We start from the raw sequence: 288,358 nt of genomic DNA, 5'->3' as shown, positions 1-288,358 counted from the left end.
CCATAGGAGAGACCGGGGGCTGCTGCATGAAGTAACCCTCGGCCTCTCGGGTCCCCCTCCCTCGCTCTCCTAGCCAGTAGTGGCTGACTGGCTGACAGTGCGCATGTTTGGGTTGGTCACAACCCAAACTCGAGTATGCGCATACGCGCCGCTGGCCTTCAGTGTGTGCACTGTCACTCAAACGGAGCGCTCGCCCCCGGCCCCACCCCCTTCATCGGCCGGTCCCACGCTATTGTCAGAACGTAAGGAAAACTGCGTCACTGCTAGCATACGTGAGCACTGAGCAGCCGCGGGTCCAAGTGGCTGGTGGGGCTACGCCCCTACGCCCCAATGGACGCACCGCGGCTGCTCTACTGTACAAGCTGCATCATCCTATGTAGGACCATAGGCTTCCACTCGGTTGGTCAGAATACCTGTATGTAAGGCATGCAAGAAATGCAGCCACATGTCATCCCTGAGGCCGTAAATACCACTGTGCATGACTTTCGTACTGCACCTCAACCAGCACTCACCACTCATTTGAACTCACTCAAATTGTGAGTGACTGGGCAGCCACAAAGCACGTAAATGGCCTTGGTTCTAAACAGTAGTGATGAATAATTCAATTCTGAATTACTCGCACAGCACAGTGCTTAACGGCATTTCTTAAACGCATGAACACCCCACAGTTTTCTGTGCAAATAGCATTATTGAAGTACTACAACCATTGAAAAGTCAGATTGTTACTTAGGGCCTTAATTTAACTTTGGCGGTCCTCCAGCGGGGCCGCCACCATGCCGTCCGCTGGAGCCCACCTGGCAGATTATAAGTGTGATTAGGGTCGGGCGGACGGTGCTGCAGCATTTTCATGGCGACGGGCTGTTAAGCTCATAGAAGAGCCTAACATGCAGCCCACCTCTGTGACAGCACCTGCAGCTCGTTCCTGCATCGTGTGGCATGGATGCCACAAAATGCAGGAACTGGGGTGCAGTTACAGGGACGCATAACATATGTCCACCCCCAGGCCCAATTCTGGCAGGGGGACCCTTAGTTGCCTTTCTGCCACCCTTTTATTGGCAGGCTCACCACCATGAAAACAACGGTGAAAAGGCAACTCAGACTATACTTGGCAGCACCGCCAGCATATTTGTGGCAGTCTGACTAATACTAATACTGCTGGTGGGCCGCAGTGTGGTGGTGGTCGGACCACCATACTAATCAGGCCCTTAATATTGAAGAATAGCAACCTACTAAACAATAAACTAACGTGTACTACACCATTTAGGCTGACAGAGAATACAAGTCTTATTCTTTTTTTTATTAAAGTCACAACAATGACTGGAGATTCAAATTACTGGGCAGAATTTGTGTGTTACCTGCTCCTGCATTTCTAAACCTACTCCATCCTCCATGATTAAACACTGGCACTTGGTGGCCCCTGGGAGTCAAACCCCAAATATCAGATGATTGGTGCTTTAAGGTGCTTGCAGTCATATCTAGTTCCTGCATTTCAAGTGACATCTACCAATATGTATCTCAAGATTTGCCTAGATTCCCCTAAATCCTTGAGGTTCCAGGAAAATAGCTTGACAAGCACTAAAAAAATGACAGGGACATATGCATTTTGGATGGAGTATTTTGTAGGCATACATAGATGACACTCGTAGTCATTTGATTATGAAAGACTGTTTAATCTTGTCAGGATTCATAACACTAAGGGCCCAATTTTGAGTGTCTTGGAAATATTGTCCAGTAAAACTGTCAATGAGAAATATTATTACAGTCAGTGCTATCCTCGCAATTTTACCACCAGATTTCAAATATTCACTTTACGAAGCAGGTGTAACGTGATTTCAGTCTTACTGATTGTAAAAGTGCATTTTGTTCCTCCTTCCTCATTGCTTTCCCTACACAAGGTAAAATCTGGAGGAATTACCAAATTGGAAAACACCAGGGGGCTCACTATGATGGCGGGCAGAGGCACCTCCGTGGTGCTGGAGGTGGCGGAAAATGTCATTTTCCGCACGACAGCAGTGGACCTCACGCCCCCCGGGAAACAGCCTTTTTAACGCAACCGTTACAATGCATGCAATTACATTGCATGCCGTTGCAACGCAAAAGGTGTGCAGCAGTGGGCAAAAGGTGTTGGATTTAACTCAAACACCTTCCCTACTGTTGCACACACTGGAGTTGGAATAGAAAATTAATCTACTCCAACTTCCAGCGCTCCCCGGACAGAAAGTCGGGATAAAGTTTTGAACTGCAAGGGCATGCGATGTAATGGCATGCGTTGTACCGTCACATATTCCATGCCCGCCAAATTACAATGGGCAAACATAGCCCATTTCCCCTCCGTGGCGGTGGGAGCCAATAGAGACCCACAGGCATGCGGAATGATGTCCCGACTGCCGTACAAATCAGGATGCCCCAAACAGCCTGTCACACCGCAGCGGAGAAACCACCCAACCAGAGACGGCGGAACCAGGACAGCGGAGCGCCAAACCAGACTCCTGGTCCCCTCCACCAGGTCCCGACCGCAATGGATCCAGCTTTACACACCTTTCCAGTGCTGTACCTGCTCCACTACCAGCAAGTAATGCACCATCGCAGACAACGCCGCAGGTACGCAATCACACAACTCCACACACAACCACAACACACAACTCATGGGCAGATATACGGTTCCTGTCCACACCAGACACTCTGGTGGGGACAGGAACACATCCAAAAGTGTACCCACACATGTCCTACCTGTCACAAAATCACCCCTCTGTATCCAGGTCACCCATCAACTGTGAAATCAATGAAATCTCCCGGTCACCTCACCGCAACGGTCATGACGCGGGAAAACCTGTGCACAATGTAGTAGGCAGGGCCAGCGCCAGGCGGCGGCAGTCCACAAAGATCATAGGGCCACACCTCCACCCTTCACACACTAGGCCCCCCACACCCATATGGGGACATGCTGTGTGCCCCTCCTGTGCACCCCCTGCACAATTAACCAGCCAGGTGTACCCAGACCCTGCACCACACACACCAAACAACCAAGGAGCCTGTCTCAGAAGGTGGGGGAAGAGGAACACCCTACACAGAAGCTCAGGGGGAGGCAACCCTCCTCCCCACACCTACCCTCCGCTCATGTCAAGCAAACTGAGTCCAATCACAAAATTAACACTCACACTGAATATGAACAACCACTTAACTGTACACACTGCCTGTCAAGTCACCCAGGCACACCCCATTCTGACAAACAGCCACATACAGATACCAGATGTTAGCAGCAATGGAGGACAATAAATTGGATAGCCAAAAGTGAGGTGGACAATGCTGGAAAGCCATGGAGCAAGCCACAAAGCATGTGTACATCACATGCAAGAGAAGGAACATATCACAACACCCTTAGGCCATCAAATCAGACATGGCTGGCACAGTGAGTGAAATTAAACGACAATGACCTCTGTGCAACAACTCAGGGAGACATCAAGGCAAGCCATGCATAGGCACTAGGATGATAGGAAGTGTCTGAAGTCAAACAGTGATCAGCCACACATCTGTCTCAACTTACTTGACATGTGTATGTCATCAGCACAACACACATGGCTCATTGTCACACTCCCTGACTGTCAAACACAAGTTGGATCCTTCACACATACCCCTCCTCCACCCACCTCACACCTGCACCACTCAACACCAGTGTATAACTCACAGAATGGTGCAAATAATGTCCTGTGAGTACACTAGCAAACAATCATACTCCCTGGGGTGTATCCACAAACATCACACCCACACTCAGGGATGCCTGAACCAATGCTGGCACAAAAACAATAGCCAAACACAAACCTCACAAACAACATAAACAGAAGTACAACAAGCCTACATATGGCCTGCCGAACAGTGAAAAGGCAATGGGACCCCAGATAGAACAGGAGTACACAACATTGTCACCCAGGACCAATGCACAGACACCTTAGCCCAACAAACAAGAAGTGCATCATTTCAAAACAATCATGGACACAAACTGGGATCAATGGCACAATAAGCTAACACAGACAGATATACCACACCACCCATCAAGTCAACATAGTGTCATAGTGTACCACATGCATGCACATGCACAATCCTAACAAGTGACAGCTCAAAAATAGGACAAACCACGAGGTGCACCCAAACCAAGCTCAGGAACAAGAATCCACCTTACTTCATGTGACAGACACACAGGTAATGCACACTACACTTGGAACACACCTCTGAATGTATCACAATGCACAAACAACTCACACACAATGTCACGCAAATAGAGCATCACACACAGAGCATCTGTCAGCTGAAAGAGCCAACACAGGCCAAACACTGCATACATCCACATCAAAAACACAACAGATGCACATGCCAATCCATCACATTGCAAACTCAGCTGAACATCAGGGGATGCACACCAGGCAAGTATAAGGCAACATACACTCACAGCACTGCATGCAGAACAAGAAGTGTGTGCACACCAACCAAATCAGTAGCACACACATCTCAGTGCCACAACATGTACTCTCACAACTCAAAGCAGCACAGCACACAGACATCCCACTCAGAAAGGGTAACTGAAGTACTGGGTTTTTCAGAACCCAGCGGTGCCAGGGGACACACCCAAAGACTTCGAGTTCTTCCTGTTTCAGACTACAGAAACACAGAGTCTTCTAGGTGAAGTCAAAGATCGAATTTATTGGTGTATATTCTCAGGAGACTGCTCAACCTTATAAAACCAGCCTTCTCTTTTATACAAAATATTATGCTTTAGGCAAACATTCCTTATTTTACAGTTAACCATTCACATATTTTCACTACAAAGAAAAAGCATAGTCATGATGACAAGCCCATTGTCCAGCCCTTAATCAATTACCCGGCAAGGTTTATTGCTTCCATCAGATATCGACAGACCTCCAATATAAACGGGCACCTCCTCCTCGTAAAGCAAGTCATAAAGAAGGAAACAGGGACAGGTGTGTAGAAGATTAACCATGGTTTGTGTGTGATCAAAGGGTTTTACGATATGTTGGGCCTTGATACTAATCTTGTTCGACCCCTGGGAAAGGAACTGGCCGAACAGGTTTGGCTTCAGGCAGTGGAGTCAGCTTGCCCAGGTCACCGAAGAGTCAACGAAGGTGTGCGTGTCCTTCAGACCCATGCTTGGCTTTAGTTCTGGGCCTATGTGAGGGCAATCACAAAATGGCTGTCGTTCTAAAATGGAACCCGAGGGATCAGAACGGAAACTATGATTTCAGGGTGATTTCTTCACCCGAACATGGCGAAAAATGCTTGTGCATAGTATCCTAATCATTTGTGGTCTGCTGATACCAAAATCGTCATGATACGACGATGTTTATAACACGGGTCCAGACTTTAAAGTACCACATAGCAGTACCTCAGCAAACACACATACAGCTAACCCAACACTCACAGATGCACAACTCAGAAACACCCAGGTGAAAACAACATGATCAGAGGACTGTGCAGCACAAACAGTTACAATGCACATGAGCAACCAGGACTGCAAACAAGTACAAGAAAATCACACATAACTAATCGGGAAACTGTCCTGAGTGGCACATTGGTCCTGTGCACAGATCAGCACCACAAAGCATAGAGTAACAAATGAAGTGGTGGGGAGGCACACACACTGGCAACCCAAGGGGATAGGTGGCATGAGAGTGAAGTGGTGTGTACGTCAGTAGTGGACAGGTCAGGAGTGTACAATACACAAATACATGGAGGAGACACTCCCAATGGGTAGGCATCAGAAGCACAGATAGGGGATGGTATAACTCCACATCCCACATGCCATACTGGAGCCAAAAATGGCTCAAGTGACAGCAACGCAAGAGAAATCTCACCCACAATGTCAGTGTGGCCGAGCAGGTCTGCACAGTGAGCACAAACAGTAACAAGACACATGGCTGATCAACAAAACACAACACAGACTTGGAAGTCACACACTCTGCATACTCAAAACTGGCAGCAACAAAAAGTAGGTGTCCCCCAGGATTGCAAGGACACACCAATACGCTGCACAGTGCACAACCTACAACTCCTACATGTGCACACAATCACAAGCACAGGGCTGACAATTCAAACAAACAGGCACTCAGCTCTTGTGTCATACATTGCATGGGCACACACACATCAACACTACTAACCAAGTCACCGCCTTCACACTTCATGACCACTCAAGTTCACACATTCAAATGTACCAATGTAACTAGGAAGACAGGCCATCACAAGATGACCATACATCAACACTGCTGTTCACACATCAAGAAAGATCACACAGACATGATGGACCCTGGCCAGCCTGCCTGCAATCCTGTGGATAGAATCCCCCTCTGTGCTGGCAGTGCATCCAAACATGACGTGTACAATTTAGCAAACATGACCATAGATTGATTAGGATAACAGTAGGTCATCACAAACAACCATCATTGCACCACAAGCCTCAGAGTCAAGAAGAACTGAAGTGTCTGTCACCTCTGCCAAACTCTGAAAAAGTGAAACAAGCCATTGGCAATGTTAAAGTGGCATACAGAGCATGTGTCACGTCAAACCATACCCATACAGAAAACATGCTATTTAGCAAGGACACTGACAAAGCAGACAACAGGAGTAACTGCCTTTATTACATATTACACATATAGGCATCAAAAGTAGACACGAGCAAGACCAGTGGCCAGTCCACAGTTCAAAGTAGACACATGTGTGCATGAGGACCTGCACAGGGAATGGGCAAACACAGTATTACACAGCAAGGCCTTAGTCCAGTACAAAGTGCAAAGTAGGTACATGAGAACCTGCACAGGGAATGGGCAAACACAGTAATAAACATCAAGGTCTTTGGCCAGTACAAAGTGCAAAGTAGGTACATGAGAACCTACACAGGGAATGGGCAAACACAGTAATAAACAGCAAGGCCAGTGGCCAGTCCACAGTTCAAAGTAGGCACGTGTGCAAGAGATCCTGCACAGGGAATGGGCAAACACAGGAATGAACAGCAAGGCCAGTGGTCAGCCCACAGTTCAAAGTAGGCACATGTGTGCATAAGACACTGCACAGGGAATGGGCAAACACAGGAATGAACAGCAAGGCCAGTGGCCAGTCCACAGTTCAAAGTAGGTACATGAGACCCTGCACAGGGAATGGGCAAACACGGTAATAAACAGAAAGGCCAGTGGCCAGTACAAAGTGCAAAGTAGGTACATGAGACCCTGCACAGGGAATGGGCAAACACAGGAATGAACAGCAAGGCCAGTGGCCAGTCCACAGTTCAAAGTAGGCACATGTGTGCATGAGACCCTGCACAGGGAATGGGTGAGACTGTACATTGCCATGGTCAGCAACACAGCTAGGGGATAACAATGGGAAGACCAGGCACCGCTGTGGGAGAGATAGGAGTGAGTGGGACTTTGCCTCAGACTTGGCTGTCAGTTGGACTGGGAGGTGGCTGAGTGTCAGGGACTGTTGGAGGACTGGACCTGGGAGATAGAGGACCAGCTGAGTTAGAGGCATCAGTGGCTTTGGGTGCCGGAGGGCTGCTTGGACCGGGTGGTGTTGTGGCACATGGAGCCGGAGACATGCTGCTGTGAGACACAGTGTGGGTGGAAGAATGTGGAGCAGTGCCTTTCCACTTCTTGGGGACTCGAAATGGAATTTCGGTCTTGGTACGAGTGGGAGGTGGGGCGGGCACACTCTCCACCAAAGCTGCATCAGGTGCAGCCGGTGGCCCTCCATCTGGGGACCTGCTGGATCCGGCGGTATGCTTGGCCTGGCCTTGCCTTTATCCCTCCATCCCCTGTTGACCAGGTGAACCCCATACAGTGCCCTCCTTTCCCTGCTTCACAGGGGTGTGGATGGGAGTTGAGGTTGTGGGTGAATCTGCCTTAGAGAGATTTTTCTGTGGACTCTTAGCAAGCACCAGCATCAAAGCAGGCATGGCAACTGTCTGCTTTTCTTTCGGAGACGCTTTTGGGATGGGAGTGTCCTTGGATGGGGATGCTTTTGAAGCATGTGAGCCTGAGGCCTGCTTCTTGGCTTGATGCCCCTGAGTGTCACCTGAAGGGATTTTGCCTTTGAGCTCTGGGGTGACTGCTGTTGTGTGCTGCGTGTGGTGTATCTTGAGCCTGAGGTCTGTGGTGTGTGGTCATTCTCGTCAGATGTAGCCACTGGCAGGGAGGTGGCCAAAGGGACTGGAGCTGGACTCTGAGCCCGTGACAGCTGAATGGCTGTCGTCACTGTGGAGGACAAAGACTGGACAGTCCTCTGTAGCCCACCCACGTCTGAATGAATGCCCTCCATGAAGGCAACTACCTGTGCCAACTTCTTGTCATGGTCTAGGAAGGCATTCAGGAGAGTTGTCTGACCCACATACAGCTGGCGGAAAAGGTCAAAAGCCTCAACACTGAGGGAAGCAAGGGGACAGGGGCAGGGGCAGCGGTGCCTGGGGGAAGGACACTCTTTCCTTCTTACTGTTGCGAGCACGTGCAGCACTAGTGGAAGTAGCTGGGAGGGTGGGCACTGGACGCTGTGTGGTGGAAGAGGAAGCAGAGTTCCCGCTCCTTGTGCCCACCAACATAGAGGAGTCACCGCTGGCGTCAGATGACGTTGAGGTCGGTGTCTCTGGCTGTGATTCCTCAAGCAGACTCCTGTCCCCCTCCGAGGCACTGATCACATCAGTGTCAGTGTGCTCGTGTGTAGCAGTCGTGCCTGGTGCCTCACCACTGGCGTCTGTCCCCTGTCCTTCTGTGCCCACGGTAGATGCTGCAAGAGACAGAGATGTAGGTTCAGTTTAGTGCCATTCACACAAACATCATATGCAAGCAAAGCACAAAACAATATAATGATACCCGAATGTTGCACACCACCCTGTGTAGTCACATCATGCTACCTTAATAACAAAGTCAAAAATTGCATGGTATCATGCAAACTTGGCATAATTGACCCATGTGATGCCCACACAGCCAAATAGCTTGCCCGTGCCTCCATGTAACCAGACATACAGATCCCTCTGAGCATACCTAGGTCCCTGTGGGTGGAAAAGATGTACCTCCCAACATGTTGTCACAGTCACATCTGGGGTCACCATAAGGGGACAACACCGATACATACTCCACAATATCAGTTCGCAATGGCCATGAGCTCATGCCATCCACAATGTCGTACTTTGGGGCACAACTACACTTGCACATTGGTGTCAGATGTGTAGTCCTCACAATTTTGAGGTCAGGCACGGCACACATTGATGAAAGCACACTCAGATGAGGCACACTGCCGTTCACTGCCATGGGATGACCCTGACTCCCCCAATGCAGCCGATGCCATAAGGCCACAACAAAGACTGCAACGTCAAGGCCCAATACATCAATGACATGAGAAAGTACATGTAGCGATAATGCATGAAAGCTGCACCCAACACAGAGGCCACTTACAAGCCATTGCATCACAATAGCAACATCATAGAGCTCAGCAGTGGCTCAGACTTGGACTACATGCAGTCATTCACAACCAAAGTCACCCTTCCCAGAACACTCACCCCCAGCTTGCTGCTGATGGTCCTTCAAACGTGCAACTAGCTCTGGCCGTGTCACTGCCAATATGGGTGGCATTAGTGGCTTGCCTGGGGACGATGGCGGACTTGTGAACGGGGAGCTCCGCATCAGCCGATTAGTTATCCTGCGAAATACAACGGCCGGGGCCGATCAGAGGCGTTCTGCTGCCGCCTGACTGACAGTGGCACAGTGGGGAGAGGACGGGCTGAATTTCGAGGTTGCCGGTGCCGGGATCTGGGACCAGCATTATCCGGCGCGAACCGGAGAGAGGAAGCTGCACCCCCGGATGCCTGGGGCGGCCTTGGCAGCAATTTACATCCCGGCTGGAGAGTTTTCGAGAGGCTCCCGACCTGGCTGACGCTGATTCCCAGGAGCTGCAGGGCGAGAGGTGAGGACGCTCATCGCCCGGCCTGGGCCGACCCCACTGGGGTGCACATGATCACGCTGTGAGTCCTGGCTGGGGAGAGCAGACTGAGGGGGCACCATTCCTGTGCGAGGACTACCCAGAGGGCGGCGGAGCAGCCCTGGAGGGTGCCGTGAGATGCAAATGCCTAGGGCCCGGCACTGAGGGTTGAGGGGACAGCCAAAATGAAGGAACGGCCTGAGGGCACTGGAGCAAGGTGTGAGCGTTGGGTCCGTTGGAAGAGCTCGGGAGAAGATGCGTGGTGCATCCTGGTGCTGAGCAGCGCTGCCGCCAAACTGGACTTGGGTCTGTGGGGCCCATGCTGAGCTTGGCGGGGGCATTGGAGGAGGCGGTATTCTATGGGGTCCTGACTGGAATCCTATGCCCGGAGACGGTGATGGTATGATGAGAGCTGATTAATTGCTTGTGGTTTGGGACCTCTGGACTTGGAATATGGTCGGCTGCCTGGGGTAGATCCACGTGTTGGGGAGTTGCCCAAGTTGTCCAAATGGAGGGCGATATCTAACCTGAGGGGTGCCCATATCTATTGCACAGAACAGTACTTGCTGGACTTTTCTACGTTGGTGAGTACAGTTGAATAATTGGCAGACGGCACATCCATAGGACCTAGGAGGCGGGCCCGCTGAGTATAGGGGCGTGGGACCGGAGAGATGCTGGACTTGGGGTGTGGCCTGCTATTCATAAACAGAGAGACACTGCCCATAGAACGCCGCACTGAGCTTGTGCCTATCCGCGCTGCTGCGAGAGTGGGCCCTGCTGTGAACTGGTGTGCCACCATAGGTAAACCCAGAGTCAGGACCGCCGGAGCCTTGCTGGATCCTGAGGATAGTGCGACTGAGCAATCGTGGAAGGCCCCAGAGGATCCAGTTCAGCACAAGTTAAAACAAATACTTGATGCCATCACCGATACCAAGGCAACTCTGCATCAGGACATCAGCACGGTGGCGGAGAACAAGAAATTATCGGAGAGGGTTAAGGACACTGAGGCAGATATCACAGGAATGATGCCTGCATAAAAGGCAGCAGATCAGCATCTGAGTGCCCTCGCGGACAGAGTGAGTGTGTTAGAATGCAGAGCCGAGGATGTGGAAGGGCTCAATTGGAGGAACAACGTTAGAGTGGTTGGACTGCCAGAGGGAACGGAAGGGAGCGACATGGTATCCTATATGGAGAATTGGTTCAAGACTGTAGTGGCTCCGGAGAGGTTGTCCACCTTCTACACATTAGAGCAAGCCCATAGAGTTCCTGCTAGACCGACGAACTCGGGAAGACCTCCAAGACTGGTGGTGGCCCGCCTACTCCATTTTCGGGACTGAGACTTGCTGGTGCAGAGAGCGAGAACTGTTGGCCCCTTCACTGTGGGCAATAGTAGAGTCACCCTGTACCCGGACTACACTTTGGAGGTTCAGAGGAGGAGGGCCTCCCTGGGACACGTATGCCTCGAGAACACGGAGGAGGGCCCTGAAGAAACCATCCTCAACACAAGCTGAGGAGGAACGAGCTGCAGCGCTGCAGGCGGTAGCATCGCTGTCGCAGAGCCGGAGCCCACCACCAACCGACGACGAAGCTGGATCTGCCAAAGAGTCGTCCACTAGGGTACAGTGCATAACTTTTCCATGGGTTCGCTGAATGAGTTGAAATGCATATCGTGGATTGTTCGAGGCATGCATACTATGGTGTGCCGCAACAAGGTCCACGCTTACTTAGTGCGTAGGGGGATCCAAATTGCTTTCCTCCAGGAGACACACATTACAGGATGCGAGGGCCTTGCCCTGCAGCGTAGATGGAGGGGCCAGGTCTTCTACACAGCTTATTCTGCCTTTGCACGTGGCATGTTGGTATGGATTAGGGCGGGGGTCCCTTTCCACCTTTGCAACAGATCACAGATCCAGAGGGGAGGTATGTGATGGTTGTGGGACGGCTCAATGGCAGGGATGTTGCATTGAGTAGTGTATATGCGCCCAATATAGACCAACCAGCTTTCTTCCATCAATTGTCTGGGAAATTGGCGCCCTTTCTGACTGATACTGTGATTATGGGCGGGGACTTTAATTCTGTCACTGATGTCTTTCTGGATTGGTCACACCCACCTCTCCTTGCTGCACCTGTTCATAAGATAACTAAGGCCAGAAGGGATTGGCAGTCTCGATGGGGACTGGTTGATACGTGGCGGACTCATCACCCGACAGAGCAAGATTATTTATTCTTTTCAGCGCAGCACAAGCTTCATGTTCGCTAGATGCTATACTGTGCTCCCCAGATTTACACGCTACAGTTCACCACAGCGAATACCTCACCAGGACACTCTCAGATCATAACCCACTGCTTTTAAGCATACAATGGTCCCAGACGCACCCTGCAATCCCAACTTGGCGATTAAACCCAGAGCTCTTGGAGGATCAGGTCTTTCGGGAGGCGGTGGAAACTGGGATTACTCAATATTTCCTTGAAAACACGGGTACGGCGTCCTCGACCGCAGTGGAGTGGCACGCTTTTAAGGTGGTGGTGAGGGGTCTCTTTATTACCAACACTTTGGGGGTGCGGAAGACACTATTACAGGATATAGAAGCTGCGGATAGGCGCCTACAAGAACGTGACCAACCTGAACAACCTCATAGGCAGAGGGACCTATTAGCAGCGAGGGAAGAGGTAGCGTTGGGGGTTGAGAGACTGCGCTGTTTTGCCTATAAAGTGCTGAGCGTGACTAATCTGGCTCGCTGTTGGCTTGGTTAGCCAACCCTGCAAGGCGAGGGACGGTCATCCTGGAATTGCATAGCCCAACAGGGGAACTTTGCCATCCGCAGCAGGAGATTAATGATAAGTTCTACGCCTATTACATGGAACTTTATCAGAGCAGGGTGACCTTGAATGGGGACGCTCTTGGGGAGTTTCTGGAAGTGGCTGATCTCCCAGAGCTAGATAGGAAGCAGGCCGACTTGCTAGGCCAGGATATCACATTGGGGAAAGTTAGAGGGGTGATTAAACATATGGCGCGGCAAAAGACCCCCGGAGTGGATGATCTGCAGATCGAGTTTTACCTGACCTATATTGATCTTCTAGCTCCAAAATTAGTGACTCTTTAAAACGAGACAAAGAGCCTGGGGCAACTCCCATTCACTACCCGCGAAGCCGTAATCATTCCATTGTTGAAACCAGGGAAGTCGCCGACTGACAGGGCAGCTTATCGCCCATTGTCCATGCTTACTACCGATTATACGATTTTAAATCAGGTCTTGGCGACTCGACTAATCCCACATATGGTCCACTTGGTACACGAAGATCAGGCGGGTTTTATCCTGACACGAAACACTGCTGTCAATGTGCGGCGCCGGCACCGCGTATTGGAAGCCGATACATATATGAAGGCATCCACTGACATCTTTTTGGTTGATATCGAAAAAGCTTTCAATAGCTTACAATGGTCTTACTTGTTTCAGGTCATGCGCACTTTTGGCTTGGGGAATGCTTTTGTGGCCTGGACAGCGTTGCTATACCGAGATTCCACGGCTCGGGTTAAAATGGGTGGCCTGATCTCAGCAGCATTTGAAGTGAGCCGAGGGACACGGCAGGGATGCCCACTCTCCCCTCTATTATTTGTGCTGGCCATGGAGCCTTTAGCGGCCCAGGCCCAGACGGGATGGCCGTATTCGGGCCTATCTGTGAGTGGCCTAACTCATTACATCGCGCTCTATGCTGATGACCTTGTAATGTTTTTAGCGGACACGCATGCTGCCCTCCTTGGGGCGAAGCGATTACTCCACGATCTGGAGGTTGTTGCGGGACTCAAGGTCAATTGGGCGAAGTCATGCCTGTTCCCCACCACCCCATTTGATGGGGGCCCCTTAATTACTGATGTTGTACAATGGGAATATCATTGGTTGACGTACCTGGGGACCTGTATTTATCATGCGCAAGCGGACTTGTTTGAGGGTAATGTGGGTAGAGCCATCTGGGCCTTCAGGGCAGTATGGAGTTTTGGGGGACCCTGACGCTTTCAGTAGCGGGCCGGGTGGCCCTTCTTAAGATGGTAGCCATCCCTAGGCTCTTGAATTATTTCCGAACCCTCCCAATTTGGATCCCAGCGTCGACTTTTAAACGACTTCATACGATGCTCACGGGTTTTATCTGGGCTGCTGGCAGGCGCCGGGTGGCCCTGCAGACTCACACGTGCCCGAGAGCTGAAGGGGATCTGGAGGTTCCTGACTTTGAGACCAACTATTTGGCGGCCCAGTTACAGTGGCTTACCCAGGCAGTGGCGCTGGAATTCGGGGGAGTGGGTGAGTGGGAGGGTGGGCGGGTACCTGGGGAGACATTATCTCGCATTATCTTATAGATGCCATTGCGGCTTAACACACTCACTACTGAATCAAGGACGTTCCGGCTTTGCTGGAATAGGAGTCAGCGGAGAGCACAGATAGCGTGCGCCTATGCGCCCGAGAATGCTTTGACTATGTGCAGGGCTCTGCCACATGGGGGCAACTGGGCAGCGTTAGCTGAATGGGGGAGAGGGGTCTGACTGTAATAGGGGACCTATATGAGGATAATGCCTCTTGCCTTTTGATGCATTGCGGGATAGATATGACCTGCCTCGTGGGGACTACCTGCTTCATTCGGCTCTTGTATCGGCCATCCAGAAGCACTGAATAGAAGGGCTTTCTGAGCCACAGACCTCCATGGCTTGTCAATATGTAGTATTAGCAGCAGGAACTATTAAGGCAGTTACTTGTTTATATCGGCGAATGACGCACGAGATGTTGACTTCATTGCTAGGTTTGAAACAGAAGTGGGAGGAGGATTTAGGCATTGGGATCCCTGATAAGGCATGGGCTGAGCTGGTGGAAAAGGCATGGAAAAGCACTAGAAATGCTCGCTTTCAGCTGGTCCATTTTTTTATTTTGCATAGGGTGTATCTTACTCCAGCGAAGATTAACAAATATTTCAACACGACCACAGCGCTCTGCCCGCAATGCAACTTGGAGGGTGCAGATTTTCGTCACATGATGTGGGATTGTCCCCAACTTGGGGCGTATTGGAGGGATGTGGTGGCGCTGTTATGCGATATTACTGAGAGGGAGATTAAGCCCAATATAGGCTCTTGCTTGCTGTACTGGTTCCCCCACACCTCCAAGAACAAGATAACTTGCAAGTTTTTAGATCTGGGTCTTCTGCTGGCCAAAAGAGACATTACAGTGCACTGGAAGTCTAAGAAGGGCCTGAGTGTTTGGAGGTGGAGAACTGATTTCCTTAAATGAGCGGAATGTGGAGGCACCACTAGACTACAAACTGTTAGCCGCGGGCACGGCGAAAAAGCTCTGGAGGCTGCTAGGACCTGGGAAGCATTGGTGCTGTTATTGAAGGCTCCGGAGGCTGACTCCGAGGTATAGTCTTTGAATAGCAAGCTGGCGGTATTGTCCTGATGGCTACCTGGCCTGTATCTGCCTAACTAACACTAATGACTCCCTGACTGCACTTAACTTTGTCGCTGCAGAAGTTCCTGGTATCCAATGTATGGCAGCTATATGGCAGACTGTTGCAATACACCCTTTTGTTATTATAGTATCGTGCTTTGTGGGACATGCCGGGGAGGGGGGGTAAGAGGTTGGGGGGATATTTCAGTTTTGTTTCTTATAGCACGAGGCTTAGGCGCCATTTGTTTGTGCCTTATTGCACACTGTCTGGTATTAATGTGTTTGATCCACAGCATTCCAGGGGCCGGTATGGTGCTCTGATTCGGTGGAATGAAGTACATAAATGTAGCCCACGGCTATTCACCTTGTATATGGAAGTGATCAGAGTATTTTGCTGACAGATGTGCACCTGCAAAAGCTGTATCCTGAATATGATAGATTGTCTTGTTTTTTTTAAATTAATAAAAATATATTTAAAAAAAAAAAATATTAGTGGTGTCATGCTCCGGGGCGCCAATCTGCCAGCCCCAGCGCCATCTCTGCCACGTTTTTTACTCAGCCGGCAGATGTCATCCCACCTCTTGTGACAGTGTGTGTGTCATTGGTTGGAGACACCTAGAGCCTGCACCTTGTGTGCAATGGCCCTCCATACGGCCATACGCTGGTGGAATTTGAGGTGCAGGCAGGGGAGACAAGAGGAGGAAATTTCAGTCACACTGGGCTATGTACCACTATCACTCAGCACAGAAGCATGCACAAACTCAGCACAACTTTACCGACATGTTTACCAGAGACAATACAGCATGACACATAGTACATAAGCATGGGATAATCATACCAAAATGCATGCAGGTATGAGGATGGACACAGTACCTGCCCATCTCATACACATGCAGAATGAGGCCCACATCTGCTATCTAGTTTGTGAGTGAGCAAGACATACATTTCATTGTAAATGATGTGACGGGGCAGACTGTGTCCAACACTGCACACCCCTCAATGTCCATGCTCTGTGAATGGCTCACTGTGTAATGGAGGTCACATTTAGGGACATGATCTCACAATCTCACACCCTTCGAACAAGGTCTGTCTTGTGCAATGCACAGGCCTGAGATAGCCATTTGATGGATAGGGTAGAAGACAACCTATATGTCTCACTCTGTCCATTCAGTGATGGGTCCTTGTCAAATTGAGCAGTGACTGTGCATGCCAGCGTGGCTCACACTGAGGTTTAACGTGGGGCATCAGAAATGTCACATGCAAGGACAGTATGAGAGGGCAAACAGTGCCTACACATGCGAGTCAGTACACATCATGATGAAAATGGAAGGGGGACGTTTCAAAAGTACAACAATCTGCTGTGTCTTAGGTGAATTTCCACCAAGAGTGTCACCCTCTGGCATTTCACTGTTGTGCATAATGCTGACATATCAATGGTGGCAATATTAAGTCAGACACACTTCCATCAGTACTCTCTGGACGTAAACCCTATGTAATGTCACAGATGAGCCTGCGAAGAACCTCGTGGACCCAAACATCCATTAGCACAGGCAATTTCTGTCCTGACTCCCACTTACCAACTTGCTGTGTCACTGCAAAAAGTCTACATGCCCCTCCCATCCTGATATGCAGCCAGGGATATGTGTACAATAGGCTACAAACCCCTTTCCCCTTAAGTCAGCATGCTATGCAGTGTTTCACACAAAGCCCCATTCTTAGGCACATACTGCAGCAGATTAATTTTATGTGTGCACTCCCTGCACTCTCACTTCCACTCTGAAACACTTACCATGACATCTGGAGCACCATATAGCCTCCCATACTGTGTGAGCACCTCGCCCACCAGGACCTCCAGCTCCTCTGTGGTGAAGGGACGGGTCCTGATGTTCTCAGTCCTCACCATCACTGGGTCCAGGAGACAGGAGCAGCAGCAGTTGGTGGTGAGGAGTGTCAGGCAGCAGTGTCTGGGTCCAGGAGACAGGAGCAGCAGCAGTTGGTGGTGAGAAGTGTAAGGCAGCAGTGTCTGGGTCCAGGAGACAGAAGCAGCAGCAGTTGGTGGTGAGGAGTGTCAGGCAGCAGTGTCTTTAAGCAGTGAAATGTGAGGCTCTCTCCCACACATATATATCCCCCTGGGGTAGTTTCAGTGGTTCTAAGCTGCTGCAATTGGTGTTCCAGGTCCCCTTTTTTCAAATGCATCCAATGACCAGCCCCGCGGTGGCAGAGCACGCCTACTGTGATTTTCAAAATTGCATCAGGCTACTGCGATTGCGGTTCCCATTGGCTGTAAGGGCTTTGGCATTGGCGGTGACACACCGCAGGAGCCAGGCGGTCGTTACCGTGATCGTGCATCTTTCAATTGCATCCAATGACCGGCCCCGTGGTGGCGGAGCACGCCTACCGCGATTTTCAAAAGTGCATGAGGCTACCGCAATTGCAGTTCCCATTGGCTGTAAGGGCTTGGGCATTGGCGGTGACACACCGCAGGGGCCAGGCGGTTGCTACCGCGATATGGCTGCTAACCATTGGTGCCAATGACGGTGATTTGGGTGGCGGAGCATGCCAACCGCCAAATCCCAATGTGTAAATCACTACCGCGATTGCGGTTGCCATGGACTGTAAGGGCATGGGCATTGGCGGTGACACACTGCAGGGGTCAGGAGGTTGCTACCACGATATGGCTGATAACCATTGGTGCCAATGACCGTGATTTGGGTGGTGGAGCATGACAACCACCATTTCCCAATGTGTAAATCACTACCGTGATTGTGGCTCCCATGGGCTGTAAGGGCATGGTCATTGGCATGACACACTGCAGGGGCCAGGAGGTCGCTACCGCGATATGGCTGCTAACCGATATGGCTGCTAACCATTTGTGCCAGTGACCGTGATTTGGGTGGCGGAGCACGTTGACAGCACCTATGGACACATCATACTGTGTCGCTGGCAATGGCCAGTTCTCAACAGAGCACAGTAGACATCTGATTCATGGCACAATATTGTGCACACAATTCCAATGTAACATTTAGCCCACTGCTGAGTACACATGCCATGTTGGTGTACATGATTGAAAACATTGGCATGTACTCCCTCACATGTCGTAAGATGTTGGAAACAGCTCATGGTGGATTGCAATGACATGTGTCCCCTTTCAACTCACCTAGGAGGCGGCCAAATGTGCATCGTCCCTTCACAGTGCTGGCGGACATGGAGGATGAGGACGTCATACGGAAATTCCGTCTGGATCGACCCACTCTACAAGACCTATGTGCTCTGTTGGAGCACCACCTGCGGCCTCGCAGAATGTATCCGACTGATTTGACACCAACATGTAAGGCAATGGCGGCCCTGCATTTCTTTGCTACTGGTTCATTCCAGCACATGGTGTCCACCGCAGGTGGGATGTCGCAACCTATGTTCAGCATGGTGCTACGTGATGTCCTGTCCGCTATGATGACCTACAAGGGCAGATACATCCATTTACCCAGGAGGCATGAATTGGCGGCTGTGAAGGGTGATTTCTATGCCCTTGGGCACATCCCTAATGTTGTTGGTGCCATCGACTGCACACATGTTGGCCTGGTTTCACCACAGGCATGTGAGCACATCTACAGGAATAGGAAACATTTCCATTCCATCAATGTGCAAGTGGTGTGCCAGGTGGATATGATAATCTCACACGTCTGTGCCAAATTTCACGGTTCTGCACCTGACTCGTACATCCTGCATAATAGCACTGTGCCACAGCTGATGGCAAACCTGCTTCCAGAGCATGCATGGATTGTTGGTGAGTATGCAGAGTCAAGTACCGTGCTGTACGTGACATGCTGTCCGCTGCCACAGTTATATCACAAAATCGGTCAGTGTATCTCACACCTAGGTGACTCTGCACATCCCAACCAGCCTTGGTTGCTGAGCCCACTGCGGAATCCCAGGACCCCGGCTGAAGTCCGCTACAATGATGCCCATGGGAGGACACGTCGTGTGGTGGAGCGTACTTTTGGTCTCTTGAAGTCACGATTTCGCTGTCTGGACAAGACCGGAGGTGCACTTATGTACTCGCCCAAGAAGGTGTGTCAGATTGTAGTTGCATGCTGCATGCTCTACAACCTGGCCTTGCGTGAGGAGATCCCCTGCTCCTGGACGCTGATGAGCAGCCGAGGGCCCTGCTGCAAACCCACACATCTCCAGTGATGAGGATATTGGAGAGGAGGAAGGTGTCGACCTGCGTCAACAGCTCATCAACCGCTACTTCCCTTGAAGGTGAGTGAAAATGTACAACGGGGCCATTGTCTGCTGATGATGTTGTTGGTGAAAAGGCCTAGGATAGCTTTGTGACTGCTGCCTGTTGTTGGCTCTGTGCTGGCTGCTGATGTTTCTGGGACAGGGTAGTTGTGCACAGCTACAGGATGTCTATGTCGGTACTGTTGCTCATTGTAATGTGTGCAGATTGGAGTACCTTGATGACAAGTGTTGTGTAATGGCTGTGATGCCTCTGCCTGACAAGTGAATATTGGTATCTTGTGTTTTCCTAGGTCCCCTCAGCCTCTCATTGCCTACAAACAATCCGTGCTCCTGGTACATTGTAATCATGGTCAATATTGTACATCCTATGACAAACATGGAGCAGACACGAAAAAATAGGTGTGCAAAGAGTGTTTATTTACAATGGGTATATGTGACAGTGAAGTGAATATTTACAAAAAGATGAATTGGGAATCAATGAGTTGTCAGTGATGGAAGATGAGACAATCGAGTAGTCACCACATTGATGTGGTGACCCAGTCCAACAGATGGATGCCATTACCTGGCAGTGTGGGGATGGACAGTCAACAAAGTCAATGCAATAGTGAAGAGGGGTGCCATTATGGCTGTCTCCTTGACTGGCGTTTGGCTGGTGCTTTGTCAGGGATCCTCCCTGGGATTTCTCTGGACGGCCCCTTGATCGTTTGGCAGGGAGGGCCTCTGCTGCGGGCCCAGTGGGGTTTGAGAACTCCCCCCTCTCTGTGGCCGCAGGGGAGGTTGGGGAACTGTCATTCTGCAGGCCACTAGAAGGAGGGGGAGCTGTTGTTTGGGCCACAGGCCTATCTCTCAGTACCGCCACGAGCTGGACCAAGAGGTCCATGATTTGGCCCATGCGGGTGTCTATGGACCTCAGCGGCAGGTGGAGCTCACAGGAATCTTCCCGAGCCTGGCCTGTTTGCCCCTGGGCTCGTTCATAGACCCCAAGGACTCTGGAGATGTTGGCCAGGGCTTCGGTCCCAGTGTCCGGTTGTGTTTGACTCTCACTTGCCCTCCCACCTGCCCTACTGTCACGGACCTGTGGCGTCACCACTCTACGTGCCCGCCTACTCTCCCTGCCCTCTTCAGTCGGTGGGGTGGGGTGGTCATCCTCTGAGGCAGGGAGAGTGTTGCAGGCAGCACTGGTGGTGGTGGAGGCCGCACATGTCGTTACAGCAGGGGTCAGCGTAGTTGTTGTAGCTGATGTGGTGGTGGGGGGGACAGTGGGGCCCTGGGACCTGTTGCGCCGTGGCATGCCTGATGGGCCGGCTTCTTGCTCCGCACACTCGAAATCCAGGGAGTCTGCATCAGAGAGTCCATGTTCCGGGGGTGAAGACTGGCTCTGCAAGTTGGTGTCGTCATCCTCTGCTGTCAGTTCTAGGTCACCTGTGGAACAGAGGGGAAATGCTCATTGACGTGCACCCCCTCAAGCTTGGTGTTAGATGTATCTTATTTACAGGTTATGCACCACACAGATTACTAGGTCTCACATTGTATGTCTGCACAGTACTGTGCATCATGACATGATGTGGAGGTACATACATTACTTGTCCATGGTGTGACATGTCAATAGATACCATGCGCCACGTGCAGATTTTGTGATTACGAGTACATGTTGTCATCTAACGACTAGCGGCACAACGACTTTATGTGAAGCATCTTTGTTGATTACTCTGCCTGGCAGACGTTACAACTGAGCATGAACTAGCCATTGTTATTTCATGTATACCTTTCTCATGTCATGTGCATTGTTTTATTTGTACTACAGACCATGCTTTCTTTGTTTTCATATGGTCCTTCAAGCTCTGCCCCCATGGAACTAACAGATAGCATTCAGTGCTGTGCATGATTGTGCCCTGAATTTCTTCAACATGTGATTTGATGAGTCACACTTTGGTTGCTGTGACAGTTACATACGCTTAGCTGTCTGCACACTGTAAGTGGCTATTGGATCTGTGTCAATTTTGGTGGGATGTGAGGGCTGGTGTTGTCATATGGCTCCATTCTTTTTGAGAGGAATTGTGGGGTGCATGCACTGTCTACTTACCTGTTCTGGAGTCACATTTGGGTGGAGTTTCTGACACATCTCTCTGGGTGTGTGGTGGAGTGTTCCATCTTGCTGAGCTGTGGGACATGGGGGCCTGTTGGGAACTGTAGTGCTGGCCTCCCACCCACAGACACCCCTCTCTGTTAAGATGGCTACCTACCTGTAAGTTTTGTTGGTGAGATACAATGGCTGCCACATGCTTCTGACTGGGGGGAGTGTTCTATCTGGCTGAGCTGTGGGACATGGGGACCTGTTGGGAGTTGTAGTGCTGGCCTCCCACCCACAGACACCCCTACCAGTTAAGATGGCTACCTACCTGTTAGATGAAGGTGAACAATACAATGGCTGCCCATGCTTCTGGGTGTGGTGGAGTGCTACATCCTGCTCAGGAGTGGGACAGGCGGGCCTGTTGGGAGTTGTAGTGCAAGCCTCCCACCCCAAGCCCCTTCTCTGTTAAGATGGCTACCTACCTGTAAGTTGGGTTGGTGAGATACAATGGTTGCCACATGCTTCTGTCTGGGAGGGAGTGTTCCATCTTGCTGAGCTGTGGGACATGGGGGCCTGTTGGGAGTTGTGGTGCTGGCCTCCCACCCACAGACACCCCTCTCTGTTAAGATGGCTACCTACCTGTAAGTTTGGTTGGTGAGATACAATGGTTGCCATATGCTTCTGGCTCGGGGGGAATGTTCCAGCTTACTGAGCTGTAGGACATGGGGGCCTGTTGGGAGTTGTAGTGCTGGCCTCCCACCCACAGACAGCTCTCCCTGTTAAGATGGCTACCTACCTGTAAGTTTTGTTGGTGAGATACAATGGCTGCCACATGCTAATGGCTGGCGGGGCAGTGTTCTATCTTGCTGAGTTGTGGGACAGGGGGGCCTGTTGGGAGTTGAAGTGCTGGCCTCCCACCCACAGACACCCCTCCCAGTTAAGATGGCTACCTATATGTTAGGTGAAGGTGAACAATACAATGGCTGCCACATGCTTCTGGGTGTGGTGGAGTGCTACATCCTGCTCAGGGGTGGGACAGGGGGCCTGTTGGGAGTTGTAGTGCAGGCCTCCCACCCCCAAACCCCCTTCCCTGTTAATATGGCTACCTACCTGTAAGTTGGGTTGGTGAGATACAATGGCTGTCACATGCTTCTGGCGGGGGGGAGTGTTCCATCTTGCTGAGCTGTGGGACATGAGTGCCTGTTGGGAGCTGTAGTGCTGGCCTCCCACCCCCAAACCCCCTTCCCTGTTAAGATGGCTACCTACGTGTAAGTTTTATTGGTGAGATACAATGGCTGCCACATGCTTCTGACTGGGGGGAGTGTTCTATCTTGCTGAGCTGTGGGACATGGGGGCCTGTTGGGAGTTGTAGTGCTGGCCTCCCACCCACAGACACCCCTACCAGTTAAGATGGTTACCTACCTGTTAGATGAAGGTAAACAATACAATGACTGCCACATGCTTTTGGGTGTTTTGGAGTGCTACATCCTGTTCAGGAGTGGGACAGGGGGGTCTGTTGGGAGTTGTAGTGCAAGCCTCCCACCCCAAACCCCCTTCTCTGTTAAGATGGCTACCTACCTGTAAGTTGGGTTGGTGAGATACAATGGCTGTCACATGCTTCTGGCGGGGGGGGGAGTGTTCCATCTTGCTGAGCTGTGGGACACAGGGGCCTGTTGGGAGTTATGGTGCTGGCCTCCTACCCCCAAACGCCCCTCCCTGGGAAGATGGCTACCTACTTGTAAGTTTGGTTGGTGAGATACAATGGCTGCCACGTGCTTCTGGCTGGGGGGGAGTGTTCCATCTTGCTGGCTGAGCTGTGGGACATGTGGGCCTGTTGGTAGTTGTGGTGCTGGCCTCCCAACCCCAAACACCCCTCCCTGGGAAGATGGCTACCTTCCTGTAAGTTTGATTGTTGTCATACAATGGCTGCCACATGCTTTTGGGTGGGGGTGAGTGCTACATCCTGCTCAGGGGTGGGATGGGGGGCTGGTGGGAGTTGTAGTGCAGGCCTCCCACCCCTAAACACCCCTCCCTGTGAAGATGCTACCTACCTGTTAGGTGAAGGTGAACAATACAATGGCTGCCACATGCTTGTGGGAGGGGGGAGTGCTCCATCCTGCTCAGGGGTGGGACAGGGGGGCCTGGTGGGAGTTGTAGTGCTGGCTGCCTGTACACATGCAACCCTGGGAATGTTGCTGACTACCTTTGGGGTGATTCAGATGGAGTGAATGTTACATCTGTGAGACATGTGTTGGGGAGTGTGTGGTGCACATGGGTGCATTTGGGCCTAGGAGGTGTAGCTTTGTAGTTGTGCAAGACAGTACATAGCAGTGTGATGGTAGACATTTGTTTGTACTTACCAGCCTCCACTCCCCCGGGTACTCCTGTGAGACTCTCTGGATGCAGAATGGCAAGCACCTTCTCCTCCCATGCAGTGAATGTTCTTGGTGGAATGGGAGGGCCACCACCAGTCATCTGAGTCAGCTGACGGTTCTTGTAGTTCTTCTGTTTCACCATCATCTTCAGGTCATGGCACCGCTTCATGATTTCCTGCTTGGTGCGCGGGGTGGTCCCTACTGCATTGACCTTGTCGACTGTCCTTGCCCATATTTGTGCTCTGGTGGCTAATGGTGTCTGTTGGACCAGATGACCAAACAATTGTGGTTCTACGATTATCTCATCTGCCATGACTGACAACTCACTGTCAGTGAATTTGGGCATTTTCTTTAGTGCCATGGTGTGTGATGTGCAAATGGTTTGAGGTGAAGTTGTGAGGGTGGTGGGGGTGGTGTGGGTGGTGTGTGTGTGTGTGTGTGTTGTTGTGCAGATGAGATGTGTGGTGTTTTGCCTATCCAATGTGCTGCAGGGCTTAGTTCCTTCAGGGCTGGAGTAGTGCAAAGGATTCTGGTCAGGGAAGCGGCTGGTTTTATACTCAGCTATGTGGGTGTGGGAAAATGGATTATTGCTGTCAGGTGTGTTGTGTGGGTTGTCCTGGGCTTTGTATTTTTTAAGTTGCCATGGGGGTGTGTGTAGTATGTCATATTCATGGCATACATATCTCATACATTTGAGATATCTCAGTTAGCTATTGGATGAAAGCTGTAGAATGTTAGAAGTGTCAGCCGTGAGGTCATAGGATTCTATGAGGGGATTCAGATGTAAACTGGGAGTTGCTGGATGACCAGTGTCTGGATGGATGGGATTTCAATGGAATAAATACATCTTGAATCTACTCTTCAGTCTCCTGATCTCTCTTTGAGGAATACTTCACTGGCGTAGTCGGCGAGAATCTCCATTTGGGATCCCAACACAAGACATGAACATTTATGAGAATTCAATCAACTTTTAAAAGGAACTCTTGGTCAGTATTCAACTACTCTGTATGCTCTGTGTGGCTGATTTAAACGTTTAAAAAGACTTAAGTATTTTTCTTCTGACCAAGCGGTTTATCTTCACTACGGTCTTTATACAAAAGAAGCAAGAAGAAAGAATGAAATAATGAGACTTATGGAGCTCAAATAGATGATTCCGCTTGTCTAGAGTTTACATGTGTGTGACTTCTGAATCACATGAAGAATATTTTATGCCTAAAATATTGCCTGAAGAATTGCTTTAACTGGTAATATTTCTTTGTCGGCAAAGTCATTCAATTAACAACAAGGAAAATAACGAACTCTACCTGTCCCGAGGAGTGGAATCATTATCGGGTGCATCTCGTGGAATCGACGCTGTTCGGAATCCTCGGCTGCTCCATTGTTGTTCTCTCCGGGGGAGGCTCTTCCGCACAAGAACTTTACGAGGTGATGTCACTGTGTGTGTGACCGTGTTCGCCTACATTGTCTCCCGGAAGCTTTCTTTGTGTCCTGGCAACGGGATACGCATTGAATGACGGACTACGCCTTCACGTAAGGGTTTGAAGTGTATCCGGTCAATGGAACGCGCCCTGTGGATTCGCCGATACGCACGGCTTTAACTTTTGTGTTCATCAAGTAAGACTCTAAAAATCCTTTAATTTGCATATCTTGGCAAAAACATTCGCCGATACGCACGGCGCTAAATCAAGCAACGGTATATTCTATCTCCATTTTAGTTGCGTGTGTCTTGGCAACAACATTCCTCGTTACGATATTGTAACAGTATTTCACACTTACATGTTCTAGGAATTATTTGTCTATATACACGGAGATACCTTTCACCTGTATACAAACACAAAAGATACACAGCCGACTGATAAAGCGCACATCAATATCAAAGTCCCATGTTAGTACGTTTCCTGTGCCAGACAACTCCGAGATCTGCTGTGTTTGGATCCCACTGGAAAACCAGAGAAGACAAATAAAAAGAAGTGGAGGTGGCACCAGGTATGAAGTCACAGTCACGTGAAAATGGATTGATTCACTGTGGTACTTTATTCTCCTTCTTATAACATGTGAAAACAGCCAACGCGTTTCGTTCCGTTTAAAGGAACTTCATCAGGGCAAAGATAAAAGTCCATAGGTGAACACTCTGTGTAAGTTTTTTTCGTAACTATCCGAAGAAAATAAAAATCCAGAATGGCAAAGGTCAATCAGAAATGTAATTCCGAAAGCGACCTTGTGTTCGAAAAGCCATTGAACTGTGGGTGCCGAAATTAGTGATCGTGAGGCGTCAATCGTAACGCCGACAACACATTAGACTTCGTCAACCTTTGACACTTATTGCTTTCTGGACAACGTATAGAGGAGCTTTCGAACACAAGGTCGCTTTCGGAATTACATTTCTGATTGACCTTTGCCATTCTGGATTTTTATTTTCTTCGGATAGTTACGAAAAAAACTTACACAGAGTGTTCACCTATGGACTTTTATCTTTGCCCTGATGAAGTTCCTTTAAACGGAACGAAACGCGTTGGCTGTTTTCACATGTTATAAGAAGGAGAATAAAGTACCACAGTGAATCAATCCATTTTCACGTGACTGTGACTTCATACCTGGTGCCACCTCCACTTCTTTTTACCTTTCACCTGTATATCTTAGTAACGATTCTCAGTCAAGCTTAGCTGAAGGCATTGTGTCATTGTTGAACCTCGTTATGAAAATATGCACAACAACTTCTTTGGTATATGTGATATTTTGAAGACCTGTGCAGTTAGCATGTCTACCTATTGATATTTGCTTAGTTATCACATAAAGGCATTTATTTAGTTTCGTAGTTTACAAGTTACAAACAAGTGATACGTGCACGTAACTTCTGTGAGTATGCGAAACGTCACTGCGGCGCCATTTTTTTTATCTGAACCTGGTGAGCCTAATATAAAGTGGAAAAAGTGGAAAGTGGTTTTTGAGCGTTATGCTAGGGTGTGTGGTCCTTCACTCAGTGCAGAGAGGAGATCTGCCTTGCTATTGCATTGTTTGGGGTCAGAAGGGCAGGATGTATTTGACCACCTTCCTGAATTATCACATGAGGAGGCAAATGGACTCAATGACTATGAAATTTGCATCAAGAAGTTAGATAAACATTACTTGCCAAAAGTAAGCACTATCCTTGAGAGGTATACTTTTGCAAAGAGGATGCAAGCAGAAGAAGAAACAGTGGAGGGTTATATAACCATTTTGAGGAAGCTTGCTTCTTCGTGCAAATTTGAGGGGCAAACAGATGAACGCATTCGAGACCAGTTTATGTTTGGATGTAATATAGAGAAAGTTAGAGAGGAATTGTGGTCACGTGATGAACCAACTCTTGATGAAGTTCTAGTTGTAGCCAAGAGGAGAGAACATTCTATCAAATGTGTGGCGGTCTTAAAGAAAGATTCTCCTAATGAATGCAAGGTCCAAGAGATAAAGAGTAAGGATAAAGGGAACTTCAAAAACAAAGACACATTAAAAAAAGATCTTATCTCGACAAAAGGGAAGTTAGGTGAGAGATGGGTTAATGGCAAGTGTTTCAGGTGTGGAAAGTTGGGACACTTGGCCAATAATCCAAAGTGTCCAGCTTTAGGCTCATTGTGTCCAAAATGTAAAACGAAAGGTCATTTTGCTTCTATGTGCAACACTAAAAATGTATCTAAAGTAAAAGAGGTGCGAGTGGATGATGATGATGATATACCCAACTCGGATGAGTATGAATGTGGTCAAATAGTTGTGCAGGTGGTGACTGGAGAAAAGAAGAAAAATTCCCCATTAGATTATATTCTAGTTGAAGGAAAGAAAACCAGAGTTCTATTTGATTCAGGGGCAAAAATCACAATTGTCTCAAGTGAATTTTACACAAATAATTTGAAAAGCATGGTTGAGCTTTTAAAACCTGACATAAAACCTCTGGCCTATGGTGGAGAGCCCATCAAACTACATGGATTTTTTGTAGGCTCAATTGAATATAAAGGGAGAATTATATCAGGTAAAATTTATGTTTCAAGAAAAGGTGATAGTATCATCAGTTGGATTCACCAAGGAGATCTTGGTGTGTTTCTTGACCCAAATAGTGATCCTCCCATTCAATTAAGGAGCGAAGTGAATTCTATTGAGAAGGTTGGGAATGTTGAATTTGTTGACAGTCTCAAAAGAGATTATCCAAATGTGTTTGGTGAAAAACTAGGTTGTCTCAAGGGATACAAACATAGGATTATACTAAAAAAGGATTCTATTCCAGTGTGTTGTAAGGTGAGGAGTGTTCCAATTTCTGTGAGAGATGACATGCAGAACGAGATTAAAAAATTTAAAAAGTGTGGTATCATAGAAGAGGTTGAAGGGACTGAATGGTTGGCCCCAGTTGTAGCTGCACGCAAACCTAATGGGGACCTGAGACTTTGCATTGACTTGAGGCAGTTAAATAAGTGTGTAGTGATCGACAAATATCCCCTACCTAACATAAATGAGTTGCTAACTTTATTGGATGGAGCGAATGTCTTTAGTACAATTGATTTAACTTCAGCCTATCACCAGATAGAGTTGGAAGAGTCGTGTAGGGACTACACATCTTTCATAACACCATTCGGCACTTTTAGATTTATTCGTATGCCGTTTGGGTTGGTGTCGGCCTCTTCTGTCTTTCAAAGGGTTATGGAGAACATACTAAGAGGTTTACCTGGGATCCATGTGTACCAAGACGACATTTTGATTTTCGGGCAAGACACTAATCAACACAACATTCGATTGAAATCAGTCTTAGAAAAACTTTCTGAGCATAATTTAACCATCAAGGCAGAAAAGTGTAGATTTGGCACCAGTTCCATTGATTATTTGGGGCATAATATAACTCGTGATGGTGTAAAACCAAAAAAGGATTTAATTAACACAATTCAAGAAATGAGCTCGCCTTCCAACAAAAGCGAACTCATGAAATTCTTGGGGGTGGTTGAGTATTACTCAAAATTTGTAAAAAATGTCGCTGATTGTGCGGCGAATATGAGGCATTTGCTAAAGAAAGGTGTAGAATTCCACTGGTCAGAAAGCTGTGAGCAAGAGTTTGAGATTATAAAAGAAAAGCTTAAAGCTGCACCTTCTCTTGCTAGTTTTGATCCGATGATCAAACCTATTCTTGTCACTGATGCAAGTGAAAAGGGCTTGGGGGCTGTCTTGCAACAACATAATAAAGATGGCATTCGCACTATCATGTGCTTGTCGCGTAGCCTCAAGGACCCTGAGACGAGATATTCTGTGGTAGAACGGGAATCTCTTGCAGTATATTGGGCTATAAAGAAATTGAAGAAGTTTCTCTGGGGTACGAGTTTTGAAGTAAGAACTGATCATAAGCCGTTAGTGGAAATATTCAGTAAGAAAGGATTAGATTCTATATCTAGTAGGATTACCTGATGGATAATAGGTCTGCAAGAATATAATTTTGAGATGAAATACTTACCTGGGGTTGAGAATTATGTGGCAGATGTATTATCACGCCTCCCGCCTATAAAATCTAATGAGGAGGTGATTGGGAAGATTCAGAAGAATTGGTTTGTGTCATTGATCAGAATATGATTAGTGAAGAGAGATGGTGTAGTGAAATGGTGATGGATACTGTTCTAAATGAGGTAATGGATTTACTTAAGAAGGGTTGGAACAGCAACAAACAAGGTTCAGCAGATACAAAGAAATTCTGGACAGTACGTAACGAGTTGTCTGTAGAAAATAATTTATTATTTCGAGGGACAAGACTGATCCCTCCCTGTAGTCTCAGGAAGGAACTCATAGATCTGATTCATTCCTCGCATGCAGGCATTACCAAGTCTAAAGAGCGGTTGAGAATGTCGTATTGGTGGCCGGGCATGAATATTGAAGTGGAACGAGTTGTTCGAGAGTGTGTGCCTTGTACATTGAGTGATAAGTCCAAAAATACGCGTGTCCAACCTATGGTTATAAGAAGGCGTCCTTCAAGTCCTTGGCAGGACATTGCTTTAGATATTCTCGGTCCCATTTATTCGAATGGATCTCAGATGTTCATATTGGTGGTAATTGACATGTTTTCTCATTGGCCTGTGGTTTTCTTTTTGCCAAGCATTACCTCAAATCACATCATTAAGTGTTTAAAAGACCTGTTCTCTGAAGAAGGGATCCCTGACTCTATACTGACAGATAATGGGGTTCAGTTGGTGTCTAGTGAGATGAAAAACTTTCTCGCATCCAAAGGTATTACACATAAAACATGCTCTCTCTACCATCCCGAGGCAAATGGGATGGTGGAGAGATTTAATAGAGCGATTAAAGAGACAATTGGACTATCTAAGTCCATGTCTTTGAATTGGAAAGAGGAAGTGTTGAAGAAAGTTGAAGAGTATAGATTATCTCCTCATTCCACTACTGGGAAAACACCTTTTCTGTTGTTCCGTGGAAGAGTTCCAAATACCAATGTGGAGCCCACATGGGTCAACAAATATGAAGTGGAAAAAGGGAAGGAAAAGAAGCGTGATAATGAAATGATTCAAAAAAGAGAAGAGGAGAAAAGCAATGTGAGGAAACGTTATTTTGATGAGAAGAAAGCTGTAAAAGTGACCAAAGTTATGGTTGGGGATTTGGTGGTGATTAAACGTCCTGGTTTATTGGGTAATGCTGTTTCCAAATTCATGGAACCTGTGAAGGTCATCAAGATTTTTAAGAATGCTGTAAAGACACAAGACCATAGGATTTGGAATTTAAACAGGGTTGTGGTAATAAAAAGTAGGATGGATGGCTTCCATCCTGATGTAGTCAATCCAAGTACATGTGAAAGTGGTAAGATTCGTGCTTCTAATAGGATTTGTAAGAAGCCATCTTACTTGTTAGATTATGTTTAGAGTATAAGGTAGCCTATATGTTGGTCTAAAGTAAGAGTGCATTTATCTAATATGTATATATTATGATTTGGTGTGATTGTATTTTAAATTTGGTGTGACGAAGGGAGGTGTGTAGTATGTCATATTCATGGCATACATATCTCATACATTTGAGATATCTCAGTTAGCTATTGGATGAAAGCTGTAGAATGTTAGAAGTGTCAGCCGTGAGGTCATAGGATTCTATGAGGAGATTCAGATGTAAACTGGGAGTTGCTGGATGACCAGTGTCTGGATGGATGGGATTTCAATGGAATAAATACATCTTGAATCTACTCTTCAGTCTCCTGATCTCTCTTTGAGGAATACTTCAGTGTGTCATTGGGGTGTGTTAGGTGTTTTGGGGGGCTGAGCTAGTTTGATATGTGCACTTGGTGGTCTTGTTGTGTGTTTTTTTGTCGACTGCCATATTTGTCACGGAGCGTCCGCGGCGGTGGTTATGCAACAGCCCTTCCGCCGGCTCTCCCATTCATCACTGTTTGCGATCGCGGCGGTTGGAAACAGCGGATCGTCTCGCTGTCACCTCAATGGAATCCTAATTTTTCGTGCGGTCACTCCGCTGGCCTACTGGCGGTTTTGTGTGTTTCCGCCGTGAATCCGTCTGCCGCGGATGGATTTTCACCAGCTCCGCCCACTACCGGAGGTCCTTCATGGCATCGTTCCGCCGCAGTTGGAAATTGCGGCAGTTGATCCTAATCGGACCGCCTGTTTTGCCGCGGTACCCGCGGACGGTTAATTTCCGCTACTATGGCGGTCGGGATGGTTTTCCGACCGCCATCCTAATGGACCCCCAGGATGGGATACAATCTTTACTCAACTCAGAATCAAAAATAGGATGCAAACACTGGGGGTAATTAGCAAAGGTAATTTACACTTGTGAGCACTTTACACATGCAACTTTACACTTACACTTTTGAATAGCTTTGCTGCTTTTGGTTAGTCACAAATTCTGAGTGTCAAGTAACTAAAAAGTGTAAACTACAGGTATCCATCCCCTGAAAAAGGGGGTGGAGCCAAACCTATGAGTGCAACTTACTACGGAAGAAAAACAGTAGTAAGTCCAGCGCCTTACTTTTCCAAAATGTTGTACTGCAACACCCTCCCATTGCAAATATTGGAGACAGGGACTTGAATGCAAACCCCTATTAATAGTTTTTATTTAATGTTAAAATATATAAAAATAGTTTATATGTATTATTTATTTCAAAAATATTTTCATAACCCTTTTCAATTAAAAACTTTGTGTATCAATACATTTATCTAAAATATAATTAAATGGTGTTTAACTAATATATACATCACTTATAAAAATTATTAATGCATGATAAAAATATGTTTTACTTTAGGTGGGGTGTACTTCAGCAAAATTAGTTTCATTTAATATGTTTAAATTAATCTAATTTTTAACTGAAAATTGAATTAATAGAGCTGCAGCATTTTTCTTTTGTTCTGCATTTGAAATAAATATATCATTTTATTTACATTACTATTTGATGTAAACATATTTTCACTAAAATGTTTCAAGTTTAATAAACTTTTAAAATTGTCCCTATACTTGACCATATGAAGTTCTCCGCCACTGGAGTGAAAATCTCCCTGTGGTAAAATATAGGAAACTTTTCCCTATACTTTACCATATGTATATATCTGAACCCCCGGGCAGGTTTCTTGATAGTAAAGTATAGGAGAGTTTTCACTCAACTTTACCATATAGCAGTTTCCACCTGACTAAAAAGATCTGCCTATGGTAAAGTATAGGTTATATTTTCCTGTATGTTACCGTAGGGAGATCTCTGCCATTTCTGCAGGGTCTCTCAACGGTAAAGTATAAGCAAAATGTAAAAGGTTTATTATACTTGGAAACAGTTAGTAAAAATATTTTTTGTTAAATATTAATGTAAATTAATTTACATCAATATTTGACGTAAACATATTTTGATTAACTTTTTCCTAGTTTAAATAACTTTGAATTCTTTTACTATTCTTGACCATATGGAGTTCTCTGACACCAGGGCGGAAATCTCCCTATGGTAAAATATACAGAACTTTTCCATGTATTTTGCCATGTATATATCACTAACCCCACTGTGCAGATTTACCTACAAGTCTAAGGTACTTTTCTCTATATGTTACCACACAGCGATCTATTCCAGACTACAAAGATCTCCTTATGGTAAAATATAGGCTACTTTTTTCCTAAACATTACCATATGGAGATCTCTGCCATGACTGCAGAGTCTACCTCTGGTAAAATAAAAGCAAAATGTAAAAAATGTATTAAACTTGGAAAAAGTTAGTAAAATATGTTTTTTAATATTAATGTAAATTAATATTATAGATGTATTTTGAATATAGACCGAAAGAAAAAAGGTGCAGCACTATTTACTTAATTTTGATTACAATTTTAATTACTTTAAATATATATATTGCTTAACCTGAAATTGAAAACACATTCCTACCTAAAGTAAACAAATATTATGCATTAATAACTATTAACCGTTATGTACAAAATTATTTAAATGTAATTCATTTATATTTTATTACGATGCAATATAAAATAATTTTTTACATTCATAAAAGTTTGTTAAAATAGTCTATACTTAACTAATAAACATCTATTATGTTAATATGTTTTACCATTTGATTATACTTATTTATATTTTTAACCATTTTAAATAATTAAATTTAATTTAACATGTTTCAGAGGCAGTTTTATTTAAAGTCCCTACCTCCATTGGTTTTTATTGGCTGGTGTTTCAGTACCAGTGGTTGGCTATGTGTAGTGCTGGAGATACTTCGACTCTGAACTGGGGTAGTTTAAAACCATTTTTGGTCCTTTTTGGTTGTAGTAACTTTAGAACAGCAGTTTGTAAATAGTAATTGGCTTACTCCTCTGTGGGTGGGTATACATCCCTCTCTAAACCCCTTACAAACCCATCCTCAACCCATCCTTACTCCTCCCTTAATCCCTCTCCATTTTCCAACCACTCCCCCATCCCTCCCACATTTACTTCTAGAATGTACACTTATATGTGTGGAGACTCTGCAGTCAGGGCACAGATTTCCGCAATACTCAGAAACAGGTAGAGGTAGATTCTCCAAATGTAGGTTTGTGAATATCATTTTGCAGAATGTTCGTAGTACAACTGTAGTACAGAAAACGTACTACAAAATGCAGTTTGTGAACAAGCACCATTGCTTACACCCAATTTCTGAGAATCTGTGGCATGTGAGATGAGCTAGTAATTTGTACTTTGAATAATATTGTTAGGTTTATTTACATAAAATATGCCACCGGCCTCAACTGCCCAGGTATATTTACTTGTGGAACGCCAAAATGATGCATGCTCCCTGTTAGAATCCGGGTTCTCTGGTTGGCACAGGTAGGTACTTGTGACAAGCAGGGAACCTTTCCTCTAGTCAGGGTAAGGGGTTACACTCCTAAAATAAACCCTGCTCACCCCCTAGGTAGCTTGCCGCGAGCAGACAAGGCTTATCTCAGAGCGTTATAGGTTAAGCATTTGTGAACACATACAGTGACCAACTGACAACACTACAAATGGACACCACACAGGTATTTATATTATAAATAAGGATTCCTTATATAGGATTATCACAAGACCATTAAACGATTAAAAATACACAATACGGTTGCTTAGTTGGTAGAAGATTGCTTAGTTTCTTTTAAGTTCTTAAATGCGACACTTTAAGTCAATGTACCTTAGATGCGACACGCAGGGCAACAAAAGTGTTGCAGCGATGCAGATGCGTTGAAGTTCTTGGTGCAAAAGAAATAAAGACGGGATCTTCCAGATGCGTTGCGCTTCTCCGATGTTGCGAGAAGGCTCGACTCAATGCGTCAGCTACAGCGGCGTCACCCTTGACGAGATGCGACGATAGCGGCCTTGGCAGCGGCACTCTTCTCCGACGTTGTGAGCCGCTTCCGCTCTATGCGATGCTGCAGCGGCGACACCCCTTCTGCAAGATGCGACAACAGCGGCTCCGACGGCGGCACGCTTCTCCGTGGATGCGAGGTGCTTTTCTGGATGCGGTGCAATGTGACAACTACGATGGCTGCGATGGCGACACGCTTCCTCCTCGATGCGAGACTCTCCTCTCGATGCGGTGCAATGCGACAGCTAAGATGGCTGCGATGGCGACACGCTTCTTCGGCGTTGCGAGACACTTCCGGAGGATGCGAGACGCTTCCGCTCGATGCGATGCTGCAGCAGCGACACTCTCTGCGAGATGCGACAGCAACAGCTCCGACGGCGGCACACTTCTCTTCCTTGAGTCGCGCCTCCAGCTCCTTGCGGTCCTGGGACGTTCAGGGGCAAGCTCAGGTCAAGCCCTTGGAGATCTTTAAGCACAAGTTGAAATAAAAGTCTTTGTAGTCTTTTCTCCTCTCCTTCAGCAGCAAGGCAACCACTGCAGGCCAATCCCCCAGGTCAGGGACAGTTACTCCTCCTACAGCTTTCCCAGTTCCTTCTCTTCTGGCAGAGGTTCCTCTTGTTTCAGCAGGATCTGATCTAATTTCTTGGGAGCAGGGTCCCAATACTTATACCCCTAATTCCTTTGTTCCTCTGGGGTAGAGGGGGCCTTTGCCCAGTCCAAACCAGTTCTTGAGCACTCTGTTGACATGACTCTGCCTTTCTATTCAGGGTGCAGGGCAGAGACATCAGCCGCTCTGCAGGAGGTGGAGCCAGCATTGTGGTAGCAGAGCACAACCCTATTCAGAGCCCAGGTGTACTCCTCCCACCCATCTGACTGCCAATCTTCCTATTCACCACCAGGCTGCCTAGCCCTGCCCCTCTAGGTTTCCCCAGTCCTGTCACTCACACAACCAGACAGGCAGATACACATCATAGCAGAGGCGGGCTGAAATGGTCAGGCAAGCAAATACCAACTTTCTAAAAGTGGTATTTGCAAACAGAATATTAAAATAAACTTTACTAAAAGATGTATTTTATTATTCTGAGTTCAGGCATACTAAACTCGAATTTCTACCATGTTCCCTGGGTCTGTTAGGATCATAGGATGTAACAATTCTAACAGCCCATTCTGGCCTATGGAGAACAGGTAGCCTTACAATAGTGAAAAACGAAAATGGCTGTAATTCACTATTAGGACATGCCACACACATCAGGGCTTTTCCTACCTTATGCTTACAATGTAAAATCTAAATGTAAATTTGATACTTGTATAGCGCACTACTCACCCGCAAGGGTCTCAAGGCGCTTGTACGAATACCGCTGTGGAACCCATCCTGGATTTCCCTGTGAGGCGTCCACTCCTGGGCACCCCCAAGGTGGAGGCCAGGCATCCTTAGCGTTGTGGGGGCCGTTGTGGAGATTAAGCAAGCTATTGCCCAGAGTTGCAGAGTGGGACTCCATGATTGGAAAAGGCACTGAGGCGAGAATTATCAGGTCCGTGGAACATTTGAGCCCAAGACCCGCCGAGGCGGGGAATTGAACCCTGGTCCCGGGCTAGACCTCTGCATCAGGGTCTGCCGCTCTAATCATTGAGCCACACTTCTCCACAATGCACCCTGCCCTTGGGCCTACCATAGGGGTGACTAATATGAATTTAAGGGATGGTTCAGGGACTGGGAAGTGGGGCCACTTCCCCAGTCAGCATGACAGTACCAGACTGCACGCAGGTTCTGCAGTGGCAGACCTTAGATACATTTTACCAGGCTGCTTCTGTGGGTGGCACAACCAGTGCTGCAAGCCCACCAGCAGCATTTGTATTTACAAGCCCTGGCACTCCTGGTGCACTTTACTGGGGTCTGACAGTAAACCAAATAAGCCAATCATGGAATCCAACCAACATATACATTTTAAATAGGGAGCACTTGCACTGTGGCACTGTTTGGCAGTGGCACAGTGCTCTGAGCAGCTAACACCAGCAAAACCACATGAGGCACAGCGACAAAAAGTGGAAGGGAGACTCATGCCAAGGTTCCAGGTCTAACACGTGTCCCCTCCAGCTGAAAAGTGGGGAGAACTACCCTACCCCAGGGAGTTCCTCATCACTAAGGCGGAAAAATCTGGACAGACCGTCAGCATTGGCGTGATCTGTACCAGGGCGATGTTCCACCGTGAAATCCATACCCTGTAGGGAAATGGACCACCTCAACAGCTTTGGATTCTCACCCCTCATATGCATCAACCATCTGAGGGGCCTGTGGTCTGTCTGAACCCGGAAGTGAGACCCAAACAGGTATGGTCTTAGCTTCTTCAGCGCCCAGACCACAGCAAATGCCTCACGCTCAATAGCACTCCATCTCTGTTCCCGTGGTAGTAACCTCCTGCTAATCAAGGCTACAGGTTGATCTAGGCCCTCTTCATTAATCTGTGAAAGAACAGCCCCCACACCATGCTCTGAAGCGTCTGTCTGGACGATATACTCTTTGGAGAAGTTGGGAGCCAAAAGCACGGGCGCCGTGCACATAGCAGCTTTCAGGGCCTCAAAAGATTTCTGACAGGTGTCAGTCCAGATCACCTTCCTGGGCTGCTTCCTTGAAGTCAGCGCTGTCAAGGGGTCAACAATGTTTCCATACCCCTTGACAAACCTCCTGTAGTACCCGGTGAGACCTAGGAAGGCTCTCACCTCTGTCTGGGTTTTGGGCGACTCCCAATTCAGGATGGTTTCTATCTTGGGTTGAAGGGGTGCCACCTGGCCACTCCCAACTTGGTGCCCCAAGTACACCACTGAACCCTGCCCGATCTGGCACTTACTCGCCTTGATCGTGAGGCCTGCCCTCCGCAGCGCCATCAACACTTCCCAGAGGTGGCGCAGGTGTTCCTCCCACGTGGAGCTAAACACTGCGATGTCATCCAGGTAGGCTGCACTGAACGAATCCAGCCCAACCAACACCTGGTTGACCAACCTCTGGAAGGTGGCAGGGGCATTTTTCATCCCAAAGGGCATAACCCAGAACTGGTAATGCCCATCAGGGGTGGAAAATGCTGACCTCTCTTTGGCCCCATCGGTCAAGGCGATCTGCCAATACCCAGACGTTAGATCAAATGTGCTGAGGTAGTTGGCAGCCCCTAGCCGATCTATGAGCTCATCAGCTCTGGGGATGGGGTGTGCGTCAGTCCTAGTGACCGAATTGAGTCCTCTGTAGTCCACACAGAACCGGAGTTCGGGTTTGGCTCCCGGCGCTGCAGCCTTTGGGACCAAGACCACTGGGCTGGCCCAAGGACTGCTTGAGGACTCAATTACCCCAAGGGCAAACATCTTGGAGACCTCCTCCTTGATGCAGGCCCTTACCCTGTCAGTCACCCTGTAGGCCTTGTGCCTTACAGGTGGACTATCCCCAGTGTCCACATCATGGACGCACCACTCAGTGACACCGGGAACCAGGGAAAAGAGGTCAGAAAATTGTCCCAGCAGCTGGCGACAATCATTCTGTTGCTCAGGGGTCAGGGCGGAAGAGAGGATGACACCATCCACTGACCCATCTTGCTCTTTGACTGACAGGAGGTCAGGAAGAGGCTCGGTCTCCTCCTCCATCCCAGCATCTGTCGCTAAGAGCATGCCCACTTGGGACCTCTCCAAGTGGGGCTTGAGGCGGTTGACATGTAGGACCCTTAAGGGGTTCCTAGGAGACTTCAGGTCCACCAAGTAGGTAACAGGACTCTTGCGCTCCACAACCTCAAAGGGACCGGTCCACTTATCCTGGAGCGCACACGGCTCCACAGGGGCCAAGACCCATACCTTCTGTCCAGGCTGAAGCTCTACCAGAGTGGCATTCTGGTCGTACCACCGCTTCATCTCCTCCTGGCTGGCTTCCAGGTTTGCCTCAGCAAGTTCCCTGAAACGCCTAGTCTGGTTTCTGAAGGCCAGCATGTAACTATATACATTCTGGGGAGGTTTCCTGGGAAATTGCTCCCAGCCTTCCTTTACCAGACTTAGAGGTCCTCTCACTGGGTGTCCGTACAGCAGCTCAAAGGGACTGAACCCTAGAGACTTCTGTGGCACCTCTCTGTAAGCAAAGAGCAGGCATGGTAAGAGGACGTCCCACTTACGCCTCATGGGTTCCTCGAGACCCATTATCATGCCCTTCAGGGTTCGGTTGAATCTCTCAACCAACCCGTTTCCTTGGGGGTGGTAAGGTGTGGTGAACTTGTAGGTTACACCACACTCTTGCCAAAGGGACTTCATATATTTAGATATGATGTTGGTATCTCGGTCAGACACCACCTCTAGAGGGAATCCCACTTGGGAGAAAATTCCCATCAGCGCACGTCCCTCCACGGAGGCCGTCACTGTCCTCAGAGGGATGGCTTCTGGGTACCGGGTGGCATGGTCCACCAGGACCAGGATGAACCTATCGCCCATCGCTGTCCTGGGGTCCATCGGCCTTACAATGTCAATTCCCACTCGCTGTAATGGGGTACCGACCACAGGGAATGGTTGGAGTGGAGCCTTCTGCTTCCTTCCACTCTTCCCACTTGCCTGGCAAGTTTGGCATGTTCTGCAGTGAGTATCTGAACTCCTGCGCATTTGGGGCCAAAAGAAGGGGGTGACAAGCCTCTCAAAGGTCTTGTCCTGCCCCAAATGTCCTGCTAATGGCACATCGTGAGCCAGCCCCAGTAGGAAGGCTCTGAAGCGCTGGGGTACCACCAGCACACGGGCTGACCCAGGCTCCGCAACCTTAGGCTCAGAATACAGGAGGTCGTTCTCCCAGTAAATGAAGTGTGTTCCAGACTGATCACCATTGGCCTGGTCTGCAGCCTGCTGCCGCGTACCCACAAGAGAAGGGCATTCCTTCTGCTCCCTGCAGAATTCCTCCCTGGAGGGTCCTCCTTCTTGCTGCCAATGGGCCAGCTCAGGCAGGTCCCCCAGTTCAGCTATCTGTTCCCCTGTAGGTTCCAGGGCATCCCCCTCAAGGTCCACTCCCTCCTGGACCGTGGGACCTTCAGGGGCCGGTTTCCCGTGCCCCCTGCTCCTTCTCTTTAAGGCCGGTCCCTGGGCCTCCCTCTCAGGCTCCAGGACCTCTTGAGTACCTCTACTGGCTGCCATGGACCGTGTGGTGACACACGCCCAATCAGGCATACCCAACATCTCCAGGTGAGCACTCCTCTCCACCTTAGCCCAAGGTGAGCTCTCCAAGTCATTCCCTAACAGACAGTCTACAGGCATGGCGGGCCTCACAGCTACCTGAAGAGTACCAGAGACCCCCCCCACTGAAAGGGAACCTGAGCCACTGGGCAGTGACTCTCGGTGTTGTCGGCGGCAACAACCGGATAGAATGCTCCTGGGACAACCTGCTCCTGACACACCAGGTGGCGCTTGACAGCCGTCACACTGGCTCCTGTGTCTCTGAGAGCTTCAACCCTATGGCCATTTATGGTCACCCACTGCCTGTATTTTTTAGTGTTCTCAGGCAGCTGGGTTTGGGGGACCACTTCACAGTCTCCTAATGAGACAAGGGACATCTCTGAGGGACCCCACCCACCTTGGACTCCCATCTCCTCCCCCAGGGCTACACTAGTCACCTGCCGGGATGGAGCACCAGTGGGTGCTGGTTTACCAAACAATGGACACTTCACATCAGAGGCAAAATGCCCCATGTAACCACACTTGTAACATCTGATGGGCCCCTTCTGAACAGGTGTACCTGTCGGGGCCCCGGTCGGCTTCTGTGGTGGGGGAGGCTGAGAACCTTTCACTTGGTTCCCTTGGGGATTACTTTGGTGCCTCTTCTGGAACTCCCTCTGTTTACCCTTGTCCCCCCTACTCTTCTGCTGGGGACCCTGCCCACCTTTGACGGAATCTCCCACTTGACTCTTGTGGACCCTGGTACTGACCCAGCGGTCCGCCTCCTCAGCAAGCTTCCTAGGGTTAGTCAGCCTACTATCAATCAGGTGCTGGCGTAGCTCAGGAAAACAATTACTAGACAAGTGCTCCCATGCCATTAAATCAAGAAGCCCTTGAAAATCATTAACTTTGCTACCCTTCACCCAACCATCCAGTGCTCTGCAAAAAAAAGTCACATATTCAACATAAGTACTGTTTGGAATCTTGGTGCAACCCCTGAACCTTTGCCTATACAACTCAGGGGCCAACCCATACCTAGACATCAAAGCAGCCTTCATATGGGGATAGGAATTATAATCATCTGAAGGCAAATCCAGCAGTGTATCCCACCACTCACTAAGGAACCGTCCCCACAACCCCGCTCCCCAATCTTTCTCAGGGACCCGGTGGGAAGACATGGCTACCTCATGGGCCTTAAACCACTGCCCTATGTCATCATTCTTGAAGAATTCCTTAACCACATCCTTGGGTATGTACACCCTTGATTCTGTCTGCACTGACGGTGTGCTGCCACTAGAGGGAGTAGACTCTAAACTCTTAGCTTTCAGATCTAATTCCCTCAACTTTGTTTCATGCTCCATTTGTATTTTTCTCTCTTCCAGAGCCAGATTTTTGCTCTCTAGCTCCAGCTGCCCATTCAATTTGAGTTTTGCCATTTCCATCTCGTGCATCCTACTCTCTCTTCTATCTGCCAGCTCCTCTGGAGATATACTCTTACTAGACACACTGCTACCAGCAGAGGAAGGGCTTCTCCTTCCTCTCGAGCCCACTGGCTCATCCAGTTGCTCATCTGCATTATCATCATCAGTGGCCTTCCTTGCTTCTACCCAGGCCCTCAGTGACTTGTAGAACTGTGCCTTGTTTTTACATCCAGTTGTAGACACCTTAAACTTTTTGTAAAAGAATTTCAGCTGTGATAACGTGTCGCTGTCTAGTTTCTCTTCTTCCCATTTAAATTCAGTAACAACAGAGACTATGGATGCTGCTTTCTCCACCATGGTAAAGCTTGGCAGTGCTCAAAAATAGACAGTCCAAAAAGAAATCTACCAACAAGTATTGGTTGCGTTTAAGGTCTGCACTCACTAAGTAGTGTTCACCAATCACTGTACATGAGTCACAAATGCAAATACAGAATCCTCACCGCTGACCACCAATGTTAGAATCCGGGTTCTCTGGTTGGCACAGGTAGGTGCTTGTGACAAGCAGGGAACCTTTCCTCTAGTCAGGGTAAGGGGTTACACTCCTAAAATAACCCCTGCTCACCCTCTAGGTAGCTTGGCGCGAGCAGACAAGGCTTATCTCAGAGCGTTATAGGTTAAGCATTTGTGAACACATACAGTAACCAAGTGACAACACTACAAATGGACACCACACAGGTATTTATATTAAAAATAAGGATTCCTTATATAGGATTATCACAAGACCAATAAACGATTAAAAATACACAATACGGTTGCTTAGTTGGTAGAAGATTGCTTAGTTTCTTTTAAGTTCTTAAATGCGACACTTTAAGTCAATGTACCTTAGATGCGACACGCAGGGCAACAAAAGTGTTGCAGCGATGCAGATGCGTTGAAGTTCTTGGTGCAAAAGAAATAAAGACGGGATCTTCCAGATGCGTTGCGCTTCTCCGATGTTGCGAGAAGGCTCGACTCGATGCGTCAGCTACAGCGGCGTCACCCTTGACGAGATGCGACGACAGTGGCCTTGGCAGCGGCACTCTTCTCCGACGTTGCGAGATGCTTCCGCTCGATGCAATGCTGCAGCGGCGACACCCCTTCTGCGAGATGCGACGACAGCGGCTCCGACGGCGGCACGCTTCTCCGTGGATGCGAGGTGCTTTTCTGGATGCGGTGCAATGCGACAACTACGATGGCGACACACTTCCTCCTCGATGCGAGACTCTCCTCTCGATGCGGTGCAATGCGACAGCTATGATGGCTGCGATGGCGACACGCTTCTTCGGCGTTGCGAGACACTGCCGGATGATGCGAGACGCTTCTGCTCGATGCGATGCTGCAGCGGCGACACTCTCTGCGAGATGCGACGGCAACAGCTCCGACGGCGGCACGCTTCTCTTCCTTGAGTCGCGCTTCCAGCTCCTTGCGACACGCAGTCCCTCAGAAGGCCCAACAACAGCAGCAGGCACTTCCAAAAGACTTTGGGGAACTGGGGATGAAGTCCACTGGTCCTGGGACTTCGTTCAGGGGGCAAGCTCAGTTCAAGCCCTTGGAGATCTTTAAGCACAAGTTGAAATACAAGTCTTTGTAGTCTTTTCTCCTCTCCTTCAGCAGCAAGGCAACCACTGCAGGCCAATCCCCCAGGTCAGGGACAGTTACTCCTCCTACAGCTTTCCCAGTTCCTTCTCTTCTGGCAGAGGTTCCTCTTGTTTCAGCAGGATCTGATCTAATTTCTTGGGAGCAGGGTCCCAATACTTATACCCCTAATTCCTTTGTTCCTCTAGGGTAGAGGGGGCCTTTGCCCAGTCCAAACCAGTTCTTGAGCACTCTGTTGACATGACTCTGCCTTTCTATTCAGGGTGCAGGGCAGAGACATCAGCCGCTCCGCAGGAGGTGGAACCAGCATTGTGGTAGCAGAGCACAATCCTATTCAGAGCCCAGGTGTACTCCTCCCACCCATCTGACTGCCAATCTTCCTATTCACCACCAGGCTGCCTAGCCCTGCCCCTCCGGGTTTCCCCAGCCCTGTTACTCACACAACCAGACAGGCAGATACACATCATAGCAGAGGCGGGCTGAAATGGTCAGGCAAGCAAATACCAACTTTCTAAAAGTGGTATTTGCAAACACAGAATATTAAAATAAACTTTACTAAAAGATGTATTTTATTATTCTGAGTTCAGGCATACTAAACTCGAATTTCTACCATGTTCCCTGGGTCTGTTAGGATCATAGGATGTAACAATTCTAACAGCCCATTCTGGCCTATGGAGAACAGGTAGCCTTACAATAGTGCAAAACGAAAATGGCTGTAATTCACTATTAGGACATACCACACACATCAGGGCTTGTCCTACCTTATGCTTACAATGCACCCTGCCCTTGGGCCTACCATAGGGGTGACTAATATGAAGTTAAGGGAAGGTTCAGGGACTGGGAAGTGGGGCCACTTCCCCAGTCAGCATGACAGTACCAGACTGCACGCAGGTTCTGCAATGGCAGACCTTAGATACATTTTACCAGGCCGCTTCTGTGGGTGGCACAACCAGTGCTGCAAGCCCACCAGCAGCATTTGTATTTACAAGCCCTGGCACTCCTGGTGCACTTTACTGGGGTCTGACAGTAAACCAAATAAGCCAATCATGGAATCCAACCAACATATACATTTTAAATAGGGAGCACTTGCACTGTGGCACTGGTTGGCAGTGGCACAGTGCTCTGAGCAGCTAACACCAGCAAAAATACATGAGGCACAGCGACAAAAAGTGGAAGGGAGACTCACGCCAAGGTGCCAGGTCTAACACTCCCCGTATCTGATTAAAAGTGATCTTTAAATTGATTAACATACTTCCAGGTTATTTTTACATTTTACTGTAGTGTTATTACTATTATTGTATTTGGTGGATTTAGTAACATAATTTGATAGTCATGAACAGTAGCTCGTTGCAGCACAGGTCATGTGTTATGTAATTTATGATCAGTCTAATAAACGATGATGCCGATCAATTAAGAACATGCCATTTATTTTTCTCTTCTTTAGATGTTTAAATGGTGCGATCAATGGCAATGTACTGATATTATCACGACTTAACCTTAAGTTAATTTCGATACTTACGTTTTACTGTCAAGGTTTCAGGGTCCATTTCGGGCATTCCCGGTAACAGTCTGCACTGCAGAGAGGGACTGTGATAGCGAAGGCAACAAGGGCTAGGAAGTACTTCTGTAAAAAAGAAGGGAATTAAATGACATTATCAGAGCATAGCAGAGAAGTTACACTGGCCATGACTGTTCAGTCAGAGCACCAGGGTGCGCCATGCATTTAATTAACTGAAGTACTGAATATATGGCCAGCCTCCTTTCTATCGACCAGAATACTCCATGGTGTTCTAACTAGCAAGGAGAGTAAGAAATGAGGGAAAATATTCATCAATTAATGCAGTAGAGGCACGTGATGGCCTGCTACCCATTCAGGAAAGCTCAACCAAGTAAGAAGATAGATTTTTAGATAACGTTATGGACTATATGATAGCCGAATGAAGTCCAAGCTACTATTACAATTGTTCAGATTTCATTCGAGGGCCTGGGACCGTTAATGACTGCACCGATTTTATTATAGCCCGCCGTAGCGGGCTATATTGGCTATTAAAGGCACGCTGCAGCGTTAAAGGCCGAGCGGAAGGCGAGGTACTTTAACAAAGCAGAGGGACTTTAAAAGCCGGTATAGGCCTGCTAGAAGGGCTAGAAGTCTATTAGAGCATTCTGCCACTAGAGGGCAGAATGTTCTAACAAATAAAACAAAGCCTTCAGGGAGTGCGAGGGGATTCAAATCCCCTCAGGCTCCCTGAAGCCTTTGTTCACAGCCAGAGCTGTGAACAAAGAAGCATTGGAATGTTGGAGCTCCTAGCTTATACCAGTCATTATAAGCCCGGAGCACTCCATTGTTTTCAATGGAGCTTCCAACATTCCAATGTTCTAATATAGCCTTATAGCCCGCCATAGCGGGCTATACCGGCTGTTAATGGCCCGCTGCAGCGTTAAAGGCCCGAGCCGAAGGCGAGGGACTTTAACAAAGCAGAGGGTCTTTAAAAGCCGGTATAGCCCTGCTACGAAGGGCTATAAGGCTATTAAAACATTCTACCACTAGAGGGCAGAATGTTCTAACAAATAAAAGGGAACCTTCAGGGAGCGCGAGGGGATTCAAATCCCCTCAGGCTCCCTGAAGCCTTTGTTCACAGCCAGAGCTGTGAACAAAGAAACCTTGGAATGTTGGAGCTCCAGGCTTATACCAGCCATTATAAGCACGGAGCACTCCATTGTTTTCAACGGAGCTTCAAACATTTCAATGTTCTAATTAAAATTAACTCTGGTGGGACTGACCAAATATTTGATGACTGATGTGGTTATGGAATGTGTGATTGTACATTTTCATAAATTTAGGAACACAATTGCAAACCTGGGCGACATGTTAAGCTGGCAGGCTATATACATGTGACAAAAGGGGAAGATCTGAGAAAGCTGTGCTCATTAGAACCTTACAGCCTGAGCTCCCAGGTTAATTTATCAAGTTGGTCAAAATTGTGTGATCCTCAGCAAATTACTGTATTTCCTTCTGGCTTTCCTCCTCTGTGTACCACAGTCGGGAGCATATACAAAGAATCTTTAAATACCAGTACGAACAACAATGTAAAATATGATATGGAGAAAAAACTAACCAAACCAAGGATAAAATGCATTTTCAACCTCATTTCAAGCAAAGCTAATTTACTTTTGCTACTATAACGCTACCTGAAAAACACAGTTTGTACCTTCAGAGCTAAACCTTCAAATTGGCACTTAAATTACCCCACAGACTGTTCACATTTAAAAGAAGAAAATGGTTTGTCATTTGTATTTTTAGGAGCACAGTTGTATGCTAAACAACCTGTTTATGTACCAGCACAGGTAAAGAAAGCAACAGCCAGCCACATGTTGTAATACTGCAGCATTCGAAATGAGCTAGCGAGCTATTCTCAACGTTCGAAGTAGAGCCCGTGGCATTTTTATGAATGGTTATTGGTTAAAAAATAAAGGTTGATTAGTGTTGTGGCTGATCAGAATCAGTGTTTAATTTGTGAAAAATATATGCCAGGCCCTCGTCAGGAGGAAACTGCAGAGTGCGACACCTATTGCCCCTGCCAGCGCTGCAAATCACAGTGCCAACACACTCCCACAAGTGTGACAGTTCAGACTTTCCCATGCCCCCAATTCTAACAGAATGGCTTGGACGGCAGGTATAAGTCCTTTTTACTGTATCTTGAACAAATAAACAACTTGATGTCCTCATATCTAAATTAAATATACAGCGCCATCATGGGGCAGACTGTCATAAGTCTCACTGTTGACAATTAAGTGCCAGTGCCAGCACCGGAAACCACTGTCTCAAATTTAACACTGATCAAAATGTTTGTTGGTGACTGATTAAAGTGGAAAGAGAAGAGAAAGTGTGTGTGTTCCGAGATAATGTTCTTTCAGGACTCTTCAAATAAAAAACATAAAGCCAGCACACATGAAGGCAATTTTTTGTTTGCTACCCTAGCCGGTTGATCAAACCCTCCTCTGCAATGATTTTGTCTGTGTCTGACGCCGAGATCCCTCTGCTGCTTGGCAGACTAAAAAAACGCTGTATTCCAAAAACTTTGAAAAGACAAATTACTTGTAACAAAGACATTTTAAAAAGGGATGTGCCCACACTCTACTTTTCAAGTTAGCTTTAAAGATTTCTTTCTTTCACCCACACCATCATTCAATAACTTGCACATTTAGGTACTAATTTGTCTTTGTGCAGCACTGTCCTATGCCAATGTGAAAGGAAAGGAATGTACTATATTCATGAAATACGGTGCCGTGAACCGCACTACCTCCCAAGTGTGGGTGCCAACACTGTGGAGTTAAATAAAAGTCCCTCTGGTGCTCTGCACAGAGGGATTCCTTTATTTGATTTTAAGTGCTGGCGCTTGGGGACACCTTCCCAAGCAGCTTGAGTCTTTTTTTAGGTCATGCCTAGCCAGCGCGCATGCGCAGTCTGCGAGACCTGGTGTATTCACTAAAAGGACTTTAATACCACCTTCTGCTTACCAGAGTCCTGTGTCCCTCTACTTTGCTGCCTCCAAACTGGTTCCTGCAGCCGATATCTCACTTCCATTCTGACCAAAGAAGCACCGGCCAAGTACAGTTCCCTTACACTTTTATTGTTTATGTGTAGTTTGGAGGCATTCTTTTTTTAGTTTTTTTCCTGCCCTGGCATCACCAAACGGGAGTTCCTGTTCCTTTGCAGGCATTCTGCATTTTTCACACCGTTCATAAACACCCTTGCCTCCTATGCTGAGGTTACATTGCTTCCCTGTGTGAACCAGGTCTGTCATGGCAGTACGTGTGCTATGGCCTTGTGGCTGCTCTATCTGTGGGCTAAAGTATCTATAGGCAGTGTCTGTGTGGTAGGCCTATAGAAATGATACAATACATACAGCAGTGTGCCAGCAAATACATTAGGAAGCATCATCAGGCCATAAGTGAAGGTGTCACATACAGCGTTTCTAGACACCAGTTACCACCACTGCTTTGAAATCATCTGTGACTATAATAACTTGTTTTTTAAATAGTGCTTAGCGGCTACTTATAAGCGATTTAAATAACAGGCGCTAGTCGTAGCCATGTACTTGCATTGAATTAACTTTGGCAGAATTTGAACCGTGAGCCGCAGATCTGATGAAGTGGTGTTTGAAGTACATCATCTTGCTGACTGATCCGTTTGAATTAAGCATGCCTCTAACTTTTTGCATGTTTTAGTCGCTAGTTGTCAGAACACGTTTGAAATCATACTAACACTGTATGAACCCTGGAACTGAATAAACATTTTTAAAGTCCCGCAATCATGCGTCATTTCCTGACATTATCAGGAAGTCACATGTTACATAAGGACGTGGTTGCTACAATGATGATTCTCCAAAATGACGTCACTGGCCCTGAGAAAGAATGCAGCGATATGGGAATCGGGTTTAATTGAAAAGAAAAAAAATTGGAAACTAGGCACAAGAGCGGTCAATGTATAGGTGGAGAGTAAAACAGGAAGTGTGTCAGCTGTTCAACGTATAGGTGGAGAGTAAAACTGGAAGTGTGTCAGCTGTTGATGGTGGCTGGGCTGAACTCACGGATCTCCACGCTGGATGTTATATGCCGGTGTGGGATGGATGCACAATGTATATCTCAATAACTTGAAAAGTGGGTGAGGTCATGAGGGGCACCCAGGATGAGAACACACTGCACAACTCACGTGACCACATTTCATACATACCCTCTTACATTCCCCACAGTTCAACACCAGTACAAGGCCTAAACATACGACACACTACAAATGTACAATCTGTAGAAGAATCCCCTCTCTCTCCAGAAGAGGACACAATGCTCAATTTGTTTCTAATTAGGTATATGGCTGTCTGCCGCACACCACCCACCACTAATAACAGTGCCTTCTAGGTTGAGCCTAGCCAGCGCGCATGCGCTGTATGCAAGACATGGTGCTTTCACTAAAAGGACTTTAATACCACCTGCTGCTTACCATATATAGGCAGTCTCTGTGTGCTGAAGATGCTTATGGTGGTCTCTGTCGAGATCTGCTCAAGCCATTTGACACTCATTGGTTATTCAGATAACACTCATTCTCTTTGTTCACCCTTAAATCCGCCATTACATTAACAAAATACTCAGGGGCAGATTTACAAGCCCCTTGCGCCTGTTTTACGCCGCCGTTGCGTCACTTTTGTGATGCAGCAGCGGCGCAAAACCAGCACCATGCTGCGGGGTATTTACAACGTGACGCATCTGGGAGATGCGTCACGTTGTAAAGCCCTACGCCAGAAGCAGGCGTTCTGGCGCAGGGGGGGAGCGTTCCGGCGCAGGGACGCCTCCTAAAAGTGACTGAGTGAAATGTGGCTGTTTCACTACATCAGCCATTGACACACGAAGATCATTTGGTACATTAATAATCTCCGTCGGGCCATGAATTTGGACCTCCACAGCATCCCAGACAATGCCATCAGTGACTGGAAAGGCAGACATGTTGATAAAAGTCTGGTCTCGCTTCATGATGTGGGAAGATGAGTGCAGAGCCAAAGTTCCAGTTACCAAGTGAACAGCAGAGCGTTCTGGCAAGCAGTGACCATTGATGAGTAGGAAAAATACTGTCACAAAACCAGTGGACATAAACAGAAAAATTAGGATCAGCACTAAACAGATGTATGTCCAAGGAGGGGCAAAATAAGTATTTTTAAACCAGGAGACAAAAATACTGAATTTGGGAGGGTAAAATGATGAGGTGGATGTCGAGTCGAAAGAAAATCGGGACTGGTTAAGTGTAGTTGGTTGCAAACCAGGCAATGGCTCGCTTGGGATAAGCATATTCAGTTTCCTCAGTACCGTTGTAAGTTGGTGGGGTCAGTAAGGGATTGTTAACAGAGATCATCTTGACAGCAGTGTCACGCTGTGTGTCGTCAGATGCGCCAACACAGGATTTCTGGATATTGCTGGACATGATGCAGCTTGTGTGATACTATTCAGGATCGGCCAGATGTTGTAGCTTGACATTGTCCACTGAGATGTATCTGTTGTCTTTGCGACCAGGAAGTGGTGGTAAAATGACTGTACGAGTACCCTCCACGCCAAGCACTGGAACCGAGGCACGAAAAGAGGCTCCAAATTCTTTCTTGTTCTCCACCTTCTCTCAGACCAGATCTCCAATTGTCGGTAGCCAGCCTACTACCAGAATCTGTAGTGCAGCATCAGCGGACGAGGGTAAATGTTCCTTTGCAAGACTGTCACAGGTCTCTGGTAAGTCCTGTAACATAGTAGAATGATTATCTACGTACAGGGTGTCAGCTGCCGCCGCCATGTCTAGACCATCAAGGTCCGGAACAAACATTTTGATGCCAAAGAGCATTTCGTATGGGGTCCGCCCACCCAGAGATCTTCTAGGGAGATTATTTAGTGCATGTTGCACGTTATACAAGTGGGCTAGCCAGTTCCTGCCAGTACCTTAGACTTTAGCTATCAAAGATTGCTTTAAGTCACGGTTCATTCGCTCCACAGCTGAATTGCCCTCCGGCCTGTATGGAGATGAAAATTTCACCAGTCCCCCCAAGACTTCATCGCATCCTTGTACGCCTTAGAGGCAAACGCTGCACCTTGGTCAGAATGGAAGGTGCCACATGCAAAAATTCCCACAAAGACACGCAAATCCCTAATGACATTCCGAGCGTCAGCACTGAGTTGTGGCCAAACCCAAATAAAGCGTGTGCACGAATCAACTGCAACTAAGATATACTTATAAGCACTATCTGAAGAAAATGGACAGCAGTGATCAAGATATACGCAGCCAAAAGGTCTATTAGAAATGCAGAGCTGTGTTTGTGGTGGACTTGTAACTGTTTAATCTGCTAACAAATGTCACAAGATAGTACATAATTACAAGTCTGTTTATAGAAACCATGCCACCAGTAACGTTGTTGCAAAATAGAAACCGTTGCAGACACGCCAGCATGAGCTGAAGCCATGCCTTCGTGTGCGGCAGTTATCAAAGAAAGTCTGCGGTCCGCGTTGGGAATTAACCTGTCACCAACGTTATTTATTCTTACATAAGGAAGTTGGTCGGGACTTAAATGATAAGAGTACTTGGAAGGGAACCTTGAGGGTAATTTCCACCCTGCTAAAATGTCATTATCAATATGAGTCATGGATCGTGTAACGGCTGCTACTAGACATGTGGCTACTGCAGATTTGGCTGCTTCATCAGCAAACTCAAGAGCAAGCACCAAGGCGCGCAGCTCGGCCAATTGGGCGGTGCAGTCACCGAGCGCCTGGTTATGTACAACACTGGACTTGAACTCACCATTCACTATGGTACATGTCACTATAGCACAGGCTGCCGAATAAGCATGCTTAGACCCGGTGGCCGGTTACACTGAACCATCGATGTAAATGATACAGTCGTTCTCCTCAAGCGGGCGCAGAGACAGTGGAGGAGGATGAACAAATTCATACTGCAAGAACTCCTGAGTCTGAAGAGAAGAGTCAAAGATAAACGTGACATCAGGAGACGTCAAAGAAGTTGCCCACTGTATCCAACAGGGATGCAAAGCCTTAGAATTTAGTACACTTGCCTTTTGTCACTGCTTCAAGAGCAGGGCATGGTGTTTTCCCTGTGCCAGTGCATGTTCCTTCAGAAACGTCATCTGTACAGCTGTCAAGACCTTTTCAACAGTGGAAAACCGCAACTCAGCAGAAGTGTATAAAGGCAATTTGTAAGCAGAAGGTACTGTGTCACCTTCATTAAACGTCAAGTAAGTGAAACCCACTGCGCCTGGCACTATTCATATCACTAGGTTTGTGCGGTTATCACGAGTTAACAAGAATATTGATTCAAGAAGCTCAGACTACAAAGATTGCAGAATAGCTGAATGTTCCGGGAGCCAGCAGGCTTTTGAAAATGTTGGTTGTTTCAAAGCATAAAGAGGCTTGATACACTGGGCTTATTCAGGAATATAGGTACGATCGAAGTTCAAAAATCCCAGCAATGATTGAAGTTTTTTCAGGGTTGTTGTAGGTCGCAGACGTGCGCATTTCTTCAGGAAGTGAGGCGCCAAGCCTCTACCTTCATTATTGAGCTCATAGCCCAAAAATAACACTAAATACTCTGCAATGTGTGATTTAGCAAAGTTAAACTTGTAACCGTAGTCCGCAAACAGAATAATGATGCGGTCAACTCGGCACCAATGCGGCCATAAATCGTCATCAGTGAGATTAATATCATCAACGTACGAATACGCATCAGGGTCCATGCTGTCTAGCAAAAAGACAACACAGGCGACGAAAACTCCAGGGCTGTTTTGTTTCCCATAGCTAGTCGCCTAAATTGTTTTTGTTTTCCGCCAGCCGTAAATGCGGTCCATTGACTGCATGCCGGAGAAAGGTTGTGACTGAAAAATCCATTCGAAATGTCAAGGGTAGTTTTATATTTTTTACGAACAAGACTGTCTATAAGAGCAGTACTGTGGGTATTTTGTACCGCAAAAGTGCGACAATGAGAGTTCAAATGCCGGTAATCCAAAACTATGCGGTACGACCCATCGGGTTTTGTAACTGTAAAAAGAGGGTTATTCATTGGTGACACACATGTCTCAATCACTCCTTGATACTCTAATTGAGTGAGAATCTCAGAAACTGGACCTTTTGCTTCCCGTCGGAGGGGTTATTGGGTTGAGGCAGTGGCATTGACCGCAATGCCTGGGGTGGAGAATCTTTATCCCAGCCCACATGAGTACGGTACAGAGCTGGTGCAAGCATCAAAGCCCACTCCTCTGCAAAAGCCTCTGCATGCTCCTTGGAGACGTTCTTTGAAAAACTCGGAAGTATCACCTCTTCCCCTTTCGGAGCTGCACGAACAAAAGGTGGGGGCCAATCTGCCTATGCTAATAAAATATCGTAGGAAGAGGTCCGATTTTCCCCAAAAATCCCTTAAATGAAACGCTGCACGTCACCTTCAATTAAAAGAACTATGTCATATAGTCTGTTGGGGGGAGCTACACGAGTGTCAGCAGTTTCAACTGTAATGAAAGTGTTAGTTGCTGTCGCTTCCAGAAACGAACGTAGTGCCTGTCGCACTATGGTAACTTCTGCGACGCTGTCGAGCAGAGTCACTGCCCATGTTAAATTCAGGAGCCGCGTTCTCACCGTCTGTGGCATATCTCGCTGTTAAAGCTGCAACTTTCTTTTTCTGAAACTGGGGGCGTTGACGAGGAAAATCGTCTTGTTTGCCCTTGCCTTCCTTGGGACGAGGCTGCTCACGTCCTTGCGGTGCACCTCGACCTCTGCCGCGATCCTGGCGGTCCCTTCCACCGGCTTGTGAGCCTGATGTTTCCTGTAAAGAACGAGAAGATCGTTGATCAGGAACCTGAAACCTATCAGGAGATCTAATTCACACGCGGTCGCGCAAATCATAAGTGCGTTCTGAAGACTCGGGGGCTGGTGACCCATCACTCGACCCCTGTTTCTGTTACTGCTTGCCCTGTTTTTTAGTTCTCCAATTTTTCTTAGAAAAGATTGGACACATGTCTTTATCAGACTGAGACTTCTGTTGTGTTTGCGTTTGAGGTGGCATTTTAGCAAAAGGCTTAACACCCAAACTATTGTGGCCAGTGTTCTTATAAGCCTGAGCAATAATTTTTGGTAATTTGCGTGGCTTCTCATCCTCTGGGACAAGAGCCAAGGCATTAGCTACTTGAAAGTTCACTGCATCTCCCTTCACGTTAGCAAGGATGAGATCAGCAACCACGTCGAACACCCCTACCAACCTCATCCCCAATTCAACTGCCGCTTCAGGGCTCTGCTCATCTTGAACACGCTTAATCACGGAGGGGAGTACGGTCATTGAGGGCGTGCCGAAACACTTCGCATATACTGCCGCAAACAACTTACTCCAATTGTTACAATCGGTTAACTCGGGGATTAAGTCTTTCTGCAAACTAATTGTCAAACTCCTGTGTTTTTCCACAGGAGAGCTATTCAGAAATACCGCCTCCAGCTGGTCAAAGTTTTCAGCAAGCCATAAGGTAAATCATCCTTATGCTGTGGTTGCTTACCCATCACCGGATTAACCATAACAAGACTGATAGTCACCCCGCCAGGTCCAGCTGGTTGCGCAGCAACTCCAGGTGTTCCCACGTGGACTTTGCGAGAGACATATTGCACAACAGCCCTGTGCACCCTAATCAAGGAGGTGTGCAAAACGCGGAGCTCCGCTGTAGGAACTGTTAGATGCCGTGGATGTGGTGTGCACCCAGCCAAAACGGGCCAAGTGGCCCATTAATTGAGAAAGGGCCTAAACGGATTGTAGTCACTGGGTGAGGGAGGGCGCCATTAAACCAAATCTGATGTTGCCATGCCGACAACAGAAACTCAAGAGTCCTATAAGGCCGATACACATTAGGAAGGGCCGTATGTGTATACATGGAACAAATTGTCGGTTCCATCTACTGCCGGAAAGGTGACCCAAGAATAAAACACCTCAAAGTGGTAAGCCGGGTCAGCTCCAAACACAAAGATAAGGGCGACACCCGCGTCTGGCTCTCCATAACTGGTCAGATGACAACGGAGCACAGCGCGGCTGTGCGCCGGAAGATCAACTTCAGCCATGAAGTCAAAAAGTGTAGAACAATCTAATGCGTGGCAGCACAATAAAGGGTTAACAATGAATAGAAAACACCTTTTAATAATCTCAAGCTTGAAAAAACCTATAAAAATATCAATATAGGAGGTTACACCGTCAAAGCTGTTTCCGGAAACAGAAGTGAGGGGATTGTGGACAAGCACAAGCACTACTCAAGCGTCTCGCAGATAAGAACCAAACCAAACGTTAGGTGCGCCATGTTGCAGGGATTCTGCACATAGACAGAACTATGTGCAGGAAACCAGGACGTCAGTGTGTAGTGATGTACCAAAAACCCACCTTAGTGCCCGGAACCCCAATCCGACTAGCTATAGTGTCTCATTTGTTCTCTGTACTACAACAAAGATACCAATGATTAAACATCCTAGAACATCCTTCCAGGAATCGCGGGAGCAAGAACACTCTTTTGCTCACTCACCCATACCCAGACACAGTATAGTTTAAAATGTTTATTTTAACTAACGTGCTCTATAACGCAGTATACGAGCCAATACTAGCAGCAAAATGCATAAACACAAAATAGTAAGCATTGTTACAATTCCCTAGAAAATAAACGGGGATATCATTCTATAAAGATAGTGGGAAAAAGGATTACCGTGCCTTGCCACCCTCCCCATGCTAGGAATTAGTTTATTATAGAAATAGAAGACCTCTGGGTTTTGTCAGGGGGACCCCATACCTCTAGGTTTAGATGCAAAAGTTTACATCTCAGTTCAAGCACAGCTCTTCTCTCTGGAAAGGTATTCTTGAAGTGCCTAACATGCATGCAATGCCTTATTAAAACCACTCAATTTTCAGAAGTGCAGCTGTGTGTGTATTATGTCTAACATGTGTGGGACTGACCAAAGTAGATTAATGAGAGACATTGTTTTTCAACCTTGTGCAGACGAGACCCACGGAGTACAGAAAGAAACGTGAAAGGTAGACGGTTCTCATGTAGACGAGCACAAGCACTGGTTTTGCGAAAACAAAGTCATGTAGAAACGTGTGCAAAAGCGGCAACATTGCAGCCAAGCGTGTTCTAACATATGCTAACTTAGCAATGTCCACAGTGAATCCCGTATCCTCACTACAGTACTAGCCAACTAATACTCCAGCAAAACAAGCTGAACATTCACATGTTCTAATTAATGTTAAGGTTGTTACATGGGAATTCCTTCACTGTCTGGGTGGCCATGTGCAGTAGATTCAAATAGGGTAGTGAGAGACATAGTTAACTATTCGAAATGTTTGATTTTTTGGGCCACAATGATGAGGGATGTTTTTACTGTCTGTGGGGACCCTATCTCAGAAAACCTTTGCAACGTAGGCAGGCTACTTAAATAACTACAAAGAGAAGGTGGAATTACTTGAATTATTATATCAAATCTTTTTTTATTGACAGTTAAGAAAGGCACATACACAGCAAGCTGCCTACAACCCCTCAAGGGCCGTCCGCGAAAATTCGATGCACATCCAAGGGCAAATACTGATCTATCACGAGAGGAGTGAGCTCATACACAGCGTTCGCCTGCATCACAGTGTGGGCCGGCGTCGCAAATGTAACAGGGAAGCTATATCTTGTAAATTCAGCGAAACTGTGGGCTTACCAGAGACAGCTGGGCATATCCCTGAACTCAACCTTTTATTCCTGGATGCCTCAGAAAGTTTTGTGTGCCAAAAATATTATTGAATTAAACAAAGAACAATGAACATGAAATAAAACCCATCCCCACCCCTAACCCTACCGACTGGACCACAGCAATCTTGCACAACACTGAGACCTAATTATGTGAGAGGCCGAAACCTCAGAACTATGAGACCACAGGTTCACCCCATTCAAGAGGATTTAATTTGAGAATGCGCAGGTACGCCTGGCAAGTCAGGTCCCTGAACTCCCTGGAGAGGATGGTAATAAATGTGGACCACATTTTCGCATACATTGTGGGGTCGGTGTTGGAGGCCATAGAAAGTCTCTCCAACCCCAGTAATGTTCAAAGCTGGTGAATCCATTGTTTATGATCCAGGCTTTTATCAGAACCCCAGTTCTTCAGGAGCACCCTGTGAGCCGTATTAAGGGCTAGAGCAATCTGACGGTCTCTGGTTGACCGGAGAGGATATGTAAGAGCGTTAGGGAGTCCTAGGAGTATGTATGCTGGGAATTGGGGAAGTTCAGTATGAAAAGCTCTATCTAGGTCACCTAGTATTGATTCCCAATATCTCATGAGTTTGGGGAACTTTCATAGAAGGTGTGTCAAAGTCCCGGGGCTGCCACATCCCCGCCAACATTGGCCGTTTCTCTGCCTATTCCATTTTTGTATGTGTGCAGGGGTGTAATACCAGTATGAGGTGATTTTACCAAGAGTTTCAGTGTGCCCTGTGTTATATGCTGTGTGGTGAGACCTGTAAAATATGTCAGCTCAATCCTTGTCCGTGAGCATATGCCCAAGTTCCTCCTCCCAAGGGAGCTGGCCGGGAGACCTATGACTAAGAGAAGCCTCCGAGAGGAAGCAATAGATTTCTGTGATCAGTTTCTTATCTTTTTTAAGTAACAGCCACTTCTCAAACGCAGTCATAGGCCTGCCAGCATTAGGACGCACCTGGGCGTGGGTCAATTGGGAATGTGTAAACCGGTCTTGTTCTATCAGTGGGTATTGAGTTTTGAGCTGGTCAAAGGGAATAAGCCCTTCATGATCTAAAAGGCAGCCCACCCTCTGACAACCCCCCTCTGTCCAGCACTTGGCTGCCCCCTGTGACAACCCGGGTAGAAACTCTGGGTTAGCAAACAATGGGGTCATTGGGTAGGGGAACAACCAAAGTCCAGCAGTTACTACCACCATGTCCAATACTTTCAGCGTGGGGCTGGTGACCGGAGATGAGTATAGGCCCCAGGCTCTATGGGCGCGGGGAAGCCATACCTCTCGCCAAATGTGTGACCCCGCTACTGTCTGATCCATGAAAACCCAGTGCTTTTCTGTCATTGGTCGGTTCCATTCAATCAGGTTTCAAAGCTTGGCTGCTTGATAATATCTCAACACCTTAAGAACCACCAATCCCTCCTCCTAGTGTGCTGCAATAGTTGTTTGCGGAGTCTGGGCTTCGTCTTGCCCCAGATAAATCACTCAACCTCTCTTTTCAATTGCCGAAGCTCCCCTGGCGGGGGAGAGAGGGGAAGGGTCTGGAAGATATAAAGAGCGTGAGGCAGGACAATCATTTTTACTGCAGCTATCCTTCCCAGCCATGAGAGGGAAAGGCGCCACCAACACTCCAAGTCCACGTGGATTGAGGCCCTGAGCTAGGCGTAATTGACTTGAGCAGTCTTGGTGAGACTCCTTGCCATCACCACATCCAGGTAGGGGGGATTGGAATTCACCCTTTGAAAATCAAATTGAGTGCGAATGATACTTTTGGTGTCTTGGTGCATAGTGAGGTTTAGTAATTGTGATTTGGACAGGTTTACCTTGAAGCCCGAGACCCAGCCAAATGCTTCCATTTCTGATGTAATAGCTGGTAGCTAGGAGAGGGGTTGGGCAATGGAGAATATGATATCGTCGGCATAGAGGCTGATCAAATGTTGTTCCGCACCAAAAGTGAAGCCTACTAAGGCAGGATCATCCCACAGCCTCTGTGCAAAAGTTTCCACGTATAAGGCAAAAAGGAGAAGGGAGAGAGGGGAGCCCGGCCTAGTGCCCCTTTCCGCCAGAAATCTGCAAGAGCTCACACCGTTGACCGGGACCACCACGTTGGGCTTGCTGTAGATGCTGTTTACCCAATAGAGGAAGAGCTCCCCCAACCCAAAGTGCCTGAGAGTTGCAAACAGGTAGGACCAGTGCACCCTATTGAATGCTTTCTCAGCATCGATAGCCAGCAAGAGCACCTGTTCCTTATATCATTGCACCTTATCAATAAGGTGACATATCTGCTTGGCGTAGTCCCCACACTGACGTGAATGGATGAAGCCAGCCTGATCTGGGTCGACAAGGCCAGGCATCAGGAGATTAAGGTGGTGAGCCAGAATGCTGGCAAAGAGCTTCGCATCCACGTTAAGCAAGGAAGTCGGGCGGTATGAGCTACAGTATTGTGGTTCTTTCCCAGGTTTCGGGATCACAGATATTGATGCTTGTAGCATGGGGTCTGTCAATGTCCCTGTGTCTGAGAAAGAATTTAAAAGAAGGGGGCGCAGGGGGGCCAATTTGTTACAGAACGTCTTATAGAAGATGGCGCTGAAGCCATCTGGACCCGGAGACTTCATTAATTTCAGCCTTGCAATTGTGGATATCACGTCCTCTATCCTAATGGATTGGTCAAGGGATTCCGACTCGGATGATGGAAGGGGAGTGATCGCAGCTGACAGCACATAGGAGTGAGGGTCCGTGGCCCCAACGCGGTCCTCTGTGTATAGGTTTGCATAAAACGCCAGAAATTCGGCCGCAATGGATGATGCATCAGATACTAGCGCACCAGTGGGCGTTTGAATGGCCTTCACTGCATTCGCGTGTTGCTTGCTGCGCAAGCAGTGTGCTAGCATACGCCCAATTTCGTTGAACCTATATAGAATTTATGTTTGAGGCGAAGCATAGCGTATTCCTCCCTGTCTAGGTCCAGACGTCTGAGTTGAAGCTGTTCCTGTTCCAGTTTTTGCCAGACCCTAGGAGCCCCGGTGCGTTTATGTATGGACTCTACTTCTACTACAGATTGTTCTAATTCCTCTCTTTTATTTCTCCGAGTCTTGTTTTCGAACGCAGCTTTCCCTATCAGGCCGCCCTGGACAACCAGTTAAAGTAGTCTCCCAGACCGAGGAGAGGGGAACCGCCCCGTGTCAATGGTGATCAAGTAGTCAGTAATCACCTAACGGATTGAGGACACTACATCCAGGGAGCGTAGTAGGGTTTCTCGAAGCCGCCATGGTGGCCGCTGAGAGGGGGAACGTGTGTCGCAAAGGTAAGTGTGATTGGTCGGACAAGGAGTCGGGCTCGATGGAGGAAGATGTAACTCTGTCCCACGCTGCAGGAGATGCTAAGAAGTGGTCCAGGCGAGCATAGGTTTAGTGCGCAGCCAAATAAAACATATAATGCCCCTCGTCAGGGTATTGTAAATGCCAAACATCGCAGTGCCCGAATTCCGCTATCTAAGCTGAACCCTCGGATGAGAGGGCACCTGAATGTCTGATCCTCTATCCCGAGAGGTCACGCCCTCCCTCCATCACTAAATTGAAGTCTCTCCCCACCAGAACTGCCTGGTCTGGCGATTGTAGGACCATGGTACGTGCTTCTGTGATAAAGGATTCCTGGTGCTCATTGGGGGCGTAGAGTGAGGCTATCGTCCCCTGAAAATGGTTGGAGAACAGGATCACCACTCCACCCTTCTTCCCCCTCCCAGACGACCAAAACTGGTATTGGAATATCCTAGAGTGCATTCTGTGGGTGTCATGTGCGAGCAAATGTGTCTCCTGAAGCAAACAGATATCTCCTTGAGCATGTTCTAAATAGGAAAGAATCACTGATCTCTTTGTGGGACTATTAAGGCCTTTCTCATTAAGACTAAGTAATTTTATCTTCATAATTCAGGGTGAAAAGTAGGTCAAGTCATGTTAATCTGGGGGGCGCAAGGGGTTGACTGTGTAGTGCAGGTGTGAGCGGTCACTATGAGGGGACCGTGGTAGGTCATAGAGATGTCATCTCAACTACATTAAAACAGTCAGAAGGGTATTGCAAGAACAAAAACCCTAAACCTGAACAAAAAACAAGAAACAAGAATAAACATATTGTCCATGATGTCCCTCATGACTTGGAAGTCGTGTAACCAGAGGAAAGCGAGACAACAGTGGATCGTATGTATTAGCACCTCCGCCCCATCCCAATCGTAGCTTCCCCTCTGCTGATTCATAGTACCTTAGGATGGAGGGGTCAGCATCTGACGTACTCTCACCGCAGATGGATCGTAGCACTTCAGACCTTTCTTTAGCCAAGGTGGCAGGATCCGGATGGTGGGGCCCAGATAGGAAGCCGCGCCTAGGTCTGCGGCCGCCCTGCCCCGAGCCCCGGCTCAGGGTGTTGGGAGTCCAAGTAAGACGTGTCGAGGTCCAGGATCTTCCAAGCCTCTGCGAGGGAGCGCAGTTGGTGCAGCTTGCCTTTTAACTGGAAAATAAGGCAAAATGGATGGCCCCAAGAGCATGAGATACCCAGGGTGCGAAGGTGGGCGGTGACGGGCCGAAATTGCTTCATTTTTATCAGGGTAGAGGCTGCCAGGTCCTGGAACAGCTGGACTGAATGGCCCTGGAATTGCTTCGACTGCTCAGATCTGGGGGCTTGAAGGATCGCCTCCTTCTAGGTGAAGTTGTGGACACAGACCAAAATATCCACAGGTGGGTGAGGTGAAGCCCGGGGGGGGCCGACTCTGTGGCAACGGTCCACCTTAGTACCAGCCGAAGCACCGTCTCCTAGGATGCTTTTGAATATTTCTTGAAAATAGCCCTCGTGGCACGTGCCCTTCGCCCCCGTGGGGACCCCCGTTATGCGGATGTTATTCCTTCTTGACCTATTCTCCAGATCCTCTGTGTGCGCCTGCAGATCCAGTTGCTGGACCTGTAGCCAGATGATTTCCTGCTGAAGAGCCAATACCTCCGCATCTCTAGAAAGGGAGCTCTCCTCCAGAGCCGCTACCCTCTCCCCCACCTCATCGATGTTGGGGCGCGCTTCCCTGAGCTCTGCTGCAAGGTCTTTTTTAACCATCTGTAGGTCTTCGCGAAGGGAAGTGAACAGTGCATCCAGAAACTCCTGGGTCACTGATCTCTCTGCGCCATCACCACTTTCCTTGTGCTTCGGGACCTCTGTGGAGTACTGACATTGATGAGCTTCCATAGTGGTCTTGAGCAGCATGTCCTTAACTGATCCATCTTTTTTTCCCTTCGTGAAGCCATGGCCGCTGCCCCTTATGCCCAGGGACCAGACGATGCAGGAAGGACCGTCACACTCCCGGCAAAGCCATGTAGGAAGATAACTCCAATAGGGCTAGGGCGACCTTCAGTGACCCACCTTAGGTTCTGCCTCAGAGCGGAAGCATAGAAGCAGGGGCCATGCGGTGGGGCCAAGAGTCACCACTCTCAGGTCCCAATGGGGACAGCATTAACACAGAGGACCCTGCCACCAATGTGGTCCCTCAGTTCCATCTTGTCATTTATTCAGTCGCACAAGCATCTGCGACGCACCCCCTTATGATCAGAAGGACCCGGGACAAGGGCAGATGGAGTCGGTCTAGGCTGATTGAGGTGGCTAGTGATGTTTCTCCTAGTCCGGCGATACTGGGACCTGGGAGAGCAAGCTAAGTGCAGGGAGCGGGGAGAGTGGGCATGCCCGGATGGGCTCCCAATCCACTGCGTGGCCCTCAGGGACAGGCCCAGCAAAGGGCAGCCCCCTGTTCCCCCACATGCCGAGGCAGGCCCGTAACAGGCCAGGCAGGCAACCAGGAGGTCCACTGATCTCCCCCGCAGTAGGCCACTCTCACTCTGTTTCCCTATGGGCTGCTACTCCTCCACCAATGTTCTGTAGGCGCCAGCTTTATAGGAAAGTCAGGGGGGACACTCCCCGGGATCCCACTGCAAAGTGGGAGGTAGGATCACAGGACCCAGCGCAGGCCGGGTGCACCCACCCCGACACACTTAAACTCAAAGGCTGGACCCCATTGCAGGGTATATCAGGTGCTCCACCGCCACCAGGAGCACGCAGACGAACACTCACCACCGCAGCGGGTCCCGCCCTGGGCTGTAAACGAGCCTCCAGGCTCCGAGTTGATCACTGCCGATGTAGACCTCGCATATCGGGCTGCGCAGGGAGGTGCAGACACCCATATGCATCTTGGCCTCATCCGCCGTCATTCCTCAGGTCTGTCACCGTGCCTCAGTATCGGCACCGCTCCATCTCCGGGGGCTTGTCCTCCAGTTCTCGTGTGCAAGTGCTACCCAGGAGCGTCTTCGCCAATGGGCTGCAGGCTCTTCCATCCACAGCCGCTCGTCCCCAGGAACAGCGCGGCCCGCCTCCACAGCACGGCAGTCTCCTCGGCCAGTCAATCGAGTGCTGACCCATCCCGAGCCTCTCCCGGGTGCTCCAATCTCATTCCCAGGCCTTACTTGGGCTGGGTTGTCCTTTTCGGATTGGAAACAATATTGATTTACATACCTGTGTTAATTTTCTTTAATGGAGCAACTAATTAAAATTTGGTAAAATGTTTTGTACTGAGAACAGTTCCTCGTGGTTTTCATCCAGTTCCCGCATTTACATCCATTTACTTTTTTTGTTTGTTGCTGTTTTGATGGCTGCTTCACATTCGTCTGTGTAGAGGTAGCAAGCAGTACAGTTTCAGAGGGTGTCATGAGCAGGGCCGAGTCTCTCAAATGATGCTGCCAGGCATTTAGTACAGGGCAGGAACACAGAGTTGTGGGTGGAAGAAGGCTATGTAGAAAGCCAGTGAATGTATGCAGTGTTTTGGAATTATATAGATTGGTGTCTGGTTTGCTCTTGTATGTTTTGCGTGTTTGCAACTGCCAGTAGTGTCTTGATGTAGGGAACTAAAATGTTTTTCGTCTTCTTTTATTTTGTTTATGAAATGCCTGATTTTTTTAGGAAATGATTAGGCTGTCTTCTGCATTCACAAGTCTTCCCTCACTGTGGGGCCGATTAGGATGGCGGGCAGACTTTAGTCCGCCCACCACCCTAGCGGTGCTGGGACCGGCCGCCAGTGGTGCGGCGGTCCTGCACCAGCAATTAGAATGCCACCGCCACCATGGCATCCTCCATTCCCAGCCTTGTGGCGGGCGATGCTCACAGCACCGCCTGCCACAATGCTGGAAGTGTACTGTGTGCATTGTCATGCACCAGGTGGCAGGCACCGTGCGGTGCCTGCCACCTTGTCCATGACAATGTAGGGGGGTTCCATAGGTACCCCCCATTTGCACCCCCAATACCCTGGGGGCCTGCAACAGGCCCCCGTAAGCACAATCCACATGCCTTTCCGTGGATGCAACGCTGCCACGGAAAGGCTGCTTCCCGCTGCCTTCCTAATATGGATAGCGGTGTCTAGCAGACACCGCCACCATATCAGGCCCCTTTTCCACCCGGTCACCTGTGTTACCAGCATAAAACCGGCGGACAGGCTTTCCGTCCGCCGGGGTCCCCCACCATACTAATATGGCGGGGGGAAATGGGTGGTGGGCGGGGTGTGTTGTAGGGCGGATCGCCACTGCCAACCGGGGGGTGGCGATCTGCCCTACATCCTAATCGACCCCCAAGCGTCTGTGGCCTGCTCTCCCCTTCTTTCTCTCTTTCTCAAACACTCTTTCTGCACCTCTGTCTCAAGTTCATTCACCGCTTCCTGGACAAACTACCTATTCCTCTCTGTCTTCCTTTCTGTCTATTCCGGTCAGCTTTCCCCCCTATTTATTCACCATGCCACATAATTCCACTACACAAATATACTTAACACTACACAATTCCACCCCACACAATTCCACAAACCACTACACTCCAAACCAAAACACATAAGTAAAACACATTGTCATTTCCAACACCCATAGCGCTAACTCTCGCAAATGCGAGACCTATTGCATTGCAAATGCTCGTTATTAATTTCTTTAATAACGATCCATGTGCAGGGGGCAGATGGAGTGATTACCCCCAATCTGCCCACAGGGCCAGAAAGCCCACAAGACACTAGGGACTGCAGTCATGTAATATTTTTTGTGGGGAGAGGCCCCCACTGGACTTGGGCTTTTGCTCCCCCATCCCGGGGCTCAAAGGACCTGCTGGGCCTCCTGAGGGGTGAACAGAGTATTCAACTTACCAGACCCACCTACCAGTTCTGAAAACTAGACATTGGGGGGCGCCCAGGGTGGTGTGCTTTGCCTGGATGCACACAATTTCTGACCCACAATGGTATGTAAACCTCAAACTTTGACTAAAAACACACATTTTTCTCACATATCTGTGATGGAAACTTCTGGAATACTACTGTGCTTGGGCCAAAAGACCTTGACACAAAAGGCCCTAAAGCGCTACATGGAAAGATCAGCAATAGGGGCAGGTGCAGGATTTTGGGTCATGCTCGCTTGCCGCCCATGGAAACCTACCAACCACAGACATTTTTGATAACTAGACAACCAGAGTGGTGTGCTTTGCATGGATCCCACATGGTTTTCTTTCCCACAATGCCTTGCAAACTTCAAACGTTGTCTGAAATCACCTATTTTCCTTACATTTCTGTAATGGAAACCTCTGGAATCCGCAGTAATCCACAAACTTCCTACCACTTGCCCCACTTGTGCCAATAAAAATGCTGCGCCTCTTGTGTGGTTGGGCTTAGTGCCCACCACAGGAACAGGTCAAACCTAAGTCAATCGGAGTACCCTCGCAAGGGCTCCCATTGATCTTGGTTTGATCCGTTCCTTTCAAAGGAGTCTGTGGTTTGTAGGTTTGCATTGGTGACGCCAAAGCACTGTCCAAAATACTGCAACTACCCCTGTAGCTTATATATCAACATATCACTTTAGAGCCTTTTGTGTCATGGTCATTTGGGGTACCATCATTATCGGGGGATATGTGGGAACTCAGGATGGTAGGAGATTTGTGGCCTCCCCGAAATTTTAAAACTTTTTTGCCAAAGTTAGATGCTTACAAGGGCTTCTGGGTAAAATTACCTAATGAGAGCCACGTAAGTCTTGCACTTCTGGAATCCACTGGTTGTCCGGTATTAAAAAATGTGCAGGTTTTCTATGTTTCCCTAGGTGCGAATGAGCTAGGACCCAAAATCCACAGCTACCCACTTTGCAAAAAAAAAGGGCCAGCGTTGGAAAAATGTAATGTATCCATGTTGCGTTTTGGGTCATTTCCTTGTGCAGGCACTAGGCCTGCCCACACAATTGAGTTACAATTTGTTCGTCAAAGTTTGAGGTTTGCAAGGGATTCAGGACAAAAAAACCCTAATAAGAGCAATGTAAGTCCCCCCACCTTGGATTCCCCAGGTGTCCAATTTTAAAAAATGTGCAAGTTTGCTAGGTTTCCCCAGGTGTTGGATGAATTAGGGACCAAAATTCCCAGCTACCCACTTTGCAAAAAAAAAAACAGAATCAGTTTTGAGTGGAAAAATGTGATGTATCCATGTTGCGTTTTGGACCATTTTCTGCGGCAGGCATTATGTCTACCCAAGCTAGTGAGATACCTTTTTTTACTGGGTGGCATTGGGGAATGCTGGGTAGAAGGAATTGTGTGGCTCCCTGCAGATACCAGAACTTTTGATCACAGAAATGTGAGAAAAAATTGTTTTTTTAGTCAAAGTTTGAGGTTTGCAATGTATTCTGGGTATAAAAAAACAGTGAGAGCAATGTGAGTCACCACACCTTGGACTCCCCCAGGTGTCTAGTTTTAAAAAATATGCATGTTTGCTAGATTTCCTGAGGTGCAGGCTGAACTAGGGCCTAAGATCCACAGCTACCCACATTGACAAAAAAGGGTCAGTTTTCAGTAGAAAAATGTGATGTGTCCATCTTGTATTTTGACCCGTTTACTGTCACAGTCCAGCCAGACAAGTGAGGGACCATTTTTATTTGAAAATATGTGGGAGTATAAAAGAGTACAACATTTGTTATTACCAATTGTATTTTGCTGCATTTGTGCCTTCCAAATGTAAGCTAGTGTGTGACAAAGAAAACATTTTGAAAAATACCCTCTAAATCATATGCTAGTATGAGTACCTACAAATTCAGAGATGTCCAAATAACTACTGCTCCTAAATCTTGTACCCATATCAGAAATAAATTGGTTTACTTGATACCCATTTTCCCTCTACATATTTCACCATATGAATTGATCTATACTTGTTATGTAATAAAAATCCATTGTATGGTGCAACTCAGTAGTTGGATGTGGGTACCGTAAATTCTTGGAGTACTTACAAACCTCCTATATCTCACAGCCAGAAGGATCTAGCAGACATAATATATATTGCTTTTGTAAATTGGCCATCGTGACAAAAAAATTACAGATGTAAACATTGTCACAAAGTGCAGTATTTCCCACTCGTTTTCAATATTTCTTTATTTCAACAGTTATTTACTTTGGGAAAACCTCAAGGGATCTACACATATGAGCCCTTACTGAATTTGGAATTTTGTTTACTTTCCAGAAATCTATAGCGTTCCTGGATCACCCATGGATTTTATACGTGTTTCCACAATAAACTCAAAGTAGGTTGAGAGCACAAAAAATAGGAAAAATGGTCTACCTATTTGAAAAATGCCAAACTGGTAAAAATGTTTTTTTTTATTCAGCTCTGCATGTTCCTGAATGCTAGGAAGATGGTAGCACAGCAAACTGTTTGTTGATGCCATTATCAGGAAAAAAACAGACACCTTTATCCAGAGCACTTTTTCCTATTTTCCCCCCCGAAACTCATAATTCAGCTATATTTTGCCTTTTTTCTCGGTCCCCTCCAGCAGAATCCACAAACCTTGGGCAGTTTTAGAATCCCCAGGATGTTGGAAAAGGACGCAAATTTGGTGTTGATAACTTATGTGAAAACAAAGTTATGGAGCCCTATGCGTCAACTCCCCCAAAAAGACAAAAAAGTGTTCAAACTGGGAGGGAGAAGCCCCAGCAGTTATGGGGTCAATATTATCCATTGTTTGTACTTTTGTGAGAGGGATCTAGGATTGAGGAAATAACCTTACAAAATCTGCAACACCTCAGAAAGGTCTGCATTCCTCCAAATGTCTATCCTACAAATGTTTATTACCCACACACGGGTGGGTGTGAGATATCTTTCTGGTTTGTCTTTTGCTGCAGATGCAGTGAGTGGCTACAGGCGAAACTCTGGGGCTAAGGAAATCTAACCTGGTGCATCCTGCAGAAGGGAGTTATCCAACAATGTGAGGCTGCCAGTATCTCTGTTGTAACACAGGGGCACCTTTGCACAGTGCATGCATGGCTGGAGCTTAAAGGAACTTTCTCCCCCTCTCAACATCTTCTTGCCTTATCTAATTCTGTCCCAGTGTATCACCCCCTTCCATAACATGGTCCGTCTCGTACCTCTTACATCCCTAACAGAACGTGCTCACCCTAGCTCTTCCATCCCTATCCAGTGTGCAATCTAGTCTTTTCTTTGCATTAGCAGGGAGAATCAGCAGGTGAGCACTCATGGTATGAGTCTATGTGTATCGTGTAGCACCTATAAAGATGGCACATCTAGTGCTTATATATGAATGACAGTTTGTTTCAGCAGTAGTAATGCTGATACACTACTTAGTGATTCACGTTTATTAAGCCAGGACATTGATTACAGCGGACCTGATTTATTTACTGACTAAGGGCCTGATGAACGAAATTGAGTGTTTGTGATTTCCTAATAGCGAATTTTAGTGATTCGCTCTTAGGAAATCACAAAGTGTGATGTACAACAAGGTGTTTGACACTGTTAGCGATTCGCAGTGGGTCGCAAATGGACCTGCCTAAGCAATATTTATGAGGATGGTTGCAATTTGTGACCAATTGTGAATGGCTACTATCACAGGGATGGTGGCATGTGGGGGTCAGCAGACCACCATGTCTGTGATTGCTTTTTAAATAAAGCACTTTTTTTTGATGCAGCCATTTTCCATAAAGGGAAATGGCATGCATTTAAAAAATAAAAATGAATAGCTACCTTTTCATTTTTTAAGAGTAAGCAGTGGTCCGTGGGCCAACTGCAAGCTCTTAAAAATGTTGGCGCTCACATTCAAAAAGGGGTAGGGGTCCATTGGGGACTTCTTCCTGTTTGCAAATGGATTACCACCAACTGGAAGTTGGTGGTAACTGCAAAGGTTTTGCGACTGCATTTCCGGTCGCAAAACAGTCCTACACACCAGTGCGACTCACTAATAGGAAGGGACGCCCTTAACACACCCCTTCCTAATAGCGACTCGCAAACCCTATTTTGCGAATCATAAATGGGTTACTGAAATAGGGTTGATATATGCCAAAAAGCATTTTCCGGTCATTTGCGAGCGCTAAAATGCTTCGTACATTAAGCCCTAGGAATTTTATTTTCTCATAGTTGTTCACTATTTATTTCTAGTCGTGATATGTGTTTGTATGTGTGTTATTGTGAGAATGGTCCAGTACCAGCCAGAGGAAGCACAGGAGTAGTCAGTCTAGGAACTGCAGAGGTCGTTCTGAAAGGGTGGTATTTGAGAGCTGGAGGGAGGAGAAATAGGAGTCCGTAATTGAACAGAGACAGGGTAGAAGCCCGGTTAACCCCTTCGGTGCACCGACTCACCAGTGCTCATGTGCATAGGACGGCCCCCGGCTGTCCTCGCACATGGCACAGGGAATCCCTCTGGTGCCCGCACCAGAGGGATTCCCTTTACCCCCAACACCCTCGGGACCTGGGGAAGAACTTCCCCAGCTCCCGAGGCTGCCTGCATGGTTTCCCTGAAATGACGATCAGCGCGCAGGTCGCGCTGATGTCATTTCAGTGAAACCGAAACAGAAATGAACCAAGAGGTTCAGGGGCCTATCGCAGCCCCATTAGCACATAGAAAGATGGGAGAGGTATCTCAGGAGGGCGATCCCCAAGCAGGGATTCACCCACTAGGCACCAGTGAGGGGGGAGCGGCCCCTTGGGCTAGGGCCTTTGCTCCCCCCATTTATTTTGGGCTAAATTCAGTTTTTCTGCCCCCCCTGGGGGGCAAATGGGGCAGTAGCCCCCAATCTGACCCCCGGGGGGGGGGGGGGGAAGAAAGCCCACTAGATACCAGAGATTTTTTTTGTACTTTGAAATAGGGGTGGGGGCTGCTCAATATGGGCATGTCAATGCCCCCACCACCCTACAGCAAAATGACAGTCTTTCTTCCCGCCCTGGGGGGCAGATGGGGTAGTAGCCCCTAATCTGCCCCCCGGGGGGGCAGAAAGCCCACTAGATACCAGGGATTTTGTTTTGTTGATTATAATTAGGGGTGGGGGTTGCCCAATATGGGCATGCCAATACCCCGACCTCCCGCTGCAAATGTACAGTCTTTCTGCCCCCAGGGGGCGTATGGGGGCAGTAGCCCCCTATCTGCTCTCCTGGGGGGCAGAAAGCCCACTAGAAACCAGGGATTTTGTTTTAAATGCAAATTAGCAGTGGGGGCTGCCCAATATGGGCATGCCAATGCCCCCACCCTACCCCCCAAAGAAAACAAAAGACTTTCTGCCCCCCCAGGAGGCAGATGGAGGCAATAGCCCCTGATCGTCCCCCCGGGGGGGGGGGGGGCAGAAAGCCCACTAAGCACCAGGGATTTTTTTTTATATAGGTAGGGGTGGGGGCTGCCTAGAATGGGCATGTCAATGCCTCCACCCCCATCCCCCCAAAAAAATGCTACAGTCTTTCTGCCCCCTGGGAGGCAGATGGGGCAGTAGCCCCTGATCTGCCCCCCCGGTGGGGGCAGAAAGCCCACTATGCGCCAGAGATTTTGCTGGCTTTTTTTATGCAGGGGTGGGGGCTGACCAGAATGGGCATCCCAATGCCCCCAACCCCCCAAAAAGAATAGCCACAGTCTTTCTGCCCCCCTCGGGGGCATATCGGGGCAATAGCCCCTGATTTCCCCCTCCCCAGGGCAGCAGAAAGCCCACTAGGCACTGACTTTTTTTCAGAATGTGCCTACCTGTGGATTTTGGGTCCTAGCACAGCCGGCACCTAGGAAAACATAGCAAACATATATTTTGAAAGCTAGACACTGAGGGGAATCCAGGATGGGGGGACTTGAGTGGCTCTCACTAGGTTCTGTTACCCAGAATCCCTTGCAAACCTCAAACCTATTTTTTTAAACACATTTTCCTCACATTTATGTGATGGAAAGTTCTGGAATCTGGGTGGCTCCACAAAATTTCACCCACCCCGCATTCCCCAAAGTCTTCTGAGAAAAATGGTACGTCACTTGTGGGGGTGACAGAAAACGTCCCAAAACGCTACGTGGACACACCACATATTCACAGTGAAAACTGACCCTTTTTTTGCAAAGTGCCTAGCTGTAGATTTTGAACCCTAGCTCTGCCGGCACCAAGGGAAACCTAGCAAACCTATACATTTTTAAAAACTAGACACCCAGGGGAATCCAGGATGGGGTGACTTGTCTGGCTCTCACCAGGATCTGTTAACCAGAATCCCTTGCAAACCTCAAATTTTGTCCAAAAAACCACATTTTCCTCACATTTCTGTGGTGGAATCTGCATGGATCTGAAAAATTCCACCCACCCCGCATTTCCTAAAGTCTTCCGAGAAAAATTGTACCTCACTTGTGTGGGTAGGCCTATTGCCCGCGACAGGAAACTGCCCAAATGCAACGTGGACACACCACATTTCCACAGTGAAAACGGACCCCTTTTTTGCAAAGTGCCTAGCTGTAGATTTTGAACCCTAGCTCTGCCGGCACCTAGGGATACCTAGCAAACCTACACATTTTTGAAAACTAGACACCCAGGGGAATCCAGGATGGGGTGACTTGTCTGGCTCTCACCAGGTTCTGATACCCAGAATCTCTTGCAAACCTCAGAATTTGTAAAAACAAATAAACATTTTCCTCACATTTCTGTAGTGGGAAGTTCTGGAATCTGCGTGGATCCACAAACTTCCTATCACCCAGCATTTCCCCAGGTCTCCCGATAAAAATGGTACCTCACTTGCATGGGTGGGTCAAGTACCCGCGAAAGGCAAGGGCCCAAAACCTATTGAGGCGACATCAAAATTACCTATCACAAATTAATCTGATTTTGCAAGGGGGGTCCCCTGGATTTTTGGCCCCGAGCTCGGGGGCCATCTTGGGAAACTACCAAACCCCCACATTTCTGAAAACTAGACACGTGGGGGAGTCCAGCGAGGTATGGCTTGCGTGGATCCCCCAACGTTTCCCTACCCAGAATCCCCTGCAAACCTCATATTTTGCTGAAAAACTAATTTTTCACACATTTCTGTGTGGGAAAGTTGTAGTATCACTGGGTAGACACAAATGTCCTACCACCCAGCATTCCCTCTGGTCTCCCAATAAAAATGGTACTTCACTTGTGTGGGTTGGCATAGTGGCTGCAACAGGAAATTGCCCAAATTGTACTGTGGAGACTTCAAAATTACCTATAACAAAACTACCTGGTTTTGGGGGGAGGGCACCTGTTTTTTTGGCCCTGGCTCGCCGTCATCAAGGGAAACCTACCTAACCCACACATATCTGAAAACTAGACAACCTGGGGAGTCCAATGAGGTATGGCTTGCATGGATCCCCAACGTTTCCCTACCCAGAAACCCCTGCAAACCTCAAATTTAGCTGACAAAAATCACTTTTTCCTTACATCCTTGCGTGGGATCACTTTGCCGGCACAGAAGTGCCTAAAAACGTGTTTTTAATCAAATGTAGCGCTTAGAATTCTTGGTGCTATATCCTTATTCCCTATGTTTTGGGCTCTTCCCAGTCACAGGACTTTGGCCCACCCACACAAGTGAGGTATCATGTTACTCGGGAGAACAAGGGGAACGCTGGGTGGACATTTGTGCCGGCACGGTGATTCCACTCAAACATATGTGGAAAATGTGTTTTTTTTCAGCTAATTTTGAGCTTTGCAGGGGATTCTGGGTAGGAAAACGTTAGGGGATCCATGCAAGCCATACCTCGCTGGACTCCCCTGGGTGTCTAGCTTTCAGAAATGTGTGGGTTTGGTAGTTTCCCAAGATGGACGCCGAGCCCGGGGCCAAAAACCCAGGGGACTCCCCTTGCAAAACAAGGTTGTTTTGTGATAGGTGATTTTGATGTCGCCTCAATAAGTATAGGGCCCTTGTCTGCCGCAGGTACTTAACCCACCCATGCGAGTGTGGTACCATTTTTATCAGGAGACCTGGGGAACACTGAGTGATAGGACATTTGTGGATCCATGCAGATTCAGAACTTTCCCACAGAAATTTGAGAAAAATTTGATTTTTTCAGCTAAATTTTAGGTTTGCAGGGGATTCTGGGTAGGATAACATTGGGGGATACACGCAAGCCATACCTCGCTGGACTCCCCGGATGTCTAGTTTTCAGAAATGTGTGGGTTTCGTAGTGTCCCAAGATGGCCGCCGAGCCCGGGGCCAAAAACCCTGGGGACCCCCTTGCAAAACCAGGTTGTTTTGTGATAGGTAATTTTGATGTTGCCTCAATACGTTTTGGACCCTTGCCAGTCGTGGGTACTTGACCCGCCCACACAAGTGAGGTACCATTTTTATTGGGAGACCTGGGGGAACGCTGGATTGTAGGAAATTTGTGGATCCATGCAGATTCCAGACCTTTCCCACACAGAATTTGGAGAAAAATTTGATTTTTTTCAGCTAAATTTGAGGTTTGCTGGGGATTCTGGGTAGGAAAACATTGGGGGGTTCACGCAAGTCATACCTCACTACACTCCCTCGGATGTCTAGTTTTCAGAAATGTGTTGGTTTGGTAGGTTTGCCAAGATGGCCGCCGAGCCCAGGGCCAAAAACCCAGGTGACCCCCTTTGCAAAACCAGGTTGTTTTGTGATAGGTAATTTTGATGGTGCCTCAATATGTTTTGGGCCCTTGGCTGTCACGGATACTTGACCCACCCACGCAAATGAGGTACCATTTTTATCGGGAGACCTGGGGGACTGCTGGGTGGTAGGAAATTTGTTGATCCATGCTGATTCCAGAACTTTCTACCACAGAAATGTGCGAAAAATGTGTCTTTGCAAAAAAAGGGTCAGTTTTCACTGTGAAAATGTGGTGTGTCCACGTTGCACTTTGGGCTATTTCCTGTCGCGGGCACTAGGCCTACCCCCACAAGTGAGTTACCATTTTTCTGGGAAGACTTTTGGGAATGCGAGGTGGGTGGAATTTTGTGGATCCATGCAGATTCCAGAATTTTCCACCACAGAAATGTGAGGAAAATTTGTTTTTGTTTTCAAAGTTTGTGGTTTGCAAGAGATTCTGGGTAACAGAACCTGGTGAGAGCCAGACAAGTCACCCCATCCTGGATTTCCCTGGGTGTCTAGTTTTTAAAAATGTATAGGTTTGCTAGGTTTCCCTAGGTGCCGGCAGAGCTAGGGTTCAAAATCTACAGCTAGGCACTTTGCAAAAAAGGGTCCGTTTTCACTGTGAAAATGTGGTGTGTCCATGTTGCGTTTTGGGCCGTTTCCTGTCGCGGTCACTAGGCCTACCTACACAAGTGAGGTACCAATTTTATCGGGAGACATAGGGTAACACAGAATTGTTGAGCAACTATTATTACCTATTGAATTTCGATGCAATTCTGCCTTCCAAATCAAAGACAATATGTAAAAAAGAAGTCACTTTGAAAAATTACCTATAATTCTCATGCTAGTATGGGTCCTCACAATTTCGGAAATGTGCAAATACCCACTGTTTCTAAACTCTATATTTTGTTCTAATTTCAGAAATACATAGGTGTTTTTTAACCCGATTTTTCACTGTATATATTTTCCCAAATGAATTGCTAAATACCCAGTACATAATAAAAAACCATTGCAAGATGCTGCTCAGTTATTGGCACTGGGTTAATCGGGTTCTTGATGAACCTGCAAGTCCTATATATTCCCACAGCAAACAGATCCAGCGGATGTGCCAGTATATTCCTTTCAAACATCTGTCATAGTTAGAAGAAGTTACAGGTGAAAACGTTGGCACAAATGGCTGGTTTTTTCAACTCATTTTCAATTTTTCCTATCTTCAACTGTTAGTTTCTATAAAGAAACCTTGAAGGATCCACACAAATGACCCCTTGCTGAACGCAGAATTATGTCTAATTTTCTAAAATGTGTAGCTTTCCAGCATCCATTATTGCTTTCATACCCATTTCTACCATTAACTGGAAGAAGGTTGAAAGCACAAAAATAGCAAAAATAGGCTATGTCCCAGTAACATGCGAAAACTGCTTAAAAAATGTTGGTTTTCTGACAAAAGTCTCTCAGTCCCTAAAAGCTGGGAAAATTGTGATTTCAGCCACATAAACTCTTTGTTGATACCATTTGCAGGGGAAAAAACAGACGCTTTCGTATGCAGACCATTTTTCCCATTTTTCAAAAATTGCTGTATTTTGGCTAATTTCGGGGTTCCCCCAAGGGGAATCCACAACCCCTTGATACCTTTAGAATCCCCGTGATGTTCGAAGAAAAGGACGCAAATTTGGCATGGATGCCATTTGTGGTCAAAAAGTTACAGGGGTCTAAGTGCAAACTACCCCAAATATCCCAAAAAAGTCTTAGCACGGGCGGAAAGACCTAGCAGCGAAGGGGTTAATATCTTTTCTACCAGCTTGAGAAAGATTATTGGCTTCAGCAATTACTGTCAAACATAAGATTAGGTCATTTCCATTCAGCCTTAGAGAGGATCTCAAACAAGAGCTGGAAAATTTGCAAGGCATGATTAAGCCGATTGAGTCCAGTTTATGGCAGTACCCTCTCGTTGTGACCTGCAAACGCAATGCTGACAAGCGTTTGTGCATTGATTTGAAAAGCCTCAATAAGGAGATCTGGTTGGACTCCCAACCTCTACCCAGGATTAGTGATCTTTTGGAGGAGCTTGGAGGAGCTGAATGGTTCTCCAAAATCGATTTGGCATCTGCGTACCATAAGGTGGTATTGGAGAATATGCCTCGCCATTACACTACTTTCAACTCACCAATTTGCACATTCCAATTCTGTAGGATGCCTATTGGCCTGGCATCTTCCTCCTCGGTTTTTAAGCGCATATTGCGCCAACTTTTAGAGAATGTTCAGGGAGTTCTTGTCCCTGAATGTCTTGATTTTCGCCAAGCATGTAGAAGATCATGACAAGGCACTTAGATCTGTACTTCACATTTTTTTTTAAATGGGGTGCGGCGAAAAAAGAGAAATGTGAGTTTTGGAAAAGAGATATTACATTTCTGGGACAAAGTATCTTGAGTTGGGGCATTTTTCCAAGGTCTTGTTTGGTTAGGGCTGTGGTACAGTGTGCTAGACCCAAGAATAAGGGGGGACGGTGCTCATTTATCGGGGTTTGCGGGTTTTATGCCCGGTTTATCCCTGGGAATTTCACTACAATGAAGGCCCTAACTAGCATGTTGAAAAAACAAGGTTCCATTCATTTGGTATGATGTCTGCCTAGATATTTTGACATGGTTAAAATGGAAATAACGAATGCTAAAGCATTGAGTGAGTATGATCCAAATATACCTTGCACCATCACAGTGGACACCAGTAAGTATGGTTTGGGAACAGTACTGACCCAAAATACCATTGAAGGTGAGGTCACCATTAGCTATGCCTCAAGAGTACTTCATGAGCAAGAATTAAAGTACTCAGTAATTAAAAAAGGAGTTATTTGCATGCTAAGTTATGTGTGGGGTAGAAGATTTGTGGTGCAGACTGATCACAAGCCGCTTATGTATATTTTGAGTAAACGGGTTCGCCCAGCAAATATCGGACAAATACAAGTAACATTGTAACATTTCTAGGCACCGTACTCTATCCCTGGTGAAGGTCTGCCGAACATCAGACCTAAAACTCCCCTACTCTCCCCAGACCCACACCATACACATAAAAAGAATCGTGACACAAATAAATTGCTGTATTGCTCGCCTATCCTTGTGCTGCACCATTGCATTAGACCGGTGAGTAGCTCACTACCAGTCTTTCAATAGGGTCTTGGGTTGCCCGAGGCCCAACGAGGGACAGGTCAATGCCCCGGTATTTGGCCCACCTTGCCCAAATCTTCCCATGTTTTTGCGGACAGCCATGCGCCTGAAACACCGCTACTTCGGCCGACATGCATCCATCCAAGGCCTTCTTCCAATTTCCCGCACTGGGTGGAGATGTAGCCTTCAATGTTGTGCGATGTCGCGCTTGGCCAATGTAAGGCCCAAGAACAATAAGTGTTGCTTATATCTGTTTCCCCCGATGTCTTCAGTGCTGTGCAGGAGGGTCATGCAAGAGCTAGAGTGAAAGAGCCACGTATAACAATCATTCCCCCTTCCTAACATTTTTTAATAAATATCTAACTTTTCATTTCAGAAATACCTTTTGGGACTTTCTCTTCTTTTAATTATCTCAGATTTGGGATGTGATGCAGCTTGCTACCTTGAGTCTGTGAAGCCTGGCGTCAAAGGTAGGAACTAAAAACCTTATCTTACTAATTAACAGAGTGTATTTAATAATGAAAGAAGGTATGTCAGGCATTTGCAAATGTTTTGTAACTGAAGTGGAATTTGAAAATTATCTTTAAAGCTCAAAAGTTTCCACAATTACGTTTTTCAGATTCAAGTATTGTTGAGATTTCAGCTGTTTCCTCCGAGTAATATGGATCCATAAGCACGCTCCACCTTTTAACATATATATTTATTTTAAAATGGTGGACATCCAACATGAACGTTATCAAGCGTTGTGGTAAGCTGTCCCTTTAGCACAATCTTGCGACACCCTACCTGGACACCGTTAAGTAGATGCTGCCAGCTTTCAGAACCTCATTTTAACTTTTGAGTGTTCACTTTCTTTGAAATTACATCTTGCAGTTGTAAGATAAAATATTTTCTTGACTGCCAAATGCTGTTGTTTTTAAGTCTGGTTAGAGACTGCTAGGCCTCCAGATACTCCCAGGGTCTTCTTGGGACAGCCCCATCGTCGTTTTGCGGGGGGGCCCTTCTGCAGGGCCAGTGGGGTCTGAGGACTCACCCCTCTCTGTGGGCGCAGGGGAGGATGGTGAACTGTCATTGTGCAGCCCACCAGAGGGAGGTGGAGGTGTTGTCTGTGGTGCATGCCTGTCCCTCAGTACCGCCACTTACTGGCCCAAGAGGTCCACGATTTGTCCCATGCGGGTGTCGATGGACCTTATCAGCAGGATGAGCTCGTGCAACACATCGTCTGACCGGCCCGTTCGTCCCTGGGCCTGTTTGTATGCACCCAGAACTCTGGTGATGTGTTCCAGGGAGTGGGTCCCAGCCTCCTGGTGTCCCTGGGTGACCCTGCCCCTCCCACCTGCCCTGCTGCCACGGACCTGTTGCCTTACCACTGTGAGCACCCGCATCCTCTCCCTGCCCTCCTCCATGGGTGGTGTGTGCTCGACATCCTCTGGGACAGGGAGGGTGTTGCAGGCATCACTGGTGGTGGTGGTGGTGGTGGCGGTGGCAGCACAGGCCATGACAGCAGGGGTCTTCTGTGGAGTTGTTGTTGCCGCAGATGTGGTGGGGGGGACAATGGGGTCCTGGGACCTGTTGCTCCCTGGCACACCAGATGGGCCGGCCTTAAGCTCATCGTCCACGGAATCCTGGGAGTCAACATCCGACAGTCCTTGTACCGGGGGTGGAGACTGTCTCTGCAGGTTGCTGCTGTTGTCCTCGGCAGTGAGTTCTTGGTCACCTGTGGGTCAGATGTGAAATGGTCATTGCAGTGCACCTGGCAAGCTTTGTGTTAGCTGTGTGTCATTCACTTTTTGTACACTGCACAATTGACAGATCATCACATTGTTGACTATGTGCAGTACTGTGCTTCCTGACATGATGCAGTGGTACAAGCATTACTTGTCCATGGTGCGAGGTGTCAAGGCATACCATGCGAACCGTGCACAATTGAGGTTTACAGGGACTTGTTGCCATCTAGGGCCTGGCACAACATGTGTTTAATTGTGGACTCATAGTTTATTTGTCTGACCTAGCAGACGTCACATCTGGCCGTGGACTGGCGATTTTCATCCCCTGCATCCCTTTGTCCTGTCATGTGCATATCTTGATTTGTTCCACCACACATGCTTTCATATTTTTAGAATGGTCCTTGTTGCACTTGCCCCATGGTGATGCACATGTAACTAGTTGCTGTGCATGAATGTGCCCAGGCTTTCTTCTACTTGTGCATTGGTGTGTCACACTTTGGTGGTTGTGACAGTTTCCTTAGCTTACCTGTGTGCACACTGTACTTGGCAATGGGTAGGTATGCCTCTTTGTGCAATGAGAGGGCTGATGTTGTCATATGGCACCATTTAATTTGTGAAAAATGGGTGGGTGCACGTACTGGCTACCTACCTGTGAGTTTTTATGGTGTACTGCAATGGCTTCCAACTGCTCCTGGGTGGGGTGGGGGAGGGCTCCATCCTGCTGAGGTGTGGGACAGAGGGAATGTTGGGGTAGTAGTGCAGCCCTCCCAGCCACAAACACCCTCCCAGGGAAGATGGCTACCTACCTGTGAGTTTGATGAGGGTTGTGTAATGGCTGACACATGCTTCTGGGTGGGGTGGTGGGAGGGCTCCATCCTGCTCAGGTGTGGGACAGGGGGCAGGGTGGGAGTAGTGGTGCAGGCCCCCCACCCCAGACACCCTCATTGTGAAGATGGCGACCTACCTGTAAGTTTGTATGGTGTACTGCAATGGCTTCCAACTGCTCCTGGGTGGAGTGGGGGAGGGCTCCATCCTGCTGAGGTGTGGGACAGAGGGAATGTTGGGAGTAGTAGTGCAGCCCTCCCAGACACAAACGCCCTCCCAGGGAAGATGGCTACCTACCTGTAAGTTTGATGAGTGTTGGGTAATGGCTGACACATGCTTCTGGGTGGGGTGGTGGGAGGGCTCCATCCTGCTCAGGTGTGGGCCAGGGGGGGCTGGTGGTTGTTGTAGTGCTGTCTGCCTGTACACATGCCCCCATGGTTATGTTGTTAGCTATGTTTGGGGTGATTGGGAGTGGGTGAATGTTGGATCTGTGAGCCATGTTTTTGGGAGTGTGTGGTGCAGATGGATGGTATGTGTCCTAGGTAGTGTAGCTTGGTAGTTGTGCAAGGCAGTACATTGCAGAGTGGCGGTAGTCATTTGTTTGTACTTACCAGCCTCCACTTCCCCGGCTACTCCTGTGAGACTCTCTGGATGCAGTATGGCAAGCACCTTCTACTCCCATTGTGTGAATGGTTTTGGTGGAATGGGAGGGCCACCGCCAGTCCTCTGAGCCAACTCACGGTTCTTGCTCCTCCTCTACTTGACCACCCTCTTCAGAACATGCCAACACTTCATGATCTCCTTTTTTGATCTTGGGGTAGTCCCTACTGCATTGACCCTTTGAACTATCCTAGCCCACAAGTGTGTTATTGTGGCTATTGGTGTCTGTTGGACCAGGGTACCAAAAATCTGTGGTTCCACTCTGACTATCTCATCAACCACGACCTTCAACTCACTCTCAGTGAATTTGGGCATTTTCTGTGTGGCCATGGTGTGTGGTGTGTAAAGTGATTGTGGGTGCAGGAGTGTGAGTGGTGGTTGTGGTTGTGCTGTGTATGGTATGTGTTGTGCAGGGGGTTAGTTGTGCTGGAATGGAGGTGGTGGTGATGGTGGTGCTGTGTGTGGTGTGGCTGGTGATGTTGTGTCCTTTGGCTCTCCTGTCAGCTGGAGTATGTGTCCCTTCTCGCCTGGAGTTTTGCAAGGGATTGTGATCAGGGAAGGGGCTGGATTTATACTCAGCTATGTGGGTGTGTCCAATCGGGGTGTTGCTGACAGGTGTGTTGTCCTAGTGTGAGAAGGTGGCTCTGTATATACTGTTCCTTAATAGGTACAGGGTGTACAGAGTCCACAGTCCCCAAGGGTTTGACAGAGGCTAAAGTTAGATATAACCTTACTCTCTAAAGTGGTAGCTTGGTCGAGCAGTAAGGATGTATCAGAGGACAGTGTAAAGCATTTGTTGTACAAACTCAGTCAGCAAATGGTCTCACACACTCAATAACGGAACTCTAGGCCAATGGTTTATATAGAAAACATATATGCTTGTTTTATTTTAGAACCAACAATTGGATTTAAAATATACTTTCTCAGAATGAGATGCTTTATATAAATACTTTTGCAATATGCAATTGACTTTTGTAAGCAGTTACAAGTGGTTGCAATAGGCAACTCTATTTTAAACACAACAATGCATTGAGCTCAATGGAAAATTCAAGTTATTTGCAACAGATTGCTTTTAGGATTACTTTTGGAATTCCAGGACTGGATCCTAGATTCAGTCCTGGGTCAGACCTTAGAATCAAGTGATGAAAGTCGACTTAATTACTGTGATGATTTTTAAACAATATTTAGCTATTTTAAAAGTTGACACTTAGAAAATATTTCAAAGAAAACAGTCAATGATTCCCCATGGAAGAAAATTCAAGTTGCAGGTACAGTATGTTCTTGTTACTTTTGTAATCTAGTACTGGGTGCCTAGACTCAGTACTGGGACCTTTATCCAAAACAGGTAAGTAATTACGTTTTCAGATATTATACGATTTTTAAAGAATATTTAAAGATTGCAGAAATTGACACTTAGAAGAAATTTCACAGAAAAAGAGTCAATGATTTCCTATGGGAGAAAATTGGGTTACTGGTAAGTACAGTTGTAAGTATTTTTCAGAGTCGGTGCTGGGCACCAAGATCCAGCACTGGGAGCTCACCTAAGAGCAGGTGAGTATTTTCGTTTTCGTTACTCGGCTGATTTTTGGTGAATATTTTAAGATTTGAAAAGTCCACACTTAGAAGAAATTTCAGGAAAAAGCAAGTCAATGTTACCCTATGAAGAAAATAGAGTTATCGGTTTAAAGGTAAGTACTCGACTGGCAGAGTTGAGGTTCTGGGCATAGACTCAGGGGTCCCCCAGGGTCAGGTAGGTACAGTTGGTTCACCCTCAGCGACTCTAGGGCGGCCGGGTGCAGAGAGAGTTAGGCCCAATGTTATCCTATGAGGGATAGGGGGGCCTTGGTTGGTGGCTGCTGACTAGCAAGCCACGTGGCTGTGGGAGCTGGGCTCCTGGTCACTTACTCAGGGCAAGTGGGGAAGTAGGTAGGTGTAGAGGTTGCACTGCCAGGGCCACTCGGGCGGCTGGGTGCAGGGTGCTTTTGAGCCTTCGGGCGCTCAATTGATTTCAATGGGAAATCTCCGGTTTAGAAAAAGACTGCAAGCTCGGGACGAGGATTCTTCAGGTGCCACCACCACTTCGAGAGGTAAGTTGGGTAGTTGGAGGATAGGTAGGTACCCCGGGATTGGGCACAGGGGGCCGCGGGGCGCCGCGTGCAGGGGTGCCTTTTGGTGTCGGGAAACCTTACCCTCTGTTGATCGCGGTAGGGGGGGCACCTTGTTCTGAGGCTGCAGGCTTCTTCAGGAGTGTCGAGGGAGGTCTTTGGGTGCCGGACTCGGGGTCACAGTCGCCGTGGGGTCGTCCTCGTGGTCTTTGTTCACTCCGGCACTGGCCAGGCCTGGCTGGTGCAGAGTGTGCTGGGTTCGCGGTTCCGGGCTGCTGCCAGGGATTAGAGGTAGGTTTTGAGTAGAGCCTCTACTCATGGGAGTCCCAGGGGCTTAGAGCCAAAAGGTAGCCAGGTCCTTCGGGGTTTGTGAGGTTGCTGGCCACAAGAGATGCCGGGTTGGTGCAGGAGCAGGTTCGAGGGTCGACAGGCCGGTAGGGCTGGGGCCAAAGCAGTTGATGTCTTCCTCTTCTTAGCAGCTGAAGGGCAGGTCTTCTTTCTTCTTGCTCTTCTTTGTATTTTGGAATCTGGAATCTGGGGAAGGAAGGTTCAGGGTGCCCCTAAATACTAGATTTAGGGGTGTTACAGGTAGGTGAAGGGCAGGGACCAATGGGTCCCTGTCCTGGGGTGGGTACACCCCCTATCCTGCCTCTCTCCTGTGGGAGCGGGGCAGTAGCCTAGTCCTGCTAGGGTAGGGCTTCCCATCTTCAAGATGGCGAGAGCCCGGAGATGTGCTTCACCTCGCCTCCCCCACCTGAGGGGTGGGGTTGGCAGGCTGGCACATCCCCTGTCCTTATTTGGGGTTTCCAGCCAAAGCTTCCCGCCAGAGTGGGGGGTTGCCGTGGCCTGGGGAAGCTCACAGAGGCGTCATGCCTTTGAAGCTTCCCCCTGCCCATCCTGGGGGAGGAGATTTAGCACCTCGCCGAGGATGTGCATTGTTGCAGGCCCAGGAGAGCAGGGGCTCTCCCACCCAGGGGTCCAGCAACATGTCTGCTGTGTGGCAGCCTAGGCAGCCTCAGAGCAGACGTGGATTTTAGGTTAGGTTTAAGGGGGCATCTCTAAGATGCCCTCTGGGGTGCTTGGTACATTAAATCCCACACTGGCATCAGTGTCGGTTTAATGTGCTGAGAAGTTTGATACCAAACTTCTCAGTCTTTAGTGTTGCCATTATGGTGCTGTGGAGTTCGTGTTTGACAAGCTCTCAGCACCATGTACTCTTAAATGGCAGCACTGCACTTACAGTGCTCAGGAATGGACCTGGGTACTGTAGGGGCACAGGGCTCCTGCTCCTGTGCCCACACCATTAGCATAAGGCACCCAGCTAGAGGGGTGGCTGATGTATGCCATGGCAGGGTAGGTGATGGGCATGGCACACAGGGATGTGTGTCATGTCGACTTTGTTTTGTCTTGCACCCAGACACCCAGCCTGCAGAGGCAGTGTGTGTGTGTAAGGGTACAGGGCCTCTAAGGGTGGCACAATGAGTGCTGCAGCCCTTAGAGGCCTTCCCTGGTCATAAGGCCCTGGGTACCTAGGGTACCATTTACCAGGGACTGGGATGTGGCCAGGGTTTGCCAATTTGGGTTTTGTGTGTTTTAGGGAAGGAACATAGGCCCTGGGCACCTGATTGGCAGAAGTCCAGGGCACACTCAGTCAAAGTACATTCAGCAATTCAGCAAAAAGTGGGGGCATACCATGCAAGAAAGATGGCACTTTCTCACACCTAGGATTTGTTTTTTTCGTTTTGCCATGTGGTTGTGTCATTGGGGTGTGTTTTGTGTATTTGGGAGGCATGTCTAGTTTTCTGTGTGCACTTTTTGGCCTTCTTGTGGGGTTTTGGCTTCGTCCGCCATATTTTTGACGGTTAGTCCGCCGCGGTGGCTGCGCTTCAGCTCTTCTACTAGCTCTCCCATTCATCCCATTGTGCGACTGCGGCGGTCGGAAATGGCGGTACGTACTGTGGGACCGTTGGGGATATACTAATTTCCGGGGCGGTGTCTCCGGTATACTTGCGGCGGGTTGTTGTTTTTCCGCCGCGATTCTGACCGCCGCAGATGGATATTGACCATCCCCACCCACTACGGGTGGTTATTCTTGGAGTCATACCACCACGGTCGGATTTTTTTGGCAGTTAATGCTAATTTAGCCGCCGGTTTTCCCACGGGGCCGGCGGGTGGTTGTTTTCCGCTTCCATGGCGGTCGGGGTGTTTTTCCACTCGCCATCCTAATGGACCTCTATGTGTGTGAGGAAGAACGGTCCTGTTCCCTCTTGCAGTAAAGAAAGGGGTGACATAGGCACCCTACAGGCCCCTCTTGGGTCACGGATGATTAGTTCTATCTCTTTTTTTATATAACATTTTATTGTTTTTTTATCAAATATTACAATAAAGGATAAGGCAACAGAACGGAGTAGCTTGAATGAATGAACCACAGAATTGTCATTACCAGTTGAGACTCCCAGGGTGCCAAATCAGCACACAAAACAGCTGTTATTGCAGTTCCTCCCTTCCCTTTCCCCATTTCATAGTTTAGTGGTATAAGTCTGGATTTTCTCGTCCAAAGAGCAATGTGGTTTGCTATCCTTTCTTGATGTATAAAACAGCTGGAGTAGCTCTTAAACCCAGATTATGTTCTTGCTTACTCCTGGACATCTGGAATTAGGCTCTTGACTTCAGGTCAAGCTCCATCCATCAAGCTGACATCCCGGGAATCTGTAACTCCTTCTGGCCTCCTGACAGGTGCAGTCAAGCGCCTAAACAGGCAGGTATGTATCTTTCTTTTCCAAGTCACAACAGCATGGTGACATACAGGACCAGACCTGGGGCCTAATTTAAAGTAGGGCAGATGACCCATCCGCTGGTGAGGTCAGCAAAGCTATTGTCTCCACTCTCCTAGAAGAGGACCATACAAGGATCTTGTTCTCTTCTGTAGATCTGTTGCTATGGTAACTCCATTGAAAGCGGTAAAGCTTTGTTGATATTTTTTGTCAAGCAAACCTATGGATGGGTTGAGCCCACAAATTCTAGAATCCATCCACTCAGAGGATAGCTCAAAGTCTGAAGAAACTCGCCAATGGCGAGAGGTCCGGGACCCAATAGATAGATTCCACTTCACACCCTTAGGAATCTCCCTTGAGATGCCGCCTTCACTTTTTATGAGGCACAGTGCTGTTTTAAAAGGGGAAAGTAATAAGTGCCAAATAAAGGAAGTATTATGCTTCTAGTCGACTTAATTTTGATATTTCAGTATCCATGCGATGTGGTAGTAAAATTCGCTCCACACTACAGTCCCATCTAGAGGACAATAATTGATGTACTTCTCTTTAGGAGTTTTTTTCTGTGCCATGTTGGTGTGGCCCCTCAGCAATTTTTGTGTTTTCACAAGAACACACTTTCAAAAGCAGGAATTTAATATTGAGAAAATATAGAATATTTGAGCCAGATGTGCAGGGAGTTTTCTGGCTGTTCATGGGAGTCCCTGAGTGATGTTCCTGCCCTAGCCTGTCGTCTCACATCTACGTCTAGAGGAAGGAAATTTAGTGCTGGTCACTAGCTCTAAAAAGTGCAAGGCCACAATACTATGACTTAACGGTTTGTGGTAGACAACCTCACAGGTCAGAACTTTCCAACAACGAGCGAAATGTAGTTCTGGCATCAGAAAGCCTTTGTTTCCCCTAACTCTAACTAGGGCAGGTGAGCCACGCGTTTGTAGGGCAGGTACACTGTCATTTTCCAACAGCGCTCCGGCTCCATCATACTCTACATCACGTCCATAGGGCCGAGACTGGAGAGACAATGGTATCTATGTTGATGTTCAACTCCTGGGCCTGTCTTTTCTGCGAATGCACTATTTATTAGAATAGGTTCCCTTGGTGTTCAAATGACAGCGAACTGGCAAACCAAGTACTGGCCCGGGCAAGCAGTGTTTATAGCCCGCTGGTGGCCAGATGGGATGCCAGAACCATTCGGATTTGTCTACAGCATCCAAGAGTGTATCTCCTCCTTCTATTCAATTCACTTCTGAAAGATGGCCGTGAACCTTGTCCTTGTTCTGAATAGGTTTGCCCGGAAATGAAAACATATGCGTTGGAGGACCAGCACTCACTAATGAAACGGTGTAAGTAGGTTGACATAATAGTCCACTGTGGAAAAGCCCCCAAAGCTGAATGCAACCCAACAAGTCCAGTGAGTAACATTCATACATTAGCACGGTGAACTTTCTGAAAGCGGTCTTCGTGCACATTTCGCTGTTGTGTAAATATGCAAAATTTCAGAAAAATAACTTGCAATGACACATACTTACGCAAAAGTCTAAACCGGCATGTGGTGATATACCTTATATGTGCCTTTGTATCAATTCAAGAGGCAAGGACGTGATTTGGCCCAAAACAAATCGCACAAGCAACGAAAGTGCGGCAAACCGCAACTGACTGCATTCTTGTTGTTCACCTTCTACCTGTGCAGTTGCTCTTTTTATAGGAACAGCTCGTAACTACATAAAGTGGCGTAATAACATAATTTCAGGAATATTGTATAGCAAGAGTAATGCAAAATAACTGAAATGACACGAGTGCCCACTTTCTCCTGTTGCTGAGAGCCATCTGCTTTCAACCAAATGTTCCATACCTTCTCATCGTCTCCTTGAGGTGCACATTAGTAACAGCTGCTTGAAATGGACAGTGGAAGCAGATCTGGTTTATAAATATTGCTTCATTAAAAAGATTATTTTATAAATGTCACGAAAACACATGAATGCCAGAAAAGAAAAGAATGCCATTAAAAGCATACAACAATCCAAATTGGTATGAATGCTGATGCGATATTGCAGAGAAAATCAGAGAACCGGCTAGATACGAACTGGACGGCAGAATCGACTGAATATTGATTCCTGCTTGGTTTTCTAGGCTGCTTCATAGACGGCAAGCTGCGTCCATTCGGTTCAACAACTAGAACAAAGGAATGCATGACTTGCTCCTGTTCGTCATCAGGCACAGGATGCTGTTCCCTGTAAGTGTTATGATTTATGTATTTATTTCATGATGTCCAGAAGGAATGCTGCCGCTGCTTCTAGTGCCAGCCTTAATTTTTCTAGCGCGCTGTACTAGATGAGTCGATGAATCTCCATGTGTTCCTCTAAAGCAGAAGTGTTTATACCGGAGGAGGGTGGGGCAGCCCCCCCCCCCACCCCGCATGAACTGACCTCAGAGGGGCACCAAGCACTGTTCAAGAGGAGCACCATTGCAAAAGCAGTGATGTGTTAGGTAAAAAGCAAAATGACAGTTGTAGTGTAAAGATCTTCTTCATGAGGAAGCCCTCGGACACCGTGTACATTTGTAACTCTTCTTTATTCTGGAGAGGGAGAGCGGAGCAACCACTGCTGCCTGTGCCTCGTAGCTTCCCCCAAGGCTCTGCCTGTCGCATAGGGCATGGCGGTGGTCACGTGGTGCAGAACAACTAGAATGCGACACCACACATCTTCCCCCTTAACAACATTACACTGATTAACCAACAATACCTCTGCATGCTGTTTGCTCAATAATTATGCTGAGCTGTAGGTCTATACCTTAGGTGAGCGAGAGGGGGAGAGAGAGAGAGAGAATTAGAGAGAGAGATCCGCAGTAGAGACTGCAAGGAGGTGAGACGGGACAGAGGGAGAAAAGGAAGGGTTACATATTGTACGCGCTATTTTTCTTGGGTGACACCACTATCCTGCCACTGCGGGTCCCCGTGAGAGGGACCTGTGGTGCCTGTGCTTCCCCTAAGTGGGAGCTGCTCTCCCTAGTGCTCCTCTCCAGGCACTCGTTGTGTGAGGAGGAACCCCTTTGCATTGTGTCTGGGTTGTCTGTGTCATTGGTTGTCTGAGGTGGAGTGTGCTGTCTGGAATCTGGGTTATTCCTTTCTGCTCTGGTACCTGCATCACCCCCTGTCCTTCAGTGCTAGTGAGAGCACTGACCTTGTTTCAACTGACGACTTTGTTGCATTTGGCCATCCTAGTTTGTGACCACACTTTGCCATCGCTCAGCAAGGCGGAGCGTGCATAAAGTTCTCTGACTCGGAGAGGCTTGCTGAACTTGCTGTCGTCTTTCTACACCAGTGTTGGAAAGGCGTCCGCCGGAAGGGGGTTCGATACACGTCTTGCCCACCCCTTTGACCCACCTCTCCCAAGTAAGCCGAACCAGGCGCGCACACCCTGATCTGCACTGTGAACAGAGGGACACCACACGTATTCTTTGTAGGACGATAAGTTCTTTTATCGATGATTTCAGGGATCTTTATGACCCAAAGGCAAATAGTACAGCAGTGGCACAACGTACCACAAATCAGTCGTGGGGAATGGGGGTAGCGGGACAGTCTTTCAAGATAGTGTCTCTGTGAAATACCCTGCGGAAGCTCACAATCCTCGAGCTGGAGGGTGTCGTGTCTCTGGGCGATCTCTTATCGAGTCGTCCTCAAGGGGAGCGCCGCGAGTCTCTCAGCAGGCACAGGTGGTCGGAGTTCAGGAGCCGCGATTCCGTCCGCAGGGCTCAGATGGTTCAATAGCTGGGGGGCCGCGAGTCACTCAGCAGGCCTAGGTGGATCAGTGTTCGGGAGCCGCGACTCCGTCCGCAGGGCTCAGATGGTTCAATAGCTGGGGGGCCGCGAGTCACTCAGCAGGCCTAGGTGGATCAGTGTTCGGGAGCCGCGACCTCGTCCGCAGGGCTCAGATGGTTCAATAGCAAGAGGCCGCGAGTCACTCAGCAGGCCCAGGTGACTTCCGCGTTCAGGAGCCGCGACAGCATCAGCAGGCTCAGATGGTTCCAGGTCTTCTCTGTCCTTGTTCCTCCGGCACCCCTTGTTATACTCCGCTGGTTCTTTGAAGTCCGGAGTGCTCGCAGAGGGGGGACTGGGGTGACGGAGGGGGTTCGGCGGGATTTCCTGCCGCTCACTTCTTTGGTCTTTTCAGGTGGGTCTGGGAGGGACCCCAGACGCTCGGTAGGGGAGGCGCCTGCTCCCCAGGGGCCTGGTGGCCGATTGAGTCCTCCCGGGGAAGGCGACCCGAGGTGTGACTGGGCTGGCGCCTCTGGGTCTGGCTCGAGGGTTCCCGCTCCCTCGGTCGGGCATGCGTGGTAGGGTGTTGAGTCTGTCAGGTCTCTGGCCGGCCCGTGGATCGGGGGTGGCTGGGGCGGCCAGAGTCGGGGATGTCGTGTCTTGAGGGTGGTTGCAGGTTGGCGGGACGATGGAGAGGGCAACGCCGTGAGGCCGGTCTCACACGCGTCCCCCCCAGCTGAAAGGCGTGGAGAACTACCCATCCACTGGGGGGTTCTCCTCGCCGAAGCGGAAGAACCAGGACAGGCCGTCGGCGTTGGCATGATCCGTCCCGGGGCGATGTTCGACAGTGAAATCCATCCCTTGGAGAGAGATGGACCATCGTAGTAGCTTGGGGTTCTCCCCCCTCATCCGCATTAGCCACTGCAAGGGCCGGTGGTCCGTCTGTACTCGAAAATGGGTTCCGAACAAGTAGGGCCGCAGTTTCTTGAGGGCCCAGACTACGGCAAAGGCCTCTCGCTCTATAGTGCTCCAACGCTGCTCTCTCGGCAGCAGCCTTCGGCTGATGAAGGCTAAGGGCTGATCAATGCCCTTGTCGTCGAACTGCGAGAGCACGGCCCCGATGCCATGTTCGGATGCGTCGGTCTGGACCACGAACTCTCGGGAGTAGTCGGGGGCCTTGAGTACGGGAGCGGTGCACATGGCGGTTTTCGAGGCGTCGGACGCCTGCTGGCACTGGGGGGTCCACTGCACCTTCTGCGGAAGCTTTTTGGAGGTCAACTCTGTGAGGGGCCCTGCGATACTACCATAATTTTTAATGAACCTCCGGTAGTACCCCGTAAGGCCCAGGAAGGCCCGAACCTCTGTCTGCGTGGTGGGGGGCTCCCAGGACTTGATGGCATCGATCTTCGGCTGGAGAGGGGCGACCTGGCCGCTGCCCACCTGATGCCCCAGGTAGACCACGGAGCCTTGTCCGAGCTGGCATTTGCTGGCTTTCACTGTCAGGCCCGCTTGGCGCAGGGCCATTAGTACTTGTCGGAGGTGCTGGAGATGCTCGTGCCATTGAGAGCTGAATACGGCGATGTCGTCAAGGTACGCTGCGCTGAACTCCTCGAGTCCGGCCAGGACCTTGTTCACCAACCGCTGGAACGTGGCTGGGGCGTTTTTCATCCCGAACGGCATGACCCTGAAGCGGTAGTGGCCATCTGGCGTGGAGAAGGCAGAGCGCTCTTTCGCCCCTTCCGTGAGAGCGATCTGCCAGTACCCGCAGGTCAGGTCGAAAGTGCTGAGGAACTGGGCGGCCCCCAGGCGGTCGATGAGCTCGTCGGCTCGGGGAATAGGGTGAGCGTCTGCGCGGGTGACCGCATTGAGCCCCCGATAGTCTACACAGAATCTTAGTTCGAGGGCGACCCCTGGGGAGGCAGCCTTCGGGACCAGAACCACCGGGCTGGCCCAGGGGCTGTCGGAGGGCTCGATGACCCCTAGGTTGAGCATTTTCTGTACCTCGGTCTTGATGCAGGTGCGGACCCGGTCAGGCACCCGGTAGGCTCGGTGTCTCACAGGTGGGCAGTCGCCGGTGTCCACGTCGTGGACACACCAGTCAGTCACCCTTGGAATGAGGGAGAAAAGGTCTGCGAATTGTCCGAGCAGCTGGCGGCAGTCGTCGGCCTGCTGGGGATGGTAGGGGGTCATGAATTTATACGTGACTCCGCACTGCTGCCACAGGGACTTCATGTAGCGGGATATAAAGTTCGTGCCGCGATCACTCACAACCTCGCGGGGAAATCCGACCCGGGAGAAGATCCCCATGAGAGCCCGGCCCACCACGGGAGCCGTCACGGTGCGAAGGGGGATGGCCTCGGGGTAGCGGGTGGCATGGTCCACCAGGACAAGGATGAATCTGTGGCCCTGGGCGGTCTTCGGATCCAGGGGTCCCACGATGTCGATGCCGACCCGCTCGAACGGGGTACTTACAACGGGGAACGGTTGTAAGGGAGCTTTGCGTTTTCCGCCACTCTTCCCACTGCCCTGGCACGTGAGGCAGGACTTGCCGTGTGTTTCTACATTCGCTCGCATCTTGGGCCAATAGAAGTGGGTCACCAATCGCTGGTATGTCTTGTCTTGGCCTAAGTGTCCTGCCAAGGGTACATCGTGGGCCAGGCCCAGGAGGAGGCTCCGGAACCGCAGGGGTACCACCAGTACTCGTGCTGCGCCTAGCTCGGCGGACTTTTGCTTGCTGTAGAGGAGGCCATTGTCCCAATAAACCCAATGGGTTCCGGTTTGATCACCGGCGACCTGGGCTTCGGCTTGTTGTCTAAGTCCCTCGAGGGAGGGGCAAGTGGTCTGTTCCTGGCAGAACTCTTCGCGGGAGGGCCCCCCTTCGCAGTGCCACAGGGCCAACTCGGGCAATTCTTCGGGTTCCATCGGGGCCTCTGGGGCGGAAGGTTCCGGTCCTTCCCCTGGGTTAGTGTCTCCTTCTTCCTCGGAAGGAGGGTTGTCTGCTTCTGGTAGGGGGTCCCTGTTCTCGGGGAAAGTGTTCGGTAAGAGGGCTTCACCGCCCTTGGAGGGGGCCACTCGTGCGGTCATGGAGCGCGTGGTGGCGCAGACCCATTCCGGTAGGCCCATCATCTCTAGGTGGGCTCTTCGTTCTACCTGCCCCCACGGGGAATTTTCCAGGTCGTTGCCCAGGAGGCAGTCTACGGGCTGCGAGTTCCGGACCGCTACCTTCAGTTCTCCGGAGACCCCTCCCCACTCGAAGGGCACCAGGGCCATCCGGCAGAGGCTCTCAGAATTGTCGGAGGATACGACCGGACAGAGGGCCCCGGCTAGGATCTGGTCTTCGGAAATTAGGCTGTGGTGGACCGCGGTGACACTCGCCCCGGTGTCGCGAAGGCCCTCGACTCGGTGGCCGTTGATAGTCACCTGCTGTCGGTATTTCTCTGTGTTGGCGGGCAAGGGTGTCCCGGGGACCATCTCTCGATCCCCAAGGGAGACCAGGGCCATGGCCGCCGGTTCCCATTCCTCGGAGTCTTCCATTTCTTCCCCCAGAGCCACGGAGGCCATCTGCCGGGTCGTGGGGTTGGTCGTTGTGGTTCGCTGATACTGGGGACACTGGGGGTCATTGGCGTAGTGTCCGGGCTGCTGGCAGCGGAAGCAGGTGATCCTAGCTCGTGGACCTGGTCGTCCTGGGGCTCCGGTGCTGGCTGGAGACTGGGCCGAACCCGCCGCTGGTGGGCTGCTGGGGGGGCTGGTGGAGGACCCCCCGGCAAAGTCTCTTGGTCGGCCGTGGTTCCCTCCGCCCCTCTGGCGGGGGGGACCCTGACTGTTGCGGCCGTAGTCCCCCACGGGGCCCCGGGTGGCCCGGGTGTTCACCCAATGATCAGCCTCAGCAGCCAGCTTCCTAGGGTCGGTGAGTTTACTGTCTAGGAGATGCTGGCGCAGTTCTATAAAGCAATTGGCCGCTAAATGTTCCCAGGCGATCAGATCGAACAGTTCTTCGAAGGTGGAGACCTTGCTGCCCTTGATCCAACCGTCCAGAGCTCGGCTGTAAAAGTTCACGTATTCGACCCACGTGGTGCCCGGTATCTTTTTGCAATCTCGGAACCGTTGTCGGTACATTTCGGGGGTGAGTCCGTACCGGCCCACGAGGGCTTCCTTCATGTGGCTGTAGGAGTTCATGACCGCGGGGGGCAGATCGAGCAGAGTGTCCCTTCCTTCGCTTAAGAACCGGCCCCATAGGCCAGCCCCCCAATCCTTCTGCGGGACTCGGTGAGAGGTCATGGCGACTTCGTAGGCTTTAAACCACTGCTGGATATCATCGTTCTTATAATACTCCTTGACCACATCCTTGGGGATGTGAACTTTGGTTTCCCCGGCGGGAGCGGGCTGGGGATTCCCGGGCGGCTGTGACTTTTCGTGTCTAGCCCGCCACTCAATTTCCTTCAGGCCGCGTTCATGTTCTAGCTGGAGTTTCTTTTCGTCGTGCTCCCTTTGGAGTCTCTTCTCTTCGAGTTCCCCTTGTAGCCGTAACTGCTCGACGGCTAACTTCTTCTCTGCCAGTTTTATCTCTCCCTCGATTTTTAGTTTTGCCAGTTCCAGTTCGTGGTTGCGGCTTCTCTCTCGGTCCGCTAGTTCCTCGGAGGACAGGTTCCCCTCTGGCCCGTTGTTTCTCGCCGGGGTGCTTGTTTGTTCATGGGTAGAGTCTCTTTCCGTTTGGGTCGGGGGCGCCCCCGTCTCGACCCAGGCTTTCAGTACTTTCTGGTAGTCTTCCTTTGTGCTCAGTCCGGTGGTAGCGATGCCAAGGTCTTTGCAAAACTGTTTTAGTTCTCTATGCGTGTAATAGTCCAATTGATCTTCTCGGAACGGTGTGCTTATTTCGGTACCTGTGGCACCCAGGGAGGTTTCTCCTTCCATTTCTGTTTGGTAGTGCGTCAGTCGTTTACTGCACGCTCTCCTTCGGTGTCGGCTCGGATCCCGTCGTCTGCCACCAAATGTTGGAAAGGCGTCCGCCGGAAGGGGGTTCGATACACGTCTTGCCCACCCCTTTGACCCACCTCTCCCAAGTAAGCCGAACCAGGCGCGCACACCCTGATCTGCACTGTGAACAGAGGGACACCACACGTATTCTTTGTAGGACGATAAGTTCTTTTATCGATGATTTCAGGGATCTTTATGACCCAAAGGCAAATAGTACAGCAGTGGCACAACGTACCACAAATCAGTCGTGGGGAATGGGGGTAGCGGGACAGTCTTTCAAGATAGTGTCTCTGCGAAATACCCTGCGGAAGATCACAATCCTCGAGCTGGAGGGTGTCGTGTCTCTGGGCGATCTCTTATCGAGTCGTCCTCAAGGGGAGCGCCGCGAGTCTCTCAGCAGGCACAGGTGGTCGGAGTTCAGGAGCCGCGATTCCGTCCGCAGGGCTCAGATGGTTCAATAGCTGGGGGACCGCGAGTCACTCAGCAGGCCTAGGTGGATCAGTGTTCGGGAGCCGCGACTCCGTCCGCAGGGCTCAGATGGTTCAATAGCTGGGGGGCCGCGAGTCACTCAGCAGGCCTAGGTGGATCAGTGTTCGGGAGCCGCGACCTCGTCCGCAGGGCTCAGATGGTTCAATAGCAAGAGGCCGCGAGTCACTCAGCAGGCCCAGGTGACTTCCGCGTTCAGGAGCCGCGACAGCGTCAGCAGGCTCAGATGGTTCCAGGTCTTCTCTGTCCTTGTTCCTCCGGCACCCCTTGTTATACTCCGCTGGTTCTTTGAAGTCCGGAGTGCTCGCAGAGGGGGGACTGGGGTGACGGAGGGGGTTCGGCGGGATTTCCTGCCGCTCACTTCTTTGGTCTTTTCAGGTGGGTCTGGGAGGGACCCCAGACGCTCGGTAGGGGAGGCGCCTGCTCCCCAGGGGCCTGGTGGCCGATTGAGTCCTCCCGGGGAAGGCGACCCGAGGTGTGACTGGGCTGGCGCCTCTGGGTCTGGCTCGAGGGTTCCCGCTCCCTCGGTTGGGCATGCGTGGTAGGGTGTTGAGTCTGTCAGGTCTCTGGCCAGCCCGTGGATCGGGGGTGGCTGGGGCGGCCGGAGTCGGGGATGTCGTGTCTTGAGGGTGGTTGCAGGTTGGCGGGACGATGGAGAGGGCAACGCCGTGAGGCCGGTCTCACAACCAGATTGCCCAGTTTCACCCGGATCCAATCTTCCACTGCTAAGGAGACCTCTTGCACTCTGTGCCTCCTATCATAGTTGGCTTTGTAAATTTTCTGTGCCTTCTCTATGTTGCTTCTGACCACCGCTGGTGACCATTTGCTTTGTAATTGCAGATTCATCCACACGTGGTTGTCTCTGGTGAACGGTTCCCTGCCTCTAAGGATCTTGAAAGGGCTGAATCCGGTTAGGGTGGGTGTTATGCGATATGCCCACACTCTATTCTGGATTTCCTTCTCCCACCTCTTGCCTGCGCTGATGGCCACCTGAACAGAACCCATTAACACTCGGTTGAACCTTTCCGCTAGGCCGTTACCTGCAGGGTGATACACTGGCATGTGTTTAGGCCGGAGCATGGTCATGGATTTGTCTGAGTTGGCGCAGTGCTCGCACGCTCTGACATACTTCTCCACTGTGGTGTCGATGGCCGGCCACCAATATGACTGTTTCACTCTCCTCTTTAATTTAACGATTCCCAGGTGTCCTTCGTGTGTAATGTGGAGGATGCGGTCCACTAACTCCCTCGGGGAAACTACTTTGTCCCCTCTGAGCAAAAATAGGGCATCGTCGCTGATGGACAGTTCATCCCGTACCTCCCAATATTTCCTGAGGTTGTCTCGCACTTGTCTCTTCTCTGGACATCCTTGTGTGACATACATTTTCACTTGCAAGAGTACAGAATCCCCGTCGTAGGCTGTCTCACAATCTTGTGCACTGATAACGTCTTCATGGTCAGTGGTGAATGTGACCTGGTACTCGTCCCATACACCATTGGTGGGCGCTTCCTCCATGGCAGCAGAACGACTAAGGTAATCCGCCAGTTTGTTCTTGGTCCCTGGCAGGTACTCGACGTCATAGACAAAGTCTAAAAGCCTGAGTGTCATCTTGGCGATGCGTGGGGTTGCTGTGGCATGACCACTGGACGTGAAGACTTTGATCAACGGTGTATGGTCCGTTCAGAGTGTGAACCGGAAGCCCCAGAGATACTGACGAAACTTCTCCATGGCCCAAATGGACGCCAACATTTCTTTTTCAATGACGCTGAACTTCTCCTCATTCGGGGCCAGTGCACGTGAAGCGAAGCCGATGGTGGTTTCCGTGCCGTCTGTGGAACGTTGGGACAGGACTGCTCTTAAACCCTTCTCACTGGCATCGGTGTCAAAGGAGGAGGAGTATTGCGAGATATACGCAAAACCCTTGCCCAACTAGAGACAGTCCTCAGAAACCTGGAATGGGAGCTTTCGGACTCCTCCACAGGAGTAACCACAATCCCTCTTAAAGATGAACTGACTTAATACCAGGACACTGCAGAGAGGCAATGCTTGTTCCCTGGTGAGTAATTTCGAGCCTGTAGATAAGGTGAAGGGGAGCGACCGGGGAAGGCGTTAGCAGATCAAATCCGTCATCCTAGATTCTCTAATTACGTGCTTGAGATACGAGACATGGACACCAACACACACAAGGACATAGCCAACATTTTACATACATTCACTACATTTTCTTCGGCCCTGTACACCTCAAAGGGGAAACAGTCTATCTCGCTGGTGACATGTTTGGAGGATGTGGTGTTGGGTTGGGTTGGCTCGGTGAGTCACAAAGGGAGTTCCTGGCAGCTGAGATCACAGAGGATGAGATCAGAGCGGCTGTGATGTAGCTGCGCTCTGGTAGAGCTCCTAGACTGGACGGTCTCCCTGCCCATTTCTATTAAACATATATTGAATGCCTGACCCCAAAACTTAAGCAGGTGTATGACGAGGCTAGGAGAGAGGGCATCCTTCCTATATCCATGCGGGAGGTAACAATAGTTTACTTATTGAAACCAGGAAAATCAAGCGATAAGTGCAAGTCCTATAGATCACTCTCCCTCATGAACTCTGATGTCACAATCTTGGCCAAGGTGTTGGCTAACAGGTTGAGTCTCCTCATGAGCTCCCTCATTCTACCCGACCAGGCGGGTTCTATCCCTGGGCGGTCGACTTCGCACAATTACGTACACCTTTTTCACTTATACAGGACGTGGACCCAGAGTTAGAGGCAGTGGAGAATTCTTAAGGCGCTACCGTCTGTGCATCAATTTTTGAAAGGCAGCGGCGGCGGACGCCAGGCCAAATGGCATGTGCCGAAACCGGTAGCAGCCCAATGGAGTGATGAAGGACGTTGGCTTACTGCATGAAGGGTGAAGCAATATTTGATGAAATGCTGCTGTGAGGTCAATCGCAGAGAACCACTTGACTCCCTTGGTCAGGGCCAATAGTTTGTTAATTCTTGGAAGCGGGAATTTATCCACTAGTATGTTCTTGTTTAATTCTCTGAGGTCTATGCAGAGGCGCACTTTGCCATTTGGCTTCCATTCTACAACCAAGGGCACCAGCCATTCAGCACTCTCAATGGGTTCTATGATGCCATTGTCCTCCAAATGCTTCAATTCCAGCTGCACTGCTTCTCTACAGTTGAAGGGAATATTACGAACTTTGTGGCAAACTGGTATGGTGCCTTCTTTCAGCTGTATCTTGTGCCTGAATTTGGAAAGTTTCCCTATCACGCCGCCAAAGACCTTGGGAAATTCTGCTTGTAATGTGGATCCAGTCAACTGGGGTGGGTTATCCGTCATGAGTACTTGTGTTTCTCCGCCAGGGTTGAGTTGGATGCCTAACGCCCCTTGGTCTGCCCATCCCAGTACAGAGGGTCCTTTTTCAGCGACGTATAATTTACCTGTGGTTTCCCTCCCCTTGAATTCAAACCTCAACTGTTGGAACCCAACCATGGGGATTTTTTCTCCTGTGAAGGTAACGGGATGCACATCAGTGGGGTGTAGGTGACTTCCTATTGAGTTGGCAAAGTCCCTGTCCCAGATCTCCCTTTGGATTATAGTGTATGGGGACCCTGAGTCCGCCACCATAGAAATCTGTACACCCCCAATGTTCAACATGCAAGAGGGCTTTCTCCGGCTATTACAATCAATGCCCATGACATGTTCCTCAGTGCATAGAATACAATCCTCATCAACTTCGCTTTCCCCCTCCTCTACTTCGGATTCATACAGGACACATTTAACTGTAGCATTACTGGGTTTCCGGCTGCAGACTTTACCAAAGTGTCCCACCACCCCACAATAGGAGCATTTTACATGGAAGGCGGGGCATCTCCTGTCATTTGCCATGTGTGACTGACTACCACATCTGTAGCAACACCCTTTCTTTCCACCGGTGTGTCTGGGGGGCCCAGTAGACTTATTCGTGGGCCTCCTGTCCTGTTTGTGTCCTGCACTGGGGTGTTGCTTATCACCGGGACCTTATTTGTCGCACACTTTGCACAGGGTGGGCCTGCTGTCCGTCTCCTTCTTGGCTGCCGCAGCACACCTTTTGGAAAGTTCTGCTTTCTTGACTATGGCTATGATCTCGCCCAGGGGTGCCTCCTCACAAACCCACAACATCTCCTGAACAATAGTGTTCACCGTGTGCATTATAATTTGATTGCGCACAAATTCGTCATGAAGGGTGCCAAATTTGCAATTCACTGCTAGTTTTTTGAGCGCCGCAACATAGTCTTCCACAGTTTCCGTTTCATTTTGTTTTGTTTGAAAAAAATTGTATCTGTCTGTAGCAGTGCAAATGACAGGTTGATAATGGCTGTCTAAATCGTCTAAGGCATGTTGGAATACGTCTGCATCATCATTGGCCCTTGTTTTCTTTACCATACTCTCATAGACTCTTAACCCTCCCGGACCCAGGTTGTGTAAGAGGATTTTCTTCCTGCGTTTGCTGGAGAACTCCTCCTCTCCCTCATCCTCCAGGGCAGACAAGTAGTTGAGGAAGTAACACTTCCAGTTGGCCCACTTCATTGCCAGTTCACCTGGCTTCGGGAGGAAAGGAACTGGGTTTGTTAGCGAGAAGGTTTGGGCGCACATTGTGAGTAACAGGAATCTGTAGGTGAGTGAGAACTGTGCACTTAAAAAGAGAATGCTGTACAGTCAGTCCTCGTGCACACCAAACTGCTTGTAGCTGCAATGGTGGTGGTGCACGTATCACCTCAGGAGCGTGGACACAGGACACACCATCAGATTGCAAGGTGATCAATCGCCGGGCCCACAGTGGCTGTGGTTGCGGCCTGCCATGAAGTGCAGCGGTAGGTTGTGGCCTGGAGTGCTTAGGAGTTGTAGTGGCAACTAGCGTGTAGTTCAGGTGTGCGTGTCACCGTAGGATGTGAACGCAGGACACGCTGCAGGGTGGTCCTGGAAGTCGACCAAGAGAGATTGTGGCTGTAGCTGTGTGCTTCATTAAGGTGCAGGAGCTGGGTTTAGCATTGATTCCCAAGGGGCTTGACTGGCAGAGAGCACGCCTCCTCACACGTGCATCTGGACAGGCCGATCTTCCCCATGGCCAAGATGGCCGTCGACACGCCACGCCCCATAGCAACGTGAGGCTTTGGCACGTACTTCAACTTGATAGGGGTAAAGTTGGAGGCTAAAGAATCAGGTTGGTGGCGCTGGGCATGGAAGGGGAACCCAGCGTTATTCCCACCGCCTACCTCGATACCGTCGCTCTCCCTCTCCGACTGATCACGGCGTGTCAATCTGGCTGCAGGAGCGTCGTGTAACGCACGCTTGGGGTGCTCGTAAAGGCCGCAGTGCGTGGCACGCTAAGGTCTGACTGACTCTTCACCGGTTTGTAGTGTAAAGATCTTCTTCGTGTGACGAAGCACTCGGACACCGGGCACATTTGTAACTCTTCTTTATTCTGGAGAGGGAGAACGGAGCAACCACTGCTGCCTGTGCCTCGTAGCATCCCCCAAGGCCCGCCTATTGCATAGGGCATGGCGGTGGTCACGTGGTGCAGAACAACTAGAATGCGACACCACAGCAGTGAAGGCCCTCTATGATGGGCTATCGGTAGCATCTTTTGTCACTCATGACCAGGCTAGGAGTAAGTGTCAAGTGGCGGGGGGTGGTATTGGCAAGGGGCAAGGTCTCTCCCCGGTTTCGGATCACACTGTAGATACTGTTACACTTTAGGGAGACCAGGCTGCAAATAGCATGTTTGCAAACGTTATTGAGTGCATTTTTAAAAGGGATACGTAAACATAATAGTAACGTTTGAATTGCTAAGTATGTTGAGTGCTGGCAGTTTTTAAAGAATTTTGTGAAAAACAATTGGTCATTCTGGAGGCTCCCAATAAACGTTCTGTAGAAAATTTGAAAAGCACTGTTTTTAAGTGTGTGGCATCAATGGGAGCGAAGCAATCAGAAAATAGATTTATCAGAATAGATTTATTTTTAAAATATATATTTTTATGAAGTTGTAGGAGAGAGTTCATTTAATTAAATAAGGAACAAGTTCATCAGTCATCTTGCATGGATGATTAAAGGATATGACCAGAAGAGTAAGAAGTCTGATTCTTAGTACCTAGAGGATCTCTAGCCCTGAGCTGGCAGATGATGCAGGGCTAATGCATGTTATGTTGTGTTGTGTTGTGTTGTATTATGTTGTGTTATCCTATTTGCAAACCACACGATCACCCGAAGGTGTCCTGGCACTAATAATGTAAGAGGGAAAGGTATCAGAAGAAAGACTAGTGAAACAGATGTGCTCTTAAAAATCTGCACAATTTAAGACATTGCGGCTCAGTAAGGATGGAGGGAGGAAGGGCATTCCAGGCCTGGCTGTTATCACAGGAAAGGAATGCCCACTAGCCGGGGTTCTGCTTAACCTAGGGACTGACACAAGGTAAGCAGTAGAGCAGCACAGGGCTTAGGAAGAAATATATCTCGGAAAGAGAGAGGAGATATAATTCTGGACACATTGCAAGGCCAGTAGGGTTAGTTTGAACTACAGCCCCTCCTTGGGCATAGATACGTGATAGGCATATTATGGTCAAACAGAACTCCCAGATTTATTACCCTAGGAATATCTTCGAGAGAGACCGGAAAGAGCAGAGGAGATTGAAGAGGCTGGAAAGTCAAGCTCTCTGTTAGTCCAAAGAAGCTATGTTGAGTCTTGTAAAGTTTTTCTGCAGTTAGATATTTTTTATTTAAACTTTGCCTTGCTTAAGACAAGTGAGTACATCCAAAGGACCCAAGGATCGGGAATAATCTGATGAAAAGGTGCATATCATCAGCATAAAACTCAATCAAAATGGAAAATTTATCTGGGAAGCCCAATAGGATCACTACATAAATGCTGAGAATGATTGGGAGAAAGGGGAGCTCTGGAAGATAGACACCCAAGGAGCCTATTGTGAGGGACCATTAAAATGAAGCAAAACTAGGAAATTATGGAGCAGGTAGTGTTTGCCAACGGAGCCAGGTTCTCTAACAGTACTTCTGGTCCTCAATCAAATGGGCAGCAAAGAGGTCAAGTATAATAAATGGGACACATTGCTTTATCCAACTTCTTCAAAGCATCTTTGCGAATTATAGTTTCATAGCCTGTTTGAAATAGAGTCAACAAATTTACTCTGGGTATTCAATGTTCTGTTTATTGATACGAGCTAAAACTATTTATGGGGTATCAGAATCCTTACGGCTCAAAGCTAGAAGAGCAACAAGGGTCTGAAATGAACTATAGGTAAGAATCACAGTAAAGTCTAAATATTGAGTATTTTATTTTGACCTACAAGAATATCGAGTTGGAAAAATCGTAGGGACATAATATCGAAGTCAAGAATATCGACAACTAGAATATCGACCTGAAGGAAAGAAATATCGTTTTTGTTAATATCGAAGTTAGTAATATTAATAGCAAAAATATTGATGTTACTAATATCAATATTAATATTAGTGTTATGTCTTTTAATATGTATTTTATATGTTTGTTTTTATATTTTTTGTTAATTATTGTACTAGTTTTAGAATATATGTATTACATTTTTAGAAGTTAGTAATAATTTTTTTAAGTAAATTGTGCGTTTTAGTACCGTAGCGGGTTGTGGGTTTATAGGGGAATAGGGTGGGAAATAATTTAATTATAGTAAATGAATTAAATTTATTTAGGAATTAGTAATTATTTTTAAACAAATTTTGCGTTTTAGTTCTGTAGCGGGTTGTAGGTTTATAGGGGAATAGGGTGGGAAGTAATTTAATTGTAATTAAGTAATTATTTCATTTTTATTTATTGGTATTGATAATTAATTTTATGTTAAATAATTAATTGGTAATTCATTTGTATTAATTGGTAATTAATTTTTATTAATTCCTTAATTGGTAATTATATTAAGTGCATTAATTTATTATTGAAGTGTGTGGTGAGGTTATAGGGCAATAGGGTGGGAAGTAATTTAATTGTAATTAAGTAATTATTTATTTTAGTGTTGAGTATTGATAATTAATTTATTGTTAATCAATTATTAATTGGCAATAACTTGTTAATAATCAATATGTATTTTTGGGAAAATTAATGTATTGTTCATTAATTAATAACTTGTAATTAAATTTGATTAATTATGATTTATTGGTATTTATCAATATTTAGGTGCCGATTCCGATCCGGTAAAACCCGTGTACGAATCGTCGTATGGAGCGTTTTCTCTGTCCGACTCGTACCCGGGAAAAACACCTTACAAACTCGCAAGTACGATTCGCACAGAAATACCATTTCTGTACGAGTCGTACAAAAGACCGACCGGCAAAAAAATACATACAAATCTGAATCTGGACGGCGAATACGCGACGTCCGGACGGAGTCAGGCAGCGTTTTACGGACCAGCAAGTACGATTCGTGCCTACGTCACGACGTACGTAGCATTTTTTACGGGAGCCAAAAACTGCCGGGAAATTGAGGACGACGCGAACAAGGAGCACTGGTACGCGACGGACAGCGATGGACCCCAACCTACGCGTCATCCCGGCCCTCATAGCCTACGACCTCGTCTTCAGAAACCGACGCAGACGCCGCAGAAGGTCAGAACAACCACCAGGGGCAAAGGTGGGGGGTGCAAGGGGCAGGAAACATAACCCACACCCCACAAAAAACAAATATATCCTGCACAATTATTACCTCCATGGTCTGGTCACTTCGGGGGGCGTGTCCACCAATCCCACGTCCTGCCACAACGGAAGTGGACGTGGACGAGTACCCGTCACCACCACAATGGTGGTACAGGATGTTCCCACGCCCCTCAGATCGTGGGTACGGTCCATACCACCATAGCAGTGGTGATGTAGAGGTACGTGTGTACGGACCGTACCCACGCCCCCAGAGCGTGGGTACGGTCCGTACCACGCGTACCCCTACATCACTGCCACAATGGTGGTACGCCCCGTACCCACGCTCCCCAGAGCGTGGGAACGGGCCGTACCACGCGTACCCCTACATCACCACTGCAATGGTGGTACGGCCCGTACCCGCGCCCCCAGAGCGTGGGTACGGGCCGTACCACGCGTACCCCTACGTCACCGCCACAATGGTGGTACGGCCCGTACCCATGCCCCCAGAGCATGTGTACGGGCTGCACCACGTGTACCCCTACAGCCCCATCACATGATGGATACAAGGCGTACACACGCCACGGATGTAGGTGTACGGCTTGGTGCAGCACATCAGCTGTAAATTGGGGGTGGTGTATGCCCAGGACAGCAGTGTACAACAGCAAGTGTGCAAGTGGGTGGGTGGGTGGGTGCAGAGGACTCCCAGCAGTGGATAGGGACATGTGAGGGGTGGGTGCCCATCACTCCCAGCAGTGGACAGAGACATGGGGGTGGGTGCCCATCACTCCCAGCAGTGGACAGAGACATGGGGGTGGGTGCAGAGGACTCCCAGAAGTGGACACAGACATGTGAGGGGTGGGTGCAGAGGAATCCCAGCAGTGGACACAGACATGGGGGTGGGTGCAGAGGACTCCCAGCAGTGGACAGAGACATGGGGGTGGGTGCAGAGGACTCCCAGCAGTGGAAAGGGACATGTGAGGGTTGGGTGCCCATCACTCCCAGCAGTGGACAGAGACATGTGAGGGGTGGGTGCAGAGGACTCCCAGCAGTGGACAGAGACATGGGGGTGGGTGCCCATCACTCCCAGCAGTGGACAGAGACATGGGGTGGGTGCAGAGGACTCCCAGCAGTGGACACAGACATGTGAGGGGTGGGTGCAGAGGACTCCCAGCAGTGGACAGAGACATGGGGGTGGGTGCAGAGGACTTCCAGCAGTGGACAGAGACATGGGAGTGGGTGCAGAGGACTCCCAGCAGTGGACAGAGACATGGGGGTGGGTGCCCATCTCTCCCAGCAGTGGACAGAGACATGGGGGTGGGTGCAGAGGACTCTCAGCAGTGGACACAGACATGTGAGGGGTGGGTGCAGAGGACTCCCAGCAGTGGACAGAGACATGGGGGTGGGTGCAGAGGACTCCCAGCAGTGGACACAGACATGTGAGGGGTGGGTGCAGAGGACTCCCAGCAGTGGACACAGACATGGGGGTGGGTGCAGAGGACTCCCAGCAGTGGACAGAGACATGGGGGTGGGTGCAGAGGACTCCCAGCAGTGGACAGAGACATGTCAGGGGTGGGTGCCTATCACTCCCAGCAGTGGACAGGCATATGAGGGGTGGGTGCAGAGGACTCCCAGCAGTGGACAGAGACACGGGGGTGGGTGCAGAGGACTCCCAGCAGTGGACACAGACATGGGGGTGGGTGCAGAGGACTCCCAGCAGTGGACAGAGACATGGGGGTGGGTGCAGAGGACTCCCAGCAGTGGACACTGAAATGTGAGGGGTGGGTGCCTATCACTCCCAGCAGTGGACAGAGACATGTGAGGGGTGGGTGCAGAGGACTCCCAGCAGTGGACACAGACATGGGGGTGGGTGCAGAGGACTCCCAGCAGTGGACATAGACATGGGGGTGGGTGCAGAGGACTCCCAGCAGTGGACACGGACATGGGGGGGTGTACATCATTATCAGATGACCCCAACTCCATGGGCGTATGTACGCATCCCTAACTTTGGACAATGATGATAGTGCCATAACAACACATCACTGACAGCAGTGTCCCACTCCCAGGAGGATGGATGTCCTTCCCCCACTGCATGACACACCACATGTGGGTGTGAGGACAAATAACAGATGCATACCCACCCCTGGCAGATGCACCACAATACACACACTGAGATCATGTCACAAGACTGTATAGTCATGTCACTGCCTACTAAACTAAGAGAGCCAAAGGGAACACACATTGTTACGCACATCCCAGGAATGATAGGAATGTACAGGTGCTGGGCCAGCCACCAAGATGTTGTCTGTCATGGAAGGAATAGGGTGGACTTCCCACAGATACAATGCCCACAATTGTGAGTCAGGTGTACAAATACCCAGCAGAACAAGTCCCATATGTGTGCTAGGCTGGGATTACACACATGCATTGTGCGGAAAAGGGACCATTTCTCCATTAGGGCATGGCAAAATACTATATACACAAGTACAGTGAGAACCAAGGATGGCACAGACGATGCAGCCGGAGACATTGCTGAGCAGGCATGGCCAGAGTTGAAGGGATCCATCACCAACAAAGGAAATGTAGACACAGGGCAACACAACAATTGTGCAACTCTCTACAGGGGAGATGTCAGGTGCCACAGAGGAAGGAACACTCCTAGGGACAATGTCTCCAAACGCAAAGAGCAGACACGACCAAAGATTCTTTGCAGAGACCTTGTGATGGCACGCAGAGACCAGGTTCCACCCCATGAGATGCAGACTACAACATTTCCCTGAAACATAACACATGCCCACAACCCCAACTCCTGTAGCATCAGCATCAACATCAATACCTGAAATGCAAGACTTTTCTAACGAAAATAGAAAATGCTTTATTCAGCATGAAAATAATAATGTGTAAACAAAACTATTCACAAAGGCCAATGGCCAGTCCATATCATCAGTCCTTGGGGGAGACACATGGCCATGCGTCTCCCCTAGCTTGTCTGCACAACAGAAGACTCAGTGTCGTCGACTGGGGGGGGGGGGCATCATGTGGGGAAGGCCCTGGCACCGCAGGGACAGGAGGGGGAAGGGTAGGTGTGGTGGGTGCAGGGACGGACGACTCCACCACAGGGGGTGGGGCAGCACCAAAGGTGGAGGCGAGCTCGGCGCTGTACACTGCTGCCAGTTCTTCAAGCGTCTCCCCTGCACCCGGAGAAACAAAAGGCCCCAAGGAGGGGGGGGATCGGAGTGATGGGTTGCAGCGCTACTGGGGGAGGTGGTGGACAGGTTGGGGGACTTAACTCCCCTACCCGTGGAGTGCCTTGACCGTTTCCGGCCAGGTGAACTAGTGGGGCTGAGGCCCAGCCCAGCAAAGTGGGCCTCCTTCTCCGAATCTGGGGCAGGGGAGCCAAGGGGAGTGACATAGGAGGGACTGGGGAGTGAGTCATGTGTATGAGGACTGTGGCTGCGTGCCTGCCTGTGTGCCCCAGACCCAGTGGGTGTGCCTGCTTCCCCCTGAGTGTGCGTGTCAGGAGGTGTGCGATTGCCCTTACGTGGTGGTGTGCTGCTTGTGTCTGTTGGGGTGCGTGTGTGTGGATGTCTCGGTGTGCTTTGAACAGGCATGGGTGTGGGACTTGTGGATGGTGCAGGGGTGGGGGGGAAGCAGCGCTGCAGGTGACTCACTACTTCCGTCAGTGACGAGTCCAGGGACCTCAGCAACATCCGTTGGTCAGACACCGCTGATGACATGCCCTCCATGTACGACAACATCTGGGTCATCAGTCTGGTGTGGCCATGGAAGACAGTCAGGATCGATGTCTGCCCAACTTGCAACTGCCACTGAATGTCCACAGACTCGGCAGCGAGGGCAGCAGGGGGGACAGGGGCAGGGGGTGCGGTGCCTGGCACGAAGGAGACATGTGGTCGGCTAGCACGGACAGAAGGGACCCGAGCAAGTGGGAGGGCGGTGATGGGAAGGGAGGGGGCGGTGACGGATGGAGTGCTGCTGCCAGCTGTTTGAGCAGCCTCCGCCCCCTCAGGGAGTTCAACCTCGTACCCGTCAGCCTCGTAGTCAGTGTTGGTACTGGGCAGGTCCTCCGCCTCACTCCCCTCGCCCTCCGTGCCACTAGATTTCGCTGACTCCTCAGCAGTGGTGGCACCAGTGCTCGATCCCTCCTCCACATCCATGCCGGTGTCTCCCTCGCTGTCCTCCAATGATGCTGTGGGCAAGGTGAAGAGACAGGAAAAAATCAGTCACCTGTATACATCTGACACATGAGTCCAAACAAAATAGGCAACAGTGCATAACAGTAAAGGCATCATGAGTAACATCTAGAATACTCCCCACATATGTAGGCCCTGCACTCCCCAGTTGGTTGACCCACCATGCCACTTAGAAAAAATGAACATTAGGACACAACAGCAAATAACTTGAAATCCCAAGATCCTGAGAAGATAGTGTCTGGGATCAGTTGAGCACAGCAAGACTATGAAGGCATGCCACCTCTTCTTCACTGTCAACCCAACAGTAATGTCGCACCCAAGGCCAAATACCACATGCCAATGCAGAAGGTGTCTCCACACTCTGAGACCTGTGAGTACTTAGGAAACCCCAAAGGAATACATTGTGATTCCTGGAGAATCACAACCCTTTACACAATGGACATGTCTAGAATGTGTGAATGTGCCACTTTGTGAACAGAACACACATGTGTCTGTATAACAGAAGTCACACAAGGAGGTGCACACCAAACTACATGTACACAGTCATTGTCTGAGCTGCCAGACTCATTCAAATAAGCCACTGTTAGCCAGAAATGGGGTATCAGTAAGTACATATACATGGCACCACGGTGGTCTGGATGACTTGACACTCGTAAGTTGGTATCGGCAACAACCAAGGACTAACCCAAATGCAACCACACTGTGGGAACATGGATATGTATGAACTCTAAACAAGTTTTGTTCAAACTGTGCCTTACTTTAAAATGTGCCAGCGGCTCCCAGGAAAGTGTAAAGGTGGTGTCTTGTGCACTTCCTTGGGAGACATCTGTCATGCAGGCACATTATTGTCCTTCACAACCAAACAACAAGGTCAAGCATGTGAAACATTGAGAGATGTTGACAGGTGTAGTGATTGGCAAGGGACAATTTCTCTGAGTAACAACTTGAATAATGTCATTTGTCACATGGCTATCCGTCACCTGATTACACAGTTGGCTACACATATGACCTACTGACTGTCATCTGGAGTGGCACACATGTCCACACCCAGGACAATGCATAAGCTAATGGGCCTGCAATTGTTTAGCAAAAAAGCCTAGCTGTACTGTGGGTTCCCCCTCATGGGAAGCCAGAATGTACCCACAGATGCCAGCACACAAAGTCACAACTGTGTAGCATCTGAACCACACACAGGTGGCAAAAATGTACAACCAGGATACATGATTGTCACAAACTGACACAGGCAATGAGGCACGAACATTAAGCACTGGCCAACATCACAGGGGCACTGCACGATGACTTTCTGTACTGCGAATCATCACACACAAGTCAAAACTGGCAATGAAACATCAGGGTTGAACATGTACGCCCCTCCCGCACACACCCATCCATACCTAAGTCAATGTGACTGATACCGATCAAGAAGTGACAACTCTTATTCAGGGTTACAATAACTGTGCTTGAAAACTAGCTTCATTAACACGACATCACCTTGTAGGGCTGCCAAAACATATTGGTCACACTCAAACATCAACAGATTGTTGTGAATAGCCACACAGGCACTGCCCAGTGTGAGTATGCACAAGCAAACTGGTGTATCCCTGTCCAGTGGGCAAATGTATCACACATGTGAAAACTACTACCTAGGCCAGGGAACAATGCCACAGAGGCAGAGCCATGATGAACCCACAGTGAATGTGCACGGTGTTGGATGACACACATGAGTAGGAGGGCAGGCTGTGTCAGGGGACTGTAGTGGGTACACTGCTCCATGGTCCTGGAATGAGCTGACAGTAACAGGAGCAACCGTCCTGGCACTATGCATATGTCCCACTCATGCCCATCATGTCTGAGGCCACAACATTGGTAATGTATGCTGCAAGTCTGTTCATTTGAACCCTCACACTCCTATGTTGAGACTCAGCATCAGTGCCAACAATTATGCACCCCCAAATGACTGAACAGGACAGGGCACAGGCAGACCACCCCCACACATGATGCTGAAAGCAGTGTGCACCTTGATAAACTGGCAGCCTAGATGACCATGTGCAATAGTGATAACACACAGACCAGATAACACATGTCAAGGAGGGGAAGGGAGGAAGAACAGCACAGGTTGACTTTGCGGAACAGGATATGCACTGCACATATATAGCCTGGCAGTGTATCCAGGTGACTGAGCAGATACAAAAGCTGGCGACACACAACAAACACACATGTACCTACCCCCTTCCTGCTGCTGTAACTCCTGTATCCGCCTATCCAGGTCAGGGAAGACCACTACCAGGACACGCCGCATCTGGTGGGTCCGGCGCCGACGCCCGCCATGCTTGCGAGGAGGTGAGTCCTTCAGCATGACCCGGGCGATCCTCCGGGTCCAGCACCGGATGTCCTGCCATCTCTTCCTCACTTGTGGCAGGCGCTGCCTGCGACTCTCCACCGATTGCACGGCCTTGACGGCATCCTTCCAGATCTTCCCCTTGTGGTAGGGGGATACCTGTGTGTATGACAAAGTGGGACAACATCACTACACCTGCACCATGTCACAGAGACACACATTGGAACATCTTTGATTTGTTGAACAGGGCATAGTATGCTGGCAAGTAATAGTACCTTAGTCATAGGGAGTTTTTCCACTGTGGACGCACCAATGCACTACATGGCATAGTAAGTGCACAGGTGGCATGAGGGGTGCAAAACAATCCCTGATCATGGCACCAACTGTGCATCCCAAGCAACACAAGGCTGATGGACAGCACCGCAAATCAGTCACTTGCCCCAGGCCACTGACAAAACCTCAGCAGAGTACACAGACACACACTGGCACACATCAATCACCTGCCATTGGCAACAGCGGATGCAAACCTCACTCTGCACATGTGCCACTTGCCGGGGGGGTAACAGGTGTGGGGCTAGCTCAGCAAGTCAGACACACAGCACGGCTTACTTCACACATCAGATGGATTGAGCAGTTGCCTCCTCCATGCAGCTGTGGTGCAACACTCCACATAGACACTCACTCACATGACAAGAAACATTCACACACATCAATGTCCAGGGGGCATACACATCATTTGGACACTCTCATCACAGCTCCACTCAACTCTCACACACATCTGTGGGTGCAGTCACCTGTCACACCGGGGTGACCACTGAATCACCACAGGACAATAGAACAAGAATGCCCAAGAGGATTAGGCTGGCGGAATGTGCCATGCACTATGCAGTGAATGTCACAGTAAGCACAATGCAAGTGAGGAAGGCACACATGAACTACATCAAGCCCTGCATGAGAGACATAAGCCATCCCCCCCCCCTCCCCGGGACCCACTCCAACCAACATTGCATGTCTGTCACACCTGGCCACAATGCCAGAAGTGACAGACACAATAAAGGTGCACAGGCAAAGGTAGTGGAGTCAGCTCTCACCTGCACCCCTGGTCGACCATACAGCATGGGGTACTGTGGGAGGATCACATCCATCAGGGCCTGGTTCTCCTCCTGGGTGAAAGGTTGGGCCCTCTCCACAGTCCTTGACATGGTGCCAGAGGGAGACAATACAGCAGCAGTGGTATCGACTGACATGTTGTGCAGGCAAGTGCCCTCTCATGGGTTCTGGCTGCCTTATATCTGCCTTGCTGGCCTATTTCATTTACAGGAGTACAGAGTGATTGGTCAGACTCATTTGCATCCTACGTTTCCTCCAATCCCTTTAAACATTCACCAGTGACAGCCTTTGCATCTTTCGATTTTGCAGCATCATGTCAAGTCAACAACCACTTTGCAACAATGTTAAATGTGGCCAACTGCTTTTTCCAGACCACATGATGTTAAATTTTGAACGTGAAACTCGGTATCCATGACAACCAGCATGCATTTAGGCCCTAATACTTGTCCCTCATGTGTCCCCATTGTAATTCTTAAATCCCCACACTGGTACGGCGCGTTTCACACGTACCCCTAGGGCACCATCACTACAGTGATACGGCCCGTACTCACGCGTGTACGGCCCGTACACGCGTGAGTACGGCCCGTATCACTAGGACCTACGGTACCCCCAACTATAGTGATACGGCCCGCACTCACGCGTGTACGGCCTGTACATGCGTGAGTACAGGCCTATCACTATAGTTGGGGGTACCGTAGATCCTAGTGATACGGCCCGTACTCACGCGTGTACGGCCCATACACGCGTGAGTACTGGCCCTACACACGGCCTCAGCGTGTGTACTGCCTTTCACAGCTTACACTGGTGATAGGAGGTGCACACAAAAGGAATGGAGGTGTCAGACTCGCACAAGGCTTTACATCAACTCATTGTCAGTGCAGTCCTTCATGTGCAGGGCCTAGGTGTGTCAGGCAGTGATGTGGCACATGTCTCCTCATGTTGTGGCACAATAGATGTGTGATGAGCTGTTTACACATGTCATGTGTGATGGGGCACTACGTGGCACACTTCCCATTCACACTTTGCACATGTGTGCATGTATGACACATGTGTCAAGCACTGCATCACTGGTATGGCACAGTCAGCAACACCCGCAACTGTCCCCTGATGCCAGGTACACAGATAATTACACCTGACATGTGACTCCCAGCGTGCCACGATGTGACTATGTCATGTGTGTGTCATGTGTTCCCATGAGCATTCCGTTGGTGTTCCGTCAAATCCATCTGTTGTTACAGCATCCAACATGTGTCTGTATGCATATGTGCATGACACACATATACGCACACCATGCCACATGTGGACTCACACGTTACATGTGTCATGATGGTTTGAAGATGACTTCCTGACATGAGGCAATATCTGCGTCCTCTCAATGTCTGTGTCATCAGTTTTTTGACATGTACTCCTTCATGGAAATGTGTGTTATCTGTCCTTTTCCAGATGACATGTGACCTGTGCGTCTAGACTCCCGCCAGCTGTCTGTATGAGATGACATCCTTCAAATGCTGATATGTGGATGTCTGTCACTCATGTAATGTGTCTGGCTTTTCACTTACACTGGCCCACAGCTATTTTAATGGCATGTCACGTCAACATTGCCATGCAACTATTGTGGCTGGTTCTTCGTAGGAGTATCACCTTGTTGGCTTCGTGTCCTGGATGTATTGCATAGCACAGACTCTATATTAAGCCGATGTGTATTAGCTGTTGAACATGTGCTCACCTCAGTGAAATTGGTGTGGTAATGTACTCACTCTTCATTATTCCTTCCAAATCTCTGCAGGGCACCGCCTCTCCCCAGACGAATGCCAGACCTGGAGGCCATGCATACGCAGATACCGCTTCTCCCAAGAGTTGATAGAGGACTTGACCCGCCGGCTTGCACCACACCTCCAACCACAACACAGGTATCCTACAGCTCTGACCCCCAAGATGAAGGGGATGGCAGCCCTACATTTTTTTGCCACCGGCACGTTTCAATTGACCATAGCTGATGTCGGTGGCATGTCCCAGACAATGTTCAGCCGTGTCCTGCATGATGTTATAGAAGCCATGTTGGTGCACCTGGATGACTTCATCCATTTCCCCACTCGTGAGCAGTTGACAGGTGTCAAGGGTGAGTTCTATGCCCTGGGAGGGATGCCTCATGTAATTGGGGCCATTGATGGGACACATGTGGCTTTGGTACCACCACAGGCACAGGAGGTAGCCTATAGAAACAGAAAACATTACCACTTCATTAATGCCCTTGTGGTGTGTCTTGCTAACATGCTGATTTCCCATGTCTGTTCCCGTTTTCCAGGGTCCGCACACGATGCATACATCATGAGGCGTAGCAGGGTGCCAGAAATGATGCTGCAGCTGCACGGGGAACGAGCATGTCTTGTTGGTGGGTATACTCTGTTAGTCCTGTGTTCAGCGCTATCTTTGTATCTTACGGCATCTCCTGACCCACTTCTTCACATGATGTTTCCATGTAGGGGACTCTGGCTATCCCAACATGCCATGGCTGATGACGCCTCTCCGCAACCCCAGAACAGCCGCAGAACACCGGTACAACGACACCCATGGGCAGGCGAGGCGCGTAATTGAGAGGACGTTTGGACTCCTGAAGAGCAGATTCCGGTGCCTCCACAAGACCGGCGGCACCCTCCCATAAGCCCCGGTGAAGGTCTGCAAAATCTTCATTGTGTGCTGCATGCTGCACAACATGGCAGTGGAGAAGGCCGTGCCACTCATCCTTGATCTGGATGAGCAGGATCATCCACCCGTGGATGATGAAGGGATCGGGCACGGGGCAAGTGAGGATGAGGATGAGGACATCCGGAGTCAGCTTATCCGCAACTTCTTCTCATGATGGTGAGTCCCTGTGTCTGAGTGTGCACGCTTTGAGCCTTGTGTGGCATGTGTTGCAATGTATGTGTCGAGCTGACTGTGTGCTAAGTGACTTGGAGGTGTGTTCTGATGTGTCATTCAAGTGATGATGTCATTCCACACATTTTAGCTGGGACACTAAATTTATTAAGGGCATGGTGACAACATCATTCCTGTAGAGTACATGTACATGTCTGAGGATTACTAGCTCTTCGCTGACTTGTTGTGTGTCTGGCCTCCCCAGGTTCTTGCGGCTGTCGTCTGCTCATGTCATCATTGCCCTCCTGCTATTCCTCATGAGTATTGCAACGTGTGCTGGATCGGAGTTACATGCACAGACATGGTGAAAAGTCATTTGGGGTAAGGAGTGCAGCAAGGCATTTTGTGGGTGGTACGTGTTTGTGATATGTGGGAACTGCTCCTGTGCATGTTGTGTTACCATGCATACATGTCGACTCACCATGGGCCACATGACGTGTTGCATGGCTCCCATGAATTGATAATCACCCTTCCTGACAGTCATCTGTAATGGTTTGTGGATTCTGATGAAGGCATCAATGTGTGTATAACGTCACTCAGGCACATACGGGATGCTAATGGTGGACATAGTGTGGGACATCCCCATATGAGGCTCAATGGGGAATTGCAGACTCTCCGTGTGCAGCAAGGGGTGTTAGGCTCAACCCCTTCACTTGTGTGCCAGCTCAGTAGTATTTACCACATCTGTGTGTTGAAGGGGGTGTCCAGTGTAGGTCACACATGGTCAGCCAAATGACCTGTGAGTCTGTTCCAATGGATGCATTTCCATTAGTGTGAGGCTGAGTAATAAAGGTGTTCGTCACACTCCAAGGTGCCTCATCTCTGTCAATGCAGGTCTCTTGCCACCTTGCATGTGGCATATCTGGCATAGTTGTGGAAGATTATGCATAGGAGTCCATATGTAGTTTAGCAACATGCATGCAGTAGCTCATGGATTAGGCTCCCTATTGGGCATGAAGTACATGGTCGTGTATGTATTTTGGCATGTTGGTCCACACAATGGGCCATCAACAGCTGCTGAGGGTGTGTCTCCTGTGCGCAGGTCGGCCTTCAGTTTCCTGATCCGGTGTCGTGCTTCTTTGGTGATTGTGCATGCATTGTCTCTGGGTGTGCCATGTGACACTGGACACGCCTTACTTTACACACGCGCCTGTTGCAGTTGTCCTTCTGACATCCTAGTCTTTGTGTGCAAATTCTGTCATTTTGCAAGGAGATGCCGCCTGCTGCTGCGGACCCTGCAGCAAGGGCCCATGGAGTATTCAGATTTGGCAACACACACGCCTCCAAGATGCTCCTCACTTCCTCCCTCCACCCATTCATTTGGCTGTCCTCAGCTTGTCTATGCCACTGTTGCCGCCACGCGGTGCCAAAGGCTGGACCATCAGCACATGCAAGGTGCACATTGCACCACCATCCTGTCCTTGCATAACCCACATCACACTACAGTCTGATGTATCAGCCACACTCCGAGCTATGTCCATCCGCACATCTAACGCCTGCTGTCAGACATACCCTGGGCACACACACGACACCTTTGCATGCTGAGTGTGCAACTCCAACTGCCTACACTGCGCTGCCCCGCCTTTCAGGCCCTGTCACACCAACCAGGTCACGTCCTTAATACTCCCCACAGGCTCTGTAGCCCAGCAAGGGCATGGGAGTGGGACTCAAGGCTTCAGCATGTAGTATGGTGTCATCGTCTGGGACATGGCACAGGTATCATCTCTCAGCATGTCAATCTACAGAGTGTCCAGGACCCCCCTCTCCACCATCACATGCGCACAGCACCTCATCATCAGCTCGTATGCCATTGACAGCCAGGTGCTCCTCACCCTCAACAAAGACACAGACATTGGCAGTTCCATCATTCAAGTATGCATGAGATCCATTGATGAATGGCTGAACACGAGCCACTTGAGGCTGGACTTGTACAGGACTGAGGTGATCATCTGAGGATTGTCCCCTTCCAGCTGGGTCAAGTGCCTGTGTCCCACCCGCAAGAGCCCTGCACAAGCACCCAGTGGCCACACACACAAGATGGTGTGCATCATGTTTGGCTCGCTCACATATGCCATGCTAGTCCACAGCATCTGTACCTCATGCTGCAACGCCCTCTGCATTATGCACATGATCCACAGATAGACCCACTCCAAGTAAAGACAGATCATCCCCCAGGTCCATGACAACATCTGTATCAAATACTGCCCTGCCCTGTATGGAGCAAGTACATCCAAACTCCCAGGAAACTGGTCCACTTCCAGGGGGCATCTGCACACCTCAGCTTCAACACCCTGCTCCACCGCCACCTCACCGTCCACCATAGATAGCTGCAATGGATCACTGTCTGCTGCAGGATGACCTCCACACTCCCCACCCACACTCAGGAGGCAGTCCACAACCCCGACCCCAAACCAACCTTGTACGTCTGTCATCCTAGATCGCGTTGGGCCATCTCCGTGCATCCAACCTTGCCCTGGCCACCGTTCTTCACATCCACCGTACTCCAGCATACAGGACATTGTTCTCCCACCTGGCCACACATACCTGGGACTCCCTCCCCGGGAACCTCCACATGAGCCATGACCTCTACGCCTTGATGATAATCTCCCAAATAGGTCTCTCCGCACAGTTTAGCAAGCACCCCCTCAGCAGCCAGAGGCCATCACAGGTGAATGTTGTGCTCCATGCCTACATTGAATGATACCTTGTGACCCATGTGTGTCCTGTACCAGACTCTGATCCCAGGGTATGGATGGCTGGAGTTAGTTCAACACTCAGGCATAGTTAGACATTTCCACACACATATGTCGTTGAATAATGCAAAATGACAGGAACGTCTCATGACCAAAGTGATATATTTATTTGCGGTGGGGTATGTGTTTTGGTAGATGAAATTAGGTGCTCTACCGGGGGAATAGAATCCAAAGTTCACAGGGGGAGATGGTATCCTTGGCATTGGAAGTCATCAGAGTCCAGGGCACAGTGTTGGTCATCATTGGTCAGACTGTGACCAGCAAGTCCATGTGGCAGAGAATGTCATTGGATGAGGTGCTGCTGTTGCGCCAGAGGGCCAGGTGCCAGGCCAGGTGACCTGGGAGATGTGGATGGTCCGCTGACTCTCACGGTCTTTTCCGTGGACGACCCACCTTCCTCCGGGGACCCTCAGATGCAGGCCTTGACGATGCTTGGGACGCTCCGTCAGACGAATCCTCCTCCTCCTCCTCCTCCCTCCCTGTGTCTGGTGCTGGTCTACGCCTGGTGGCACAGGGAGGGTTGCCCATGCTTTGGGCGATCTGACAGAGCGATTGGCTCATGTCCAAGTGCACCGCCAGGAGCTAAGCCAGTCTTGCCTCCATCCGTCCTTGGTGTTGTTGATGACTGGCATGATGCTCGACCTGCAGGTTCTTAATCTCATTGAGGGTCCCCTGCATCTCGGAGAGTCTTGACACGACCTGGTTGATGCCTCTGGTGTCACGCCGGTATGAGTCCAGGATGTTGTGTATGTGTGACATACTGGTGTCCTGAGCTGGCTGGTCAGGTTCGCGCCTCCGCCTGCCTCCACTCCCACCACCCCTGCCCACTTGAGCCTGGCCTGCCCTTGTGGGCACAGCGGGTCTACGGGACCCCTGAGGGATGGCATGTGCAGGGTTGCCTGCCTCCTCCTGGGTGCCCGGAGAAGCTTGTCCCTCCTGGTCAGACTGGCTCTGTTGTTTAGTGTGAGCAGGGCTCCTGGGTGTGTCCTGGGATGTGGCAGGAATGGGGGTGGTGGTTGGCACAGATGTATCTGATGCAGGTGCTGCAGGGGCTTGGGCACCAGAGGGTCCAGGTTGGTCGGGGTCATCCACGGAGTGGTGAGAGTCGTCGCTGCCGGTGGGATCGTCTTCACGCGGAGCCTGGGACTGTGATTCTTCCCCCCCAGTGTTGGGGCGAGATCGACGACGTTGCCCTGTGTGTGAGAGCGAGACAATGTTAATGGTGTTTCATGCCACATCTATGTTTCATACATATTCAAGTTGACACAGTTCCTCCAGGTAGTTGTATGTCTCTAGCATTCCTCTCAATGTCCACTTGGGGATGGGTATGCTGCGGGGGACAGATTGGGATGTTCTCCTGAGTGTTTGACCTGTAGATTGTTGGCTCTGATGCTTATTTGGCTCTGGATTGGTCTTGTTGTGTCACATGTCCATTGTGGGAGTGTGTAAATCCGTTGCCTGCCCCGGGGGTGTGTGCTTGTGTTATGGGGGGGGGGGTGTGACCGGGCCTGCTGTTGTGTGTAGTGTGAGTTGTCATTGGGTCTCCCAGGTGATGTGTCTGTCCCCTCATGGTGCATGCTGGCATGACAGTGAGTGTGAGTTCCTGTGCTAGATACCTGTGCTTGTGGAGTTGGTGTTTGAGTGTACAGTGGTCCCAGGAGGGCATTGTGCTGCATACAGCAGGGCCCAGTGTCAGCTACCTTGTCAGTAGTTTGCCAGTCCCTGTGCATTGTGCATGGGTATGTACCTATGCCATATGGGCTGAGGGCATTTTTGTCTGCGTCTCATTTCCACAATGTGTTGTGTGGGGCCCAGCCTTCCGGACATCCAGTCTTGTGTTTGTGGTTGTTGTAGCCTTGGACATGGCCTTGCCTTGATTTGTGAAGGGTGCATGGAGACGTTAGTGGCATGAGCGTGGTTTTTGAGTGTGGTTGTGTGCGGTGAGTGCTTGGGGGAAGTTGCGTGCATTTGGTGTATATGTGGTGTGGACCCCATTGCCCCCATGTTACGTAAGTTGTTTGTGTACTCACCAGGCTCTGCGACTCCTTCGACTCCGTGTACTCCCACCGGCGGTAGCAGGGCCATCACCTTCTCCTCCCAGGGATGGTAGTGTACGGGTCTGCGGGGCGGCCCACCTCCAGTGATGTTACTCTGGGCATATTCTTCATTCATTTTCCTCTTGACCGCCCTGCGCAGATCGTACCACCTGGCTTGGCATTCATGCCTGGTCCTTCGGATGGGCGCAACAGCATTCACCTTATCGATAATCCTCTGCCACATGGTAGATTTTTCAGATATGCTGGTCTGTCTGACCAATGTTCCAAACAGCTGTGGCTCGACTCTGATGACTTCATTGACAAGGAGGTCCAGCTCCGCCGTTGTGAACTTTGGATTCTTGTCTGTGGGCATGGTGTGGGGTGTGGGTGTGGATGGTTGTGGGTGTGTGGGTGTGAATGTGACAGTGTGTGTGTGAATGTGAAGAGGGGGATGTTTGTGGAGGAGGTTGTGTGAAGGTGTGTGAGTGAAGGTGTAGTGAAGGTATGAGTAATGTGGAGTTGTTTCTCTGTGGGGTCTGGCAGCAGTGGGTCTGTTGCAAAGGCTCATGGGTTGTGTGTGTGGGCCCTTTTTATTGGTCAATTTTTGGGTGTGGCTGTGTTTGAATTTTGGTGGGTGTGTTATAAGAGGTGGTTGTGATTTGGGGCCTCTGTTTGCCTGTTTGGATGTGCCAGGTCAGTCATTGAGATGTATTTTGTCTTGTAGACGTGTTTTGTGGTGTTGTGCGAGTCGAATTGACCCTCCTTGTGCTGTTTTACAGTGTCCTGGTTCTGTATGAGTCTTTTTCGCGTAGGTACGATCCGTACATACGCGATGCTGGGTGAGGGTGCTGGGGTACGGTGTTGGAGTGCGGCGCGTACATGCGGTGGGGGTACGGTGCGTACACGTGTGGCCCTGGGTACGGCGCATACATGCGGAGGTACGGCGCGTACATGGGGGGTACGGCGCGTACATGCGGTGGGGGTACGGTGCGTACACGTGTGACCCTGGGGTACGGCGCGTACATGCGGAGGTACGGCGCGTACACATGGGGGGGTATGGCACGTACATGCGGTGGGGGTACGGTGCGTACACGTGCGGCCCTGGGGTACGGTGCGTATATGCGGAGGTACAGCGCGTACTTGCGGGGGTGATGCGCGTACATGGGGGTACGGCACGTACAGGTGCGGGGCTGGGGTACAGTGCGGACAGGGGCGTAAGGCACGTACATGGGGGGGTACGGCGCGTACATGGGGGGTACGGCGCGTACAGTTGCAGGGCTGGGGTACAGTGCAGACAGGGTGGTGTACGGTGCTGACATATTTGGGGGTGGGGGGCTGTACGGCTCGTACACGGGCATAAGTTTACCCATGTACATGTGTGCTACTGCGTTGGCTCCGTACGGGCCATTTTACGTGCGATTGTGTATTCGGACGGAGGGACGGGATCGTACTTGCGCGCTCGGACTTGTGTTTTACGATTTGCACGTAAAAATGTCCGGCTGACTCTCGTAGACTTTTCCCGACGATATTCGGACGTAAAAACTTTCCGACGCACTCTCGTAGACTTTTCCCGACGCTATTCGTAGATACTTTTCACGTACGAATCATACTTGGCCGTTTGTACGGTACTTGTACGACTCGTACGTAAAAAAATACGGATACGAGTCGTACGGTAATTTTTTTTAACGGATCGGAATCGGCACCTTAATAGTTAATTAATTATTAATTGCTAATTATTTTTCAATAATTATTGTTTTTTGTTATTGAAAATGTATTATTCTTTATTTCATTATTATTTGGTGATATATTTTTAATAATTATTAATTAATTGTATTTATCATCAATTTAATTGTTAATTATAAATTGGTAATTTTTTTAAGTAATTATTTATTGGTAGTGTTAATTAATTTATTGTAATTTAATAATTAATTTTTTTTAAATATTTGAATTATTAGAAAGTTATATGAACCCCTACGCTATCCAACACCTTCCCTACTGTTTCACTCTCTGGAGTTGTAATAGTAATTTTAACCCCTACGCTATCCAACACTTTCCCTACTGTTGCACCCTTTGGAGTTGAAATAGTAATTTTTACCCCTACGCTATCCAACACTTTCCCTACTGTTGCATCCTCTGGAGTTGGAATAGTAATTTTAACCCCTATGCTATCCAACACTTTTCCTACTGTTGCACCCTCTGGAGTTGGAATAGTAATTTTTACCCCTACGCTATCCAACACTTTCCCTACTGTTGCACCCTCTGGAGTTGGAATAGTAATTTTAACCCAATCGCAATCCAAAACTCTCCCTACTGTTGCACCCTCTGGAGTTGGAATAGTAATTTTAACCCCTACACTATCCAACACTTTCCCTACTGTTGCACCCTTTGGAGTTGGAATAGTATTTTTTACCCCTACGCTATCCAACACTTTCCCTACTGTTGCATCTTCTGGAGTTGGAATAGTATTTTTAACCCCTATGCTATCCAACACTTTTCCTACTATTGCACCCTCTGGAGTTGGAATAGTAATTTTTCCCCCTACGCTGTCCAGCACTTTCCCTACTGTTGCACCCTCTGGAGTTGGAATAGTAACTTTAACCCCTACGCTATCCAACACTTTCCCTACTTTTGCACCCTCCAGAGTTGGAATACCAATTTTAACCCCTACGCTATCCAACACTTTCCCTACTGTTGCACTCTCTGGAGTTGGAATAGTTTTTTGTACCCCTATGCTATCCAACACGTTCCCTACTGTTGCATAGTTAATGTATTGTATAATTTATTAAATTTCTTTTTTACAATTTGTCATATATAGTTTTTATATTTTTATTTATATTATTGTTGTATATGTATGTATGTATTTACAATTTATAAAATGTTTTAAACAATTTATAAGTTATTATACTAATTAATTGTAAATATTATTAAGTAAGTATATTTATTATATTTTATATGTATATGTTTATTTTTTTTTACATGATATGTATTACTTATAATTTAAACATATTTTTAACTATGTTTATTTTAATTATGGGGCCGATTCCGATCCCGTACGCATATGTACGCACTGTACCCCCAGCGTGTACGTGCTGGGGGTACGGTGCGTACATACGTGCTGGGGGTACGGTGCGTACATACGCGCTGGGGGTACGGTGCATACACGCGCTGGGGGTACGCATCGTACATACGCGCTGGGGGTACGCATCGTACATACGCGCTGGGGGTACGCACCGTACATACATACACGCACGGGGTGTTTGCCTGTACGACTCGTACCCCTGTGGACTCAGCTTTCACAGCTGTTATTGGCTCCCATAAAAAAAGAGCCGTACGGAGTTTACGTAGGGACGATTCGTACTTGCTGGGCCGGAAAACGCTGCTTACATACGTACGGACATCACGTACAGGCTGTTCCGGATCAGATTCGTAGGTATTTTTTACCCGTACGGTCTTTTGTATGATTGGTACGGAAATAGGCTTTCTGTACGAATTGTACTTCCTAGGTTGTATGGACAGTTTACCGGGTTCGAGTCGTACGGAGAAAACGCTCCATACGACGATTCTTACGGCCTTTTTCCAGGATTGGAATCGGCCCCTATATGTATGATTTATTTAATTCTACATTATTTTTAAACATTTTTAAAAAAACGATATTTTTAACAATGATATTTTTGACAACGATATTTTTTTTCACAATATTTTTGTACTTACCATAATGTAGATAGGACTTCGATATTTTTGACATCGATATTCCGCCTCCGCCTCCGATATTTTTGACGTCGATATTTTCGAAGTCGATTTTCTGTCAGACATTCAAGAATCACTTAGAAAGTAATCCAAATCACATGTATCCCTTCCCTCAATTTTGCCTCCCTTACCAAGGGGATTCAGAAGGAATACAAAAGGGTAAGGGACACATTCTCTGTATTTTGAATACTTTAACAGACTAACTATACCAAGTTGATGGATCAATGTGAAAACCTCTTTTTATCATTCTGACAGACCCGGTATGTTTTCTTGGGTGGGAGACCTGAGTTACAAGTCTCCTTACAAGTGCCTTACATGATTACAGTGTGGAGCTCACCAACATAGTGCTACATTTTAATGCACAATTGAGAGCTATCTGAAGAGGTAGTCCTTTTATCATGGGTGGCTACCCCTCATGACGGGGCAGTGACACTTCTAATGGTTGGAGGCAGCTGATTACAGTAGTGGAGTGCAATCATTTTTTATCTAAAACAGTGTGGACAGACTGTCTACTGTGCCTCCTTATTTCTCCTGGTTGTATGTGAAGCTAACATGAGAATAATATGATACATGTGGGTCCCACCTGCATGTTTATTGCCCCTGAGGCTGTAAAGTGGTTTATAGCAATTAGTGGAAGTCAGCGTTTACTGTCTCCTCTCACTGCAATCCCTCTTACACTGCAAGCTGCTTATTCGATGAGGACTTCCTCTAGAATTCTTTGTAAAGCGCATTTGTCTTGTTTGAAGGAAGGCGAACAAGAAGAGTTTTGTTGTCTGGGTTTGGGTCAAACCTTACTATCCCTCTTCTAGCCAACACTAAGACCAGATCCACAAATCTAGTAACAACTTTGTGTTCTTTGAGTCTGGAGAACATTCCTAAGAAGCATACCTCAGCTGTGCAGAAGAGTGTACAATCCAACACCCCATTGAGTGAGGCAACCACTGTGCCCCAAAATACTCGGAGACCCGAGTCATATGCTTAAAATCTGCCTCTGGCTCCATGCACCTGGGGCAAGCCTTTGGCTCTCCTCCGTACAGGATGTTTAAATTGGGCATACTTCAACCTAGTATTCCTGGAAATAGGCCTAGGTCTCACCACAATCATAGCCCACTCTGAGTTCAGAAGGTCTCTACCCAATAACACTTCCCACTTCTCTCGAATCCTCATTAATGGCATCATGATCATCTCCAGTTGTACCCTATAGAGCCACTTCACCCTGTGGAAAGCAGAGTTATCAAGTCGTCCATTGGAATAAATGCCCCCAGCTGGTAACAATCACCCCCGGTGATCAGGCCTGCCACCATCCAGACAGGTAACTGTTGTCCCATAAATGAAGAGGGCGGGTCACCATGAGGCAGCCGTACCAACGGCGCAGCCAGGGCATATAAAGAAGTCCCAGCTGTCTTCCACAGGCATCTCTGCCAGCACTGTAATGCCACTCTCAGCACCACTCCTAGTTGTGGAATAACCACTTTCGGATCAAGGAGCGCTAACAGAGTTCCCTGATTGCCAGCCAACTCAACGGGTCCTAGTGTCTCAAAGTTCTTACGACCCAACCATTGAGTTATCCACTGAAGTTGGGCTGTCAAATAATATAATTCAAAATCAGGGGCACCCAGGCCTACGTCCCCAGGGAATCTCTGGAGTATCACTAGGGAGATTCTATTATGCCCTCCTTTTCATATAAATTCTCGGAGTAGGGTACCCAAATGGTTAAACCAGGAGCGTGGTGTCCTGACGGGGAGGTTAACAAAAAAGTATAACATTCTAGGCAGCATAATCATCTTGGATAGCGAGATTCGAGCAGTTAACTACAGTTTCAAGGAGCACCAGAATTGAACACTGGACTTGAGGGAAGGAGTCACCAGCCCCATATTACACTCTTTAATGTCATCTAATTCATGAAAGCCCAGAATTCCCAGATATCGAAAGGAACGTGGTGCTCAATTGAGCCTCGGCAGCATATCAGGCTGCTATGCTGCCCCTGCCGGCATGGGAAATAACTGCATTTTAGCCTTATTAACCTGGAGGCCGCCAAGTACCAAAAAGTCACTCAGTAGCATCAGCGAGTTCTCAACACCCTGTTGACCATCCTCCAAGTACTGCAACAGGTCATCAGCGTATAAAGATATAATATGCTTCCTATCCTCTATGACCACCCCATTACCTGCATTCTTCTGCCAGAAGAGCTCCGCCAGTGGCTCAATGGTCAAGGCAAACAAAAGGGGAGACAGAGGGCACCCCTGCCTGGTACCCCGATGTACTCCGTACTGGACAGAGACAATGCCACCAGTCCCAACCCTGGCTGTAGGATTAGTGCATAATAGGCAAACCTCTAGCCCCATCATAACCATAACTGCATGGAGGAAGTCTCACCGCATTAAATCAAATGCCTTTTCCAGGTCCCCCAACATGATAAGGGTGTCTGGACAGAGACCAATATCCTGATGATATAGGATATGAAGCAACCGACGAAGATTCTTTGAGGTGGACCTGTTCGGGATAAACCCATCCTGGCCCTCATGGATGAGAACGGGCATGTGAGAAAGCAACCACATTGCCAGCATTTTACTGAGGATATCAAAATTCTGATGTGCGCCCAATGTCTTTGTCTTGGAAAGGGGGACCACTTGGTCCCTGGTTGAATCAGGCAATGTGCCCAGAAACAGTGATTCAGTGTACAATGCCTCTAGTCTATAGGGCAAGGGCAGAAGCAAATGTTGCATAAAATTCTGCTGGTATCCCATCTGGGCCAGGGTCTTTCCCAGTGGCCTTGTCCTTGATGGCTGAGCAGTTCTCTTGTACTGTCACAGAGCCCCCCAAATCCTCCTGAAGACCAGGGTCAAGTGTGTGCAAAGGCAACGGTGCCAGGAACTCAGTTAAGGTCTCTGCCAAAACCTCCTCCAGATGCTGGTAAAGTACTATGTAATATTCACAAAATGCTACATTAAAAGCTCCAGGAGAGTAGAATAGCGTGCCCTCATTTTATAAGATCTAAGTGATGGGTGTCCCCCTCGACTCCGGGTGAACCAATCAGGCCAAAGGCCTACCTGATTGACCACCCTCATTATGGACTGTAGCTAGGTAGTCTCTGAAATCATGGCACTGGAGACCTTCTAGTGTAGCATTGTATTGGCTCTTAACCTCAGTTAGTTGTGTCTGGATAGTATCATTAGCGCCCAACCTATTACCCAATTCATGTAGATGATGTTCAAGAGAGGTAAGTTCCCTATTCAATTCCTTCTTGACCTCAACAGACTGCCCCACGCAGTGACCTCTCAACACCACTTTGAAAGCTTCCCACTCAACGAGGAGACCAGTGGCAGTACCCTGATTAAACAGAAAATATTCAGAGATAGCCATCTGCAGAGATTCTCTGAAGCAGGTGTCTTCTAACATTGAGGAGTTATGATGCCGGGTAGATGTCACTGGGCATCCAGTAATGGGATGGAACATCAACAGGCTGTGATCCGACAAACACATACTTGGTGTGGGTCACATACGGGCTAAGGGAGTTCGAACAAACAAACATATCAAGTCTATTATGTAATCTATAGAGAGAGGCGTAATAAGAATAGTGTTGTTCAAGCCCATGATGCACTCTCCAAATATCTGACAGGTCCCAATGTCCCACACAGTCCCGAAACCTCTCCGAAGTCCTGCATGCCGTTGCATCCAATGGATGAGGCGTGGACGTATCCAAATTAACATCAGCCACACAGTTGAAATCACCATCAGAATAAGATCATCTGCCACCAAAGAGGACAGGGCAATGGACAGTGACCGAAGAAAGGGGACCTGGCCTAGATTCAGGGCATATACACTTCCCAGTGTAACCTCCCTGCCCAACAGTCTACCCTTGACCAGAATATATTGGCCTTCTGTATCAATAATGGAATGTGTGTGTTCAAAAGGGGTCCTTGCCCTTACCCATGAGCAGAGTAGGAGTGGCATAAAGTTGGCCCTGCCACCTGAGCCGCAAATGGGCTGCTTCCGCAGTGAGATGAGTCTCTTGTAACATTACAATTTGGGTTCCCCACTGACAAAGATACTGGTGAATATTATGGTGCATTGAGTCAGAGTCCCTTCCTCTATTGTTCCAAGACAACAATATTATGTTACAATGAGGGTCTCCCATGACACAGAATAGAATAGATCACCCACTCAGTGGTCACCCATTGCCCCCAGCCGTCCTCCAGCAATAGTAAATCAATCCACAAACCCCAGGACATAGCAACAAGCTCCCAACTACAAACTACCTCACCGAAGGGGAGTCCAGCTACAGCTAGCCACCCAAACCTGTAAGAAAACAACATTGTTAAGAGAAAGCCACCTTTAGACACCTAGGTGCCTATTCCGATCCTGTAAAACCCGGGTACCTAATGGTCGTACGGAGTGTTTTCTCCATACGACTCGTACCCGGGAATTCCACCGTACAAACCAGCAAGTACGATTCGTACAGAAATAACATTTCCGCACGAATCGTAAAAAACACCGTACGGCTAAAAAATACATACAATACCGATCCTGGACAGCACGTACGCGACGTCCGCACGGAGTCAGGCAGCGTTTTACGGACCAGCAAGTACGATCCGTACCCACAGCACTCCGCACGGCTATATTTTTACGGGAGCCAAAAAGTGCCGGAAAAGCTAAGTACGCTGCGATGCACGAGGAAAAGGGGGCCCGGTATGCGCCGTACACGCCATCACCCACATCGTACGTGTCATCATGTACGGTGCGTACCCCAACATTGCATATGTACGGACCATACCCCCAGCCCCCCTGTATGTATGCGCCGTACCCCACCCCACCTGCGTATGTACGCGCTGTACCCCCAGCCCCGTATGTACGCGCCGTACCCACAGCCCCCCGTATGTATGCGCCGTACCCCCAGCCCACCTGCATATGTACGCGCCGTACCCCCAGCCCCCCGTATGTACGCGCCGTACCCCCACCCCACCTGCGTATGTACGTGCTGTACCTTCAGCCCCGTATGTACGTGCCGTACCCCCAGCCCACCCGTGCATGTATGTGCCGTACCCCCAGCCCCCGTATGTACGCGCCATACCCCCACCCCACCCGTGTATGTACGCGCCGTACCCCCAGCCCCGTATGTACATGCCGTACCCCAGCGCGGGGTACGGCACGTACATACGGGGCTGGGGGTACGGCGCGTACATACGTGGGTGTGGTGGGGGTACGGCGCGTACATACGGGGCTGGGGGTATGGCACGTACAGACAGGGGGCTGGGGGTACAGCGCATACATACAGGGCTGGGGGTACGGCGCGTACATAACGCGGGTGGGGTGGGGGTATGGCGCGTACATATGGGGGTACGGTCCGTACATACAGGGGTGGGGTGGGGGGTCTGTACAACTCGTACTCCGGGCACAAGTGTACCCGGGGTAGTGGTCGTACACAGTTCACTCCGTACGGGACGTTTTCCATACGCTTGTGCATTCCGAACGCCGGTACGGATCGGACTTGTGCGCTCGGACTTCAGTTTTACGTACGTAAAACTGTCCGGGGACGTCTCGTAGACTTTTCCCGAGGCGATTCATATGTATTTTTCCCGTACGAATCGTACTTCACCGTTTGTACGGTACTTGTACGATTTGTACGTAAAAAAATATGGATACGAGTCGTACGGGAAAAAAAAATACAGGATCGGAATCGGCCCCCTAGTAGTGGCAATCTAGTTGGGGGTTAACGAAAGAACTGGAAGCCCAAGTGCATGCCACGCCAGAACCCAGTATAACAACCAGGTCATGCCCTCCAGAGGCTATGGGCTTTAAGTGAACCCCAGAGCCAGGGCTACGGCACCCATCTTTTCCTTTTAACTTTTTCTTTTTTCATTTCAATCTTTGCAATTGACATTTTATTTAGTCCCATAACTTTATAATCATTTTATTCCTTCTTTCATGTTTGCAATTGACATTGCTTTGAGGTTCTCATTGTACACATATATAAAGTTATGAAACTTCGTTTCATTCTATCTCGTTCTGTCTGCACAGTTTACAGTGCAAATACCCATTCAAACGTTACTTTTGTCTATTTCTATTCCCATAACATTGGTTTACATGTAATGGCGTTTACCGAAACACCACTCGTCTAGTTCACGGAAACTCACTGCATCTTGATAAGGTATTTATTGCATGCGTCACACGAGTATTTTATCTAGGTGACACCGTTTTATTATCATCACAATACCGGTTACCCTGTGCACTCTGTTGCCTTCACGAATATCAACAGCATGCGCACAATGAGGCACCCGCTACTTGATATTATAAACACAAGGGTCATGTTTATTGAATACTGGTTTTACTTTGTCACATCAGAGAAGCACCATTCACCCGCACACTTGAGTGGATTAACGGGTATCAATAACACACGTCTTATGATGTACCCGCATTTCATATGCGGTGTTGATTGCAGATAATATCATTTGCATGACTCACAAGCATATGATGCTCTTGTTATTTAGAATGTTCACAAGGTCTTGAAACCTTGCATAACTGGCATTTTATGTTAACATTTTTTTTTTGCAGAGTTTTATATAGCGCGAATTTGCCCCGAATCGGGTATCAGAGCTCTTTACATAGCACCAGCTACGTTACATGAGGACACACATTCATTATTGTTAGGCACTGGGGAGATTAAGTGATTTGCCCAGAATCACAGGATGTTCAGCGTCATTGCAGAGACTCGAACCCAGTTCCCCAGATTCAAAGTCGACCGCCCTAGCCTCTCCACTAACACTGATGCTAATTTCTGGTCGTTGACAGTTGGATACAGTTGCATGGAACTTGTGTCAATCTTTTACCATAATAGCTTGACACATGCTGCCCGCATCGGGCGTTTCCCCTTTTTTTTCATTGTGTTTGCACATTAGGATTTTTTTCGTCGTGTTTGCACATTAAGATTCTCCCTTTGAACACACACAAGATGAGACTCTGTTAAATTTAATGATTGTTTATTACTAACACACAAGGATTATACACCTGGTACAGGGGGTTACCCACATCTTTACCAGTCGTTTCACTTTTGCCTTGATTATTGTTTTTCAGGAACATCACCCCTGATGAAGGCAGCGTCCATGCCCGAAATGCATTGGGGACATTTGTAACCTTCGTTTGATGTCCATCAATTGAGTTATAAGATTTGTGTTGACATATGGATAACGCGGACTATTACATGATTTAAAAAAAGCTTATTTTTGAAGAGGAATAAAGAATTTCAATTGAATTTATAACCTAATTTGGGATCAAATTGATTACATTTTACATTTGTGACCCCGGCAGTGCACCAAAGGGACGCTTCCCAGTGGGAAAGCGCAACCATTGCTCTATTACACGTCCAGGATCAGAGGAGAATGCCTTACTGCACGCCAACCAAACTTTAATATTTGCTACCACAATCTGACAAACAAAGGATTATTACGGAGTACGTGATCCATACCTATCAGATATGTGTTAGGCACTCCTCTTCCCAGCCCCCAGTATCAGGCCCAGCCCACATGTGCTATGGCCAGGCCCCGCGGCTGGTCTCCACAGTGGCCACTGAATTGTCTAGTCTCCAGAGAGGTGTTGGGCACACCGCAGCGGCGGTAGGACGCAGGCCCCCTGCCATAACTTCAGGCCCCCAAGTCTCTTGGTTTCTTAATAAGTGCATTGAGGAGGCCCAGCACGAATACCGGACCAGTACTTCTCTACTAAGGGGTATGTGCCCGCCAGTAGCATGCCTCACACCGCATGCACTGGGAGGCAGAAGCTCCAGTACGGGCTCCAGAGCGCTCCTTCTTCCCCAACAGCCACCCATTCATGGGAGGGGGCACCACAGGAGGCCTTCCCAATCCCTGCAACCACAGGACATCGGCCTCCGATCTAGGCCCCAAACTCTCTCTACCACGGTGCAGGCAGCAAACAGATCATGCACTGCTTCTTAAATCTTGATGCGCACTTGTAGGCACTGCGGTAGTGGGGTGGATGCTCCAGGGGGACACACTTGTCTAGCACTCCCCAGCTGTTCCCTGGTGTCGGTCCCAGTGCAGGGGTCCACAGCAAGGTGCCACTTGGCCCTAGCCAAAGTGCCAGCCCACTGACACCATATAGTGCAGGGACAGCAGTGGCCACAGTCAACCCAAATCCTCGGGCTAGACATCATAGAGGCTGCCACCACACACCAATAGTTAATGGGCAGAGGCCCTGGGGTCATCCATGGCCCCCTCCACTATTTTTGTGGAAAAGGATTAGAGTTGGGCTGGTGCGGGGTAATAGGGCCACATATCCATCATCTTCCGAGTCCAAACCACACCCCTGGCTCCAGGTAAGATTAATGCCCAAAAATAAAAGGTATATTCATTTCAAAACTATGTCCAAACCCAATTACTGGGTAGTAGAAATGTAGATCAAAACTCAAGAAAGTGAGAAAGGGACTGATTGTCCCATATAGTTGTCCTGAGACATCCCTCCCACTTGCCCGTGCTATGTAGGCCCTTTTATATGTTATATAGGCCTTTATTAAATTGACCGTGGCTCTGCCATTTTAGTGCATCGCAGGCTGATGGCAGGTCTGACCCAACTCTGACCCAACGCAGATTCAGTTCCTCTTTCTGCGAAGCTTTCTGCCTCCAAGCTGGTAGCCCCCACCCTACCCGGTCGGTACCAAAAGTTCAGCATCCTCTTGACACTTCAACATACAGTAAGCTGCATCCTGGCATAGCACTTGCTTCCTGGGCAGGTTTCCCGCATTTCAGGAAGTGGCAACCGCAGAGCTTAAGTTGAGAGGATTTATGTATGTATATATTCGATTTGAACACAATATCTGTTTGTATTTTTCGCTTTTGCGCACAATGTCTACTTATAGTTTCTGCTTGCTCTGTGTAATTTACGACAAGCGATTGGCCTGAGAAACTGACCTTTTCACCTAGTTCATTGTCAGCATTAAGTGGTAAATGACGACATGTCTGGTGAAATTCTGCAGACGAGGTTTATTTTTGGGTAAGAGTTGCGTGCGAAGCAGCCCAAAATTTAGTATATAAGGAGAACACGCAGACACCTCAACGGATTACCTCGCTGTCTGTATGTAGGTGACAGACAGATTCCGTAGGTTTCCCCAAGAGTTCTTAGGGGCTCTTGTGTTTGCTTCTGCGCCTGCTTAGCATTGTGTTGTGTTCACCTATATGAAATGTACTGTTATGCTTAGTTATTGTCTTTTTATATTTGATCAAAATGTATTTGTTTCATTCAAAATTGCAGGAATGCTAGCTCTAGAGTAGACGTGAGAGTTCCTAGGTAATAGAGTTCTTGTACTCTGAAACATATCTCCTAGGTATAACTTGTCTCTTAAAATGCTTTCCTTCTCTCAGGCAATCTGATACGGAGAGAATGGACATGTGATTATATGAATTCTGTATTTTGTGTCTCTGATTTGCGGTTTCTTTGAAGTTGCATCTTCTCATTAAACTGCTATTGTGTTCTACCTCAAATTCCATGTCTCACATGTCTGTTTTCTTCAATTCTAGAGCGAGCGTTCCCAGGCACCCCTGCCCAAATTAAGGTGCCCCTTTTGTTCCTGACTCACTCTACTGCCCAGTTCTGTGGTAGCTCCCGGGGCTCTGAGTACCGCCCCTAGCTTCCTTGTCCTGTAATAAATCCTCCCTCCGACATTTTGGTGCCGTGACTCGGAGAAAGGGACTGATTGTCCCATATAGTTGTCCTGAGACATCCCTCCCACTTGCCCGTGCTATGTAGGCCCTTTTATATGTTATATAGGCCTTTATTAAATTGACCGTGGCTCTGCCATTTTAGTGCATCGCAGGCTGATGGCAGGTCTGACCCAACTCTGACCCAACGCAGATTCAGTTCCTCTTTCTGCGAAGCTTTCTGCCTCCAAGCTGGTAGCCCCCACCCTACCCGGTCGGTACCAAAAGTTCAGCATCCTCTTGACACTTCAACATACAGTAAGCTGCATCCTGGCATAGCACTTGCTTCCTGGGCAGGTTTCCCGCATTTCAGGAAGTGGCAACCGCAGAGCTTAAGTTGAGAGGATTTATGTATGTATATATTCGATTTGAACACAATATCTGTTTGTATTTTTCGCTTTTGCGCACAATGTCTACTTATAGTTTCTGCTTGCTCTGTGTAATTTACGACAAGCGATTGGCCTGAGAAACTGACCTTTTCACCTAGTTCATTGTCAGCATTAAGTGGTAAATGACGACATGTCTGGTGAAATTCTGCAGACGAGGTTTATTTTTGGGTAAGAGTTGCGTGCGAAGCAGCCCAAAATTTAGTATATAAGGAGAACACGCAGACACCTCAACGGATTACCTCGCTGTCTGTATGTAGGTGACAGACAGATTCCGTAGGTTTCCCCAAGAGTTCTTAGGGGCTCTTGTGTTTGCTTCTGCGCCTGCTTAGCATTGTGTTGTGTTCACCTATATGAAATGTACTGTTATGCTTAGTTATTGTCTTTTTATATTTGATCAAAATGTATTTGTTTCATTCAAAATTGCAGGAATGCTAGCTCTAGAGTAGACGTGAGAGTTCCTAGGTAATAGAGTTCTTGTACTCTGAAACATATCTCCTAGGTATAACTTGTCTCTTAAAATGCTTTCCTTCTCTCAGGCAATCTGATACGGAGAGAATGGACATGTGATTATATGAATTCTGTATTTTGTGTCTCTGATTTGCGGTTTCTTTGAAGTTGCATCTTCTCATTAAACTGCTATTGTGTTCTACCTCAAATTCCATGTCTCACATGTCTGTTTTCTTCAATTCTAGAGCGAGCGTTCCCAGGCACCCCTGCCCAAATTAAGGTGCCCCTTTTGTTCCTGACTCACTCTCCTGCCCAGTTCTGTGGTAGCTCCCGGGGCTCTGAGTACCGCCCCTAGCTTCCTTGTCCTGTAATAAATCCTCCCTCCGACATTTTGGTGCCGTGTGACTCGGAGTAGCAGTGCCTGCAGACGGGGGCAGTAACGGCTGGGTTCGAGGGGACGCAGACTGAGCACTCGTGACTCCTTTCTGGCTGAAGCCTTTGAGTACAAGCACTCGGGTGAGTACTATGACTACCTGACGTGAAGTGACGCTTTGGTAACGGTTTATGAAAGGAGCGCTTGTGAGGCTTCTGTGTTTTTCTCGGCTCTCAGTTCTTTCCTGTCTCCTGTCTTGGTTGGCCTCGCTAAGGACGTTTTTTTTTAACTGGGGAGGCTTGTGTGTGCGGCATGGAATTCTGAGCTGGACAGTACGGTCAGGAAGTTGTTGGTTTATTGTTTCCTTTATGTTATATATAGATGTGTGTGCTATTGTTTTTGCCTTGAGTGCCCGGAGGAGAAGGCTGCGTCTTGCGCCTTTCACGGGCTTATTTAGCTCTTTTTTTAGTATTACATTTTTTACATTTTACATTTTTACATTGGTTTTTGTAGGAAAACAGGCATAGAAGAAAGACAATAAAAAAGTAAAAAGAATAAGGGATAAGGAGAGGCTGGTTATGTCTGCAGTCTTTTCAATGCTATTCTTTTTGGTATAGCTTGCTGTTGGGTCTCTCTGTATATAGTGAAACAGAGAGCGCCTCTTTACCAGGGGGCTACGGGTCGGCCTGGTAGAAGAGAAGGAGAGATACGATTTACTATCGTATTCTTTCAGCAATAAAAAAGTGCTCCACCGAGTGCTGTGTGGATACAGTGGAGGCTCTCCTACATCAATACAAGGTAGGAAAGAGGTTGGATATTGTCGGTCCACTTAGCTACTGGATAACGGATATCGCCTGGTTTATGAGGATTTTAAGAGGTTCCCCGGGTTGGTTTATTGGATGTTATGAGTTTTTGGTAGTTCTGTGACAGTTTCCCTTTTGTGCGTGCGCCATTTGTAAATAGAAAGCACGTGTTCTATTCTTGTCCTTCAGAGGGCAAGGTATGCAGTCATTGTCTGAGAATAGACACTCTGAACGTGCCTGACTTACTTCTTTCGTGAAACACATGTAGAATTTCATGACTGCATGACTTCAGGTTACCGTCTGATAATGCATACAGAGGCTCATTAAAGTGAAGCAATTGCACTTTATTGTGGTTGGTGCTTATATGGGCACTGCAGTAAGGGTCACTGACTGACACAGAAGCTGCTTTTAGTAAGGCCATATTATTTACGTGCACAGTTATTTTGTTATTTGTATTTTTTGATGATATGTTTTATGATATGCAGATTTGATGATATGTTGTATGATATGCAGATGTATATTGAATGTATAAGGACATGATGTTAAATTGATGTTGACTGGTCTGTATCGTTTTATTAGGATAAGACCCGCTAAGTAGGGTTATCATTGTAACAGAAGATCACTGCCAAATGTAGAAGATTGGTTTGTTAGTGAGATTCAATAACTAGGGAGGAATGTCAATGCTTTACTGTTGTTTGTACTCCCACATGTATTGATCTGCCACTGATAACAGTAGTGATTTTCGTTTTTTTTAAAAAAAAAGTTTTGTGTTTTGTATTCAACATGTTTTTGCGCCACAATTGTTACAAGTATATTATTTAGTGCTGCCTTTTTTCCAAACCATTGAACATTTCTAGTGCTGCTAACATTAACTAGGTGTCACTAAGGTTTGAGGTACAGCATAGGTACACAGATGAATAGAATATTTGGTTACAGAACTTATAGAACCGCAGACACCATATATGTGCAAATTTCTATGATAGTGCCAGGATTAGAAACACTGACTGAGGTCACTAGCTCCTGGCCCCGTAACCCCCTGCGAAGCAAGGTCCTTCATTATTGCCTTGGTGAACATCCTGGTGCCCTGCAGTTTCCTGACTTCTCACCAGAAGGAGTCTATAACGGTCCAGATAAGCGGGAGATTAAAGAGGCATTTTATTTAACCATTAAAGAGGCATTGGGGGACGAGCTGATATATGATCACCCTGACTACTGACGCATAAGGAGAGCAATATATATATATATATATTAATATAGAGTACTAAGGGATACAGATGAGCAATAGTGAACATCAGTCAGTTGGGATAGTTCTGCACATACTAAATGACAGAATAATAGCGGTGCACAATCCTGGCGAACAGACTATAGCAACTTTTGGGAGGCGACAAAGTGCCTTGATAGCCAGAGCGTGGAAGTTGCTGGGAATCACACTAGCACATGGCACTGAGGTAAAGGTATCTTCACTACACCTAGTGCAGCTGCGCCTCCCAGTGCCTACCTGTAGACCCATTACCCTGAACCCAGACCCTGTACTTGAGCTGCCACAGAGCACCCCCTCTGTGGAAGACGCTCCAGATACACTGCTGCAGCCGCCACTAGTGTCCCCTCCGACGTCGTGTGCTGCTAGAGACTCCTCCACGGCATTAACCCAGCTGGGGAGCCCTGATCTCGCTCACCAAGAATCACTTACACCATCCCCTCTATTCACACCGTCTCCTCCAGGCGACAGCCACCTGGAACAACAGGAAGGGTCACAAATCACACAAATCACTAGCGACGTATTAGGCTGTGAACAGCACAGGATATTGTTGCAGGCACTTAACGACCCCAACTTACCCCTGGTTTGAGAGCATCACGCCCAGCAGCTGCATGTGCAGCTGCAGCAGCAGCCCTCATTAAGTATCATAGAGCAGTTACAGGGACGTCCTCCTATAACACATTACCCATTACTGTGGGGATACTTACAGAACCGCCTGTTACCAAGAGAATAACATTGTTTATTTGTGGTCAGAAATAAGTCAACCCACACAATACCCTAGGGTATAAATAACAACACATCTGTGGCAGGTTGATAGGTGACACCCAGTGGAGGTATACTGTTATTTCTGAATACACACAACGCTAGAGAATAATGGCAACACCACTAGAACACGTGATAAAGAATTTTACTACTCAGGGGAAGCGTATTAGAAAACATTGTGGAGAGCTGCACAAGCTCACACAGACTATGCTACACCCTTGGCCAAAAGAGGGTACCTTCGATAGGGCAGTACTAGATCATGCTCAAACGTTCCTGGAGGGGAAGTACTCTGGGAACAAACTAGATAAACGTAAAGAAACCCTAGCTCTGTGGAGAGTCTTTAAGGACAATGATGAAAAGGCCCCAGTACCTACCGCACCGCCACCAGCCTATGACGCAGATGGCATGTATACAGAGCGAGTTGTTAAGGCTGACTTAGAGCCTAATTTAAATGAACAGGCAGCTGTAGGACATGAGGATATTTCTGCTTCAGATCCCTCAGAAGATTCACCAAACAGCATGCCAGGGAATGCGCAGGGCCAGGTAACACTAAGCTCCCAAAGCCCAGGGGTGCAGTGTGCAACATCAGGAATGCCAGGTCAGATTGATGCGCTATTCACAATAAAACTGACACCAGCACCCAACTCTGCAGCTCACCAGCAGGAAGAGGGCTCAGAGAGTGATGGAGCTTCTGGTGATTCACAGCACAGCTCCCACTTGCCGTTTCCTAGGCCTAACCCTACAGCGCCTACATTTGTCACTGACAATAGCGAGCCCTTAGAGACAAGGACTAGACACTATGGCCCATTCCTCTCCCCTGGCCAGCAGCACAGCAATACGCAGGCACACCATAACGGGTGGCGACCCCTTAACACAGGTCCCAAGCGAGAGGAAGAGTACTTGCTACAATTCAATGGAGGAAACAGAGATAGTGAACAATCTCGCCCTGAAATAATAACTGAGGCGGACATTAGTAGATGGAGAACAGAGCACAACTTACACCAAGGAACAGATAGAGAATCAGGGGACACGTCACACGAGCAACATTCAGGGAGTCCTACTGGCCACCCCGCAACAATACAGCGGTTATCATTACAAGTGGACAGGGTAGAGGATCAACTCACTGAACTAATGGGTGGCTTAGGCCAATTTAGAAGAAGGCAGCCACCAACACTAAGTGAATTGGCTGGAGCTGCAGGCCCGGTGGTGGGTTCACGTAGTGGTGGGGTCCCAATGATCCCCCCACAGCAGGAGCCATGGATAGACTTCCATCAGGAAGTCCAAAGCATAGCCCCAGCCCCACCTCAGAGTAACCCAGCAGCTCCTCTGATGATCAACCCAAGTACACCGCAAGCTCTGCCAACAACTGTCACGCCCCCATCTATACACATACCTCAGGTAGTGCCACCAGTAGTCACACCACGCAGGCCAGATGTACAACAGATGGACCTTGATAATCTTGATCTACCAAGTGTGCTCGAACGGGCAGAAACAAGATGGAGAAGGCAAAGAAGGACAGAGAGAGAGAGACTTGCAGTGCAAGGTAGCCATGGGCGGCCTGATGACATCCCACAAGATTATGATGTATCAGGTACTGCAACGCTAAGAACAACAAGATCTAGAACTCTGCATCACATGGCCCCTAACAGGCCATTGCCGTCAATGACCAATGGTCTGACGCCAAATGAGATAGTGATACTTGGGGAAGGGACTGACTATTATGTCAATCCATTCTCAGATAATTTAGCAGGTTGGACAGAAGCTAATGCACCTCAAATGAATGTCTGGCCTCGGGATGGGTCATTTGAACCAGAAGACATGGCCACAGCTGAGGAATGTATTCTGCAGGGGGCAGGAGATGACGATTGGGATTACGATTACATGAGCAAGGGCCTAAGAGTTTGGCAGAAATACGCACGTAGATATGACAACACAAGGCCCACAGGGGTGACACGCCAGCTACCCCTGTTATTTAAAAATGTTAAAGATCCCCCCCTTTATGTTCCTTGGTCACTAATGGACAAGGACAATTTAAAGAAACAACTCCCACCTCTCACAGAGGGTGCTGGAAAATGGATACAGGCCTTTGAGAAACACACTGCAGGTGTTCCATTGGCTATTGGAGATGTAAAAAGTCTGCTCACCTCCTTGATTGGAGAGGATGCAGAGGATATGTTCACACAAGACTGTCTACCACTAATACACAGTGTGACGGTAACCCCTTCAATAAGATTAGATCACCCCTATGGAATGAATTGCGTAGGAAGTTTCCTGACGTTCCTGACATCAGCTCTTTGATGTCACAGACAATGCAAAGCAATGAAGATCCAGCACAGTACATTTCACGAATGAAGGAGAAATGGCATCAGGAATTGGGAGAAAAATGGGATGTAACAGGGGGTAATTGTAGGTTCTTTTACCACACAGTAAAAAAGGGACTGCCCACTGCAGTACAGGACAAATTAGATGGAATAGTAGCCATGGAGTGCAAACCATGGCCAGAGATACAACACCACATCATTCATTTTTGCAAAAAGGAGCAGGAACAGGAGAAGAAAAGGTTGTTAGCTATTGAAAATGCAGCAGCTAAATTAGTGCAGCAAAAACTTAAGAAAAGGGAGACCCCTGATACAATGATGGTGGCTTCACCAGTGAGTCAGATGACTGCTGTCACTAATTTCCCACAAGATGCCCAGACTGCACTAGGAGGTAACACACAAGTAGCTGCACCAAACCTACAGGCACAGCCCTTCAATAATGGTGTGCAACAACAGGCATACACCAATGAGCAACAGCAGCAGTATTATGGTAATGAGCAAATGAGGTATGCAAATACTGGGATGCGGGGGAGAGGTAGAGGATTAGGCTTCCAAAGACCTGCGCCACAGCCAGGAGCACGAGTGTGCTACTACTGTCAGCGACCTGGACATTATGTGAGGGAATGTCATATTAAGATGCGGGATGAAGGGAGGTCAGTAAGTAGAGGAAATCCACAACAAGCTCAAGTGCCAGTACAATACTACCAGCAGCAGCAGCCGCTGCCGCCCCAAGCAGTATACTCCTATCCTTCCCCAGCACAGCAGCCAATGCTGCAGCAGGTACAATTACAGACACCTGTGATGGCCCAAATGCAGCCCCAGATCCAACAAGCACAGCCACAGCTACTTCAGCCACAGATGCCTGTGTACCAAATGGTGCCACAGACACAAGCTCCTGTGCCACAGGGAGCCACGATACTGCCCACCACCAATCCCTTTTCACAGGGCACCATCCAGCAGTACCAGGCTGGAGGATATTCAAGTTAGGACAGCCCACAGACAACTCTAGTGTGTCCCGTGTTATCGTGCCTCACAAATATCAGAGAGGACCCAGTTGTGTATGTCACGATAAACAACAAAACTTATAGTTTTATGGTTGACACAGGTGCTACGTTTTCCTGCATCAGGGAAGGAGCACTGCCCATCTCCAACCAGAGCGCAGACACACAGGGTTTCTCTGGGGCAATAATAAGGGTCCCTTTTACCAAACCAGTACCAATGGAAATAGGAGGTAAATGTATTCAGCAACGCTTGCTCTACTCAACACAGTCCCCAGTAAATCTCTTGGGACGAGACCTCATGGCCAAATTAAATATGACAATTAGTTTTAAAGAGAACGGTACAATGACTTGTTCCATTCCTGGTACATCGATGTGCAGGATGATGGCTGTCACTGTGGATTCCTCCCTGAGAGATGAGATAAGAGCCCGCCCAATGGATGAGCAAGCATTCTCCACAGCGGTACACATTGTTGTTGCCAATACACCAGAGATGAATGGGCGCACTGTCCAACTTCCCAAAGAATTCCTTTTTCGTCCACAGTCACAGAACATGCCTGTGCCTGACAAAAATATGATCCTAGGAATACACTGTCTTGAAATAACACCCACGTATGGAGCTTTCTTAGCACTAGACGACAATGCCCACACATGGGCCTGTGTCATTTTCATTGAACCTGGACATCAGGTAAGGAATATTTCAGATCACCAACTATTTGGAGATCCTGAGGAATATTCCAAAGTGGAGATTATTTACCAAAATCCGGTACCTTTGTCGGTGACAGTTGAGATTAGAACTCCGACTCCGCCCGAAGTATTCGATGCTACCCGTGACTCAGACTTAGCTCAGGTACCAAGCATTCTTTGGACAACAGGTCCCAATGATGTGGGGCTCATTAAATCAGCTGCGCCATTCAGGGTAACACTGAAACCAGGTGCCCTTCTACCCAGAGTGCGCCAGTACCCTTTGTCTAGGGAAGCAGAGGAGGGAATTGCCCCTACCATACAAGCGCTGCTACATCAAGGTGTGATATACCCCTGTATCTCGCCGTGTAACACGTGCCTTTTTCCGGTGAGGAAACAGAAGACTAATCAATGGAGATTAGTGCATGACCTACGCTCAATTAACAGCATAGTGATCCCAGAGTTTCCCATCGTCCCAGACCCTTCAGTGATACTTACCAACATCCCACCTGACACTAAATATTTTTCCGTCATTGACCTGAAAAACGCATTTTTTAGTGTCCCTCTACACATAGACAGCCAGTTCTTATTTGCTTTCTCGTTCCAAGGTAGGCAATTCACATATAAAAGACTGCCCCAGGGGTACTGTGAGTCCCCCAGTGTATTCAACAGAGTTGTCAAAGATGACTTGTCAAATTTCCAATGTGACAGCACCTTGCTACAATATGTTGATGACATACTCCTCTGTAGCACCACTGAGCAGCAGTGCCGACGGGATACAGTTGCTCTGCTTACAACATTGGCACAGAGAGGATACAAAGTAGACAAACAGAAACTCCAATATTGTCAGGAAGAAGTACAGTACCTAGGACAGCTAATCTCAGCATCAGGGAGAAAAGTTACCCCAGGAAGAGTAGAGGCAATAAGAAGCACTCCTGAACCCCAGTCAGTTAAGGACATGCAAAAGTTCCTAGGACTAGTGAACTACGTTAGACAATGGGTTTTTGACTATTCCACCATCACTGCACCACTCCTGACAGCTGTCAAAACGGCCAAAGACAGGCATAATAAGATTGACTGGACACCTGAAATGACGTCAGCCTTTGCCAAATTGAAAGATGAGATTACAAACGCACCTGTGTTAGGCTCTCCTGACTACACAAAAGAGTTCTATCTATTCACTCACTGTAATGGACAGGTCATGACAGCAGTCCTCACCCAGAAGTACCCCATGGGCCACAAACCCGTTGCATACTTCAGTGGCATGTTAGATTCGGTAATGAAAGGCCATTATCCTTGTGAGCAGGCCTTGTCAACCGCAGCATTTGCTGTTGAGAAAAGCACCCCCATAGTCATGGGGTCCCCTCTGACACTGTACACTGAGCATGCAGTATTCGCAGTGATACAAAAAGCTAAAACAACTCTTACTACACAAAGAGTGTCAGGATATGAAGTGATACTGTCATTACCATCCTTGAAGGTTGTTAAATGTCATACTGTGAACCCTGCCACGTTCTTTGTTCATCCCATTGCCACCACTGATGATGACAGTCATGACTGTGCCACATATTGTCCAGATGAGTCAGGAACAGCGAAAGAAGACCCGTTGCCAGATAGTGTAATTTACTTTGTTGACGGTTCCTCTACCATTGATCAAGAGACAGGAATAAGATACACAGGTGCTGCAGTGGTCAGAGCACAACAGAGGGACTCCTCTGACTCTCTAGACATCGTACAGCAAATAGCATTGCCATCACATTATTCAGCGCAGGCAGCAGAGTTGGTAGCTTTGATTGCAGCCCTCAAACATGGAGCTGATAAGAGGATTACTGTATACTCAGATTCTGCATATGTCACCACAACAACACATTCCAGCATCCTGAGATGGAAAAGGCGTGGCTTCCTTAAAACTGATGGCACACCTGTAATGCACAAACAGTTACTTGAGGAACTAATAGATTCATTAACATTACCAGCAGAAGTGGCTGTAGTAAAGTGTACTGCACACACAAATGGCCAAGATTTTGTTTCCAGAGGAAATGCCATGGCGGATTGGGCTGCGAAAGCAGCTGCCAGAGGGCCCCGACCTGCACCATCTCAAGTGACAGAGCAAAATACCTGTGCCCCCATTCTGTTTGCTCAAGATGCATCCGTCATAGTACAGGTAGATACACAAAGTACAGTAGATGACACAAGTGAATCGTTGCTCTCAGATACCCCTGATCCAACACTTCCATACACTATAGATGATACACAGCAATATGATATCATTGCACAATTACACCTACGAGAAATACAGGAGAGTGCCCCTCCTGAAGAGAAAGAGCTATGGAAGAAGAGAGGAGTGCAACAAGATGTTTCAGATTTCATTTACAGACAGACAATGACAGGGAAGCCAGTTATGCCACAGGCACTATTACAAGTAGCGCTCACTCAGTTACACCTTCCGACACATGTCCCTCGTGATATCATGTCCACAACTTTGCAGACAGAGTGGTTCATCCCCAATGCATATGAGCAGATACAACTCTTCGTTCATCAGTGCCTCATTTGTCAACAATATTCACCTAACCCAACTATGAAGACAGTTGCCTCAACAATACCAAGGCCCAAAGGTCCCTTTAGAGAACTCCACATTGATTACATAGACATGATTGACAGATGCAACAATTACAGGTACCTCATTGTAGTGGTATGCCCATTTTCAAGGTGGATTGAAGCTGGACCATGTGTCCATTGTGACGCAAAGGCCGCAGCTACTTTTTTGCTTCGTGAGGTCATATGTCGCTGGGGATTACCGGATGCTATTCGAAGTGACAATGGCCGCCATTTTTCAAATGATATCTTTGCCATAATTACCTCAATGTTAGGAATAAAACATAAGTTGACATCAGCCTATCATCCACAAAGCAATGGTATTTGTGAGCGCCTTAACGGCCTGCTCAAAGCCAAAATCAGTAAGATAAGTGCCACAATTGGAAAGAAATGGCTCTATTGCCTTCCCATTGCTCTGTTCACACTCAGAAATGCTCCCAGTTCTGACCATCACCTTACGCCTCACCAGCTTGTCACGGGCAGATCAATGAATGTGGTTGTTCCCTCCACCAGACCTAAAGTAGACACTGAAATGTCTTCTGAGATTGTGAAAGCTGAACTGTTTGATTACTTGTGTGCACTAACTCGTGCTGCAAAGTTCCTTTCTATTCAGATATCAAGGACACAGAACAAGGGCTCTATTTCTGATGAACTTCCACCTATTTGCCCTGGGACAAAAATATTCGTAAAGAAACAAGTCCGGAAGTGGAAAGATCCTAAATTTGAAGGACCCTATCAGGTCATAGACTCTTCACCCACTGCAGTCCGAATAGCCGAAAGGAAGGCATGGATACATCGGAGCCACGTGAGGATCCACCCGGCACCATCCCAGGCCTGAACTATGGACAAGAGGAGGGCATCATGTTTCCATGGTCTAACCAAGAGAAGGAGTATGAAGATCGCATGGCCATCTATGGACTGAGACACAGTAACAGACGTTCCTCGCTTTCACTGAAAAAGATATGTACAGTAATTGGTATTCTCTTTGTTGCATTTTTAATTGCAGTAATTGCATTTGATTGGGTTGTGGTGTATCCAGAGAGAAGGGGAGGTACAGCTAGCAATGTTAGATCCACCCTAGGACAACCCCAGTCTGAGACACTTCCTGACACCTATGCACCGCCCACTCTGGTACCATCCACACCGCCTGCTAACCCAACAGAATGGGATATGGTACTGGATATCACCTTGAATGCCCATGTGCCAAATACTCATAAAAAGGCCCGCCAGAATAAGCGAAGTGTTGGGAGTGAATTGATTGTCAGAGGCATAAAGGCACCTGCCAGGTATACGCCACGTAACACTCACAAGCAAGCAGTGGCCCCGCCAGTAGCAGACTGGGTTAGTAAACTTCAGGACACAGTTGTGTTCACCTATGACCAGCATTTCATGCCTGGTTCCCCCTCCCAGCGCACTGATAAGATATCAGAGGATAATGGGGTTCACAATGCACTGTTTGACAACATGTGGTATAGAGACATGAGGGAGGTCGGGAGGAAGGTCACGAATGAATCCTGCTTTGTGTGCTCTCACATCCCTCATGCTGTAGGCGCAGACAAATTGATATTTCCCAGAGAAGTGCCACCACCCACTGCCAAATGTCTCCTACATCTGTTTCTTTGTCGCATACATGGTCAGATACAGCTCCACTCAGCCACAATAGATGGTGTGTTTGTGAATGCTACAGAGTGGGATGACAAGTATGTTACATTTACAGTGATAACAAATCCATCAGAGTATGAAAGGAGGATAGAGGCTTACCGTGGTATGGAAATGCCCATCGGCCTGTTGGAGGTCTGGAGATACAACTTTAGGAGACTAGGGTACTTCGCCTTCCCAACACCCCCGTCAAAATGTCACTCACCAGTACATCGCCAAGCCTACCATAATGATTCCCAGTGCCCTTGTCAGTGGAGGCCAATATTGCGCCTGCAGGCCAACATTTATTTTAACGGCAGGTGGAATGGCCCACATGACTTGGTGTGTAAGGCAGCCTCCTTAGGGGATGCAATTGTGAAGGAAAATGACACACATCGTGTTGATAAGAAGATAGGGGAGGAGTGCGCTGAGATATGGGCACAAGAGACTAGAAGATACACTTTCAATGAGGGTACAAGATACCAACCAAAGAAAGCATACAAGCTAAAGTCTCCTCTCCTTTGTTTCCTAGGTAACGGAACGATCTCTGTGGGCCGCAACACAAACTGCAGCAGCACAATTTTTAATTCGGACCTTCAGTACGGCACCTCCAGCCTCATGGACATCTATTGGGCCTGCGGTGAACACATTTATCTGCAGCTGCCACCCCACTGGAAAGGACTGTGTTCCATGGTCATGATGCATGAACTACACCTGGTTGTACCAGCATCGAACATTTCCCGCATCCATACCCACCCAATGACAGGTGATGTCACCCTGCTCCACCACCGAAAAAGGAGCCTTCAGGAATATTTCTCAAGTGGTCCAATTCACGAGATTCCAAGAGATTTCCTCCTTTTCAACGAAGCTGAACTATTCTTCGGGGGCGCTGTCCCCATGTTCCAGACAAAAGCCAATGCTCGCTGGCTCCAAGTGACGCGATACGAACTGATGCAGCTCGTCAACAACACCCGTGATGGGTTCAGCGCCGTGAAAGAAGAACTGAGACCTCTGAGACTTATGGGTCTAGAGCACAGATATGTTCTAGATCAGCTGACTGCGATGAGTGGTGGTGTATGTGCAAGAGTGGGGAAATCCTGCTGTACTTTCATTTTGGCTAATGATGCGGACAACGGAACACTTACAAAAGCCATCGAAGACTTGGACACTTTGGGGAGACAGATGCATGAGGAAGGAGGTGCTGAAGCAGACGTTTTTGATAATTTGTTCAGTTTTGACTGGATGCCTTCATGGCTGTCTGCTGTACTAAAACTTATGATGCCTATAATTTGTGTGCTGTTGCTGTTGTGTTGTGGTGTACAGATTCTAATACATTGTGTGAAAAGATTCAGTTCTACGGTAATTGGTATGAACTACGCAAGCTCAGGGGAGTACACTGGAATACGCACTGAACAGGGGGATGGGGAAGAAGTAACTAGGCTGAACATAGTAGAGCTCACCATCCCTGGGTCCAACGCGTCACAAGCTTCCCTTAGTAGGTGTTATCAGCCCCAGGTGCCTGGAAGCCCCCCACTTCCCTCAAGGAAAGACTTAGTACACCCATATAAGATAATGGCTGGGGATAAAGAGGAATCACAGGGAGAAATAGAAGCAGGCCCGAATAGGAGTGAGGGAGGGCTTTCTCCGCGTGACGCCACATGGCCACTCCCCCCACCGCCAGCTAAGTATGCTGTACGAATGGTGTTCATTAAAGATGAACAAGAGGAGGGAAATGAGAAAGGGACTGATTGTCCCATATAGTTGTCCTGAGACATCCCTCCCACTTGCCCGTGCTATGTAGGCCCTTTTATATGTTATATAGGCCTTTATTAAATTGACCGTGGCTCTGCCATTTTAGTGCATCGCAGGCTGATGGCAGGTCTGACCCAACTCTGACCCAACGCAGATTCAGTTCCTCTTTCTGCGAAGCTTTCTGCCTCCAAGCTGGTAGCCCCCACCCTACCCGGTCGGTACCAAAAGTTCAGCATCCTCTTGACACTTCAACATACAGTAAGCTGCATCCTGGCATAGCACTTGCTTCCTGGGCAGGTTTCCCGCATTTCAGGAAGTGGCAACCGCAGAGCTTAAGTTGAGAGGATTTATGTATGTATATATTCGATTTGAACACAATATCTGTTTGTATTTTTCGCTTTTGCGCACAATGTCTACTTATAGTTTCTGCTTGCTCTGTGTAATTTACGACAAGCGATTGGCCTGAGAAACTGACCTTTTCACCTAGTTCATTGTCAGCATTAAGTGGTAAATGACGACATGTCTGGTGAAATTCTGCAGACGAGGTTTATTTTTGGGTAAGAGTTGCGTGCGAAGCAGCCCAAAATTTAGTATATAAGGAGAACACGCAGACACCTCAACGGATTACCTCGCTGTCTGTATGTAGGTGACAGACAGATTCCGTAGGTTTCCCCAAGAGTTCTTAGGGGCTCTTGTGTTTGCTTCTGCGCCTGCTTAGCATTGTGTTGTGTTCACCTATATGAAATGTACTGTTATGCTTAGTTATTGTCTTTTTATATTTGATCAAAATGTATTTGTTTCATTCAAAATTGCAGGAATGCTAGCTCTAGAGTAGACGTGAGAGTTCCTAGGTAATAGAGTTCTTGTACTCTGAAACATATCTCCTAGGTATAACTTGTCTCTTAAAATGCTTTCCTTCTCTCAGGCAATCTGATACGGAGAGAATGGACATGTGATTATATGAATTCTGTATTTTGTGTCTCTGATTTGCGGTTTCTTTGAAGTTGCATCTTCTCATTAAACTGCTATTGTGTTCTACCTCAAATTCCATGTCTCACATGTCTGTTTTCTTCAATTCTAGAGCGAGCGTTCCCAGGCACCCCTGCCCAAATTAAGGTGCCCCTTTTGTTCCTGACTCACTCTCCTGCCCAGTTCTGTGGTAGCTCCCGGGGCTCTGAGTACCGCCCCTAGCTTCCTTGTCCTGTAATAAATCCTCCCTCCGACAAAGGAGTGAGAAGTCTTTACAGGAGCTATATCCTCATCTTCCCAAACAAAATGCTTCAAAAAACGAAGGGAGGAAATATCTTGAATATCATAGATTGCATGTATAGGTCTATCCGACACATGTAAGTAACGGCATCCAGGAAAATCGGTGCTCAGCTTACATTTGTCTCAGATTTGTGTGCGATTAAAGAAGAGTTTTTATGTGTGTATATATATATATATATATATATATATTTTTTTTTTTTTTTCACTGAAAAAAACAGGTTTCAGGCATGTTATAGTTAGGAATTAGCAGTTTAAAAACCTTTGAAATTCCCTGAAAAAACCATTGGTTTCAGGGGTGTTATAGTTAGCTGGACATTGCACTCATACAAAACCCGTGAAATTCCCTGTTATAGTTAGTTCAGCTACCTATAACTCGCGCGCCCGCAATGCACTGCTGATGACGTCACATATTACATCACTCATGACATGGTCCCTAGGGGCAAAATAGCCCACTAGGTACGTCCAGTAAGCGCCATTGCAGAGAGGTGTAAAAAGGGGCACAGCCTGCACCACCTCTCTGCAACGCAGTGCAGTGGCGCTTACTGGAAGCACCTGGTGGGCTAGTTGGCCCCCAGGGTCCCTCAGGATTAAAAGGGAATTATTTCCCCAACTTAAAACAGGGCGTGTTTGCACACATCACCTCAGGCCCCGTACCCTCCCTTCACCACTGTGTAAGTTGAGAGATTAAGTCCCCTTGAACCCTAAGGGTCCCTAGGGTCAAACCAGCCCACTAGGCACCTCCAGTAAGCGCCACAGAGCTGCATTGCATAGAGGTGTAAAAAGGGACGTGGCCTCAGAACACCTGTCTGCAACGCAGCTCCCTGGCGCATATTGGAGATACCTGTTGGGCTAGTTGGCCCTCAGGGACCCTCAGTATTGAAGGGGAATTAATTCCCCAACTTACAACTGGCCAGGGGGCACGTTTGCAGAGTGCTGCAAGGAGGGGGCGTGGCCTCCGGCGCGATGCCGGTCTTTTATTTATTTTATTTTTTTAAGAAGGAGGGCTGTGTGGCCCCCTTCTTTTTCTAATTTATTGGCCCTGGGGACCCCATCCCCCAGGGCCTGCACCCTAATTTTTTTTGTTGAAAAAAATTAATTTGGAAGTGGACCGCGTGGCCCTCCTCCCAAGGCCTTAATCAGCCCCGGGGACCCCAACCCCCGAGTCATGGCCTTTTTTAAAAAAAAATCTTTAGGAGGGGGCCTGTGCTGCCCCCTCCTCAGGCCACTTATGGCCCCAGGGACCTTTGTTTTCTAAAAAAAAAATATATTTATAGAAACACCTAGGACATGCTGGACAAACCGTATGTACCTATCACCATGACGATTTGCGTGATATTCATTAGAAGGCGACTATACATACAATGAATCCACGTGGAATGTATTTACACCGCTAGTGAAGCTCTGACATGTCTGACGCCCTACCGTGCCTAATCCCGGCGCCCCCGCCGGTGGTTACTCTCCAAGTAGACACCCTTGTTGTTTATTTATACAAACATGGGTAGCTATTGACGGGCACATTTAATACACACGCACACCAAGCCATTCAAAGGGGATTCCACAAAAATGCAACCAAACTATACAAGAAACCCCCCTCACGGTTAATAAACACACATCCACCGCCAGATGTGTAATACTTTTTATTTTACTCTCTGGAAAAGAGACAAACCTCACTTGAGAGTCACAGCGTGCTCATGGCTGAGCCCAATGCTGTGTTACACCCACCAGTGCCCGCCGAGTGCCACACACCTCTGTGTTGTATTCCACCAGCTAGTGCGTATGACAGTCTCTAGCCCATGTGCACTGTAACACCACCCCGTGAATATGTCATGCCACACTTGCCTTCGCACGGGTTATATTGCCCCATCTAACATGCCTTCCTCGATGCCTATGTTATAACGCACAGCGCTATGCCATACATATAACAATCTGGGATCCATATCTTTGTCACAGTGCATATGCAACGTTACACTCCCCAGCACATATTTTATATTACAACTTTAGAGACTGGTTAGGTTACACAACACTGCCCTCTGCATATTACACTCCAAGGCGCATATCGCATAGCACGAGCTAGTGCCTGTGCTATCTCGCGCTCTCCAATGAATCTGTCATTGCGCACAATGTATTGCATATTATATTTCACGCCCCGGTTCATCTTATATCACACTTTTTGGTGCATAGTTTATACCATATACTATATTTAGTTTTCATTTTCAATCGTGCTCTCAGGACTATGTTCTATATAACACTGCGTCCACCTACCCTTTTAACGGGCATTACATTTTGCGATGGGGGGGTGGAGGGTCAGGGGGTGTTTCTGCAAAGTGAGCCAGGAGTCACAGTCACAAACGTCCTCTTCTTCCTGAATAAAAGTGAGATTATGCTGCATACTTGTTCATATTTTAAGTAGTTCGCACAGACACACATTTTAAAAACAATAAAGTTCCTAATACCCACCTTCTCTGAACAGTTAACTTGCTGCCCCATCCACCTCCTCCCTATCCTCTGTTGTCTAAATCCATGGACTAGCCTCCTCCCTCCTGCCATGCATGGTCTGATGTGCTGCCACTGCCCTCCATTTAGCATGATGTACCAGTCCACTCCTCCTGCCCTCCATTGCCCAATTCTATGGCCCATCATTGACCTCCTGCTTAGCCTCTGTGCTTAGCTTGCTGCCCCTATTCTCCTTCCCCCTGCACTCCAATATGTTTGTGCATGCCCCTGATCCATCCTCTTTGCCCACCATGTTCCATGGACCTGCCACTCCTATCTACTCTGAGGGTTCTGTTGAGCTGCCACTCCCCTCCCAACTGCCTAGCATTGTCAGATGACTGTAACCTGTCCCTGCCACCTCCATCCTGCCTGTCCATATGCCATGCCCCTATCCCCTTCCTCCTGTCCTCCATGGTCTATTTTACTGCCACACCCTTCTGCCCTCCCTGGTCTGTTGTGCTGCAACTGCTCCTCCTGCCTGCCCTGCACGGTCTGTTGTGAGGCCCCTTCCCCTGAACTCTCTTGTCTGTGCCCAGGTCCTGACCCTCCCTTCTATTCTCCATGGTCCTTTGTGCATGCCCCTGCACCCTCCTTCTTGCCCATCATAGCCATTGTGCTGCCACTAACCCTCCCGCTTGCCATGCATGGTCTTCTGTGCTGCCATGGCCCCTCCCACCTTCCCTGTGTGGTCAGCTAGCTGCCCCTGACCCCCTCCCACCTTCCCTCCAAGGTCTGTGTGTATGCCATCATAGTCTCACTGTTGCTCTCCATGGTGTGTCTTGTTTCTAGTGCCCATCCTGCCTGACCTCCATGGTCATCTTGCTGCTCCTGCCCTGCCCCCTTGCCTCAGCCCTCTGTTTCCATGTGCAGACCCCTATTCCCTCCCTCCTGGCTTGTCTGTTCCATTGTAATGGTCCTGATCCGTCCCTCCTGCCCTTTATGGTCTGTTATGCTGCAGCTTTCTCTCCTGTCTGTCCATTATGGTCAGCTAGCTACCATTGCCTCTTTCCCCTCTGTTCTCTGTTGTCCATGTGCATGGTCCTGTCCCCTCCCTATTGGTTTCTATGGATTGTTGTGCTGCACTCCCGTCCCGCATGCCCTGTGTGGTGTATTGTGCCGCTCAAAACCCTGATGCCTGCCCTGTATGGTCAGTTTGGTGAACCTCTCCATGTCCCTTCTGACCTCTGTTATCCGAGTCCATGTCCCTACCCCAATTCCTCCTGCCTACCATGATCCAATGTACCATACTTGTGAACATTTTGAACTTGGTAAGAGGGAGATTTTGAAAAGAACTGGGGTATTGATTTTCCCCTTTGAGTTACATTGAAACAGAGGAGATTGTAGACAGGAGACAGATCAAATAAAGCCCATTTGAGCTTAAAAACATTGGACGTTTCCTGGCTGAAACGGGCCTGTTGGCATGTATGGTTGTACTACCACTGCCTCTTCCTTCTGCCCACAATGGTCTATTATATTGCCACAGCCTCTCTTGCCAGTCCTGTATTGTTGGTTTGTTGCCCCTGCCCCCCTTTCCACTGCCCTCCATAGTCTGTTGTGCTGCCACTGCCCTTCCTGCCTGCCCAGTGTGGTCAAATTGTTGCCTCTGCACTCTCCTACCTGCCTTCAATTTTCAGAGTCCGTGCCCCTGGCCTCTGCCTCTCAACAGTATCCCAATGAACAACTAGATTGCTAACAATATATATTTATTAAAAAAGTGTGGAACGCCTGACGTCATCTTGATGTAATCAAAACTGTAATACCTAGAGCATTTCCTTTAGAAATTACATATATGAGAGGGTCTTATTTGCAACAAAATTATGGTTAGGGCTCTAAAAAACTAAAATGAGGAGATATTTTCTGAGTTTTCAAATAGCAACAAAGAACTTTTAAATTATTTGTAATCTTTATGTTTTTTTATCCAGTTGACCACTTGATTAAATGTTGCACTTAGGGGAGAGGATGTGGTGTTACTTCCAGAGCTGCAGACTTTGCAACTGGGGAACCAGGTTGGAGTTTCTGCTTCAGCTCAACATTCTGTGATTCTGGTCAAATCACTTAATCTCCCCATGTCTACAACCAAAATGAATTTGATCTTGTGTGATGTAACCAATGCTCATGTAAAGCACTCCTATACCTGACAAGTCTGCACTATATAAAACTGCAAATACACAAAAAATATGTGTTTTGCACACTTCTGTCATTGGGCTACATGTAGGCTACATCTGGGTGATTTTTGGGCTCTTTTGTCTCTGGTGGCCATCTTGGGAGCTTTATTTGTTATGACGTTTCCTAATTTCCTCATTTACTGCAGTCTGCTCAGTAGGAAATGCTTTCAGTTTTTTACTTCGATTCCATCAAGATGGTATTCAGATATGTCACACATTTGCCATAAATTCTGAATGTTAGCACTCTAGTTGCTCATTAGATCACTGTAGTAAAGCTACTGCTCACCACGGAAGTCTGCTGCTGGTATTAAAAGTGCATGTTTCAGTCTGCATATTAGAATTTTTTAATGAAATAGAAGAGGATTTGAGAAGTCACTCAAAATGTGGCCTAATTTTTCTTTCTTCAGCACTAATCATAATTTCTATGGGAAAATGAACCCCTCATTATGTTCCTTTTTAAATTAAATGTTGTAAGTGTTACCAGTTTATTCTAATCAAGATGGCTTCAGGTGTGCCATACTTTTGTCCTAAGTAAGACAGTAAGCGCTCTAGTTGTTCTTAAGAACACTCTGGGACATTCTGTCATTGGGCTGTACTTGGGCTACATCTGGGTGATATTTGGGCTCTTTTGTCTCTGGTGGCCATCTTGGGAGATTTATTTGTTATGAAGTTTCCTAATTTCCTCATTTACTGCAGTCTCCTCTGTAGGAAATACTTTCAGTTTTTTACTTTGGTTCCATCAAGAAGACATTCAGATGTGTCACACATTTGCCATAACTTCTGAATGTTAGCACTCTAGTTGCTCATTAGATCACTGTAGTAAAGCTACTGCTCACCAGGGAAGTCTGCTGCTGGTATTCAAAGTGCATGTTTCAGTCTGCATGTCAGAATTTTTTTATGAAATAGAAGAGGATTTGAGAAGTCAAAATGTGCCTTAATTTTTCTTTCTGCAGCACTAATCATAATTTCTATGGCAAAATGAACCCTCTCATTTTGTTCCTTTGTAAATTAAATGTTTTACGTGTTACCACTTTATTCCAATCAAGATGGCTTCAAGTGTGCCATACTTTTTTCATAAGTAAGACTGTTAGCGCTCTAGTTGTTTGTTAGAACACTCTGGGACATTCTGTCATTGGGCTATACTTGGGCTACATCTGGGTGATATTTGGGCTACATTTGGGCTCTTTTGTCTCTGGTGGCCATTTTGGGAGACTTATTTGTTATGAAGTTTCCTAATTTCCTCATTTACTACAGTCTCCTCAGTAGGAAATACTTTCAGTTTTTTACTTTGATTCCATCAAGAAGGCATTCAGATGTGTCACACATTTGCCATAAATTCAGAATGTTAGCACTCTATTTGCTTATTAGATCACTGTAGTAAAGCTACTGCTCACCAGGGAAGTCTGCTGCTGGTATTGAAAGTGCATGTTTCTGTCTGCATGTCAGAATTTTTTAATGAAATAGAAGAGGATTTGAGAAGTCACTCAAAATGTGCCCTAATTTTTCTTTCTGCAGCACTAATCATACTTTCTATGGCAAAATGAACCACCTCATTTTGTTCCTTTTTAAATTAAATGTGTTAAGAGTTACCACTTTATTCCAATCAAGATCGCTTCAGGTGTGCAATACGTTTGTCATAAGTAGGACTGTTAGCGCTCTAGTTGTTCTTTAGAATACTCTGGGAAGCTGCAGTAGAACACAAAGGAATCAGCTGACAGTCTCTGCCCTTGTTGGATGTACATGTTTTACTGAGAATTTCAGACTTCATTCTCACATAACTGAGAAAGATAATGTGAATTTACAGAAAATATGCTCTCAGTTTAGCTTATAGATCACCTTCCAAACCTCTGTGGGAAAAGCATGAGAAAATAGTTTTCTCTCAAACATGATTCATGATATCACAGCAGAAGGCTTTTTCACATGGTAAAATCACCTTAGAACACACCACAATTCCTAAACTGAGTATGGTACCATCAACAAATGATTTATAATGTAACTAAAGTCTTAAAACCTTCTATTAACTGCAATGCTTTTTAATGAGGTGCTATTATGTATATTGGTCCCAAGATGGCTGCCAACACTTCTTGGATAAAGTACTGACAGCCAATCAGATCTCACAATGAGATGTGTGGTTAGGCTCCGCCCAGATATATCTATCTTTTTTTTAACTCTAATTTTCTCAGGAACTACTGAACGGATTTACACCATTTAAGCAAAAGGCACGAGTCTGAACTGAGGACTACCTCTTTGCCAAATTTGATGTAATTCCGGTCAGCAGTTCGGGCTGTAGCTGCGTCAACAGGTCCTATGGGAAAATGCATGGGGAAAACGCATTTTGGGACCCCCTTTTTTCTAAGCCCCCGCTTGACAAATCACCGTGAAATTATCAGGATAGGAGCGGACCGGAGCTGGCCAAAAGTTTGGAAATTTTCGCGAAGATTCGTCAATCGGCGCCAACGTTATTCCAAATAGAATGTTGCGGATTTCCAATGGAAAATAGGTCCTAACTGTAACTACCTACTGGCGACTGCCAGTAGGTAATATGTATATATCTATATATCTATATATCTATATATCTATATATATATATATATATATATATATATATATATATATATATATATATATATATATAATCTACTGGCGGTCGCGCACGGTGAAAAACCTTAAAAAAAAAAAATACATAACTTAGCATTTAAAAAAAAACTTACAAATTCACTGAAAAAACCATAGGTTTCACACACGTTATAGTTAGGAATTAGCATTTAAAAAACCTTGCAAATTCACTTAAAAAACCATAGGTTTCACACATGTTATAGTTAGGTGGACATTTCACTCGTGAAAAACCATTGAAATTCCCCCGTTATAGTTAGTGCAGGCAACTATAACTCACGCGACCGCAATCCTCTGCTGATGACGCCAGATATTACATCACTGATGACATATGTGTCTTTCTGAAAAAAAAATATTTGTAATATATGTATAGCTAAAAATTAATGGAAGAAGACATGGGTAAATACGTGTCCAAATACAGTGATGTAATATCTGACGTCATCAGCAGAGGATTGCGGTCACGTGAGTTATAGTTGCCTGCACTAACTATAACGGGGGAATTTCAATGGTTTTTCACGAGTGAAATGTCCAGCTAACTATAAAATGTGTGAAACCTATGGTTTTTTTAAGTGAATTTGCAAGGTTTTTTAAATGCTAATTCCTAACTATAACATGTGTGAAACCTATGGTTTTTTCAGTGAATTTGTAAGTTTTTTTTTAAATGCTAAGTTATGTATTTTTTTTTTTTAAGGTTTTTCACCGTGCGCGACCGCCAGTAGATTATATATATATATATATATATATATATATATATATATATATATTCACTGAAAAAACCATAGGTTTCAGGGGTGTTATAGTTAGCTGGACTTTTCACTTGTACAAAACCATTGAAATTCCCCCGTTATAGTTAGTTCAGCTAACTATAACTCGCGCGCCCGCAATGCACTGCTGATGACGTCACATATTACATCACTCATGACATGGTCAGTGACATCACTCATGACATCACTGATGACATCTCAAATGACATCACTGATGACATCACTGATGACATCATCCAGTGAATGTGTGTTTTTCTGAAAATTAAATATGTTTTATATATGTATATCTCAAGGTCGATGGAAGAATAAATGGGTATATAAGTGTCTAAATGGATGATTTGTTTTTGAAAAATTGATTGTGTAACTGACTGATTAAGTGTATCATAGTGAATACATGGCTTAGTGAGTAATGTTTAAATATGTAAATATCTGTATCAGTCTCTCACTTTGTGTATAAGTGGCTGCATGGGTTGGTGAGTAGCTACATGGGTGTCTATATAGGTTATTAGTTGGTTTTTTGAGTATCAGTCTGAGTGTCTGCATGGTTCGGTGGGGGGTATTACGTAGTGCATAGGTGCATGAATGAGTGACTCACTGTTTGTATGGGTTGAACACAGCATGTGTGCAGGACTGTATGGGTGGATGAGTGTGTGTATGGGTGTGTTAGTGAGTGAATGACTGTCTCAATAGTGTCTTTATGAGTAACTACATATGTTTTAAACTAGTATATGTGACTATTGGTGTATATATGTGAGTATATGTGAGAGTGAGAGATTGAAAGAGTTCCTGTATGAATAAGTATGTGTTTCTATAAGTGATTGTTTAAAAGACTAAGTATGTGTAAGTTTCCGTAGAAGTAAGTATGGTGGTGTGTGTATAACTGTATATGCAAGTAAATGTATGTTTGATTCTTTATTAGCATGAGTGACTATGTGTGTGAGTAACTCTATGGATGAGTGGCATTGTGTAACAGGATGTATAGGTGTATGAGTACATATGATGAGTGAGTACATGTATGAGTGACTGTATAGGACTGTTGGTGAATGAGTGGATGTGTATGTGGATCTTAGAATTACTGAAGAGGTTGTTGTAACTGGTATTGGTATGTCCATTGTTTTGAAAATTTTAGTCTCTATTTTTGAATGTGTGTATCAAAGGTTATATTAGGGTGAGAGGAGGTCTGCCACTCTATCACAAGGATGATGTCATCAGTGATGTCATCAGTGATGTCATTTGAGATGTCATCAGTGATGTCATGAGTGATGTCACTGACCATGTCATGAGTGATGTAATATGTGACGTCATCAGCAGTGCATTGCGGGCGCGCGAGTTATAGTTAGCTGAACTAACTATAACGGGGGAATTTCAATGGTTTTGTACAAGTGAAAAGTCCAGCTAACTATAACACCCCTGAAACCTATGGTTGTTTCAGTGAATTTCTGAGGTTTTTTAAATGCTAATTCCTAACTATAACGTGCCTGAAACCTATGGTTTTTTTCTGTGAATTTCAAAGGTTTTTTAAATGCTAATTTCTAACTATGCCTACAGAGATAGGACATGTGAAGAAAGAAGAAAAAATGCACAGAAAGAAACAAAAGAAGTGCAGACAGAAGCAACAGAAGTCCTCAAATACGAAGATAAGTGCAGGAAGAAGGATAACGTGCAGAAAGAACAAAAAGAAGAGCAGAAAGAAGCCTTGTTGCAAAATCATCCTGTACCCTCAACTTTTTCAGACGGATACTGGTGGTAACTGAGTCTGACTAACCAGTCCTAGAGCCAGTGCTATGTTAAAAGACACTTAGAATACAGTGAAAACACCTACATACACTAGGGAACATTATGCGTTGGGGTCCCCCTGTGATTAGCATGACCTCCTCTGTAAGCCCCTAGTATATAATAGGGCATGGGGATTAAAACTACCTCTTAAAACAGGCCACAGGGCGTTTTTGCACACGTTAACTCAGGCCCGTCCCCTCCATTCACCACTGTGTAAACACGCCCTGTGTCCATTTTTAGTTGGGAGATTAAGTTCATTTGAATCCTGAGGGTCCCTAGGGTCCAACTAGCCCACTAGGTACCTCCAGTAAGTGCCACAGAGCTGCGTTGCAGAGAGGTGTAAAAAGTGGCACGGCCTGGACCACCTCTCTGCAAAGCAGCTCAGTGGCGCTTACTGGAAGCACTTGGTGGGCTAGTTAGCCCCCAGGGGCCCTCAGTATTGAAGGGAAATTATATCCCCAATTTAAAACGTGCCATAGTGCGTGTTTGCACACGTCACCTCAGGCCCCGTCCCCTCCCTTCACCACTGTGTAAACGCGCCCTGTGGCTGTTCTAAGTTGAGAGATTAAGTCCCCTTGAATCCTAAGGGTCCCTAGGGTCAAACTAGACCACTAGGTACCTCCAGTAAGCGCCACAGAGCTGCGTTGCAGAGAGGTGTAAAAAGAGGCTTGGCCTCAGAACACCTGGCTGCAGCGCAGCTCCCTGGCGCATACTGGAGATGCCTGTTGGGGGCGCGTTTGCAGAGTGCTGCACGGAGGGGGCATGGCCTTCGGCACGATGCCAGTCTTTTATTTATTTTAGTTTTTTAAGAAGGGGGGCTGTTTGGTTCCCCTTCTTATTCTAATTTATTGGCCCTGATGACCCCATCCCCCAGGGCCAGTCTCCTAATTATATTTTTTTGACCCCAATCCCCAGGGCCGGCCACTGTTTTTTATTATTTTTAAAAAATATATATTCATAGACACACCTAGGACATGCTGGACAAACCGTACGTACCTATCACCATGACGATTTGCGTGATATTCATTAAAAGGCGACTATGCATGCAATGAATCCACGTGGAATGTATTTACACCACTAGTGAAGCTCTGACATGTCTGATGCCCTACCGTGCCTAATCCTGGTAGACACCCTTGTCGTTTATTTATACAAACATGGGTAGCTATTGACGGGCACATTTAATACACATGCACACCAAGCCATTCAAAGGGGATTCGACAAAAATTCGACCAAAACTATGCAAGAAACCCCCCTCACGGTTAATAAAACACACATCCACTGCCGGATGTGTAATACTTTTTATTTTACTCTCTAGAAAGGGGACGAACATCACTTGAGAGTCACAGCGTGCTCCTGACAGAGCCCAATGCTGTGTTACACCCACCATTGCCTGCCGAGTGCCACACACCTCTGTGTTGTATTCCACTAGCTAGTGCATATGCTATGACACTCTCTAGCCCATGTGCACTGTAACACCACCCCGTGAATATGTCATGCCACACTTGTCTTCGCACGGGTTATATTGCCCCATCTAACGTGCCTTTCTCGATGCCTATGTTATAACGCACAGTGCTATGCCATACATATTACAATCTGGGATCCATATCTTTGTCACAGTGCATATGCAACGTTACACTCCCCAGCACATATTTTATATTACAACTTTAGAGACTAGTTAGGTTACACAACACTGCCCTGTGCATATTACACTCCAAGGCGCATATCGCATAGCACGCGCTAGTGCCTGTGCTATCTCGCGCTCTCCAATGAATCTGTCATTGCGCACAATGTATTGCATATTATATTTCACGCCCGGTTCATCTTATATCACACTTTTTGGTGCATAGTTTATACCATACACAATATCTAGTTTTCATTTTCAATCGTGCTCTCAGGACTATGTTCTATATAACACTGTGTTCACCTACCCTTTTCACGGGCATTACATTTTGCGATAGGGGGTGGAGGGTCAGGGGGTGTTTCTGCCAAGTGAGCCCGGAGTCACAGTCACAAACGTCCTCTTCTTCCTGAATAAAAGTGAGATTATGCTGCCTACTTGTTCATATTTTAAGTAGTTCGCACAGACACAATGTTTTAAAAACAATAAAGTTCCTAATACCCGCCTTCTCTGAACAGTTAGCTTGCTGCCCCATCCCCTTCCTCCCTATCCTCTGTTGTGTGAATCCATGGACTAGCCTCCTCCCTCCTGCCATGCATGGTCTGATGTGCTGCCACTGCCCTCAATTTAGTATGATGTACCAGTCCACTCCTCCTGCCCTCCATTGCCCAATTCTATGCCCCATCATTGACCTCCTGCTTAAACTCTGTGCTTAGCTTGCTGCCCCTATTCTCCTTCCCCCTGCCCTCCGATGTCTTTGTGCATGCCCCTGCTCCATCCTTTTTGCCCACCATGTCCCATGGACCTGCCACTCCTATCTACTCTGAGTGTTCTGTTGAGCTGCCACTCCCCTCCCACCTGCCTAGCATTGTCAGATGACTGTAACCTGTCCCTGCCACCTCCACCCTGCCTGTCCACATGCCATGCCCCTATCCTCTTCCTCCTGTCCTACATGGTCCATTGTACTGCCACACCCTTCTGCCCTCCCTGGTCTGTTGTGCTGCAACTGCTCCTCCTGCCTGCCCCGTGTGGTCTGTTGTGAGGTCCCTTCCCCTGAACTTTCTTGTCTGTGCACAGGTCCTGACCCTCCCTTCTATCCTCCATCGTCCTTTGTGCATGCCCCTCCACCCTCCTTCTTGCCCATCATAGCCATTGTGCTGCCACTAACCCTCCCACTTGCCATGCATGGTCTTCTGTGCTGCCATGGCCCCTCCCACCTTCCCTGTGTGGTCAGTTAGCTGCCCCTGACCCCCTCCCACCTTCCCTCCATGGTCTGTGTGTATGCCATCACAGTCTCACTGTTGCTCTTCATGGTGTGTCTTGCTTCTAGTGCCCATCCTGCCTGACCTCCATGGCTATCTTGCTGCTCCTGCCCTGCCCCATTACCCCCAGCCCTACTCCCTCCCTCCTGGCTTGTCTGTTCCATTGTAATGCCCCTGATCCGTCCCTCCTGCCCTTTATGGTCTGTTATGCTGCAGCTTTCTCTCCTGTCTGTCCATTATGGTCAGCTAGCTACCATTGCCTCTTGCCCCTCTGTTCTCTGTTGTCCATGTGCATGGTCCTGTCCCCTCCCTCTTGCTTTCTATGGATTGTTGTGCTGCACTCCCATCCTGCATGCCCTGTGTGGTGTATTGTGCTGCTGCAAACCCTGATGCCTGTCCTGCAGGGTCAGTTTGGTGCACCTCTCCATGTCCCTCCTGTCCTCTGTTATCCAAGTCCATGTCCCTATCCCATTTCCTTCCATGATCCAATGTACCATACTTGCGAACATTTTGAACTTGGTAAGAGGGAGATTTTGAAAAAAAACTGGGGTATTGATTTTCCCCTTTGAGTTACATTGAAAAAGAGGATATTGTAGACAGGAGACAGATCAAATAAAGCCCATTTGAGCTTAAAAACATTGGACGTTTCCTGGCTGAATCGGGTCTGTTGGCATGTATGGTTGTACTACCATTGCCTCTTCCTTCTGCCCACAATGGTCTATTACATTGCCACAGCCTTGAAGGAGGGTAGATTTTGTATCACAGGGGGCCCCTGGCCCGTTCTGTCCACACCTGAAGTATGAGACCCTTGTCCTTGCCCTGCCAGCTGCATTTGTAGGCCGTATTAAATTGACCAGCGGGTCCTGTGTTGCTATATAATTATCCTGAGACATCCTTACCACTCAGCCAGCATAAAACCCCTGTGTAGGCTCTTCTGTTCAATATGTAGGCCTCTTTGTTAAATTGACCATAGCTCTGCAATTTTAGTGTATAGCAGTCTGAAGGCAGGTCTGCGAGGCCTTCTGATCCAAACTAGTAGCCCCCACCCTACCCGAGTGCTCCGTGCTCGGTATCAAAGTTCAACATCCCCCTGAAGCTGTCGACATACAGTAGGCTGCATCCTGGACTGGTACTTGCTTCCTGGGCAGGTTTCCCGCTTTTAAGGAAGTGGCAACCGCAGAGCGTCAAGTTAGGAGAACTGAGGAGATTTTATACATGAATATATTGAATTCCCGTACAATACCCATTATTTTCTGCTTGCTCTATGGAACTTACGATAAGCGATTGGCCTGAGAGACTGACCTTTTCACCCAGTCCATTGTCAGCATTAAGTGGGTAAATGACGAAATGTCTGGTAAAATCTGCAGACGAAGCTTTTGGGTAGCATACGTAGGTAGATGTAGCGTGCAAAGGAGCCCACAAAATGATATAAAAAGGGAGCACCCACAGATATCGACGGACTACCTCGCCGTCTGTATGTAGGTTAACAGGCAGTGCAGGTTTTCCCCAAGAGCTGGGAGCTCTTGTCTTCCTTTGCTTAAAATGTCTTGCTCTGCTTTGCTTGAAGTATCTTATTCTATTTTACCTATATGAAATGTCATGTTATGTTTAACCATTGTTCTCTTTACTTTTGCATTTAAAAGATTTTGTATTGTAATTGCAGGAATGCTTGCTCTAAGAGTAAACGTGAGTGTTCCTAGGTAACATTTTCCTTGGTGTAACTTGTTTCTCATGATGCATTTATAGATGTGTTTTCTCTCTCTCTCTGTCAGTACATTAATTGAGATACAGAGAATATTATGACAGCTGTATGATTATCTGGATTCTGTATTTTGTACTTTATGTCTCTATTCTGCGGTTTCTTTGAAGTTGCATCTTCTCATTAAACTGCCATTGTATTCTGCCTCCAATTCCATGTCTCATATGTCTGTTTTCTTCATTTTTGGAGCAAGCGTTCCTAGGCACCCCGGCTCAAATTAAGGTGCCCCTTTTGTCCCTGACTCACTCTCCTGCTCAGTTCTGTGGTGGCTCCCGGGGATCTGGGGACCGCCCCTAGCTTCCTTGACCCGTAATAGATCTTCCCTCCAACAGCCTCTCTTGCAAGTCCTGTATTGTTGGTTTGTTGCCCCTGCCCCCCTTTCCACTGCCCTCCATAGTCTGTTGTGCTTCCACGGCCCTTCCTGCCTGCTCAGTGTGGTTAAATTGTTGCCTTTGCACCCTCCTACCTGCCTTCAATTTTCAGAGTCCGTGCCCCTGGCCTCTGCCTCTCAACAGTATCCTAATGAACAACTAGATTGCTAACATTCTATATTTATTTCAAAAGTGTGGAACGCCTGACATCATCTTGATGTAATCAAAACTGTAATACCTAGAGCATTTCCTTTAGAAATTACATATATGAGAGGGTCTTATTGGCATCAAAATTATGGTTAGTGCTCTAAAAGACTAAAATAAGGACATATTTTCTGAGTTTTCAAATAGCGACAAAGCACTTTTAAATTATTTGTTATTTTTATGTTTTTTTATCCAGTTGACCACTTGATTAAATGTTGCACTTAGGGGAGAGGATGTGGTGTTACTTCCAGAACTGCAGACTTTGCAACTGGGGAACCAGGTTGCAGTTTCTGCTTCAGCTCGACATTCTGTGATTCTGGTCAAATCACTTAGTCTCCCCATGTCTACAACCAAAATGAATTTGTTCTTGTGTGATGTAACCAATGCTCATGTAAAGCACTCCAATACCTGACAAGTCTGCACTATATAACACTGCAAAAACACAAAATAATAAGTGTTTTGCACACTTCTGTCATTGGGCTATATTTGGGCTACATCTGGGTGATTTTGGGCTACATTTGGGCTCTTTTGTCTCCGGTGGCCATCTTGGGAGATTTATTTGTTATGAAGTTTCCTAATTTCCTCATGTACTGCAGTCTCCTCAGTAGGAAATGCTTTCAGTTTTTTACTTTGATTCCATCATGAAGGTATTCAGATATGTCACACATTTGCCATAAATTCTGAATGTTAGCACTCTAGTTGCTCATTAGATCACTGTAGTAAATCTACTGCACCATGGAAGTCTGCTCCTGGTATTAAAAGTGCATGTTTCAGTCTGCATGTCAGAATTTTTTAATGAAATAGAAGAGGATTTGAGAAGTCACTCAAAATGTGCCCTCATTTTCTTTCTTCAGCATTAATCATAATTTCTATGGCAAAATGAACCTCCTCATTGTGTTCCTTTTTAAATTAAATGTTTTAAGTGTTACCAGTTTATTCCAATCAAGATGGCTTCAGGTGTGCCATACTTTTGTCATAATGAAGACAGTAAGCGCTCTAGTTGTTTTTAAGAACATTCTGGGACATTCTGTCATTGGGCTATACTTGGGCTACATCTGGGTGATATTTGGGCTACATTTGGGCTCTTTTGTCTCTGGTGGCCATCTTGGGAGACTTATTTGTTATGAAGTTTCCTAATTTCCTCATTTACTGCAGTCTCCTCAGTAGGAAATACTTTCAGTTTTTTACTTTGATTCCATCAAGAAGGCATTCAGATGTGTCACACATTTGCCATAAATTCAGAATGTTAGCACTCTTTTTGCTCATTAGATTACTGTAGTAAAGCTACTGCTCACCAGGGAAAACTGCTGCTGGTATTGAAAGTGCATGTTTCAGTCTGCATGTCAGAATTTTTTAATGAAATAGAAGAGGATTTGAGAAGTCACTCAAAATGTGCCCTAATTTTTCTTTCTGCAGCACTAATCATACTTTTTATGGAAAAATGAACCCCCTCATTTTGTTCCTTTTTAAATTAAATGTTTTAAGAGTTACCACTTTAATCCAAGCAAGATGGCTTCAGGTGTGCCATACGTTTATCATAAGTAGGACTGTTAGCGCTCTAGTAGTTCTTTGGAACACTCTGGGAAGCTGCAGTAGAACACAAAGGAATCAACTGACAGTCTCTGCCCTTGTTGGATGTACATGTTTTACTGAGAATGTCAGACTTCATTCTCACATGACTGAGAAAGATAATGTGAATTTACAGAAAATAAGCTCTCAGTTTAGCCTATAGATCACCTTCCAAACCTCTGTGGTAAAAGCATGAGAAAATATTTTTCTCTCAATCATGATATCCCAGCAGAAGGCTTTTTCACATGGTGAAATCACCTTAGAACATACCACAATTCCTAAAATGAGTATGGTACCATCAACAAATGATTTATAATGTAACTAAAGTCTTAAAACCTTCTATTAACTGCAATGCTTTTTAATGAGGTGCTATCATGTATATTGGTCCCAAGATGGCTGCCAACACTTCTTGGATGAAGTGCTGACAGCCAATCAGATCTCAGGATGAGATGTGTGGTTAGGCTCCGCCCACATATATATATGCTTTTAAATGCTATTTTCTCAGGAAATACTGAACAGATTTACACCAGACCTGCAAAAGGCACTTCCTTGACCTTATGGCTACCTCTCTGCCAAATTTCAAGTAATTCTGTTCAGCCGTTCGGGCTGTAGCTGTGTCTAAAGGTCCTATGGAAAAATGCATGGGGAAAACGCGTTTTGGGACCCCCCTTTTTTCTCGGCCCCTGCTTGACGAATCCCCCCGAGACTTTCAGGGTAGGAGCGGAGCGTAGCGCCCCACCTATTTTGAAAATTTCGCGAAGATTCGTCGACCGGCGCCAAAGTTATTCCAAATAGAATGTTGCGGATTTCCTATGGAAACAGGGTCCTAACTATAACTACCTACTGGCGACCGCCAGTAGGTAATATATATATATATATAGATAGATATATAGATATATAGATATATACATATTACCTACTGGCAGTCGCCAGTAGGTAGTTACAGTTAGGACCTATTTTCCATTGGAAATCCGCAACATTCTATTTGGAATAACGTTGGCGCCGATTGACGAATCTTCGCGAAAATTTCCAAACTTTTGGCCAGCTCCGGTCCGCTCCTATCCTGATAATTTCACGGTGATTTGTCAAGCAGGGGCTTAGAAAAAAGGGGGTCCCAAAATGCGTTTTCCCCATGCATTTTCCCATAGGACCTGTTGACGCAGCTACAGCCCGAACTGCTGACCGGAATTACATCAAATTTGGCAAAGAGGTAGTCCTCAGTTCAGACTCGTGCCTTTTGCTTAAATGGTGTAAATCCGTTCAGTAGTTCCTGAGAAAATTAGAGTTAAAAAAAAGATAGATATATCTGGGCGGAGCCTAACCACACATCTCATTGTGAGATCTGATTGGCTGTCAGTACTTTATCCAAGAAGTGTTGGCAGCCATCTTGGGACCAATATACATAATAGCACCTCATTAAAAAGCATTGCAGTTAATAGAAGGTTTTAAGACTTTAGTTACATTATAAATCATTTGTTGATGGTACCATACTCAGTTTAGGAATTGTGGTGTGTTCTAAGGTGATTTTACCATGTGAAAAAGCCTTCTGCTGTGATATCATGAATCATGTTTGAGAGAAAACTATTTTCTCATGCTTTTCCCACAGAGGTTTGGAAGGTGATCTATAAGCTAAACTGAAATGTCCAGCTAACTATAAAATGTGTGAAACCTATTGTTTTTTTAAGTGAATTTGCAAGGTTTTTTAAATGCTAATTCCTAACTATAACATGTGTGAAACCTATGGTTTTTTCAGTGAATATATATATATATAGATATATTATCTACTGGCGGTCGCCAGTAGATAGTTATAGTTAGGACCGAGTTCCCATAGGAAATCTGAAAATTCTATTTTGAATAACTTTGGCGCCGGTTGACGAATCCTCGCGAAAGTTTCAAAACTAATGGGGCACCCCGCTCAGCTCCTACCCTGAAAGTCTCGGGGTGATTCGTCAAGCGGGGGCTGAGAAAAAAGGGGGGTCCCAAAACGCGTTTTCCCCATGCATTTTCCCATAGGACCTTTAGTCGAAGGTACAATCCAAACGGCTGAACAGAATTACTTGAAATTTGGCAAAGAGGTAGTCCTCAGGTCAGGCATGTGCCTTTTGCATATATGGTGTCAATCTGTTCAGTAGTTCCTGAGAAAATTGCAGTTAAAAGTACATAAATATCTATAAGCGCGCACCGTGCGTGCACGGTGCGCGCACCATAACGTGCGTGAGCGTAATTCTGATTGGTGGTTACATGTCAGTCAACATTCAAATCGGTCGAAATTAGGAAGTGTCGGCCGCCATTTTGTGTGTGACAGTGAAAAAGAAAGGTGGAGAACGTGAAAAGGGGGCAGGGTAGAGAGTTTCTGACCCCCTAGCCTTTGTCAGGGGGTCCCTGAAGGACCCCGAAGGGTGAAAAAAACATTTTACTTTTTTTTTCAAAAATTCGCAGGGTGCGCGCACCGTGCGCGCACGGTGAAAAACCTTTAAAAAAAACCAAAAAACATTTTAAACGAGCCATTCCATATTACAGGATACAGTCAATCTAAGACTATATACATAGGTAGTTTATTGTAAAACAAATATATAAAAAATATAATAATACATACATAAATTAGCATTTAAAAAACCTTACAAATGCACTTAAAAAACCATAGGTTTCACACATGTTATAGTTAGGAATTAGCATTTAAAAACCCTTGCAAATTCACTTAAAAAACCATAGGTTTCACACATGTTATAGTTAGCTGGACATTTCACTCGTAAAAAACCATTGAAATTCCCCCGTTATAGTTAGTTCAGATATCTATAACTCGCGCGACCGCCACTCTATCACAAGGATGATGTCATCAGTGATGTTATGAGTGATGTCACTGACCATGTCATGAGTGATGTAATATGTGACGTCATCAGCAGTGGATTGCAGGCGCGCGAGTTATATTTACCTGAACTAACTATAATGGGGGAATTTCAATGGTTTTTTATGAGTGAAATGTCCAGCTAACTATAACATGTGTGAAACCTATGGTTTTTTAAGTGAATATATATATATCAACGATGAAGAAAAATCAATCACTAAAGCCCTGAACTGTAAATCAGAATATGTGATTTATGTGTTGCAGTGTCCTTGCGGTCTCAAATATATTGGCAGTACTATCTTACAAGCGCACAAGAGGATACTGCAGCACATAAGAGCAATTAAAAACAGGGACCAGCTATATCCAGTAGCCAGACACTTCAATGAGACACACAACGCTGATCCAACTGGCCTTACCTACTTTTTAATTGATTCAATTCCGTATAACAAGAGAGGGGGAAACAGACAAAAATGGCTGTAGAGGTCGAGGGGAAGAAAGAATAAATCCTTTGCTGGTACACCTTGTGGTCTGTGCTTCGTTGTTGAAGACAAGTTTGCGCAAGCCTTCGAAGTTCGAGTTAATATATATATATATATATATATATATATATATAATGGCAACTCTTTCCACCACTTCCTTTCGGCGAACATGGAAAACAATGACCACCAGGGAAACTTGCAAATGACAGGAAGATTTATTTCTCACTCCTCACATGACGCGTTTCGGGCATGAAGTGCCCTTGATCACATAGCGAGGTAGCGGTACGTCATTAAAGTTATATACACTCATTTTTTTCACTCTTTTTTTGCTGTTACACCACATGATATATATATTAGGGTCCTCACCCACAGATACCACCTGTAGCTTGCTTCATCATTGGACCCTCACTCACACACATAAAGTGTGTGAGTGGACACAACGTGTTTGTAAGCGGAGTTCTGTGATAACTGTGAAGGCAGGGGATCTTGGTGAGTTAAAATAACCTCCAAAACCTAACAAGTTATTTAATGGACTAGGTTTAGGGGCTAAATTAAAAATATGAAAAATGACACTATATTAGGATATAATGGTCCCAAGTGTCTAATCGGTCGACATGTTTCAGCCACAAACTGCCCTGAACGGTCAATTGGCTTTCTTCAGGACCTTTGGTTTCCCTGCTAGTTATAATAAACAGCATATTGGCCCGGTTTTGATCTGTGAACTGAGGCGTGAGCGTTGGGGATCCGAGGGGATTCTGGACTGTTATTTATGGAGCCTTTCTGCAATGTAAACATCCCCCTTTGCTTGGCAATACAGCGCTTATTCAAGCGAGAATATTCCTGCCCCACTTGGTACTTACCGGAACAATGGATGTTGGGAGCTGTAGTCTCGGACCTCGGACTGCCGCTGCTACCAATTGTAGTGGAGCCTACTGACCTCCCACAACTGGGAGGGCCTAAGAAGTACAAAGGAGGATTGGGAAGGGACTTTCATTTAGGCTGGCGGCACCTGACGAAGGCAGTATGCCGAAATGCATTGTGCTTTACAGCTTTGTCTGCTATTAAAGAACCCCCGAAAGTTTCCCCGCTGTGTCCCCTGGATTTCTTTCATGGAGGAATCGTTTGGTGGATGTGTTTATGCGGTTTGCCTGCAACGCGTGTAGGGGACCCGCTCTACAAGAGTCCTGTGGATTGCAAGCAATGTGGCTTCGGCTTCTTCCTTTTTTGTCCGAGGTATCAGAACTACAGGACCGCCCCGTGATCAGGCCAAGCAAGCGACCGCTGTCAGTGACAGTTCGTGACTTCACGAAGGAGCAGGTAATTGTAACCTTCTCTACGGCCCGGTTTTGATCTGTGAACTGAGGCGTGAGCGTTGGGGATCCAAGGGGATTCTGGACTGTTATTTATGGAGCCTTTCTGCAATGTAAACATCCCCCTTTGCTTGGAAATACAGCGCTTATTCAAGCGAGAATATTCCTGCCCCACTTGGTACTTACCGGAACAATGGATGTTGGGAGCTGTAGTCTCGGACCTCGGACTGCAGCTGCTACCAATTGTAGTGGAGCCTACTGACCTCCCACAACTGGGAGGGCCTAAGAAGTACAAAGGAGGATTGGGAAGGGACTTTCATTTAGGCTGGCGGCACCTGACGAAGGCAGTATGCCGAAATGCATTGTGCTTTACAGTTTTGTCTGCTATTAAAGAACCCCCGAAAGTTTCCCTGCAGTGTCCCTTGGATTTCTTTATATATATATATATATATATATATATATATATATATATATATATATATATATAATGGCAACTCTTTCCAGCACTTCCTTTCGGCGAACATGGAAAACAACGACCACCAGGGAAACTTGCAAATGACAGGAAGATTTATTTCTCACTCCTCACATGACGCGTTACGGGCATCAAGTGCCCTTGATCACATAGCGAGATAGCGGTACATCATTAAAGTTATATACACTCATTTTTTTCACTCTTTTTTTGCTGTTACACCACATGATATATATATTAGGGTCCTCACCCACAGATACCACCTGTAGCTTGCTTCATCATTGGACCCTCACTCACACACATAAAGTGTGTGAATGGAGTTCTGTGATAACTGTGAAGGCAGGGGATCTTGGTGAGTTAAAATAACCTCCGAAACCTAACAAGTTATTTAATGGACTAGGTTTAGGGGCTAAATTAAAAATATGAAAAATGACACTATATTAGGATATAATGGTCCCAAGTGTCTAATCGGTCGACATGTTTCAGCCACAAACTGCCCTGAAAGATCAATTGGCTTTCTTCAGAACTTTTGGTTTCCCTGCTAGTTATAATAAACAGCATATTGGCATGTACAAATTGCATCCTTTTTTTGAAAGCATGCACATTTACATACAGACCATACACTGAGGACCTTTTCCTTGTATGGTCAAGTGCTGAAACGAGAGAAATTCATAATCAAATTAGGTTGCCTTAAATCTTTTATGTGCACCCTTAATTTTGTACCTAATAAGTGCTAAATGGTTGTTGTGTTGTATCCAGTGACATTTCTTATACTTACTGATCTCTGATTCCAACAGAAGCATCTAAACCAGAGAAATTTGGCCATTATAGTTAGTTGAGCTAACTATAACTCGTACCCCCGCAATGCACTGCTGATGACCTCACATACTACATCATTCATGACATGGTCAGTGACATCACTGATGACATCTCAAATGACATCACTGATTACATCACTGATGACATCATCCAGTGACTGTGTGTTTCTGTAAAGTTTAAATATGTTTTATATAAATATATATGCCAAGGTGTATTGAAGTATGAGTGGGTGTATGAATGTCTGAATAGATGATTTAGTAGGTGCTTGACTGACTGTATAAGTGAGTGATTAAACGTGTCTTACTGAATGCATAACTGTGAATGTCTGTATTAGTCTGTCAGTTGGTGTGTAAGCAGCTGCATGGGATGGTGAGTAGCTACATGAGTGTCTATATGGGCTATTGATTGGTTTTCTGAGTATCTGTATGGGTCCCTGAGTGTCTGTGTGGGTGGGTGGGGGTGTGTAATTCTGTGCATAGATGTGTGAGTGGGTAATTCACTGGGTGTATGGGTTCAAGAGTGCATCTGTGAAGGGCTGTATGGGTTCAAGCGTGTGTGTATGGGTGTGTTGGTGGGTGAATTGATGTCTCAGTGGTACATGTGTGAGTAACTACATATGTGAAAGGCAGTTTATGTGAGTGTTAGAGTATATAAATCACTATATGTGAGAGTGAATGATTGTGAGAGTGGCTGTATGGATGAGTGTGTGCTTGTATCAGTAATTCTATAAGAGAGTAAGTGTGTATGAATTAGTGAGGTGGTGTGTGTATAACTATATAGGTGAATAAATGGGAGTGTGAATGATTCTTTGCATGATTGACTAGGTGTGTGAGTAACTGTATGGATGAGTGGCGATGTGTGAGTGTCTGTATAGGTGTATGAGTGCAAAGGATAGTGCTGTATTGATGAGTGATTGCATGTATGAGTGACTGTATGGGTGAATGAGTATATGTTTGTGTAGACCTAGGAATCCATGAGTGGGTATGTAGTAACTGGTATTGGTGTGTCTATGGTTTCGAAAATGGTAGTCTGTATTTTAGAGTGGGTGTATCAAAGGTTATATTAAGGGGTGAGGAGGTGCATCAGATTATCACATGGATGATGTCATGTGATGTCATTTGAGATGTCATCAGTGATGTCACTGACAATGTCATGAATGATGTAATATGTGAAGTCATCAAAAGTGCATTGCGGGGGCGCGAGTTATAGTTAGCTCAACTAACTATAACGGCAGAATTTCTCTGGTTCTGTATGAGTGAAATGTCCAACTAACTAAAATGACCCTGAAACCTATGTTTTTTTCTGTGAATTTCTATGGTTTTAATGCTAATTTCTAACTATAACGTCCCTGAAACCTATTTTTTTTTGTGAATTTCAAAAGTTTTTTAAATGCTAATTTCTAACTATGCCTACAGAGGTAGACATGTGAAGATAGAGGAAGAAGGGCACAGAAAGAAGCAAGAGAAATGCACAAAAAGGCAACAGAAGTCTAGAATGACGAAGAAAGGTGCAGAAAGAAGCAAGAGATATGCAGAAATAACCAACAGAGGTGCAGAAAAAGGCCTTGATGCAAAATAATCCTGTGCCCCCAACATTTTACTGACTGGTACTGGTGGTAACTGACTCTGACTAATCAGGCCCAGAGCCAGTGCTATGCTGAAAGACACCTAGAATACAGTGAAAACACATACATACACTAGGGTACACTATGGGTTTGGGTACCCCTGTGATTGGCATGACCTTCCGTGTAAGGCCCTAGTACATAATAGGGCAGGGAGATTAAAACTACCTCTAACTCAGAGGTGCAGAAAGAGGCAAGAGAAGTGCAGAAAGAGGCAAGAAAGGTGTAGAAACGGAACAGGTGTGCAGAAAGAGGCAAGAGAGGTGCAGAAAGAGAAAAGAGGGGTGCAGAAAAGGGGTGCAGAAAAGGGCAAGAGATCTGCAGAAAAAAGCAACGGAGGTGCTGAAAGACGCAAGTGAGGTGCAGAAAGAGGCAAGAGATCTGTAAAAGCAACAGAGGTGCTGAAAGAGGCAAGTGAAGTGCAGAAAGATATAACCTCCGCACCTATACAGCCTGACTCACCGCTGTGTCTGCTTGACTTTGTAAAGTTCTGCCCGAATGCTTCTTGCTGCCTGATTACAATGCTGCTTGTCCTGGCTAGGCGTAGGGTCACCATGTGCTGGGGTCGCAAACTGATGCCCCAATTCGTTCATTGGCTCGAAGACGCCTCGAGATGTCAGACCTTGTTATCGGAATTCTCGGATTTACTCCCCGCGAGGTCTTGAGCAGTCGACATATGGGGTCCCTTAGTGACATATATCCATTCCCGACTCCCTTTGAGCCGTGCTGCCTCCCCCGCACTTCCCACCGGCACACCACCCGTGGCAACCACTGGTGCTGGTCAGTAACTGCCTCCCTCTATCCCTCTGCTTTCCCTGCTCGCTTTGCTCACCACCACCCCTGCAGTTGTGCCCCCACTTCCTTTGGGGGGGAAAAAAGTGTCACTTTTGTTGTCTTGACAGTGCCTCACAGAATTCGTCTCTTGCATGTGGGTAATGTCATTGCCTTTACGATACTTGGCTCACATTCACTGTGTATGTCGCTCTGATCTGATGCAAAATGTATTCTGATTGTAGTGAACTTGTCAATAAAGGTTTTGGAAAATTAAAAAAAAAAAAAAAAGCAAGAGGTGCAGAAAGAGGCAATAGAAGTGCAGAAAGAAGCAACAGAGGTGCAGAAAGAGGCAAGAGGGGTGCAGAAAGAGGAGAGAGAAGTGCAGAAAGAAGCTAAAGCGGTGCTCAAAGAGGCAAGAGGGATGCAGAAAGAAGCAAGAGCAGTGTAGAAATACCCAAAAGAAGTGCAGAAAGAAGCAACAGAGGTGCAGAAAGAGGTACGAGGGGTGCAGAAAGAAGGAAGAGAAGTGCAGAAAGAAGCAACAGAGGTGCAGATAGAGGCAAGAGGGGTGCAGAAAGAAACAACAGAGGTGTCGAAAGAGGGAAGAGAGGTGCAGAAAGAAGCAAGTGAAGTGCAGAAAGAGGCAACAGGGGTACAAAGCAGTACATAAATGACCACCGGAAGTGCAAAAAGAGGCAAGAGAGGTGTAGAAAAAGGTAGGAGGGGTGCACAAAGAGGCAAGAGAGGTACAGAAAGAGGCAGGAGGGGTGCAGAAAGAAGGAAGAAAAGTGTAGAAAGAGGCAAGAGAATTGCTGGAAGAAGCAACAGAGGTGTAGAAAGAAGCAAGAGAAGTACAGAACGAGGCAAGTGAGGTGCAGAAAGAAGCAAGAGCAGTGCAGTAAGAACCAACAGAGGTGCTGAAAGAGGCAAGTGAGGTGCAGAAAGAGGCAAGAGGGGTACAGAAAGAGAAAAGAGGGGTGCAGAAAGGGGCAAGAGCTCTGCAGAAAAAAAGCAATGGAGGTGCTGAAAGACTCAAGTGAGGTGCAGAAAGAGGCAAGAGATCTGCAGAAAAAAGCAACAGAGGTGCTGAAAGAGGCAAGTGAGGTGCAGAAAGAAGCAAGAAAGGTGCAGAAAGAAGGAACAGAACTGCAGAAAGAATTAACAGAGGTGCAGAAAGAGGCATGAGGGGTACAGAAAGAAGCAAATGAGGTGCAGAAAGAGGCAACAGACGTGCAGAAAGAAGGAAGAGAGGTACAGAAAGTAGAAGAGATTTGCAGAAAGAGGCAAGAGAAGTGCAGAAAAAGAAATGTGCAGAAAGAAGAAACAGAAATGCAGAAAGAGGCAAGAGAGGGGCAGAAGGAAGCAAGAGTGGCTTGCACACCATTAGTACCCATTTAACACCCACATTAAGCAATAAGTAACAGGTGACCATTCTAGGTTTGCAAAGAGCCTTCCACCACGCTGTAACACTTGTCGCAGCATTTTTGGTAACGTTTGAGCTGTTTGAGCAGGAAACAAGGCTTTTTTTTGTTCAAATCTACAGATTAGGGAGCAGATGCTGAATTATGTGGCTAATGCAGAAAATGTATAATTGTTTGAAAGTCGGTCTTTTTTTATCTCTCCGAGTTCATAGTTACGCTTCTATGGAAACGAGGAAGACTAAACCTGAGGATACCACTCCACAACACAGATTACCATACCACATAATTACTCTCCATAACACATAATCCCAGTCTACATACATTCCTAAACACTAAATACCACATCATTTCTATCCACATCATTTCACTGCACAACATACCACATAATTCCACTACACACAACATACATCCACTCCACTCCCAAAAACATTAGTAAAAAAGTTTACATTTACAATGCCAATAGCTCTAACTCTCTCAAATGCGAAACCTATTACATTGCAAACACTTCTTTAATTAGTAGTCGCGTTTGCAGAGTGGCGGAGAAAGGGTGCTGGGCCTCTGACCAGCGGTCAGGAATTCTGCTGCGAAGGATTCACAGGAGGTACCAGAAGGGCTTCTTGGCCCCCAAAGTCCCTCAGGAGTAAAGTGTAATTCATCCCCCATCCCGTAGTCTGCCAGGAGGCGCGTTTGCAGAGTGGTGGAGAAAGGGGGCATGGCCTCCAAAGAGGTCTTAGTAATCCTACTGTGTGGGACTGACTCGAGGAAACAAGAGGGGTACTTGGCCCCCAGGGACATCCTTGGGGGCCAACAACCCCTCCTATTACCTCCAGTAAGTACCACACAGCAGGATTGCTAACTTCTCATTACAAGCCACCCCACCTCTGCCCACCACTCTGCAAACGCACTCCCTGGCACGCTCTTTGATGGGGATTGAAGTCCCCTTCGCTTATGGGGGTCCTTTAGGGGCCAACTAGCCTACCTCTTACCTCCAGTAAGCCCCACACAGTGGGATTGCTGAGAGGTGGACACAGGCCATGCCCCCTTTCTCCACCACTGTGCAAATGCGCCTCCTGGCGCGTTCTAAGTTGGAGGGTAAGTCCCCTTGAATACTGATGGTCCCTAGGGGCCAACTATCCCATCAGGTACCTCCAGTAAGCGCCACACAGCTGGATTGCAGAGAGGTGGACACAGGCCACACCCCCTTGCTCCACCACTCTGCAAACGTGCCTCCTGGCATGTTCTAAGTTGGGGGATTAAGTCCCCTTTCCTCCTGAGGTTCCCTAGGGGCCAACTAGCCCTCCTGTTACCTCCAGTAATCCCCATACAGCTGGATTGCTGAAAGTGGTCCGAGGCCATGCCCCCTTTTTACACCACTCTGCAAACGCGCCTCCTGGCGCACTGCTGCTTGGGGATAAAGTTCACTTGTGTCCTGAGGTCCTCAGGACACAAGAGGACCTCATTGCCCCACCAGCAGTGCACCAAGAGGCACGCTTGCAGAGTGGTGTAAGTCCTGTAGCGTGTCCCGGCCGGGGTAGGGCACCTGGAAGGCTGCAGGCCCTGCTTGCACTTCTACAGGCAGATGGCTGTGTGCAGCAAGCGGCAGAAGAGCAGTAGTTCTCGGTGCCAGCCCTTCAGGGGTTCGGTGGCCTCCCAGCGCCAGCCCTCCACAGGCTCGGGGGTGCCTGCCATCCCCTGCAGGCCGCACTCCCGGCTGCAGGTGGCCTCGCTATCCCACAGGAGGCAGTACAGACGCAGGCTGTGCTCCATCAGCCACATCATCTCCCTCTAGCTCTCCTCCTTGTAATGCTCCAGCGCCAGGCTGTAGGTGGCCAACAGGGGCGCTAGGTCCTCCCGGGGAAAACCCCAGAGGCTATATTTCTCGTACTGAGCCCGGGAGCAGGGGGGGCACCAGTAGGAGCAGGAGACCCCAGATCATGTCTAGGCAGGCGCTTCGGGAGGAATGTATACGATCGTGGAGGTCCATGGCAGCTCGCTGTGGGGGCAGCATCTTCATGAACCCAGGATGCCCTGTGCAGCTCCCAGGGGCTCAGAAAGCAGCCCCCCCTAGAATCTGCCCACTACTCATTGCCCCCTTTGAGCTGGTCCCGAACTCCAAGCCCCTGGTGCACCTCTTGCCCCCAGTCACTTCCTATGCTCTGTCTGACCCCAGACTCTGCTGCCCTGGCCCTGGTGCCCTCTGCACCTTCTGTCAATTGTGATGCACCATACGTCCTGCTGTTTCTGCCCTGATGCAGATATTGTTGTCACTCATTATGCCCTGGCTGCCCTTGCCCCCCTGCTGCTTCGGCCTCAATGCAGCTGTACTGCCCCTGCTGCTACTTCTGAGGCTGCTGCTGCTCCCGATCCCCTGCTGCAGCCCCTCTGTTGCACCCTGTCTTGCCCTTGACGTCTCTCTCTTTCCCCCTGTCTTGAACACACGGCTCAAGAATTCCGTTCATTGAAAGTTGTAGAAAAAAATTATTGCCATGACATATGTATCGCATTTAAATGCAAGACCTATGGCATTGAAAACAAGCGGCTGCCATTGTCCGGGCTCAATAAAGAAACAGATTACATGTACCGTGTGTAACAACCAAGTAAAGGGGCCAGTAGCTATGGCAGGATACAAATGGCGACACGTCCATACTAAGGAGGGACTAACAAGCCTATTAACCAATCAGATGCCTGCATTTACAAAGGACAAAAACACAAGCCAATGAAACATATGGGCGGGGCTTCTTCTCCATACTCTACCTACAACAGATTGCCAGAGCAGCGCTTGCGTGCGGGCTCAGACTCGACCTAAAAAACTATGCGATTTGTACATGTCAATAGGCTGCTTATTATAATTAGCATGGAAACCAAAGGTCCTGAAGAAAGCCAATTGAACTTTCGGGGTAGTTTGTGGCTGAAACATGTCGACCGATTAGACACTTGGGACCACTATATCCTAATATAGTGTCACTTTTCATACTTTTAATCTAGCCCCTAAATCTACGCCATTAAATAACTTTTTAGGTTTCAGAGGTTATTTTAACTCACCAAGATCCCCTACCTTCACTCAGTTATCACAGAGCTCCGCTTACAAACGCGTCGAGTCCATGCACACACTTTATGTGTGTAAGTGGGGGTCCAATAATGTAGCAAGCCACAAGTGGTATCTGTGGGTGAGGACCCAAATAAATAAATATAAATATATATATATATATATATAGATATATATATATATATATATATATATATATGTACCAAATTTCGCTTCTTCTGGACAGCTGGACCCAAGAGAGGTGGCGCATACGCCGGCGGAGCACGCCGGCTCGTAAATGTCCCCACAAAGATCCAATACCATGCGCTCTCAGTCACCAAGAAAAACCAAATCCAGAAATGTGCCGATAGGGGTGTTTATTTCTCACAACGCGTTTCAACTCGTTGCAGAGTCTTGATCACGTGAGAATAGTATGTGCTTGAAAAGTAGATAAAGTTTTTTTGAGGTGAAAATCAAAAAAGGACAACATAAAATGATTAACATATCATGAAGCCAACATGGCAGACATCTTGGAATGGTAAAAGATAATTTAAGTAGATAGGACAAATAAACGTAAATACACTTCAAGTCCATCATTATTCTACTATAAGCATAAGCATCATGTACTCGTTTGTATCATGACCATGTTTCCATAAGAAATTAACGTAATGCTTCTAAATCATATTGTTGAACAATAAACAGTAGATATCCAAAATACTATGCCGACATGTTGGAACATTGAAGGTATGTAAACAAACCCTTGATAGTCATGTGAAATCTTAGCAGTATGCAAGTGTAAAACACGTAGTGTCATCTAAGTACAAAAGGGGGTATATACATGACTGTGCTGCTGTGTGGGCTCGTAATAGTATACCTGTAATAGCAAGTAGCCCAATAAACCGACCTCATCATTGTGTTCATGACATGTGATAAATAACAGCTGTGAGTCTGAAAATGCAGAGACTCATCATACAACAAAACGACACGTAATGGCAAGTGCCAGCAAGCCGATACCCATTTGACCACATGGATACAAGTTGTCCGTCTGGAAACATTCAAACAATGTATATAGTCCCATCAGCGTCACCTACTGTATACAAACTTCATCCATATTAAGTGAATAAGCGGGGGAAAGGGTAGGATGCCCGTGATAGTGCTCGCTGGTAGTTGGGCCCCTTCCTTCCCTCCTGTGAATAAAGGAAGAAACAAAACAGCTCTCAGTATAATAAAATACCAAGTTAACAAATGTTTAAAATCTTTTGTACTTAGATGACACTACGTGTTTTACACTTGCATACTGCTAAGATTTCACATGACTATCAAGGGTTTGTTTACATACCTTCAATGTTCCAACATGTCGGCATAGTATTTTGGATATCTACTGTTTATTGTTCAACAATATGATTTAGAACCATTACGTTAATTTCTTATGGAAACATGGTCATGATACAAACGAGTACATGATGCTTATGCTTATAGTAGAATAATGATGGACTTGAAGTGTATTTACGTTTATTTGTCCTATCTACTTAAATTATCTTTTACCATTCCAAGATGTATATATATATATATAGCGGGTCACATCCTCAGAAGTTACCGGGACACTCATACAGCGGTACAATTCAGGGTCCAAGGCTCCCTGTTACTTAATCCAGTTCCACAATGCAACAAAGCATTGCATGCACTCCTTCCCAAAGAAAGCACGCTCAAGATAACGGGGCTTCAAAGTGGTTTATTTTCAGCAACCAAGCCGCACATGCCCAACGCGTTTCGGCGTAACCGCCTTGATCACGGGTAGATTGTATTCTTTGCCATTCAAATTTTAAACAATTTGCTGTGGATGACGTAAAAAATAAAGTGATACAGAAAGAGGACAAGGACAAAACCATGTAAACATTGCCATAATATCCTTCCTAATTCATCGGCCATTTTGTAATGGTGAAAATAATCACCTTTGTACTTAAAAAAACGAATTACAGCGCTTTACATGCGTGTCATACACATGCCACATATTATCTAACATATTTTCGTTAAATTATGATAACTTTTCTATCAAAATATGAAAAGTAGTCACATCAGATAATATTCCACCAAAAGTTTGTTAAATGCGCTTTTGACATACAGTTCGGTTGTAAACAATACTGTCAATAAATGGTCATACACGATGTGCCTGTTGTGAACATTTTACAGTTCTTGGACATGTAATATTATGACATGTAGTTTTTCGACATGCAGTTTTTCGACATGCACTTTTCTTACAAAACTTTATTAACAACGGTCCAATCCAGTACGGCTACCATCATTAAATAGTGCCTAAACTCTTATGTTATAATAAATATTAAAGTTTTGTTGAACCCAAGTGGGAAAGAAAAGAGGGGTAAATGTCTCCATTATACCTCTAATGCAATTCTTCACATGCCACAATATGGCAAACAAAAGTCCAAAACTGTAGAGTGGACTCTTCTAACTAACAAGACACGATATAACTGATATTGCAGATACAAATATATAAGTATCAGCAAAGAGTCTCATTTATAGATATAAATATATGAGACATCCCTGCCCTTAATTAGCGATATATATGATCTGGTTGCATCATTAGTTCATAACACTCGACATAATTTATAGTTCTACAATCCAAAATACCACCTGACAAATACAGGGAACTAATGATATTACACATATGTAGAGAGTGTCACGAACAAGATAAAACCCCAGTGGGTAAACACTAAATAGCTGAACTATTGTTTATAGAACCAGTTATTAATCGCGAATATTTAATTTCACATAATTACAAATATAGAAAGAGAGACCAAAATACATTATTAGACCCCAGTGGGTAATCATTCATCCATTGAAATAAGTGCCTTACAATATTACAAATAATAGAGAATCACTGTTGTTAAATCTCAATCAGAGTATGTCTTCATATCAGATAACTTCCACATGTCAACACCATCTGTAAAGAATGGTAAACAAAATATGACTCAATAATAGATAGATCATATAGGCACAGAAAATATGTCTAAGATAAAGATATTTTTGTTGTGAATGGAACAAGAAAATTATATATAAATAAATATAAATGTTAAAATCATGGATGTTTATCAGAAGTATCGAGAGTCAAACTTCAACAAGTTCACCAATTACAGATAACCAAAACACAAAAACACAAAAGACAACTCATACATCTAATCACCCAGAAACCAGGATAACTCTTCTTCAGAGTTCAGACCACATGGGATCTTAGTATAAAGCTCCAAGATGTACTTGGATTCTAACTGTCATAATTTGCGAATTCTGTCTCCTCCCCTAATCGTTGAAGGTATACGATCTATCACAAAGAATTTCAACAAACTACGATTGCTTTTGTGGAATTCTTCATAATGTCGTGCTATGGGGGAAAGCTTGTCCCTGTTTTGTATTGCCCTGATATGCTCCAAGATACGTTTTTTGGCGGCAAACATAGTACTGGCTACGTATCTCTTAGTACAAGGGCAGATTAGCACATATACACAGTGATCAGATAGACAGCTCAGATGTTTGTCTATGTCTCTGTTCTCATCTGTGATAGGATAATAGACTTTTTTTACATTGGAGCTGAATTTGCAAGCTTTGCACGACATACAGGTGTAAAAACCTTGAACCTCTGTAGTAGGTGGTCTCACATGGCTGATTTCATTCCTGCATAGTTTAGTGCGTAGGGAGTCTGCCTTCCTAAATGTGACATTGGGCATGTCATTCATGACCTCCTCCAATGTTGGTTCTGTTTTGAGGATGCCCCAATGTCGTTTAAGACATTTTCTTACATCATAGGAACCTGAATTGTACATCGTTATGTATCTGATAACTTTGTCTTTGTCATCATCTGGGTTATCTTTAGGGACCAATAAATCATAATGCTTGAAATCAGTAGCTTTTAAGCGGGCTTGTTTGATGACATTCAAATCATACCCCCATCCAAGAATCTTTCATTCATGATATCGCATTCCTGTTCAAAATCATGATCAGAGCTACAGTTCCTCCGAGCCCGGAGGAACTCTCCAAACGGAATGCTTCTGATGAGGGCCTTAGAGTGTCCACTCTCAGCTTGTAACAACTGTATTTTTTTACGATACAGTTTTGTTGTTAGTGTATCATCTACTGGCGGAATCTGTAAATCTAGAAATTCGATGCAAGAACTGCTGATGGTACCTTCAAATTTCAAATTGACCTCATTATTGTTAAGAACTTTGATGAAATCTTTGGCAAGTTCTTCACTGCCCTCCCAGATGATAAAGAGATCATCAATATATCGCAACCATGTTTTGACATGGTTACGATATGGACTGTATATTTTGGGCACCTGCTGCTCCCAGTACCCCATAAAGAGGTTAGCATAACTGGGAGCAAAACAGGTGCCCATAGCAGTTCCCTGTTTTTGTCTATAAAAGATATCGTTGAAGACAAAAAATTTATTCTCTTAGCAAAACCTGATCATCTGCAGTAGCATGTCTGTGTGTTGCAAAAAAGAAATGGAACGTGATTTCAAAAAATGTTTGCAAGCCTGCACTCCGTCTTCGTGTTTGATAGACGTGTAGAGACTGCAAACATTTAATGTGATTAACAGATAGTTTTTTTGCCAATTCACTTTTTTGATTTTCTTAAGGAAATCCCTACTGTCTTTCAGATAGGATGGAAGACTTTCTACGTAGGAACGTAGAAAGTAATCAATGTATTTGGATGTTTTCTCCAACAGGGAACCTATAGATGACACAATAGGTCTCCCTGGGGGTTTCAACATATCTTTATGCAATTTAGGCAATAGATAAAATAAAGCCACTTTGGGTGTGCGATTCAATAGAAAGGAATATTCATTCCATTCCAAAATTCCTTGTGTATGCCAATTCTTTATCATGTTATGGTACATTGTATTAGATTCATCAATCATTCCTCTATCTACAACCTCATAACATTCCTTGACTCCTAGCTGTCGCAGCCCTTCCTGGAGATAATCATGTACATCAAGTATAACAACATTACCCCCTTTATCCGATTGTCGGATCACTATGCTCTTATCTATTTGTAGGGATTTCACTGCTAATCTTTGTTGTTTACTCAGATTGTCATTATGCCACTTGTTCTTTCTTTTAGCCAAAGATTTTAGATCAGCAATTACAAGAGTTTCGAATATATCAATGCCACTTGGAGGGATAGTGGGGTTGAAATTCGATTTTGGTGAAAAATCATTAGGGCAACTTAGGTCAGTTTTGAAACCCAACGATTGTGCTGTAATAGGGATAGGGTCAACACTATCTTCACACTCTAATTCTTTCAAGGCAATCAGAGTGTTAACCTCGTTGATGGTATCCTCAACAGGACTAGTTCTTGTAGAATAATTGTGAGGATGAGTACTTTTAACCTTCAATTTATGCCACTTGTGTAAACGTAATTTCCTTGTGAAATTATATAAGTCAACCCTTTCTTTAGGATAGGAGAACAAGGCTGTGGGGCAGAACGATAAACCATACTGTAATACATCATACTCAACAGAACTCAAAGGATGACAAGAGGGATTTACCACATTTTGACAGTTCTTCATTTTCGATTTTTCTGACCCCTTGTTTCCATTCCCATGGGGGTTGCTGTGGTTCTTACTCCATCCACCACGCCTGATTTGCTTACAATTAATGATTGTCCTCCTGCGTTTTTTCCTCTTCCTCGTCCTCTGTAACCCCTTCCTCTTCCCCGACCACGATCTTTTTGCCAACCCTGTTGATTCTGGGTTTGGTTCATTAAGCGGAATTCCTCCCAAAAATTTACTGGTCTGGGTAGGGTTTTTTCAATTGTTGTTGTTCCGTCGTCCGATACATCACTTTCACTTACATCACTTTTGTCACTTTCTTCTCTTCCACTAACTGCTGATTTACCCTCCGTTGCACATACATCTTTGCCTTTGATGTTGTCAAATCTGCGGCCAAAGGTAAAAATCCTGACTGATTGATAATCATTCTTATCACGTAGATATTTTCTTTCCTTTTTAGCGATAATTTCTTCTTCGTGTTTCTCAATCCTTTTATTGATCTCTTCAATTCTAGTTGTGAATTTCTCCAAATTCTCCTCTTTTTGTATTTCTTCTTTAAGATCAGTAATTGATTTGAATAAAGTTGCACGTTCTTTCCAAGCAAACTTTATTAGTATTGACAACATTCTATTAGAACATTCCATTAAGTTGCTTGCCCATTCATTCGCAAGTTCCGGATCCGGATGCTCATATGATGGTGCAATAAGAATACGGAGCCCCCTTGGGACTCTTCCTTCTTCTTGATATTTTTCTAAAGTTATAGCTTCCCACCATTTAGAAATTTCTTTTTTAATTAATTTCTCCAATTTCTGATATTTCTGATTTAACGAGGTGGGTAAAGCCTCCATCTCCCGGGCAGGTAACTGATCACTTGTTTTGGTGAACATGGACTTTGCTCTCAGTCTTCTGCGTGCATCCATGTCATCTTCCATGGTGTCTGGTTTAGATCTGCCGTTGGTAGATCTCCACCATTTAAGTCAAACAATGGTGACCTCCCCTGTTTACGATTTTAAACCGATCTTACTGACAGTGCAAATCTTTGGAAGCCCCTCCATAAACATTCAAGTCCGAATGGATATTGCTTACAAGGGGAAAGTAGCAGACTGGGACATCCTTTATACTCAATGTCAATGTACTTGTCTTTAATGAGAACTCACCCGATGTTGTGTTGCTGAATAGCTAGGGATTACTCTCTCATAAGGTCACTCGTTGGAATCCAACTTCCGCGTCCTTATCAGTCTTCAAAAAAACCACGTAACATACTTCGGTTGTTTCCAAAAGTTCCCAGTACCTGTTGATAAAGCTCTCAATGAACGTCCCACGTTGCGGTCAACCGGTCTTACAAACAAATAGCGGGTCACATCCTCAGAAGTTACCGGGACACTCATACAGCGGTGCAATTCAGGGTCCAAGGCTCCCTGTTACTTAATCCAGTTCCACAATGCAACAAAGCATTGCATGCACTCCTTCCCAAAGAAAGCACGCTCAAGATCACGGGGCTTCAAAGTGGTTTATTTTCAGCAACCAAGCCGCACATGCCCAACGCGTTTCGGCGTAACCGCCTTGATCACGGGTAGATTGTATTCATTGCCATTCAAATTTTAAACAATTTGCTGTGCATGACGTAAAAAATAAAGTGATACAGAAAGAGGACAAGGACAAAACCGTGTAAACATTGCCATAATATTTTTCCTAATTCATCGGCCATTTTGTAATGGTGAAAATAATCACCTTTGTACTTAAAAAACCGAATTACAGCACTTTACATGCTTGTCATACACATGCCACATATTATCTAACATATTTTCGTTAAATTATGATAACTTTTCTATCAAAATATGAAAAGTAGTCACATCAGATAATATTCCACCAAAAGTTTGTTAAATGCGCTTTTGACATACAGTTCGGTTGTAAACAATACTGTCAATAAATGGTCATACACGATGTGCCTGTTGTGAACATTTTACAGTTCTTGGACATGTAATATTATGACATGTAGTTTTTCGACATGCAGTTTTTCGACATACACTTTTCTTACAAAACTTTATTAACAACAGTCCAATCCAGTACGGCTACCATCATTAAATAGTGCCTAAACTCTTATGTCATAATAAATAATAAAGTTTTGTTGACCCCAAGTGGGAAAAAAAAGAGGGGTAAATGTCTCCATTATACCTCAAATGCAATTCTTCACATGCCACAATATGGCAAACAAAAGTCCAAAACTGTAGAGTGGACTCTTCTAACTAACAAGACACGATATAACTGATATTGCAGATACAAATATATAAGTATCAGCAAAGAGTCTCATTTATAGATATAAATATATGAGACATCGCTGCCCTTAATTAGCGATATATATGATCTGGTTGCATCATTAGTTCATAACACTCGACATAATTTATAGTTCTACAATCCAAAATATCACCTGACAAATACAGGGAACTAATGCACATGCAAATTGTTTAAAATTTGAATGGCAAAGAATACAATCTACCCGTGATCAAGGCGGTTACGCCGAAACGCGTTGGGCATGTGCGGCTTGGTTGCTGAAAATAAACCACTTTGAAGCCCCGTGATCTTGAGCGTGCTTTCTTTGGGAAGGAGTGCATGCAATGCTTTGTTGCATTGTGGAACTGGATATATATATATATATAGGTAGGTAGTTATAGTTAGGACCTATTATCCATAGGAAATCCGCAACATTCTATTTGGAGTAACTTTGGTGCCGGTTGACGCCTCTTTGTCGAAATTTCAAAACTGGTGGGGCGCTCCGGTCCGCTCCTATCCTGAAAGTCTCGGGGTGATTTGTCAAGCGGGGGCCAAGAAAAAAGGGGGGTCCCAAAACGTGTTTTCTCCATGCAATTTCCCATAGGAACCTTTTTAATCGCAGCTACAGACCGGACTGCTGAACGGAATTACACCAAATTTGGCAGAAAGGTAGACCTTGATTCAGAGTCGTGCCTTTTGGTTACATTGTGTAAATCCATTCAGTAGTTCCTGAGAAAATCAAAATCAATATCATAGATATATCTATGGGCGCGGTGGATCCGCGCACCCTAAGCGCACCCTGCTGAGCACGAGCTGTATGTTAATTGGCTGTCAACACTCCAAACTAGGAAGTGTTGGCAGCCATCTTGTGCCTCGGTAGAACCGAGGCACAAGAAAACATTAAAACAAATGCGCAAAACGCAAAAAGGGGGCAGGTTAGAAACACCCTGACCCCCTAGGCCTGCTCAGGGGGACCCACAAGGACTCCCAGGGCCCAAAAAAGCATTTTTTTTAAAAACAAATTGGCGAGATTCGCGCACCCAATTTGGGGACCGCCACCTCCCTGGTGCTCTAAATATTCAAATTGGGGGGTCCGTGATGGATCCCCCAGCCCCAGGGACCACCACCCCCGGGGCATTGTAAATTGTGGGGAGGGGGGCCACGCGGCCCCCCTCCTGGAGCCTTGTCATGGCCCTGGGGACCACCACCCCCCAGGGCCAGCTTCTGCAGTGTCCCGGGGTGCCCACCCCCTGGACACTGCTGTTTGCTATGGCAGTGTGGGAGCCTCGTTGCTCCCGCCCTGCCATAGCAAACTGCTTTGGTATTTGGAAGAGAGAGCAGGAAACCTGCTCTCTCTTCCAAATACCAAAGATGATTGCTTTTCCACATGGGGAGCTGCATCTTCGCAGCTCCCCATGTGGAAAAGCAATGCCGGCTCCCGCAGGAGGCGGGGAGCCAGCGGGACCGTGGGGGGATTGGGGACCCCCACGGCCCCCAACACAGAGGGCCAGACCTGGGGGATGGCGTCCCCTGGGCTATTAGTGGCCTGGGAGGGGGGCCACGTGGCCCCCATCCTCAAATTAAAAAAAAAATAGAATAAAAAAAATACAAATAAACAAAGGCCGGCCCTGGGGGATGGGGTCCCCGGGGCCATAAATGGCCTAAGGAGGGGGGCAAAGCAGCCCCCCTCCTAACATGAAAAGTAAAAAAACAAAAAGGCCAGGCCCCGGGGGATGGGGTCCCCGGGGCCAATTATGGCCTCGAGGGGGTGGCCCCCTTAAAAAATAAGATGAAAAAAAAGGTTTCAGGCCCTGGGGGATGGGGTCCCCAGGGTCAAAATATCAGGAAATAAAGCCCCCTTTCTTAAAAAAAATAAATAAGAAAAAGACCTGCATCGCACCGGAGGCCACGCCCCCTTCTTGCAGCACTCTGCAAACGCACCCCCTGGCGCGATTGCTGAGGGGGAACAAATTCCGCTTGAATACTGGGGGTCCCTGGGGGCCAACTAGCCCACCAGGAACCTTCAGTATGTGCCAGGAGGCTGCGTTGCAGAGAGGTGTTCTGAGGCCACACCCCTTTTTACACCTCTCTGCAAAGCCGCTCTGTGGCGCTTAATGGAGGTAGCTGGTGGGCTAGTTACATCCCAGGGGAGGTAATCCCCCAACTTAAAACACCACGGACGCGTTTGCACAGTGGTAAAGGGAGGGGTCGGGGCCTGAGGTGATATGTGTGCAAACACACCCTGTGGCGCGTTTTAAGTTCAGGAATTAAATCCTCTTCAATCCTGAGGGTTACTGGGGGCCAACTAGCCCACCAGGTACCTCCAGTAAGTGCCACGGAGCTGCGTTACAGAGTGTTGTAAAAAGGGGTGTGGCCTCTGAACACTTCTTTGCAATGCAGATCTCTGGCGCATACTGGAGGTACCTGGTGGGCTAGTTGGCCCCTAGGGATCCTCGGGATTGAGGAGGAATTAATTCTCCAACTTAAAACGCACCACTGGGCGTGTTTGCAGACATGTCACATCAGGCCCCGCTCCCTTCCTTCACCATTGTGCAAACGCGCTCTGTGGTGCGTTTTGAGTTGAGGAATTAATTCCTCTTCAATCTTGAGGGTCCCTGGTGGCCAACTAGCCTACCAGGTACCTCCAGTATGCGCCAGGGAGCTGCGTTGCAGAGAGGTGTTCAGAGGCCACGCCCCTTTTTACACCTCTCTGCAACGCAGCTCTGTGGCGTTTACTGGAGGTACCTAGTGGGCTAGTTAGACCCTAGGGACCCTCAGGATTCAGGGGCACTAAATCCCCCAACTAAAAACGGACACAGGGTACGTATACACAGGGGCGAAGGGAGGGGACGGGGCCTGAGGTGACGTGTGCAAACACGCCCTGTGGTGTGTTTTAAGTTGGGGAAATAATTCCCCTTCAAGCCTGAGAGCCCCTGGGGGCCAACTAGCCCACCAGGTGCTTCGAATAAGCGCCATTGTGCTGAGTTGCAGAGAGGTGGTCTAGGCCGTACCCCTTTTTACACCTCTCTGCAACAGCGCTTATTGGAGGTTCCGAGTGGGCTACTTTGACCCTAGGGACCTTCAGGATTCAAGGGGATTTAATCTCCCAACTTAAAACGGACACATGGCGTGTTTACACAGTGGGAAAGGGAGGGGACGGGGCCTGAGGTGACGTGTGCAAACACGCCAGTGGAGTGTTTTAAGTAGAGGAAATAATTCCCCTTCAATCCTGAGAGCCCCAGGGGGCCAACTAGCCTACCAGGTGCTTCCAGTAAGCGCCACTGCGCTGTGTTTCAGAGAGGTGGCCCAGACCGTGCCCCTTTTTACACCTCTCTGCAACGCAGCTCTGTGGTGCTTACTGGAGGTACTTAGTGGGCTAGTTTCCTAGTTGGACCCAAGGGACACTCAGGATTCAAGGGGACTTAATCTCCCAAATTAAAACGGCCACAGGGCGCGTTTACACAGTGGTGAAGGGAGGGGATGGGGCCCGAGGTGACGTGTGAAAACACGCCCTGTGGCACGTTTTAAGTTGGGGAAATAATTCCCCTTCAATACTGAGGGCCCCTGGGGGCTAACTAGCCCACCAGGTGCTTCCAGTAAGCGCCACTGCGCTGTGTTTCAGACAGGTGGCCCAGGCCATGCCCCTTTTTACACCTCTCTAGAACGCAGCTCTGTGGAGCTTACTGGAGGTACCTAGTGGGCTACTTGGACCCTAGGGACACTCAGGATTCAAGGGGACTCAATCTCCCAAATTAAAACAGACACAGGGCTGAACTACGAATTCCGATTTACTCACCTGTTATCAGGAGAGACTTCAGTGCTGCATCTTTGAGCCCAGTACTGATCCTGAAAAGTAATTCTAACCGTACTTACCAGTAACTTGAATTTGCTTCCATGGGATATCATTGCCTGCTTTTTGCTGAAAAAGTTTCTAAGTGTCGATTTTTGAAACTTACAAATATTCCTCTAAAATCAGCCGAACTATGAATTCCGATTTACTCATCTGTTATCAGGACAGACCTCAGGGCTGCATCTTTGAGCCCAGTACTGATCCTGAAAAGTAATTCTAACCGTACTTACCAGTAACTTGAATTTCCTTCCATAGGCTAACATTGACTGGTTTCACTTGGAAATGCTTCTAAGTGTGGAGTTTTGGAACTTTAAAATATTCCTCTAAAATCAGCGAACTACGAATTCCGATGTACTCACCTGTTATCAGGAGAGACCTCAGTGCTGCATCTTTGAGCCTAGTACTGATCCTGAAAAGTAATTCTAACCGTACTTACCAGTAACTTGAATTTCCTTCCATAGGATATCATTGCCTGTTTTTTGCTGAAAAAGTTTCTAAGTGTCGATTTTTGAAACTTCCAAATATTCCTCTAAAATCAGCCGAACTATGAATTCCGATTTACTCACCTGCTATCAGGAGAGACCTCAGTGCTACATCTTTGAGCCCAGTACTGATTCTGAAAAGTAATTCTATCCGTACTTACTAGTAACTTGAATTTCCTTCCATAGGATATCATTGCCTGCTTTTTGCTGAAAAAGTTTCTAAGTTTGGATTTTTGAAACTTACAAATATTCTCTAAAAATCGTGCCAACGATAAAAACGTAATTACTTGCCTGTTTTAGATAGAGGTCCCACTGCTGAACGTAGGAGTCCAGCACTGGATTAAAAAAGTAACGTGAACATACTTTACCTGTAAATTGAATTTCCTTCCATAGGATAACATTGGTAATTCCAACTGAAAAAGTTTCTAAGTGTCAACTTTTAAAATACAATAATATTCCTTAAAAATCACTACTGTAACCAAAACACTTTTACTTAATTGTTTACAGCTCATGCCCCGGGACTGAATCTAGGATCCAGTCCTGTGGTTAGAAAAGTAATCTACAAAGTAACTAATTGCATTTAACCAGAAATTTCCATTGAGCTCAATTATGCATTGTGTTTAAAATTGCGTTGCCTATTGCAACAAACTGTAACTATTGCATTCAAAAAGTCTATTGCCTATTTGAAAAGTATTTAACTAAAGTAACTCATCCTAAGAAAGTATATTTTGATACCTTGTTGGTTCTAAAATAAAACAACTATATCTTTTGATACGAAACAATTGGCCTAGAGTTCAGTTCTTTAGTGTGTGAAACCATTTGCTGACTGAGTGTGTACAACAAATGCTTTATACTGTCCTCTGATACTGCCTTACTGCTCGACCAAGCTACCACTTAAGAGAGTAAGGTTATATCTAACTTTAACCTCTGTCAAACCTCTGGGGACTAGGGACTCTATACACACTGTAACTTACTTTGGTCCAGTATATATAGAGCCACTTTCCTACACCATCCCCTCCCTTCACCACTGTGTAAACGCGCCCTGTGTCCGTTTTAATTTGGGAGATTAAGTCCCCTTGAATCCTGAGTGTCCCTAGGGTCCAAGTAGCCCACTAGGTATCTCCAGTAAGCGCCACAGAGCTGTGTTGCAGAGAGGTGTAAAAAGGGGCACGGCCTGGGCCACCTGTCTGAAACACAGCGCAGTGGCGCTTACTGGAAGCACCTGGTGGGCTAGTTGGCCCCCTGGGGCTCTCTGGATTGAAGGGGAATTATTTCCCCAACTTAAAACACGCCACAGGACGTGTTTTCACACGTCACTTCAGGCCCCATCCCCTCCCTTCACTACTGTGTAAGTATTCATGCAGTGAGCCAGGCCTTAGCACATGAACTGCCTCAAATGCCTATCCACTATGCATGCAGTCCTCTAACCACCTACACACTTGTCTTTCACACCTTCAATTTCCCAGTCAGTATTCATATACTTCCAGCAAACACCCTGTCACTCCCCTTGCACTCCTCTAGTGACTCATTCAGCATCACGTGCATTCACTGCACCAAAACTAAAAACACTTCTAAATTCACTCAGGCACTCTCCTTGCAGTACTCTAATCATTCAGTCAGTACCCAAGTATTCATGCAGTGAGCCAGGCCTTAGCACATGGACTGCTTCAAACCCCTATCCACTATGCATGCAGTCCTCTAACCACCTACACACTTGTCTTTCACACCTTCAATTTCCCAGTCAGTATCCATACACTTCCAGCAAACACCCTGTCACTCCCCTTGCACTCCTCTCGTGACCCATTCAGCACCATGTACTAATCCATACACTGCGCCAAAACCCAACCACTTATAAATTCACCCAGGCACTCTCTTTGCAGTACTCTAATCATTCAGTCAGTACCCAAGTACTCATGCACTGAGCCAGGCCTTAGCACATGGACTGCTTCAAACCCCTATCCACTATACATGCAGTCCCCTAACTAACCAACACACTTATAGTTCTGCACTTATACATTCAACAAAAAAAACTATATTTCAGTTTCAACATTTTAAAAAACATTTTCATTTCCATTTATATTAAAAATATATAATGTAATTTAAAAAATAAAATATGTAAAAACAAACAGTTAAAAAACTGTAGAAAATCAGTATCAAAAAAATACATATAACTATTATTACATTTAAAAATTATCATTTAAAAAACCTTCGAAATTCACTGAAAAAACCATAGGTTTCAGACATGTTATAGTTAGGAATTAGCATTTAAAAAACCTTAGAAATTCACTGAAAAAAACCATAGGTTTCAGGGCTGTTATAGTTAGCTGGACATTTCACGTGTACAAAACCATTGAAATTCCTCCGTTATAGTCAGTTCTGCTAACTATAACTTGCAATCCACTGCTGATGATGTCACATATTACATCATTCATGACATGGTCAGTGACATCACTGATGACATCTCAAATGACATCACTGAAGACATCATCCACGTGACAATTAGATACACCTCATCATACAGTAATATAACCTTTCATCACTCACTGTAAAATACAGAGTACCATATTTGAATCCATTGACACACCAATACAAATTTCTAAAAACCCACTCAGTGATTCCTAGATCTACACAAACATCTGATCACTTACCTATAGATTCACTCATACAAGCTATCAATGATCAATAGAACACTATCAAATATACTTATACACCTATATCGACATTACACACCAGCACACATCCTATTCACTTATGCAGTCATCCTACTCACTTATGCAAACAATGGATCATACTTACATTTACTCAGCTACACACGTATACAAACACCACTTCATTTATTCATATAGATAGTAACTCATACTTAGGTGCCGATCACGATCCTGTAAAAACCGGGTACGAACCGTCGGACGGAGCATATTCACCGTCCGACGCGTACCCGGTCGTCAAAATATACAACCATGGAATTACGATTCGCACGGAAACACCATTTCCGTACGAATCGTACAAAACGAAAATAAACGTACAAATGCGATCCGGGAAAGCGCCGACGCGACGTCGGGATGCACGCAGCCTGACCTTCACGAACCAGGAATCACGATTCGCACCGACGTCATCCCGCACGGTGAATATTTTCCGGCTGCCAAAAACTGCCGGGAAATCAGGACGACGTGAACAAGGAGTACCTGTACGCGACGGACAGACATGGACCCGAACCTACGTGTCATCCCGGCCCTCATAGCAGTCGACCTCCTCTACAGGTTCCGACGCAGACGCCGCAGAAGGTCACAACAACACCCAGGGACAAAGGGGGGGGGGCAGGGGCAGGCCACAAACCACCCACCAAAGTCACACAGCACACATGCCCTGGACATACCTAACCCTCAGGCCCTGGTCACTACGAGGGGGTGGGGGCGTGTCCAGCAAAGCCAGCGACCGCCACAATGGAAGTGCTTGACGACGCGAACCGGCAACACAACAATACAGGTACGTCCCGTACCCACGCCTTAAGAGCGTGGGTACGAGTCGTACCACGCCCACACCTACGTCACCCCAACAATGGCGGGACGGCTCGTACCCACGTGGCAAAGGCCTGAGTACGGCCCGTACAAGCATTCCACAGCGTGGGTATGGATATGTACGGACCGTACCCCCACCCACGTACGTATGGAGCGTACCCCCCACCCCAACAGTGTAAGTATGACCCGTAACCCACCCGCGTATGCATGGAGCGTACCCCCCACCCCAACAGTGTAAGTATGACCCGTACCCTCACCCGCGTATGCATGGAGCGTACCCCCACCCCAACCGTGTATGTACGACCCGTACCCTCACCTGCGTATGCATGGAGCGTACCCCCACCCCAACCGTGTATGTACGACCCGTACCCTCACCCGCATATGTATGGAGCGTACCCCCACCCCAACAGTGTATGTACGGCCCGTACCCTCACCCGCGTATGCATGGAGCGTACCCCCCATGCCAACAGTGTACGTACGGACCGTAACCCCACCCGCGTATGCATGGAGCGTACCCCCCACCCCAACAGTGTAAGTACGACCCGTACCCTCACCCGCGTATGCATGGAGCGTACCGCCCATGCCAACAGTGTACGTACGGACCGTAACCCCACCCGCGTATGCATGGAGCGTACCCCCCACCCCAACAGTGTAAGTACGACCCGTACCCTCACCAGCGTATGCATGGAGCGTACCCCCATGCCAACAGTGTACGTACAGAGCGTAACCCCACCCACATATGCATGGAGCGTACCCCCCACCCCAACAGTGTAAGTACGACCCGTACCCTCACCCGCGGACGTATGGAGCGTACCCCCACCCCAACAGTGTAAGTACGACCCGTACCCTCACCCGCATATGTATGGAGCGTACCCCCCATGCCAATAGTGTACATACGGACCGTACCCCCACCCCGTATGCATAGAGCGTACCCCCCACCCCAACAGTGTAAGTACGAACCGTACCCCACCCGCGTACGTATGGAGCATACCCCCATGCCAATAGTGCAAGTACGACCCGCACCCTCACCCGCGTACGTATGGAGTGTACCCCCATGCCAATAGTGTACGTACGGACCGTACCCCCACCCCGTATGCATGGAGCGTACCCCCCACCCCAACAGTGTAAGTACAAACCGTACCCCACCTGCGTACATATGGAGCGTACCCCCCACCCCAACAGTGTAAGTACGACCCGTAACCCCACCCGCATATGCATGGAGCATACCCCCACCCCAACCGTGTATGTACGACACATACCCCCACCTCGTATGCATGGAGCGAACCCACACACGTGTATGTTCTAAGCGTACATATTGTGAAATAGGAGGGGTGTGTGCAGAGTCCTCCCAGCAGTGCCCAGACGCCGGAGGGGTGTGTGCAGAGTCCTCCCAGCAGTGCCCAGAGACAGGAGGGGTGGGTGCCTAACACTCCCAGCAGTGCCCAGTCATAAGAGGGGTGTGTGCAGAGTCCTCCCAGCAGTGCCCAGACGCCGGAGGGGTGGGTGTAGAGTCTTCCCAGCAGTGCCCAGACACAGGAGGGGTGGGTGCCTAACACTCCCAGCAGTGCCCAGACACAGGAGGGGTGTGTGCAGAGTCCTCCCAGCAGTGCCCAGAGACAGGAGGGGTGGGTGCCTAACACTCCCAGCAGTGCCCAGTCATAAGAGGGGTGTGTGCAGAGTCCTCCCAGCAGTGCCCAGACGCCGGAGGGGTGGGTGTAGAGTCCTCCCAGCAGTGCCCAGACACAGGAGGAGTGGGTGCCTAACACTCCCAGCAGTGCCCAGACACAGGAGGGGTGTGTGCAGAGTCCTCCCAGCAGTGCCCAGACACAGGAGGGGTGTGTGCAGAGTCCTCCCAGCAGTGCCCAGAGACAGGAGGGGTGGGTGCCTAACACTCCCAGCAGTGCCCAGAGACAGGAGGGGTGTGTGCCTAACACTCCCAGCAGTGCCCAGTCATAAGAGGGGTGTGTGCAGAGTCCTCCCAGCAGTGCCCAGATGCCGGAGGGGTGGGTGCAGAGTCCTCCCAGCAGTGCCCAGACACAGGAGGGGTGGGTGCCTATCACTCCCAGCAGTGCCCAGACACAGGAGGGGTGGGTGCAGAGTCCTCCCAGCAGTGCCCAGAGACAGGAGGGGTGTGTGCCTAACACTCCCAGCAGTGCCCAGTCATAAGAGGGGTGTGTGCAGAGTCCTCCCAGCAGTGCCCAGAGACAGGAGGGGTGGGTGCCTATCACTCCCAGCAGTGCCCAGACACAGGAGGGGTGGGTGCAGAGTCCTCCCAGCAGTGCCCAGAGACAGGAGGGGTGGGTGCCTAACACTCCCAGCAGTGCCCAGTCATAAGAGGGGTGTGTGCAGAGTCCTCCCATCAGTGCCCAGAAACAGGAGGGGTGTGTGCAGAGTCCTCCCAGCAGTGCCCAGAGACAGGAGGGGTGGGTGCCTAACACTCCCAGCAGTGCCCATGGAATGCAAAGGGTGGAGTAGCCACAGATACCATGCCCACAAATGTCAGTCAGGTGCACAAAGACCCTGCAGTACATGTACCACATGTGTGTGAGGCTGGGAGTATACGCATGCATAGTGCCGAAAAGAAAACATGTCCACATGAAGTCATGTCAATAGTCCACATACACAAGTACAATGACTACCAAGGATGCCACGAATGATGCAGGTGGAGACATCGCTCAGCATGCATGTGCAAAGTTGAATGAGTCAGTCACACACCCAGCTAATGTACACACAGCTCAGCGCTAAATATTGGGAACACCCTGCAGGGAAGATGTCAGGGTACACAGAGGAAGGAATACACCTTGGGACAATTTCACCATGCAGTAACTGCTTACATGAACAGAGAAACCTAGCTAACACCGTGTGATGGCACACAGATACCAGGGTCCCCCCTATGACCAGCACACTACTACATTTCCCACACACCCAACACATGATTACCACCCAAAATCATGTAGCAGCCCCACCAACAGCAACATCAGAAAAGCAGTGGTGTTCAAAGGAAACAAAAATGGCTTTAATCAGCATGATCTTAAATAGTGTGTTTGTAGAAAGTGCAATATTTACAAAGCCCATAGGGCAGTCCATGAGTCACAGCTGGACGGGGGACACAGTGGGACGCGTGTCCCCTAGCTTGCCTGCACAGTCAGACTCCTTCGTCTTCCACAGCGGGGAGGGCATCATGTGGGGGGAAAGGACCAGGCACCGCAGGGACAGGAGGGCGAAGGGTAGGCGTCGTGGGTGCAGGGATGGAGGACTCTGCCACAGGGGGTGGGGCAGGGCCAAAGGCGGAGGCCAGGATCTCGCTGCACACCTTAGCAAGGTCCTCCAGCGTCTCCCCTGCACCCGAAGGAACCACAGGCCCCAAGGAGGGGGGGGCGGAGGGATGGGTCGCAGCGCCACTGGGGGAGGGTGTGGACAGGGGGGGACTCAACCACCCTGACCGGGGACTCCCTTGACCGCTTGCGGGGTGGTGTCACAGTGGGGCTCAGGGACAGAGCAGCCATGAAGGAGTCCTTGCCGGATATGTGGCCAGGAGAGCTGAGGGGAGGTGATTTGGAGGGAGTGGATTGGGTGGAATGCAGTCTCCCACTCTGGCTGCGTGTTTACGTTTGCCCCCCGACCCAGTGGGTGTGCCTACTTCACCCTGTGTGTGCGTGCCAGGAGGTGTGCGTATGACCTTCCCTGCTGGTGTGGTGCCTGTGTCTGTTGTGGTGGGTGCATGCTGACGTCTGGGTGTACGTGGGACAGGCATGGGAGTGGGAAGTGTGGATGGGGCAGGGGTAGGGGTGGGACGTAGCGCTGCAGGAGACCCACTGCTGCAGTCAGTGTCGAGTCTATGGACCTCAGCAACTGGCGTTGGTCAGCCTGCGACGAAAAAATGCCCTCCAAGTATGCCTCCATGTTGTGCAGCACTTGGCTGTGGCCATGGAGGACATTAAGGATCGCAGCCTGACAAACCTGCAACTGCCGCTGGATGTCCACAGACTCGGCATTGGAGGCAGCAGTGGAGACAGGGGCAGGGGGTGCGGTGCCTGGCAGGAAGGAGACATGTGGTGACCGTGGACGTTGGGAAGGGACATGAGCAAGTGGGAGGCGGCTGATGGCAATGGAGGGGGAGGGGTGCGATGTTGTTCCGCTGTCAGCTGGTGGTGCAGCCTCCGCCCACTCGGAGAGATCATCCTCGGACCCGTCCGCTTCATATTCGGTGGTGCCAGTGGACAGGTCCTCGGCCTCACTCTCCTCCGCCTCTGTACCACTCAATGTGCCAGCCACGATGTCAACGCTGGCACTGGTGCTCGGTCCCTCCGCTCCGTCTGTGCTCATGTCTCCCTCCGTGTCCCCCGACGATGCTGTGGGCAAGGTGAAGAGACAGCAATTAATCACACACCTGTATACATATGTCACATGAGTCCAATCTACATAGGTTACAGTGCATAGCCTGCAAAGAAAGTTCAGTAACATCTACAAAACAAGGTACAGATGTAGGGCATGCAACACACAGTTGGTTGACCCACCATGCCAATGAAAATCCATGGAGAGCATGACACAAGAGCAAATGACATGAAATGGAGTTTGACATTGGAGCCAGGCCCTGGGGACAATCCAGCACTGCATCTGCACCACACAGCGTTGCCGACAATAGGGATGAGGAGGGACCAAATCCATGAACTTGAGGCACATGCTGCATAGGTAATACTGAAAACATGCCCAACATGACTGGCTCGCTGCACCTTGAGTGTATGTCCAGACAAACATCACACACTGGCCAGACCTAGCAAGGAGAATTCTGGTTTTGACATGTAGGCTTGGCCCGCACCAACCATCCCCTACATGAGACAATTTGTTGAGACACAGGTGGCACTTACATCTCTTAGTCTGGGTGAAATACACAGGGGATGCATAAATGCAAGATTGGACGCCAAATGCCCGAGGTGCGCCTGTCCAAATAATCATGTACAAATGGCCATCATCAGATGATTTTAACAAGACACACAGGCACTGGCCACTGTGACTATGAACAAGGAAAATCAGGTCAGGCTGTACAGTGGACACTTGTACTACATTTCACGTCAATATACATGGTGCCAGGGGACAATGGCACAGAGCACAACCTATGCTGTAGACACTGAGAGTGTCCACGTTTTGTGATGACACACATGACACCTATGAAAATATGCCCCAGGGGACAGTAGTGGCAACACAACTCCATGGTCCTGAATGGGAATGACTGCAACACACGCCACCATCCCTGCACTATGCGTATCGCACACTCATGCACATCATGTCACAGGCCACAACATAGGACATGCGCGCTGTAAGGCATGACACTTGTGAGACTAACTACCATGTCTGGACTCTGCATCAGTGCCAACTGACATGGAACCCACATGTACTGAACTGGACAGGGCACAGGCAAGGTCCCCAAACCTGTTACACACCACCCCCACACATGATGCTACAGGCATAGTTCACGTGGAGAAAGCGCCAGCCTACATTACCTTGGGACGGAGTGACTACACACAGACCAGGGAACACATTGCAAGGAGGGGAAGGGAGGCAGGAGAGCACAGCTAAACTGTGGGTAACTGGATCTGCACAGCACCTGTAAACCCTGGCAGTGTATCCATGCAACTGTGCACTTACAAATGCTGGTGAAACACAACAAGCACACATGTACCTACCCCCTTCCTGCTGCTGCTTCTCCTGTAAGCGCCTCTCCAAGTCTGGAAATACCACCGGCAGCACACGCTTGTGGATGTGGGTCAGTCGGCGGCGCCCGCGGTTCTTATGGCTCTCAGGTGAGTCCCCCAGCAGGACCCGTGCGATCCTCCGCGTCCAGCACCGGATATCCTGCCAGCGTTTCCTCACCTGGGACAGGCGCCGCTTCCGACCATCCGCACTCCTCACGGCGCTGACGGCGGTCAGCCATATCTGCTCCTTGGCAGAGGCGCCTACCTGTGAGGATTAACAAGTGACACTACATCAATACACCTGGCACATGTCACAGGGACACATATTAGAACACATTTGCTGTTTAAAACAAGGCATAGTATGCATCCAACGCATTGCACCTTTGTCATAGGGACATGATCCTCTGGGGAAGGGCAAAAGCAGTACGTGCCATTGAAAGTTCACAGGTGGAATGAGGGAAACTACACAATCAATGATCCAGGCTCACACTGTGCATCACAAGCTACACCAGGATAATGTGCAGCACCTCTAAGCAGTCACATGCCACAGGCCACTGACGCTACCGCAGCAGAGTACACAGACACACACAGGCACAGGACATTCACCTGCCATTGCCAAAAGCAGCGACATACCTCACTCTGCACATGTGCCACTAGACTGGGGGGGGGCTCACAGGTGTGGGGCTGGCTCTGCACGTCAGACACACAGCACTGCTCCCTGCTCACATCACATGGCCAGGGTATATCCATCCCTCATGCAGCTGGGGTGCTACACTCCACATATGCACCCACCCACATGACAGGGGACTTACACACACACCGATGTCCAGGGTACGAACACATCATGTGGACACTCTCAGCACAGGTACACAGAACTAACACACATCTGTGGGTACAGTCACCTGTCACACTGGGCTGACCACAGAATCACATGAGGACTGTAGAGGCTACATTCCCAGGAGGACAAGACAGGCAGAATGTGGCATGCACCATGCAGTGATTGTCACAGTAAACACCATGCTAGTGAGGATGGCAGACATGCACCACAGCATGCTCTGACTGGGAGACATCAGGCATTCCCTGGTCGCCCATACAGCATGGGGTACTGTGGGAGGATCACATCCAGCAAAGCCAGGTTCTCCTCCAGGGTGAAAGGCTGTGACCTCTCCACAGCCCTTGACATGGTTCCAGGTAATCAGTAGCAGCAGCTGGGTCGTATAATACAAAGATGTGCAGGCAAGTGCTCCCTCATGGGACCTGGCTGCCTTATATCTGCCTTGCTGGCCTGTTTCATGCACAGGAGTACAGAGTGATTGGTCACTCACATTTGCATCCTATGTTTCCTCCAATCCCTTCAAACCTAGCACAGTCAGTGGGTTCTTATTGTGTTTTTTTCTTCAGCATGATGTCAACTCCACAAACACATTGCAACAAAGTAGATTCATTCAAACTGACTTCTGCTGTGCACCTTCCGGAACAAATTCTAACTTTGAACTTGGTCTCCATGACAACCAGCATGCATGTAGGCCTTTATACTTGTCCCTCATGTGTCCCCTATGTAATTTGGAGCTTCACACACAGGTATGGTGCGTTCCGGGGCCCTAGGGCACCCCAAATGCATATCAACGGCCAGTACAGTCGTGTGTACACTCCGTACCACTATGGGTGTTCTCGCGTATGCGTACTCATAGTGATAGTGAGCGTACAGGCGTGTGTACGCTCCGTACCACTATGGGTGTTCTCGCGTATGCGTACTCATGGTGGTACGGAACGTACAAACGCCTGTACGCTCACTATCACTATGGGTACGCATACGCAAGAACACCCATAGTGGTTCGGAGCGTACACATGCCTGTACGCTCACTATCACTATGGGTGATCTCGCGTATGCATACTCATAGTGATAGTGAGCGTACAGGCGTGTGTACGCTCTGTACCACCATGGGTGTTCTCGCGTATGCGTACTCATGGTGGTACGGAACGTACACACGCCTGTACGCTCACTATCACTATGGGTACGCATACGCGAGAACACCCATAGTGGTACGGACCGTACACACGCCTGTACGCTCACTATCACTATGGGTGATCTCACGTATGCGTACTCATAGTGATAGTGAGCGTACAGGCGTGTGTACGCTCCGTATTACTATGGGTGTTCTCGCGTATGCGTACTTATGGTGGTACGGAACGTACACACGCCTGTACGCTCACTATCACCATGAGTATGCATACGCGAGCACACCCATAGTGGTACGGACCGTAGACATGTGCGTACGCTCACCATCACTACGGGTACACATACGGCAGCACTCCCATAGTGATACGGGAACGTACACAGGCCCTCTTTGCGAAAGTACGGTGGTTTTCACACATCACAGTGGTGACAGGCAGCACACAGGAAGGAATAGGGCTGACATACTTGTCCATGATAAGCCCTCTCCTTTTCAACATCTACCTCATTCCCCTTCTGTCCCTGATTGAATCCTTTGGAATTCCTGTAACCTCCTACGCCGATGACACCCAGCTCATCGTGCCTCTGGATGGTAGTTCTACCAGCGCAGAACTCAACCTTAAGAACTGCCTAACGAAAGTCTTCCATTGGATGAATGCAAATCATTTGAAGTGTAACTCAAATAAAACGGAGATTCTCCCAATCGGCAAGAGTTCCCCCTTCTGCCCAGCCCTCTGGTGGCCTGACGACTCAATCGCCCCCCCCCAAACTGTAACTACTGCCAGAAATTTAGGCGTCATCTTTGACTCAGATCTCTCATTCGACCACCATGCTAAGACTGTAGCCGGCAAATGCTTCGGGACAATAAGATCCCTAAGAAAGTTCTTTAACTTCCTCCCTCTCGACGCCAGAAAGAGCGTAACAGTGGCCCTTATAATCTCCCGATTAGATTATTGCAACGGCCTACTGGCAGGGACAAAAAAGAGCACTCTCGCTAAACTCCAGAGCGTGCTAAATACAGCTGCTCGACTTGTACTCAAACTGCCCCGGAGAGCTTCCACCTCCGCAGCCCTTCTTTCCTTACACTGGCTACCTCTCCACAAGAGAATTCTATTTAAGATTCTAATCATCGCCTTCAGATCCTTCAACAAATCCGGGCCAAAATACCTCCACAAACGTTTTCCCCACTACATCCCCAGGCGATCTCTCCGCTCGGCACAGGACAACCTCATCCTGCCCGCAAAATACAATCTGAAGACGAAAGGAGGAAAAACCGTTAGCCACCTAGCCACCAAGGCATGGAACAATTTGCCCAAACACCTCAGGCAAATAACACAAGAAAGACCATTTAGAAAGGCTCTGAAGACCTGGATCTTCAGCCTTCCCGACGATCTCACTAAAGCAGCCATCTAATCCCGCTCTGTTCCCAGACCGGCCATCAAGAACACTTAGCGCCAAGATGCTCCCTCCGGAGCGAACGCCGCGCTTTACAAATACCCCCACAAATACAAATACAAATACATGTGTGGGGCACAGGTGTGAAAGGCTGTGATGTGGCACATTACTCCTGAGTCGAGACGGCACCAGATGTATGATGAGATGTGTACACATGTAATGTGTGACGGTGCAATGTGTTCCAGGCATGCCCTTGACTCCTTTGACATGTGTGCATGTCGTACTGCACACTTGGGATGAGCGTCACTGGCATAGCACGGACAACAACACACGGGAGTGTCCCCTGAGGCCCGGTACAGGGGTTACCACACCTGACATGTCACTACCCACAGCGCACGATGTGACTATGTCATGTATGTGTGGGGGGTTCCCATTAGCTTGATGTTGGAGCTCCCTCAAAAGCAGCAGCTGTTGCAGCAACCAACATGTGTGTGTGTGTAGATTGACATGGCATACTGTTCCGCACACCAGGCCACAAATGGTATCGGATGTGAGGTGCGTATGTATGCATGGGACACGGAGTAGCGTAACAAGGACATGTCTGCATCCTCTCTATGAATGTGTGGCGAGTCTTCACATGTACACCTTCATGGCAAGTTGTGTGGGCTGCCCTAGTGTAATGTCATGTGACCTGTGGCCCTAGTGTTCCGCTACCAGTCTCTGCAATCGACATCCTACTTCTGCTGATGTGTGGATGTATGTCACTCCTGTCTTGCGTCTGGCTGTTCACTTACACTGGGACACAGCCAATCCCATGCCATGGCATGTGGAGGTTCACAATCTCCGTGTGTAGCTGGGTCTTGGTAGGAGTGTCACCTGGCAGCCATACGTGTCCAGGGCATGTGGCACATACCTGACTCCGTATGTAGCATATGTATATTGACAGATTAACATGTGCTCAGTACAAATAAATTGTTGTTGTGGTGCACTCACTCTTCCTTGTCACTTCCAAATTACTGCAGAGCGCCGCCTCTTCCCCGACCAATTCCGGACTTGGCTGCCATGCGGGAGAATGACTGTATCTGGTGCTACCGCTTCCCCCAACCGTTGATTCTGGAGTTGACGGCGAGACTGGCACCACACCTGCAACCGCTGCACAGGTATCCTACGGCTCTGACACCCAAGCTGAAGGTAATGGCAGCCCTAAATTTTCTTGCCACGGGTACCTTTCAAAATACCATAGCTCATGTTGGTGGCATGTCCCAGAGCATGTTCTGCCGTGTGCTGCATGATTTCTTAGAGGCCATGTTGATTCACCTGGATGACTTCATCCATTTCCCAACCCCTGAAATGTTGACTGGGGTCAAGCGTGGATTCTATGCCCTGGGAGGGATGCCCCATGTCATTGGGTCCATAGATGGGACACATGTGGCTTTGGTACCACCACAGGCACAGGAGGTAGCGTACAGGAATCGCAAGCACTACCACTCCATCAATGCCCTTGTGGTGTGTCTGTCCAACATGGTGATTTCACATGTCTGTGCTCGTTTTCCAGGATCAGCACACAATGCCTACATCATGAGGCGCAGCAGGATGCCTGAAATGATGACGCAGCTGCGCAACGAACGAGCATGTGTTGTTGGTGGGTACAGTCTGTCTGTCCTGTATTTTGTGTAGACTTCCAGCACGACCGCTTCTCCTGTCCTACTTATGTCCATGTGCTTTCCATGTAGGGGACTCTAGCTATCCCAACATGCCATGGCTGATCACACCTCTCCGCAACCCCATCACGCCGGCCCAGCTCCGCTACAACACCGCCCATGGCCGGACAAGGCGAGTGATAGAGAGGACGTTTGGCCTCCTGAAGAGCCGATTCCGATGCCTCCACAAGACCGGCGGCGCCCTCCCATATGCCCCGGCGAAGGTCTGCAAGATCTTCATGGTGTGCTGCATGCTGCACAACATGGCAGTTGAGAAAGCTGTGCCACTCATCCTGGATCAAGATGATCAGGACCATCCACCCGTGGAGGACGAAGGTCTTGGCAATGGGGCTAGTGATGTGGAGGACGTGGTTCCGCAAGAGGACATCCGGACTCGGCTCATACGCGACTTCTTTGCTTAGTGGTGAGTACCAGTGTCTGTGTGTGCACGCATTGGTGCCTGTGTGGCATGTGTTGTGATGTGTGTGTCCATCTGCATGTATGCCACGTGAGTCAGAGGAGTGTGTGGATGTGTCACTGGAGTGATGGTGGCAGTGATGTGTATTTCCCCAGTCATAATTGTGACCTGGCATGTTGTCATCCTTACATGTGTCGAGTACATGCACATGCAAGTGGCTGTGCTTTTTGTGGCTGACTTCTGGTGTGTCTCTCATCCCCAGGTACTTGCGCATGCCGTCTGCTGGTTGCATTGTTGTGGCACTGCTATTCCTCATGGACACGTCATCGTGTGCTGACTCAGCGTTACAGGCACGGACACGTTTGGAAGTCTCCTTAGGGTAAGGGATGCCTCAGGGGTGTATTGGGTGTGGCAGTTGTTCACGATGTATGCACACTGCCCCTGTCGATGTTTGGTTCCTCTGCAGACATGTTGCATCACCATGGTACACATTACATGCAGCTGGGTACACCCGAATAGATGGTCAGACTTGTTGACAGTCATCAGTGATGGGATTGTGGAATGTGATGATGGCATCAATGTGTGTTACACTGCCCTCGGACACATACGGTTTGCCTTGGCTTGACATGCTGTGGGACTTCCACATCAGCGGATCAATGGTGTATGGCAGTCTCTCCGTGAGCAGCAGGGGGTGTTTAGCTGTTAGCCGACACTTGTGTGCCAGTTCCATGGCTATCACGCATTTGGGCTGCAGAAGGGGGGTTCCAGTGTTGGACCCACATGTTACTCCACATGACCCGTTCATGTGTACTCCGAGTTGCCTCTGCAATCCCGAATACATGACTAATAAAGGTGTCCCTATGCCTCCAAGGTGCCTCTTCTCAGTCAATGCTGGTGTGTTGCCACAGTGCATCCGGAATGTCTGGCGTGGTTTTCCGTGATAGTGGCTATGTGTCTATGTGTAGAGTAGCAAGATGCAAGCTGTTTGTGTGGGATTAGACTCTGTATTGTGCATGTAGTCCATGACTGTGTGGGTATTGTGACATGTACCATCCCCATGCATCCAACGTTGGCCACGCCACCATTCACTGCATCCACCTGACTCAAGCTTGCAGGACATGGTTCTGCCACCTGTCCACACATACCTGGGTGCCCCCCAGGACACTCCACATGATCCCTGACCTCTGCGCATGGCTGTCGCTGTACTCAATATGTCTGTCGGCACGGTTGTGCGGCCACCCCCTCAGCTGGTTGGGCCCATCACGGGTGTGTATGGTGCTCCATGTCTGTCTTGCCTAATACAATGTGACCCATGTGTGTCCTGTGCCAGACTCAGGCCCCAGGGTGTGGATGGTTGAAGTCAAATGAGAACTCTGGCATAGTTAGACTTTACAAGACACATGTAAGGTAATAATGCAATCAGTAGGCATCTTTATGGTGTGACTTTTTATTTTGATTCGGGTGGGGGGGGAGGTTTGACATGAGGGGCATTCCGGGTGTGTGGAATCCAAAGTTCACTTGGGGAGTTGGTGTCCTTGCCATTTGAAATCCTCAGAGTCCATACCACAGTCTTTGTCAACATTGGTCAGACAGTGACCGGCAAGTCCATGTGGCAGAGATTGTCTTTTGCTGCTGTGCTGCTGTTGCTCCAGTGGGCCAGGTGCCAGGCCAGGTGTCCTGGGAGATGGTGCTGTTGCGCCGACCCTCACGGTCTTTTCCGTGGACGACCCGCCCTCCTGCGGGGACCCTCAGAAGCAGGCCGTGACGATGTTTGGGATGCTCCGTCGGATGTCTCCTCCTCCTCCTCATCCCTCCCTGTGGGTGGTGATGTTCTACGCCTGATGGCACAGGGAGGGTTGCCCATGTTGTCGGCCATCCGACGGAGTGTACTGTGAATTCCCGTGAACACCGTCACGAGCTCAGCCTGTCTGTCCTCCATCCTCCGTTGGTGTTGCAGTAGACAGGCATGTTGCTCCGCATGTTGCTGGGCCTGCTGGGTCTTGATCCCCTCGAGGATGGACACAACCTGGGCCATGCCCGTGGTGTCCTGCCGGTATGTGTCCAGGATGTTTTGGACCTGGGAATATACCGGTTCCCCAGCCAACTGGTCAGGCTCGCGCCTCCGCCGTCCTCCACTCCCACCACCCCTGCTCACTTGCACCTGGCCTGCCCTTGTGGGCACATCGGGGCTCCGGGACCCCTGAGGGGTGGCATTGGCTTTGTCGCCAAATCCTCCTGGGTGCCCGGGACACCGTGTCCCTCCTGGCCAGCCTGGCTGCATTGTGGTGGTGGGGCAGGGATCCTGGGTGTCTCCTGGGATGTGGCAGGAGTGGGGGTGGTGGTTGGCCCAGTTGTACCTGACGCAGGTGCTGCAGGTCGTTGGACACCAGAGGGGCCAGGTTGGTCGGGGTCGGGTTCGTCCACAGAGTGGTGAGAGTCGTCGCTGCCAGTGGCTCCGTCATCCCGCCGAGCCGGATCCTGTGTGTCTTCCCCCCCAGTGTTGGGGGGTGATCGACAACGTTGACCTGTGTGTGAGAGAGACAATGTTAATTTTGTTCCATGCAACATCCATGTTTCATTGTTTTGAAAGTTGGCACATTTCCTCTGGGAATTTGTATGTGTCTTGCATTCCACTGACAGTGCACTTGTGCATGGGTATGTCCCTTGGCCACAGCTTTTGCGACTTTACCTATGTGTGGCACAGTCTTACTTGCTGCGTCAATTGTGACAGCAGTCAGCAGTGGAGTGGGCAGGTGTGGAGAGCCATGCATTGGCGCCTTCCGTGTAGCACTGTACGTGTGCACATGGAGTGGTTCCACACACTTATATGATGCAGGTAGCTGTCGTTGTGCTCGTGCACAGGTTGTGACATGGCCCTGTGTTTTGCCATGGAGAAGAGGGGGGGTTCTGGCACTGGCCACCCTTGTCTACATGCACGCAGTCCACCTGCTGACGAGTAGATATCCCCACACCCCACAAGGCTGATTTGCTCTCCCTGTGTGTCCCTTTCTCGCTCCCTCTCTGTCCCCCTCTCCCTCCCTCTGTGTGTCAGCCTCCTCCCTCTGTCCGTCTCCCTGTGTCTCCCTCCCTCTCTGTCCCCCTCTCCCTCCCTCCGTGTGTCAGCCTCCTCCCTCTGTCCGTCTCCCTCCCTCTCTGTCCCCCTCTCCCTCCCTCCGTGTGTCAGCCTCCTCCCTCTGTCCGTCTCCCTGTGTCTCCCTCCCTCTCTGTCCCCCTCTCCCTCCCTCCGTGTGTCAGCCTCCTCCCTCTGTCCGTCTCCCTGTGTCTCCCTCCCTCTCTGTCCCCCTCTCCCTCCTCCGTGTGTCAGCCTCCTCCCTCTCTCCGTCTCCCTGTGTCACACTCCCTCTCTGTCCCCCTCTCCCTCCCTCTGTGTGTCAGCCTCCTCCCTCTGTCCGTCTCCCTGTGTCACCCTCCCTCTCTGTCCCCCTCTCCCTCCCTCTGTGTGTCAGCCTCCTCCCTCTGTCCGTCTCCCTGTGTCTCACTCCCTCTCTGTCCCCCTCTCCCTCCCTCTGTGTGTCAGCCTCCTCCCTCTGTCCATCTCCCTGTGTCTCCCTCCCTCTCTGTCCCCCTCTCCCTCCCTCTGTGTGTCACCCTCTGTCACCTCAGCCCAGCTTCCTGGGCACAGACTGTTAGCAGATCTTTGAATGGCCCTTGGATTGTTGATGTGAGTTTGTTTCTGATCTCCAGGCACCCATTGGGTGTAGTGTGTGTGTCTGCACTGCTGCTGTGGTGGTGTGTGCTGCCACTCTTTCACAGTGTTGGCTGTTCATTAGCTGCTGTCATGTGCAAGAACGTGCCGTCACCCCTATGTGTTGATGCAAGGCGTCCGCCATTTGCTGGCGAGTCTTTCCTGTGTGGGGACACAGTGTTTGTCTGGCTGTGACCTAGGCCATATGGGCAGAGAGCATTGTTGTCTGCTTCTGAGTTGCACTATGTGATTTTTGGGGCCCACACTCCCGCCATCCGGGTTACCGTGTCTTGTGTTGGTGTTTTCTGTGGCCTGTGACTTGACATTGTCCAGCTGGGTGCATGGGGCATGGTGGCGCTAGTGGCATGTGCGTGTTCATGGAGTGTGGTTGAGTCATGCGATAGCTTGGGGTGGTTGCGTGCCTGTTTGTGAGTTTGGTTGTGGATGACGTTCCCCTCATGTGAGGTGAGTTGTTTGTGTACTCACCCAGGTCTCGGAGTCCTTCTAATCCGTCCACTGCCACCGCCGGCAGTATGGCCATCACCCTCTCCTCCCAGGGATGGTATTCTACGCGTCTGCGGGGCGGCCCTCCTCCAGTGACGTTGGCCTGGTTGTGTTCGTCCGTCATTTTGGCTCGGACCCTCCTCCGCAGATCGTACCACCTGGCTTGGCATTCATGCCTGGTCCTTCTGGTGTCCGCAACAGCATTCACAGCATCGACGATGGTCTGCCACATGGATGTTTTTTCTGAAATGGGGGTCTGTCTGACCAATGTTCCAAAGAGGTGTGGCTCAACTCTGAGGATTTTATCGACAAGGACCTCCAACTCTCGGCTAGTGAACTTTGGATTCTTGTTAGTGGGCATGGTGAGGGGTGTGGGTGTGGATGGTGGGGGGGGTGTGGATGGTTGTGGGTGTGTGGGTGTGGTTGTGCAGGTGTGTGTATGAATGTGATGTGGGGGTGTTTGTGAAGGTGTGTGTGTGAAGGTGTGCAAGTGTAAGGTGTGGTAAAGCTTCTAGTATGGTGCTGTAGGTTGTCTGTGGGGTCTGGCAGCAGTGAGTCTGTTGCAAAGGCTCATGGTTTGTGTGTGTGGGCTCTTTTTATTGGTCCATTGGTGGGTGTGGCTGTGATGAAGTTTGGGTGGGTGTGTTATAAGGAGTGGTTGTGTTTTGGGCCTCTGTTTTGGATTTTGGCAGTTGCAGGTCAGTGTTTGTGTTGTTTTTGAGCTTGTTGGACATGTTTAGTGGCTTTGTGCCATTCGAATGGTGTATTCTTGTGTTGTTTTGCTTTGTCCTGGTTGTGTACGTGCGTTTTTAGCGTGTGTACGGTATGTACTTCGGGCATTTTGTTGTACAGTGCTGTCCTTGTGTCTGGCTTGGTACGACTCGTACATGCGCGATGTTGTGTGGAGGTGCTGGTGTTGGGGCCTGGGGTACGCTCCATACGTCCGCGGGTGAGGGTACGGGTCGTACATACACGGTTGGGGGTACGACACGTACACGGGTGTACATACACGGGGGGTACGACTCGAACGTACACGGGTGTACATACACGGGGGTAGGACACGTACACGGGTGTACATACACGGGTGGGGGTATGACTCGAACGTACACGGGTGTACATACACGGGGGTAAGACACGTACACGGGTGTACATACACAGGGGGTACGACTCGTACACGGGTGTACATACACGGGGGGTACGACACGTACACAGGTGTACATACACGGGGGGTACGACTTGATCGTACACGGGTGTACCTACACGGGGGGTAGGACACGTACACGGGTGTACATACACGGGGGGTACGACTCGTACACGGGTGTACATACACGGGGGTACGACACGTACACGGGTGTACATACACGGGGGTACGACTCGAACGTACACGGGTGTACATACACGGGGGGTAGGACACGTACACGGGTGTACATACACAGGTGGGGGTACGACTCGAACGTACACGGGTGTACATACACGGGGGTACGACACGTACACGGGTGTACATACACGGGGGTACGACTCGTACACGGGTGTACATACACGGGGGTACGACACGTACACGGGTGTACATACACAGGGGTACGACTCGAACGTACACGGGTGTACATGCACGGGTGGTAGGACACGTACACGGGTGTACATACACGGGGGGTACGACTCGAACGTACACGGGTGTACATACACGGGGGTAGGACACGTACACGGGTGTACATACACGGGTGGGGGTACGACTCGAACGTACACGGGTGCACATACACAGGGGGTACGACTCGTACACGGGTGTACATACATGGGGGTAGGACACGTACACGGGTGTACATACACGGGAGGGAGTACGACTCGAACGTACACGGGTGTACATGCATGGGTGGGGGTACGACTCGAACGTACGGGGGCTGGGGGGGTGTTCGGCGCGTATGCGGGCACATGTCTCCATTGTTGCTATGGGTCTTCGGTGCGGACGGTGTTTTTTGCATACGGTTGTAACATCGGACGCATGGGATGGATCATGATTCCGCGGTCGGACTAGACTTTTCACATTTGTACGGGAAATCATCCGGGGACGTGTCGGACACAATTTCCGACCCGAGGACGTGTGGGGAATTGTTCCCAATGCGATTCGTATGGTCTTTTTCCCATGCAAATCGTAATTGGCAGTTTGTACGGCACTTGTACGATTCGTACGGTAAAAAGACCGGATACGAGTCGTACGGGCTATTTTTTTACCGGATCGTGATCGGCGCCTTAGTGTGTTATAAAATCACTATTACAAGTATACAGTTATCCATACAGTCACTCATACAATCACTGAGTCTTATGTATACTTATTTATATACAACAACTGTCACATACACTGCATTTTATTTATCTAGTTTGTTGGACATGTACCATTGAGAGATATATTTGCTCATCACCACACCCATAAAGATATTCACTCACCCAAAAAACAGTTATAACATGTAGTCTTAACCTCATATACCTACTGAATCAACTATTCACACATCTTTGGGCAGTCACACACCTCCCACCGAACCACACACACATTCACTCTCCCATACAAATGCTCAGTTAACTAATCAATAACTAATATAGATTTTCACATAGCTAGTAACCAACTGGTGCAGCAGTTTACACAACAACTGAAAAAGTGTTCCAGATATTCACACAGTTTAGTCACTATCCAATATATTTAGCGAGACACTATAAATTAGTCAAGTAAACAGTCAATCACACTGCTACTAAATCCTCCATCTAGATATTTATATTTATATATCCACTCATTCTTCAATGCAGATTGCTATATATATAATACATATTTAAATAACGAACCAAACCACATTCACTGGATGATGTCATCAGTGATGTCATTTGAGATATCATCAGTGATGTCGTCAGTGATGTCACTGACCATCTCATGAATGATGTAATATGTGACATCATCGGTAAACAGGCATAATATCGAATTCAAAATATCGACAGGACAGAATATCGAGTTTTTAATATAGAATGGACAGAATATCGAATTGCCAAAATATAGTGGTGAAGAATATCGAAAATCAGGTAAGAAATAAAATATTGATTTAAATAATATAGAAGTAAGTAATATCGACAGTCATAATATAGTTGTTAAAAATTTCGAATTTTTTTATAGTGTTTTAAGTGTTAGTATATGTGTTAAAAGTATGTATACATTTTGGAATGTATGTTTGAATATTTTTAAAGTAATGAATTTTATGTTATTTAATTTTTGTGTAATTTAATTCCGTAGCGGGTTGTGGGTTTATAGGGGATTAGGGTGGGAAGTAATTTAATTATAGTACATTAAATAATAACAATTATTAATTATTTTAAATTTAATTTTGCGTTTTACTTCTGTAGCGGGTTGTGGGTTTATAGGGGAATAGGGTGGGAAGTAATTTAATTGTTATTAGGTAATTATTAATTGGTATTGAAAATTAATTGGCTGTTGATTAATTATTAATTGGTAAATAATTTGTATTAATTGGCAATTAATTAGTATTAATTGTTTAATTGATAATTATGTTAATTGTATTAATTTATTATTTGTAGTGGGTTGTGGGTTTATAGGGGAATATGGCGGGAATTAATTTCATTGTAAAGAATTAATTATTGAAATAATTTTTGTATATTGCTAATTAATTTTTTCTTAATTAATTATTAATTGGTATTAATTTTATTTATTAATTTTTGGTATTGAAAATTAATTGGTTCGTCATTAATTATTAATAGGTTATTAATAAAAAAAAATATGGTATTTAAAATAAATTAATTCTTAAATATTGTGTGATTGGTAATTAATTTTAATATTTGTATTTGGTATTAATAATTTATTTATTTTTAATAAAATATTAACTTATTATTTTCCCTACTATTGCACTCACTGGAGTGGGAATAGTAATTTTTACCCCTACGCTATCCAACGCTTTCCCTACTATTGCACTCACTGCAGTGGGAATAATAATTTGTACCCCTACGGTATGCAACGCTTACCCTAGAGTTGCACTCACTGGAGTGGGAATAGTAAATTTTATCCACCCACTATCCAACGCTTTCCCTACTGTTGCACTCTCTGGAGTGGGAATAGTAATTTTTACCCCTACGCTATCCAACGCTTTCCCTACTGTTGCACTCTTTGGAGTGGGAATAGTAATTTTTACCCCTATGCGATCCAATGCTTCCCCTACTGTTGCACTCTTTGGAGTGGGAATAGTAATTTTTACCCTCCCTATCCTACGCAAAAAATATTGCATTTTTTTAGTAAATATTACATTAATATATGTAATATTTTTTTTTTTTACTTACATTAATTATTTATTAATTTTAAAGTAATTTAAGTATTTTTAAGTATGTTTCAGTTAATTATATGTTTTATTTCATTAATTTTACATTAATTTTAAGACATTTAAAAAAAATCGATATTGTGACTAACTATATTTTTTACAACGATATTTAGGATTCTATATTTTTGTACTTACCTGTTTGGAGATAGGGCTTCGATATTTTGGCATTCTATATTTTTCCTTCGACATTTTGGCAATTCAATATTCTTCTTCTCGATATTTCGTCAGTGATCCGACATCATCAGCAGTGGATAGCCGGCGCGCGAGTTACAGTTAGCAGAACTAACTATAACGGAGGAATTTCAATGGTTTTGTATGAGTGAAATGTCCAGCTAACTATAAGAGCCCTGAAACCTACGTTTTTTTCAGTGAATATATATATATATATATATATATATATATTCACTAAAAAACATAGGTTTCAGGGACGTTATAGTTAGTTGGACATTTTACTAGTACAGAACCATAGAAATTCGCCCGTTATAGTTAGTTGAACTAACTATAACTCCCACCCCCGCAATGCACTGCGGATGACGTCACATATTACATCATTCATGACATTATCAGTGACATCACTGAAGACATCATTGATGACATCTCAAATGACATCACTGATGACATCATCCAGTGACTATGTGTTTCTATAAAGTTTATATGTTTTATATATATATATATTCACTAAAAAAACATAGGTTTCAGGGGCGTTATAGTTAGCTGGACATTTCCCCCGTACAAAACCCTAGAAATTCCCCTATTATAGTTAGTTCAGCTAACTATAACTTGTGCCCCCGCAATGCACTGCTGATGATGTCACATATTACATCACTCATGACATGGTCAGTGACATCACTGATGACATCACTGATGACATCTCAAATGACATGTGACCTGAAAAAAAGAGATTTGATTGGTTCATTACACTTCCTGTTCTAACTATTGAAAGACCCCACCCAAGTCAATCATTCTTTTTTGACCTTCTTTGGAGGAGCATCTCTTGGCAGAGAAGAAGATTTTTTAGACTAAGTTTACACTTAGCTCTAACTTTTTTCAACTAAAAATGGCTTCAGGGCAGCAGGTATCACCTGCATCTCCTCATACATCGGAGGATGAATTTTTGGAGGAGGCACCACGCAAAGAACGTTTTTCTTCAGTGGTGTGGAATTTTTTTTACTTTTCCCGATGGGCAGAATAAGACCAATGCCACCTTGGTCACATGCAAGATTTACAAAAGAGTGCCTGCGCGAGGGGAGCCTAACAAGAAATACTCGTGCGGCACGGCTAGTATGATGAAGCACCTAAGGACCCTTCATCCAAACAATCTTGCACGAGAAGAGTGTAAACAGATGAGAAACACTCCTGCTCCTGCGCCTTCCACCTCATCGCAGCCGAGCACTTCAAGAGTGCATCCATCAGCCCAAAACTTGGACATCCGTCCTCAATTTCAATGTTTAAAATTGTTGGAACCCCCCCCCCCCCAAAAAAAAGAAAAAAAAAGTTCTTGTAAGAGCTAACTTTCCTGGTTTAAAAAAAGACTAAATTTCTTTGTTAGTGTGTGAAAGTTTAGATGAATGTATGTGTAGTATGTAATTGACTGAATGAATGCATTAGTAGCGTATGGTGAATGTATAAGTGCAGAACTATGAGGAAGTGCTGCAGCATCACACAGTAACCTCTTTAACTGCAGTGTGCTGTAGCACTTCCAAAGCACAGGGATGCAACATATGTACATAAATGTGTTGCAAATCTATGCTTCTCTCTGCACGGCTGCTTAAACTGCAGCCATGTGGTGACACAGGCACCCTTGCACTGTAGTGCAGGGATATTTGTGTCATGTGCTGTTTGTTTTTGTGCAGGAAGACACACCTTCCTGCACAAAAACAATCAGTAAAGGCATTTTTCTCTGTCAATGTATGCTGAACATTGTAGCATGCATTGAAGATATAAAAATGTGGAGAAATGAAAACAATTCTCCTTGTTGTGCTTTCCTACACTAATTTTAGAATGGTGCAGCATTCACACACATATCGAGATTTATGATTTCTGATAAATCTAGACATGTGTCTTGTTCTATGAGTATTCAGTGCAATCATGCACAACAATACTTATAGAACACCCTTTCAACGCAAAGTGGTGTGCATAATGAGGTTGTATTTACATGGAGTATAAAAAGTTGTTAATATGAAAGAGTGTCTTGCACAATAACTATGTTACAAAAAGTGACATATTTCCGGTTTTAAAATTCCTTGCGAATGATAGAAGGTAAGCACAGAGTTTTGTCTGCAAAGATGTTCAAAGAAGAATGATTTAAATGATTGTGGTCCTTCAATAGATACAATGGGAAATATTATGAACCCCTCAAATCTCTTTTTTTGCAGCTCACATGATATCTGATTATGGTCAGATTTCAAAACTACATAGGTATAAACAGAGTGTTTTTAGAAACGTGTTTCAACTTTGTAGCTTCTTGCAGACCTCCTCATTCTGCATATTGAGACTTAGTTAAACTTACCTTCACAGTAATAGGAATAAAAAATGGTATACATTTTTTCCAGATTTTTATTGCAATCTAAATTCATATAAATTGCTTATTTTAAAATTTGGATCTGTGAAAGAAAAGGAAAAAAAAAATATAACATGTAATAATACATTTTTTACAACACAGCATAATTTCCACAAAGTAATTTGTTTGCCTTTTTTGCTGTTCTCAGAATATATTGAATTTCACTAAAAATAGTGATTTCAATCGTACTCATCACTTAACAGCGGGCAAAAAAAAAACAATCAGAAAGATTGTTAAAAAAAAAACAACATGTTATTCTCAGCAAAATACCACAAGATACAAATCACAGATATATAAAATGCTTACGGCTAACAAAATTTTATAAGTTTAACTTACAGAAACTGTAAATGTTGCCGCTTTAAAATATTCACCGAATCTGAGGATACATTTTTGGAGAAGGCACCACGCCCACAACGTTTTTCTTCAGTGGTGTGGAAATGTTTTACTTTTCCCGATGGGCAAACAAAGACCAATGCCACCTTGGTCACGTGCAAGATTTGCAAAAGAGTTCTTTAGTGAGGGGATCCTAACAAGAAATACTCGTACGGCACGGCAAGTATGATGAAACACCAGGGGACCCTTCATCATAACATTCTTGCACGTGAAGAGTGCAAATGGATGAGAAACTCTCCTGCGCCTTTCTGAGTTTCTTTCTTTTTCTGGCATGATTTCTCTATTTTTATGTTGAAAAACAGTATCTGTAAAAAAGAATCACAAATAAATGTATATTAATAACTTTCAAATGTATACTATTCCATTACTGTACAAACACATTTTATATAAAAACTGACTAAGAAACTATAGCCCTGAACCACAAGTGTGACGATGATTAAAACACTACATGCATAGTGCATAATACTTTGAAGCAGTTCATGCCCTAAAGCCTACCTCACTAAAAGACTGCATGCTAACTGACTAAATGATTACAGTACTATAAGGAGACACACTGGGTGAGTGACAGGGTGTTAGCTAGAAGTGTATGAATACTAACTAGGGAATTGAAGGTGTGAAAGACAACTGTGTAGGTGATTAGAGGACTGCATCCATACTGCATAGGCATTTAAAGCAGTCCATGTGCTAAGGCCTGGCTCACTGCATGACTACTTGGGTACTGACTGAATAATTAGAGTACAGCAAGGAGAGTGCCGAGGTGAATTTATAAGTGGTAGGCTTTTCGCACAGGGAATGGATTAGTACTTGGTACTGAATGGGTCACTAGAGGAGTGCAAAGGGAGTGACAGGATGTTTGCTGGACTGTATGGATACTGACTAGGGAATTGAAAGTGTGAAAGACAAGTGTCTAGGTGGTTAGAAGACTGCATACATAGTGGATAGGGGTTTGAAGCAGTCCATATGCTAAGGCCTGGCTCAGTGCATGAATACTTAGGCACTGACTGAATGATTAGAGTACTCCAAAGATAGTATCTTGGTGAATTTATAAGTGTTTGGGGTTTGGCAGAGTGAATGGATTAGTACATGATGCTGAATGGGTCACTAGAGGTCTGCAAAGGGAGTTACAGGGTGTTTCCTGGAAGTGTATGGATACTGACTAGCGAATTGAAAATGTGAAAGGCAAGTGTATAGTATGTTAGAAGACTGCATGCATACTACATAGACATTTGAAACAATCTATGTGGTAATGTATGGTTCACAACATGAGTACTTGGAAACTGACTAAAACATCAGACTACTGCTAGCTTAGTGCCTGGGTAAAACTTTGAAATTTTCAGTTCTGGCACAGTGAAGAGAATAGTACATGGTACTGCACTTTAGTGTCAAACCCTGACTCATTTTATCAATGCATACGCAAAGAATACCTTCTTAAGCTACTAAAACTTTACAACATGACCGATTTTAAAACAGTTATCTGTCATCAAATACACTATGTTACCAAATGCTTCTCTCACAATCCTTACCCAAATGTAAGCAGACTCAGTGTGATTTTAGACAAGCAACACTATCCCTAGCAGTTTACCAAAACTCATTCACTAGTCTAGAAGAGGTAATGGTACTGCACACAATCTACATATTTAAGTACAGCACATTAGTGTCAAAGCATGACTCATTTAATCAACGCATAAGCAAAGACTGGCTTCTAATGCTACTAAAACTTGACAACATGACAGGTTTTAAAAAAGTTATCTGTCAGAAAATACACGATGTTACCAAATGCTTCTCTCACAGTGGTTCCCAAATACACACTAACTCACAGTGTGAGTCTAGACAAGCACCACTATCCCTAGGAGTTTACCAAAACTCATTCACTACAGTGCAAGTGGTAAGGGAACTGCACACAATCTACATATTTCAGGACTGCACTTTTGTGTCAAAGCCTGACTCATTTAATCAAAGCATAAGCAAAACCTGTCTTCTAATGCTACTAAAACTTGACAAGACAGGTTTTAAAACAGTTATCTGTCAGCAAATACATGATATTACCACATACTTCTCTCATTCACTACAGTGCAAGTGGTAAGGGAACTGCACACAATCACATCTACGTGCGCCAGCCTTATGTTGTGTCTGGTGGCCCTCTTGGGCATGAATCCCGCCTGATCTGGATGTATAAGAATCGAAATGTGGGGCAGAAGGCGATTGGCCAATGCTTTGGCCAGGACCTTTGCCTCCACATTGAGGAGGGAGATAGGTCGATACGAGGCCTGCTGCTCCGAGGGCCGGCCGGGTTTGAGAAATACCACCACCTCCACATGTCTCCAGTCCGGGGGAAGCATGCCCTTCTCCCTGGCCTCCTCCACTACAGCTCGATAGTAAGGGGCCAATTGTACGTTATAGCGTTTGAAAAATTCACTCGGAAACCCATTGGGCCCAGGCACCTTCCCCAAATTAAGCTCCCCCAAGGCCGTGCTAAGCTCTTCCTCCGTCAGCGGAAGCTCCAGACGATCCCGCACGTCATCTGATATCTGTTTAGGGGGTAGGTCGACTAAAAATTGTTCTATGGTGGCCGCCGGCAGGCACTCCCGGGGGGCATAAAGCTCCGAATAATAGGCAGCAAAGTTTTCAGCTATATGGAGCTGATCAGTGATCGGGGCTCCTGTATCGTCTAGTAAGCCCGGAAGGGGCTGCATGTGAAAGGCGCCCTGGTAGAGCCGGTATAGCATCTTCCCGGACTTGTACCCCACTGATAAATCCTGCTACGTGTCGCCAGCCAAGTCTGGTGGGCTTCATCCATAAGGAGGGCTGTGCATGACTGTTGAGCCTGGAGCAGCTGCCTCACCCACCGTCGTCCTCCCTCCTCTCTAGCCTGTCACTCGAGTGCCTCAACGGTGGCCTCCGCTCGCATCAGTTCTTCCCTACGCTTGCAGCGAGCCGCCGAGCACCAGGAGATGTCCACCCCGCGTAAAGTTGGCTTCAAGGCCTCCCACAGAGATCCCACACTCGACACCGACCCTTCATTGGAAGCAAAAAAATGGGCAATGGCTTCCCTCATATGAGTACTATAGGCTGCAGTCTGTAGGTGCCACGGCGCCAAGCGCCATCGAAATGCCTGTCGCCCTCTGCCCATAGCCAGCTCATGGGACACTGGAGAATGATCCGATAGGCCGAATCTCCGCGCAGATCACTCCACTTGCGCGCGCCCGGGGAAGAAATATATAGTCCAGTCTTGAGAGGGTGGCATGAACTGCTGAAAGATACGTGTATTCCTGCGGGTCTATCCACTGCTGTATATGCACATATGGGACCCTCCGATGAACCAGGATCGCCACCCCTCTGGACCCCCGGGCAAACCCTGCATGAAATATCTGATGATACCCATATCGTTGCAAACACGGGGTCTTCGTACCCATGAGGTGTGTCTCCTGTAGCATAAGAACATCCGTCCGAGCCCTCTTAGCCTGATGCAATATCGCCCCTCGCTTAATTTTATCAAGTGCCCCCCTGACGTTCCAGCTTAGAATTCGGAGGGTACCTGGGACTCCTGTGTCCCCTATCTGTTCACTAGCCATTGGGGAGAAACCTCATCCCCCTCCCCCATAGAGGACTGCAGCTAGGTGTAAAACCAATATCGGAAACCCCCAAGAAAGTGCGACACAGAACCCATACCAACTCCCCCCAACAAACCCCCCACCCCATACCTCAAAAACACTGAAGCATCTGTTGCGGCGGGCGAGTGCCCAGCTCCCAACCGGGGAGATGGTACTGCCCCATCCAATGGATCCCAAACTCGTAGCCCATGAACCTCAGGCCAGGTCCCGACCCAGACAAGTCCGGCGGAAAACCAGCCCACTTCTGCGTTTCCCCGACCAATACATCTCAAGGACTATAATGAGCACAGTGGGGCCCCGAGAGACCCCCCCACCCCCCCCAACCAAACCCAAGCAACAGGAGATCATAAGTCAATGCCCATGCCCCAGACCATCCCCTGCCGCAGCCCCACCCGACACCGAGCTCCTCCTGGAGCGCGACAGCCTGTCTCCCATCCGCTGCCGTCTCTTCGACTCCTTCCGGGCGACCTCTCCGGAGGAAGAGTCCGATTCCCTGCCAGGCGGCGTAGGCACTCTCAGCCGCACAGTCTCGTCAGTCCACTTGAAAACCTCTTCTGGAGTATCAAAGAAGTGAGTACGGGACTGATACACCACCCGTAGGTGAGTCGGGAATAAAAGTGCATATGGTAGCTTAGGGTCTCTTAGGCGGGCTTTTGCGGCCATGATGGACTGACGCTGCTGCTGCACCAGGTGGGTATAGTCGGGAAATATGGAGATGCGTACATTTTCATATTGCAGCGGTTCTCGGGCCCGGGCCTGTTTCAGAACCGCGTCTCTGTCCATATAGTTCAGAAATCTTGCTATCACAGGCTGTGATCGTGCCCCCGGCGCCGGCTTCTGCATCAGCGCCCGATGAGCCCGCTCCACCACGAAGCAGCGTGACAGAGCGTCCAGCGGGAGCCAACCCTCCAGCCATTGTGTGAGGAAGCGCTCCATGTTACCCGCCTCGCAGCCCTCCGGAAATCCCACAAATCTCAGGTTGTTCCGCCGGGCCCGTCCTTCTGCATCTTCCACCCGAAGCGCCAGACCCCGCTGGGCCTTTTCCATGGAGGCCATTTTTTTGCTTCAGCGTGGTAACATCGTCCTCCACCCCTGAGATCCAGGACTTCGCCTCCGTGATGCGAGACACTGCGTTGCGCAGATCCTGGCACAGTAATGTAACATCTGACCCAACCGCCCCGATCTTAGCATCCAACATGTCTCTGGATTGAGTTATGGCCGCCATCAGGGCCGCATTATCCGGAATAGTCTCTGGTGGTCCCCCCAGCCACCGCTCCGGGACCAGTAAATTTATCGATTGGGCCATGGCGAGCGGAGCTACCGCCTTTGTCTCTCATCATACCTTCCTCCAGAGACCCCTCACAGGATCAGTCGTCGCAGGGCCAAACGCAGGAGCAGTTGCCCCAGGTCCCAGGAATCCCCTTCTGGGGGCTGAACCCCGCGGTCTCACGCAGAAGGAGGCCCACAAAGTCAAACCAGTCCTGCCAGATACGGGGGCCCTCTCCAAGCGCCTCGGATGCCGACCGACCAGGAGCCACCTGCCCTGCCTCCCTCAGTGTAGCTGTCCACTGGGCCCACGGCCACGATTATGTTGCACCTCGGCCAATTACACCTCCATCTGCTCACCGCTAGGATGGTCCGCCGAGTCCCATGTGCTGCCCTGCGCGTGTGTTGGCCGTCGAAAAAATCACCACACTCCGCTCCTCTGTGCTGGACCGCTCTCCGAGCCGTCACGAATATCACTCCTCTTCCCTGCGTGCCTCTATGGCCCGATCCGGCCGTCGCAGCCTCAATCGCCGCCCCGTTTAGGCCCCTGCTTGCGTCCTGAAGTAGGTCCGCTCCCCCGACCCTCAGCAGGAGGCAGCTCGTGTGTGGGCAGCCTCTGGCGCGCAGACGAGGATCGGAGCCCCGTCAAACAGCCCCGCCAAGGCCCAACATGCCCAGGGGGCCCTCACCGCCTTCACTCCGGATCGTCCCTCCACTTCTCTGGTGGCTGCGCTGGCTCTCAGCGCTCCCGGCGCCAGTTCTCCGCGCTGCAGTGCGTAGGTGCAGGATCTATCCCCTCCGGCGGGCCCTCCGCTTCTACCGCCACTCTGATGTGCGCTGGGCCGGTCCCACGGAGCTCCTCTCCGGGCCCCCATGGGAGCGACAGATTCTGGTAAGGCCTCCACTGTGGCCCACAGACCGCCTGCCCCCAGTGTTGCCCCCACCTCTCGTTGTCAACTGGGGCCGGGCGTGGCTCGATCCGCCACCGCTTGGGGCCGTCTGGATACAGCACTCGACTCCCTGGCTTCAGCCGCGTCTCCGGGCCCGGGCCACGCGCGGCGCGACTCCACCGCCGATAGCACCCCCGGGGCTCCCGGAGTTCCGTCGGTTGGCTGCGTGGGGGGGGAAACGTCCCCACACCCCTTTCCAGCTCAAGATGTGGCCAGGGAAACCAGGATACTGAAGGATATCGCCACAGGCTGGACGGAGCTCTTCTAACTCGCGTCCGCCATTACGGCTCGCTTGGCCACGCCCCCAACAAGACAGGTTTTAAAACAGTTATCTGTCAGCAAATACACGATATTACCACATACTTCTCTCACAGTGGTTCCCAAATGCACACAGACTCACAGTGTGATTCTAGACAAGCAACACTATCCCTAGGAGTTTACCAAAAATCATTCACTACTGTGGAAGTGGTAAGGGAACTGCACACAATCTACATATTTCAGGACTCACTTTTGTGTCAAAGCCTAACTCATTTAATCAACGCATAAGCAATGACTGGCTTCTAATGCTACTAAAACTTGACAACATGACATGTTTTAAAACAGTTATCTGTCAGCAAATACACGATGTTACCAAATGCTTCTCTCACAGTGGTTCCTGAATGCACACATACTCACTGTGTGATTCTAGACAAACAACACTATCCCTTGCACTATACCAAAACACATTTCTTCATCTAGAAGAAGTACTATATTTTAGTATAGATACATAATATAACTAATTTCACGAATTCATAAACAATGACTGGTTTGTAATTCTACCGAAATATAAAAACAGCACAGTTATCTGTCTACAAACACATCAAAAACACAAATGCTTATCACAGAATGGTTTCTACATGCACACACACTGTCAATAAAATTGTAGAGAAAAAAAGTACTCCCTACACTTTAGCAGGAGAAATACATTAGTCTGATTAAAATGAAAATAGTCTACATACATCCCCTCACAATTAAATAACTCACCTTTCAGTCACTCACCATATTTTATTTTACAGAATCTCTGCACTGTGCACCTCTCAGCAAAAACAAAGAATGGAAAAGTTTCCCTTTCATTTTCCACACAAATACATGTAAACATCAAATCACAATCCTTCACACATAAACTCAAAAGCAAACACACATTTCTATTGGTTAAACATTTCAACCCTTTCCACCTGAAATACATTTCAACCCTTCCCCCAATCTGCCTTCTACCTGTTACCATAGAAACAGCTCATGAAACACTGCACTGAGTACACAGGTCACAAGTTCAGCACACAATGTTGCTAAACAAGACAGGAAGTGTGCTTGACTTTTCAACATATCAGCTTATCATATATGATGTTCCTAACAATCTGTTTTTGTCAACCAATAAGAATCATACCTTTAAAAAACAGAAATATACACCCTACCTTTCAGTGTAGAAAGTAGTCATACAACCAATGATTTCTTGTCTTTTTTCAAAAAAATATTCCGTGGATCCGCGCACCCAACGCGAGAGAATCCGTGCACCCAACGTGATAGGATGCGCGCACCGTGCGCGCATTCCGCCGTTTAAAAAAAGAAATGGGACCCCAGGGGGTCCTTCTACGACCCCCTAAGCACCTCTAGAGAGTCAGAGTATTTCCACTCTGCCCCCTTTATGTGTTTTACACACTTATTCCCCTTGCTTCTTGAGCCTCGCTTCTACCGAGGTAGAAAATGGCCACGAACAGTTCCTGATTTCGAATGTAGACAGACACTCGACAGCCAATTAGCATTCAGCACACGATCGGGAGGGTGCGCGCTCGGTTCGGGGAGGGTGCGCTTGCGGTGCGGGTAGGGTCCGCGGATCCTCCCCGGCCATAGATATTTATGTACTTTTAATTCTAATTTTCTCAGGAACTACTGAACGGATTCACACCATTTATGCAAAAGGCACGAGTCTGAACTGAGGACTACCTCTTTGCCAAATTTAGTGTCATTCCGTTCAGCGGTTCGGGCTGTAGCTGCGACAACAGATCCTATGGGAAATTGCATGGGGAAAAGGCGTTTTGGGACCCCCCTTTTTTCTCGGTCCCCGCTTGACGAATCACCACAAAACTTTCAGGGTCGGAGCGGAGCGGAGCGGAGCTGGCCAAAAGTTTAGAAAATTTCGCGAGGATTCGTCAACCGGCACCAGACTTATTGGGAATAGAATGTTGCGGATTTCCTATGGAAAATAGGTCCTAACTATAACTACCTACTGGCGACTGCCAGTAGGTAATATATATATATATATTCACTGAAAAAACCAAAGGTTTCACACACGTTATAGTTAGGAATTAGCATGTGAAAAACCTTGCAAATTCACTGAAAAAACCATAGGTTTCACACATGTTATAGTTAGCTGGACATTTCTCTCATACAAAACCAATGAAATTCCCCCGTTATAGTTAGTTCAGCTAACTATAACTCGCGCGCCCGCAATGCACTGCTGATGACGTCACATATTACATCACTCATGACATGGTCAGTGACATCACTCATGACATCACTGATGACATCTCAAATGACATCACTGATGACATCATCCAGTGAATGTGTGTTTTTCTGAAAATTAAATATGTTTTATATATGTATATCTCAAGGTTGATGGAAGAATAAATGGGTATATAAGTGTCTAAATGGATGATTTGTTTTTGAAAAATTGATTGTGTAACTGACTGATTAAGTGTATCATAGTGAATACATGGCTTAGTGAGTAATGTTTAAATATGTAAATATCTGTATCAGTCTCTAACTTTGTGTATAAGTGGCTGCATGGGTTGGTGAGTAGCTACATGGGTGTCTATATAGGTTATTAGTTGTTTTTTTGAGTATCAGTCTGAGTGTCTGCATGGTTCGGTGGGGGGTATTACGTAGTACATAGGTGCATGAATGACTGACTCACTGTTTGTATGTGTTGAACACAGCATGTGTGCAGGACTGTATAGGTGGATGAGTGTGTGTATGGTTGTGTTAGTGAGTGAATGACTGTTTCAATAGTGTCTTTATGAGTAACTACATATGTTTTAAACTAGTATATGTGAATATCGGTGTATATAAGTGAGTATATGTGAGAGTGAGAGATTGAAAGAGTTCCTGTATGAATAAGTATGTATTTCTATAAGTGATTGTTTAAAAGACTAAGTATGTGTAAGTTTCCATAGAAGTAAGTGTGGTGGTGTGTGTATAACTGTATATGCAAGTAAATGTATGTTTGATTCTTTATTAGCATGAGTGACTATGTGTGTGAGTAACTCTATGGATGAGTGGCATTGTGTAACAGGATGTATAGGTGTATAAGTACATATGATGAGTGATTACATGTATGAGTGACTGTATATGACTGTTGGTGAATGAGTGGATGTGTATGTGGATCTTAGAATTACTGAAGAGGTTGTTGTAACTGGTATTGGTATGTCGATTGTTTTGAAAATTTTAGTCTCTATTTTTGAATGTGTGTATCAAAGGTTATATTAGGGGGAGAGGAGGTCTGCCACTCTACCACAATGATGATGTCATCAGTGATGTCATCAGTGATGTCATTTGAGATGTCATCAGTGATGTCATGAGTGATGTCACTGACCATGTCATGAGTGATGTAATATGTGACGTCATCAGCAGTGCATTGCGGGCGCGCGAGTTATAGTTAGCTGAACTAACTATAACGGGGGAATTTCATTGGTTTTGTATGAGAGAAATGTCCAGCTAACTATAACATGTGTGAAACCTATGGTTTTTTCAGTGAATTTGCAAGGTTTTTTAAATGCTAATTCCTAACTATAACGTGTGTGAAACCTTTGGTTTTTTCTGTGAATTTGTACGGTTTTTTAAATGCTAATTTTTGAATTATTAAATTAAATATATTTTTTTTAATAATAAAAATAAAATTCCTATGTATTCATTTATATAATTTCTGTATCCTTTTATTTGTTTTTGCTCTTTTTTTAAAATTTCAATTAGGATAAAGTTGAACAGTTTATTTAATTTTTGCAATTAATTTTTCTCCACTTTTTTTTTTTTATATAAATTCTTGGGGTGCGCGCTCTGAGCGCGCTCCTAGTACGTTTTCGTAAGTTTTTTATGAATACCGTCGTACGTAATTTACGTACGCACATATACGTTATAGTGCGCGCTGGGAGCGCGCACCCAGTACGTATGCGTACGTACGTACGCATGCGTGCGTGCGTCGTACACGCTCCACGCGGTTCACTTCCGCATACGCTTAAATTACGCGCAAAACGTGTTCAACGTATGCGCGTTACGTACGCGCATATGACGTATGCACATGCGCTCCTACGCGTTCGCGCATGCGTAATCACAAGGTGCGCGCTCGGAGCTTGCGCAGTGCGCGCACCTCGGGTTGTATGCTTAATAAAACAACACTTCTTATTGGTTATCATTACTTTCAGTTTCTGATTGTTTCAACACCACACCCAATCCCCTCATGGCAAGTCATGTGATCATGAATCATCACTTTTGATTGGTTTGAAGTACTTTCAGTTCCAGATTCTTCCCAAACCACACCTACTCCCCTCATTATTAGTTCTGATTCCTTTGGAGAAGGAGCTATTCTGTTGTTGAGAGACAATGGCTGAACAGCAACCATCTTCAGACAGTGACCAGGACACTCTTGAGAGGCAGAGGAGCAGGAAGCAGAAAGACAGCTTTATATGGCAGTTTTTCACTTTTCCAGAGGGACAAAAAAAGGTAAATGCACCTAAAGTTACTTGTGTACTTTGTCAAAAAGTCTTGTCTCGTGGGAATCCTAACAAGAAGTATTCTTTTAGCATTCACACTATGTTGAGGCATGTTGACAAAATGCATCCAGTGACTTTTCGTCGAGCTTCTGGAGCAAACCCTCCACCTGCTCCACCGACGACATCTGCAGCAGCTCAGCCGAGCACATCTTCGGCAGCTCAGGCGAGCACTTCTTCTGCAGTGGTGCCTTTGCCTTCTTCCACACCTCTTTTTGGACCACCTTGTTTTGCGAGGTTGTCCACACGCTGCACTGATTGCGGTCGACTTATTTCTGTGTGTGAGACCAGTCTTGATCTCATTCAGAGAAAATTTGATGCGCATGAGTGCAGTAGGCCATAGATGTTTTTTTTTTTTTTTCGTTTTTCTCTTCCTGTTTCCCTCCATTAACTCAAGGGCTCTTTTAAGAGCCACTTAAAAACTAAACCCCCAAAATTTTTGGGGGGATTTATTTATTTATTATTTGGATGTTTTTTAAAAATTTAAAAAAAAAAAAAAAAAATTAATGTACAAAAAGAGGTGAAGAAATGGAAGCATGAAAAGGGAGGATTGAGAAATACAAATATTTTTCACTTATTTTTTAAAAAAAATAAATTCTTTTGAAAAAAATTTGTTTTAGTATTTTCCAAGGGAACAGAATTTATTTTTTTATTTTTTATTTCTAGTTCTGCAAAAAAAGAAAAAAAGTATTAATATTCAATCATACATTACAAAAAGCATTACATGTTTTTACATATTTTACAAAGCAATTTTTTGCCCTTTTTTTGCTGTTTTCAGAATTTTTTAATTTTCACTTAAAATAGTGAAAACAATTGTATTCATCATTTAACAGCGGGCAAAAAAAAAAACAATCTACAGAGGCAGAAAACAGCACATGTCCTAACAGCTCCTTGAGACCATGACCATGTGTTACAGGGTGAGTGATTAGACTAGATCAATAAAAATGAGGCCTTGGTGACGTTGAATGTGTTTGCATTACACAGTGCTATCTGAAACATCACACAGAGCTGAGTACTACGCATGAGAGTGTTGGAGAAGGTGCTGCGTGTGTGCCAAGAGTGTGTTTCTGGAGACTGTGTATCGTCTGGTGCAAGACAGATGAGCAAAGAGACTTCAAAACTGCATGAAGACTGCTGGGATGTATGTAACAGTGCATGTGTGCGAAAGGTTAGTTTCAGTTTTGAACATATGGCAACTACCTGTGCCTTTGCTATTTTGAAAGGGAAATCTACCCTGTTGGTTTCAAATGTTTTAGCTTTTGCCTCTCATTTGCGATTAAGTGATTTCTGCTGACTGCTAACCACCACATTTGAAGAAAACAAGCTGTCCCTTTCCTGCAACTGCATGTTTTACAAAACAACTGCAACACAAAATACATCTCTGGCCACAATTCCTATATTCACACAGACTCATGCTGTGTTGGTAGGCACAAAACACAGGCTGCCCCTTTCCTGGGTCTGCAATCCTTACAGAACAGCAACTTCACAAATTAAATCTCAGACAACAATTCCTATATGCACACAGACTCATGCTGTGTTGGTAGGCACAAAACACAGGCTGCCCCTTTCCTGGGTCAGCAATTCTTACAGAACTAATGCTAATTTCAAATGTGCTGCCATTTTCCTCTCTTTTCTTTCAAAGTGATTTCTGCTAAATCCTAACCATCACAATTAAAAACAAGCTGTCCTTTCCTTTCAACTGCAAGTCTTACTTTTCAACAGCAACGCAAATTAAATCTCTGTCAACAATTCTTCTCTGCACACAGACTCATGGTTTGATGGTAGGCACAAAACAGTATTCCTCATTCTTACCAGTACACATAAACTTATTGTGAAAACATACTCCATAATATCTTACAAGTTCAAAACAGTTAAATATCTCGCAAACCTCAAAATGTAAAACATAACTTTTGAAGGAGATTCACAATTCTAATATTGATCTCAAAAATCACCACATACATCCCCTCTCAAACTCATAACTCACCTTTTAAAATAGTTAGTTGAGAAAGAAATGTGCCACTCAAACAGCAGACTATCAGAGTCAGAATATCAGAGCTCCACACCTCTCTCCTCTCTCCAGAACCAGTAAATGGCAATGTTTCCCTCTCTTTTTTCACACATATACATGTTAATTTCAAATCTCAGTGCTTCCCACTTTTTTCAAATGAAATCACACATTTCTATTAGTTGAAAACTTCAACCCCTTTCCAAATGTACCCTTCCCCCAACTTGTCTCCTGCCTGCTACCATAGCAACAGGTCATGGAACACTGCTGTGAGGAGAGAGGTCAGAAGTTCAGCAGACAATGTTTCATATCCAAAGAGCAAGAGTGCTTGACTTTTCAAACCTAACAGCAAATCCATAGTAATGTTCTTTGGTAACACATTTTTCTGATCAATACAAAACATGCTTTTTAAAATTTAAACATACAGCCTAGTTTTTAGTGTAGAATGGTTTGAAACAGCCAATGAGTTCTTTTTATAAAAAAAACTATGTGTGCCCCCATTTTTCAACTGTCTTTCATTTCATATTGCCTTTCTACTGAAAGACACCTCCTGAGTGCATCCAGATCTCCTTGGAAGATGTTCACAGTGTGGATTGTAGGTCACAGCTATGTCTTCTGGAGTGAAAAATTTGCAGAAAAAAGAGGTATGGTGAGAGACCTTGCTTTGCCAAATGTAGACATTAAATGGATTGGTCAGAGAGGGTTAAAGTGGCACCAATTAATGCCTTTGGTGAAAACCTTTCTACATCTCCCACAGCCTAACCTTATTATTGTGCACTGTGGTGGTAATGACCTAGGCACTTTAACTGGCGTAGGTCTGGAAATGCTTATTAAGGACACCTTTGTGCAATTGATGTCGCTTTTTCCACAAACTGCCTTTGTATATTCTAACATATGCCAAAGGCAAAAGTGGAACTGGTCCAACCAATTTTGTCCACAGATTGACAAAGCAAGGAAGCACGTCAACAAATCTATTTCTGCTTTCCTCAGAGACTATGGTATGGGTTCTATATACCACAACAACTTGCGTTACAACATGCAAGACATTTATAGAGGAGATGGTGTACACTTCACTGATGAAGGCAACAGAGTCTTCCTCTTGAACTTTAGACTCTGCATCGGTACTTACTTGTAGGTACCAAAAACACACAATAAACACAAGGGCTCTTTTTAGAGCCACCTTATATCTTTTCACTTAATTGCGAATTTTTATAATTTTTTTGTTTTTAAACATTTTTCGGGTGCCCTACAAGGCCCTACTGTGACCCCCTTACAATGCCTAGTGGGTCAATATCTCCCCACTCTGCCCCCTTTTCACGTTCTCCCCCTTTGTTTATCACCCCCTCTTTATGCGAGAGACAAAATGGCGCCGCCGCTTCCTGATTTCCACCGATTCGAATGTTTACTGACATCTAACAACCAATCAGAAGTGCGCTCGCGCACGGCAGGGTGCGCGCACAGGTCTTGCTCAGTGCGCGCACGCTGCGTGCGTACAGATATATATATTGATTTAAATGCTAATTTCTCAGGAAATACTGAACAGATTTACACCAAACCTGCAAAAGGCACTTCATGGACCTTATGGCTACCTCTCTGCCAAATTTCACATAATTCTGTTCAGCCGTTCGGGCTGTAGCTGCGACTAAAGTCCCTATGGAAAAATGCATGGGGAAAACGCGTTTTGGGACCCCCTTTTTTTCTCGGCCCCCGCTTGACGAACCATCCCAAAACTTTCAGGGTAGGAGTTGAGCGGAGCGCCCCATTAGTTTTGAAAATTTCACGTGGATTTGTCTACCGGCGCCAAAGTTATTCAAAATAGAATTTTGAGACTTCCTATGGAAACATGGTCCTAACTATAACTACCTACTGGCGACGGCCAGTAGGTTATATATATATATATATATATATATATATATATATATATATATATATATATATATATATATATATATATATATATATATATTTTGTGGCCATCAAACACAGTAACACAGTCCCCAGGGAAACCCTCCTCAAGAAAAACACAGAGAGAAAATGAAAAGAAACAAGATGCAGACACTTTCAGGTTTATTTTAGGGTACTGCAAACAAGAAAAACAGATCAGAAACATCATCGAAAGAAATTGGCCCCTAGTATTAGGAGATCCCACAATAGGTCACCTACTTCCGAAGAGGCCAGCCATCACCTACAGTAGGGCACCCTCTATGAGGGATGTCCTAGTCCAAAATGGCCCTGATGGCCAAACCAGTGGGACTTGGCTTTCCCAAAGAAAAGGGTTCTTCAAATGGAAGACGTGCAAGGCATGTCTGTTTGGAACCAGCCGAACTACTTATGAAACTCCCTTTGGGGAACAAGAAAAACCTATCAACAAGGCCCTTACCTGCAAATCTGATTTTGTGGTTTATGTGCTGGTGCCCATGTGGCCTACGATATATAGGCAGTACTATACTGCAAGGACACAAGAGGTTACTCCAGCACATAAAGGCAATAAAAAACAGGGATCCAGCCTACCCGGTGGCCAGACATTTCAGTGAATTCCATAATGCAGACCCTAAAGACCTGAAATACTTTTTTATTGACTCCATCCTCCCCAACAGAAGAGGATGAGCATGATTTGTGGATTAAGCGGAATCTATGTTAAATAACGCTCACAGAAACTGCTCTTGATGCTCATGTTAAAATACAAAAACAATGCAAAGTATTTTTTGAATGTTGTTTGCAGAAACACCCAACTTGTCTCTTTAAATAAGGAAGATAGTATGCATATGCCTAACCCGTCACCAAGGAGTGCGTGAGCTCCAAAACGTGTTGGGTTGTCGAATGTTGCCGTGTGTGAAGTAAACTTACACTGATATTAAACTGAGTGATGGCTCTGTGATTTTTGACCTGGGATATTGGTTCCGGTGGCTTGTTCCAGTTGTGCGTTGGATATATGAGGCTCGCTACCTCTCTGAACACTCCTCACACCAAAGAGGCTGGAGCAGACGCGATCGTGTTTGTTGGATATATATATATATATATAGATATATACCATAAAAACTCTTCTTTAATCTCACACAAGTCCAAGACAAATGTAAGGTGAGCACCGATTTCTCTGGGTGCTATTACTTACCGGTCTCAGATAGACCATATACATGCACTTTATGATATTCAAGATATTTCCTCCTTTTGTTTGTTGTAGTATAAATGTAGAGCATGTGACTTGAGAAAAGATCTTATCTGCAAAACAATTATTACAGGCAAGTAACTACTTTATTTTCACTGCATCATCACACCACAGCAATAACACTCTGTCCACTAGATAGTGGCATGCTTCAACATAGGGCTGCTACAACATCCCTGAACAGACCAACGCCTGGGATGGAGCAAAGGGAGGGGAGGACATTACAAACATAAATGTGCTGGGATCCATGCAGTTAACAAAAAGAAGATAAAAGCTGTTAAAAACTAACTCAGAGATACCCTTTCTCAATTCTTTATTCCTGGGTTCGCCTTGATAGGGTTAAAAGATTAAATTTGGAGAGGGAATTCACCTTCTGTTTGTCAACTGCATGGATCCCAACACATTTATGTTTGTAATGTCCTCCCCTTCCTATGCTCCATCCCAGGCGTTGGTCTGCGCAGGGATGTTGTAGCAGCCCTATGATGAGGCATGCCACTATCTAGTGGGTGAGGACATACTTTTAAAACCTCATGTTTTCCCAAGATCACAAAAGAGACAGGTGATATCTCTTGCCAACCTATCTCTTCCTACTTTTTCTAGTTTTGTGGTTACAGTATAAAGATTATAGGAAGGATGGAAAAGGAGTATGTCACACACCAGAAGGGACGCAAGGCCAGGGATTCCGTATAACATCGTGTTTATTAAGTAAAGCTCAGTGACTTTGGGTTTTTATTTGTGTCCTGTGTCTTTTGGGGTCACGGGTCTGGATTCTTGTCGTCCCTCCAAGGGGTCTTCTGGTCTTTCTTGGGAGGGCTCTTCCTCCTGGGGTCTCCGCCTCGGGGAAATGGAGAGTGGAACAGGCAGTTAGAGACCCTGTATTTTCTATTATTGCTCCCACCCGTTTGATGACAACAGAAAAGGGGCCTCTAGCCCGTAGCACCGTGTTACCTCACCCGGTTGCTCTAAGGGACACAAACAAACAAGAGGCTATGCACCAAAGAATACCTACAGAAATAAAGGGAACCCGCCCGTGCAGGAAGGGAGGAAAGGCCAGGAGTTCTAGTTCCACAGGAGGCCTATCTGTGCCCCAGTTGCGCAAACGCCGCTTAGCTGGACTTCTTTATTCCGCACCTCAGTATCCCAGAAATGCCACCCGGTACATCGCCCAGCTCTGCCAGACCCTCCTTGCCCCACTCGCCACTTGCCTTATACCGCTGCCTCGTCCTCCACGCCTTCCCGAGGGATGTTGCCCTGGAGTTCCCCACTCTCGCTGGCCGTTGCCTCTGGACTCGCTCCGACGCTGTCTCCTCCGCTCCTCTTGCCCGGTCCTTGGTTCTCCACTCCTCCGCTTTCCGCTCCTCTGTTCTCGCCCAGTCCGGATCCTCCTTCCGTTACGGTGCTCCCTTCTTCCTCGTCGCTGTACTCATCCCCAGGGTCCGTTCTCCGGCCTCCTTCCGCCTCGTCGAAACCCAACGCTTGTTCTGCCTCTTCCGCTTTTCTTCTTCCGTCTGGGTCGGGGGCTGGCCTTCCGGTCAGTGGAAGTTTGTCCTCGGATGTGCCCCCGGGGTGCCTTGGGCCCCCCCCCGCTGCTGCTCTGTCACAGAGTAGTACCTCATTCCCCTTCTTTTTGTGTGTGAATTGAAGCAGCTTGGTAAAAGCCATATCACTATACAATAGGAAAACAACTGAGATTACGGATGCTTATTTTTTTGTTTTGCTTGCCAGAAGATATGAGAATGAATGGAGGGTATTATGACTTGGTTATTTCCACTAGAATGGATAAAGTACAATATAAACATATTACAAAATTACCAACAATAGCAAAAAAGTGATGGAGAAGTGCCTAAATCAATTGCACTAGAGAATCTGGCTAATTTTGAAAGAGTGCCTGGTCTTGCTTCTAATCATTAGCCTGACACTGTACTCAGGATACTAAGTTTTTCACTAACACTTCAGGTGTGGTGGCAAACATAGGCCAATAGGCAAGTACCATATAAGTATCCTGTCGTCGCTAATCAACTGTTGTCTTTTGCAGTAGCAACCAAAAATTGTAGGATATTTTGAGGGCACTCAAGTCAGCATATGACCATGCCTAGCACTCGCCCCACTCAAGCCTAAGTCTCAATGCAAAACCAGCTATACAAACCACCTATGGGTGTGCCTTATGCCCTGAAAATTATTTGAGGTCCATTCCGACCTATTCTAGTTTAGCTTTCTGTTCCATTGACTAAACATAAGCTAATCAAGCCTAGTCCTGCCCAGGGGCGGTATGTCTATATGGAAGTGGGGGCTTTTTTCCCCTTGTTTCTTTGCCATATTAAAAATGTTTATGTTTAATCACTAAAGATTTTTTTTACCGCAGTGCCCAACATAACCATCACCCGAGCAAAGACGTTACATGGAGGGGGAGACGAGGGTGAAGCCTCCCTTCCGAGCCTTCATGATGATTTCCCGGAGTCTGGCCTACTTTGGGTGAAGTGTGTATGTCGGGTTGGAAAGGAGCCTTGCTCCGACCAGCGCGACATGCACACATGAGCCCTCGACAGACTCTGCAATGTAGGAGCCCAGTGGATTGCTGCAGCAGCCACCAAGGCTCCAAATGAACGTTGGCAGCCCCTGATCAAGCCAATGGCTGTGTAAGGGGCTGCCAAAGATCAGCAAATTCCTCCGCTGCTGGAGTTGCGGGGTTGGTACCGGACCTCAGGGTGATGAGCTGCACACCCAGAGGCAGCAAGTCATGAGTGTTCATCTCTGTGATCCTGGGCTAATGGGAAGTGTATCATAAAATACAGCCTGCCCCCCTCCCCAGCACAAGAGGAGCAAGGACCCCCATACCTTAGGACAGTAGGCTGAGCAGAGCCTGGAGAGCAGAGCATAGAGCGAGGGGTTGTTCTGCTCTTATGCTGCGGTGCGATGAGTGCGGCTGGGGATACCAAGGGTTAAGAAGTGAGCTCTGTGAGAACGTACAAGCAATCACAACCCCACTGGTGTCCAAGATTGCTCATTAAATGTGGCATATTTTAAAAAGTGGTGTTCTCATAGAGTTTATTTGCATAGGGGTATTTGCTACTTCTGCAAGAAGCGCCTGGAAACATTTCAGGTTACACAATGTGCACTACACATGGCTACTGACATGCAGTTGGTCACTTGTTTAGCACTTTCTTGGTGACAAGGTTTTATTAAATAAGTGAGCCCTTCGGATTCTCCTCCATCTCTGTCACACTGGCTGGAGGAAGGACTACATGTGTGTGTGTGTGCACGCACACACTGTAGTGCCCTTTGCTCTAGATGTGAGGCTATGCAGAGTGTCTAGGTGTGTCTGTGTTTGTGTGTGTTTATGTGCACACGCTGCAGTGCTCTTGTGCTCTAGATATTAGGCAATGCAGAGTGTCTAGGTGTGTGCACACGCCGCATTCAGCGGTGGCTCCTCCGCTAAGGTGGAGGAGCTTCGCCTCACTGCCTACAAGCAGGAAAAGAAAGGAAAAAATTAAATGATAATAACTTAATGTTATTATCATTTTAATTTTTTCCTTCTGTGCCAGTTTGCATGAGGGGGCGGGGCTGAAGAGCAGGGGGAGTGTACAACCCTTGTAAGTGCACAATGAATGTTTGGGCGGCCCTCTCGGGCCGCCCAAAACACTCATGCACACTTCCTTGCTCTCCATGCTGGCTGCATTACAGGCTGCATGGAGAACATTCCTACCCCTACAGCCCTGGCTGAGCGCTGTGTCACAGCGCTCAGACCCATCACAGCGCTGCATTGTAGCATTGTGATTGGCTTAGGGGTAGGAGCTTGGCTACCTGCTTCCTGTTCTGACCTAAAATCGGACACAGGAGAGCAGGACCTGAGACGCGGGACCCGGCGGCGGCAATGTCAGTGTTATTATTATTTTTTTTCATTGCAGCCCGCTGCCCCCATCTCCCTCCCTCCTAAGCCCCAACCCCGCGTGCCCGCCCCACCACCCGCAAGCCATACCGGTCGCCCCTGGCCGCAGTGCTCTTGTTCTCTAAATATGAGGCAGTGCAGAGTGTCTGTCTGTATGTGTGGGTATGTGCCCGAGCATGAAGCAGAGCTGAGTGTCTATGTGTGTGTGTGCCCGAATGTCTGCTTTTAGTTTTTCCCCTCTTTTGTATCTGCAATGTACTCTTTTGTTGGCTGTTGGTAACTGAACTCTTGTTAGGTGCTTACATGCCTCTTGGCCATGTCTGTGCCACATAAAATCACAATACAGTAGTCATTGTTTAGGTATCAAGGGGTTGATTTAGAGGGAGGGATAATGAATAATCCACGGTAAACTGATCTACTGCAGTGCTTTTCGCTTTATCACAATAAATGAATACAATGTAAAATAAAGCAAACCAGCCAACATTTCAGGAGAAAACATGGGGTAAATTGATAGTGTAGCATAGAGAGAAATAGTGCTCCTACATGAACAGTTGGGTTGCTGAGTACACCAGTCTTCCACTAGGAAAACAAAGTTTACTTTTCGTTCACTCTCTCTTCAACTCTCTCCCTTTCTCACACTCTCTTCTACTCTCCCTCCCTCGCTCAGACGTTCTCTTTCTCTGTGTCACTCTCTACTTCTGATTCCAGACCCTCTCTCTCTCCCACCAATTCTCCCCCTCCTCTGCTCTCCCTCTGCTCTCTCATGTCTCTCACCTCTTATCATTATCTCGCTTTTTCTTTTATCTCCCTCTCATACACATACACTGCTCTTACTTTCTATATGCCTACCACCCTCTCAGACTCCCTCCCTCCCTCTCTTTCTCTCACATGCTTCCTCCCCTTACCCCCACTCCTTCAAGTTAGAATATACATGGTACCTTTGTTGCACCCCTGCTTGAACAGAAGTATTTTCTTATTTCAATATATTTTGTATTGTTTTTATACAACATATAACATATAACATGTAATCGTCAACCCTTTGTCGTTACAGGGTGGCAGCCTGAACTGGCTGTGTTAGTTGTAGTACAGTTACAGGTAATATATGCTTGACTGCCCCCTATCCACTGTCACAGTAAGGGAAAGGGGAATGGATGCGAATTGAGGTAGAGAGAAAAAGAGATAGCATACCAGAAGTTTACTATTTTCCTTGCCACTGTCTTGACATGGAGACAACCCTGCAGGGGAATGTGGGCGTCCTTGGACAAGTTCCTAGACCCATACGATCCGCCTTGAGTAGTACTAACAGAACGAAACATTCGGCTCGAAAAGCACACCCCCACTGGGTGAAGAGAAGTATTTTCAACTCTTTTCTGAGGGAAACAGTGTGAGCAGGCCATTTTCGTTTGCTCACAGTGCAGCCTTGTAAGTATTTTCTCCCCATGGTCCCACCGGCACACGCCGGCTGCCATTGGTCCCTCTGTTACATGGCTTTTGTATTCTGTTTTATGATAGGACTGTGGCAACTCTCGAAACATAAAAATATTAAATACAACCAGAGGTTTTATAATATGCAAAGTAGTATCAGCCTGTGTCACGTGTTACAGGCTTAAATTCCTTTGCATCCTTATGATGACCTAACAACAATTGCTTTATTAGCCTTCTTGATTTCTCAAATTTGCTTGAAAATGCACCATTTGCCCACTCTTTTCCCAAACGTTTCCCCCCAAACCCTCCTTATGATAATCAGATCGCTTTGCTCTCCACATGACACTCATCCTGAGCTTTTACTCCACACCACTTTCAAATGTCACCAGTCGCCACTGGCCCTGCCCCTGACTGAAAAGGGATCCGTCAACCAATCTGACAGGTAGAATTTTGCCCCACCCCTCTTTACATGGCACCGACTATGAAGGGCTAAAAGCATATCCAACCTAACCAAGAGCTAAGGTCTAACAAGCATTGGCAAAGCCAGAAGGTCACGCTTATTTGAGAGCTATTGGCCTTACCAATTTCGTTTAGCCATGTTGTAGAGCAGCATGGCTACTGCACAGCATGGTTAAAAGTAAAAAAAATATATAGCTCAATAAGCATTTTTCTTTTTACCTCCCGGTATCATAGTGCTTTTTCTTATACAATTTGTATAGCACTTTCTTTATAACTTTTAGCGATATGCCAGGATTGTACATGCAAACCAGAATGACGAGGTAACTTGCCGTACTTAAGACATGTGATGAAGATGTTTTTTTCCCACTATCTGATGGTACCCTCATATTTCTTCTTTTATTGTAGATATATCACACCTGTGGAATACGATAAGAAGAACTGTAAGGTTTTCTTGGACTCCAAGGCATGTGTAACCAGAGTTGTCAGAAAAAATAACGCTACTGTTGAGTGCCCAGTCTTTGCTGCAGTCGGCAGATAAAATATATGCATTTCAAAAATAATAAAAAATAATAATGTTGACAGATTAAAATGAATAATTGTTAAATCTGTCTTTTTGCAATAATATCTACACGTTTGTGAAATAAAATATAGCTGCACCTCTTTGTAGTTCTTTTACTATTAGTACCATCTCCAACAAGTTCTTTTTGCAGGAACTGATTATGGTGTCTTGGTATCATACTACTGAGGGGCCAGATGACAAAGATAGCCATGGGTGAGAGATCAAGAGTTATTTTCTCTCAAATTGATAAAGTTTAATCTGGGTACTGGATAGGGATCTCACAGGTATCATATAATACCTTAGGTTTACACATATCTGAGAAATAAACAATATGCAAGGAAAGTCGAATCGACAATACAGTTAAGGTAATATATGCAATATTTAAATGTCTGACTTGTTCACAAAGATCTGTAATCACATTATGCTGCATGTTTACAGTGTGTGTTTTTATAAATTACGACACATATTGTGTTGCACAAGTACAGTACATTTATTTATTTGGGGCGTTTGTGTTTGCACTATGGAGAAGTGTGGCTCAATGATTAGAGCGGCAGACCCTGATGCAGAGGTCTAGTCCGGGACCAGGGTTCAATTCCCCGTCTCGGCGGGTCTTGGGATCAAAAATTCCACGGACCTGATAATTCTCGCCTCGGTGCCTATTCCAATCATGGAGTCCCACTCTGCAACTCTGGGAAATAGCTTGCTTAATCTCCACAACGGCCCCCACAACGCTAAGGCTGCCTGGCCTCCACCTTGGGGGTGTCCAGGAGTGGACGCCTCACAGGGAAAGCCAGGATGGGTTCCACAGCGGTATTCGTACAAGCGCCTTAAGACCCTTGCGGGTGAGTAGTGCGCTATACAAGTATCAATTTACATTTACAATTTACACTATACGTCACCAAGGCCACTTCAGAGCACTGCATTGTTAACAGTAAAAAAACAGGCAGGGGGAGGAACAAAGTACATTAGAGTTAGAGCCCATCCAGATGTCTTCAAAGAACTTAGATCTGGCGTTCTACATTTTCCAGTCCCTGCCATGTAGCCATTGGACTTATTTGGAAGCTTGTTTGAAAAGTTTGGTTATAGGGAGTTCATGAAAAGGAGGTGACCAGCATCGTTCGTAGATTGGGGATAAATGATGTTAAATAATTTCGGGCTCTGGACCCTCAAGGTTCTTCTACCTGTTGTCTTGAAAGGGCGTTGTTTTATCAGGTGGGGCAATAAAAAACTGGTTTCTAGCTGGAACTTACTGGCATGCCCGGTAGGTAGGTACTGCACAATTACTTACCAGTAATCTTCATTACTCTTAGTCCTACTCATCCTTGACCTAGTCCTTACCTATCAGGCAGGTTCAGTCGCTCAATCCCAGGACAGCAAACAAAACAGGAAATTCTATCTAACCCCACCTACCCTCAGCTTGGTACTACAAGAGAGTAGACCTCGGCCACCACTTCCTGTAATACCAAGCCTCGTATTGAAGGCTGAGATACCAGGGAGGGGGGGCAGGAAAGACTGTTTGGGTCACTACTCGGGGCATTACGTCTACGTCCTACTTCCTCGACCCAGCCTATACCAAAGCTGGGTATCAGTCTTTGATAAGATAATTCCCAGGAGAGCAAGAAATAAAGCAACATTAAGTGATTTAATGCCAAATTCCCCTGAACATTTATACAACCAATAAATGTATGTAAAGACCCAGGTTCCCGCTCTACAAATCTCCTCTAATGTCACACCTTTAAATTCCACCCAAGAGGCAGCCACACCTCTTGTGGAGCAACCATGCAGGCCAGAAGTTCTTGGAAGATTAGAGCTGGCATAGGCAAAGGAAATAGTCTCTTTGATCCAGCGGCTCAGCATGATCTTGGGTGCTTTCTTCCTTTTCCCTGCGATGCCAAAAGTGACAAACAGAGAATTTGATGTTCTGTATTCCTTGGATCTGTCAAGGTAAACTGAGAGAGCACTGTAAATGTCCGACAAATGAAATCTACATTCCTCTTCAGAAGAGTGATCAGGAAAGAAAGTAGGAAGAATAAACTCTTGAGAAAAATGTAACTTTACGAAGAAAAGAAGGGTCTGGTCGAAGCACTCCTGAGTCATCCAGAAAAGTGATAAAAGGAGGATGAAACAGGAGAGCATAATCTTCCCACAACCAATGTGCAGAAGTGATAGCCACGAAGAAAAAAACCCTAAAGGAAATACATTTGAGATCCACTGTGGTCAAAGGCTCAAAGGGGGCATTCTGCAATGCCTATAACATCAAGGAAAGATCCGAAGAGGGGGGCATAGACTTAACCAAAGGTTTAGTAACAACAAAGCTTTTAAACAATGTAGACTTCCAGAAAATGTCATAATGGACTACGCCACCTCTCACATAGAATGCCTTAATTGCATACCATTGTGACCTCAAAGTAGAAAGAAAAATATTTTTGTGAAAACCATCTACGAGAAATTGCAGAATAGAAAATACAGAACATTCCACTGAAGAAAATCCCCATTCAGAACACTAAAAATCAAAGACTTTCCAGTGCTTGGAATAGGCAGCAAGAGTAGATGATCTCCTAGATTTTTGTACTACATCTATAATATGTGGAGGTACACCTTGTTCCTCAAACTAATCATTTCAACCTTCAGACTGAGAAGGAAAGACTAAGAAGTTGCTGCTGAGTGCAAAACCTCAATGGTGCAAGAGAACGAGGGAGGTTCACAGGGGACAAAATGCCATGTGCTTCAGGGGAGGAAACCAACTCTGTCTGGGCCAGTAAGGGACCACCACCATTACTTGGGCATTACCCTGCTGAATCTTACACAGGAGTCTCTGAATCATATGGATTGGAGGAAAGGCAAAAAAGGAGTCTCTGAGGTAATTCCGCAGTCAAAGCATCCACATCCCAACCTCCCTGTTCTGGAAACCTGGATCAAAGCCTTGAAAGAAGAACACTGTTCCTGCAGGCAAAGAAATCCAGAAAGGGGAAGCCGAACCTCCTGCAAATGGTCTTGAATATTGACTTTGTCAGTCTCAAGTCCTGAAATGTGGGAAACTTATGACTCAAGCTGTCTGCTACCACATTGTCCAGATCTTTGATGTGCACTGCTGAAAAGTATAGGATATACGTTTCTGCCCTCCGACCCAAACTGCAAGCCAATCATTCAAGTTTTGTCACCGGGTACTTCCCTGATGATTTATGTGTACCCCTGTCATTGTGTTGACTGATCTTATCAACACATTGTGGTGGGACAAATGTTTGCTGAAGTGCTGTAGGACATGGAAGACTGCCATCAATTTTCTCCAATGTGTTGACCTCCATCCCTCTGTTCCAGACTACATTTGCTTGGGCTGTCAAGATCCCTGGTGAAGCTCCCCAGCCCAATGCACTTGTATCTGTTGTCAATGTTATTGGAGGGTCTAGAGGCATCACTATTCCCTTGCAGAGGTTGTCCATGTTCATCCACCACAGCAGAGTGTGCTTCATGTCTTGGGAGACAAGATCCACAGAGTTCATGTACCTGACTGATAAAACACCATGTTATTGCAGATGATACAGCAGTGGTCTCATATGTAATCCCACCCATGGAACTGTGAAAACTGCTCCCGCCATATGGCCCTGCTCCTCCATCCATTTGAACAAGAAGGCTTCTTTGCTCATAAGAATATCCTTCAGCAGACTCTGGAAATGGACAATCCTCTCCATGGGGTGAAACACCTTACCCAGCTGAGTTTTTAATCGTGCTCCAATGAACTACATATTCCTGGAAGGAAGAAGATGGCACTCTGGCAGATTCAACAGGAACACATGAAGGTTTAGAGTAGCAATGGGTAAGGAGATATGTTGCCTTAGAATTGACCTTGATGGGATTTGAACCAGCCAGTAGTCTAGGTATAGGAATATCAACACCTCTCTGAGATGAAGGTGGGCTACCAGCTGTGCCACCATCTTCGTTAAGACTCTTGGAGAGGACCAGACCCCAAAAGGGAGCACTCTTTGCTGCCAATGTTTGCCCCAAACACAAAACCGTAGGATCTTCTGATATGACTTGCACATTGGAACATACAGATATGAGTCCATTAAGTCTAGAGAGGCCAGACAGGTATTCAGTTCTATCAGGGAAATGATCCTCTGCAGTGTCTCCATCTTGAATGGTATCTTTTCCACAAACTTGTTCAGGGATGTCAGATCTATGATAGACAGCAAACTCCCTTGAAGCTTGGGAACCAGAAACACAATTGAATATATCTCTTTTCACTCCTCTCCCTTTGGGACAGGAACAATGGCCTTCTTTTGAATCAATAAAATAATTTCTTTCTTAAATGCAATCTGCTTTTCATAAGATCTGGTTAATGGAGTGATGAAGGTTCATGAAAGCACTGGTCGAAAGGCAAATTCGATCCCGTCACCTCTTTGGATAATCTTTAGAACCCATCTGTCTGAGTTTGCTGACTGCCATGCTTGTTTGAAAGTAACAAATACTGCCACCAACCTCGTACCTGAAACCATCTGCTTCAACTATTTGGAAATAGTCAGGAGCGCTGATTGAAGTTCTTTGGATCTTGTTTGCTTTTCCTTTGGAATTTCCTGACAGAGGATCTGGCTTGGAATCTTTCTCCCAGTTCCATGTTCTGCTGTCTTCTAGATGGCTGTCTGAAGGACTTTAATTTATATTGGTATGAATTTTTGGGTAGGATCTGTTTACAAAAGGAAAAGGAATGTTTTCACTATTTAAATATTTTGTGCAGTTTCTCCTCTAGTTCTGGCCCAAAAGTCTGTCACCTTTAAATGACATTCTGAAAACAGCAGTCTTCTGAGTGGAGTCTGTGTTCCAGTCTTTCAATAAACGATTCTGCCTTGCGGCTACGGACTCCTCACATGGAAAAGCGGCTGCCCGTACAGCATCAAAGGAAATATCTGGCAGCAGTTCAACTTGCTTTTTCATGTTTCCCAGCTATTCTGGGTACTGCGTACACTCTTGCATAGATTTAAACAGTTCCTTAAAAATCAGATAACAAAGACCGAGCAGTGTAAGCCCCATATATTCCATTATGAAGGGCCAAATGGGAGCAAGCATAAACCTTCATAAGAGCTCCATCAAATTTCTTTGTTGCTGGATCCTTTAAAATGCTGTCCTCAGCCACAGAGGAACGACCAACAATACTAGCCACAACACAGTTCACATGTCCTGAATCTGTCAGTTTCTTTTCCATACCCTCTAAAGGATACCACCTGGACATAAAGCGTGGAACATTAATCTTGTTGGGGGTCTCTCCACTAATTTAAGGCCACATCAAGAACATGCTAATGGATAGGCACACCCATATTAACAAGCTTTTTAAACTGTTGCATCCTTAGACGATTCAGCTATCTCTTCATTTGGAAAACCCATCTTTTTCTTAATATGGGTAATCAAGTTTGGCAGCATGTCTCTAGAAATATATTTTCCTTTGTGTTCAGGTGGAGGAGGGGACGAAGCACCAGACAAATCAGAATCTGAGAGGTCAGAGTAAAGACTTTCCTGGTCCCTCTGGTTACCCCATCTTTCTTATGGTTCTTTAAGGATATCAGAGTCTCCACCACCAGCTCTTTGATCAGTGCTTCATCTGGCAAGGACGTACGCTTTTACTTTGGTGGAGAAGCAGAAGATGACTCACTAGGGGAAGATCTTGTAGAAGGAGACAAGTGCCTCCTCTTTAGTAAACATCTTCCCATCATGAGACACAAACAAAGCAAGAATCACAGAACTAATTCCAGTGGTCTGGTGAACTCAACTCTCGAATTCGTTCAAACTAAATAGGGACTTCTGAGGAGGTACTAAAATACGAATGCTTGAGTGCTAGCCAACAAGTGCCAAACATTAGCATGTTAACCCTGCCAATATGAATGGATAATGCGCATCCTCAATGGATCAGCGGGTGTATCTTGCTCCCTTTGCAACACAGCCGCGTACATCTTACTGCCGAATATGCAGTAATCAGATGCGTGCCCCCGGTAACAAATTAACAAAGCGTTCTTACACCATACCTGCATGTGCTGAAAAGAGGCACATCAACAAAGTGCGCATCTGCGTTCCGATTGCACAGCAATAGAACAGTCTGAGCCCCGGTAAGAATGTATTCAAGGATCGCTGAATATAAATACTAGTTCAATAACTTTGAACGAGTAACACTCCTGTTGACAAGATCTAATCAAACATTATGAATGATTCCTTTTGTGGAAACCGCCATGCTTTGTTCTATATATAATCCGAAAGTTCCTGGGGATCCTTACCAACATCCCCTCTGGCGTAGCTCCCACAGAAGTTGGGAAAATATCTCTGAGGCCGGCAGAAAGACTTGACAAACCCCACAATGAAGGAAGTCAATGCCCGGTAAGAACTCCAGCATTCCCTGTCTGTACGAAGGACAAGAAACAAAACAGGAAGTGCTGGGAGAGGTCTACTGTCTTGTAATACCCAGCTGAGGGTAAGGGGAGTCAAATAACATTTCTTGTTTTGTTTCCTATTCTGAGATTGGGCAACTGAACCTCATAGGTATGGTATTGGATCGAGGACAAGGGACTCAATAAGTAATGTATGAGTAAGACCTATGAAACCTGGAAATCAACAGCGCTGCAATTGTCCTTGGGGATAAATCTATTAGTTTTTTCTAATAGTAATAACAAATTAATGGTGTTACTACTACTGCGTTGCTTAATTTATTGCAACTTAAATCGTATTTTAATAACTTTGATTGATGTACTTTTTTCAATAAAACACATTACCTTTCAATTTCATGTTGAATATGTTACAACATTTATTTTGGTTAGTTTGTACAAAACATTCCAAAAATTATCGCAAAAACCATTTGTTGAATCTTTTCCATTTTGTCTCTTTGTTTAAATACCTTGTTTACAATTCTAGAGCATTGCACCTGAGTTAAGGTGTCCTTCATAGCGCAAAGAGGCTCTTTAATGTTAGCGATTAAAGGAGAATATAACTTTGTGCCTCTCTTTTTATTTAGCCAGACTCTTTCTATTAAAGCTTATTCAGATGGGATCATCCTCATATTGCCATGTTGAGCCATTTCAGTCAAGAAACTGAGTCAAATGATTGTCTTAGGACATATTACAAGGACTTGTAAACTGTTTTAAAAAAAATCATTAATGCAATTATAATAAAGTTTGCAAATGTCAGTCAATCAAACTTTATTCGGTCGTATGACCATAAAAGTGCAATGTACAATTTTACTCATACACTTCAGTTTGGAAGGGATTAAATTCAAGCATAGACTACATACCAGATTCATGGAAATATAATGTACAATTCATTCCATCCATCAAAAGTTAAAAAGTTAAAGAGAATAAAATAATAAAAAACATATCCTAAGCATCAAGCCAGAAGGTAAAAGTTTAGTTCATTGTTCGCATACTGGACAGCCCACTATCAAGTACACCCAAACCCACAAGAACCTACGTGGTACATGAACTTCTGCCGGGGACCAGTATGTTGCCAAAAGGCATTTGGAATATGAGCAACTCAAACCTGAGCATGTTCATCATAAAGTACTATACAGCTGATTCTTTGTATTAGTTTAAAGCAGTTAAAGTACATACTTAACAATCTGCTTCCTCTTTATGCCCCACATGTGGCCCAAGAAATTTGCGACTGCGCCAGCTATCAATTGACAAGGATCAGTTCTAAGTATGCACAAAGCTTCAGCGTGATCCAGCGTCCCCAGCTGTTTACATAGGGGTGTGAGACACTTTGCTCTAGGGAGAGAGTAAGCAAGACAGGTGAATAAGATGTGCGCTGGTGTTTCTAATATTGCAGTACAAAGAGGGCAGAACTGTGATATTACTGAAGAATTGCACCATGAACTAGTGTGTGCATTAAGGGGAAGTGTACCGAACTGAACTGCATATATAATTTCCTATCCAATGGTGACTGGATTATGTCTAAGTAGGGTTCTAGTAAGGGAAATGATTTAAAATCAGGAAACTCTGAACTTAGCTGGCCTGAAGTACTGGGATTTTAAAGCCCAGCGGTGCAGGGGAACACACCCTAAGACTTCGGGTTCTTCCTGTTTCAGACCCACAGAAACACAGAGTCTTCTAGGTGAAGTCAAAGATCAGTTTATTGGCTGCAGACCAATTACAGGTATCCGAGAAGTACAACACAATGTATGTTCTCAGGAGACTGCTTAAACTTACAGAAACGGCCTTCTCCTTATATACAAAATATCATGCTTCAGGCACACACTCCTTGTTTTACGATATGATCATTCACATGTATTCATTACAAACGAAAAGGCAGAGTCATGATGACCATCCCACATTCCAGTTAAGCCAGCCCACAAGTATTTACCCAGCGAGGCTCAGATCCCACATCGGATATCAACAGACCCCAATAAACACGGGCACCTCCTGTTTGTAAAACAAGCCATAAAGCAGGAAGAGTCAGGTGTGAAAGAGATTAGCCGGAGGCTTGTGTGGGATGAAAAGGCTTTATGGTGTGTCAAACCCTGATGCTAATCACAGGTGGCCGTAGGACAGGGAGCTCGTGGGACCGGACTGACCTGGGGCAGCGGAGCCAAGCTGCACAGGTCACAGAGAAGTCAAATAGAAAGCACACATAATCTGAAGGCCTGTACTTGTTCGTAATGTGTAGCCTATGTGAGGGCAACCATAAGATGGCCACCGCTCCAAGATGGAACCCCGAAGTCAATGTAAAATATCGTATACAAAGTGCATTTATCGTTAAAACGTTATACAAAGCACTTGTACATACCGCATTGGCCATTCGCGGTTCGCTGATACCGGAATAGGTAGGGTAGGGCCCTGCCTCCCACGCGGTCCCAAATTCTAAAGTACCACAGGCCCTCATTGGACTTGACAGCAGCTAGCTGGGTGACCCAAACCCAGTACTGCAATTTAATTTGATCTTTAGTGGGGAATGAGGCAGAATCCCAATTTTCCCAATGATCCTCTAGCCTTATATTGGCTGATCTTTAGCCACACTAGCTTGTTCGGCTTGTCTAAGGAAATAATTTCATCTGGGGCTTTGGCATAGGAGCTTAACTCAGGGGTGGACCAAATCCTCGGCCAAAATAAAAATGGCCGGAGCATAGCCTTATCAGCAATCATGTTCCTACCCAGGTCACCAGTTTCAATCAGGGAATTGTAAGCACGCTACTCACCCTTTAGGTTCTCAAGGCACTGGGGGGGGGGGGGGGGGGGGGGGGTCCGCAGATCTGTTTAGCCGAAGAGCCAGGTCTTGAGGGTCTTCTGAAGGTGTTCAGGGAGGGGGCACGTCTGATGTCTGCCGGTAGCTCATTCCAGTTCCTGGCTGCAATGTGAAAGAAGGATCTTCCGCCTGCTCTGACTCTGTGGATGCACGGGCTTTCGGCCAGTGCGAGGTTGGAAGATCAGAGGTTTCTTTTGGGTACGTGGAAGTTGATTCTGTCGTTGAGGTATTTGGGTCCGTTGTTGTGTAAGCATTTGTAGGCGTGAGTGAGGATTTTGAAAGTGACTCTTTTCTTCACGGGGAGCTAGTGGAGACTTTGTGGGTGTTGACTAATGTGTTTGTGTCGGGGGATGCTGAGGACGAGTCTGGCGGCGGTGTTCTGTATTGTCTGGAGTTTGCGGAGTAGGTACTTGTTGATGCCGGTGTAGAGTGCGTTTCCATAGTCCAGTCTGCTGGTGATGAGTGCGTGGGTGACTGTCGTCCTTGACTCAGGGGGATCCACTTGAAAGTCTTGCAGAGGATGCGGAGGTTGTTGAAGCAGCCGGAGGTGACAGCGTTGACCTGTCGGTTCATGGTGAGTGATGAGTCGAGTACGATGCCGAGGTTCTTGGCGTGGTCTGAGGGGGTAGATGGGCTTCCGAAGGCGGTTGGCCACCAGGGGCTGTCCCATGCAGAACGGGTGGTATTGAGGACGAGGACTTCTGTCTTCTCGGCGTTGAGTTTCAGGCAGCTCTTGGTCATCCAGACTGCGACGTCTTGCATTCCTTTCTGGAAGTTGAGTTTGGCTGTGGTGGGGTCTTTGGTGAGGGAGAGGATGAGCTGGGTGTCGTCGTGCGTAGGATACGATGTTGAGGCCGTGTTGTCGGATGATGGCTGCGAGGGGGGCCATGTAGATGTTGAAGAGGGTGGGGCTCAGGGATGAACTCTGTGGGACTCCGCAGGTGATTTTCGTGGGGTCGGAGAGGAAGGGTGGGAGTCTGATCCTTTGGCTTCTTCCGGTGAGGAATGATCGGATCCAGTCCAGGGCTGTTCCTTGTATGCCTGCGTCATGTAGTCTGGCGACTAGTGTGCGTTGGGAGACGGTGTCGAAGGCCACTGATAGGTCGAGTAGGATGAGGGCTGCGGAGTGGCCTTGGTCCAGGAGGGTGCGGATGTCATCTGTGGCGGCGAGTAGGGCGGTCTCTTTGCTCTGGTTGCTTCGGAATCCGGATTAGGACGGGTCGAGGACGGCGTTCTCTTCAATGAATCGTGTCAGTTTCCTGTTGACTGTTTTCTCTGCAACTTTGGCTGGGAAGGGGAGGAGCGAGACGGGCCGATAGTTCTTGAGGTCGGTGGGGGCAGCTGTGGGCTTTTTGAGCAGAGGTCTGACTTCTGTGCGCTTCCAGTCATCTAGGAAGGTGCCTGTTTTGAAGGTGGTGTTGATGGTGTGTTGTAGTTCAGGTGCAATGGCAGCCGCGGCTCTGTGGTAGATGTGAGGGGGCAGGGGTCGGTGGGGGCCCCCGAGTGGATGCTTTTCATGGTCGAGGCAGTGTCTTCGGCCGTGATCAGTGTCCAGGTGGAGATGGTGGGCTGGCTGGTGTTTCTGGGGGGCAAGGGGCCATCTGTGGCGCCTGGTGGATGGTCGATGAAGTTGTCGTAGAGGTTTTTGATCTTGAGGTGGAAATAGGTTCCAAGCTTGTCGCAGAGGTCTTGGGATGGGGTGATGTCTGTGGCTTCGCTGCATGGGTTGGTGAATTCTTGAATGACACTGAAAAGTTCCTTGGAGTTGGTCAGGATTTTGTTGTGGATGAAGCTCCTCTTGGTGGCTCTGATCTGGTTGTGGTAGTCCATCATGGCGTCCTTGTAGGTGGTTTGGTTTTCGATTGTCTTGGTGTTTCTCCAGTTCTTCTCTAGGCGTCTGCAGGTGTGTCTGGCTTCTTGGAGAGTAGTGGTGAACCAGGCGGCTTTCCTGGGGTGTTGTCTGTCAGGGTTGCGTAGCTGGGCGAGCTCGTCTGCGCAGTCGGAGATCCAGGTGTGGAGTTCTCTGGCTGCGTCGTTTGCATCGGGTGCCCAGGTGTGGTTGTCTTGGGTGAGGGTGGAGTTAAGTTGCTGGTCTGTAACCTTGCTCCAGTTTCTTCGTGGTGGGCATGGGGCTGCTTTGGGTGCCTTGGGTTTGTTGATGGCGAAGTGTACGCAGTGGAGGCGTTGTGTGGCTGAATTGGATGCTGTTTCCTGCCGCGAAGATGGGGTCGAGGTTGAGTCCTGCTCTGTGGGTTGGTGTGTTGACGAGTTGTTTAAGTACGATGCTGGCGAGGTTGTCACGAAGGATAGTGGAGTTGGGGTCGCTGGGGTTCTCGAGATGGAAGTTCAGGTCTCCAATGAGTATGTAGTTTGTTGAGGCGATGGCGTGGGGTGCGATGAAGTCGGGGATGGTGGTGGCGAAGGGTGTTCGGGGGCCGGGGGGTCTGTAGATGAGGGTTCCTCGCAGTGTGGCTTTAGGGGTGGTCTGGATCTGGAAGTGCAGATGTTTGGCAGAGGGGAAGGTTTCGCTGGAGGTGGTGAGGCGGAGGGTGCTTTTGTGGGCGATGGCGAGGTTCCAGGTCTCTGTGAAGAAGGGGATGTCAGACGATAGAGAGTTGAGTAGGTTGCAGATTTCATGGTGTGTTTGTGTACGGTGCGTACGTTGAGGAGGATGCATTTTAGGGTGTCTCCAGTGCTGGTTTCGGCGGTGTTGGAGGCCGGGGTGGCGGTGAGGGTCTGCCGGAAGTGGAGGCAGGAGAACTGGCCGTGGGTCATGTTTGGCGAGGCATGTTGGCATTCTCTATGTCTTCCAGGGTTGAGTGCAAGGAGGGTGGTGGTGTCGTAGCGATGGGTTGTGGGAGGTCCAGGGTTCCTGGCGCTGGCCACAGTGGGTCGCGGACGGGCACAGACGGGCTTGCCTTTGGCAGTGGCTGCCATTAAGTAGGGGAGGAGAGGCTGGGAGGCGGGAGCGGGGGAATTCCGAGCATGAATGCCAAGGGGGGAATTCCTGGGGGAATTCTGAGGGGGGGGGCCGCAGGGGCAGCAACGGCGAAAGGAACAGACAGGCATGAGAAAATAAAAACAGTGGTGGAATTAGAGCAAGACACAGATGGGCACAATAACAGTGGCACAACAGGGAAAATTAAGAAAAAAAACGGCTGAGAAAGGTTACGGTGGTTGCAGGCAGTCTGGACCCAGTTGGACTAGGCAACAGGCGCAGGAGCGGACAGCAGCCTCGAACCTCCCAAGGAGGAGGTCGGGGTCTGGAGGCAAGAGATGGCAGAGCACAGCTGCAGGGAGAGAGATGACATAGACCGAGTGTCGGAGGTCTTACTCCACTGTGGATTCGTATAACTGTAAAGGTGCCGCCACTGGTTTGCTATCAGAAGATGTTTGTTCTTTACTCAAAGCCCCAGCTATTTAAGAGCGCTTTAGAGTAGATTGAGCCACTTGGGGCTTCCTCGACATGCTTTCAGCTAGAGTAACTCCCAGATATTTAAAGGTGGTGACTCTCTCCAGCGGAGTATCGCCCAGAGTTGGTCTACCCTTGTAGGACTTGTGGGGATTGATCATCAAAAATTTAGTTTCAGAGGTGTTAATCTTGAGACCACACATGTTAGAGAAATCTTTAAAATGAGTAAGGGATTTCTGTAGACCCCTCTGAGATTTTTGACACCAGCAGGGTGTCGTCTGCAAACAGGAGAATCACAATCCTTTTGTCCCCCAACATTGGTGCATCAGAAGGATTTTGTTGAAAATAGTGCACAATGTTATTCATATAAAGGGAAAAAAGTGTGGGAGACAAAAAACACCCTAGGCAGATGCCACTGCTAACGTCTCTTGGATCAGTATACTTTCCTTGATCACCCCAGCGGACTTTAGCAAAGTTCGCAGCATGAAGGCGAATTACTAGGGACAGAGTCTCCAGCGGCATCTCCATATCTGATAGGCATTGCCACAATTTTTGTCTACGGAAAAGGTCAAACGCGGTCTTAAGATCGATAAAGGCCACGTATAAACTTCCCCGGCCAATAACCTCGGTCTTCCACAAGAGTAAAAGGATGTGGAACACCTGATCTATTGTTCCCATCTTGGCTTTAAAGCATGCTTGAAATTGAGTTAAAATATTATTTTCACTAAGAAAAGTAAAAAAAATATATTATTCTCACTGATCCAATTCTGTATCTTAGTCGAAAGCACTCAGCTGACCACTTTTTAGATTGAATCGAGAAGGATAATCGGTCTCTAGATGTTAGGGGAAGATCTATCGCCTTTTTTAAAATTGGGGATCATTTCTGCGCCCCTCCATGACTTGGGTACTGAATTGCCAAAAATCAAAATATAGGCCGACCAATTTTCCTTATATAAAAATAGATCATTAGGAATACCATCGGGTCCAGGGGCATTTGCTTGGGCAATTGAATTAATGTATTTCACTGCTGGTGAAGAGCTCCTTAGAATAAATCAGGGGAAGATGGGGCTGAGAAGTTTCCAGATCTGTATTCAGAGGACCCACAAACAGGAGCTTGAAGTGATCGTGCCAAGCAGAGATTGTGATGTTACTAACTGGTTAGGGGGACCTCTTGGCATCCCCCTGTGGTACTAGGAGCCAGAACAATGTGGAATCTTTACAGACCCATGCCTCTCCAAATCTGCCTCCATCTATTATCGGCCCACTCCCTTTTTGCTCTATTTGTGCTTTTTGTAGGACCTTCTCAAGTCTCTTACCAAGTTGGTTGTGTGGGATTTAAGGGCAGACGCTAGTTGCCGTTTAAGCTGCCTAGACTCGAGGTTAAGCCATGCGGTCTGCAGTGGTGCCAAAAGCTATGCTTCAAATGGGACGAAAGATCACTAAAGTGGGCAGCCATCTCTTTAGAGAGGAAGGAGTGTCTGTGTATTACATCTTCCATTCTTCCTGGTTTCTCAAGAAGGACTCTAAAGTCTGCCAGGCATGCAGTCAGTTCTTGGTTAAGGGACTGAAGCTTGGCCTTTTCCAGGATCACCTTTCGGCACTGAAGGCGGCATTTGTCATTCATTGGGAGGAGTTCTCTAGTTGCTATGGAGGCTCTAGACCTATTGAATGTCTCATCCCAAGGTGACGTGAGGCTCATGCACAGGGGGTTGTGGTCACTGTCTACACTTAAACCTACAATCATATGTATTAGCAACGGCCATAGCCTCAGGTCAAGTAAAAATAATCAATATGGCTTATTCCCTTGGATCTATTAAAAGTATTAGAATCCAATTTGTCTGACTTGCTTCGCCCATTTGTAGCCCTCAGTCCATGCCCCAAAGTGATGGCAGTTAGCTGTAGAGCCACTTGAGACCGTTAACGAATTGGTGGCAGGTCAAATTGGGGGACTAGCCAAAGGTCGTCCTCTTCTCTTTCCTCGCAAACAGCCTTCCTTCTCAATGGTTCAAACGTCACATTAAAATCGCCCACTAAAATCAAGGGGTGCGACAAATACCTTGCCCCCAAGAGCTCCTCAAGACCCTGGAAAGTAGAGAATCTACCATCCCCCTGGTTCTTCTCGTGTAGACATTATAGATATTGAGGGTGTTACCTAATTTGCCCTTTAGTTGAATACCCAAAATGTCAGGGTTATTACAGGAAAGATCTCAGACCTGACAATTGAGCTCCATCTTCACCCAAACTAACAATCCCACCGCAGAATGACCTATTTTACTCTGCATAGTAAGATGGAGTAGTGCTCCAGAATTCTTGGCGTATGCAGATATCAACCTCACCCCTGCCACATTCCATGACACCATCTGTAGATAGTGCATGTCCTTCGGCATGGGGATCTTAGGAGGACTAGATCTCAAGGTCAACAGTTCTACACAGGCCTGGCAATGACAAGGAGTAGAGAGTGTGGTGGCCTCCATGAACTCTTCCCTAGATCTAGTTGGTCCCCAAAACTCTGAAGCCTTTGGACCCGTAGTAGTAGCACAGCTCTCCTTTAGTAAAAATATGGGGGCTATATGACTCTTCGGGGCTGGGCTTAAAGCACACCGATTCAGTAAATCATTTGTGGCCAGAGTCAAATCTTGGCAAGTATATGGAGTGGAAGGGGGGATATTAGTTATCAGGTTATGTTTATGTTTATGTTTATGTAGGGGATTTATAAAGCACAGCTGTTACTCCGAGGAGTGTCCTGGCTTTAGAGCGATGGAGCTGTCTGCATGCAGGAAAAGAGAAGAGCCTAAGCTGAGGTAAAGAGACAAGTCTTAAGTGTTTTAGGGGGGCTGGTACGTAAATTGAATGCAAGTTCTCTCAAAAGGGCTGGTTCTTGCTTGCAAAACGACTATACTGTGTACCAACCTACCATCTGCCAAGGTCAGTTCAATATAATCGGTAAGACTATGGGGAGGGGATAACCTTCTTACTCACAGTATGATCTCCTTAATTACTGACCTGCAGCCTCTGGAATGCCTAATCCAATGAATATCTTTATTCTTAAGCGAGTCTTTGCCTTTCAACATGTGGTTGAAGATCTTTTTCGTGACATTTGTCATATAAATCCTATTGGAAGTTAGAAGGACTTTATTCTCTCTCGCTAGATAGTTACTACCATTGCTCCTAGGCTGGGTTTCACTACTATAAGGTCTTTCACCATGTTCATAAGAACCTTTAGCTGTGCTCAATGGGTGCTCCCACTTTTCCAGAGAAAAGTTGTGCATGGGACCTTCAATATTAACACTTGCCAGTCGCTGGTGGGGTACCTACAGGGAGCAAAGCAAGATCCTTATCACAGGAATTGTCAATCTGGGAAACTTGGGCAGTCAAATGAGCATTGTGACTCCCATTTTTAGCCTGGAGGAGGTTAATCTGTCCTTTGAGCTCATGTATTAACAAATTCAGGGCCATTACTTTTGCTCTTAAATCATTAATAATTGTTAAGACATCAACGTCGGGCATAGCCCGCTCCTTGTGTGGTACATGTTTGTCCCCTGCTCCTACACTCTCACCCTCGCCATTCTTGCCAGCCTCACTATCTTGTAGGTTTTCTACAATTGCTGTAAGTGGTGCAAATCTGTTACTACAGAAACACCTGGGCCAAGCAGATCAGGTGGCTGTACAGTAGCAGGACTTTCTTGACTGATCACCTTGGTATTGTTGGGTATTGGGGAGTCAGGCCTTAAGCTGCATGTAGTGCACTTCTTAAAGATGTGGGGAATGTGTTTAAGCATTCTAGGGTTTGCTGGTGTTGGTGGAGATCTTAGAGATCCTAGGGTTAGAGCTTATTGAGGGCACAAGAGGATCCAAGATTGCCACACCTTCGGTTGCAAGATTATCAATTCTGTCTAGAACACAGTTCCCCCCGGCGTGCTTCATACCCTTCACTGTGCTGCTATTGACCGCTTTCCTCTCTCCCATGCCCAGTTAGATGGAATGTCCAGAAATTCTATTAGGTTAAAGGCAAGAACACAATTTCGGGACACCTGTCAGACAAGTACCTTTCCAGATCAGAGCGCAAGTCTTAGGGAGGTAGTCCTGTTCAGCCTCCTCTGGGCTATGAATGGCAGGGAGGGGCCTGCCCTTGACCCGTGCGTGGCCCACTCGCATCCTGTACCGCGGGGCACAGTCCTGTGCTCTTCTAGCGCAGCCCGATGACGTGGCTTTGGTGACTCCTCGTCCGGGGTCACTTTTGGCAGGGCAGCGACAACAGCAATGGCCAAAGAGTTTGCAAATGAATGTGCGCTGTAAAGACAGGTTAGCATACACAAGTTACGTCTTGATTGTGTTAATTAAAACAAGACCTGAAGGAAGCAAAATCAATGTCTAGTGAGTATTTGATGTAAACAACCATGGGGCATATGCATCAACCAAAGTAATACCGATTCCTTAATAGCGAAAAATAAGGAATCGCCATTAAGGAATCGGTAATTGGCATGCATCAACAGATTCGGTAAAATTTAGCGATTCCTTAAAAATCGCTAAATTTACCGATTCCTTAATAGCGGGGCACGCAAACGGCCCCACTAGCAAATAGCGAGTTCGGTAATACCGATTTGGCTAATAGCGACTTCGGTAATACCGAATTAGCAATTACCAAATCGGTAATAGCGAAATCGCAAATTGCCGCGTCGCACCGGGAACAGGCTGATGACATCACCAACCAGGAAATACTGCTGCCCCACCCACATAGCCTCGACAGAGGAGCAGACAGGAGCTGGAAAGAAGGACAGGCTGTGCAGAGTGAGGCCACACAGATTCTGCCAGTCACAGCACACATCCATCATGTCGCAGGAAGTGCCATCCAGCGCTGAATCTGCACGCAAGCGCAAGAAGAAGTTTTCTGACAGGGAGCTGGAGTACCTCATCGAGGGAGTGGCCAGCAAACACGACCGCCTCTTTGGCAAGCTGTCCCTCAAGGTGCCTGAGACCGAGAAGCGGCGCATCTGGCAGCGCATCCGTGAGAGGGTCAATGCGGTTGGCGTCACTAGCCGCAGCATCGACGATCTCAAAAAACGGTGGTATGACCTCCGGAAGCGCGCAAAAGAGAGGATTGCTGAGAGGCTCCGGGAGGCAAGAAGGACTGGAGGCGGAACAAGCACTGCACCATCCAACACAGCCCTGGAGGACCTTGTGGAAGGGACGATAGAGCGGGAAGCCGTCGTGGGGGTGATCCAGATGGACACGTCCGGCGCAGCCACAAGTGCCCAAGGTAAGATGCATGCCTGTGCCACACCCAGCATAGCGTAAATCCATACCCATGCCCCCAGCCCAATCTCACTGTGTCTGCAGCTCTGGCACAGACAGTTCCACACATGACACTACTGCATCTTGGGAGTTGTAGTCTAGTCAGCCCAGAGTGCAGGCACAGGCGTAAATCCTCACACAACACATATTTTGTACATGGCTGTAGACTGTTCATTTGTTGGACCACAGAGGGACATTGATGGGTACAACACTATGTAGGTGTAATCATCCCACTAATCATGCACTGTTTCACACACAGATGCATCACCTGGGGACTCTGACGACAGCGACCAGCTGATCATATCTGAGACACCCGTGGAGTCAGACCAGGAGACTGTGCAGGATGCGCACGCACCGCCAACACCTGCCACCCCACCAGCACGACCTCCACCAGCGCCACAATCATCGGCACCAGCACCAGTGCCACAAGCCAAGGCACCACCACCTGCGCCACAAGCAACGGCACCAGCAAGCCAGCCTGCAGCCAGTGCAGCCACAATAACGCAGAGGCACAGGCACCAAGTTGCGCCCTTGCAGGAGATGGCAACCCCCCCCCGCAATTGGCACCCACGCAGCGCACATCCACACCACCTGCTGCACCACATGGAGGCTCAAGACACGCACGGCGTCACAGGGCCCGTCGCAGTTCCGTCTCCTCGGCTGACCAGGATGTCCCAACAACCTCTGCAATTGAGGAGAGGATGCTGCGCACACAGAACCTGCAGGGAAGACATGTGGCTAGCATCAGCTGCAACATCGTGCGCCTAGCGAGGGAGATGCGCGCCATGACTGCAGCAGTCACCGACATGGGCTCCGCGGTCAGGGACATGGGCACGGCGGTCAGGGACCAGACCACTGCGGTTGCTGATGGCAATGCTCAGCTCAGGGAGGAGGTACGTGAGCTCACCCGTGCCATCAGGGAGGGCCATGAGTCCCAGAGGAGGAGTAACCAGCAGCTAATGTTGCGTTCTGCCGCCGCTACCAAGGCCATACAACGGCACAGCAACTGCACCGCTGTGTTGGCACGCCGCACAGTCTCCCTGCAGGTGGACCTTGGGCACTTCTGCGGTGATGTTGCCAAGTCACTGGGATACATCACCACTGCTGTGGAACAACTGCAGAGCAGCACATGCAGTGCTGCAGCATTGGGAGGGGATGACACCAGTGAGGCTGCCTCCAGTGTCAGCAGCGTGTCACTGGCAGAGGCCAGCACCAGGCGCCGAAGTTCGCGTGCCTCCACGGGGACAGGCCGTGGTGAGGGTTTGGATGCACCGGAGCGGAGGCTTGGTGTACGTGGCAAGCGGCACTAGAAATTTGGACATGCTGCAGGTCCATGGTGGAGCAACCATGGCCATCCAATTATTCTGTTTGCACAGGCCTGACTTTAAGGAACCTTTTATTTACATGTATGCAATCGGAGCATGATTCACAATGCTAGTTCTGTTGCACAATCCTCTGTGCTACTGTGCATTAAACAGTTGCACCCAACACCAACTTGTAATGTCTCATTTTACCCAGGGTCAAAAATGATTTTGCGTTATGTCTGTCCGCCTCCTATGGCCCTCTGCTGTGTTAGGGATGTGTGCCGGTCGTCGTTGGGCGGGTGGTTGGTCAGCCTGGGGGTCGTCATCCCTGTCCACCTCCATGGGTATCCCCCTTCTGGTGGCAATGTTGTGCAGCATTGCACATACAGCAATTATTCGACAGCATGTGTCTGGTTGGTATAGCATTGCGCCGCCAGTCTTGTGGAGGATACGGAAGCGGCTCTTGAGAATCCCAAAAGTCCGCTCTATCACATTCCTCGTGCTGATGTGTGCAGCGTTGTAGCGATGTTCCTGCGGGGTTGCTGGATTTAGGTATGGGGTTAGTATGTATTCCCGCAGGGCGTAAGCACTGTCACCTAGAAGATAGAAGCATAGACTTAGCATTGGTGATGTACATACATGTGTGGTGTTGGTGTGGGGAAGCGTAGTTCTACTTACCTAACAGGAGTCCCTCTCCAAATTCGCCATTGAGTAGTCGCCTGTGCATTCCACTGTTGCGGAAGATGTATGAGTCGTGTGTGCTCCCTGGGAATTGTGCCACTAGGTCCGTTATGATGTTGTTGGCATCACACACAACCTGCACGTTGATCGAGTGGTATGACTTGCGGTTCCTGAAAAGGTACTCATTTGCTGACGGAGGGCATATGGGGATATGCGTGCAGTCGATGCATCCAATCACATGTGGAAATTGTGCCACCTGGTAGAATGCCTGTTTGGTGCGGTCCAACTGCTGTGGGGTTGTGGGGAAGCTGATGTGTCTGTGGAGCATTGTCAGCATGGCATCTAGGAGTTTTTGGAAGAAGCGTGACAGTGCGCTTTGCGAGACACCTCCGGCAACCGCAATTACCCCCTGGAAACTCCCTGAGGCCAGTAGGTGCAGGCTGCATAGTACCTGAACGTGCGCAGGGATTGCATTTGTCCGGTGGGTCTGGTGCTGCAGTATTGGTTCCAGGTCTGCAATCAGGCGCATGATCATAGCGCGATTGAGGCGATATTTCTGGTACACCTCGTCCTCATTATGGCCGAGCAGGGTTATGCGCAGTCTGAACACTCGCTCCTGGACCCTTCTCCTGCGCTGTCCTGCTGCATTGATCCGCATCCTCCTTGCAAGCACGTAGAGGGCAGCCATTTTGTGGGAGCCAACAGGGTCTCCTGGGCCAAATTTAAGGGTTTAGTGATTGCCTCAATCATTTGCACATGTAGGAAAAAAAAATTTTAATTTTTTTTTTTTTTTTTTGTGACTTTACCTCCAGGTTTTGATTCCCCTTATTTAGCTCTGGCAAAATAGCGATTTTTGGGATTTTCGTTATTAGCGAGTTTTGTTGCATTGGGGTGCGATTCGTTATTTGCTATTGGCAATTTCCGGGAGCTAATAGTGATTTCGGTAATTGCGAATTCGGTATTTAGCGATTCGGTAAATTAGCATTTTGGGTATTAGCGATTCGGTATGTCCGAGGTTATTTATTTAGCGATTCGTTATTTGCTCGGGTTTTGGGTTGATGCATTGGGATTGGGTGTTTTTCACACAATACCGGGAGCTATTACCGAATCGGTATTTTACCGACTGGATTTTGGCTTGATGCATAAGGGTGCATATGATTATAAGGACCTAAATTGTGTTATTGCACAGATCCAGTCCACCTGCTAGGCTCAGTGTAGTTTTACTAGTGACTTGAATATCCACTCGTGCCACTCACTCCAGATGGCTCATGGGCCTAGTGAACAACTGAGTGTATGCCATAGTTAAAATTGCTAATAGTGAGCCAGAGAATAGTCTGCCATCTGATAATGTAGTAGACTAAAAAACCATCATAAATCTGCTATACCTGATTTTAGCTTATGTGATACACGCTCATTTAAGGCATCTAAATCATAGGCATCAGAGAATTGCTGACCTTCTGTACATGCTGTTCTGCTTGGGTCTTCGGATCAGATAGAACTCGCTCATCAGAGCCTCACTAACCCAGCAAGAACGTTACCCCCCTCCCTAGAACCTATTTACAATCCTACAACCACATAAATCTATCACCTAAGGACAGGGGATTCCTACTATGCATACCAAGATCTCACAATCGGCAGCCTCGCGATCCCATACGGATCCAGACCTTTCTGCCCATACGACAGTATCACAAGTGGCGGCCTCGCGGTCCCATACGAACCCAGACCTCTCTGCCCATACGACAGTATCACAAATGGCGGCCTCGCGGTCCCATACGAACCCAGACCTCTCTGCCCATACGACAGTATCAGCACAATCGGCGGCCTCGCGATCCCATACGAACCCAGACCTCTCTGCCCATACGACAGTATCAGCACAATCGGCGGCCTCGCGATCCCCTACGAATCCAGACCTCTCTGCCCATACGACAGTATCACAAGTGGCGGCCTCGCGGTCCCATACGAACCCAGACCTCTCTGCCCATACGACAGTATCAGCACAATCGGCGGCCTCGCGATCCCCTACGAATCCAGACCTCTCTGCCCATACGACAGTATCACAAGTGGCGGCCTCGCGGTCCCATACGAACCCAGACCTCTCTGCCCATACGACAGTATCAGCACAATCGGCGGCCTCGCGATCCCCTACGAATCCAGACCTCTCTGCCCATACGACAGTATCACAAGTGGCGGCCTCGCGGTCCCATACGAACCCAGACCTCTCTGCCCATACGACAGTATCACAAGTGGCGGCCTCGCGGTCCCATACGAACCCAGACCTCTCTACCCAGACGGCAGTCTCAGCACAATTGGCGGCCTCGCGATCCCCTACGAATCCAGACCTCTCTACCTAGACGGCAGTCTCATACGACAGTTCATCCTATGATCACCATAACATACAAAAAGGGAATCAGTCTCACTATTCATCAGATCACACAAGGATTGCCAGTTCGGGCATAGCCTGTTCTCAGGTTTGAGGGGCTCCTCTTTCCCTTATTCAGTTACCACTTACCTGATCAGGGTTAACATCTGTTCATGTAGCCGCAGCTGACTAGAAGAATAGGCTACCCTCTTATACAAGAACACACAGCACATGTTGGTTCACTACAAACTGGATACTTTATTATACAATCACATAACATTACGATATAACACATAACCTGCAAAGAAAAGTGAAAGATTAAGTTGTACACTCTAATAAGAAAGGGTCGACATCACCTTAGTAGTATGTAGCCTGCACTCAGTGGTCATCTAGGCTCCCTTCTCGTCTGTGCCTCGGCTCGCCTGGAATCACCCTTCTCCGAGTCACTGGGACCTCTTCCTTATCGGCTACTCTCTCCTCTCTGGCTATTCTGTTAGGAAAGCATCTGTCTCTCAGTTCTTCTCCGCCTTCAAGATGGCGTCTGTCTTCCCTGGAATAAGTAGTAGCTTTACTGCTAACGGCTAGATGCCGCCTACGGACTGAACATGTAACTGCCTCAGACTTTCACTAATATAGAGGTACATTTCCTCATGGAAAATTCCGGCCCGTAACCTGCCGCCCACCAAATTCTTGTACCTCCCCGTACCAAGGACACGTTCCCAGCCGGCCGGCCTGATGTAGTGTCTTCGGCATGAAGAAAAATACAATCCTTCGATAAGGGCCGGCCTGAACCGGTTCTCTCCAAGCGAATAACACCTCATAACTAAAACATTACTCTTGACCTAGAAGAATCCCAAGCTGCCGGAGCAGAAAGAAAGATGGAGTCTCTCCCGTTTGAGGCCTACCAGGCCTGAATTCAGCACAGCTCCATGAAATACCCTCACTACAGGACAGGTTATCCCTAATACTAACGAATCTATCCCCTAGGCTATGTGTGCAAGCCCTGATCTATGGGGAAGAGCACAGAATCATGTCGAAGTGCCTAGTAAATAGGCTCCATTCACTACTCTAACCCTTAGGCTTGAATGGTAAGAGACTGAAGTCACATTCAATCACTTGTTAACACAAGAAGGCCAGGAAAATCGAGCAGAACATTTCACCCTTGACTTCAGTCTATTATACATTCATTAAACAGAACTAACATCTGTGGAAGAATAATATGAAACAAAACTAACTGATCTATGTCTAGTACCAGGTGTGCAGAATTGAAGTAGTGAAGGAATACACTGAATAAAGCAACAGATGGAAATAAAAATGGCGATAGTGATCAGAATGCCTCCTAATATTTGACGTAACAAATGCAAATCAGGTAACCAATTAAAGAGCCAGTCAAACCAGCCCTGATCAATGTGTTTTCTAACTTCTTCTGTCAAGTCATGTAGCTTATTAATGTGAGCTCGAATGGATTGTGTATGATCAGACAAGTTAAAACAACAAAGACCCTCAAAATCAGAACAATCGTGTCCATGTTTAAGCAAAAGATAATCAATGGCCGCTCGATTTTGCAAGATAGCCCTTCGTTCACCCTGGGCGTCTAATAGCATGTCCGACAGGACTGTAGAAGTATTATTAATGGATTTCACCATCCAGCAGGCCATTTTCTCAATAGATTTGGCATTATAAACTGCCAAAGCAGGAACACCAATAATTGAAATAGCCAGGCTAAGGTATTCGGACTTAGAATATAAATGCAAAGATGAGTCACAATCCTCCTGTAACCTCACTGTATCTCGAATCACACGAGAGTTGGCATTCGGATGTGAGGAAAACATCAATAAACTCAACCTAGTAATGGCACAAGGGCCTCCAGAAATATTTGCGGGGACATATGGCCAGGAAGTATTACCACATGAGAAAAGCCATCCGGCAGGTAGTAACATCGTGCGATAATGACTGGGGGCAACTACCATACTCTTGCAAGTCATGTTATTCTGAACAGAAGTACATATGTTCGGCGTCCTTTGCAGGCACAAAGTTCGTTCATGAGCGGTGAATGAGGTGGCCCCTTTCAATTTTAAACGCATACATTCCGAAATTGCACTAGGATTACACGTAAGGAAAAAACACAAATCACCTTGTGTGATATTATAGGTAACTATTTGGGACTGGATGGGGGGAATCAGGTCTGACAGTTCAGTACACAAGGGGCAATACTCGTGGGTAGCGAAATCGCCCAGAAGAACATTGGGGCGAGCAGTTGATATATTGAAAATATGAGTCAGAGTTTCCAACGAAGCAGGGACAGCAACCAAACAAGTTGCCAAAATGTCATTCACTGATCTCATCGGTGTCAAGCAGAAATGAGGGGCGTTAGTCACCCGTTTTGCTAGTGAAATCCAAAAGTTCGACGACGAATCCCACGCAGCGAAGGAACGCGACACTCGGGTTCTCAACTCATCCCGGATTGATGGGATCCCTCCTCTCTCGTCGTACCAGCCCAAAAACAGTCCAACACCGACACATCCTGCAGCAACAGTCCAAAGAATGATCTGAAAGAGAATCAAATACAGGCATTATTCATTCTCGTAAGTAACATTTGTCAGCCGGGACTGCTTCCCAGCTATCTTTCCCTGGTCTCATAACTAAAATGGTATTATCTTGACCGGTTGCAATGACCTCTGCTTGTTCAGGGGGATTCTTAGGCGACTGCACCCAAACTCTGGCCCCAGGATTATCTGTGGAGCCAAAACCTTTCTGGCCTCGTACAGTTAGCAACGTTGGGGCAGTGCCTTTTGCCATCTCACCACTGAAGACAGGCATTATTAGCAATTGAGCCACTCGGTCAGTTTTATGTATCAGTAAGTCAACCTCACTGCTATTCAGCAGGAGCACCTTAATCTCTCCCTGATAATCACTATCAATGATTCCTCCAAGCACCTGAATACCTTTTACAGCCAGCCCCGATCTAGGGGCAATTAATCCGAAATTTCCAGGTGGTATCTGAACACCAACACCTGTTTCAATGATGACTCGGTCTTTACTTTTTATAATGGTGTCATCCATGGCATGCAAGTCTAAACCTGCCGACCCTGGGGTCGCTCTGCATGGAGCCAAAGCTCCGGGAGTAATCTCCCAGTACATCACAGTCTCTCTGATCTCATTAGGTTTAGCATCAACATTCGGAGGAAACAAACGCATAAGTGGGGATTCAGCATTTAGAAAAGGACGGTTATTCAAAATCAATAGCGCTTGAGGCAAAAAATCTCGCCAATTCTTATACTTGTCATCTGTTAATTTGCGAAGTTGGTCTTTTAGCAGGCCATTCAACCTCTCCACAAGACCCGAGGCCTGTGGATAATATGGTATATGAAATACCCATTCAATATTGTTTTCCACACAGAATTCCTGTACCAATCTTCCACGAAAATGGGATGCATTATCAGATTGAATTTGGAATGGCACACCATAATACATCATAATCAATTCCAATGTTTTAATAGTATTCAATTGGGTAGCTTGCTTACAGGGAAGGGCCACCAACAGGCCACTGTATGTATCAACAATAGTGCAAACATATTGACAATTCCTACTCATAGGAAGTGGACCAATGTAATCAATCTGCCAAATTTGAGCGGGCAATTTCCCGCGATGTAAATGACCTTTAACAATTTGGGGCACTTTGCGCTGCCTGATATGCTGACAAATGGGACAATGTAGAATAACATTTTTAATTAAATCTAGGGGAATATAAATTCCTCGATCAGCAGCCCACCTGCTAGTGGCTTTTTCTCCAAAGTGTCCTGCTTTCTGGTGGGCCCATTTCGCCAATCCCGCAATATCAGCAATTTTAGATTTCTCATCTGCAATGTTATGAAAGAATTTGTCAAGAGAGTCTATCGGGGTATGAGCATCCACATGGAAGATTGTAACAGTACTCTGTGGGAGCATTTCCCAAATCTCCTGCCATAATTCTTTTCCCCACAATTCTTTGGAATGGATTTTCCAACTATGGGAATGCCAAGTCGGTAACCAAACTGCCAGTCCATTGGCAGTAGACCAAGAATCGGTAAAAATATGACATGTGCCAGGTAACTCTTGTTTCAGAACTTGATAAACAGCATAGAGTTCAGCAAATTGACTGCTCTTACCCTCACCAGTTGTACTCAGCAATTTTTGTGTGATCGGATTATAGGACACTGCCTTCCAATGCCGTTTCGTCCCTATGAACCTTGCTGAACCATCCGTAAACCAGACATGGTTTCTGTCCTCTGCGGACAGATCATCAAAAGGTTTACCCCACTTAACAGGAGATTCCTGTACTAAAGGTACGGAACATTCACTCTCAGTTTCAGTTGATGGCGCCCGTGCCACCTGCTCATGCAAAGATGCAACTCCTTTTTGTCCCACACGTGCCCTGTCTTGTATATACCATTTCCATTTAATCACACTTGCCTCTTGAGCGTGTCCAATCCGGTGAGTTTTCGGCGAACTCATAACCCACTGCATGATAGGAATTTCAGGTCGCAAAACTATATCATGTCCCAAAGTCAATTGCTCGGTATCCACCAGAGCCCAATAACATGCAAGTAACTGTTTCTCAAAAGGTGTATAACGCTCACCAGCATCAGGTAACTTTTTGGTCCAGAAACCTAACGGTACTCTACTCTTGCCTTGTTTCTGCCACAAACTCCAATTCACATAAAGGCCTTGTACAGACACATTCAAATCCACATCACCATCACATACAGGCCATAAATCCAGAGCATGCTGAATTGCTTCTTTTGCCAGACTGAACGCATCTTGCTGTGGTTTACCCCATTCAAATGCATTCTTTTTACGAGTGACCTGGTACAAAGGGGCCAATATTTGACTCAAATGAGGAATATGCTGGCGCCAAAATCCAAACAAACCAATGAAGCTTTGGGCTTCTTTCCTATTTCTCGGAACTGCAAAATCAAGAATTTTCTGTTTAACCTGAGGGATCACTTCTCGGTGCCCTTCATGCCAATTAATACCCAAAAATTTCACAGCCTGGGACGGACCTTGTAATTTATCCGGGTTGATTTCCCAACCTTTCTCACGCAAGCACTCAATGACTCTATCCAATTGGGTCTGAACTTCCTCTTGTGATTCACCTTGTATCAAAATATCATCAATATAGTGACATATCTGAATTTGTGGATGAACTGGTACCTCAGCCAGATGCTCTGCCACCAGCCGGTGACATATCGTAGGACTATGCACATAGCCCTGAGGAAGACTTCTAAACGTCATCTGACGCCCGTTCCACGTAAAACTGAATTGTTCCTGACACTCAGGGGCAATCGGAATCGAAAAGAAAGCATTAGCAATATCAATGGACGCATACCATGTACCTGGATGTTTCTGGATTCTTTCAATTAGGGTAATAACATCCGGTACTGCAACAGTCAAAGGGGGTGTGTGTCTATTCAATTCTCGATAATCAACAGTCATGCGCCAAGAATTATCACTCTTACGAACAGGCCAAACAGGATTATTCCAAGCAGAAGTAACTGGGGTTATAACTCCTGCATCCACCAACTCCTGAATAGTGGTACTAATCTCTTCATGACCACCTGGAATACGATACTGCTTCTGACGAACCACTTTTGTCGCCTGGGGGACTTTTATGGGGGGCATTCTTAAACGACCAACCCGTACAGGCCTGGACGATATATAATGTTTAGTTCCAAATTGATAACATCCATCATCTAAGTGCAAAGTCATTCCTTTCAAAATATCAATTCCAATTATGAATTCTAAGAGTGGCACCACTAATACAGAGTATTCTTTTCTATGAATTCTACCTATTCTCATTTCAAGTAAGGTTTGAACTGCAGGAGTTTCCTTTCCACCTAATCCGGTAACTGTAAAAGGCTGACCTTTAAACTTCTTTGATTTTCCATGAATAAGAGTGGCCTCCGCTCCGGTATCTACCAATGCTCGGGCCCTTTGGTTATTACGATGTCTCCAATAAATATCAATATCTACATAGGGTCTATTATCTCTGTGAGCCCATCTGTGTACTGGAGCTTGACCTATTTCCTAGTCCTTTTTATTGTGTTCTGTGTACCAGGATAAATCAGGATAAAGACTCTCACGGTTCCTAGGTATCGATACCTCCTGTTCATATCCATCTCCATTACGAAATGGATTACTGTTCCCTGCATTGTACTGCGGGTTTCGATCGGCCAATATGTGTCGATCCTCTCTCCTTCTCAACTCAGGGGATTGATCCCTATCATTTCTACGTCTGCTGTTAACATAATCATCTCTCCCCCTCTCTCTTTCCCCCTCTCTCTCCCTGTCTCTCTCACGACGGGGGGACAAATCACGCGCATAACATCGATCATCACGACGATCAGAGCGCCCACGGCGGTCGTCATCACCGCTACCATCAGAAAAACCACGATCATACTCAGTTGTCCGAACACGCCGGGCACCCTCCTTTCGATCCAAGCCACGTTTGCGAAACATTTCCCACAAACGAGAAGTAGTCTCACCATCAATGTCCTCCTTCCGCACACCATCGGCCATAAGACCAAAAAACATATCACGTCTAGTAAGTTTATTGTCACCAGGAGTACGAGTGTCAGGCCGGGACTGCCGTTCAGGTTTAAACCACTCACCCAACTCACCGAGTTGGTGTACCGATTCCAGCACCACAGATAACATGTTACCAGTCTGATTAATCAATAAAGTCATCATGACCTGCTTATAAGCAACAGGGGAAGAACGAATAATATGAATCCGCACAGAAGATGTTAAGAAACCATCAAGCAACCGGTCAGCAGTATTCAGAAAAATTGCCGTTTTCATCACCTCCTCTTTGAGACGTTGCGCAGCATCGCGCAAAGTATACCACGGTTTGTCATTCAGAGGCCAGTCAGACTCAGTAGGATATTTTTGATTACAACCCTCAGTCGCCAATTGAAGCAAAGAAATTTGACCACCACCATTAAAGTTACGAAAATGATCCTGTACAGTAGAATCCGAACTCAAGGAACAAAACTTCAAACAATCGCCAGCATCCAGCATAATGCCAGCAGCGCCCAGTTCATAAAGGCGCACCATCCATGTGAGCAAGGGCTCACCAACTCGCTGTCGAAATCGCTGCAAAATATCACTAATTTCTTGTTGAGTAAAATCCTCCAAAGAGTCTAAAGCAATACCATTCGGAGCACCGGGAGCCTGCTGTACCTTCCGTCGAAAAACTGGATGCGCCGAGACCGCGGGATGAGCATCACAAGGAGCTCGACCAGTACACGCAGAGGAACAATCAGTGGAAGAAGCAACGACCCCGCTCGAAGGACGAGCGCAATCACGGGGTGCACCATCAGAGGCGCAAGAAGCAGATTTACAAGCACGGCCGGAGCGAGAGGACTCGCGCTTGGCAGACTCCTCACCCGAGGAAGGAGAATCACTTGAGTTCCAGATATTACCATCCCATTCATCAGGATTCCAATCCAGTCCGGCTTTCGCCACGACCAGACGCACCTTCCGTGTCGAAACCCGACCACGCCGATTCTTGTATTTATAACGAGCAATTCGCACAGCCGCCCTCTCGGCAATAGTTTGGTACGTCTCAAGTTTGTCAGCAAGCAACTTATTTTGACACCGCAACAAAGTATGAGCATTCTGAATCTCAACAAAGTTCGATTCCAAATCCTTATGCAAGTTCTGCAACTTCAACAACCTCTCATGGAGAATCCTGTACGCAGACAGAACAATCCAACCTCTGCGCCCTAAAACGGGAAGCTCATCACCCTTAGATACCTGCGCCTTCTGTAAACAAGTAATCACATTAGCCGGCTCCGCCAGCTCCAAAAAAGAATTCCAATTCTCACTCAAACCAGTAGAATCAGCCCACTCACGGGCTAAGGCTTCATAAGGCGTTGAATCCCAGCCGGGAATATCAACGGGCAACTTAAAAGTAGATTTCGACTTTCTAGAAAACATTTTTGAAAAGAAAGAAAAAGAGAAAAAGAAAAAGAAGAAAGAGAAAAGAAAACTACACGCAGGTAGATACAAATAATATACAAAAAAAAAGAAACCACGCACGCGCCGAAGGCAAACACAATACAACCACAACGCACACAGGTTTCGTAAACGGTTCGTGACGCCAAATGTTCTGCTTGGGTCTTCGGATCAGATAGAACTCGCTCATCAGAGCCTCACTAACCCAGCAAGAACGTTACCCCCCTCCCTAGAACCTATTTACAATCCTACAACCACATAAATCTATCACCTAAGGACAGGGGATTCCTACTATGCATACCAAGATCTCACAATCGGCGGCCTCGCGATCCCATACGGATCCAGACCTTTCTGCCCATACGACAGTATCACAAGTGGCGGCCTCGCGGTCCCATACGAACCCAGACCTCTCTGCCCATACGACAGTATCACAAATGGCGGCCTCGCGGTCCCATACGAACCCAGACCTCTCTGCCCATACGACAGTATCAGCACAATCGGCGGCCTCGCGATCCCATACGAACCCAGACCTCTCTGCCCATACGACAGTATCAGCACAATCGGCGGCCTCGCGATCCCCTACGAATCCAGACCTCTCTGCCCATACGACAGTATCACAAGTGGCGGCCTCGCGGTCCCATACGAACCCAGACCTCTCTGCCCATACGACAGTATCAGCACAATTGGCGGCCTCGCGATCCCCTACGAATCCAGACCTCTCTGCCCATACGACAGTATCACAAGTGGCGGCCTCTCGGTCCCATACGAACCCAGACCTCTCTGCCCATACGACAGTATCACAAGTGGCGGCCTCGCGGTCCCATACGAACCCAGACCTCTCTACCCAGACGGCAGTCTCAGCACAATTGGCGGCCTCGCGATCCCCTACGAATCCAGACCTCTCTACCTAGACGGCAGTCTCATACGACAGTTCATCCTATGATCACCATAACATACAAAAAGGGAATCAGTCTCACTATTCATCAGATCACACAAGGATTGCCAGTTCGGGCATAGCCTGTTCTCAGGTTTGAGGGGCTCCTCTTTCCCTTATTCAGTTACCACTTACCTGATCAGGGTTAACATCTGTTCATGTAGCCGCAGCTGACTAGAAGAATAGGCTACCCTCTTATACAAGAACACACAGCACATGTTGGTTCACTACAAACTGGATACTTTATTATACAATCACATAACATTACGATATAACACATAACCTGCAAAGAAAAGTGAAAGATTAAGTTGTACACTCTAATAAGAAAGGGTCGACATCACCTTAGTAGTATGTAGCCTGCACTCAGTGGTCATCTAGGCTCCCTTCTCGTCTGTGCCTCGGCTCGCCTGGAATCACCCTTCTCCGAGTCACTGGGACCTCTTCCTTATCGGCTACTCTCTCCTCTCTGGCTATTCTGTTAGGAAAGCATCTGTCTCTCAGTTCTTCTCCGCCTTCAAGATGGCGTCTGTCTTCCCTGGAATAAGTAGTAGCTTTACTGCTAACGGCTAGATGCCGCCTACGGACTGAACATGTAACTGCCTCAGACTTTCACTAATATAGAGGTACATTTCCTCATGGAAAATTCCGGCCCGTAACCTGCCGCCCACCAAATTCTTGTACCTCCCCGTACCAAGGACACGTTCCCAGCCGGCCGGCCTGATGTAGTGTCTTCGGCATGAAGAAAAATACAATCCTTCGATAAGGGCCGGCCTGAACCGGTTCTCTCCAAGCGAATAACACCTCATAACTAAAACATTACTCTTGACCTAGAAGAATCCCAAGCTGCCGGAGCAGAAAGAAAGATGGAGTCTCTCCCGTTTGAGGCCTACCAGGCCTGAATTCAGCACAGCTCCATGAAATACCCTCACTACAGGACAGGTTATCCCTAATACTAACGAATCTATCCCCTAGGCTATGTGTGCAAGCCCTGATCTATGGGGAAGAGCACAGAATCATGTCGAAGTGCCTAGTAAATAGGCTCCATTCACTACTCTAACCCTTAGGCTTGAATGGTAAGAGACTGAAGTCACATTCAATCACTTGTTAACACAAGAAGGCCAGGAAAATCGAGCAGAACACATGCCAATCTGCCTTTCCTATATTTACTACTCACATTATGATACATACACTAGTAAAGATATTGGCTCTCACAAACTCAATGAACGTATTTTCAATCAGGTGAACATTAACAAAGCCTACCAACTCATCTTCTATTTAATGAATACACTTTTTATCACCAAACAAATCATTCCAGAGCAAATACATTCAGGCATAGGTTGGGTGCATAACATTTAAGGACCTGCAAATTGCACCACCTTGTTCTGAGGAACGAATGTTTCTTGGTATATTTAGGAAGGCGTTGAAAATGTGTTTTTTTATTGCAATGCTTAGGGAGTTTGCAATTGTATCAATGTATCAATAGCGTCCTCTTACCTAGATATGTTTCGTTATGGTACGTACTCTGTATCTGTGTAGCACAATGGTCAACAATCACTTGGGGTCTTGATGCTTTTTGCTGGTGGTTCAGGGAATCAAGATGAACTTTAGGCGCACCCTCCCTCTTTTTAATTAATGATTTCCCCTTAAAAACAGTTGTAGCGACATTAATCTGTGCATTAAAGCATTTATTTAAGCAATTACTCGTGCAGACACCAAACAGTGCTATGCTTGTGTACCAAATAAACCAGCATAATGCAGCATAAAACCCACTCACTGCTGCCATCACCCACTGAGATGGAATTGCCTTGTTCATGTCGAAGTGATGCGTCAGTAGCACACATTAGGGCAATTCAAGAAAAGTGTACTGCTGACAGACCAGCAGGTAAAAAGAAAACGGATAGAAATCTTTATTTTTTCATCTACTCGTCACTTGAGATTGCTTAACAAACACATTTTTAAAGTTAAATTAGTTAATATAGAATCCAGACCAAATTGTATGAGGTAACATGAGAGTGCCAAAGCCTCAGCAAAGGGAGTTCACACCAACCTTGCAACAGTTAAAAATGGCAGGGGTGGCAATTCAGCCTATTGGGTTAGCTACTAATAAAATAATGGATAAAAGCACTAATGTTGTGCAACAAGTTATTAGTACCTTTTTAAAAGAGAAGAAATCTTCAATCAAGAAATGCTAGGAAAAGATACTAATTTATAATCTAGATATAACAAACATTTTTACTGTCACAAATAATCTGAATCATTGTTTCCGACCCCCTAAAAATATTTTGCCATTTAACAATGCCATTTTAGTAGTTGGTAAATTATTACTGACTTCTGAAAGTGGTTTGCAACTCATACTGAATTGCTATTTGGAAAGGGCATGCTATGGGCGCATCAGTGTGAGATATATCAATGTTATGTGACCGAAATCTGGCGGCAAAACACAGATTTGTAATTTGGGAACCTCTCTCCTTTTGTGAAAGTGTGAAAGTAATAAACGTTTATTAGGCAGTAGGCAGTGGTCCTGGTGACCAGAGCCTACTCCCCAAACTTTAAAAAAAAAAGGTAAACTTTTATTTTTAAACAGAGAAACATTTCCTTTAATGAAAACAGGCTGCATTAAGTTTACTTTATTTAAAGTAGCTCACAGGCATGGTAGTCTGCTTACCCAGTGACCAGTTTTTAGTTCATCTGTCTAATATTTCTGTAAGAACTTCCTTATCCAGCAACTTCAAATCTGATCAGGGAAGGATTGTAACAACTGCTGGTCACATTTATACGGATGCAAAGAATGATATCCAAGGGCATGATTTGAAACAAAGTATCTGAGTTTTCAAGATACCTGTTAGACCTGGCACATTGGCGTGAGTCTCCCTTCCATTTTTCGCTGTGCCTCATGTATTTTTTGCTGGTGTTAGTTGCTCAAGGCACTGTGCCACTGCTGTCCAGTGCCACAGTGCAAGTGCTCCCTATTGTAAATTAATGTATAATTTGTGATTCCATGATTGGTTGGTTTGGTTTACTTTTCAGACCCTAGTACAGTGCACCAGGAGTGCCCAGGGCTTGTAATCCAAATACTGCGGGTGGGCTTGCAGCACTGGTTGTGCCACCCACAGAAGCAGCCTGGAAACATGTGTCTAAGGTCTGCCATTGCAAAGCCTGCTTGCAGTCTGGTACTGTCATGCTGACTGGGCAAGTGCACCCACTTGCCACTCCCTAAACCTTCCCTTTTCTTCATATCCGACACCCCTATGGTAGGCCCAAGGGCAGGGTGCATTGTAAGGATAAGGTAGGACATGCCCTGGTGTGTGTGGCATGTTCTAATAGTGAATTACAGCCATTTTCGTTTTTAACTATTGCAAGGCTACCTGTTCTCCATAGGCCAGAATGGGCAGTTAGTTATTACATCTTATAATCTTAACTGACTCAGAGAACATGGTAGAAATTCGAATTTAGTATGCCTGAACTCAGGATGATAACATACATATTTTAGTGAAGTTGGTTTTAACATTCTGTGTTTGAAAATGACACTTTTAGAAAGTAGCCATTTTCTTGTCTAACCATTCAAACCTGCCTCTACTAGGCTGTGTGCATTCCTTTGTCTGGAGTTTGAGTGACAGGGCTGGGGAATTCCAGGAGACAGTGTGAGGTGTCCCAGTGGTGAATAGAGAGAGCTGCATCCAGATGGGTGGGAGGAGTTGCACCTGGGACCTGAATAGGGCTGTGCCTGCCTTCCACAATGCTGGCTCCACCTCCTGGGGAGCGGCTGATGTCTCTGCCCTGCGCAGTGAATGAAGAGAAGGAATCCTGTCAACAAAGTGCTCCAGTGCTGTACTTGCATTCCACAATGCTGGCTCAACCTCCTGTGGGGCGTCTAATGTGTCTGCCCTGCACTGTGAAAGGAAAGGAGAAGTCTGGTAAACAGAGTGCTCAGGAACTGGTTTGGACTGGGCAAAGGTCCCTCTGCCTTCAGAGGACAAAGGATTTCTGGGTATAAATATTGGGACCCTGATCCCAAGAATTTAGATCACTTTGGGAAAACAAGAAGAACCTCTGCTGAGGGAGGAACTAGAAGAAGCTGAGGAGGAAACTATCCCTGAAACTGGGGGATTGGCCTGCAGTGGTTGTCTTACTGCCAAAGAGAGGAGAAAGAAACTTTGTGTGTACTTTTGCTCAACTTGTGAAGGATCTTCAAGGGCTTGGAAAAGAACTTGCCTCCTGCTGAAGTCTCAGGAACAACAGACTTCACGCCCCAACTCCCCAGAGTTCTTTGGAAGTGCCTGCTGCTGTGTTGGGCCTTCTTAGGGACTGCGTGTCGCAAGGAGCTGGAAGCGCGACTCAAGAAGGAGAAGCGTACCGCCGTCGGAGCTGTTGTCGTCGCATCTCGTAAAGTGTGTTGCCGCTGCAGCATCGCATCGAGCGGAAGCGTCTTGCATCATCCAGGAAGTGTTTCGCAACGCCGAAGAAGCGTGTCGCCATCGCAGCCATCATAGCTGACGCATTGCACCGCATCAAGAGAAGAGTCTCGCATCGAGGAAGAAGCGTGTCGCCATCGCAGCCATCGTAGTTGTCTCATTGCACCGCATCAAGAAAAGCGCCTCGCATCCACGGAGAAGCGTGCCGCCGTCGGAGTTCCTGTCGTCGCATCACGTAAAGGGGTGTTGCTGCTGCAACATCGCATCGAGCGGAAGCGTCTCGCAAACGTCGGAGAAGAGTGCCGCTGCCAAGGCCGCTGTCGTCGCATCGCGTAAAGGGTGTCGCCGCTGCAGCTGAAGCATCGAGTCGAGTCGTCTCGCAACATCGGAGAAGCGTGCCGCATCTGGAAGATGTTCACGTCTTTATTTCTTTGCACCAAAAACTTCATCGCATCAACATTGTTGCAACACTTTAGTTGCCTTGCGTGTCGCATCTAAAAGGTACATTGACTTAAAGTGTCGCATTTAAGAACTTAAGAGAACTAAGCAAAATTCTACTATCTAGTTAGTTAGTTAAGTTAGTTAATGACATTTGTTAAGCGCTTGGTTGCACAGAGAACAGTGCGTCCCCGCGCTGACAATCCTACCAACATCTCTTCAGCTTAGCTCACAGAGGGTGAGCACTAGGGCCAGGGACATACTATGCTGAATTTGTCTTGGGGAAAAGATAAAGTAACAGTATTGTGTGTTTATGTCGTTTAATGGTCTTGTGGTAAATCTATATAAAGAATACTTATTTTTGATATAAAGCTTGTGTGGTGTCCATTTGTAGTGTTGTCACTTGGTTACTGTATGTGTTCACAAATGCTTTACACACTGCCTCTGAGATAAGCCTGTCTGCTCGTGCCAAGCTACCAAGGGGGTGAGCAGGGGTTATTTTGGGAGTGTACCCCCTTACCCTGACTAGAGGAGAGGGTCCCTATTTGTCACAAGTGCATACCTGTGCCAACTAGAGACCCCCAAGTCTAACAATACCCAATTGTCAAGCGTAAACACTGTTAGTCAACACTCTGGTCACAGCCATTAAAGCCAGGCACTACCATCTATCCCTCATTTGCTTATCAATTCCTTTCAAATCCCAATTTATTTATAGTGTTAAATACCTCATGAGTAGCTGATGTCCTGCCCTCATCATAGTTGGACATTAAAGTAGAACCTCTGCAAATATTTGCAACTTACCTCTTACCTATTGAAAAAAAACGTACACGTCTGACACATGCAACTACTAAAACGTTGTGATTTCACTAAGGGGTTTTAGTAGTGGATTGTGAAACTGAACACTTTACCAGTTTTGGTAATCTTAATGTAAACATGAAAAAGAAGTAAAAAAAAAGCCAAAGAGACTGGCCCAATTACAGCACGTATTTGTAATGAAAGTAGTTATAAAATGTATAACAATGATGCGACTCCAATCCAGCCTCTAGGCAGATTCTGCTTACTGAATCGCAATTAAACGGGACTTTTTGTGGGCCCTTCTAATTACAATTCTGTACTAGATGTATCAGTGATTCCCAACAGGAATTCCGGCCCCAACTCATTGTAAAATTATTGACTTTGATGTAGCGTAAATCACATTTTATTTGTAGGGGTGCATTATAATCACACCTGCAGAGCGCACCCGCATTTAATCCTTTGTTATATTAACATGAAGTGTTAGAATCTTGAAATATAATAACATCAAAACAAAAGTGTTTAGGCTATTTAGGAAATACATGGGGAATAAAAGTAAAAGGTGAATGTATCTAGCAGAAAACAATAACATGGCGTAACTGTCAATTATTCATTTGTTAAATGTGTTTATTAATTAGTTGTTTACATGTAGATAGAAACATTAACTGAAAGTGCCTTATTTCCTATGTAATTTCGAGAATCTCACATATTAGATTTTCCTATGTTGGCCGAACTTGGTAGGCCTGAAATGCATTTTTCCTAGAAGCTCTCGCTTTAGAATTAACGGTTTGAGTTTCATAAGTTCTGCTTTCTCACGCTTGTGTTGCAGGTGAAAGAAGCATTCTTGTTAGCTAGAATAATGTCTTTGTTTTACTAGTCAGGCAAGGAGAGAAACAATTACATTGTATGGGTTGAATTGATAAAGGAAGTACGTTGCATTTCACACAGGAATTTGCTTGGGAACCAAGGACGAATGAATCGAAGGAAAAGAACACCATTGTCCCACGGAAAACTACCTTTAGGACAGTACCCCGAGCGGATGGCGTGATCTGAAAAGTATTCTGGGCAATTTCTCCTTCAATATTGGACTGTTTGGAGTAGGGAAAGTGCCCACTTCTCTTCATGCCTTCTGAGAGAGAGCACCTTAGAACGAGCTCTGTCACAATAGCTTATGCTGTCAGACCCATCAATGGTGTAGAGACTTTTTAGGAAGACTCCACATGCTGACACTTTTTATCTTTTTCCTGAAGATGCTCAAGTAGGGATAGTTTAGGGAAAGATTGATGCTTTATAATCATCAACCCTCGATGCAGGGAAATTTGGACTCATGCTTTCTGATCCTCAGTATTCTATTTCGTGAGTTAATTGTTTTGTTTATGCTGCATCAACTCAACTGGATGCATAGATTTGGCTTCATGTTAATTCCGATGTATATTTACACTCTCATTTTGAGGTGTCTTTATGTCCAGGTTTTTTTTGGCTTTGTAATAAATGATATAGTTATTATGTGTCTGAAGAATTTCCTGTTTAACTTATTGGCAATTATAACAAACTTTCTCCCCTCTACACTTACATGTGCTAAAAAGAACCTTCCGATTGTGAATCTAGAGTAGGTCCAGAACTTCCGGGCCCTGCCCTTTCAGTTAGTAACAGAGGATGGTAACACATGAAGCGAGGGGAGAATCCAGAAATTAATCTAAAAAAGTGAGACTTAGAACCCCAAAGCCCAAAATAGAGCCCAAAGAATGAGAAGGGAGAACAATGGAATTCGGAAGAGACTTAATGAGTCTGATGTGTGGCGAGATCTGCGGCGAGCAGAGGAGTGAGTATTAATAAGATGCATGTTGTTTGTTAGTTTGTGGGCATTAATTGATTGTGTGATGTCTGGCGAAGTTGGTGTGAGAGTTAGGTAAATGTAGTTTTGGGCCGAACGTGGTCCAAGGATTGAAATTTGAGTTTCAGGTCCCGAAGTGGCCTAAGATCCTGGGATATATATTAAAGGTGCAGAGACAGGGAATCTTGTGTGAATGGGACGTATGAGAATTGTTTAGTAAACCTTGTGTACAGAGGTGAGCTATTCTGATTCAGGTGACCAGCGCAGGTCGAGGGTCACTGTGTGTGAATGTTCTTGAATGATTGAATTCTATCGATATTTTAGATGGCAGCCAATTATGCATTTTAAGATGATTGTGTGAGTGGAGGTGTACGGAGAAATTGGCAAGGAGGGTGAGCCGCAGTGAGGAGTGTTAGTGATGTCAGAGTGTGCTGCGCTGTGATAGGTTGGTTGGTGTAACGCAGCACTGGGATTGGTTGGTAGTCATCGAAAGTTGTGGTTGAAGAAATTGGCCATTTTGAACAACTAGACATTTAATCATTCGATGTTTTAGGGATGTTACGGAATCTTTTCGTGGGTGGCCAAGGGTTTGTTGCTCAAGTGGGCAAAGAGGCACCACCTGAGGATACTCCAGCACATTACATTGCAACAAAAGTAGAGCTCCATACTATAATTTGTCTTCGAAATTGGCATAAAATTACTGAAAAGGAGGGTGAATCGTCATTCCCATGTTTTGGTTCATTTTGGTTGGATATGTTGCATCAATTGAGAAGGCTCAATATGACTAACTCCTGCTTTATTCCTTTTTCTATTAATTGTTGAATTCTTTGTATTTTCTATGACTTTTTACTCTTTTAATATTGTATAGTCACTTTGAGTGTTAATATATGACTTTGTATCACTAATGTTTTTATTGTAGCATACTTTGATGTCATTATTTTATTGACGAAATAAAGTTATTATGATGATGGTGTAAACAAGAAGACAACACATTAACTTTTACACCTCATGAGCGGGACACGTGTCCCCACTCCTCGACAGCTGCGAGTAGGGTAATCTAAATGCCCTATTAATTTAAAAACATGCAAGATGATCGCATAGCTGCAGTTGATTATACAAACCTAAAACACAAAACCAAAATCAGTGTGTGTACCACTGATGCACATTCACAGTAACTAAAGTGTGATACTGTTACCAGAGCAAAAGTAAACGCCGTAGTACAGGCGGACCGGTGGCTCCGACCAAACGTTTGTAGTTGTCATACTCCACGCAGAAATGTTTAGGTAATCCTTCATTCCCTAACAAACTGTTTCCCCAATAAATAAATAGGTAACCTGCCAATACCAAAGATTCCTATGCCATTAGCGCATTGCAAATTCTCTTATTTCTTACCCGTGTACGGCACCGCCAGTCTTCATCCTGCTTTCAGAGATGTAGCCAGTCAAACCAGACACGCTCAATTCGGCATTTTAAATACAGCCCCACCCCCGCCTACTAACACTATGAGGGCAGGTCTACCTGGAAGTAATGTTCATTCTCCACATAATACTGACCTTGACGTATTGTGTGCTATGCTCATCCCAAACGCTAGACCGTTAACTGTCTGGAATACGGGTTAGCTATCAGTTCAAACATGCCAAGTCTCACAGCGTGTTGACCTAATGTTTTGGCAGGATTACAATTCCCATGGATTAAGTCACATCGACCCGAGACCGAACCTCTTTCACAGGTGAGAGTATTTTACTAGATTGGTTGTTAAATGCAGCCATACATTATTGTGGGTGATTGGGCGTAACAGATTAGAATTCAATCATGCAGATAACTTTAACTGTAACTGTCTTGTATGTAATTTACAAATGTGTGTATGTTCACTTATTAATAGCTTTTATATGTGTTTAATGTGAGGTTGATGTACACATGTCTTTTCATATGTGCAGCCCTGATGAAGCCTTTGTAAGGTGAAACGTGTTGGCTGCGCTCTTTTGGAAATACATAATAAAGTGAAACAGTTGTATCAAGAATCACAAGCATTTATCCAGTGTTCAATGTCTATTGTTGAATGTGTTCTTCAATAAGTGTTTCCGTTGCCTCTCTATTTTTTGTACTAATACGTGCCTTACATTTGGTCAATGTGCATCTGACCATTGAGGTGGGCAACGGGTGTCTATCTATTGTTGTGACTACATCAGGTGGTGCAACTTTAAATTCCCTGGCTGCTTTCCTTATTGTTCATAGACTGCTTTTTCAATACTCTTGACGATGAATATAGGTAAGTGATTGGTTGGTAGTTGGCGAGGTCACCAGGGTCTAGTATAAGTTTCTTTTAGGCATGGGAGGAGCTGGCCAGTCTTGAGAGCATTTGGGAAGATGCCTTTATTGATGGAGGCGTTGACAATGTTAAGCATGGGTAAGATAGCATTCCCTGAGAGAACTTTGATGAAGGATGGTGGTAATACATCATCTTCATAAGAAGTGGCTTTGAAGGTTTTGAGTATACCAGCCAGATCTTGGAGATATAGGGCTATGAAGAGTGACCATTTCGGAATTCTACAATAAGGGATGCGTGAGAGAGGAAGGAGTCTTGGTACGATCGATCTGCTGTTGAATCTTAAGGTATTTGTTCACTGAAGGAGAGCTGAATTGCATTTCACTTTTCTGTGGATGGAGGAATAGGTAGATCTGGTAGGGGGCTGATGCAGTGCTTGATTGCCTTGAACAGCAATCTGCTTCTGTTGGTGGCTTCATTGATGGAGAAGATGTAGTACTTTGCTTTGGCTGATGTGATGGGAAGTCTGTGTGTTGCGTGGAGAGCCTTCATAAAGAAGAGGTCCTCTGGTGTTCCGTATGGTCATATTAATTCAAACATGTAGATCCTGGCGTAGAAGGGGTTATATTTCAGGAAGTCGCTACATTGAGAAATGTTGAACAATAAATATATTGAAGATGTGTGCGAAATGTGTTGTGTTGCATTCACATAATTTGGGAATTTTTCAGAATTTTGCTTTGCACGAAATGCATGGTAATTTGGAATTACGCAAGTATGAAATATCACTAAATGTTTGGCTGTGGGAACTGCTTAGAACTGAAAATGTCTCTGGCAGGATAGCTTTAACACAAAATGCATTGCAGATTTTCTTTTTTCTAATTGAGTCATTCTCCTTGTCTATTGGTCATCTAAAAGATGATTTACAGAACCTGTGCATCACTTACCCAGAACACGTATATCCTCAGCAGATATTTTAATAAAAAAGACATTTGTGGGCGACAGCGACAAGGAGTTTAAGCTAATGGATTACATTTGGCAAAATCCTCTCACCTATGCCGTGCACAGATAAAGCAGGAAAATAATTGTTTTCTTTTCTGCACTCTGTTGAGTTACGGAAAGGGGGGATCAATGGTGTAAAATGACAGTTATCTACATTAAGTAAACCAACAGGTCATTGTCCTAAACTGCAATGTTGTATTATATTTTTCTAGCTGTCGCTAAATGTGAACAAATTGAATTCACTACAAATACACTAAACATGTACACATAGAAATTTAACACACTAAGCATGAGCCATAAATCAATAATTATCAAAAACCTGACTTTAGAAGCACTGTTTCCCTCTTTGATGGCCCAGGAGAAACCTGAGACCAGAAGGTATGTGGTTAGAGAGCGTTAGGAAATAGGCAGGGAGAGGCGAAATCTTGCCAATGGTTGCCAGCAGTTTATAGAATTGTCATCAGATTCATAAAGTTCTCATATCAGAAGGAGCTGAAACCCCTTCTGCTTAAATTGCTTGTTTCCTTGGGCCAGAGCGCTGGTTTCTGTTTGGAACTTTAGTGCTACAAAAATGGGTTTGATTTGATTTGATCTCCTTTCTAGAGGCTTGCATGAGATTTCAGATTATCCCCAGTCTTTAAAGTGACCACTTCCCACAGTAGACTCTAGTTAACGTGCATGCTTTCGGTCTTGCTTCCTAATGATGGCAGAAAGATGCATAGTAGGCCTGGAGCATAATAAAGGGATGCACTTGTCGGCAAAATGAGTAATTTTTAACTTAGGTAAAGAGTCTTCCTCAGTCTATTGTTGCAGACCTAAAGTGTTAACTGTTCAAGTGACATCCACCATCACCAAGTGGGAATATCTGTTACCACTTTGCCCTCTTCCTCATCTTTGACTAAGCACATGAGGTGTACCACCTCCACCCTATGACCCCTAAAACCAATTTTTTTTCTCATTTCACAACTTTAGACATAAAATATCACGTCCAAAAGAACTAATCGTGTTTCCCTCCTTCCTTGCTGGCAGGCAGGTAGGTGTCTGGGAGCTCATTGGCGGTAAGGGTGGAATTTTCTAATTACACTCCTTTCCTTTCCTAATGGGAGGCCCCCTGTGCAAGATACAGCTTAATCTCACCACTCAGGGCTAGAGGATTTGAGATGTCATCAGTGATGTCACTGACCATGTCATGAGTGATGTAATATGTGACGTCATCAGCAGTGCATTGCGGGGGCGTGAGTTATAGTTAGCTGAACTAACTATAACAGGGGAATTTCTAGGGTTTTGTACGAGGGAAATGTCCAGCTAACTATAACACCCCTGAAACCTATGGTTTTTTCAGTGAATTTCTAAGGTTTTTTTAAATGCCAATTCCTAACTATAATGCCCCTGAAACCTATGGTTTTTTCTGTGAATTTCAAAGGTTTTTTAAATGCCAATTCCTAACTATAACGTGCATGAAACCTATGGTTTTTTCAGTGAATTTCAATGTTTTTTAAATGCTAATTCCTATCTATAACTTATCTCTGAAGATATCATTAAAAGCATTCTTTTTTAAAAGTAGGGTGCACATTAGTTTTGTGGAAAAGCATCTTTGTGATTGGTTAAGAAAAAGCAGTTTCAATGTGGAGTACATATCATAGGATAAAATTTGCTCAGCTCAACCACATCTGCTACTTGCATTTGGAAGGCACTGTTCGAACTTAAAACAATCGTCAACTTTTAACCTGCACGTGTCGTTAAATGTTCAAGAAAATGTTAGAAAAAAATATCGTAAAGTTTTAAAAAATGTATGAACTTTTAACCTGCACGTATTGATTAGGATAAACTCTTTGCTTTTCGCATTCTCGGTGATTGTCAGTGTGGGTATGTTACGGTCCTGAGGCGGAAGCCGGGACTTTATGCTCCGTAAATTACCTGTTTGTGATCGTGCTTTTTACATTGCTGATTGCTTTGTTTTAAAATTATCGTTTTTACTGCTCTTTGATTTGCACTTTTGGGGCTCGAACCCCTGTCCTGTAGCCCTTGTCCCGCCCTCCTCCAGACGAGCTGGGCGTTCAGACCAGTGCTCCGCCCCTCCCCACCTGATTAGGATTAAATGGCCACCTTTTTCAGGAAGCGCAGCGGACGAGTGCAGCGGGCGCGCCGGCGGCGCGCCGAAGGCTCGCCAAAGGCAAGCCCGTCTGCGCCTGTCCGCGCCGGTCCCGCGCCTAGTGCCGGAACCCCTGGTCCTGGGTCAAGGAACAACTCGAGCGGTCACATTTACAGCCGTGACACTCTCCTGGCTCTGTGGCGCAAATGCAGGAGCCCGGGTTGCGTGATCCTGGAACTGCAGGAGGAGATACTTCCCCCTCAGTGCTGCATCAATTGTGGACAGGCTCTCCCCTTGTTAGGTTGGCAATCTAGTAACTCTCTCACTGCCCTACCTATTCCTAGGATGAGGAAAGAACACGCAGCAATTAAATGCATGCTATTGAATGCCAGATCCCTGGTGAAACATAGTTCAGAGTTAGCGGAGCTTATTATCAAAACCAAATCTCTGATAGCATTTATCACTGAGTCCTGGACTGACGCAGCCTCAGGCCCAGATGTTGTTAAGGCCACCCCCCCTGAGTACCAGTGCTTTGTCCAAAACAGAGAAAGTAAAAGGGGAGGAGGTCTTGTTATTATCTATCACAACTCGATCAGAGGATCCTTCCAGTCGGCCACTACGGATTTATTCGAATCACTTATTTACAACTTTACTCTGTCCAACCATCAAACTCTCAAGGGTGGCTTGATCTACAGGCCCCCAGGACCCAAAGCCCCATTCCTCCCTGCACTCAGTGGTCTGTTAGAAGAAGCGCTTTGCGCTAAGACCTTTACTCTGCTAGGAGACTTTAACTTTCATCTGGAGTGTGATTCTGACTCGGACACGAGAGACCTAACAGAACTGATGCACGGTATGGAGCTGAACCAAAGGGTCACCGGCTCGACCCACAGGGCAGGACACACCTTAGATGGGATTTTTTCTAATCTTCCCAACCTAGAACCTAGAACTCATTGCAGTTCAACCGGTTTCCTGGTCTGATCATTCGGTGGTGCAATTTGAAATTACCTTAGCCACGCCTCCCAGATGTAGTAAAGTCCTGAACCCCCCTAGAGTGATCAGGAGGTGGAAAAAAACATAGATGGAGAGGCCTTATAAAACTTGCTTAAAATCTCCATGGAGCCCCCCCCAGTCAACCTGGAAGATGCTGCCACTGCCTATACGAGCTGGTTGGAGGCTGCCTGCCTTAACCTAGCCCCTCCTAAAACGTATCACTCCACACGCTCTAACCCCTCGGCACCGTGGTACTCTGAACATATCAGGGACCATAAAATGCTTTGCAAAAAACAGGAAAGACTCTGGCGGAAGAACTATAAAGAGGAGGATAGGAAGCTTCTCAACGCAGAGTTGAAAAGGTATAAACTTGCGATTCAAGAAGCTAAACATGAGTTTTTTTCAAAACGCATTAGGGAGGCCGGTAATTCCTCCATGGAACTGTTCCGCACAGTAACGTCCCTGGCGGCCCCCAAACCAGTGGAGATACCTCCCAGTCGCAAACTATGTGAAGACTTGGCGAAATTCTTTCAGAATAAGGTAGAAAACATCTTCCTTCCATTAGACACTCGTGCCAAGATGGCCGCTCCAGAAACCAACTTAGAGGCAGATAGCAACTCGCCTAGGCTATTGAACTTCTCCCCCATTAGGGAGGAGGAGGTGAAAAACCGTCTTCAACGGATAAAATCTGGCTCCCCTAATGACCCCTGCCCAGCCAGTGTGGCCAAACTTGCCTCATCGACTGTGGCCGCAGGTCTCACTCCACTGTTCAATGCTATGCTGGACACGGGGGAGTTCCCTTCACGTTGGAAACAAGCTTCCATCCTTCCCTTGTTGAAGAAACCGAATCTGGAGCTGATCGACTTGAACAACTACCGGCCTATTGCCAGGTTGCCACTTCCAGCAAAAATCCTAGAGGGTATTCTAAACTCGCAGCTGAGCGCCTTCTTGAAGACAGGTCAGAGCCTGGATCCATCTCAACATGGATTTCGGGCGGGCCATAGCACCGAATCTGCATTGATCAAATCAGCAGAGGACGTAAGAACAGTGATGGATGCAGGAGGCAGAGCCGCCCTGATCCTGCTGGACCTGTCCGCAGCCTTTGATACGGTCCACCACAAGATACTTGTGGATCGGCTCAGGGCTAGTGGCATTCAAGGAAATGCGCTCAAAATCTTGAATGCCTTTTTGTCCAGCAGGACTCAAAAGATGGCGCTGGGGGACTATGACTCTACCCCTTTCGTGCTTCCCTGCGGAGTCCCTCAGGGGGCCTCCTTGAGCCCTACCCTTTTTAATGTATACGTCTCCACCTTGGCACCGGTCATCAGATCTTTTGGCTTCAAGTTAACATCATACGCGGATGACACTCAGATAGTAGTTTCAGTACTACCGGGGGAAACAGACAGCACCGCGGAAAGGTTCAGAGGCTGTATGCGGGAAGTCAGTAATTGGATGGCGCAAAACTGCCTTAAACTTAATTCAGCTAAAACCGAAGTGTTGCTTTTTGGGTCCAGAGATAATTTCTGGTCCCCGTGCTGGTGGCCGGAGGAAATGGGCACCCCCCCAGCTCCGGTCTGGAAGGTTAAAAATCTGGGTGTTCTGATGGACGATTTGTTGTCCTTCAGACCTCAAATCAATGCACTCTCCTCAGCTACTCACTTCGTCCTAAAAACTATTCGGAAAGTTTTGCCTTTTCTTGCTGACGAATACAAGAAGACGGTGGTCATAGGTCTAGTGATGTCGCGACTAGACTACTGCAACAGCTTATTGTTGAATGCCCAACAGGGGCTTCTCAACAAACTCCAAACTTTGCAGAATGCGGCAGCCCGACTGATTACAGGCACACCTAAATTTGCCTCAGTGTCACAGGATCTGGTAAAACTACACTGGCTACCAGTTCGCAAGAGAATTATCTTCAAATCTCTTTGCATAGCATTCAAGGCCCTGCATGGCCAGGGACCCCACTGCATTTCTCAACTTTTTCAATGGCACAGACCTAAAAGACTGCTGAGGTCAGCAGAGCAGGGTCTGGTAGTCATCCCCAGAGTCAGGAAAGCTCGCTGGGGTGGGAGGAGTTTCTCCCTAGGTGCAGCTAAGGCATGGAATTCTCTGCCACTGCACCTTAGACAACTGCCGGACCTCTTTTCCTTCAGGAGGGCCTTAAAGGCGTGGCTCTTTTCACACTAATCACTTGTTTCATACACTCACTGTCAATCAGCGCCAGGACACCTCTGGGTAACAGTGCGCTTTATAAATGTGAAAAAATTAATTGTAGAATGTTCTAGAAAGTGTGTTGATAGAATACGTTGCACTTCTGACTTCTATGTGTTATTGAATATTTAAAAAAACGGTTCATATAGAAAATTAAAAAGAAACCAATAGAGAAGTTTTGAAACCTAAAAGAATCAAGGGACTATTCTAATTTATTCTTTACATGTATTTATGTGTGCAGCAACAAAATTATAGACACAATAGCACTAGGAAAAGGAAGAAACAGGGAGTGGGGGCAGGGGGGAGATGGGCAGAATGGCACACATGCACAATTAAGTACAACACACATATAGACTAACAATGGCCAAAATGAAACACACCAACAAGTCACACAAGTCACACAACCTGCCAACATCACACCACTGAACGAGCATAGAAGTGAAAACCAAGATGCATTCATACAGGATGTGTACAAAGGCCAGTCGTTGGTGTTGTGGGATGTCTGCGATCGTGGTCATCATGGATGAGATGCCCAGCATGTGGCACATGGTCGAGTTCACTGTGTGTTATGTTGCCAAATGGCTGCTCCTCCCTCCCACAAGCCCCCACACTTTTGTACGGTGAGCTGTTGTAACTCGTTCACTCGTACGGCACGCCATTGTAATGCCTATTTGCGCATGTCCTGCTACATTCCAACTACAACATCACAGTGCCGTTTGGAGGTGGTGCATGCCACTTTACAACATCGACTGCTGCGGCTCTTGTAACAGGCCACACCAGAACACAGAGACACACCTACCGCACTTCCTGTACACGGACATGTCTGAGACACCCCGTTCCCCTTGACGGATAGGCACACCCCTGCACTGACCTGTGAACGACAGACCAGCACACGCCAGTTGTGCATGCAGGAGGATGCGTACGTATCTACACATCCAGGCTCACTGCCAACGCTGAGGTGACAGCACACTGTGATGTTGCAGGGCTCAAGCCTATCATGCTAAGACAATGCCCACAGGGACACACCTACTAAGATGTGGGTTTGGGGGGCATTGGCGGTCCTGGAGTTGTTGAGATTAGTCTTCTGGCCCTCATGTGTATCCCTGTATCATGCTCATTGACTTCATGGTGCAGGTAGTTGTCCTGCTTAACACCAGCAGAAAGCAGGTGTAAAATCCCTGGTGCTAACGTGTCTTATCGCCGGAATTTGTATCACATTGCAATTGGTGTGAAAGTTGTAATGTGATTTTTTTCATGTGCACAACAATATATGAACTGAGCAGTGTATCTCGTCAAGATCCAGCACCTGACGCACTATTCCCAATCAATATAAATACAATGAGATTTCTTAATAGATTTTGTGTGTACACTGTAAGTGCAGACAATACAATACAGGATTTTAGTATTTAGAATAAATCACAAAGGTGCACCTCGTGTCTTTTTGCACGGGAACGGCTACTCTCCATTTCATTATCAGCACTTTAACGGAAGTAAAGTTGAGATAAATATAACACACTATTCAGAAGTTGGTGCAAACTGCAGATATCACCAGTATTCCAGTGATAAGTGCCCCAAAATGTAACACCATGGTGGACTCCATCAAATAACAGTAATAAGTACAAGAAAGAGTCACACAGCAGTTAAGAGAACAACCAAAAACATTATTACTTTTTTTTTCAAACTTTATTTTTATAATAATAAATATATAAACGATAAACTATTTTCAAACTTTATTTTTTTATTAACATAAATATAAACAATAAACTAATAAACAAAATGTAACAACAATAATACAAAACAACAAGGCGGAACACTCCTGTGGGAAACACGGATGTCGACGACAGACCTGGAAAATCAGAAAGATTGTTAAAAAAAAAACAACATGGTATTCTCAACTAAATACCACAAGAAACAAATCACAGATATATAAAATGTATAGAGCTAACAAAATTTTATAAGTTTAACTTACAAAAACTGTAAATGTTGCCGCTTTAAAATATTTACAGAATCTGAGGAATTTTTTTTGCAGAAGGCACCACGCCCACAACGTTTTTCTTCAGTGGTGAAGAAATGTTTAACTTTTTCCAAGGGGCAAACAAAGACCAATGCCACCTTCTTCATTCGCAATATTTGCCAAAGAGTTCTGTTACGAGGGGATCCTAACAAAAAATACTTGTGCGGCACAGCAAGTATGATGAAACACCTAAGGACCCTTCATCCAAACAATCTTGCACAAGAAGAGTGCAAACAGATGAGAAACACTCCTGTTCTGTATCTGTAAAAAAGAATCACAAATAAATGTATATTAATAACTTTCAAATTTATACTATTCCATTACTGTACAAACACATTTTATATAAAAACTGACTAAGAAACTATAGCCCTGAACCACAAGTGTGACGATCGTTAAAACACTACATGCATAGTGCATACTACTTTGAAGCAGTTCATGCCCTAAAGCCTACCTCACTAAAAGACTACATGCTAACTGACTAAATGATTACAGTACTATGAGGAGAAACACTGGGTGAGTGACAGGGTGTTTGCTAGAAGAGTATGAATACTAACTAGGGAATTGAAGGTGTGAAACACAACTGTGTAGGTGATTAGAGAACTGCATCCATACTGCATAGGCATTTAAAGCAGTCCATGTGCTAAGGCCTGGCTCACTGCATGACTACTTGGGTACTGACTGAATGATTAGAGTACAGCAAGGAGAGTGCCTAGGTGAATTTATAACTGCTAGGCTTTTCGCACAGGGAATGGATTAGTACTTGGTACTGAATGGGTCACTAGAGGAGTGCAAAGGCAGTCACAAGTGCTGGACTGTATGGATACTGACTAGGAAATTGAAAGTGTGAAAGACAAGTGTCTAGGTGGTTAGAAGACTGCATGCATAGTGCATAGGGGTTTGAAGCAGTCCATGTGTAAAGTCCTGGCTCAGTGTATGAATACTTAGGCACTGACTGAATGATTAGAGTACTGCAAAGATAGTATCTCGGTGAATTTATAAGTGTTTGGGTTTTAGCACAGTGAATGGATTAGTACATGGTGCTGAATGGGTCACTAGAGGACTGCAAAGGGAGTGACAGGGTATTTCCCGGAAGTGTATGGATACTGACTAGGGAATTGAAGGTGAGAAAGACAATTGTGTAGGTGGTTAGAGGACTGCATGCATAGTGGACAAGGTTTTGAAGCAGTCCATATACTAAGGCCTGGATCACTGGATGAGTGTGAGAAGTTGGCCTGATATGTAGTGCTCACTATTCTAGTGATCACTGTGTATCATTCCAAACGACCCTTATTGATGATTGGTTGTAAGTCAACCTTTTAGACCAGCTATCCTAGTAGCGTGGATACGAGCAGTCTTAGGCTAAACTCTAGAGGGCGTGTTAAGCCAGCTGTTTACCATCACATATACCCCTTGAACACCAAGCGAAAGGACACCACACAAGTTGTTATGAAAATAAAGGATATTTATTTATAACAAGACTACCCTGGCTCTTTATGAGTCAGGGAGCTAAGCACACTACAAAACTCTTAGGAAAATACTTCAGTTGCACAATTTACACAAATGCCCGAGGGGCACGAGAAACCATCTACACTAACAGTGGAATGCGAATGGTTAGAGTCTGGAGGTACTGATTCCGGAGTGATCCGATCAGTGGGACTTAAACGAAAAAGGAACTGGACACTTGTAGAGCGAACCTGCGATGGAGCTCCGAAATGCTCGGGTTACCTAGCCCATAGGCTGCGGCTGTAGAAGGTTCGGCAAGATGTCGGAAGTCCTCGTTGTAGTCTCAGGAGCCTGAAAGAAGAGTTGCTGGCAGGCGACCAGTGTCGATATTCAGCGAGATCCAAGCCTGGATCGGTGATAAAGAAAACCTGAAAGCAGAGGGGACTCAGTTCTCAACCGCTAGCCAGCGATCGTGTGGGTACCAGGAGGGTACCGGCTGAAGTCACCTCGACCAGGTGAGTGGGTGACGTCGGACTCGGCTGTTCCTCGGGCCAGGAGGCGCGGCGGCGACCAGGATGGAGGGCGAGCTGTCCCGCGAAGGTGTCTGCTGTCGATGATGCTGGGCCCATGCAGGGGCAGCGGATCTTGGCAGTGGCAACCCAAGCGGGGGAGTCAAGATGGCGTCGGGAGTGGACCAGGAGGGTCCGTGGTACTCCTCTGTTGAAGGGGAGCAAGAGCCAGTCTGGAGCAACCAGACTAGTGATGAAACAATCGTGGTGCGTCGTGAAGAGGGCCACAAGCCGGTCGGCAAGTGGTCGAACAACGCGGTGAACAGCAAGGAGCGGAAGGGCCCCCACGCAGATCTCGGGGATGCTGGGGAGGCAGACTTCGATGCTGGAGCTGCTCAGGGTTAGGGCTTCTCAAACCCTAGGTGCACTCACTCGAGGGTCCCTCGGTGGGCGTGCTAGATAAGCGTCGTGCAGGTTCTGAAGATGGCCGGTCCCGCAGGTCTCGTCACACCTACGACTCTCAGCTGGGCTGATGAGGCAGGTAAAAGGTCAGAGATGGCAGGGACTCGGGTCTCGTCGAGCTGGGCAGTCTTGATCCGTAGGAGAGACTTACAGCAAACCGCAAGCGCTTAGGTGGTGCCTGCTGGTGCAGGGTGGCTACTCCTTAGCCACAAGGGAGAGTCTTCAGAAATAGTCAAGAGTTCCTTTCGTGTAAAGTGGTTCGTGATTCGGAGTTATCCGATTATCTGATTATCCAATTTGGGAAGGGGACTCGCTCCTACCTTTATTCTAAGAAAAGGGGCTGGTCCGTGACTAGGTTCTACCTATGGGTGGAGCCAGGAGGGGGGTGGTTACACCCCTATCC

The 288,358-nt window shown here is 47.0% G+C and overlaps 1 protein-coding gene across 1 annotated transcript; it reads left to right on the top strand.

Annotated features, from left to right (window-relative positions):
- The first annotated feature begins 75,157 nt into the window (after positions 1–75,157).
- On the top strand, positions 75,158–236,282 carry LOC146867182 (beta-microseminoprotein-like). Its single transcript, XM_085620387.1, has 4 exons — positions 75,158–75,373; positions 76,787–76,880; positions 86,629–86,731; positions 236,150–236,282. The coding sequence occupies exons 1-4, from the start codon at positions 75,158–75,160 to the stop codon at positions 236,280–236,282; spliced, it is 546 nt and encodes a 181-aa protein (XP_085476513.1).
- Positions 236,283–288,358: the final 52,076 nt, after the last annotated feature.

The sequence above is a fragment of the Triturus cristatus genome, chromosome 1_2 (genome assembly GCF_964204655.1).
Source record: "Triturus cristatus chromosome 1_2, aTriCri1.1, whole genome shotgun sequence".
Taxonomy (NCBI): domain Eukaryota; kingdom Metazoa; phylum Chordata; class Amphibia; order Caudata; family Salamandridae; genus Triturus; species Triturus cristatus.
The sequence above is the reverse complement of the archived record's forward strand: the minus strand, read 5'-3'. Positions and strand labels throughout refer to the sequence as shown.

Bases quoted from the DNA above. Each gene is read 5' to 3' on its own strand.
- LOC146867182 (XM_085620387.1), top strand. From the start codon at position 75,158: ATGATTAAGCCGATTGAGTCCAGTTTATGGCAGTACCCTCTCGTTGTG. The intron at 75,374-76,786 runs GTATTGGAGAAT...TTTTCATTTCAG, and splicing joins CATCTGCGTACCATAAGGTG to AAATACCTTTTGGGACTTTC. The intron at 86,732-236,149 runs GTAAGTGTTATG...CTTTTATTGTAG, and splicing joins GGCACAGGATGCTGTTCCCT to ATATATCACACCTGTGGAAT.